Raw genomic sequence first — 288,358 nt, forward strand, 5'->3', positions numbered from 1 at the left:
AATGGCAAGAATCGTTGTGTAACAACACCTGGTGGTAAGTGCTAGACAAATCAGTTGTCGAGAAATGCTGTCCTTTTAGTTAGCCCAGACAACAACTCTCCCATGTTCGGCAAGGTATGTCGATCCACCCAAATGCTGCTGTTTAAAACCCATCAAGTCTACACACATCGTGATTTTACCATTTTGCTTACAGACTATAACAATAGGACTCAACCAATCCAAGGATTCAGTTGGTTCAATAATATTTTTACATAATCTTTCCAATTCTCACCTCAATGGAGCTCTCCAAGCCAAAGGTATGCTTTGAAATGGTACTGGGGTGTTTTGTGGAATCGGCAGGATGGAGAAAAGAGTGAGGCTTATACGTTTGGCTTGACTGCACAGTTGTCTTTCAGACATCGCGTGATTGCAAAGCATTTTAAAAAGCAATATACAGAGGACTTTGAATTCACCCAAATGTTACTCTTCTTTCTAAGAGCATATTGATTAGGGAGTAGATGTTAGACCACTTTGCTAGCTTCCCCATTGCTTCTAACCAATAAGAGGCATTCTTTGCATTCTTTTATAAGGTGTGTCCAATGCAGCAGGATGGGGATTTGCATGATGAAATCCTGTGGCAGATACAGCAAACATTTGTAATTATATGAAGGTCATATTTTCAATGCCATCCTTGTGAATTTTAATTTATTTTATTTAATCAAATTAATTATTGTACTTTACAGCCACAGCCAAATCTTATTTTGTGCCTCAATCCTCACTTGATCATGGCTGTTGAAACATTTCAATACAGGGATATTTTAAAGAATTGGTACAAAAAAAAGGGAAAAAACTTTGGAATTATTAAGCACTTTACAAACTAATTCTTTGTAGAATAGTCCTAAATATATAAATGATACATCCCAAATATTTAAGTTAAACCAATATACTCAATCATTTATAGTTCTCTGAATGATCAATAAAACTCATTATGCAGGCACTGGAACATTATATAAATTATATTTTTCAAAACTACTAGATTGTCAATACTACATGCCTCATTGCACATTGTGATATATTAGAGTTTATAATCTTCCTCTAGTAACACATCTGAGAAATTCAAAATGTTGTTGATAAAACCCTAAAGTAAACATCTGATTTTTCCTGGGTAAGAGGAGAGGGGGGGCCAACAATAGCCTTATTAATTTTCTAATGTTCTAAAATTGAAATAGATTTATATCATGGTCACTTACTTATAATGTGAAGTGGTTTTGTCTTTTGCACATGTTGTTCAAGGTCTGAAAATGTCCACGCCTTTCCCCAGAATTAGAATGCTGGCTCACTTGGCACTCTTATTGTTGACTCAAAGTTGAATTTTGCCTCTTTTATTAAAAACGACTGCAAGCTTGTGAGAAACATCAGAGCTCAATCAATAAGAACACTTTTTTTAGCTCAGTTAACGAATGCCAAATAAGTAATACATAAACCAGTCCTAAACAATTTCATCCTTCTCGACTATGAGGATGTAAATGAAATGAAGAAAGCTACAGGTTATATATTTAGAACTGCTGAATGGTGATTGCACCCTAGACTCTTACATCAGCTTAGTATTGGAAGTTTCAACATCCAACACATGATTCAGCTATTCCACAATGTTATGGAAAACTCTGCCATCTTTCTGTTCTATTTAGCAAAAGTTATATATGCGTGGATCTTATTGTTTATATAAAGTTCTATAATTCATTCCTCATCCCAATTCAAAGCCTTAAAAAAGAAGTGTGGTCTATTTATTATAGTAAATTACAAACCAAAGGGTCCAGTGATTAAATCCACAAATTCATATAGGTGTTCTATGAATGGGTTTGTAATTTACCGTCATACTTAAGAACTTAGGGCCAGATGTAGATGGCCCAATACCGGTCGGTAACGGCCGAAATTACCGATTTTCGGCCGTTACCGACCGGTATTGGGCATCTGGGATGTAGGTGGCCTAAATTGCAAAATCGGTAATTTACCGATTCGGTATTTTAAGAGATCAGTAAATTACCGATTCCTTAAAATGCCGAAGGAGCACTCAAATGAGTGCTTTTCCAATTTTAGGATTCGTTATTTACTACCAACTATAAGTTGGTGGTAAATAAGGAATACCTTTGAAAATGCAAATCAGTGCATTTTCAAAGGTGCCATGTGGGAGACATACATGTCCTTAGGGCATGTATGTGTGCCACATGTGCACCCATACCCAAGAGGGGTGCAACAGGGTGTCAAAGTGCCACCCTGCTACCTTTCAATGTTTTCCCCCTTTTACCGAATCGGTATATACCGATTTGGTAATTGCCATTCATTCCTATGGGCCTCCAGGCCCATAGGAATGAATGGCAATTACCGAATCTGTAATTAACGATTCGGTAATTACCGAATCTTACCGATTCGGTAATTTTTAACGAAAAATTACGTACATCTCATTTACCTATTGTTAAATACAGAATCTGTAAAATTCGGTATTTAAGAATAGGTAAATTGTGATTACTTACATCTGGCCCTTAGTGATTTGTTGAGGAAAATTGTTGGAATACTATGGTGTGATGAGTATATCTATGTTACTGTGGGTGTGTATAATTAATGTACTGTAGTAGATCACAAATATGAACTCCAGAGTGTGAGAAAATATTTGGAAACCTGATCAGTCACCTACTCACACTAATATGATTGGTTAAATGATTTATTTCACTCTACTTAATAGGTTTGTTTTATTTCTGGCAAGCTATATATAAGCGAAGTAGAGACACTGCAGTCAGTTAACAGTTTGCACTCACATACAGAAATCTTTTCACATTTTCCTTTGAAGAAAAAATAATATAGAATGACAATCTATAGCTGTATCAGAAGTGTCTGATACGTTTGTGCCATTTTATACACATCATGCTAATTTAGATAGGTACGCCTGAAACATTTTGTTACCGCTTTTGTTCACAATGATTGCAGTATCTAGAGTATCTGTTTAGGTTTCTTTGTAGTAAGGCCAATATTTTATATATGCATGAATGGAAACTACGTTGTAGATTATACAGACAACCTAACTCTACAAATTTTATGTTCATATTACTTCTAGTTATTCATCTAAACAAAAGGCAGCTTTAGATTTAGCGAAATGTTGAACGCCAGGGGTCTACGTAGCTCAGAATCTGATTTCAGATAAAATCGGATATTTTAAACAGTAGATTTGTCCAGTGAGCTTATAATTTTAAAGGTGCGGACATGACTATTTCCAGGGTGAAAACATATGAGATCATACCATATAAAACATCTAGAAGAATTCAGAAAAAACAAGATGACAAAATGATTCATTTACAAATTACAATGCTAAAAGTAATGTTATTTTGTATTTACAATAAACATTGTCAACTACCTAAAGTAGATCCAGATAGCTTTACCTTTAAACCAGTACCAATCATTTGATTACTTAAAAAAAAAATGGGTGAACAGACATCAGGAATGCCCAATAAACCTTTTCTATCAAATTTGAGGTAGGAGTACTGTATTCATGATCCAAATACTGTGAACCATTTTACATTTATTAACTATAAAATCCATTTTGTATATACATCACAAAGTGTATTTGCAATAAAATAAGGATAGTGGATATCCCCTTACACGAGAATCCTCTCCTACAGCTGATTAATCTGAGATTTCTGAGCATTAGTAACATCAATAACATATCACCTTGTGGAAGAGGAGGTAATAGAGAGATTGTGCTGTGCAAATGAGAGGCTGCTTGGCTAGATCGACGTCATAGAATTCTGATTTCAATTAACGTGCATACTCTAACTTTTACCAAATCTTAGTAATAGAATGGTGCTGGATTTTTCCATATTGGTTTGGAATTATAGTGGTTTGTGGGATGATTATTTAAAGTACTAAAGTTGTGTACTAGTTTGGGGTTCAATTCCCGCTTAGCAGTCCTAAATATATACTTTGTAGTTTTCGTTTTCTATTTAAATGCTGATAAGCAATTGACTTTTTGCTGTATAATAATAAGGACTGGTTTATGTATTGCTCATATGGTATCACTTAAATGATCCAAACAAAATTATTCTTATTAATTATTAGTGTTTGGGCATTTTTTTCAATCTAATTGTCATTGTAAATAGGAATGGTGAAATGCAACAAAGTACCTAGTTTAGGCCATGCTTAGCGTTCCAGCATACGAACATGTTTGGGAAATTACAACATCGGTTGTAAATGCACTAGTTCTAGGCACCAAAACCAGATTAGTGCTATAATGTGATTCCTGGTATACTGGCAAAAATTGCGGACTTTTTATGACATTGTACAACATGCTCCAAAGATACACTACTTCCCACTATAAGTAATTGACCATGATAAAAATAGATTTCTGAGAAGGAGCATCGGAGAATGAGTTAGGATATTGATAATCCTCTGACAGTCATTTATTTATTACAAGGTTCAATCAAGACATTTTTTGAATTTCTCAAAACTTAATAGAGGAAAATTATTGACTCTCTAATGTACACATTGCATTTTATACAATGTTTATTTCATTACCTGCTTAGGTGCTTTTTATTGCACAAAATTCAGCAGGATAAAAACCTATATTTCACAATTAACCATGACATCTGGGAAATATTTCATGATTGTGTGTGAAAAACAGATTTCATCATCACAATGACAGTCTCCAGAGCACTGTGCACAGGTTTGCCATTGTCCGGGCTCCTAGAATTATGCTGTATGGAGAAACAAATTAGGTGGCAAAGTTTTCTCAAAAAATGCAAGTTATGCAGCACAATCTGGCATCCATTTTAGCTAGGAATAACAATTTTAATGAGAATTCTACATTTAGTAAATTATATGGCAAATGCAATAAAGCTAGAAATAAAGACTGCAGCCCAAGAAATAACTAACACCTCTGGACCCTCACCATGGTTATTGTTTTTCACCAATTTATTTATGAAAGGCAAACCTAAATATTCTAATGGCAATCATTGCCCATTGTTAGCTGCAATTTGAAGAAAAGCTGCTGCAATACCAGTTACTACTGAAAAATCAGCAAGAGCACATCATGTCAAATGTACCAGCAGCATCATTGCCATTTGAACTACTAAGCACAATTCCTTTGCGGTAAGTTAAATGAGGAAGTTCGCCCATTTCTTTTTCCCACCAGCAAAGTTGAATTGGGTCTGATTTGCTGCTACTTGAGTAGGGGAAAAAAGTAAAGTCAAAAACACAAAAGCATTGTAATGGATTGGGTAATGTATTTATGTGAATGCTAGCTGCTTAAAGGTCATTGTATTGCCCAGATTCCCTGAGCATGTACTGTAGAACAACTTCACTAGCAGAGAAGTTTGTTTGCTGCGCCTGCCTGCCTGTTCCTCATGACTGTGCTAAGAAATTTGTTTTGAAGAGGATGGTCAGGGGCTGACCAGTGTAATTAAAGAACAGTATTACCATTATGCTAATCCTTTTTTCTGACCACTGACCGTGAGGAATGGCACATTAATTCTTCGTTCTTTGCAAGGTGAGGAATTCGTGTTCTGCAGAGCATTTCACCAGCATATGCATATGTCTGGAGAATCAAACGGCAGCCTAACCATCACTGGTCTGCACATCCAGGGTCCTTACAGTCGCCATCTCAGTGCACTGCGTCAGTTTCTTTCTAATGTCTGTCCATGCCATCCGATACGGAGCCTTTAAAAATCAAATTGTGCAGATCAATAGATTGGAATCCTCTTGGTAAGGATGAGATTACTACATTTCGCAGAACGGGGAGGTCAGTCCGCCAGTGTAGAATCTGCTGTTAGATTATCTTCCAGAAAGAGTGTTATCAAAGGTTAGTAACTTGTTCTTCTGATGGGTACTTCTAGCAGCAAATTACTTACCTTGTGAATAGATACTAGAGCAATACCCCCAGGTGGTGGGTCTTTGGAATGTCTCAGACCAGGCAATCCTGCTGTACTGAACGAGCAAATTGGCACCCCTGCTGGATCTGGTTACTCAGGCATCAGTGCTTTGTGAATGTGTGGAATAGTGAGCAGGTACCAGCCTGGCAGATGTCCAAGATTGGCCCATCTGAATGTTGGCAGCTTTTCTGTCATGTATCTACTAATCAGTAAGAACTGTGTGTTTGTGGACGTCCTAAACTTAGGATGGTGCCTGACTGATTCCATGCACCCACACAGGGTATGTCGTCCCTTGGACCAGCTAGTTCACAGTGCCACTGTTAGCCCTCCTAACCTGGACAGGGAAAGAACAGTTCTGGCAGGTACTGAACATGACAACCCTGGTCCCTCGAGAACGGTGGTGACCGATCTAGAACCTTTCGCTCAGCCACTCGTGCTCTTTCGCTCCGAGAAATATACAAAGAATACAGGAAGGGAGGGTTTTCAATATTTGTTGAAACAAAGTGATTCTTGTATAGAACATCTGTGCTGCAATGATCAATAGACAGAAGCAGACAAAAGTTTCTTGAGAAAACCTATTTATGCATATATACAGTATTATAACAGTCTAGAGTACTCCTACGATGCAAACCCTAACCTACGTGTCTACGGTATAAATGTCTGGTTTGCGAAGAAACCCCCTTCTGGATGATCTAACCCCTTTACCTGATGGTTAAGAGTGTGGGACCCTGTCTTGGTCACAAACTTGACACCCCTCACGGAGATATGCGTCCGCTGCTGGATGAAACCTTCAGCATACAGGGACCCCTCCAAGTCAGCAGAAATGTCTCCACTGATTATACTTGGGAAACAAAAGGTTACTTATACATAAAGGCATCCTTCCCTTGGGCCTAGATTGTGATCATGCTGCCATTATTTGTATTTCACAGACAGCTGTGTCGCCATATGGATAGAATAACAAACCCAATTGTATACTGCACGTGAGGGTCAGGGTCTTGTACAAAATGTCAATGCCGTGTGATAGTGTTCTCACGAAGTTCTCTGTGTTAGCAAGGTCGATATTTCAAGAAACTCATCCAAGTGTCACACATTCAAATGTGTGGCAAAAGTTGGTGTGGCAAAGTGAAGGCAACTTTAGGAAAGAACCGTGAACATGTAAAAATTTAACTTTTTCCTACCAGCCCGAATGCAGGCATGACATTTTCTCTGGTGAAATATGCACATAGGCCAGAGGGAGGCTTTTTCTTGGCAAGCCCATAACCGCTCTTGATAAACAAGACAATCCATCTGAAGATTTTTTTTTTCTGAACAGCTTTCCCCTTTTTCGTCACAGAGAAAACTTCAAAGATCTGGTCGTCTAGCCGCCAGTCTTTGGTGGGGTTGATGTAAAAGCTTAAAACTCTTTGGTCAAGCCGATGAAGGCTTCCTTTCACTTTAGCTGGAGGAGACAGGATGAAGAAGGCTGGATGGAAGATAAACTGCTGAATGTAGAAGGGCTTGACAACCTTTGGATGAAATGACGCCCTCGTCCTGAAGTTAAGCTGGTCTGTGAAAAATGGGCTATATGTCTGCTTGACAGAGCATGCCTGTACCTCAGTGAAGCGACAAGCTGAAGCAATCACCATGATCAATATTGTTTTTAGTGTAATGAGACTGAGTTTTTTCAAATGGGGCGCCCATGAGGGAGGTGATAACTAAATTAAGGTCCCACTGAATCAACACAAAGGTTGTTGGCAGGAACATCCCTTTTAAGAAACTCGTCTCAATCGGTGATTGTAAAAAGAGATGGCTGATCAGGTAGACTTAAAAAGGGTTAAAGGGCTGATACTTAACCTTCATCTGTTGCCACAGGGGTCTAAAGAAAGCGCAAATAACTGTATGTCAGCGAACTGTGCCTGTAGAGACTGAATGTTGCGTCCCGCATAAACCGTTTTGGTGGTAGGACACCGACTACTCCGGCAGGACAATCAAAAGCGGTCAACTGTTACTGCTCAAACTCAACACATGAATGTGCATGTTTCACAGGCTCTGGTGCAGGAACCTGCTCTCCTGCTGTGACACGAGGTCGTCCCGAAGAGGCAACCGATCGAAAGTCAGAGGCTCATGTTCAGAAGTTCTGGGTAACACACACTTCCTGCCCAGTCCAGAGCCAATAGGGTGACTTGGGCCCAGTCTTTACTGATTTTCTTCAGAAAGCTTGGCAGGAGAGGCAGGGGCGGGAAAACGTGCAGGAGCCCCATGATCCAGTCAAAGCAAACAGCACCTCAAAGTGATACCTGCCTTTGGGACTCCAGCATGCATGGAGTCCACACTGGAGTCCACATTGAATCTTACAGCAAGTATGCCAATTGTATGAGTCTAGAAATATTTGGTGTGTGACCAAGACTGCTACTAATTAAAGCATAAAGCTTTTAAGAGAGCTATATGTAGCATGCCTGTTTCCATTTCTTGTCTAACAAACAAGATAAACAGCTTTTAAATCTATATTTACATTTTGAATACTTTCGGTGGACAAATAAAAGTATGGGTACTTTGGGTTTCATCAAATGTATGTGATGAAAAGCTCCAGAGCTTCCAGTTGATGTCAAATGTCCTACTGTCCTGTATTCCCCACTTCTCTTGATTAGAACTCTAGCCTAGTTGTGTAAGAGGACCTATGCCCAGGACAGGAACGGACCCACACCATGACTTGGTGAAGTGATTGTAGTAGCAAAGGGCTCCTCAATTGATTACGGTTTTCGCCCATTCCTGTTTTGTATGATATGTTCAGCCACACGTGTATTGCTATTTTTTTTATCTGTTTGGGAATGATGGATAAACTTTGTCATTGACAGAAAGTTCTGGAGTATTATATCACAGGAAGGTGAAGACATTTTACTTTTAGTTCATAATTGTCCCTGAGATTTGCCACTGTATGACTCTGCATTGGCTACCCTGAATATGCTTCTGCAACATCCTTCAAGCGTCCCCCAGTTTTCCACAATCCTGTATTGTGGGGGAGTCCACCACTACATGCCCCCCACACTATGGGAGGATGTTAAGGTCATGTCCTCTAGCCTCAAGAGATTAAAACACTTTATTCATTTCACTGCTAAAAATATATGTAGAAAATGTATAAGCCTTTTAGTAAGAATCGATATGAAGGATATTGTGTACAAGTATACATAGGCCCTTACATTTTATCAGCATAAATTAGGGATAGTTATTAAGTAGAATGCGGATGTATGCCATTGATGAGTCGTAAGGAGGCCTGGAGTATTGTATTTGTGTATGCTGAGGAAATGTTTCTTAACCGAAGCATGAGAAGTACCAAAGGCTGAAGTATCAATGCTGAAGTGAAAAAACTGGTGTGCGTTTAGGAAAAACGGCATAGTATTCAATGCATTGGTGGCTCATCGGGTGTGAACTTACTGCAGGTCACAGGTTCTCGTTCTGGCAACAATAGACGCAAATTAGGTTGATATCAGTGACATTGATTTAGGCAATACACCAAAGAATTATCTATCTACATTTGCATATTCATAAAATCCATTTTAAATTTCAAGTTTCAAAATGTTAAATGTCAGTGCTATCCGAGCTTGGAGGACGACAAGACACGTTCATTTTAAACTTATTTATTGTCTGTTGAAGGAAAAGGGCATACTACATTGAAAAAAAAGTAGACACAACAATGTCAAATGTTTATTTTGCTCAGATCTTTCATTTTACTGCGATGTAGTAAAATATTAAATGTGCCCACTTTTAAAACGTCTCCTTGTTGCAACTCAATGCGTGCAAGACTTGTTTGAGCTAACTGTCTACAAACCGTGTGTTTCATTTTGAACAGAGGGAGAGTACATTAAGATGTTCATGCGAGGTCGACCAATCACAATGTTCATTCCTTCTGATGTGGAAAACTATGATGACATTAGGACAGAACTACCTCCTGAGAAGTTAAAACTGGAGTGGGTGTATCCTTTCTTCGTTTTGCGACCCTGAGAAGCTGCAGTTTTTGCCTCTCCTCATGCGTTCATCTTCCACAACTACATAATTGTCTCGATCCCACCCTTTGTACATTTCAGTTACATTTAAACAATTTGTTAACTTTCTAGAATGTAGAATGGCACTAAAGGATGAAGACAGAAAATGTACCTAATAGAGTAGAGAACAGAAATAATGGGCCAACATGTTTCCTAGAGCTCCTCATCCTCAGAAGGCCTGTAGACTTCAGATATGTTTTTCTCCATGTGGGGTCCCCACAACCTTAGACTAGAACTGTTGCTCAGCATCTGTGTTATTCATTAACTTCAAGTAGTAAACACTGGGGGGCAAGAGCGCAAACTTTATTTTTGTATGCGATGAAAAAGGAGGTGGGAAATGTGCATGCCTAAAGTGCTTTTTTCCTGGGAGTGTTTGTTGTTTTCTTCTCTGTCAAGTTTTTAGAACTCTTTTACTTTGTGTTTTATGTAAACACCTTCTGGTTTTGATTTTTGTCCATTTGCAATTCGTTTTGTGCTTTGTTCTCCTATGACTTCACCTCTTATTAAATCATGCAGGAAGCGGGATTGATTGGTATGCAAACATTCCATTTGAAGTCTAGTCCTCAGCAATGGAATTCTTGCAAGTTTGGAGTTTTGGAGGTGAAAAGCGTTTTCATTGTTTTCTTTTTCTTTTTTAAAGATTTTCTCTTTATAGGCTGTAGATCTGGACCGTAATCTGAATTTTCTGTCAAACCAGAATTCCACAGATTTACATTTGTTGATCCGTTCCAACTTCTCATGAAGATTTCTGGCCATTCCTGTTGCATCCTATTCCTGATCTCATGTGGCTTCACAGCCGTTTATAATCCTGGCCTCCAGTATTCGTCTATGCCCTAATGTAACACATCATGTTATAAGATTCATAGACATACTATCAGCAGTGTTAGAGAAATGGAAATTTCTAATGACTTACGTGAAGTTTTACCTTATTTACAAGCCAGCATCGCAGTACAGCATCTGGAGACAGGCAAGACTTGTACAAGTTGTGGCTACTACCCAAACCTTTCACCTTTACTACTACAAAATAAAATATAATTGTAAAGCAAATTACAGCCTGGGCCACTAAAATATGTGATGTGTGGCAGTGGAGTTTTTTAGGGATTTCCTGCACTGGCCGATCTATTGCCTGTGGCTTAATTTGCCAATTTTTAACCAATATAACGTTTCTCGCTCACACCGATCCAGAGTTGTCCAGCTAATGGATACATACCCATATGATAGACTATGAGGAAGTATTTTGTCTACAGCAGGAAACAAAACTCTTAAACAATTAAATGTATTTCAGACATGGTGATTAAACGATTCTTTTCTTGCCACTAATAAGGTTTGTTTCGCCATTAACACTAATTTGTGTTTCCTATACACGCACAGTTGTTAAAGCTGCGTTTATTTCATTATTTCAACAGGTCACTCATTGTGGAAGAATCAGTCACAGATGTACGGCGGTACCACGCAACTCATTGCCATGCATGGCTTTACAGCGTAGTCATAACGATGACCGCAACACTTCCACGCAAGTCTTTACCACGTGTATGCCTTTACAACAAAATGTAATTGTTATGGCATGTATGGTGAAGGCATATGCGTGGTAAAAACGTACCAGGTAAGTATACGCTCAAATAAAAGAAATATATATATATGTGATCAAGCGCTCTGTGAAGCGCGAAACGCGTCATGGCGATTTTTTGAACCCAGCACGAAATAAAGACTCAACTTTTGCACCAATCTTGGGCCCGTATCTGTTTCTGCTTATATATATATATATATATATATATATATATATATATATATATATATATATATATATATATATATATATATATATATATATATATTTGAACATTTGCATATATATGTATATATCATTATTTTGTGTATACTTATAAGTATTTATAAATATACATACAAACTTGGCATCCCAAAACTCATACCAGACTAAAAACCCCTTAGTACACAAACACCCATACCCCCACTAAACCCTAAAAATACCCTTGTCCCCCTAAACCCATACCCATCGTAAACCAGGCCCCCCTTACCACCCAAAAACCCATATCGACCCTAAACTCTAAAAATCCCACTGCCATACAAAAACCCATACCAACCCTAAACCCTACAAATTAGCTTGCCAACCCAAAAACTCGTACCTGCCCTAAAACCTAAAAATACCCTTGCCACCTAAAAAATCCATGCCCACCCTAAACCCTAAAAAGAACCTTGCCACTCAAAAACCCACACCCACCCCAAAAACCACTCAGCACCCAAAAGCCATACCCCCCTAATGCCTAAAAATGCCCTGCCATAAAAAAAAACATGCCCACCCTATTCCTTAGCACCCAAAAACCAATACCCGTCCTATACCCTAAAAATGCCCTTGCCACTCCAAAACCCATACCCACCCAAAACTCTAAAATTATGCTTGCCACCCAAAATCCCAAACCCACCCTAAACCATAAAAATTTCCTTACCACCCAAAAATCACCCATACCCTAAAAATACCCTTGCCACCCAAAAACTCATACACACCCTAAAAAGTCACTTACCATGCAAAACCCCAAATCCACCTGAAACATTCCTATAACCCAAAAATCTTCATACTCTTACCCACCTTAAAAAAATCTTTTTCTAATATATATATATTTATATACACACACATACATGTCCATATGTTTATATGTGTGTGTGTGTAAAGAGCACTTAAAACTTAAAAACATTCTTACTTACATATACTTACCTTTTAAAACATTTATAACTAATATGCTTTTAAAACAAAATTCTTTGAAATGGCATGCTTGGTAAAGGCATATTCGGTGTAAAATCCTGTGTGGTAAAGACTTGCGTGGTAGTGTCGCCTAAAGGCATGCTGGGTTCCAGCTTTGTGGTAAAGGCTGTTCCCCATTAAGTATGAAATGCACTGCATTGTACTGCGGAGCTGTTTTTGATGCAAAGCTAGTTATAGTTCAAAATCATTATAAAAAATTGTCACTGTTGCAAGAAAATTGTTGTTAAGTTTCGACTCTTAATTGTGTTCTACAATTCTTAACATTATTCTATGTTCATTAGAAAAAACACTGACATCACATTTCTTAAACTTTATAAAAAGACTTTAACACATTACGTGCATATTTGTCCTTACTGTTTAATCTCAGCTTGTATTTTCCAACCTGGTCCGTAGAGCTGTGCTAAACATAACAGTGAAACAATCTATGGATCTCATGAGTATGCAATGTATGTCAGCAGTCTGCTATGGCACTAAATCTTTTAATTGTTCTCTGCCCTTCAGTAATAAAATGTGAAAATTAGGCTTTATTTAGGTCTATCATGTCTTCTACAGTACTTGGGTACACTTTCTTTCTTGAAAGACTATAGAAACAAACCTGAATTTAATTGACCAATGCGTGCTCATAATGCATTCTAGAGCTAGGACCAGGCCTATGTTAAGAGGACACAGCATAATGGTTTTCCACTCGAGTAGTGTTTTAGAAAACTGAACAAGAAATAGTTCAATTAGTGAAACACTTCCTTAAATGGAAACATTTAAATATCAGGCTAGTAGATTTTAGTCATTGGCAAGTCCCACCTGCCTATCAAATGCCTAATTTATTTATTCGTTTAAAGGTTTTCTGAGTGTCACTTCCTGGTTTAGGTAGTAGTATTCTTAGCAACTAGCATGGAAGAGAATTGTCATAAAAGTTAATATGATTAAAAAAGTATCAGAAAATAAGTTCCAGCAGTTTGTTGCGGCATATGTGAATATGTGATTTAAGTGGTGGGGAGGTATTTAGTTTTGGTATTTTGAGATCTAGAGTGTTTTACTCAAGCATACTTGCTATCCATTCAAGGTAGTTTGTAGCTAGGTAAGATAGACTGGTTGGTTTAATTTAATTCCTTTATATGTGAGATAGCATAATATTAATTTTATTCTCTTCTCCTTAATGGGAAGCTTACATAGCTCCTTTAGTTGTGGGGCGATGTGATCAACTTCTTTAACGAGGGAACTGTATCTTGTGTGCAGTCTGGACAACTCCACATGCAGGCCTCAACAGAGAGGTGATCACTGACTGCCTTACTTGTGCTAGAGGTCTGGAAATATTTTGGTTGCAATATACTGAGAAAGAAGTGTCTAATCTGGGGAGACTAAAGCTTTTTTCTGACCCCTTTGTTATGTCCAAGACTGACTTAGCCTGAGTTAAGAATGCGTTTAAAATTAGGAAACCGGCTTGGAGAGGAAGGTGAAATCGTTAAGACCTCCTTAGGGGCGGCCATGTTTAGTGGCACCTTGGTGTCCCCTTGGGCTAATTTGACCCAAGTAATGTGTTAATCTTCCCATGTGATGAGTCTACGCCCCAGAGCCTGCTTCATTTTACCTTCTTATGCAAATATTATATGGTTTATTCTAAGAGGGTTTTAGTTCTTCCAATTAGAGGATGTGATATCAGATGATGTGCTCATGCCCTGTCTTATCTGCAACAACTAAATTCTCCCTCTCATTGTAGCAGCATTTACTCCTTTTTGAAGGGTGCAGTTGCCAAAAGAAAACAGATGGTATTTTAATCTTAGGCACTTCTAGTCACACTTGGTCACTTTATCAGATGCTAACTAAGGGGCATCTGTTTGATGTATTTGTTAAGGCTTTTGCATTCCAATTGTGTGGGAATTTAACTCTGATCATTTGACTCAGGAGTTTTTTTTACCGTCTATTTTCATCATGCATTCATTTACTGTTTATGAAATCTGTGAGTAGACAAGGACACGGTAATGTTCTAATGATATATTAATGTTTTGCATTGTGCTTTTATGTCTGCTTCTTGCTGACGAAATCAAGTATTCTCAATCCGTATCTCCTCCCAGCAGAATGGTACAGCTTTAAGAGTGGCATTGAAAGCTTACTTTCATGACACTGGCTGGGAAACTGTTGAGGAAATTGTTCTCGCTTGCTAGCTCTTTTTACAGATGTGTGATGTGTATCATGCAATATTCAATTACCTGCAATATATTATGGATGCTGTGATTTTTAGTGAATACACTGGACTAACTTATCACATCTCACCCTTTGATTAATCTGAGTCACTCAACATAAAGCTTGCATGTGGTAGCAAATAAAGGACTCCGCCTACAACAAATAGGCAGAGTCACATCCAGCTTTGCACATTATGAGCATTTTATGCTAAATGGCAGTGGTTGCTGCCAAAAGACATAGGTGGCTCCTGTGTACTGTTGGCCAAATAAGAGTTCCTCCGTGCTTGTTGGGGTGACTGATTACTTTGCTGCGGAAGTAGGAGTAAATAGGGTTAGGCGATGTAGTTTTGAAATAGGGGAGTCAATCTTTCTTCATTGGAATGAAAAAGAAATATGTTGGCGGTGTAATTGTTTTTAAAGTGATGAAATTAATTGGTTATTGTTGAATAGAACTGGAGGTGTTCTCGGGGATGGAGATTATCTAGCAGTTAGGACTGATGTGAGGCCTGTAATGGAACGATTTGATAATGGAGTCGGGCATGGATTCATGTGGCACTCTTGGATTCATGCTGACCTTGCTGCAGCAGAGTACGATGGTCGAATGTTGTCATTAGTCTTTAACCTGTAACTCAGTCTACATCTGTGTGTTATGTAGTAGAGATTTCGTGTGTGATTGAGAAAACTCTGACTTGAAAGGAGTATTTGGTGACGATGCACGCTTTGAAGCCAGAATATTACTAGGTAAACTGTCAAACAAAAGGACAGCTGGCATAAATATTTACAGGTAAAAAGCAGATGGTGCCAAGTTCTTAAAAAAACTAACGTTTCAACCGACGTGAAATCTCCTTATTTGCTGTTGCATGGTTTGCGGGTATTGTGGTGTGAAACCTATTTTCTTGGAATTGCTCTATATTTGTGTCCAAAGCACCTTTGATATTGCAAGGTAGTTATAGCATCTTATTGATTTATGCCAGATACAAATAACTGGTTTTAAGGCTTATGGGTTTTTAGAACTACCAGGTGCTGTTAAAGCTATCATAATATAAATTGTCTTCATTTGTTGGTAAAGCACCTCAACAGCCAGATCAACTTGAGAGCACTGGAAATAAAGGGCTTTGGGGGTGAGTGAGGAATCATCTAGAGTATCCCTACCCGGGCGTTGAATGCAAGAAAGATCATTGACGAAGCTGAAGTATTTCAGTAAACTCTTTCCTTGACTGTTTGTCAGTAAACTAACAGTAGTCTGGAAAGATATAAACTCTGAGGGTTCAAAAAGGGCTTAATCTACCAGCGGTGTAATTTAGAGTTTTGACCAGGAGGACTTTGCACATGCATTTAAATTGTCAGAGCTAGGACTATGGTGATTGGTTTTGGCAAGTGTAGTATAGGTAAGATTCTGCTTAGGATGCAAAGATGGATCAACACAGATTTTTTTGATTTAGTTAACTTAAGGAAGGAGAGGGGAGGGTAATCTGCATGTTACAAACTTTTTTGTGTCTGGGGAGAGGAGAAACCACACAGAGAACCTGCAAACCGGAAGTCAAGTAGTGTACCCTGGGCCTCCGCAGGGGTTGAGTCTTGAAAGGATCAAGGTGGAGGCAGTTTTGATTCACTCGTATTTGGCTTTGGAGAGGGCATGACTTTATGGTGATCCACCACATCTTTCAGCATTCTGATTTGGACTTGAGCATCTTCCTTGCACATCTGCCAACCAAGATTTTAACTGTGAAGTATGTTCACAAGTTATATTATGTACATATTCAGGAAGGATGTTGATGGTGTCAATTTATGAGTAACTGCGGAAGAATTCATGAAGCAGAGGTTTTCATATTTACTTAGTGAGTCCGTTGTATAAAACGGATGTGAGTCAATGGAGTGCTGATTGTGTGTCCAAACGTGGTGATTCAAATGACTAGAACTTTGCATTGATATATTTTTGAGAGTTGCAGAGATATTGTGGGAACTTTTTTCAGGAGAACGCAAATACCAACAGGTGATGGAAGGAACTCCTTGGGATAGTACTCCAACACACCGTTGTTTTACCTAAAATGCTACATCAGATTAGGCTCATCCATTACAAACCAGCCTTGCTCTTATCCAGTAGGAACAGTTCAGCCCACACCTTTTCAGGCAATTCAGGGGCAATCCGATTACCAGACTCAAACTGTACCAAAGAGAGCCTTTCACAACTAGTGTCTTGTGGTTCACCTTACTGTTGGACCCAAAACTAAGTACCAAGGTCAGCACTTCACCCTCAGGGCAGGGAAGTGTAGCAATCTCAGGCTTACTCGGTGAGGTGGTGTGGGATTGAGACTCAGATTTCAACTAGCAATGTGCAATAAATCACTGTCCAACCAATGCATTTGTTTAAGAAGAAAAGGTACTTGAATAATGACACCATAACTACATTTTATTCGTAAAATGTAGAGTACACAGTAATGCTCACTGGTATACCTTTGGCAAAATTGCAATATGGGGGACTTAGCCAGTGTTGACTTAGACTGGTGCCAGACTTGCTTAGGTATTAGGTATTGTACTGATAGTCAATTTAGAGCAAGACGAATTGTTGTATGGAAACATTTGTAAGTTGCGTTTCCTGACATTCTTCTGGAATGGTAGCGAAAACCCCAAGAATGGCATGGACTGTTTATCAAGTAGAACATATATTGTCCCAGTGCCTCTTGCAAGCCCTGCAATGTGTATTATTTCATGCTATGCTTTCAAGTAGTCTGATGTGGGCTGCACCCACTTCTGCCAGCGGAGACTGGTGTGGTGCTATTCAGCATGTGTGCATGTTTGTACAGACCATGAAGAGAGGCAGCATTGACACTGCCCTGGCTCTGCTGACTTATCTGGTTCTCATCTCCGGGCTGGGGAAGGAGAACTATGCGCTGCCTGTTCCATTCATGGATTGAAATAACTTTCTTGCATGATCCTCCGACACATAGAAGCTCACAATCCTGGAAGAACAAAGACCTAACTACTGGTTGTAGTGGTCATCCAGTCGGAGGTGTATTTGTAAACCACCCACTGAGTCACTTTCAGGTCTTGATGAAACTGCTGACCACAGTTGTGATTCTTCTTAGTGCCCAGATGTCCCGGGCACTTAGTGACTAGGTCTGACTTTTATTGTTCACTAGGGACCTCACCATCTACCTTTTGCAGGTCTTCAGGCACCGATCATCAGAGGTGCTCTAAATGATCATATGCCCACAGCTGCAGCGAGTGCGTGATCGTAGTCTGGGGCCTCCTTGCAGGTATCCAGGGTCGCATGGCTTAACCACAAGCCCTGGCAATGCAGATCCTTCCCTGGGCTACAGTGGGCTAACTTAATTTCTTACCGCACAATTCCTCAGGACCACACTCCCTGCCGACCTCCTCCCCGACACACTTTCCAAGGTCCAGTATCCCTTCACAGTGATTAGTGGACTCCTTCCTGTGTGGATATTTCGAGGTGTCTTCCTAGCAAGATGCAGAAATTCCAGGTTCCTGTTCTCTAATTTGCAGGGGGAATTTGGCAGTCAGTGAACCCAACTAGCTGGTGTAGAACCCGTGGCAGTGTTAGATGAGAGGTTCTGGCTCCATGACTGGGGGTTTCTGCCCTATATTTATATTATCTTTTCAGACTGAGATTGTGTATTCTACAGTTCCAGCTGTGCAATCAGATTTGGGTGGTTTGCTACTTTGCGTATTCTGCCCAAACTGGTCAAGCATCAGTCTTTGTTCTCTAGTATTAGTAGGAAGTAGGGTGGGGCTGGGAGCTCACTGTCAGGGGAGCCTAAAACCAAGGCCACTTCTCAACCTGTTGGGGTAATACCTTTGTGGAATAATGGAACAAGACGGGGTCAATGGTTGTTCTTACATTTCAGAAGGGCCCTTTATCTCCCGTCCCAGACACCCTAGATTCTGGTCCCATAAAAATGACCTCCGAAATGTTTTAAAGGGGCCATGCAATTCACATTGTTGTTTGGCGGTCTCCTTCTGGTCTCCCACCGATGTACCATTCACACACATGAGATCCAAAATGTATTCCTGTGCTGCCACTGCCAAGCACTCCATATATGCTCCACACTCACCTTACCTCGAACTCGTAGTATAAACATAAATGTGACATCCATCTCCCACATGACCGAAGCGAAGGACACAGTTGTGGGGGACTGGCAGACCATTTAAAATGGGATCGGCCACTAGGCTGTTCTCACTGTGCAGGCAATGGGAAATACGGCCTGTACTACCTCTATAATCAGTCCATGCCACAACCGTCAGTCCTCCACAGTTCAATGTGCTGATAGTCATGCGTAGCACACATGGGCACAGTGCCAAGCTGTGTGTGTTTTTTTCTGATATAGAGAATCCAACCAGGACCCGGTAAACACTGGATGGACATGCAATATTGCTACTAATGTTTACAGAAGCTAAAACAACATAGGCCTGTGGATCTATTAATACACAGTGGCAGAGATATCCAGAAGCCATAGTAGTACTAGGGGTTTTTTACGGTGTAATTTTTGTTCCATGTCTATTGTCTATGAACTGCTGAAATGTTTCTATTGGTCTTGTATTTTTTTAATTGTGTCTGAAAAGTTTTGGTTTCGAATGTTTATGATTTGTCAAGGAATATTTCTTTGATTTTAACTGTCTTGTATTTTAATTGTTCAGATTCATGGTTTTTAATAAAATAAGACTGTAAACGATTTTATTTCTTTGTGGAAATTATCATATATTCCCCATAACACAGTGGACTATAGGTTCTTTTCCGTGTCTTTGTATATGTGTGTTTACACGGGTCTGTGAGGTTCATGAGCGCACTCCAGGGATTTCCCTTTGACTTACCAAGCTGTGTTCCGCCTTCTGTGTCAGTGAGTCATTGACATGCATACAAAACTAAAAAAAATCCATAGACTTCCTACATGGGAATTTGTGGGCGGATTGCATCCTCACCCATGTTTCCCATCCCAACAGTGGTGTTGGAGGGTCTGGCCATGGGAATGAAACTGCTCCGATCCCCTGACTTCATGAGAGGGCTCAGTTCACATTAAGACTTTAATCCTGCCGGATTCATTATTTAATTTCTATTCTTTGGAGTTGTGTAGGTGGATTGAAAACTTTGCATTTACCACCATTTCAAGTACCATCTATGAGAAAGACAAATTGGTGACGATCACTATTTTGCTCGAGCACATTGGTGACGTCTCTGTGTTCAAGGGAGGTGTTGAGGAAGTTCATGATGTACTTACAGGTCAGCATGTACAGTTCAATAACTATGGTGTTGCAAAAGTAACTATGGGGTTTGAGGTCAATGGGATTCCGTAAATCTAATATCTTTGATAATTTGTGCCAGCCTTTGGAAGTATCCCGACTGCATTGTGGGGCCTATCCATGGTGTCAATTTGGAGGATGTAAAAGAATACTTCTATAGTAATCTTTTACATACTCTCACATACTTTTGGAATTAACCTCCAAAACCTGTTAAATAGGTATATTGAGGGACTGTACATATGAAATTGGTATAAATCCAAAGAATGTTGCCGCCTTTGCACTTTAATTTGGCATTTTGTGGCCGATTTAAAAAAGCATCTAAGAGTAGGCAAACCAGTGTTCCTACACATACACTTAAATGCCTTTGTGAATAGGCCCCTCTATGACACTTTAAAGGCGGCTGTAAGTCTACTTGTAGAACCAATCATTGTAATTGAGAGAAGGTTTGGATGCTTTCCTGTGGTGTCCTGCTTTTGTGGTACGTTTCTTGTGTCTGACGGATGTGATTCACAAACAGATTTTGTTTCCCTATATATTATTATAGTTGTATTTAAGGTAGGGTTTGAAAATTTGCATAGCCTTTTCTTTGTACCAGTTGCAAATGTCTGCAAACGTAACAAAAAATTGCAACGTTTTTTCTCTTTGATGCATTGTGCAATTTGTGACTTAAGACAAATTGGCTCACATATTCTTATTTAATACTTACAAAATGGTTGTGCATAAGAATTTCCCTGTGAATTGCAGTTATGCATAGAAAACCTAACTTAGAGGTAAATCTGGGAGCAAAATGCCTACAAACATTTCCCTTAGAACATTAAAAGGATTTGCAAAAGGTAATCTTGAAGAGACATATTCTGCTCATGTGTTGCACCTTGGGTGGGTTCGACTAGAATCAAAATTATTTTGTAGTTTGGTGAAAATTATCTTTTGTTGTGGACACACCTTTGCACAGGCAAATAAAAGTGACAGGCATGCTGTAAACCAGAAAAAAACCTTAGCCCACAAATAGCTTGAACAAACGGACCATGCTACCGTAATATATGCATGCCATGTTTCATACGCCAAGTATCATCATTGCTCTTTTGATTTGGAGGTTAGTAAAACTTCTCCGTGTGATAAGTCATTGTAGTGCATTGTATGGCCTTGATTACCAGTTGGGTAGATCAGAATTTCCATGTGGTGGTTTGCTTCATTCAAACATGACTGTCCAGCTATTCCCACAACCAGTTTTCGTGGATGCGGGATCACCAGACCCAATGTTACCAGTGATAAATTCTTGCAGGTAAAATTGATTTGGGGCTTCATCTACAGCAGGAGACAGGGCTCAGAACTTTGCCACGACCATGCTTCTTCTCTGGCATAGGTGCTCCCAAAGTCCAGAGCGATTCTATCCTATCTGAATAATTCTTCCCCTCCCTCCCAGAAAACTCTTCACACATTTACCATTTGAGCATGGAAATTCCTTGACTGTACAGTTAACCACCATTCCCAGAGGTTTGACTGGGCAGTAATATTGAATTGATTTCATGTGGTCATCTTCTGCTCTTGTGATATGCACATTTCCCCTTTTCTGCTCACAGTTACAAAAGATTCTTTTGAGAACAGTTTAATAACAAACACCGATTTTCCATAAATATACGGTTATAATCCTTGACTGATCTTAAGATATGGATATCGTGGGAGGGACTGTCGAGCCAATGTCTACCTCCTCCCCACCGGCGAAATAGTGTATTTCATCGCGTCAGTAGTGGTGTTATTCAACTATGATGAGCGAACGCAGAGGCACTACCTTGGCCACACAGACTGTGTTAAATGGTAAGTATGAAGTTTCAAGCCTTGTGTTGATCATGCATGTTATTCTGTGTGATGAATTATACATACAATTAAAGTAGCGCAGAGGGCTAAGTTGAGCACAAAGAGCATATTGGTAATTGAGCTATTGTTTAGTAAAATTAATATATAATTTTTGTTGCGGGTTTGCTGTATCCCAGACTGTGACTTAAAACCCAGATAAAGTATAGGCAACATCCCTTAAGAAAAGTTCAGGTTTTGATTACTGTTGGCTGAATGTGATGTAAACAGTAATTATAATAGGAACAAAATGTTTATTTTTAAACTTTCACCATCCGTTATCATTTCAGATGGCTGTTTGTAGGAGAGTAGGGTCTGCTATCCTATGGTCACCCCAATTTTTGCTTTTTGCTTCACTGGTTTTCGACTTACTGAGGCTGTGGGCCTGCTAATCAGACCCCCAGCCTGCTGTTCTCTCTCTAAATTTATAATACATGTGCTATAGGTACATACCACAATTGGAAATGGACTCCTTGTCAGCCCCTGTACCATGCACTATAGGTGCTCAGGGCATAGGTGCCACCAAGGCCTACCAGGGGCTGAAGCATAGCTTTTGCCACCCCTGGCTGGTTCTTAAATTGACACAACTGGCTGATCACTCAGCTGGGGCAAGTGGGTGTAATCACCCCTTGCTTAGATATAGTATACCTATATCTAAACCTATATCTGGACACATATATAACCTGTGAGCCACTCCTATGGAAGGCCTCATCAATCCTGGAGGCAGAGTGCGTGGTTTTATGTGAGATGGAGCTCTGGCATGAGCTGAGCCTGTCTGCAGCTGTCGGGAACAACTCCCTAAGCTGATCCGGGATAATGCCATACCATATACTCTTAAGCGCCTTATAATCCTCGCGGTTATATAGCAACTTTGGTTTGGCTTTATCAAAACATGTCGTGTAAGGTGTCATACGAATTGGAATACTACCCCCTCGCCAGTTCTGGCGACGGGGGTAGCATTCCACCCTTCTAGAGGGAGAAGACATGTTACTTTACTGAAACGCGGTTGATTTAAAATGAGCCTCAGATCCACAAAATGGATGCCCCTGCCACAGACACGGGTCTGGCCTCCTGCTGCTGACCGAAACCCGGCAGAGGAGGCCTGGACAAAGAGTTTCCTGTCACAGGGCGGTGTCAAACCACCCCAGACAGGAGATAGTGGATTGGAGTAGGGAGGTTTCAAAGAAACCAGACACTGCCTGGGGAGCACAAGGCTGCCCCTTGCAGGATCCGGCCAAACCGGTTCTGGGGCCTCCCAGCCCCTGTCCCAGCGCGGCCAGGATCAAAGGAGAGGGGTGTAACCACCCCCTTCCTGGGTCCCACCCATAGGAGGGGACCTAGCAGGATGTCCAACCCCCTAGATTCGAATAAGAGGGGGAGCAGTCCCAACGGACTTCAGATCATCCTGAAGAAACATAAGAAACGAAATCTGGACCCTTCGACTTTCTACACGACGTGAGAAGACTGAAGAATCTCCCTTGTGGTCAAGGAGTGACCACCCTGTGCAAACAGGCACCATCCAGCCCTCGACCCTTGCTTTGTTGCAGTTCCCGCCGGAACTCGAGCGACAGAGATCGACGAGATCAAGCTTGCCTGCCTTCTACCTGCCCGATCCACAGTCCCTGCAGAGCTGACACCCGTGGAGGCGACCGGAAGCGTGGGGCACGCCATCTTGAAAAGGCCACGAGACGCTGACCGTGCAGCCCACGAGTGACCCTCGAAGCTGTACACCGGGGTTTGAGAAACCCCAGCCCCGAGCTCCACTTGCACCAAAGCTCACCCCTCCACACTCGACGAGTGCTGCGTGGGGCCCTTCTGCTTGTGTGCGCTCGACGCGTTGGCCCGGTCACTTGCCAGTTGGCTTGTGGCCCCTGTGCCGACGAAACTTGAAATACGACTTGCTTTTCTGGTTTCTCCAGATCTGCACCAGCTCCTGTGAAAAGGAGCACCCACTCTGACCCTCCTGGTTCGAGTGATAAGCAATCTCCCGGTTCTGCGTGGATTGCTTTTGCCAAGTGCTGTTTGCTGCAATCTTGAAGCCGACGGTGCTGACGGCGAGAGCCTACGTGGGACAGATCGTGACCTGCTCCTGGACGTCGCAGATGCCCCAGAGCCCACGTGACAGCGGAGAGAAGCCTATCGACAACCGCCTGATTGCGCCCGACATTGCCTGGTTCCGTCCTGGTTCCACCCTGGTCACTGCTGAGTGACCCAGACTCTGTCCCCTCTGCTTTCAGGTACTTTTCTACTTCGATCCACCCTTGGATCGCACCGGACACTTCTGCTTCACAGCGCCTGCAGCTGCAACAGCTTCAAGCACCAAGAACCTGCGTGACAGAACCCGACGCCACTTCGACCCTGTGCACCCACGGCCTGTGGGTGAGGTAACTTTGCAACGCCGGTGTCCTTACACTGGTACACACCTCTAGGGTCTGTGTCTAAAGTTTTGTGTTCCTAGGTTCAGCGGAAGTATCATTTAATTCACTTTATCCAACTTTTACGCACCATTGACTTTACATTGGTGCGCGCCGCACTTTCCGTGCTGCACCCGTCTCCTGTGGGCTACTCCCGACTTCATCATTGCTAGTCCTGACTGCTCCCAGCGAATCTCTAGGCCCTAGGCCTAACCATTGTTCGATAAGTGTTACTTATACCACTTTTTTAGTATATGGTTTGAGTGGCCACCCGCCCTCATCCATAATTGTGCAACTTTATATGTTTAACAGTGCTTTTGATTTAACGCTTGTGCCCCTTTCCTCATAAAGAGTACTGGGGAGTAATTTAGAAATAAATACATATATTTTTACAATATATACTTGTGTGGTGTCCTTTCATTTGATTACAGGATTGTATGTGGTAAAACAGCTCGCTTAACACGACCTCTTAAGTTAAGCCTTTAAGGCTGCTTAGTCCATGCTACCACTAGGATAGCTTGTCTACAAGGTTGACTTACAACCTGACATCTTTGGGGTTTGTTTGGACTGATACCCAGTGGTTCCAGAATTGGAAACACTACATATCAGGCCAACTTCTCACATTGGTGTGCAGCGGTGCGGATTTGAGCTTGCTGTTTGTTTTACCATTGCAATCTTTATCAAATTGAAAGATCACATCAAGTACCTCTAGGTACATATAAATCAAAAGCTTAGCATATTAAGTTCTACTGAACTTAGTAGTTGTAGATTAAAGGGATTAGCACACCCTGACTACAACTCACTAGCAAGGTACAGTAGGAAACCACTTAGTGTAGGTAAGTGCACCACTTACACCTCACTAGCAGTCATGTCTGATACAGGTAGGCCCTCAGGCTCTGCTCCTGTAGAAGTTGATCCTATATGGACAACATCCAGATATGACAACCTTAGCCACAAAGACCTGAGTGCCTTGTGCACAGCCAGGGGGCTAAAAAAGGGCAGAGGCCCTACCATTCCTTCCCTAATAGCTCTCCTAGAAAAGGATGACCTAGATAAGGTGAGTCAGGCTCCCTTAGAATCAGGTGAAGGGATAAACTCCCCTGAGAATGAGGATCTTCCAGATGATGATGTAGTAGAGGAGGAAGAGGAAGAGGAAGGCTCTGATTTAGAAGAGCCTGAAGATCAGGATCAGAGGGGAAACCAGGTACAGGTTGCCAGCCTTAACCAGGCCAACTTGGACCTACATGGGAATGGGGGGGGCCAGCACCACCCCAGATCTCATAACCAAATTCTCCCAGGTAATAGGAGGGAGAGATCTCTATCAGGGGACTCTCACCTTTCTAGTGCCTCAAGAGAATCTCAAAGAGGAATGACTTCCTCCCAGAGAAAAGAGCATAGGGCCAGGATGAGGGCTGTCCAACTCCAAATAGAAAGGGAAGAGGTAGCCTTGGCTCAAGCTAAACTTGCTTTAGCAAGAGAGAGAAAATTGTGTGGCTTAGATGCCACTGGTGGCAGCAAAGTTCCTAAAGAAAAAGACAGGGCCTATGACAATAGAAACCTGACAAAAATGGTGCCCCCCTACAAGGAAGGGGATGATATCCACAAATGGATGACTGCTCTTGAGAGGGCCTGCATGGTACAGCAGGTCCCTGAGGATCAGTGGGCAGCAATTTTATGGTACTCCTTTTCTGAGAAAGGGAGGGACAGGCTCCTCACTGTTAGACCTGAGGATGCCAAAAACTACTCTGTTCTGAAGAGTGCTCTTATTGAAGGGTTTGGCCTAACCACTGAGCAATACAGGTTGTTGTTCAGAGACACCCAAAAAGCACAGACTCAGGACTGGACTGATTTTGTAGATTGTGCCACTAAGGCTCTGGAGGGTTGGCTGCAGGGAAGTAAAGTTTCAGACTATACAGGATTGTACAATCTTATGATGAGAGAACAGATCCTTAATAACTGTCAGAACCAGCTGTTGCATCAATACCTTGTTGACTCTGATTTGACCTCTCCCCAAGAATTGGGAAAGAAGGCAGACAAATGGGTCAGAACAAGGATTAAGCAGAAAAACCAGAACCAAGGTGACCAGAAGAAAACAGACCAGAAGGGTGGGAATCAGAAAGATAAAGAAAAGGACCAGAAGTCTTCAGGCCCCCAAACTAGCAATAAGGAGGGGGGTTCCCAAAATGGAAACAAGAAAAAGAAGAATGATGGCCCAAAGAAACCTTGGTGTAATACCTGCAAATCAGTTTCACACTGGGGCAGTGAATGCACTAAGAAAAATCCAGTCCCCACCACTGCAGCTCCTAAAGCACCTGCACCCCCTAGTACAGTTAACAGTGGTGGTACACAGCCAAAGGGTTTAGTAGGGTTGACCCTGGGTACTGAGGTGGAATCTGGCCTAGTCAGAATCCCCACACAGGCAGTTCTCCTATATGATGTGGACTTATCTTTGCCCACTGCAGTAAGCCCCAGTAACCTGGGCAAATATAGGCAGACTCCCTTAATTAATGAGAAACTGGCTCAGGCCTACAGGGACACTTGTGCCAGTGTCACAATGGTGACACCTGGCTTTGTGGATCCTGGACAGATTGTACTAGGTGAAAGTTACCTAGTGACCAATGCAAGCAACTCCACTACTTCCCATAGTGTGGCTGTTGTGAACTTCTCCTGGGGAGGGGTAGATGGCCTAAAGAAAGTTGTTGTGAGTGCAGACCTCCCAGTAGACTGTCTGTTAGGCAATGATCTTGAAAGCTCAGTTTGGTCAGAAGTGGAGTACAGGACTCATGCAGAAATGCTAGGGATTTCAGCTCATGTCCTTGCAGTGACAAGGTCTCAGGCTAAGAAGTGCCTTCCTGAACCAGTGGTGGATCTTGAAACAATAGACCAACCACAACCCAAGAGGAGGAGCAAGAGGGTTAAGGCTGTGCCTTCCCACTTGCCCCAGGTTGAGGATCAAGTTTCACAGGAAACTGATTCTGCAGTCCAAGAGGAGACTGTCTCAGATGAGCTTGAACCTGAACAGGTTGAGTTTCTGGGGACAGGGGGACCCTCAAGGCCAGACCTGGGGCAGGCTCAATTAGATTGCCCTTCACTTGAACCCCTCAGACAGCAAGCTGCTGCTGAGGCTGCAGGGAATGCTCAAGGTACCCATAAGGTGTATTGGGATGAAGGGCTCCTTTATTCAGAGGCTAGAGACCCCAAGCCTGGCACAACCAGGAGGTTGGTCATACCTTTGAAGTTTAGGGGCTTCCTTCTTACCTTGGCCCATGATATTCCCCTTGCAGGACACTTAGGCCAGAATAAGACTTGGGACAGGCTTGTTCCACACTTTCACTGGCCTCACATGTCAGAAAATGTCAAGGAGTTTTGTCGCTCCTGTGTCACTTGCCAAGCCAGTGGTAAGTCAGGTGGCACAACAAAGGCCCCCCTGATACCACTACCTGTGGTGGGGGTACCCTTTGAAAGAGTTGGAATAGACATTGTGGGTCCCATGGATCCTCAAACAGCATCTGGGCACAGATTTATACTGGTGGTAGTGGATCATGCCACCAGGTACCCAGAGGCAATTCCCCTGAGGACCACCACAGCTCCTGTGGTGGCAAAAGCCCTCATTGCAGTTTTCTCAAGAGTGGGCTTTCCAAAGGAGGTTCTTTCAGACAGAGGTACTAACTTTATGTCTGGATACTTAAAAGCAATGTGGAAAGAGTGTGGAGTAAACTATAAGTTTACCACACCCTACCATCCACAGTGCAATGGGCTTGTGGAAAGGTTCAACAAGACCCTAAAGGGAATGATAAAAGGTTTACCAGAGAAGCTTAGGCGGAAATGGGACACCCTTTTACCCTGCTTGCTCTTTGCTTACAGAGAGGTCCCACAGAAGGGGGTTGGCTACAGCCCTTTTGAACTTTTGTTTGGCCACCCTGTAAGAGGTCCATTGAGTTTGGTGAAGGAAGGATGGGAGTTACCTCTCAAAAAGCCTAAACTAGACATTGTGGACTATGTACTTGGTCTCCGCTCCAGGATGGCTGAATACATGGAGAGAGCATCCAAAAACCTTGAGGCAAGTCAGGAATTACAGAAAGCCTGGCATGACCAAAAGGCTGTTATGGTTGAGTTCCAGCCAGGACAGAAGGTGTGGGTGTTGGACCCAGTGGGGCCAGCAGCTCTCCAGGACAAGTGGACTGGACCCTACCCTATCATTGAAAAGAAGGGAGAAGTCACCTACTTGGTTGACTTTGGTACCCCTAGGAGCCCCCACAGGGTGCTCCATGTGAACAGATTGAAAGCATTTGTTGACAGGGAGGACATGAGTCTCCTCATGGCCACAGATGGGGAACAGGAGGAAGAGAGTGACCCTCTCCCCGACCTGCTTTCCCAGAACCCTGATGATGGTTCAGTTGAGGGAGTAGCCTTGGCAGGCAGCCTCACTGAGCAGCAACAGGTGGACTGCAGACAGGTGTTGCAGGCCCACAGACAATTGTTTTCACTCACACCCAGTCAGACTAACTGGTGCACCCATGAGGTGGACACTGGTGACAATCTGCCTGTGAAGAATAAGATCTACAGGCAACCTGACCATGTCAGGGATTGTATAAAGGCTGAGGTGCAAAAGATGTTGGAGCTTGGAGTGATTGAGCCATCAGAGAGCCCATGGGCTAGCCCAGTGGTCCTTGTGCCAAAACCTCATACCAAAGATGGGAAGAGAGAAATGAGGTTTTGTGTGGACTACAGAGGTCTCAATGCTGTCACTAGGACAGATGCTCATCCCATTCCAAGAGCAGATGAGCTCATTGATAAATTGGCTTCTGCCAAGTTTCTGAGCACATTTGATTTGACAGCTGGCTACTGGCAAATCAGACTAGCGGAGGAGTCAAAAGCCAAAACAGCATTTTCGACCCCTAGTGGACATTATCAGTTTGTGGTAATGCCCTTTGGCTTGAAGAATGCACCTGCCACTTTCCAAAGGTTGGTGAACCAAGTCCTTGCTGGGTTGGATGACTTTTGTGCAGCATATCTAGATGATATTGCTGTCTTTAGCTCCACCTGGGAGGATCACCTGATCCACCTGAAGAAGGTTCTGGAGGCCCTGCAAAAGGCAGGCCTGACTATCAAGGCTACTAAGTGCCAGATAGGGCAGAGCAAGGTTGTGTACTTGGGCCACCTAGTAGGTGGGGGTCAAGTTCAACCACTGGAGAGCAAGATCCAGACCATACAGGACTGGGCTCCTCCAACTACCCAGACACAAGTCAGAGCCTTCTTGGGCCTGACTGGGTATTACAGAAAATTTGTAAAGAACTATGGGTCCATTGTGACACCATTGAATGACTTGACATCCAAGAAGATGCCCAAAAAGGTTCAGTGGACAGTTAGCTGTCAAAAGGCATTTGATGACCTGAAGAAGGCCATGTGCTCTGCACCTATCCTGAAGAGTCCTGACTACTCCAAACAGTTCATTGTACAGACAGATGCTTCTGAGTTGGGGGTGGGAGCTGTGCTTTCACAACTTAATCAAGATGGTCAAGACCAGCCCATTGCTTTTATTAGCAGAAGGCTGACCCCCAGGGAGAAACGTTGGTCAGCTATTGAGAGGGAGGCCTTTGCTGTGGTTTGGGCCCTGAAGAAGTTGAGGCCATACTTGTTTGGTACTCACTTCCTAATTCAGACAGACCATAAGCCCCTCTTGTGGCTAAATCAGATGAAGGGTGAAAATCCCAAACTGCTCAGGTGGTCCATTTCCCTACAGGGGATGGACTTTACAGTGGAGCACCGCCCAGGGACTGACCATGGTAATGCAGATGGTCTCTCCAGGTACTTCCACTTAGAACATGAAGACTTATCTGGTCAAGGTTAAGTTTAATGTCCCTGCGTTTGGGGGGGGGTTATGTAGGAGAGTAGGGTCTGCTATCCTATGGTCACCCCAATTTTTGCTTTTTGCTTCACTGGTTTTCGACTTACTGAGGCTGTGGGCCTGCTAATCAGACCCCCAGCCTGCTGTTCTCTCTCTAAATTTATAATACATGTGCTATAGGTACATACCACAATTGGAAATGGACTCCTTGTCAGCCCCTGTACCATGCACTATAGGTGCTCAGGGCATAGGTGCCACCAAGGCCTACCAGGGGCTGAAGCATAGCTTTTGCCACCCCTGGCTGGTTCTTAAATTGACACAACTGGCTGATCACTCAGCTGGGGCAAGTGGGTGTAATCACCCCTTGCTTAGATATAGTATACCTATATCTAAACCTATATCTGGACACATATATAACCTGTGAGCCACTCCTATGGAAGGCCTCATCAATCCTGGAGGCAGAGTGCGTGGTTTTATGTGAGATGGAGCTCTGGCATGAGCTGAGCCTGTCTGCAGCTGTCGGGAACAACTCCCTAAGCTGATCCGGGATAATGCCATACCATATACTCTTAAGCGCCTTATAATCCTCGCGGTTATATAGCAACTTTGGTTTGGCTTTATCAAAACATGTCGTGTAAGGTGTCATACGAATTGGAATACTACCCCCTCGCCAGTTCTAGCGACGGGGGTAGCATTCCACCCTTCTAGAGGGAGAAGACATGTTACTTTACTGAAACGCGGTTGATTTAAAATGAGCCTCAGATCCACAAAATGGATGCCCCTGCCACAGACACGGGTCTGGCCTCCTGCTGCTGACCGAAACCCGGCAGAGGAGGCCTGGACAAAGAGTTTCCTGTCACAGGGCGGTGTCAAACCACCCCAGACAGGAGATAGTGGATTGGAGTAGGGAGGTTTCAAAGAAACCAGACACTGCCTGGGGAGCACAAGGCTGCCCCTTGCAGGATCCGGCCAAACCGGTTCTGGGGCCTCCCAGCCCCTGTCCCAGCGCGGCCAGGATCAAAGGAGAGGGGTGTAACCACCCCCTTCCTGGGTCCCACCCATAGGAGGGGACCTAGCAGGATGTCCAACCCCCTAGATTCGAATAAGAGGGGGAGCAGTCCCAACGGACTTCAGATCATCCTGAAGAAACATAAGAAACGAAATCTGGACCCTTCGACTTTCTACACGACGTGAGAAGACTGAAGAATCTCCCTTGTGGTCAAGGAGTGACCACCCTGTGCAAACAGGCACCATCCAGCCCTCGACCCTTGCTTTGTTGCAGTTCCCGCCGGAACTCGAGCGACAGAGATCGACGAGATCAAGCTTGCCTGCCTTCTACCTGCCCGATCCACAGTCCCTGCAGAGCTGAGACCCGTGGAGGCGACCGGAAGCGTGGGGCACGCCATCTTGAAAAGGCCACGAGACGCTGACCGTGCAGCCCACGAGTGACCCTCGAAGCTGTACACCGGGGTTTGAGAAACCCCAGCCCCGAGCTCCACTTGCACCAAAGCTCACCCCTCCACACTCGACGAGTGCTGCGTGGGGCCCTTCTGCTTGTGTGCGCTCGACGCGTTGGCCCGGTCACTTGCCAGTTGGCTTGTGGCCCCTGTGCCGACGAAACTTGAAATACGACTTGCTTTTCTGGTTTCTCCAGATCTGCACCAGCTCCTGTGAAAAGGAGCACCCACTCTGACCCTCCTGGTTCGAGTGATAAGCAATCTCCCGGTTCTGCGTGGATTGCTTTTGCCAAGTGCTGTTTGCTGCAATCTTGAAGCCGACGGTGCTGACGGCGAGAGCCTACGTGGGACAGATCGTGACCTGCTCCTGGACGTCGCAGATGCCCCAGAGCCCACGTGACAGCGGAGAGAAGCCTATCGACAACCGCCTGATTGCGCCCGACATTGCCTGGTTCCGTCCTGGTTCCACCCTGGTCACTGCTGAGTGACCCAGACTCTGTCCCCTCTGCTTTCAGGTACTTTTCTACTTCGATCCACCCTTGGATCGCACCGGACACTTCTGCTTCACAGCGCCTGCAGCTGCAACAGCTTCAAGCACCAAGAACCTGCGTGACAGAACCCGACGCCACTTCGACCCTGTGCACCCACGGCCTGTGGGTGAGGTAACTTTGCAACGCCGGTGTCCTTACACTGGTACACACCTCTAGGGTCTGTGTCTAAAGTTTTGTGTTCCTAGGTTCAGCGGAAGTATCATTTAATTCACTTTATCCAACTTTTACGCACCATTGACTTTACATTGGTGCGCGCCGCACTTTCCGTGCTGCACCCGTCTCCTGTGGGCTACTCCCGACTTCATCATTGCTAGTCCTGACTGCTCCCAGCGAATCTCTAGGCCCTAGGCCTAACCATTGTTCGATAAGTGTTACTTATACCACTTTTTTAGTATATGGTTTGAGTGGCCACCCGCCCTCATCCATAATTGTGCAACTTTATATGTTTAACAGTGCTTTTGATTTAACGCTTGTGCCCCTTTCCTCATAAAGAGTACTGGGGAGTAATTTAGAAATAAATACATATATTTTTACAATATATACTTGTGTGGTGTCCTTTCATTTGATTACAGGATTGTATGTGGTAAAACAGCTCGCTTAACACGACCTCTTAAGTTAAGCCTTTAAGGCTGCTTAGTCCATGCTACCACTAGGATAGCTTGTCTACAAGGTTGACTTACAACCTGACATCTTTGGGGTTTGTTTGGACTGATACCCAGTGGTTCCAGAATTGGAAACACTACATATCAGGCCAACTTCTCACACTGTTTGTAAGAACAATTGCTTAAGACTTTTAATAAACAAGTCTTACCTCTGTTTGCCCCCACCCACACACACACACAAACTTTAATTAAACACAGAATTAAGCAATCCGCTGTACAGTAAGATCTAGCAAACAGAGATGGTTCATTTCTGACACCTGGGCAAGATTTTAAACCTATCTTAAGTATTTTCTGTTAATGAGTTTTCCCTTTTTTTTTAATGTTTTTAATACCATGTGCAAAAATATCCTTAATGGTAACTTGTGATATTTAAACTGAAAAGGGGGATAAATAGACTTACAAACTTAATTGTGGAAAATTGAAGCAGTGTTAAAAATTTGCAAACCCTGCTTTTTGCCAACTTTGTGAAGGTTTTTTTTATTGTTGCAAAGTTGGTGAGATTTAAAAAACAATTAGTGGGAGAAAATCCTGCAAAATTTACTTTGAAAATAAATTGGAAAACGCACCTTCATTATATTCTTCCACTGGTCCTTTCATGTTGTAAATTAAGTCTGCATGTCATATTTTGAGACCGTGACAGACCTAGTGAAGTTGCCAAGTCTGTCACTTTTGCAAAACAAATACCCCAGTAAAGCCCGTTTATAGTGATTTTCTCTCGAACAATACAGAATAACCTGACATGTATTGGTACTAACGAGGGCAGCTGTCTATTTCTTAGGTCCCTTGTTCTTTTATTCTGTTTTGCTTAAGGAAAACAAAACAAGCACAGCATCATAAAAGTCCAGTAGTGGGCTCTAGAAAAGTTGTGCTTTTGTGCTAATTTCGAAGGATATCTGATCACCTGTAATGATTGTGTTAATATCCAGATTAAACAACCAGTAATGCCCGGCAGCGGGCTGCAATTCTACATTGCTTCACATGAACTGCTCAGCATTAGAGTCTTTAAAAAAAATGCAACTGAAAAGCAGTTTGTTGTCTCCTTGAAATGACCTTGGATGCTTTCTCCTAGTCTTGCGATCCACCCGGACAAAATCAGGATTGCCACCGGACAGATCGCTGGAGTGGACAAGGATGGACGGGTGAGTGAGGATGCAGCGACGACCGTGGGTGCCAGACACCAGCACGCTTGTGCATCCTTTTCCCACACACATGTGGTATTTGGAAGCCATTAGAAGAGGGGCCGCCTCCCCTCCGGGTAAACACGGTCATAAAGCGGAGGTCTCGCGGCCGACCCCCGAGCTGTGCACACTTAGCTGCTGCCTCGCAGTTTCCGCTTCTCTGCAGATAAACAGTGCCAGGCTGGCCGCTGGGAGTTCCGTTCCATCGCTACCTTCACTTTTTCGTCGCATCTCTAAATGCGCCTTTACTAAATGACGTTAACTTCATTTCTAAATTCTATGCACTTTGTTTTTTTCTTTCCAAGTTAAGTATTTCTTTGAGGTGCGTGGTTTTCGTGTCTTTTAATTCATTACCTCAAAATCTCGGTATGGATGAGGAGTGAAAAGTGTTCTTAATGAGGTAGGTCCCTCAGGTCAGAATGAGAGGCAAGGGTTGTGTTTTGACGTTTTGGGTCGCTCTGATCTTTTTATGGGCCTCGACGGTTCTTTTTGTAGGTCTTGACAGTCCATGTAGGTCGCAACAATTCTTCCTACACTTCCTGTAGCAAGCATAGTGCAACTGTTGGTTCAACTCTGACAAGTTTATCACGCGGGTTTCATGAAACAGCAGGTCTCTTACCTCTATGGTAAGGTCTGGTGCATTTTCACACCCTCGATGTTCTAGCCAGGGCAGCGCTTCATGTCTTTTTAAGGATTGAACCCAAAGAAAGCTCAGGGCTACCTGGCATCTTCCAGTCTGCTGTCTAGCAGGCAGCTGGAGTTTCACTTCTCAGCATGTTGTTCTGGTCTTTGCATTATTCTGCGCTGGTAGAATTTGCGTTCTGATCGATCAAGTTAAAGTCCGCTTCATCGACAGTTCAGATATAATCCCAGTATTATTAATTGATCCGATGAAGCACACAAGCTATGTAAGTGTAATGGTTGGCGTTGGATTCGGTCCCACCCGTTTTCCTGGAGTTAAATTGTGGCTGATTTCCAGGGCCTTCCCCTGTGCCTCCTCGCTGAGAGTGGGGCCTGCATGAGAGGTCACTGGAGCAGGTTTCATGAGTGAGCGTTGAGGGGTCGCCTGGTGCTGAAGGCAGATGCTGCTAAGAATGTGGCTGGTCCAGTTGGTGACGGACAGATTCTGATTCAGCCTGTGGTGGGCTCTTCAGGGCTATTGACCTTAAAAGCTTCATAGACAGAAATAGAATCCGGCATTTTCTCATCTGTTGTTAACTGGCAATTTTAGAGCAAAAGCATTGTGACTCAATTGTTTTATTAGTCTTTTGCAATTTAAATTCAGCTTTTAGATGTATGATGGACTGTGAGCAGTGGTCAAGACCACTGCTTCAGTCACAGGCATGCATACACGTGTGCCAACTTGAACCCCAGAAAAAAGGACAGGTTGACTTGCAGCTTGGGTGGGAAGGAGCCGCGGGCTAGCACTGGTGCTGTTGTGTCTCCTCATCTATAGAGTAACTGGGGGGGATTGACGCAAAGCTTCTCAGCCTTTCATGGGAACACACGTGCCCCCCCTCCAATTTCGAAACAATACTTTAAGTCCAGGCCATAGTGGCCCCACTCGTTTCATCTAATGGCATTCTGCTGTGATTTCAAAGAGCTTGGTGTGTTTGCATGGGACAAGCCTCTTTTTGATGGAAAGTAAATGATGCAGATGGTGGCAAGGTAGCTCAGCGAGTTGAGCGCACTCTTGAGTTCTGTGTGTGATTTGCAGCTCGCAGGATTGAACCATAGCAAAGCTGAACCAGCCTTCCAAGGTTGATTGTATAATAATACTGTACTTAATGACGTTATTTGTTAAGCGCTGTGGATAAAATCAGTGTGTAAATAACAGTTTAATAAGGACGAAAGGAAAAATTATCTAAACTAGTCTTTTAAAGGAGTGATAGGTTGTGGGCCTAACCCTAGTAGGTGCAGATGATTGCGCAGCAGTCACTTTTAGGAACATCTCACACATAAAGCACATTACACAGGAAATGAAGGTGCTTGTGTTCTGGTTCTGGCCGGTGAGGGCGAGACTATGATGTGGTGTGAATGAGGTAGAATGCCTGCTAACCGTATTCTAATTGTAATTGCATGTATGTAGCACTTACTACCCCTTGCGAGGTGTTGAAGCGCTTTACTGAGGGCAGCACGCTGCTGCGGTATCCAAGGCCAGTGGATAATCCAGTGGTGATTGGTTACCGACATTATTGCTGCACTGTAAGGAAAACCATGTCATGAATTTGCTCCAGTTTCTTTGTAGTGGGACAATTTTAGTAGCAGGGCTGTGACGTCATTAGTTTTGGGGTAATGGGCGTGCATGCAGATGTTTGGTGGAGTAGCAGGGCCCTGTTCTTAACACATCTCCGCTTTCCGCAGCCTCTCCAGCCCCACGTGCGGGTCTGGGACTCCGTCAGCCTGTCCACGCTGCAAGTCATCGGTCTGGGGACGTTCGAGCGTGGAGTTGGATGTTTGGACTTTTCCAAAGCAGTAAGTACTATTAATTATACTTTATTTCCAATTATTTTACAAAGCGCTCGCCTCACCACAAACTGTGAAACGCCGTCAATGCTTTTTTATTCTTAAACCTGTAATAAACGACATGAGTTGGATAAAGACGACAAGGCATATTTTACAATTAATATTGCAATAAAAGTGTCTTAAATCGTAGATGGCGAATCGGTAATGCATTTTATTATGGTTTATTCAACTTCGTGCTTTGAAAATAAATTGCGTACTGGTAAATGGCACGAGCTTTGTGATCTGTGGCATACAGAATGTCCATGCCTAGAAAGAGTTGGCAGCTTTGGAAGCCGTACCTTCCAGGTTGGTGGATGGGGTATGTTTGTGCCATCCACATGGGCTTCAATGATAAACAGTCATTGGCAATGCCAGAAGGTCTGGTTATAATGTAATGCGCCCTTCATTCTTACAGGCACACAGCTCACTATGCACTCACATGGGCAGGTTCTTTTACTTCAAGAAAGAGTGTCTGCCTTCTCTGGTTTGGTGGACACAACTTAGAGTGTTTGAGAAGGGGAAGGAGCATTTCAGAGGGCACCTAGGACTGAAGCCAAGAGCTGAAATGATCTGTGCAAGTGCCAGCAAAAGCCTTAAGCACCGTGCAAAGTGTCTTAAGATCTGTTTATTCACTCATAACCTGTGGAGGAAGTCCAACTGGAATTTAACAGAAGCACACAAGGCAGTGGCAGCTTTCGGCATTAGTAATCGTGGGGCGGGGGGAGGGAATACAAACAAAATGGAGCATAATTCAAATAAATAAAATTGCACTTACCTGCCGCTCTGACGGATGCCGCCTCACACCTCGCTGACAATAGTCCACTCCAGCTGTACACGGCACATGCTCCCAGATGCCAGTACTATTCCCAGCATGAGAGAAGCACTGGGATTGGTCTTAGCAGCCTGGTTTGCCGCTCAGACAGTAACTGGGAGTCTGGCGTTTCTCCAACCCAGCTGTGCAACCGAAGTGCGCATGACAATTTGGCCAAACCGTCATGTGCACTTAAAAAAGTCCACTCCCCCTGCCATGCCTGTCACAGGGGATTGCCTGGTCCTGCCCCGTTGAAGGCTCGAACAAGCAGCAAAAATAAATTGCTAATAGAATGCTTTTATTATAATTTTATTTTTCATTTTTAGCAGGGGGCAGCGCTCCTCCGCAATTACGCAGGAGCCGCCCCTGACACTAGGGTAAATTAAGTAAATGTGTGAGCCGCATTTTGCTAAGTCTGTAAGTGACAGATAACCTATTTAGGTAAGTTGAACATGACTGCATTCCTGAAAAAAACAAACCGGAAGATTGTCATAGGTAGGACCCTGAGAAGACCAGAATAGCAGTTCTTCTATTAGCCACCGCAAATTATAGTACACCCTACTTCGATTTAGGCTCAGTAGCAAGTGTAGCAAACAGTGTTGCACCGTGCATTCAATATGTGCAGCTGTCATCTCCTTGAGACTGCGTGTAACTATGCCCCAGAAAGCCCCCAGATCCAGACACCCTCATGCTAAATGCAGGAAGTTTGCCTCGGCTACCGCAGACCTGGGGCATACAACCAACCTTGTTGAATATAATCCATGCAGCCTCTTTGGTGAGAGATAAGCTCGGTGCAAGACCTAAAAGTGCCTCAATTTGAATCTTGCATTGCTGGAGATTCCTCACACTAGTGCGCAAGTATTTTATCCAGTATTGGTCAGTCAAGGGCTTTTCCAGGTCTCCGTCCCAACTTTGCCTAGCCACCATCCGGACTGCCGCCTATTCCGACACGTTATGATTTAACAAAAAGGGGTAACCCTGTGTCCCTCAGAACCTGGGTATGTGTGGTTAAACAAGAAATGGTTCTGTCGGGTGGTCGAACAAATTACTTTAAGTTAAGGCAATATTAGCTCATCAATTATGCAGAAGAATGATGGTTAATTACATTCAAATACACCTCTCTGAGAACAGATTTAGTTCAAGATTTTTATGTAAGAAAAGTCACCATTGTAATACACTGGAATTTCTTCATTCCTTATTAAACTCAATAACTGTTAAAAACATGTGAATAGTGACTGTTGGTGAACAAAGTGAATAGTGAAACCAATTCAGTGACAATTATTTACAAATTTATACAGTGTTGTACATAGGTAGTTGGGGGGGGGGGGGGCAAAGCTGTAGTTTAGGAGGTCAGAGTTCTGAGTAAATACTCCAAGGACACAGATGATTATTGCGCCTGTTCCCGGAGGTTTCTTGACCAATGAAAAGCGTCGACGTTTCGAGCTGCTGCATTCATTGACAGACGGCGCTCGTTGTATTCGGAGACAGCGCTCTCAATTCCGATCCAGGGGTAGACCTTCGGGCTTCCGTCCAGGCTGTGATAATTACCTCCTGTGATTACAGATCCCCTTGTCCGTTCCCCTTCCCTGTCTTGATAAAGACCCTCTGTGACCACCAACTGGGGCACTTTAGGGTCGAAACGTCGACGCGTACCACTATAGATAGACACTCAGGCTTTTGGTAGCTGAACTACACTATATTCTTTTACATAGTACACAAAATCATCATTATATGGAGTTGTTTTCAGTCACTGCCCTGTGAAAGAAAGATCCTCCGAGGGCAATTCTAAAACAAGACATTAGTAAGTGGTTGACGGTGGCGCCAGGAGTAAACTACAATCTCTAGAAGCTCCACGTGTGTCGGCAAACACCCTTGAATGGTCCTGTTCTCAACTGACTTCAATGAGTTATTGAATGGCACAAGTTCACACGCGTTTTCTACAGTTTGTTTGCTTTACAGCATTGAAGTTGGCCAACAATAGTAGTGGTCAGTACTTGTTATCCTAGCATGCGCTTCTGATTAAGTTATCCTAATAGTCGCAAAGGTCATGTAACAAGAAGCTGCAACACGATTTCTGTGGCTAAATGTTTTATTAAATCATACAGATTAGATGTGAATGTCCCTGGATAATCTTTTTCTGTTTTTGCAAGGATTCAGGTGTACATTTGGCTGTTATCGATGACTCCAACGAGCACATGCTGACCGTATGGGACTGGCAGAGGAAATCCAAGATAGCGGAGATAAAGGTAAGGGCGTAGAATCTATGAATGTGCATTGTATATTCACATGAGATAGTCTTATACTGCAAACTACACTCCAATTCGTTCCTTCCCTCACACATGCTAATTTATTTATAATGTGTGTGGGCCTAACCTGCAGCTGCCATGTTTGCAGGTTGCTGCGCTAATCTGTTTTTCATCTGTAAATAGAGCTTCTATTTTTTACCCACCTTTTGTTTTGGCGCACATTTGTGGTAAGAGACCTGAAGGCACTTTATTAACATACATACACACTGGCTTTTCTCAATATTCACTATCCTTGATGCATTTTATGCCTTTGAGGATTCCATTACTTGGTTGTACAACACTTCCACGTTAAGACTTTTTGTTGGGCCCGTCAATTGGAACATCTTTAATATGTTTACCCATTTTTTGCTAACCCAAGTCTGCATGATGATAAACAAAATTGAATTATTGGTTACACTTTCAACAATTGGGAGCGCACACAGAGTAAAGCTCAAGGTGCCTCGAGTCAGCCAGCAAAATATTAACAAAGCATACCTTGAAAAAGCAGTAATGAAGCCATTCATTCCCTTCTGTTCTTCGTTTTAGCTCACATTTTTTCTTTTGTCTTGCAACATGGGGTTTCATATCAAACCAGCCTATTCCTTCCATGGTAGGAAAGACACTGTGATAGTTTGGTAGCTATTCAATGGTCTACTGCATACCATTAAAGTATGACATATTGTATTGTAATTGTATTTATACAGCGCTTACTACCCCAGACAAGGCATCAAGGTGCTTTTTGGTGAGAAGCACGCTACTCTGGAACCCAAAAAGGAATAGTGGTGGATTAGTAAACTGACATTTTAGTTAATTTGAGTGGTGGACATGTAAGTCTAATAATGGATTATAAAGGGGGAATAGAAGAGGGAAGAGTCTAGAAAGTTTTTACTGGGAGACCATAGTAGTAGGAGGAGTTTTGGAGTGAGTGAAAGGAGGGAGAGATGAGGGAAGAATTTAGATGGGTTTTCTTGGGAGATCACAGTATTAAAATTAGGTTTGGGGTGAACCAAGGAGGGATAGAGAAGGGTTTAATTGATGGACTTTCACTATGAAAAATGAATACCCCTTCACAACTGCCATTCTTGCTGCAACATTGAACGGCGAAGCACTACTCTGAGGATTTTCAGTGTTCATTGCGTGGCATCTGACTATTGGTCCTTAATTTGCGTCACGTCTTATCCCTCATCGCCTCTTTTTAGATGTATACTTCTTTGGCTAAACAGTGATCTTCAGCTCTGCGGAGTAAAAGAAATCCGAGACGTGAGAATTAATGGGAGTGGCTTAGCATGAGAGATGGGGAGTAGTGAGAAGGGTGGTAGAAATAGAGTTGAGGTACAAAGATATGCGAAGTTGGGAGAGATATGAAGTGAGAGAAAGGTGAGTTCACGTGAAAGAAAGATTCAGAGGAAAAGGCGAGTAGAGGAAAAATGTAGGGAAATGAAGTGTCAGAGTGAGATATAGAGGGAGGAAGAAGGTAATGTAGAGAGAGGGAGGGGGTGGGCAACTGACCTTTGAGGTAGTGAGACAGATAAGGTAGACAGAGGTGAGTTAGAGCTAGAGAGGTAAAGATAGTCTTGTGAGAGGTGAGGTAGGAAGAGTATGGAGAGATGAACGGCAGAGACTGGTGAATTAGAAAGAGGGGGTTTGGGATGCAAATGTCCTCTGCATGGTTATGGATGTGTATCCCTGCCCTAAATGCCCAACTGTACTGTTGTCTGGCAAATACGGATAATGTGTGTGCCGCATGACATAGGCCTGTCTCACGTATTCTGGTGTTTTTGGATTGAGATGGGTGCCCAAATCCCTACTTTAATATCGGTGATAGGATACTGCCTTCACCTAGAGTTAAGAATCTTGTTTGCGCTGGTGGCAGCATACGATGTAGTGATGAGGAGTAGTGAACAGGTCCTTTTTAACCTGTGTCATTGGAGTGAGGCCTTCTGACTCGCTCACCCTTTTTCGGTCGAGGACCGGAAATGCTGGCTTGCCAGCTTCTGGGAGGAGATCGTATGCTTCTTAGTAGGGATTTGGAACCCTCCTCCCTCGCCCGTCTCACCTCCATTGGCTGGCTTCCTAAATGGAGGCCAGCCATTGGAGGAGAGAGCTGCCCCTCTGAATAGGCTCCGTCTTTTTCGGATTCGGGGGCGTGATTTTTTGCATTCTTTAGCCCTGTGACGTCGTCTGTCACTCAGGGTGCAAAACCACGCCCCCAAATCCGAAAAATTTCAGAGCTGCCAGACGCCATTTTGCTGCTCGAGCAGCGTCAACCGAGGACATCAGGTAAGCCTCTGCCCCCCTGTTTGTGCCGTTCTTAGTGCACCCGTCAACACATGGGGCCGCTTGGGGGAGAAAGAAGACTGCTCTTGAGCCTCTCGGGGCTCTGTCACGCACTTTGCCCCCTGAGCCCTCCTCGGCTCTAAAGAAATGCGGCCATCTCGGTGGAGTCCCCCATTGGGGACTCGGAACTTGCAATTGCCCCCGGGAGCCTCGGGGCTCCAAATCGCCAAATGCCGCCTTGAGATAGGGGAGCGGTCAGCTGTCTGCTGGGGCCGCTCTACCCTCACACTGCGAGGCCCCCACCCGGGTCGCTGCACTCACCGGTACTTGGCGCGGGGCTTCTCTTCCTCGGGGCCTTGCTGGACGTCTCCTCTGGTGCCGCAGGCGGGGCTCCCCTCCTCTGGGGCCTCGCCGACGGCCGCGCCTCTGCCACTGCTCTCCGGGGCTCTCCTCCTTTGTCACCCGCAGAAAGTTAAATGTACCCATTGCATTCCTAGATGTTTCTCGCTCCGCTGGTGCGGGCGCTCCCAGCACCGGCCAGACATCATCCCAGCGCTGCACACACCCCCATGACGAGGGATCTCGGCCCAGAGCAGCCGCCGGCACCGGTGTGATTACACTTCTGAGCCTCTGCTGGCGCCTACCCACTGCTACACAAGGCAGCGAGGCGCTTCAGAGGGGTGCGAGGGGGGCTGCGGTGTGTGGGGCCGGGGAGTACACCCTGGAGCATGTCCTCCCGCAGCGTCTCTACCCGGGAATGCTCTGTTCTGGGGCAGGGGTGAATGTGCGTCCGTGCATTGATTCGCCGCCCTGGTCCGGTGTCTGGTATGGGGCGGGGTGGCGTCCTCGTCCGTGACAGAAGAGACCTCATAATTTGCCCGTTGCCTCTACCCATGGTCCGCGCCTCACCATCAGCCCTCCCTCTGCCGTATACGATCTGGACAGAAACTCGTGCCCAGCGCCCCCCCCCCCCCCCCCCTCCCCCCCCATGGACGGACTTCTGCTTTTTGCCCCAAAACGGGTGGAACCGGCTTTTCTGGGCTCCGCTGGTGCGGGCGCTCCCAGCACCGGCCAGACACCATCCCGGCGCTGCACACACCCCCATGACGAGGGATCTCGGCCCAGAGCAGCCGCCGGCACCGGTGTGATTACACTTCTGAGCCTCTGCTGGCGCCTACCCACTGCTACACAAGGCAGCGAGGCGCTTCAGAGGGGTGCGAGGGGGGCTGCGGTGTGTGGGGCCGGGGAGTACACCCTGGAGCATGTCCTCCCGCAGCGTCTCTACCCGGGAATGCACTAGCAGGAACCTCCCGTTTTCGCCCAGCTCAAACCACTGCAGCCTGGGGCCCGCGGGGCGGCCCGGGTCTCTATGGAGAGGACTCTCTAAAGACCCCCTCCGGAGGCGACTGGCTGCTGCCGGAGGACATGGTGCAGGTATGTGGCATGCAGCTTTAGCGTGGAGGCTCGGGGCAGGGCTGAACAATTTCTTTAGCACTTAGAACTGGCTCTGTTCACTTCATAATAATAGGATTAGTACTCGGGGGACTCCGTCATTTTCTTGTATATTATTTTCAGACCTCATGAACGCAGGCTCATTCAGCTTCTGAATGTGTGAGGCTTTAACAAGAGTAGATCTGGTCTAGTTGTTCAGATGCCACTTTGGACCGGGAAACCTGGGTTGAACCCCAGCTTACTCCATGTGACAAAACCGTGTGATCTTTGGCTGATCACGCTCTCTCCTTCTACCTTAGCTCCCTTAGTAGATACAAATGCGGGCCCGGATACAGTGGGTTCGTTTCGAAGGAGGCAGGGTAAAATTATAAATTCACATGATTTTACTTAAATCCTTCTGGTTTTACAGCCACAGCCGTGTAAAGATGCGTTGTGTCCATAAAACGACCTTGCACTTTCTTGTGCATCCCCACCCACATTAATCGGTAACATTTTAGGAAAGCTCAGCCTGAAGGAGAGGCCACATCATGCTGTACACACACCTTGCCTCTTTTGAGGGTAGGGGGTTGAGAGTTTGTGTACAGGTGGACGTCTTGACAAATAGAAAATTGTCCTTTACTAAACATCTTGCAAACTTTTAACAATTGTTTACCTGCGAAAATCTTAATACATTTAAGCCACATCGCACTACACTTGAGAACCACACTGAACCCTAGTCTTGTGGGGCACACAACTAATCCAGTGCCCTTTATTTTTTTTGGGCGATGCGTTTTAAATGCTGCGCCATTTTAAATGGCACAAGTAACTACATATACCAGAATGCAGTGTGCGGTTGGTGGCACTGCCGCAGCTATCCCACGTGCTTCCACACTCTTTAGTCCTTACCCCAGCGAGAAGCCAGCGTGCCTGGTAGTTAGATATCCATAGAATTAAGAATTTCGCCTGACGTTATTCGCGAATTCTAATTTAATCATCAAGGGTGAAAGGTGAAGGGCTCCGGTGGCTAAATCTGGCATGGATCCGCCCACCCAGGCTGGCGTTGGACACCCCTGATTTAAGGCAAAGCATAGAAACGGAAATTAATACCGAGTCCCATCTACCGCTAGCCTCTGTCTAGACCACCGACCCTCCTGCACTTGACCCCCGCCCCCCCTTCCCCCCATCCCTCATAAACAGTCCCCTCACGCGTCATTATGCAGATGATCACGTTTCAGGCTACCCCAATGGTTCCAAGGGCCATATGGCACGAGAGACCCGCCCGCACCACCGGCCGCTCGAGGGGTAGGTGGTCAACTGCTGCTGACAGCCTTTGTCCCATAAAACTTCCCAGAGCCCTGGCTGCTACGGAATGCCCCCGCCTTGACCTGCCGCAGATGTCCAGCCGCCTGCGCTGTCACAGACTTACTAACACTTGTCGCCCCCCACCACCCCCACGTTCCCTCTACTCGTGACTTTTCTACAAAAGACCCTGCCCACACTTCTATTTCTGAACCAGGATTTGCATTTTGTTTGGAAGGGGTCTGTGGCAGCGCCCTGCTGAGCATTACAAACCAATAAAGGGTTATAATGGTCCTGAATGAATGATTTAGTATTGGCACGGTTCACTCCGACATCATGCATTCTTTTTTTACACATTCACAAGGCAATGTAGATATATATGTGTATATATAAGGTGCAACCGGCCTCCTCACATAGGCTCTGTTATAATACCTTCTGTTTCTATAGGGTGTCATGCTGATCTAAAGACGAGTTCATTTAGCTCTGTAAACAAGAGATCTCTTGTAATGGTATATTATTGGCCAATTTGAGAAACATGGAAGGCTGAGTCAGGCGTTGCCTCAATTCAAACACAAGGACCTCCTTATCTCGGTGGTCAATTTTTAACTCGCTGAGCAATCCTTCTGGCTGTACAGAGCATGGAAGGCTGAGTCGGGCGTTGCCTCAATTCAAACGCAAGGACCTCCTTATCTCGGTGGTGAATGTTTAACTCTCTGAGCAATCCTTCTGGCTGTACAGAGCATGGAAGGCTGAGTCAGGCGTTGCCTCAATTCAAACACAAGGACCTCCTTATCTCGGTGGTGAATGTTTAACTCGCTGAGCAATCCTTCTGGGCTGGCTGTACAGAGCATCGGTGTTCAATCTAGGTCCGGGAGGGCAGCTGTGAGGCTAAAAACAAAATGTGAAAAATTGTCATTTTTATTAATATACTAACTGCATGGCAGTTTCTCGTATGGATAGCCCCAAGATCTGGACATAAATTAGAGGCACCTGTAATAGTCGGCTTTGCTCCCCTGCACCCTGGCTGTGCTTGCTCCCCTGCACCCTGGCTGTGCTTGCTCCCCTGCACCCTGGCTGTGCTTGCTTCCCTGCACCCTGGCTGTGCTTGCTTCCCTGCACCCTGGCTGTGCTTGCTTCCCTGCACCCTGGCTGTGCTTGCTTCCCTGCACCCTGGCTGTGCTTGCTTCCCTGCACCCTGGCTGTGCTTGCTTCCCTGCACCCTGGCTGTGCTTGCTTCCCTGCACCCTGGCTGTGCTTGCTTCTCTGCACCCTGGCTGTGCTTGCTCCCCTGCACCCTGGCTGTGCTTGCTCCCCTGCACCCTGGCTGTGCTTGCTCCCTTGCCCCTGGCTGTGCTTGCTCCCCTGCACCCTGGCTGTGCTTGCTCCCCTGCACCCTGGCTGTCCTTGCTTCTCTGCACCCTGGCTGTGCTTGCTTCTCTGCACCCTGGCTGTGCTTGCTTCTCTGCACCCTGGCAGTGCTTGCTCCCCTGCACCCTGGCTGTGCTTGCTCCCCTGCCCCCTGGCTGTGCTTTCTTCCCTGCCCCCTGGCTGTGCTTGCTTCCCTGCCCCCTGGCTGTGCTTGCTTCCCTGCCCCCTGGCTGTGCTTGCTTCCCTGCCCCCTGGCTGTACTTGCTTCCCTGCACCCTGGCTGTACTTGCTTCCCTGCACCCTGGCTGGCTTGCTATTGGCATTGTAAATGACAATGCCATTTATTTATGATTGTAAAAAAAAAATGTCATAAGCAATGCCAATAGCTCTACCTTTAATAATGCCGAGACCATTGCATTGTAAATGCTTGTTAAAGTTCCGCTTCTGTGTACTTAACTCACCCAGGGGCCTACATCAATTGGATATAGAGTACTGTGCAATGCAGGTGTGGTGTCTCTGGGCTGGATGTATATGTACTTGCGAGAAGTACAATGCATGAAGGGGTGAAGTGTTGCGAAGTGCGCGCATAAGGAATGTGTGTACCGGCAATGTGTGTCTTCGCAAATAGCACACTAAGGCTCAGCACAAAAAAGCTACAGTACTGAGCAGTTGGTACAGAATGAATGTGTAGGCTTGAATGTATGTGCTTCTGTGATCGCACAGTGCATAGAGTTAACAGTACTGAATGGTGTATGTGCTATGTCCATCCACTGAGTGTCCTGTAATGGTGCATTACATCAAGGACACTGGGTTCCATTTTGGGAAGTCCAGGCCTGCCTGGTGAAGACATGAGGAGTAGAGAAATCCCTCAGACAGATTTGTGTAGTGCTGCATTGGGTGGAACACACTGGAGGAAGGGATGGAGAGACTCCTCCTGCACACTTCAAAAGGGTGTTCTTTGATTCAGTGATAGATTACAAGGAAAGGGTCTGTATTAGGCTTTAAGTGGACCGGGTCCTGCCTGTGCTCAGCACCGGCAGTTCTATAAAGCAGGTGCCGAGATGGGTCTCTATCGGGCTCTCCATTGTTGCCCTCACGATCACTGCCTGTGATGTAACTTCAGAGAGACTTGTTATAGTTTTTGCACAGTCTCATCATTTCAGAACTGAAGCGTTGTCAATATTTTATTCAACGAAGCCATAATTGCTGCTTATTTATCTTATGCAACTAACAACCATTGACAAAGCCAATAGTCCTGGCTTGTTGTAGCTGTAATGTTACATGTTGTATTCTATATCTGGATACAATGACAGCAGAGGCAAAATACTAGTCAGGTGGCACTCTATGCTAAGCACACATTTTTAGCTTACATTTTTTAAGCCACGCCCTTAATTAGATCGACCATGCCCCTTTGAGGTACTCCCCAGTTTTTTATCCCACTTAAACCCTGACCTTTACACAAATCAGGATGGAGATGTTGCTCATAAGGGAATCATTACGAGCCTGGGTTCAACATCTTGAAGCCCATATCACTGTGGCAGGCATCCAGGTGTAAACTCTAGTCACCCCCGGCCTGTATAGTGAGACTATCAGTTTCTGAGTCTCACCAGCTGTGAACCACAGCCTTTTTCGAGGAAGAAGATAGACAAAAATGAAAACTTCAAAAGAAGCAGAACCCTAGCATGAACGTTTTAAGACCCAGACCATAAATCACATTTGGTGTCTGGCAATGGACTATAATAAGGGGAGGTTGAGACCCCAAAACTTGTCATGTGTCAAGCAGCCAAACAGGCTGTGTGTAAGGAGGGGAAGCTCTGCAAGACTTCCGCTTGTGACCAGGACTGTGGGCCAAGGCCTGCTTGCCTCCCTGCCTGGTGGGGGAGAATAATCCAGGGAAACCAAGATCACCTGTTCTAGAGCACCAGCGCCTGCCTGCTTGCCAAGACCAGTGTGCCCTGTGAGGAGGAGAATGTTAGAGGGAGTGAGGTTGAGTGGGGAGCCCAACCGAGAGGACTCCGGGTGTGAGGAGGTGGCTGCTGCACCAAACGGGTTATATCCTGTGTACAGATTTCAGTCTGTGACCTACCACCCCCATGTTGAGGGCTCGTGCCTTGGCCAGAAGTGCTACTGGAACCCCATATACCAGGAGTGGCTGCTGAGGGATTACAAGGTTCAAGTCATGCCCGAGAAATGTGAGCTATGACCCATAGGTCACCACGAAGCAACGAGGATTGAGCTGGTGCTGCGACGTTCTGCTCCGCAACACCATGAGGAAACCTTGGACTGCTAGACCACAGCTACCACTGAGTCAAGTGCAGAAGGGACGCTTGGCCCAGTTGCTCAAGATCGATAGTAGGTCCGGCCTGGACATCTGAAGTATAAGGCCCCAACCCCCACTGTAGGGCCCAGTAACCCCTGTGTGCCCAGTGGCCCTCTGACAAGGGGTTCTGACAAAAGACAAAAAGACAATTGTGGTATAGAAAGGCTGATTGGGTAAAGAGTACTAAGGCACAGAAATGGATAGAAAGAAGGGTTGAAGGGAATGAAGGGATGGGCCACAAAGAGAAAAGGTTAAGTAGTGAGAAAGGTAAGGTAGATGGAGAGGTGAAGTTGATACAGAGGTACAGAGATGTGTCGAGAAGCGAGGTTAAGAGGGTAAGCTTAAATAATGGAGGTAATTATAGAAAAACCGGGTAACGTATGAGTTGATGAAAAAGTAGTGCGGTAGTGAAGAGGTGGAGTAGTGAATAAATGATGAGGTAAATTGGGAGCTTAAGTAGAAAAGGGAAGTGAAAGATGAGGTAGTAAGTAGGATAAATTACAGAAAGTAAGAGGGATGAGGAGTAGTAATATGGAGAGAAGTAAAGTAAAGAGAAAGAGAAATAATAAGGTGGGAGGTAAACAGATGAGGTTGAGAGAGGTGGGATAGATGGAAGGGATACAGGGACGAGGATGAGGGAGAGGGGGTAAACAATTGAGTGTGGATGTAAATATAACAATGAAGAGGTGAGGTCGTGATAGAGAAGTAGAAAGTCATAAGGTTGAGAAATTTAAGGTAGAAAGAAGGTAAGGTACATAGAAATGTAGTGATCGAGAGGGGATGAGAGGTGAGATAGAAGATGCAAGTTGAAGTAAAAGAGAGAAAAGTGAGAGCGAGTAGGAGATTTGAAAGAAAAATCAAGTTGGTACATAGAGGTGACAGAGAGGTAGTCAAGCGGAGAACTAGATAAATAACTGAGGGAGAGAAAAAGGTGGGGATATATAAATGGTAAGGTAGAGGGAGAGAATTGAGGTACAACAAAACAGGTAGAAATAGAGAAGGGAACTTGAGAAAGTTTAGATAAAAAGAGGGGGAAGGGGCAATAAGGTAGATAGGGAGGTGAGGTAAAGAGTATGCTAGAGGGCGGTGGAAAGAAAAGCAGAGTCCGATAAAGAGGGGCAAGGTCAGGTAGGGAGAGATGAAGGAGCAAGACTTAGAAGAGAAAAAAGGTAGAACAAAAGAGTGCAGGGATAGGGTTAGGTAGAGAGACTGGGACAAATTCAGAGCTAGAGATAGGCATATCTCTTCCATGGTCCAGGTGGATTCCACCCTGACACTCCTTCTTGGTTCAAGAATCTGTTGTACTCTTTTTTTTGGGTTCTGTCCAGATACAGTAATGGGAGCTTCATAACATATTATTCTTTTACAATAAGTTTTCTCGAATTTTTATGCCAATGCGAGTTAGGAGACCGATATTGAGAAGAATGTGTAGATGTATTTTGGTCGCGTTACATTTTCATCCACATAAATACTTGAGTGGAAAATGTTGCATAGTGCATGGAATGCGTTGTGGAAATGTAAGTTTTTTCTCTGTTTCAACAGACAACGAATGAGGTGGTTTTGGCTGTGGAGTTCCATCCCACGGAAGCAAATACAATAATAACTTGTGGCAAGTCGCACATTTTCTTCTGGACGTGGAGCGGCAATGCGCTTGCAAGAAAACAGGGCATATTTGGGGTAAGACTAATTGGTGAATTTGCTATATTTTTACTGCACCACAAAGAGAGGCTGTGGTATCAATGATACAAAATACTATGTTTTTGTAGCACATGGCTTGTGTGTTTGAGAGGATTTAACTTGCAGGTGTTCTTAATTACATCTGGCAGTCTTACCTGTGCTAGCTTTCAGAATGAGATAATTTGTTTTAAGAACTGGAAACCAGATTATCATAAATGAATCTGGGAGGGAGTTCAGAGGCACTTGGATATCGTAAATTTAATTATTCTCTGCCTCTATTTAATCTAGCTATAGTTATATATTGGGAGATCACCTTCCCATGACTAGGTTTGATAAACACTTGCCTGGATTGAAGATTTGGGGTTGCCAATTATTTCTCAAAAGTGGGAACAATATGTAGGCGGTTAACTAAATTCAAAATTTATTTGCGATTAAAATATTCAACAGAGTTCGCCGTAGGGTTCATTGCCTCCAGTTAGAGTGTTTACGTTATGTGGTCTGCTTTGGACAACTTCTGGGATTGTAGGCATAGGTTCTGGAAAATGCTTCTGTTTAGGAATGAGGATTTAGAAGTGTAGAGCTGGCTGTGTGTGTGAAACTGAATCCGTCACCTCTGTAGAATTTATTGCATTGCTTTATAAATACAAATAGTAAAATTTTATGAATTATTAGAGCTGTGGTAGTGACTAAAAGATATGTCGGGTTCTTGCATGCAGCCAGCATCTGTGATGAATTGTATATTTTCCGGCAACTAAAAATAAAACAAAAAACATGTTTGGTGATACCCTTTGTAATTTCTTCCCAGCAATATGAAAAGCCAAAATTCGTCCAGTGCTTAGCATTTTTGCCTAATGGAGACGTCCTTGCTGGAGACTCGGGAGGAATAATGCTAATATGGAGCAAAACTACTGTAGAACCTCCGCCGGGAAAAGGCCCTAAAGGTAGAGTGCCCATAGTACTTTGATTTTACATGCATGTAAAGTCAAGGCCAAATCTTACTTGAAAAAATTAAAAACATGTTTGTGGCGGAACAAGCACAGTAACACATTTTCAATGTTTTAGAATAAACACTGTCCATTCCTGTATTGATGACCAAGAAGAGATGAGGATCATTCATTCGTATCTCTTGCATTTAGCTACTTTGCGCTCTGTATATGCAAGGCAAGGGCTTTTCTTGCCTTTATGGGTTTTTGCCGAGTAGCGTATGCCACACATGGTCTCTTTGGTGCTAGGCTGTGTGAGCTGCACTGGTGCGCATGGAGTAAAAGCGGTCTTCTCAGTGTGTGGCAGGCTTGGCTAATAGTCACGGTTCCCTGGGTGCATAAGGCATAAGGTTCCAGAGTTTTGCTGTCTTTATCGAGAGGGCCTTGCCCCCACATCTGGCAGTCGATCATGTTGAGACTGGGAGAGCACCTTGACTTACTGCACTTAGCATATAGCTAGAAAAGCATTGTTTAATCATCTGAATACAGAATGATGGTCCTAAGTTTCTTCATACGCCCAATGCCCCAAGCAGAGAGACTTGCATGTACCGGTGTGGCATTGCCAAGACTAGGGAGACCATCTCTTGCCTGGTGCTACAGTCAGGAAAACCTTGTTTTGTTTACACTGTAATGGACACAGTAGAAAGGTTAGATTTAAAAGCCAACTAATGTTGTTACTGGTATAACCACCTATGTCCCGTGGCAGCAATAAAAAAAATACTGATTAACAAAACACACAGTCCAACGACTATACTCTGAAAATATTTATGAAAAGGCTCTTTCTTTCTCAGTCGTCATTCGCCCCTTCACTTGTTTCCCACACATTGTGTTTCTGTTGTCTTTTTGTTTTTGGCTGTATTGTTTCATATTTTCTTGAAATAAGTCCTCTCTTTTCAAATGCCTTCCTATAAAAATAAAATTATATTGTTTTAAGTACACTGGTTCCTGAAATTGAAAGACTGCCTGCAGTTATTTCAGGGTGGCAAAAGTTCTGAGAGCGCAAATGTATTCAGTATTTCCAGGCTCAAAGGCTTTTGAGAAAAAAGTATGCTCAACAGATTAACTTAACTTTATTTCACAGATTTGCCAACAATGTTGCTTTTAATGAACGTCTAACACTAAAAGAAATGGCGTTCGTCGATCCATGTTAAACTTAGGCGCAGAAGTGGCATGATTTAAAAGTTTAAAGGCACATTTGGAATTCGCAAATGAGACCTTAATTCAATTTCATCACACACACACACAATTACACAATATGGTTTTAAGTAGAAGTAACACACAAAAGGTAATGGAAGGCTGCTTGCAAGAACTCGCACGACTAGCAGTCACTTGGGGTAGCACTGTAGCCATTGTTCTTTTTCTCACCATGCCACCTCAGTTTGCACCTAGCGATATACAAATCAGTCTTCACCCCAGGGGGGGCTCCTCCATTAGGGCAGAGGAGCGCCGCCCTACTGCTTTCTCACAGTACGAGAAGCAGAAAATAAAATACCATTTGATTTTCTGCTTCTTGTGCTGCGAGAAAGCAGAAGGCAGAGTTCTGTCGCAGCAGCAGGGGACGGTTCTCCACCCGGACCTGTCCAGCCTCCACCGGAACACAAGCAATCCTCGACCGGTTGTGCCCTGGTTGTTGGCTCAATAGCTTGGTTCTAATGACACAGTGAGCAGGAGACCCACGTTTACGCATACCCATGCCTCTTGGGAAGGCACATGAAACATGCAAAAGGTGATGGGAGACTGCTCCGAGATTTACTCTAGAGCAGGAGTATATCAATTTCCAGGATAGGATCAAATGAAGAGGACCGCAACATTAGTGGAAATCTGTTTGGAAGGCATTTCTCTCAACTATCTACACATGTATAAATGTGCACAATATGCATATACCTGTGTAAACATATATAAATACTTCTGGAAAGTTGTGATTTTTGCCCTTTTCCCATCAGTTATTTTCAGTTATTTTCAGATTTTTTATAGGGACACATAGTAAATTCACTCTAAACCTAGGTGTAAATCTTTGGAAATAATTACGGTATTCTGTGACTCGTACCCTCCCTTTCTCGCTGTTGCGCCTGCAGCATGTGCATTTATCCTGATTACAAATAATTGTGTTCATCTGACAGAGGAGGTTAGGTTTGCCTGCTGATAGAGTACATGCATTTACTGTTGCTTGGGACATGTGGGTATACATGTTTTTGGGCCTGGTGCCTGGCAGTGCGATTATACTAATTACACTTCATGAATATTTAAAAAAAGACCTGTGGGTAGATAGAAGTGTGCAATGGCGGTGTGTTTTGTGAAACCTTGTGGGTTTTTCAAGCTCCATTACCAGATAATTGATTTCTGCCAGTTATGACAGTTATTTAATTCCCTTCTGGCACCTGGGAAAAGGTTATTTTTTTTGTTTTCTCAGCTCAGGTTTGTTCCAGTTGCTAGAACAGCATTTGCCATTGGACACATGCAAGCTTGGCAGCGTTGTGCCTCAAGGTGGATCTTAAGTGTAAAGACAATGGTTTTCTTGGCAGCCATTTTCAAACCCTCCTGTTTGTACACTCTGATGCCAGGGAGCACATTCAATTAAGCGGCCTATCTGTCAATCTTCACGGGTAAATGGTTTCATTGCATAAACATGTTCGTTTGCACAGGGACTAAGGATTTAGAAGAACTGTAGCTTTCCAGACTGACAGACTCAGAACTACACAGGCTGATTATTATTGTAGTACTATTTTATATATTTTAGTGGTGTAAATGAGTTTTTAAAACTTGAAATAAAACTAATTTGTAAATGAAAAGGAAAAATGGAACGCTGCTTTAGACCGCGTGGCTTTAATCTTCTCACTGTTCCCGTTCTCTTACCATAAGAAGGGATGACTTTGAAAATTGGATGTATTTGGGTGTAGTAACAACAAAAAAGGTTTTGTTTAGCTGAAGATGCCCTTTCTGTGCATTGTGCATATTTTAAAAATCTTCTGTTTAATGCTGCCTGGTCTGAGCCTGGCGGTCACTTTGAAGCATCCGTACAAAAAAACCCAGGTGCTTTACCAAATACTTTGTAAAAATATTTCTTTTACCTCATACATTGGGATGGTAAAAAACAAAAGGCGTTGGAGGATCTCATTTGCACACACACAAGAGTACTTCTTTGACACTTTCCCACAGCCATCTATCTACCCCTATATCTTCTACACGTTTCTAGTTTTTGCTTCACTTTTGATCCAGTTTTCAGTTGATAATGAAGGAATACATCCAGTAAATGGTCTCATTTTTGCTTACTAGATTGGTTGTTACTGCCTTCAGGCTAAATGAAAGCACACAGATTTTTGTAATTCAACATCTTTTTCTTGAAAGGCTGCCTCTGCGTCCTGAAAGTGAGTCCGCCTTCGGAGTAGCCCAGCCTTGAGAGATTGGATTTCTCCATTCGGAATGTGGTCCCCGGTGTAGAAGAGAGCTACTAGTTTTCTTTAGCTCTTTTCATAGTTGCTGAACACCGACAGATTTCTAGTAGGCCTGGGCGGTAAATTCCATTCCTTTTGAAGAATTTGGTTAATTTCGCATTCCGCAGAGAACGCAAAATTGCCAAAAATTCTGCGTTCCGCGACTTAGTGACATTTTTTGCTTGTTCGTGTTCTCAAATGCGTGTTCGCAAGATATTTCCCCCCCCCCCGAGCACGCAAACAGCGATTGCCAACAGTAAAAAGCATCGCGAACAAGCAATTCCTTGTGTTCGTGGAATTTCTGCATGTTCGCAGAGATTTTTTACCGTTTCGCTGAGATTTGCGAACATGATTACGCAAATTCCGCCCACCCCTAATTTCTAGTTCTGTTTAAGAAAAAGGCTCTGATCCTATATTTTAGCTGTGACTAAGTGGTACTGGTGGCGACGAGAGAAACCGAGAAGAGGTAAATTCTGTTTTCTTCTCGAGATTCGTCTCAAGAGTCCTAAATAAAAGAAGAGCAAAACTGCACTCATGGATTTTTCTTGTTTAGTCTTGAAGCTTTTGAACCTGATCTCTGACGCCTTTTAACTTAATCCTTATCTCCTTTCCCTTAAGAAACAAATCTTAAAACTGAACTGTTCAAACTCAGTTGTATGGACCAGGCTGCCTTCTCTCTCCATGTTCAGTTTCCTATTGACTCCCTTCCTCTCACTGCAGTTTTATTATACCTTTCTCTGTTTGTTTAAATTAGTTACCCTGTTCCTGCATTATGCTGTCATTGATTTGCTCCACTGCACCTGTGGCTAGGCCCACACTCTATAAATTTTATAAATAAACACATCAGTTATTCCTCATCACCAAGGTTGTTTTTCTAGGTAGAAAATACGAGAACTGCAAGTTCAGACTGCACTCCTTTCCCATGGTAACTTTTAGTGACTAACCACCTTATTATTTTCAATTACATGAAGCCAGTGAGGTGGAAAGACTTTGTGCTTCATTTGCCTGGGGTGCAGGCACTGTGTCAAGCAACTGTGTACTTGATGTAAAACCTCTTCCGTCTGCAAATGGAGACAGGCATTAACTGATGCATCTCACTTTCTCCCTGGGGAGCTCCTCTCTCTTGGTGTCAGGATAGCAGGTCCAGTGGGAAATCCTCACTTTGATATTTCACTTCTCTAGTTTTATTAGTAACTGAGTCCTAGTCGAAAAGAAAAAAAGGCCTGCAGACTTGTGGTCCACTAAAGTACACTAATGTTCACACTCAGAGGAGCTCATTTTTTCAGATTCAGTTCAAAGTCCATCTCCTCCTACCTGCGCCGGCCAAGAAGCGCAAAGAAGAAAATGTCTGAATATGGAGTACAAGGGGGCAGGCCACAGAAATTATCTTAGCCTCCTTTGCAGAGTTTTCACTCAGATGCCAAATCTACGGTGGCTGCCAGTAAGCATATGAAATCTCCACTCCTCATAAATGTTTGTCCTAATAGCTGAGGATGAAAAACATCTAGACCGTGGCCCTCATTATCTACCTATACTTAACTAGGTCCTACTTGAGCATAATGAGGATCACCAATAATCTGCAAGCCATTGTCCACGGACTCTTCGGCACCTGTGCTGTTGATTACGTAATCACCAGAGTGAATAATTTACTTTTCATCACTAGACATCCTTTGTTGAAATCACCCTCTGTGTTGCAAATTTCACCTCTAACTTCACTGTCTCAAGCCTTGTTGATAGTCTGTTTTGTTCTCTATTCATGTGATGAAACAAGTGCCTAGTAATAAAATTATCCACCGCAACTTCCAGCTGAAAACCTAGAAAGTCTGTTCAGAAGACGTGAAGTTAGGAAGAAGGGGACCAGCCGATTAATGACTCGGAGAACAAGAGGGTTTTGAATGTGAAGGGTCTCTAGTATCTGAACAGCCAGTCATTGAAGAGGGTGGCAATAGTAGGTGCTTTGGAGATGAATAGAAGTATTTGTACAAATCCCATGCTCCTTAACATCAACCTTTCTATTGATGGTACCCTGGGCCTCACCAAAGACATCATGCACTCCAAGTGCCTTCTGACTTTCTGGGCTCATTGAAAAACATCATGTTGAACTACCTTAGTTTTTCTGCACATGGTCACAGGAAAACTTACCTCAAACTCATTTTTTTTGTAGTGCAACAATTAACGGAAAAGCAAAATAGTAGAAACCCATTTCTCAGAAATCTAATAATAATATTTATTTGATTATGTTCCTTGGAAAAACAAGTCGACAGAAATAAATTTGTTGGAAAATATTATACAGAAAGTAAAAGGAAATGGGTAATATAGCCAAGCTTATCCAACAAGTAGCTTGTGAGCTCCTACTAGCTCTCCAGCTGTCAGTGAGTAGCTCACCTCTTGTGCCGTCCATCTTATTAAATTTGAAGCTTTTTCTTGTTTTTTTTTTAACGCACAGTTTATTGACACCATCAAGAACTTTGGAGAGATCGCAGGCAACAGAAAACTTCAGACAGTTCCACCCTGAACAGACTATTTGAGGAGGGGTATGCAGGGGGTGGAAGGGAGATTTGTATTGTATTGTATTGTATATGGATTTGTATAGCGTGATTGCTGCCCAAGGGCGTCCAAGCGCTGAGTAAGTAGACAGAGTTGGGCAGTGCAGAAGAGGTTAGAACTCGGTGGACCTTGCGAACAGTAGGGTTTTCAGTTGTTTGTGGAATGAGAGCAGGTTCGAGTTGGACCGAAGTTGTAGAGGAAGTGAGTTCCACAACTTCGAGGCATTCAGGGAGAACATCCTGCCTCCGGCCCTAGCTCTCCTGACTCTGGGTACCACAGCCAAGAAAGCCTCCGTGGAGCGAAGGTTTCTACTTGGGTGGTAACAAGTGACTAAATTGTCATTGATTGCTGGGCCTGTCTTCCAGAAGGCCCGATGGGCAATGCATAGTGCCTTAAATGCCACTCTCTGCCTCACTGGTAACCAATGCAGACTTTTTAATCCGGCTCTGCCTGACTGAGTTCGTGGGATCTGTAGCAGGGTGCGGGCTGCACAGTTCTGTACCACCTGCAACTTTCGCAAGGTCATCTCAGGGGCACCCACATATAGGGCATTGTTCGAATCTAGCCGGGACTGAATCAGGCCTTGTACTGCCACTTGTTTGGCTTTCATTGGCAAAAGGGGTAGAACTTTCCTCAGTGTTCTGAGTAGGCCAAAACAGGTGGCAGATAGCTTTGTGGCCTGAGTGGAGAAAGAGAGACTTTTGTCCAGCCATACTCCTAGGCTTTTTACACTTTCCTTAGGGGTAGGAGGGGTACCCAGACAGGGGGGCCATAGGGAGATGAATTGCACTGGTGAAACTGGGCCCAGGAGCATGAGCTCAGTTTTATCTCCATTAAGTTTTAGAGAGGAGATTGTCATCCACTCGACATCCTCTAAACATTTCAACAGGCCTTCCGGAGTTTGCCTGTTGCTCTCTTGTGCCAGGGAAACCACTAGCTGGGTATCGTCGCCATACGATATGATTTTAATACCGTGCGGTTCAACGACCCCAGCCAGTGCTTTCATGTACATATTGAACAACGCAGGGCTTAAGGAAGAGCCCTGCGGCACCCCACAGCTCAGTGACTTGCTGGCTGACACTGTTTCCCCGTTAAAGATCTGAAAGGATCTGTTGGTCAGGAAGGAGTCAAACCACCTCAGTGCATCGCCTGATACTCCGATATTGTGTAGACGGTTCAGCAAGGTGGCGTAGCTGACCGTATCGAAGGCTGCGCTTAAATCAAGGAGGATCACTGCCACTGATCCTCCTTGATCAAGTATCATGCGTGATTCTTCGGTAACCGCTAGCAAGGCGGTTTCAGTACCGTGCTTAGGTCTGAAGCCTGTCTGGGACGTATCCAGTAGTGAGTTGTTCTCAAGGAATTGAACTAACTGGGCGTTTATATACTTCTCCAGGACCTTGCTTGCCCAGGGGAGAAGTGAGATAGGGCGGTAACTGGAGTGGTCATCTGGATCAAGGTTAGGCTTTTTTAGCAGTGCCCGTACCATGGCTCTCTTCCATACAGTGGGCACTGTACAGGAGGAAATGGAGGAGTTTAGTAGATCCAGGATTACAGGCAGGGTGGCTTGGCTTGCTTGAAGCAAGATCTCTGGTGGAGCTGGATCACACGGGGAGCCAGATTTGACTTGGCGTGCCAATTTGTCAAGGGTGTCAAGGTCTAATGGGGGGAAATGTTCAAGATTTGGCTGGTCTGGGGGGGAGGGGTGTCTCGAAGAAGATTGGTCGGTTGCTCCTGGATTTGTAGCAGCTATCGGGAAGGAGGAGTGGATCTGGGAAACTTTGTTGTGGAAGAATTCCGCAAGCTCATTACATTGTTCTAGAGTTTTTGTCACTGGGCGAGCTGTGGATGGTTTGCGAGGTGGATGTTTACTTTGTTATGTGACTTAAAGGAAATACCTGAACAGTTGGGGCACTGCGTTGCTAGATATCTTGATGGTATCAAAGAGGGGGTTTACCCAAGAAAAGTCACTGGGACCTGGGTCATATTGTTACTGAGAGGGAAGGGGTCCCAGTGAGAATTGACTAATTACCACAAATTAAATAATAATAGTAATACACTTAATGAATCTACAATGTTTTATTCACAATGTAGACAAAACCAGGATATAGTATCCAACATTACTCATTTTGAAAAGGTTGAATAGTGCCCCTGGGAGTAAGGGAGAAGTGATAAGGTGAGGATAGTGCAGGTAGGGAATAGTGACAATAAAATCAGACAAAAATCTGACACATTTATAAATCAATTGAAATGTACAAACAATAATGAATCCAAATGTATCACTTAAACAAACACATGCCCCACGTAGTACATTATATGTAACAATTTCAAATGGGGGGCTGGAACATAGAGGACAGTTGTCGACGTTTCGACCCACAGACGGTGCAGGAATTAGTGGAGCCCTTGCGGCGGGGCCTTCATCAGGACAGGTAGGGGACTAGCAACCTAATTAATCGGTGCTCATCATCATTTATCATTGTAGAACACCTCCGTGTGAAGAACATGAATTCATCTTAATTGTAACCACTAGCGTTAAGGCGGGAATCGAAAACCGGCCCGGGGACGCAAGGCACTGGAAATCCGACGATTTATCAGGGAGTTCAGTATGAATTGCGGTCGTCCCCACGTAGTAAACAGGCGCTGTGGGTAAATCGGGAGTCACCCGCGAGTTATAAGTCCAACCGGCCGTGAAGGCCGCCTTAACGCTAGTGGTTACAATTAAGATGAATACATGTTCTTCACACGGAGGTTTTCTACAATGATAAATGATGATGAGCACCGATTAATTAGGTTGCTAGTCCCCTACCTGTCCTGATGAAGACCCCGTCGCAAGGGCTCCACTAGTTCCTGCACCGTCTGTGGGTCGAAACGTCGACAACTGTCCTCTATGTTCCAGCCCCCCATTTGAAATTGTTACATATAATGTACTACGTGGGGCATGTTTGTTTAAGTGATACATTTGCATTCATTATCGTTTGTACATTTCAATTGATTTATAAATGTGTCATATTTTTGTCTGATTTTATTGTCACTATTCCTACCTGCACTATCCTCACCTTATCTTTTCTCCCTTACTCCCAGGGGCACTATTCAACCTTTTCAAAATGAGTAATGTTGGATACTATATCCTGGTTTTGTCTACATTGTGAATAAAACATTGTAGATTCATTAAGTGTATTACTATTATTATTTAATTTGTGGTAATTAGTCAATTCTCACTCAGATATCTTGATGGTTAACTTATGATTTATTTTTAAATGAGTGTAGTCCATATTAACTCTACCTTCTATTACACCGACTGTTGTCAGAACATTTATCAGTCCTGATGAAGACCCACCGTAATGTTTTATAACCCCTTCGAAGCTAATGACGAGCTGGGCTCGTCATGGCGCTTACCTGCCGTGCGCGGATGACAAGGCCAGCTCGTCATGAAATAATGTCAAACAACAATTCCCAGCACAGGAGGGGAAAACGCCTAGCAGCCATGTGGTTAATAGGCACATACATCCTGGGTCGAAACGTCGATGCTTAGCAACATCACATCCTGAGTCACTACACCACAGCAATCCTTGTTACGGATAACACAGGGTGTAGACTGAACTACATATGTAATTATTGGATGGTTCTGTTCAAATAACTTTCTATTGTTGTCCCGATTCTTGTATTAGTTATTTGTTGTAAATATACATGTTACACTGCCCACACTTTATGTTGTATTATTCCTTTCTGATCTTTGTCCTGTGATTTAACTGTACAACGGCCCTATATTCCATGCAACATTTAATGGATATATACATTCTAAAACGTTAACTCTGTTCTCTTGTTTGCTGTGTTCCGGCTGATTTGGTGAGTTTATAAGCTCTGTATTTAATCGTGATTAATATCCTTTACACTAAGCAATTGTTTAACCCTACAGAACACATTGTAGCAATTATCATATGTACCCAGGTTCTGAGGGACACTGGGTTGCCCCATTATATTTAATGATTCTATGTGATCCAGCTGGACTTGAAGCCACAGTTGTTCCTGCAGTGTCTGGGTGATGTGGTTGTACTTTTGCAGACACTTGCTGAGATGTGCTGCAATGTTTGGGATGCCTTTCAAAGGTGGCAAGGTGGTATCTGGGATGATGTTGCGCACAAGTTGCTTTTTTCAATGTAGGAAATGCATTCTTTCATGATCTGAAATTGGCAACTGGGGAAAAGGTTTTACTTTCTTTAAAGAGGAGATTTTGCTACCATGATGTCTTGGTTTTCCTGGTTATGTATTTGTTGAATGTAAGATCTGTGTCACGAGCGAATTAAATTAATTTTGCATTATCTGTCATCTGGGCTGTGAAGTCATGTAGGAGAGCCAGACTTGAATTTGTGGTTCTTTTGAGCTATTGTTGAACAAGAGAAATGTAGTCTTCATTAGGTAGCACTTTTTAACATCTAATTCTGGATTTGTTGCTGCCTGCATCTTATGTAGGGACACTATCGGTTGGCGGTGGCGCAGTAGGTCATTACCCTTCAGCCATGGTTTAATTCTCCCCCCCCCCCCCCATCCCTCCCCTCCCTCAGAAGAACTGGGATGTGGTCACACTGGGCCTTGTTGGGAGCATCATATTTGGGGGTTGGAAGTTTGTTGAGTACGGTTGTGGCCTTGTTCCTATGGGGCCATTTACTTCTTTGACGGCCTCCGAGAAGAAACCCACTCTACTTCTCAACCTATTTCTATTGATGCAATACGGTCATTCGTACCACTCAAGATGTTGGCTGCCATTGGTATTGTCAAATGATGTTCTTTTTTGCATTGTAGGTATAGTTACATAGCGATACACAGAAGTCTTCCACTTAACAATGCCAAAGAGAGGAGGTGTAGGCAGAATACCTCAGGGACCATGGTTTAAAGACTGTGACACTGAGTCCCCCGGCTCTTATGTGCACTTGAACAGCTGGTTTTGGGAGTAGCCTGTAATGACTCAACCTTGGCGGCAGCTCCCTGCCTCTGCATCATATGAGATGTTATGATGTACCTTTGATCCTTGTTGAGCAGTCAGTGTAAGGGTTTCAACAGTGGCTGCCACCTTTGGATCACCCCCAGGTTAACTTATTAGCGGGGGGTTAATAGACCTATGATGTTATTTCCCTACAACGGTTTATGCTTCATCTTAGTTGCTTCATGGCACTGCGTGGTTACTATGGGAATATACTAATGCCTGTGACTAAGGTACATCGGTGCTAAGTTCAGAGCCGGTTTTGAGGTCTTAAATGGCTTTTCCGGAGATCTTGAAATAGTTGAATGTTGTCAACATATCTACATGTCTTGATGTATGGATCCAAGCTGTGCCAAGACGATTGTGGTAGAAGATTGAACTTTGGTATACTTGCCAGAAAACCGGGAATTTATGGGGTTTGTGATTCCTATATGTGACTATTGATGGCTCTTTGCAAGGCAGGTGGTGATCCTGAGCAGGGATGTGTATGTGAAGGCCTTGCATGTTTCAAGCCTGTGGATCAGTGCCTAATGAACTCTAGTTGTGCTTGATAATAAATGGGTTCTGGAAAAAAAGATCTTCTCATTTCTTGCACTTTCCACAAATTAGACTAACCCTTTGCCATCTTTGGGCACAGTAACCTAGAAAAGACTTTATCCAAGTTTGCTCTGCCAGCATAGCTCTTTGTGACAATAAAGCAGAGAAACCCCTCTACCAGAGTCTGTGCACACCCTACTGCCAAAACATTAATGGCTCCAGTAATCAAGTACACAGTACTTTCAATATGGTTGTTGCCATTTTTTCTCTTCAATTATGCTGCTCACTCTGCTGATAGGAGATACTCTAGATGCCCTACCTAGTATTATTGCGTAAGCATATGTACTTCAGAATAGAATAGGTCTCATACCCAATCTCATCTACACCCTTACTGGGAGTGGGGGGGTCAGGGGAATATATCTGCTTACAAAATATCACTTATCACCAGTACTTCACTACTGTGACATGTTTACAGGGCTTCTCTCTAAGATCTTTTCCTTGCTGAGGTCATTTATTTATTACAGTATCGGTCCACTAGACTCCAACACCCTTAGTTCTTCTGAAGTCTCATCTTAAAATGCTGTGTGTTCCGCAGGCCATCAGTCAGACACCCTCAGTTCCTCAGTATTCTACTTATTTCCTTAGAGATGGTAATTGCTTATGCTGCCTCTCCCCTCCCACATTTCTGTTTTCAGTGTTCCATGCAGAACGGGGCAGACATGTTGATTATTCTCCCTTTTTAGGTCTCGCCCAAGACAGCGCATGCTGTCTCTTCGAGACATTTAGTAAGTGGCTTTTAAAAGTGCCACCAGAGGCTTTTGCTGGCCTACAGCTTGCGTTCACGAGCTTGTGTATGTGCACAAGTGCTATCTGTGTTTTTGTTGCTCTAATCAGGCTCCTCTGCTCGCACTCCCCCCTCCTCCCCCTCCATCTTCGTCAGTTTCATGTGCATCTTCTATCACTGCGAATGTTCCTCTGTTTGCACTCCCCCCTCCTAATGGAGCCACTAAACACAGAGACAAATAGCACGTTTTTGTGCATGTGGATTATTAAAGGACTAGGAGCTGTCACCTCAGTAATAATTCGAGGAAAAACTCCGTACTCATTTTTCAGCACAAGTCGCCATTGCCTTCAACAATAATGATTTGTGCATAGAGTATTCAGTTCAAGAACATGTTTGTAGTGCTTCGGTTTGTATTCCTGTGTCGAGTTTTTAATTTAAACGAGTAAAACATTGGAGTTAGTGATTTCCCCTAATTTTTTTACTTGCATTGAAATAGGATTATTGGCATTGCATGGACAATAGTGGCTAGGTGGCAAGGCTACTTGAAACTGCTGCTGAACCTGTCTTTACGGGGCGCAATGAATTAATCTCCGGTGGAAATAATGTTATATTTTCTTCACTGACTCCCTGGAGAAGAAAGGCCAACCCTGTAGTACACATATTCATTACTGGCTGCAAACACTCACCTTCCACAGGCATGCTTAAGATAAAAGGACATTCCACGGCTGGACATTTGTTCAAGGCACTTGTGCAATGCACCAACAGGATCAGAATCATGTACTAACGCACAAGAAAATGCGTCATCTACACAGTTCTCAACATATAGCTCTGTCAATCCTGATTTGAGTAATGCATACGCCCAATTGTACTGAGGTAGGAGTGTGCTTAGTCAGAGGATGGTGATAATGCCACTGTGGCCAGCTTATCCCAACTGGGGGATGCTCAGTCTGAGTAGGGTGACCAGATTTTCAGAATGAACAAGCATTGGCATAGCCAATAGGTCTCGTCTTTGGGACATTATAAGTGTTTAAGCATGCAACAGTTAATGTTGTTGCACCAAGGATATTGTGCTGCATTACTAAATACTTATACAGTCCCAAAAGCGAGACCTATTGGCTATGCCCCTGCTTGTTAACCTTCTCCTTGCATTTTGGCATCTGGTGTTAGTTCCGTGTTCGTTGTCCATAGGCAGGAGTGCATTGGCATCCGTTAACCAGTGCAATGAACAACCTGTGCTCTTACTCAGTTACATTCTCACACCTCCATGATCATTCAAAGTCCTACAGGTTTTGCACTTGAAAGTGAACCTTTGCATGCTGCCTCCTTTTGTGTTTTTATTAGGGGGTGCACGTCACTTCCTTCACTCAATGAATGAAAACCTCTTGATACCACTCACGGCCATTGCTTTTCTGTTTGACATTAGTGCATATTTTAATAAAGCATCCTTCACTCATCTACTGCAGTTCACCAAGTAGATCCGGGCCAGATGTTCTCGTTTGAGTATCCAGGTACCGGCTCCAGTCTTGGTCATCCACTGTTGGTGTTACTGCATGTGTACTTTAAACAACTCCCAAGATTATATGAATAAAACATTCTGCGATTTGAATTTCAGTCGATCTGACCTTAAGGTTATCTTTGCACATCACAGGTTTAAGAGCTCATCCCCCATGCTGTCCCCTGGGACTGAACCTAAATGTGAACAATTTCTACATGTACATGACATGCATTTCATTTACTTAATTGAAACCATCATCACATTTTCACTTAAGTTTCCTCCAGCCAATAACTCTTGCGTTTTTCAATTTTTACATGTTCATTTTCAAACATATTGCAGTTATATGTATTTACACAAAGCCCGTCGATGCCACAAGCTTCCATCACATTCACAACTTTACGGCACAGTCTGATACCGTAAAGTACCAAAGCGCTGCGCAGATAATGCAAATAAATGATACAGGATGTGTTTGCAGGTCAACAAAATACACGTCACACTACAGTGTCCAGTCCTCAAAGCATTAGTACATATGAGGGATGAATTGATGGTGATAAGAATAACATTGAAAATCATTTTTTTGTATTTGGGACAGGTGTGTATCAAATAAAAAAGCAGATCAGAGCTCATGATGGCAGCGTGTTCACGCTTTGTCAGATGAGGAATGGCATGCTGCTGACCGGAGGCGGGAAGGACCGGAAGATCATTCTGTGGGATCACAATCTGATTCCTGAGAGAGAGATTGAGGTAAGCAGCGGGAAGCATTACCACGGGGAGGATGGGGGGGGGGGATGGGTGGAGTCGGGAGGCGGGGGTGGGGCACTTGGTTTTGTTCGCTGAAAGAGACGAGGAAGCCCCGGAAGGGAATAAAACCACATTTCCTGTGTTCACCAGGCTACCAGGAGTCAGCGTTTAGCCCGCCCGTTCTGCTCATCTTGTGAGGCTATTCTTACAGGCCATCTTGACGTGGCAGCGGGAGGTGGGTGCCAGCCGTGACAGACGCCAAGGCAGTTCTATCGCTATAGTGCCGGATGACATTTCCCCGTTTATGCTCGGTCTCATGAATCGGTGCATATTAACACAAGCAGTGCAGCACAGCTCTGCAGTGGCGTACTTACATGCTCTGCGACATTTTATAAAGCATTTGTATACGGATGCTGGTCACACTAAGCCAGCATCAGAGCCTCAACAATAGTTCTTAAATTACTGTTAGAGCTTTATTGTAGTTTGCAATTCTGCACTTTTCACAGCTGACTGCTCCTTGAAGGGCTAGAGTTCTCTTAACACACTGGAGCACAACACTCCTATAACTGGAGTATGTTACACATATTATTAAACAGTTTATTGGCTAGGCTGTGAGCCATCGCCACCACGCTTGTGTCCAGGAGGTGAGGAGTAGAGACCTGATGTCCCCCACCACCATCTTCCACACCCCTCCACACTCCACAGGAATCCCAGAAAAGAAGCAATGCTTCTTAATTTTATGTTCTTGAACAAAGTGCAGTGATCCCACAGTCAGAAGGTGAAAGTTACTCGGCACGCCTAAGTGTTCCTGAGTGTGTAGATTAATTGGCTATATAGCTTTCCATAACAAGAAGTGACGGGCGCATCCTCAGGTACGGATTTTAATCTATACCTGTTTTAGAGCCAGGCTGTTTGTGTGCAAGTCTGAATGGAAAACTTATTTGTCAAACCTATGTTTTTTTAACATTGGCACAAGTGCTTTGTTTTCAGGATGTTCCTTTGCGATACGCATGTGCAGATGCATGGCCAGTCCAACTAAAGGTCCTCCTTTCATATGCACAGATTTGTTAAAAGGGGTCAAAGTTACAGAGGGTCCGTTAGCAACTAGCACTTCCTATTTTAAACCTCATAAATATCTGATCTGAGTGGAGCCATATCTTAGTCCTTGCAAAGGACTGTGGTAAAGGGTGAGTAAGAGCCTGGGCCAGACAGCTGCACTTCCTCTACAGCCAATTGATGTGGTGGCCTGCAGTAGCTTGTATTAATATTTCCACACAGAAAAGCCCTCACAGAATGATGTTTGCCTTACAAGCAATGAAGAAGAGAGAACTTAGCTTTCAGGTTCTAACTTAATATTTCTGTAAAAGTCATGAAAACACGTCCTCTCTTTAGATTTGGTTCCAGGTTGGGATGAACTCTAAGATTAAGCAAGCTAGATTGCTTAGGCTCATGAAGTTAAGTGTTCTCATTCCGCCTGGTCTAGGAAAATGAGTTTTATATTCTTTAGTTCTAGTTCTCCGTCATCTGACTGTTCGCTCTCCAAGTCTGGCACAGTTTGCTTTAATACTTCAGGATAGTACTGTTTATCTTTCTGCATATATTTTTATAGCATGTGGATAGCTAAACAAAACCACCCAGGACATTGTGTGACAACTATGGTTTCAAGAGTTTGATCAGCATCCTCTCCCCTTGAACTCCTTTCTGGTGTCATGCTTGGTGTTGCTTTTTAACAAGGACACCTGCAGGTGTTAGTGCTCATTGGGTTAAGGCAAGCGCACCGTTGTGGTACACATTCTTATGATATAGGGAGGTCATGTGAGCTTTTTCCTGACTTGTATTTCCTCACAATGGTCAGCTCTATGATCTTGACAAAAATTCTGAGTCTACGCTCAGTAGAGCCGGCAGTGGCGTAGCAAGGTCAGATGGTACCCCGTGCGGAAAATTACTGGTCACCCCCCTCAGTAATGACACCCGGGACGGCTCGCACCCAACGCACCCCCCTTCCCATGTCACTGAGAGCCGGGTTCTGTCATAGCTGCTCTTTTCTCAGGAGTTGTACTGCTGAATCGCCCAGTTAAGTTCTGGGAGGAAACCGGTTACTACTTTGGTAGTAATGTTTTTTTGTGGGAATCCCCTTCATGCATCGACATGTCCACCTGGGCTCCAACTTGACACCTTGGAATGAGAAATCTGACTTTGAAAAAAAATATTCTTAAACGGGGTGTGGCTGTTAACTGTGTTATTAAATTAAACTGTGTTGAAAACTGCATGTCATTTAATTGTTAAACATTTGAAAGGATTTTTGGGCGACTCTTTGCAAATTGCTCAGTTCTGTACGTGCACATCCAAGAAAGGAAAGAGGGAGAATCATACAGTGTAACAATTTTGCTTTATGGTTATCTTTATTTATTTTATAATGGCATGAACACAAAAGTTGACAGTGTTGAGACTAATGCAGGAGTCTGTAAAATAAATATAAAGAGAAATTGCAGGTAAAAAGATATTTTGCTCATTGGTGGTAATCTAAACAAACTGCAAATTTCTTAGTGTGCTTGTTAATAAACATAGACTACACAACGTGTATGCTAGTTTCTATTTGTTTTTCTGTATATTTCAGGTTCCTGATCAGTACGGAACAATTCGAGCTGTTGCTGAAGGAAAAGCTGATCAATTCTTGGTTGGCACATCGCGGAATTTTATTTTGCGGGGAACGTTCAATGATGGGTTTCAAGTAGAAGTGCAGGCAAGTCTAATTAATTCATTTTGTCTTGACGTAGCGGATAGATATGATTGCAAGTGCCTTTTGATGTACTGTCTTATTGAGAATGTATCCAAGTTTGTAAAGTGTGATGTTTTTATTTGTAGGGTCATACAGATGAACTATGGGGTCTGGCAACGCATCCCTTTAAAGACTTGCTTTTGTCTTGCGCACAAGATAAACAAGTGTGTCTATGGAATTATGTGGACCATAGTCTAGAATGGACCAGGCTTTTAGATGTAAGTCTTAATTTTTCAAACTTACTTTTCTACAGAGTGAAATCTATGTTATTGAAACTTTTTTTCTTTTTCAGTAAAAGTTGTGACTTTTACACAAGGACTGTGATACTCGTGGGCATTATTTAGAGTTTGCAGCTGCGACCCTTGGTTTTCCCCTTGCAACCGTTGCTATGCCTTTGCAAATCTTGCCCTCAGAGGTGGCAAAGTCAGTGCCAAAAACACAGGGGTGGCACATTTTTATTATTTTCTGTCATCTTTTCATTATTCTAATAGTGAATAATATTTCATTCACTAGGGACCAGATGTAGGTAAATCCGATGAAGCCCATAGGAATCAATGTGAAATACAGATTCGGTATTTACAGAATCGGTAAATACCGAATCCTGCAAGGGTGCAGGGGGTGTCACTTTGACACCCTCTAGCACCCCAATTCTGGACTTGTGTGCAATGTGGCACACAGACATGCCCTTAGGGCATGTCTGTGTGTCACAGTGCACAGGTGTGCATGCACAGATGTGCATGCACACCTGAATTCGGTATTTTACCACCCAATAGGATTGGGTGGTAAAATACCGATTTTTAAGGGCCTGTGGCACTCTTAGGAGTGCCACCTACATATGGTTTTTCCGAATCGGTAAATGTACCGATTCGGTATTTTACAGATTCTGTAAATTTACTGATTCAGTAACTTTACAGAATCGGTAAAATATAGGCCCCCTACATCTGGAAACCCAAATACCGCTCGGTAACGGCCGAATTCGGCCGTTACCGACCGGTATTAGGGCTCCTACATCTGGCCCTAGAAGTCTACTAAATATGGAGCACACTTACGAACTTTATCGGCTACTATGGTAAGTAAAAATGGTTTTACATGTATGTTGTGTGCATACTTGAGAGTGAGTGTATGTACATGTAAGAGAATATATATGTGTGTGAGCAAGGATCAAGCGTGTCGGTATGTGTACACATATGTATGTATAAGTGAAAATGAGTGAGAGTCAGATTTCCTATTCTCTGACACAAGGCAACTCTGCACCAAAGTTTCTGCTCTTCCTTGTGTCAAAGCGAGAGAAAACAAATGTTCCCGGTCTAAAATATGGTGCATTCGTTCTCTCCCCATGCACTGGTAAAATTCTGGCATTCATGCACCAATGCACACACCTATGTGCCGTCGTGCAAGGGTGTGTGCACTCTCTGAATCATACGTTGTGTACTGGAAGTAGTCCCTTCAAGTATAAAAAGTATGCTTTATGGCTTTCTCACTTTGAATGTGTGCTGTACAATGCAGCACACATGCAAAGTTGCAAACACAAGCAGAAATGAAAACATTTCTTCTCCTTATACCTGCCTCGAGGAGCCGTACAATTTTTGTGCAAATTCCTGTCTACTAATGTTTGTAGATAGGGATGTTTGTGTCACTAAAATGGCACAACCCCAGGAGCTTTGCTACTCATCTCTGAGAAAGTTCCAATGAGGCCCTTGGACACATTCTAGGTCCGCGCCATGGGCTTTCCAAACGCCCCCTCCCATTCCCTTCAGCTTTCAAGCGAAATATTTCACTTTGTCGACATTAGTCAAGAAGTCCCACAGGATAATGACAGCCATGTCAAGGGGGATTCATTACCAACCACTACAGCCAAGGGATGGTGCAAATAATGGTGGGTCATAGCGAACACATTGCCACCTTATTTACTGGATGTTATGTTTGTGATTACATGGTTGGATATGGGATCATCTGTCGGATCCACTTTTTCAAGCACTCAAACATTGCTAAACATGAAATAATCCCAGCACATTTAAATGTCCTGTTCGTGGGTCCGAATCTATAGACATCAGGGGCCCGATGTAGGTATCAAATACCGGTTGGAAACGGCCGATTCCGACCGGTATTTGGCCTACTGAGATGTAGGGGACCTTTTTTTGTCTCGGTATTTTAACGATTCGGTAAAATTACCGAATCGCAAAAATACCGAATCGGTAATTTTACCGATTTTTAAATTTGGGATGTAGGTGGGACTACTTTCTGTCCCACAGGCCCTTCAGATTCGGTATTTTAACACCCAATCCAATTGGGTGTTAAAATACCGAATCCAGGTGTACATGCACATGTGTGCATGCACACCTATGCCATGTGACAGACAGACATGGCCTTAGGGCATGTCTGTGTGCCACATGGCTCACATGCCTGTTTTGGGGGTGCTAGAGGGTGTCAAAGTGACACCCCCTGCACCGTTGCACAAATCGGTAATTACCGAATCGGTAATTACCGATTCGGTAATGCCCATTGATTCCTATGGGCTTCAAGGCCCATAGGAAGCAATGGGGGATACCGAATCGGTATTTACAGAATCGGTAAATACCGAATCTTACAGATTCGGTATTTACTGAATCTGAAATACCTACATCTCCCCCCCTCTAATTTACCACTTCATAAATACCGATTCGGTATGATTCGGTATTTATGAAGTGGTAAATGTAGATTTACCTACATCGGGCCCCAGATGTTTGCTAAAGATGGGCCCAACAATCTCCGATGTACATTGTTTCTTTTTAAAACTAGGCATGTTTCTTCCATTTCTTTAGTGTTCTATAATATATTCAACACCAATAGAATGTGTAAGGAATGCAAAGAGGCAGACTGCTTATAATACCGACATTCAGTGCTGTGGTGTCCCTGCGTTCTACGTTCAGTGAGCATGTGCAGCAGAGACGGGTAGTCGGTGTGAGGGTCTGCACATTAGGGGCTAAAAGATGTAATGCCCACATGCAGTCTGACGTTAACAGCTTCTAGTTGCTTGCTCTCCCTATCACACCCTCAGCTCTGGGGCATTATTGTAGGGCGTTCCATTACAGGAGTTAAATTCTTGGCAAGTACCAGTAATGACATTCTAAATCCTATATTGCTTTAGTAATAATTTACTATCTTTTCAAGCATGCACTAATCCATTCAGGAAGGTGAATATGTAGAAGAACCGAATGCATGTACAACGACCCACAAAATGCACTTTGTGGCTTTTGACACTGCATTCTTTCCAAGTTTATTGTAGCTTGGTTCAGACATTGAGGCCAAGAAAAAGAAAAGATCTGTGGGAAAATGCCCTTGTGCAAACCACTGTAAATTTCGGACTGCTGAACAAATCTTCAGCTTGCCAACTTTAATGTTTGAGGTTTACTGAAATAAAATGTACTGAAAAAAGTGAAAGTAATGCTTTGGTTATAACCTTAACTCCATATTCACCACTGAGAGAGTGCCTAATGTTTGCATAAATGTGTGTTTGTGTGTGACTGAATGAATATATAGCATGACGTTACTACGCATACATTTACAACGCAGTATTTTACATTGTGTTTGTTACAATGCAAGTCGTTGCAACATCTTGCGCTGGACCGCGCTGGACTTGGGAATAGTATGATTTACTATTCCAACTCCAGTCTACGTACAGTAGGGAAGGTGTTGGAATAGTAAATCATACTATTCCTTAGGTTAGAGACCACAGGTAAAGTGCAGGTCTGGTAATGATACAAAACATGAAAGTCACTGAATTTCACCAGTTGTGGTTAGATAAACTAACCATAACTCGCACCCCGTCTTGCACTGCTTTTGACTTTGCACATGGCCTCTCTTGTCACATGTTAAATGGCTTTATTGATGACATCACTGAAGACATCTCAGATTACATTGTTGGCCTATCGACCCACCAATGCTTGTAGTATAAGGGAAATCATGTGCAGATGTTCTCATTCATTAAAAGACCTAAGGTGAGATGGCATTAATGCTTTTACCAACTACAACCTTGACCCGTGTGTGTAGCAGAACATGATGGAGCTGTATGCTGTCTTCCCAGTATTGGTTGATACTGGTTTGCAGCCACATGAAAGGCACTTTGGGATGGCCCTGTGTAACACATCTGCATGAACTTTCCCAAAAATATACGAAGCAACAGCTAAATAAAACCCCCTATAAGATTGTTGTATGTTGCCGTTCAACTGTACATGTGTTCCGCATATTCTACAATGAAATACAGAACTACCATTTTAAAAACCCAAACTGCTCTTTATTGTGATTTCTAACAAAATATGCTGGCTGCTCGCAATTGCTATTTTGTTCACTCTCTCCTCTCATGGTCTCCTCAAATGGGCCTGGAGATTGTGTAAATGAAAGATGGAAACTTGCACTTAGATTCATTCTGTTAGCATATTTATGATTGTTCGGTGTGTGAAGGTAGCTAGCATTGATTCCTAACATGGTGTGTACGTTCTGTGCCAAGAAAATCATATGCACCACTACATAAAAATAAACTGCAAACTAAAAATCAGTGTACCAGACATTACTTTTGCTGATGGGCGTCACAACACCGAAACTGCGGCTGATTCGTGTACACTATCCTGTGAGTGAACCATCCGCTGTTGTTACTAGCAGGGTTGAGGGTCTGGGCTTGGTGGAGTACATGTCCACAAGTGAAGTAGTGTGGCTCACTGGTTAGAGGCGGCAGACCCGAGAGCAGAGGACGGCCCGGGACCAGGGTTCGATTCCCGGCGCGGCAGGTTTCTGGACCAGGGTCAGCGGACTCGATAATTCTCTCGCCTCGGTGCCCACTCTGATCAGCGGTCACACTCGGCAACTCTGGGCATTAGCTTGCCTCATCTTCACTAACGGCCCCCCAGACCGCCGGGGATGCCTGGTCGCACCCTGGAGATACCCATTAAGGGACCATCTCTCAGGGAAGCCAGGAAGGGTTTCGCAGCGGTCGAAGCGCCAGGACGCCTACGGGTAGCAGTGCGCTATATAAATGCCAACACATTTACATTTACAAGCTTGTTCAAGCTGCCCACGTTGTAGTGGATTTGTGTGCGAGAGAAGAATACACTGCTTCTTGTTAAACTAGTAAGCTTTTAAGGCTTGTGGGGACCTTTTCACTGTACAAAGGCAACAACTATCAACCTTATTAACCATTTTTCTCTTTAACAATGATCTTTTTTCTCTCGGATTTAGTCTCTATCCCCTAGATTCATCAAAGTCCTGTTTTGCGAGTCTGTAATAGCGATTATGAAGGAATCACTATTACAGACTCGGAAAAAGGGATTCATGTACAAATTGCAATTATTTTTGCGATTCCTACAGCTTCTTAGCTTCTTAGCTAACTGCTAATCGCAAATAAGGAATAACTCACCAGTCATCCCTATGGGCCTAAAGGCCCATAGGAATGAATGGGATGACATATCAATGTGCGAATCGCTATTAGCGATTCGCATTTTGAGTTTGCGATTTCAAGGGTGCAGGGGTGTCCAAAGGACACCCGGTTGCACCCCTGACATGACATTGGACGCTGGTGTTACGCACACACATGTCCCAAGGACATGTGTGTGTGTAACATACAACTTAGAAAAATGCACTTAAGTGCATTTTTCTACGTTTCCGCTATTTACCACGAGGTTTGACTTCGCGGTAAATAGCGGCCCAAAATTGGGAATTTGCATTTTTTTAATGTATCATGAATTGCATTTAAGGAATCTCAAATAGAGATTCCTTTAATGCAATTGCTCGCAAATTTGCGAATTCTATAGTAGTGATTTTTGCATTTGGGATGATGAATCCCAAATGCAAAAATTGCGCTCGCAAAGGGCCAGATTCCCAGAATCTGGCCCTTTGCGAGCAGATTTTCGTTTCATGAATCTGGCCGTAAGTTAGCTGGATTCCTAAGCGTGCCGTTTTATCCGCAAAATGGACTAGTCATTTGTTTCTATTATTTTCTTCCTCGTTTTTTTTTTTATTGGACTGTTGACGAGCATCACACGTTTCTTTGACAAAAAAGTTTTGAGTTTTGCCATTTAATGTTCAGAATTTCTTAAACTCGAGCAATATAATTGGTAAGTCATATTAATGTGAACAGGCAGACAGCCAATTGAACATTTTGTAAATACAATTCGTCTTCTGCAAACAAAATCTAAATCTTTCAATATAGTCCTGAACTTGAACCACACGGGGCACCGGTTTTAAATTCTCTACTGGGTTTGAATGTATAATTGAAGCCATTCTCAATTAACAGCTGTTAATTCCAAAATGACAAAAATGCATTAGTCGTGCCCTGGGTTGATACTCTTTATTAGCACGTTAACTTTACATTTAAAACACATACATTTTTGCTTACCTCCTCTTGAATTGTAAGATCAAAAATAATACCTGGATGGTAAATCCTGAAGATAGTTATATAGAAAAAATACAGAAATGTAAATACCTAAGACCACAATCGGAATGGATACAACTCTAATTCTGTAAACCGATTTTTGAAATGCATGGAGGCATGCTAGAGCAGATAAAAATCTAATGCAGACGCTATACATTAGCATATACCTATATACATCCGCTTAAAGCTGCCTGTAGACGAAAGCCTCTTGTGGCAATCCCAAAAATGTACAATGGACTTGGAAACCGCCCTTTGCTTACAGTTGGTTGGCTTTGTCACCCTCACTTAATGCTTCTTATTCAATGGCTTACCTTCTTCATCTTGTGTTAGTCCCTCCACTGGAGCATTAACCTCTTAACCATCCATGCTTTTGATTGGACGACTTGTATTCTTCCACTGCTTACATTCAGTGTACAACATCTTTCAGCATTCCAAGCGAGAACTTTGTGTTGACGATATTTGTGTTTAAGATGATTATGTTTTATTTAATTGTCTTTATGTCCATTTCCGATGCTCTTGCACCACCTCCTGTCCACTTTAGAAGTTCTATCTCTTATGGTTGCATACTTTAAAACACATTAAACCCACACTAAAAATCTTACTTTAAGTGGACACTTGCTTGGATTCATTGTCTTAGTCCCTTTAACCCGTTCCATGCTGCGGATGACCCATGGCCGTCCGACGTCACAGTGGGCGTGTGTGGAGGATGGCCCGGGGCCGTCCGAACCCCGCCCACTGATTATTTGTCCAGCACCGCAGCAGAATTCGCGCTGCGGCCAAGGTGTTAAAATAACACTAGATTTCTTCTGAAATGCAAATACCTTCTTTACATGGTGGCACGTCTAGTTTTTATTTTCCAGCAATAGCCATGTTGGAAAGGTTTCCTCTTGCTTAGTAGATAGCTGTGGCTGTCTGTGCTCATAGTAGGTGATAGTGCGGATAACATTGGACAAGTAGAATGGAAGGGGGTAGAACAAGTAGCAGAGGATTAACTTGTTAAATCTGTAGAGCCAACAGTATTCAGCATTGGATTACCATTTGTCACATCCTGTTCGGGTGGGCCACAGGACCGCCTGGCTATGGGGGAACAGCAGCTGTGGTTGGAGTCATTGTCTTCTGGGGGGGTGGTCCTACTGTGGCTCTGTAAACTGTGCCAAGTACACTCTTTCCTCACTTGACTCGCATGGTATCAAGGGCGGAACATCCAACCAACAGATGCAATAATGTATTGTCTAGCCCAGTGGCTGTCCATAGCTAAAAAGGAAAGTGTTTTACACTCACAGCAAAATGAAATACCATACAGTTCAATAACTGTACAGTTACAGGTTTGTAATCTCGTATACGATCCTCAGTAAGGAGCTCGATTCCCTTCTGTGCCCCCTCTAATAGCTCTGCCTACAGTCTCCGCTCTGCCATCTGGGAATGTGCATTAAACAGACACAGTGGTATATTGCCCAAGTTTACCCCACTGGATAATTTGTAGGTCCGGTCAATCGCTTTTGCCCAGCGCTTTGTTTGGAAAAGAATAAGCGCCGGGCCAAAGTTTTGCTCAGAAGCCTCGGCCTGTGCTAAAGAGGGTTGGCGTTCAGGATCCCAAGGTTAGCTAGTCTTGGTTCCACCTCATGTCACTTTAATCCTCAACCAGACACACAAACACACCCTTTCTTTTTATTCCACTCTTGCAAGTTATTTTTCATCCCTACTGTCTCACTTTATAACTGGTTTTTCTTCTTTCTCTTAACTTCCCCATTTTTAATTTTTCTGTATCTTGTTTTGGAATAAAGTCTGTTAAGGAAAATAAGTGCTAGTCCCCAAAAATAAGTGTCAGTGGAGCGCACCTGCAACCTCTGGCTCAAATTAACCACTGCTTTTGGCACAAAGCGGTCACGTAAACAAAAATTCTATTGTTCACAAGGCAGATTTCTCTGCGGATGTCTTTGTGTACTGCTTTACCTTGCTCAGTGGAGCTGTGGGTATGGTGGTGCCTGTGGGACAATCTGTGAACCTGTTCCTTTAGCAGCAGCGGCACCCTCACGGAGGTCACAGACCGTTGACTTGTATCAGTGCAGCAGGCCTGTATTGCAACACTCATTTGCTAGTGCTCTGGTTACAACAGTTGCATTCTCCAGTCTTGTTCTTCAGCTGGTGATCATCTTTGGCAATTGCAGTCTCCAAGGGCCGATTGCAGGCAGGTACTTGCTGATCGCAGTTGCAGCCTTTGGGCCAGATTATTTGCAGGTGATCGTCTTTTGCTTTTGTGCCCGCCGGGCCAGATCCGGACTTCCACATCACCTGTGATGGTGGTTCTACTTGAGGCAGCTATGACGTCAGGCAGTGGCAGCGCCAGTCTTTCTGACGCACAGCTGGATACTGGATGACATGATGTTCCTACTGCCTTGAATGGCCTTGTACGGTTCACAACAGGAGTAGCTCAAAAGGATCAAGAGAACCCACTCAGCACTGGTCGTTCCAGGCTTTACTCCTACTGGCTGTCAGCGTCTTCTGGGTGTTCCTCAAGCTGGAAGCATACCGGACATCTCCTGGACAGTCTCTCCTCCTGCTGGACCAGTCACTTTCCTTCCTTCTCCCAGAAAACAGGCAGGCTTCAGGAGACTATGCACACCCACAGCTCCTCCATCAAGAAGTGCAGACTTCAGGTGATGACTCCTCAGATCAGGGAGATTGGCAATGATGCAGATGTATGCCCAGGTCACACAGTGGCCTTCCAGGTACTGTGCAGAGCTCCTCCTTACTTGATCAGGAAGAACATAAAACTGGAAAACAGTGAAGGCATTTGGATGCCTCTTTTATACTTCTTGTGCAGACGGGAGCCTATCTGTTTTCGCAGTGGGTTGGTTAGGTTCTCTTTCATAGACCATTTTCTCTCCCTCTCTCTCACTCACAGGCTTTGTGTAAGGTGATAGCTATTGCGTCAGCTAGCAATGATGCTGGCTCTTAGCAGTAGTGTCCAAAACAAGTGGACCATGAAGTGTAATATCCTTGCACCATCATCAGCCTTCCTGAAGCAGTAATCCGTAATCCGAGATGAACGAAAGAGCAGGACAGCCATTGCTTAGAAAGGTACTGACATTGAACAAAAATTGCGGCCCCACCTCACTCTCACCATCTACCAAATACCAGTGCTGAGGATTAAGCAATAAGCAGCCTTTGGATGACAATGTAATATTGAATTCCTAAGAGTAGCCCTGTCTCCACTCTTCCTCACCTTAGTATCTGGATCTTCGTCCTCCAATCACAGGGATGCAATTTGTGCACTCTAATGTCTGAGGAAGCTGTATCCACCCCCCATCTTTGTGCCATGCTAAACGAGGGGTATCTCAGACTCTCACTACACACTAGTCCTACTACCACCCATATACACAGTCAGAAAGCACATGGAATGTCAGCACAAGGGTCTGCAGGTCACACTAAAGTGGAACTTTGCACTCTGCGCACACGGGGAAGAAAGGTCTATTCGTAGCTAAGGAATCACAAAACTCTGTGCTGCCACCAGCACTCTGTGACTAACCCAAGGCTTGGACAGTAGTCCTATGTCAACTATGAAGGCAGGCTTGGTGCACTTCTCCAGGGCAGGGGTAAATTACAATTTACAATGCAAAGGACAGCTCAAAACTCCACCACCCTTTTTTAACATTAGAATAAAACATTCAGGTGCAGTAAGTAATGAGTAACATGGAGGTGAATCCACTTATATAGTTTATTTGTAGTTTCAAGAAAATAAAAATAAAAAACGCTAATGACACAAAAGAAGTTGTAGCAGGGCTCTGCAAGCCTGCGATATTCAATGACTGGTTTACGGTCTTCGTAAATCTATATTCAGTCCCCTTACAATTCTCCTCCGAGCATAACAATAGTCCAAAAAAAGGGCCTAGAATGTGTCATGGGCCACTCTAGTTGTGGTTGAGCTCAACAATAGATTTGTAGAAAGGTGTAGCAGTTCTTGATATCTCTTTAAACATTTACCAACATGGCTGAGCTTGAGTTCGATGAAAAGTACTACCACATTTTGTGGTTTAGCCAAACTATTCTTTGTGTTCCTTCGGACAAGGGGTACCCAGTGTAGGCACAGGAGAGCTGAGTCCTTCACAGACTGTTAGTAAAGCAGCTATCTAACCATGCTCCTTTTCGGTTAATAGTATTTCAATGTGTCTGTTGTGGATCATGAACACATGTCGCGGATTCAGACCCTCTGCTTTGTTTGATGGTAATTGCTGTGATAGCTTTTATTAAATGACAAACTTCTTGGCGGTAAGCATCACGATGACTAACAAGTTACTATTTGTAAAGCATCTTCTGACAATTTTCCCCCAACAGTTAATTCACCATCGACCCCTCTCTGTGGGTTCTTAGGGCGAGGGAGTTTATCTGTTTGTCTGGCCAGGATTCTCTGGTCGCTGCATCTCAAGAAAATGAGGCCAGGGTGAGTTAGGTGTGGAGGGCGTCACTGCTCTAAGTTTAGTTGCTGTGGTTGTGGGTAACTCCAGCAGCCCCTTCTTTGCTCTGTTAGTCTTAGACGCTTTATCTGTTTGTGGATTGTAATGCCTGGAAGATTCAATATGTTGTACAGTCAAATTACAAATTTGCAGGCAGAAAATGGTAGTGCCAATTTAATATAATTGTTTTTTACTCTACTTTAACCTGCATTTCCTTTTATATGAACAATGATGATAAAGAAGTAGAAAGAAACTTAAAACATTGTTACTGTGTTGAACGAAAGAAGAGAAGTGGATGCAGTAAAATCTGATTTGTTACGTCTTAAACTTATTTTTGATTACACATCATAACGTTTGTTTTATGCTGCCTAGCTGAATTTAGGTGTTCCAATGTGTTTGCTGCCATTGATTTACTTTTGGTACTGTCCATATATTTTCTAGGAACCTGGACATTGTGCGGATTTCCATCCCAGCGGAGTAGTGGTCGCAATAGGAACGCACTCCGGAAGGTAAATATGGTCAGTCAGTTGGACGCTCCTCCATCCTCAGCCGTGATACATTTGCATTCTATAATCCATTCGTCTAACTACAGTGTTGCAAGTAGTAAGGGAATTTGTGTCTTATGTGGAGGTTTAGGCCAGTGGTAAGATATTTGACGTTTTCCGTGTAGTTTGAAGATGGAAAAAAATGCACCTTCAATTTCACAGAGAGCGCTGATGTCTGAATTCGGATTAATTAATTAACTTCGGAAATAACTCCATTACCGGTTTTGCAGTCCTATAGTTTCTGCCAAGTGAATCTTTTCTTTCTGTATTTGAAATTCTTTCCTGCTTTTGTAAGAAAGCTTTGCGATGTACTGCAGTAACGCTAAGATACTTACATAGAATGTTGAGAAGAACGAGATATAGAAGAACCTTTGTCCGTGACTAGGTAAACCTGACTTTTTATTGAATATATTTTTTTGATTGAAATATGAGCAGAAGCGCTGGATCGACATGGAGTGTAGATGTATCGAGACGAGTATGGATAGATAATAACAAGCCTCACTCAGTGGTGGCTGGCATTCGCAGGTGGCGGGGTGGGTGTGGACGTGTGGGGGGCGGTGGCGAGGAATGGTGGGGGAACGTGAGGAAGGGTTGGGGGAACACAGTTAGAAAAAGAAAAGAAACGCTTGCTGCGCTGGTCCCACATCTCTGTTCCTGCTGTACTTACCAGACCGAGGCACAGAAAGCACAGAAAAGGCCCCCTGCCCAATCGCAATGCTGTCCTGGTTCGACGCTCAACCAGTGAATGGGGACCTGGGCTTGATCTCTGCACGGGCTGTAATGCAGCCTACATAGAGAACGGGGAAAGTGCGCATGACTGGTTGGGGCGGCCCAAGAGGGCTCACTAAACAATCATTGCGCACGTAATAAAGGGCCAACTACTCCTCCCCTGCACTGTTGAGAAAGCAGAGCAGCCCTGCCGACCCGCCCTCCCGCAACTCAGTTATCATTTCATATTTCCTTTAGTTCACTGCTTAAAAGCAGTGGGGCGACACTCGTCTGCCATAGGGGGAGCCAACCCTGGCCTCACCCTCTCCTGAGTTTTACCATTTAACTCCTAGACAAGGGCGTCTTATGAGGGAGGAGGTCATCAAACTCCAGTGCAAATGCACAAACAGAAGTTCCTAATGCTGTGCCCGATGTAGATGCCGTAGCTGTATCTGCTGCTGTGTGTTGGAATGTCTTATCAGGAGGGTCAACTATGGATACCAGTCGGTAAGAAAGAGCTTTGTGTATAGCTACAATGAAAAGAAAACTTTTAAAAAGAAAAGAACCTCCAGATGTGCACAAGAGTGGCATTGGACCGCTGTCAAACATGTTGCTTTAGGAGCACAATGACATGTACAACACCAAGCTCTCAGTACTAGTTGCAACGGAATCACTGGTGTGACAGTACAGAAGATAAGTGCTATCCCTTTGCTACATTTTTGCCAATGGTCTTAGGCGAGAAGCTCACATAACTGAATCATAGGACTGTTCTTCTGAGTAAAGTTGGGACTTAGGGGCCACGGTGGACAGAATCTTCTTAAATAGTAATGATAGGACTCTCGGGTAGTCTACACACTGTCCAGCAGTACCCAGCACAGGAGCAATGGATCACAATGTGTGTTGTATTTCTATTTTTCAATGGTTTTCCTTGCACTGTGAAGAGCTACCAAAATTAAATAGTAGGCTATAATATTGTCTACATCTGTTTCCTTAAAGGAGGTCAGGGATAGTAGTAGTTTATTAATTGAGAAAGCTCTGTCTCACCCCTTTGGGGACACTCCTGGATTCTGCAGGAATTTGAAATTAGTGAGTTGATGGGATGAAATTGGAATCCTTTTGGCACAATGATGGTGGTAGTGGCCCAATACTCTAAAAAATTCCTTACAACACGTTTGTGACAACTCTCAAGTAGATATGTTTTCAGATGGTATAGATCTACTCAAGTAGTCCGATTCCACATCTTGGGGTATGAAATCGCAGTGATCTCCTCTCATGTTTCATACCTGTGAATGATTGTTGGGTTTTGAGGTTTGCTTTTAATGAAAGCATGTTCCTATTTGGGCCGTAGTGATGCACAAATTATCGGTGCATCCTGGTGCTTTGACACCGTGAGTGCTATTGACTACTGTGGGCGAGAATAGTTTCTTTTTCTCTTAAATTCTACTGGCCATTCCATTAACACACGTAACATTATTTGTGGGTGTTTAGGGTGTACCTACCTAGCCACTTTACCAGCACTTTGTAGCCATTATCTTCTGTAAAATATGTACAGAAATTGTCCATTATACTGTTGAGGTACAGATGTCTTACTTGTGCTGGAATAGCCACTTCCCAAAGCGGGCCTGATCCTGCTGGTTTGGCAGCTGTGAGCTGATGCTTCCTAACTTAGCATTTCCAGAGAAGCATACGCCTCCTAAGCCTAGACACTGCCAGTGATGCCAGTGCCATCCTCAGACCTGATTCCAGAGCTGCTTACAAAACCTTCATAGAGGACTGAGATAGTCCCCTTGGCAAAGAAGACCTTTCAGCCCTTTATTTTTTTGGCGATGAACCACTAGCCGAGCCCAGAGATCTGCAATTGTGGAGAAACATTTTGATCAGCCTTTTGAGATACCAGAAAAGCATTATCAGGGCAAGGAAAAAGACACTTCAGAGTCTGACACTCTTCTTCCTCGTCGTTACAGTCGTTTGTCTCTATTCTTTTTTGTTTCTGTTGTACAACAGGCCACAGAAGCACTGGAATTGCCCAAATCCACTGCAGAACCAAAGTCTTACATGAGAGAAATCCTGCAGCTGTCAGTATCCTTTTCTGAACCCTTGCACCCTTTGAGTAAGCCAATTTTGGCTGCTTGCAAAGTCTTTTTTTTTTTTGGCATAGCAATCCTCAAATAGTTTTCATGACACCATAGACCAGTGCCATCTGATCCAAATTACTTGTACTCACACCATTCTCAGAAGAATCTAGTGATGCATGTGTGATCTGCCAAATGAAACCCAAATGGCTTTCGTGCAGTTTCTCCATACCAGGAGTTGAAAAGTTTTGACCCTATGGCCTTTGGCAGTCTAGCCCTTTGTACTGCTAACTCCAAATGCCTTCTTAGCCGGTATGTCCACGGCTTGTAAGAATTGGTGGCATAGCTATCAGCCTCCCAGAACATTTGAACAAACCTTCAAGTTTGAGGATGAGGCGGTCCAGATGCAAGTTAAAATGTTGACTTGTAGCCTGGATTCCACATTACCGTGGCTTGATCTATCGCATAAAAATCGTAATTAACGGATTGCCTACAGTATTGTTTTGTCTCTGTATTAGCATATGTGAAATCCAATATATGTTCACAAATGATGTCTTTTTTAACAGGTGGTTTGTTCTGGATGCAGAGACGAGAGATCTGGTTTCCATACATACAGATGGCAATGAACAGCTGTCAGTGATGCGCTTCTCGCTAGGTAGGTCATGATGCGTAGCTCTGAAGTGGATCTATATATACCTAAAGCTTTTATTGGAAAATGTGTCATTGGCTTCCCTCAGCGTATCTGGATTAAATCTTCATTCTATTCCAAAATTAAGACTCAAATAGCATGAAGGAGAGAGGTTGTATTTTTTAAAACGTAAAAGACCAGCTGGAATAAAAGGGAAATTCCCGTAGAATTATTAGTCTCTCCTTTTCTGAACAGAAGTGCAGGATCCTCAGAACTGGCTAGGCTTTGTAAGGAGAATCTCCCAGCTCAATGTCTGGTGGTGAGGTCAGGGTCCCTAAATTACAAAGAAGTATTGTATAAAGAACAAGGAAATGAAGTATCTGGCGAAGCAGGGTAAGAAGGTCCAATAGCCCAGACGTCTCTCCCAGTGTCCGGTTAATGCATTTGTGGCAAGCTACTCTCGTCCCCTCTGGTAGCATTGGTTCAAGTTCTTATACCCCTGATAATGTCGTCAACATTGTGTTTGGTGTGAAAAAGTTGTTCTGTTCTACAATGGACAAAGTCGTCCAATAATACAAGACACATACAGGCATGGTCAAATTGTAGACTATCCTACAAATGCTAGTTTCCAGACCTCTACCTCTTTTCCAGCTAGACTCGACCTGAAGCACTCCCCTCCTCTTTTTTGTGAAGCAGGAATGCCTTGATGGGATGCTTCGGGGGGAGAAGATGACCTAAGCCTCTACTTGAGCAAAGCCATGGTTCGTCAAAAGGGAATAGTGTGTATTCATTACAACTGCTTTGTCCTGCACTATCCAGGCAGCCTTTGCCGCAGTCTTCATCTCTAGACCAAGTGGATGAGGCAGAATTAGTGCTCCCTTTAAGAGCAATCAACCCATTGACACCCTGAGAAAGAAGACTGTTATTTGCTTGTAAGGAACAATGTAGGGGAATCTGCCTGCATTTTGTCCCTCTGATTTAAATCTGCTTTTCCCCTACTTTCTGACCCATTACTGTTAACCCTTTTTTGTCTCACACGTTAACTACCAATGTTACTAATTGGACCACACCGGTTCTTCCCATAAATGATTGGTAAGTCACCCAGTCAGAATGTAAATGTGCTAGGAATTTGGAATAAGGGCAAGACAGTGCTAAGATGACCTCTCTTGCGATTGATCCACAACTGATAGCAACAATTTACAGACATGCAATGCAATTTCATTTTCTTCATGTAGATGGCACGTTTCTGGCAGTGGGATCCCATGACAATTTTATTTACCTCTACACGGTTACAGAAAATGGAAGAAAATATAGCAGATATGGAAAATGCACTGTAAGTATTACATGTTCACATAATCAGAAGCAAAGTCATTTATCCTAATCAGAATATGTGAATTGAAATGCATGATTTCAGTTCTCTATCTTTGGGTTTACCTTATTGGTGTTATCTCCTTCCAAATTTAAAAATCCCAGTTGGACAGTCCTGGAATCCGTTTTACAAAAAAGGTGGTTCTGCATGTTTACCCAGACTAATGTAAAACTCCAGTATACAAAAATATTATGATAGTACCTGTTCCTCTCTGTTTATTTCCCATGATAGTCAAGGCTTTTTAGTACAGTTCAGTGTGAAACATGTTGAAAACCTGCTGTTCGCCTTTACTTTTATTACTAGATTTTTATTTTTTATCCATTCTATTTTAAAGTTATTGTCCTTTTTCCCTGACTATGCTGCGTAGGTTCTTGGAAAAAAAACCCTGCTAATCAACAATATGCTTGGGCCACCAAATTAGTTTCATGTTCCTTTCTCCATTCACAAAGATGTTTTGTTCCACAAATTAGGCAACCTGCTGCTTCTGCTATGTCATGCATTCAAATAAAAGAAGCAGGATGAATGTTCCTGTTTAATTTTAAAGTTCTCAGTGGCAGCCCAACTGAAAAATACTTCCTATTGTCAGGGCATTCCTTCAAATAGTGATCTCATTACCCTTCTTGAAGCAGTGTGCTTCTGTGCCCTAATTTACATATGTTGTTCATGATTTTGGCAAATTGCCATACAGATTTTTGGTCAGGCTGCTGTACAGTTATATACTGCTAGTTTTCCTGGGAATTGTTCTAAGCAGCGTTGGTGCCAAGGAGGATTAGGGTGATACACATAATATCTTAGTTAATTCTCCTGGTAAGCAAGTGGTTCACGTCAAGGCCCAGATTCCCTCAGTTTTATTTTGGAGTGCTCACCCATTGATAGCCCTGTAACTATTGTAGTGAGAAATTCAGAAGTTGGTACACCATGGTTACCTATCCACTTTACCTTCAGGGGTTATATGCATGCACCTCTGTATACGTTTGTTCCGCCTTGTTTTTGTTGTGGTAACTTCTCACAATGCGAATGTGCAAGTGGATGTCACCACCAACTTAATTCAAGTCATTTAAGTCAAAATCATTTGATTGAAATATGTGAATCGAGTCCCAGATTATATTATGAATATTTGCTGCTGCATGTACTTGGGAGATAAGATTTGGTGAAGGAAAGCTTTATTCGATTGCCATATTGTAGGAGAGTGGCTCAATATATACTGGACCAAAGTAAGGTACAGTGTGTATAGAGTCCCCAGAGGTTTAGCAGAGGCTAAAGTTAGATATAACCTTACTCTCTAAAGTGGTAGCTTGGTCGAGCAGTAAGGCAGTATTAGAGGACAGTGTAAAGCATTTGTTGTACACAGTTAGCAAATGGTCTCAAACACTCAAGAACTGAACTCTAGGCAAATTGTTTTGTATCAAAAGATATAGTTGCTTTATTTTAGAACCAACAAGGTAGCAAAATATACTTTCTCAGAATTAGTTACTTTAGTTAAATACTTTTCAAATAGGCAATAGATTTTTTGAAGGTAATTGTTACAGTTTGTTGCAATAGGCAACACAATTTCAAACACAATGCAACATTGAGCTCAATGGGAATTTCTAGTTGAATGCAATTAGTTACTTTGTAGATTACTTTTCTAACCACAGGACTGGATCCTAGATGCAGCCCCAGGACATGAGCTGTAAACAGTTAGGTATAAGCGCTTTGGTTACAGTAGTGATTTTTAAGGAATGTTATTGTATTTTAAAAGTTGGCACTTAAAAACATTTTCAGATGACATTACCAATGTTATCCTATGGAAGGAAATTCACTTTGCAGTTAAAGTAGGTTCTTGTTATTTTTGTAATCCAATACTGGGCTCCTAGGTTTAGCACTGGGACCTCCATCTAAAACAGGTATGTAATTACGTTTTGGTAGTTGGTACGATTTTTAAAGAATATTTGTAGTTTGCAAAAATCGACACTTGGAAGAAATTTCACAGAAAACCGGTCAATGGTTTCCTATGGAAGAAAATTCAGGTTACAGGCAAGTACGGTTAAAATTACTTTTCAGGATTGGTGCTGGGCTAAAAGGTGGAGCCCTGAGGTCTCTCCTGATAACAGGCGAGTACATCGGAATTCGTTGTTCGGCTGATTTTAGGTGAATATTTTAAAGTTCCAAAACTACCACACTTGGAAGAATTTCTGAGTGAAACCAGTCAATGTTAGCCTATGGAAGAAAAGTGAGTTATCAGCTTTTAGGTAAGTACTTGACTGGCAGAGTTAAGGTTCTGGGAATAGACTCGGGGGTTGCCCGGGGTCAGGTAGGCACAGTTGGTACACCCTCAGCTGCACAGGGGCAGCCGGGTGCAGCGGTATCTGGGCCCAATATTATCCAATGAGAGGCAGGGTGCCTTCGGTTGGTGGCTGCTGGCTAGCAGGCCACGCGGCTGTGGGAGCTGGGCTCCTGGTCGCTTGCTCAGGGCAAATGGGGAAGTAGGATAGGACACAGGTTGCACGGCCAGGGGCACTCGGGCGGCTGGGTGCAGGGTGCTTTTGAGCCGTCGGGCGCTTAATGTTATTCAATGGAGATTTTGAAAAGGGAACAAATGATGCATGCCCGGGGACGGTGGATTTTCTGGAGGGACCAACACTTCGAGGGATAAGTTGGGATCTTGAAGGGTAGGCAGGCACCCCGGAGTTGGGCACAAGAGGCCGGGGGGCGCTGGGTGCCGGAGTGTATTTGGACGTCGGGAAATCTTACCCTCTGCTTGTCGCGGTAGGAGGGGTCCATCGTTCTGAATCTGCAGGCGTCATCTGGGTCGTCGAGGAGAGTTCTTGGGCACTGGATTCCAGGTCAGAATTGCCGGGGGACGTTCTCAGGGTCTTTGTCCACTTGGGCACAGGCCGGGCTCGGCGGGTGCAGACTGGGCTGGATTCGCGGTTCCTGGCTGGCACCAGGGGTATTGCTGTTTGAGCAGAGCCACTGCTCGTGGGAGTCAGTCTCTAAGAGGGTCAAGGTAGGCAGGTCCTCCGGGGTTCTTGAGGTTGCTGTCAGCAGGAGACGCCGGGATTTAGCAAGAGCAGGTTAAAGGATAAACAAGCTTGTAGGGCTGGAGTCAAGTCAGTTGGTGTTGTCCTCAAGTTAGCAGCTGCACGGCAGGTCTTCTTCTTCTTGGTCTTCTTTTTTGTTTCGAAATCGGGTTCTGAGGAAGGAAGGTTCAGGGTGCCCCTAAATACTTCATTTAGGGGCGTTACAGGTAGGGGAAGGGCAGGGACCAATAGGTCCCTGTCCTGGGGTGAGTACACACCCTATCCTGCTCCTCTCCTGTGGGAAGGGGAAGGGGGGAGGAGCCTATCTCTAATTGGGCAGGGCTTTCCATCTTCAAGATGGCTGGAGCCCTGCGCTGGGCTTCACCTCGCCTCTCCCACCTGAAGGGTGGAGTTGGCACAGGCTGGCACGCCCCCTTTCCTAGCGTAGGTTTTCCCGCCAGTCTTCCCGCCAGAGTGGGGGTTAGAACCGGTGGAGGCCAGTTGCTGAGTACAGCAAGTGGTCTGGTGAAGCTCACAAAGGCGGTATTCCTTTGAAGCTTCCCCCTGCCCATCCTGGGGAGGAGGCCTAGCACCTTGCCCAGGATGTGCATTGTTGTAGGCCCAGGATAGCGGGGTCTCCCCGCCCAGGGGTCCAGCAACATGACTGCTGTGTAGCAGCCTCTCAGACCAGACGTGGATTGTACGTTAGGTTTCAGGGTGCATCTCTAAGATGCCCTCTGTAGTGCATTTTACATTAAATCCCACACTGGCCTCAATGTGTGTTTAATGTGCTGAGAAGTTTGATATCAAACTTGTCAGTCTTCAACTTAGCCATTATGATGCTGTGGAGTTTGTAATGAAACCTCCCAGCACCATATACTGTTAATGGCATCACTGTACTTACAGTGCCCAGGAATGGCCCTGGGTACTGTAGGGGCACAGGGCTCATGCATCTTTGCCCACACCACTGGTATAGGGCACCCAGCTAGAGGGGCGACTGATGTATGCCTGGGCAGTGGGTTTGTGGGCATGGCACACAGGGATGTGTGCCATGTCGAGACTTTGTTTAGTTCTGCTCCAGGCCACTCAGTCTGCAGAAGGCAGTGTGTGGGTGTTAGGGTGCAGGGCCCCTAAGGGTGGTACAACAAGTGCTGCAGCCCTTAGGGGTCTTCTCTGGCTGGTCACAATGCCCTCAGTACCTATGGTACCATTTTCCAGGGGCTGACATGTGGCCAGAGATGCCAATTGGGTTTCAGCTTCAATACAGTTTTAGGGAAGGAACATAGGCCCTGGGCACCTGATTTGCAGGAGTCCAGAGCACCCTCAGTCAAAGCACATCAGCAATTCAGCAAAAAGTGGTGGCATACCGATGCAAGAAAGATGGCACTTTCTCACACATATGAAACCATCATAAAAGCACATAAAAAAATCACAATTAAGATCATGGATAGAATAACACATTTAAGAATCTCAACCATAAATCATAGCAAATATTGTACATAGTGAGATCGATCATATTTCAAGTTACAGATAAAGAGATTAAATTGACATACATTTCCTTTGTCTCAAGACTCGTATAAAAAAAGTTAAAATCCCCAAAACATTATGCACGTTGTTTAGACGTTGTAATGCAAGAAAAGCCGGTCGGCATTGCCAAAGCCCCAATAATTTCAAAATTGGTAATAAACAGATTTTCCACACATCTTGATAAAAATTTCCAAAAAAGTACAACATGTGACGTGGATTGTGCTGACTGATTGTCACAGGTACAGAGATCAAGATCTTCTGCCCAATCGTTTATTTTGGGGATAGTGACAAGTCTATGAAAACCCCCCAGCCGAAGTCTGGTCAGTAGAAATCTATCTTAAATGCCTGGAACAAAAGTTAAGCAAGGTTGAATATTAAAATATTATATTAAAATTCAACATATACTCCTGCATTTGTTGAAGCTTAGCACATAAGAAATCTATGTTTTGGAATCTTTCTTTAAATGTGTTTAATCTGTGTTCACTATTTATGTGAAAGGTTTCTTGTTCTCTATTGGTGTGAAAAATTTGGTAAAATGGGATGCAACTACTTCGTTTGAATATGTGAGCAGTTGTGGAGGTTAACAATACATTATGAATACATTATTAATCCCTCTGCATTTTACCATTCAATCCCAGGCAGTAATCCTCAGCAAATGTGTTTAATCAGTTAACGGCTGATGCAATTCCGCCGCGGTGTGGGCATTCCATTGCACGGTCGTGGCCGCGTCGGCCAACGGACGTGCGCAGCACTACCGAGGTAGTGCTCGCGCGCACGCAAGGGGTTAAACAACTTTTTGGCCATATACAGTGACACTTGGGAAAGGATCTCAAAGGTTACTGGGAAAGTTAAAAAAATAAAACAAAAAGGAATATGATCAAATCCTAAATATGTGGTCTAGTTATTACAAATATTAAAGCTGAAGATTGGTGTGTATTAGGAGGATTATTGTCTTCTTTTCCACATACTTCTCCATAGTCTTCTAGTAAGGTTTATGCTGATCAAGATCAGTCCTTGATGAATGCCAGATCCCAGTATATCAAAAAAGAAAAGTGATTTATATTGAGATGCAGCCTTCCATTAGCGCTGAATTTTACGTGTGCACACAATGTCATGTACAATAAAAAACATTCATTGTGTGCAAATGGAGACTATCCCGGCAGTGCCTCTGATTTTTGTGCCTTAAATTGAAGCAGTGGTACGCAAGTGTGCTTCCCAAAATTGCCTTCCAAGGCTGACTAAAGGTTTTAGCCTCCTCAAGGTCGACAACATGATTACCACTTCCATTTTATTCCTCTTACTTTTTAAAGTGAAAATGCACGAGTACGGACAGAATAGAATAAAACATAACAGCGTAGTTTTCACTTTCGGACTATGGGATTGAGAACATTTTGGAGCAGCACTGGTGGGTAACTTTCCTGAGGTTGGAGTAATTTATGCTGGTAGTACATAACAGATTATTAGTTTGAGCATTATTCACGCTTACTGAATTGTTTCTCGTCTACCTTTAAATGCACTTATGTATATTCTGAAAATGGGCAAAGCATGAGGATTAGTTCCTCTGATATTAAAAATAAGCTGTGCAGGATCATAATTGGCAAATCGAAGCCTTTCATTAGAGATCTAGTCAGGCTGTGGTTGAGGGCTTACTGGGTCCCCCATCCTGCAAAGTAAGTGATGTGCAGGTTGATAGTGTTCAAATTAGACATTGTAGTCCAGGGTAACAGCAGTTGTTAAAGGCCGGAACCTAAGATATTGGTCCAAGCATTGTTCTGTTTTAGTCAGTGGCGTTTGTGGTGTTGAGGTAAATTTCATTTATAAATCTCCATGGTACTGAACCCCCATCACGGACATTAGAATTTAATGTAAATTACCATTACGTTAATAAATCAATTCAACAATTTATGATTACTTGACATTACTTACTTAACATGCTTGTCCTTGCATTTCCATGAATTAGATTACTCCATGGCACATATTTTATTAGAATTTATTTCCATCAATAGTCGTTCTCCCCTCTCATTCTTCAGTGCTACTGCCTGGTTCCCTTGATTTAACATCACAATGAAATTTAATTTACATAAAGAAACAAATTAAAAGTAATTAATTGCTTTTCATTATTCACCTTTCACTGACTCTAATCATAAATCAAAGATAGAGTGCAGGTTGAAACAAAGCTAAATTAATTAGAATGCACACGTTATCTGAATGATGGTTATTTGATGTTTTCTGTTAAAGCTTGGTTCTTCCTTAATATTAATTTCAGTTACTGTGCTGCAGTGTGCACAAGCTATTAACATGTTATAAATTATTGTATTTACCTGTGAGTTTGTTTGATAAATGTGCAATTTTGTACAGCTGCAAAACTTCATATAATGACGTGCTGAAAGAAAACATGGATTAGTAGTAGGTGATTGAAGTGCATCATGAAAACATTTTCAAATTACTGAAAAACCACAATTGAAAGTTATTGTTTTGTGAAGGCAAACCTGGAAGACCGCTGAAATTTAATTGAGGCCGCCTGCCATGTTGTCTCTCTTCGTAGTAATTTATGTTTTTGTGCCTCTGGGAAAGTGTTGGATTGAGGGTGGCTTGAGTTATCACGTGAGTTGCATACAGAACTCCTGCCCCCAACCTTAATCCCACCCCCCAACCTTTACCACACACCCACCCCACCAAATGCACTGCTTATGTCCTGACAAGACACGTGATGAAAGGGACTATCTCACTAATGTTTAGTTTCAAAATATTTTGCAGTTTGATCTATGTTCTAGCTAGTTCTTTTCGGGTAACTCAGAAGTAACATTTCCCATTTTTAATTCCAGTCTATAGGCCTATCTAAAGTAAAAGCTCCTGAATGGAATTGCACCAAACTTGTCAAGAAGATTGGATTTCACTCAAAATCTGTGTTATCTGTGGCAAGGTTGTCGCTTGGTGTAATTTCATTCAGATTGTTTGTGGATACAGGTGTCACGAAAAAAGTGTTTAGGCTGCCGCTCAAGGCTTTTTTTTAATATAGATTTCTTTTTCTGCTAACTGGCATTTTTATTGTTTGATACATTTGTATGGAATTCACTTAGTCTATTTAACTAAAGGTCATCCTCTTAGATTGGTCAAAGGGTGTAAAAGGCTTAATGCAAAGCAGCACTTAATAAAAAAAAGAAAAGTTATTATTCTGAAGCCTACAGCCGGTGGTATTGAAGATCAGGGTGTCCAAGGCTACATAGTCTTGAATCCACCTCATGCCTTTTCCATCCCTAATCAGACACTCCTTGCCACTTTAACTTACTCCGTCAGTTTCTTTTTCATCCTTACTTTCTCCCTGTGTCACTGTTTCTTTCTCTTCTTCTTTCTTTGGTGTTTTTCTCCTCTCTTGCTCTGGATCAAAGTTGTTGAGGAAAAATGAGTGCTGGTGAGCCCCACCTGCAACCCCAGCTCAAATTAGGCATGTCTGCAAAGTAAAACTGGGGTGTAATAAAATACCACTTCAATTTATGTCCCTTAAGAATTTTTGGTCCCGGTTACAGCAAATATTGCTGAGAAGAATAGCACTAAACTAGACCTGTGTTAATCATCCGATTCCTGTTTTGTTTTCCTTCTCTTTCTTCAAGAGAGAGATTCATCATTAAGAATCACCTCCGTCTGAAAAATTCAGAACTGCACACAGGAAATGTTTTGTTAACTTGGCCTTAATTTCCAGGAGAAATACATAGCGACTGGCTGAAAAGGTTTTCTGAATCTCCTGAGAATGTTTGCCATGTGGCTGATAAAACCATTAATACGCCATTTTCAAACACATTGACGATAATCACATAACGCAATTCTCTATATGTAATTATTTGGATCACCCGTAATTTTGTAAAGTTTCCAAGAAAATATATTTCTGACAGTAAAGTTATTAGTAGTTAAAGTTGACTTTTCTAGTAAACAAAATGTATTGATGCCTGTTGACAATCTGTGTTTTTAGGGACATTCCAGCTATATTACACACCTCGACTGGTCCCCAGATAACAAATTCATAATGTCAAACTCGGGAGACTATGAAATACTATACTGTAAGTATAAAATCTTTTTTTCTTTGTTATATCCTTTGTAAATCAGAAATATTGTTAGAACCGGTTTTTATGTGAAAGCAGTACCAAAAATAGCAATAAAAAATGTTATGATGATTATTTTTTTTCTGGGGAATGTGTTGTTTTTCGAGGCACTTCCATCAAACAGGTGCCTAGATTAGAGATTTTGAAACTGTGCAGAGCAAACCTGTCCAACGTAGACTCTGGAGCATCAATATTTACCTCATTTTAAGGATAACCACTGACTTTGTTAATCATTCCTGTTCATAAATATTGTGTGCAAATTTAGCGCTTGTGAATATCCTAAAAATCTGGAATGGATCTCGACCTACCTTCAACACCCCTTCCTCCACTACTACTAAGATTAACCAATCACCTTGTTAGCATACAGTAACTTAGAATATAGTGTGTTTGAGGACAACATAAACGTTTACTCTGTGTAAGACTGATTGTACTCACACCATAAGGATATGTTGCCTTAATCCTGCTAGCTCACAGTGCACCATCTGTACCCCTAACCTGGCAAGATAATGGGTGGAATGTGCAACCACAGAACATGACCATAATGACTCCCCTAGGAAATTGTGGAAACAGATAACTGTAACGCATGCATACCTAAAGAGATGCACAAGAAATAAACACATGGAGTTTCAATATTAATTGAAGCATTATGATTCTAATGTAAAATACGTGCACTAAGATATTCAATAGAAGGAAACAGAATAGTGTGATCATCATTACAAGAATCGTGAAATAGATAAACAATTCAACCATTGTGCTGTTACAGCGAATATATGATTACATATAAGCACTCTTATATTATGCTCCTACATAGCGCTACCTATCCTAGTGGGCCTAGAGTGAGTAAATCTGTCCGAATCCCTGTAGGGTGATCTAAAACCCCCATTTCCTGTGGTTAAGTGTTATCAGGGAACTCGTCCTGGCGGAGAGCTGGGCATCATCCTCCGAAGGAGGCAAACCGGAATAAGCTGTGCTGGAATTCCATATGGGGGCAACCTCTGCGAAATGCCCCTCTGCCCTAACAAAGCAGTGAGGTTGTTTATATAATAAACTTCACTCATACAATCATGCCGTAGCGCTAGTCAGGGTGCTACTGTTGATTCTTTCGTGATTGCTCACTCGCCGAGCAGACAATAAAAACTGCAGCATTTTGCGTAGTGAACTTAGCCTATGTACAAAATGTTCAAGGCACTTTAATATGCCTACGAAGAAGTGTAAATGTAAGCAAAGCCATTTCAGATAATATTATCCTGCATAGGCACGCAAGCAAATGTGTGTCAGATGTCCGCATTTAAGAAAAGATGGCAACTTTACAACGTGAGCATGTAAAATGGTGGTGTACCTACTGGGCCTAAATGTAACCACATGATACCCATTCCTTGGACGTAAGGTGCCTAGAAAGCTTGCTAAAATATATGCGTGAATAAAAAAAAGATAGTAATTAAAACTTAAAATCAAAAAAAGCATTGTTCTCTTTAATAATAAATGCATTCAGAAAGCCAAATTACAGTAAAATCTATAAAAAACAAATAAAAAAAGGTGCAATTTAGAATGGTAAAAACCAGGCCGAATTGCCAGATTGTTTAAATGTTCAGAGGAGTAGACGAAACATTGCTGTCCAGCATCCGCCGACTATGTTCCCAGTGGCAACCATTGTACCAGCTGCATAGAGCAAGCCGCCGAAGAGAGGAACGGCCAGCAATAAATCTGCAGAAGATGATCCAGGATTCGAATCACCAGGGGCTGAAGCATCCCAGGAAGGCTCCCAGTGTGCATTTTGAAGCCACAGCAACCACGAAGGGCAACAATGCAAGTGGGCCTTTAGGGGCCCCAACATCAGGTCTTCCATGATTGAGGATGTGGAAAAGGGAGCAAGTTGACCAAAACATCACCAATCTTGGACATTTTTGTTAAAAGTGACCACAAAGTATTTTGTGCATTACTGCCCACAATCTTTTTTTGTTTTGTTTGTTTGATAGTGCCAGAACTTTTCAGTTGACTTCTTTCCATATTCTTTTATCTACGATCACACACTGACTTTGCTTACCATTCCCATGCTTAGAGGTGTTTATCTTTCCAATTCACGAGAAATCCTTGCCATTAGCAAGAGTCTTAAATGTCATCTTTTCGGTAGGTGTTTGTTGCTCTTAAATGTCTTGTGGTTTTAGTGCTGTAAAAAGCAGGAGCATGTAAATCAGTGTCATTTCTTTCTAACATCTATGGGCTACTGAAGGCACTTCTGAACCCCCTCCTCTCACCATCTCGGAGCAGTGTTAGACCAGGTGCCCTCTTTGGGATTGAGCCATCTGCTGAAGTCTTCCAAGTCCAGCCACATCCATCCTTTGCAGAAAGTGCTTTTTCTTTGGTGACATTATTTGTTTGATGACATCCTCCTCTGTACCACCCAGGTTAGTTAAAGAGAAGGCAAGTACCTATCAAAGATGGATTACCTTGCCCCAAATGAGCTGAAGCCTGGCCACCTTTGTTTTAACAGACAACCTCACTTTTTTTTCTGGGTACTCTTACCATGTTCCCTTCCCTCGCAGAGTCACCCATTATAGAGTTCTCTGCATTCAAATCCCCCTTGTTGGGGACCTTAAATGCCTGGAACTTCTACTCTAGTCAACAAAACAATTTGCCAGTACTGTGCAACGGTTCGCAGAGCTTTTTGTTAAAGAGCTATTAATCGCTCTTTCCCAAATGACCACTCTTTCAGTCGAAGTAAGTAGTAGAACATTTTTTGTTAGTCTTTATTTGTTAATTTTGACTTCTTTTGTAAAAATATTTTTTGTTTTTCTTATATTTTTGTTTTCAGTTATATACAACAAGAAACATAATTTAACAATACGGAGGAGAAAAGCAGATTCATAGACAGGGGGAGTGATCATTGGAGTGAATTGTACAACATTTACACACAAACTCGACAGAAGACATAGACACTAGACAACAAGTGGACACTGATCAGTACCTAAGGGACAAGGGCAGTGAAAGTTGGTGGCGTGATTTTAACAGTTTAAGAAAATCAAATTTGTTATTATCCAATGTAAAGTTAAACCTATTTACAATCGTAGAAAAAGGTGAGGCACACTTAATGAGTACTAAACTTCGGATAAGTAACAAAGGCGAAAAAAATCGTTTTTAAATAAAGCTTTACGATTTCCAGATATAACAAACAATTGGCCAAACCACTGGCCAAATAGCCACAGAAGTGGCGCCAACTAACACCTTGGTCGACGCGTTTCGAATCCTAGTTTGTTCAAAGGATTCTCTTCAGGACATTACACATTAAATCTGTGAAAAACAATAAACGAAAACAGACTGTCAGTGAACTCAACAGAGACACTCTACACTTGCATTCGGCATCGGCACACACTCAGTAGATTACCTGTCAAGGATTTAACTGGGGCATGAAGGTGCGATGAACTGCAACAAAGTTCAAAAAAATATATTCAGATACATTTGACTGAAAGATCGTCTCGATATCAAAGGAGACGAGGGTCTGTGGTACTCACTGGTAGTAAATATGTCATGTCCTAATCCAAGTAGGGAAATCCAACGAATAAGAGTAATCAACTGGTTGTTTTGTGACGGGCCTCGTGATTCAATCTGAAAATTAAGAAACAGAGGCTATAAGTATGCCAAAGTGAACTCCTATACCGTAAAGGGAAAGAGCTAACATATGTCTACTTTAGAGGTGAGAATGGCGTAACCGGGTCAGTGACGGAACCCGCTAACCTATTCGAATAACGGCGGCTATTTTTCCGGGATCACTTAGGAGGGAAAGCGGCTGGGTTTGGCAGAGATTACCTGAGGCTGAGCGTCTTTCTCCTCCAGGCTGAGTCGCGGTCAGTTGTATACGCGATACAAGTCTAACCAGGTCATTTCATTTTAAGCGGAAGCTACTTCCGGGCTTTGTGTGTGTATCATGGGATTTGTAGTTTAAGATGATCCGCCGACGGCATGTTGGATTCTTCCGGGTTCCACTCTGTGCAATTCATGGGATTTGTAGTTCAACACACAATCGGATTGAAGCAATGAAGTTTGTGTCGGTTCAACAAGGATTTAGGAATCTTAAGGCAGGGAGATGAAAGTGGAGTATCACAGACTATACAGTTCGGACATTTCGTTCAAGCCTTGAATAGTCGTGTTGAATTTGAGAATCAGCATGGCTTCTCGTTGTCGTAGTTTAGCCTCTACGTCTCCACCTCTTGGGTCATGGTCTATTTTAGATATTATAGTCCATTTGAAATCTTGTTCACCATGTGACTCATCGATCCAGTGTTGCACCAATGGAGCTGTGAGGACTTTTTTCTTTATTCTGGACTTATGTTGGGACATCCTTTGTCGTGCTTCTTGAGATGTTTTGCCTATATACAATTTGTTGCAAGGACATAGAATGCCATATACCACATTTTTTGTTTTGCAGTTAGTGAATTGTTCATGTTTCCAAGATATCCCTGCATGTTGGAACAGGTTGCCTTCTACAGTGGAAGCGCAGCAGAGGCATGTGCCACATTTATGGTGGCCAGTTATAGGTGGAAGGTTCACATAGTCCCGTAATGTCAATATCTTTGGCTTGGGAATAGCTGCTCGTACAATGTGGTTGGCAATGCTCTTATCTTTTTTGTATGCAAACAGGGGGGATTCCGTAAATTGAGTATTCAAGTCTTTGAGTAGATGCCAGTTCTGGTGGATAAGCTTCATGAGAAGGTTGGATGAGGGGCAGTATGTAGACACGCACACAATGCGTTGTTGATGCTGTTTTTGTCTTCTAACAAGTAGTTCTTCTCGTGGCGTCCACCACGCTCGTTTTATAGCTTGTTTCAGTAGTTTGGCTGGGTAGCCACGAGCTAGGAGCTTTTCTTTTAGGACAGCGTGGTGGACGCCACGAGAAGAACTACTTGTTAGAAGACAAAAACAGCATCAACAACGCAAGAAGCTGATCCACCAGAACTGGCATCTACTCAAAGACTTGAATACTCAATTTACGGAATCCCCCCTGTTTGCATACAAAAAAGATAAGAGCATTGCCAACCACATTGTACGAGCGGCTATTCCCAAGCCAAAGATATTGACATTACGGGACTATGTGAACCTTCCACCTATAACTGGCCACCATAAATGTGGCACATGCCTCTGCTGCGCTTCCACTGTAGAAGGCAACCTGTTCCAACATGCAGGGATATCTTGGAAACATGAACAATTCACTAACTGCAAAACAAAAAATTTGGTATATGGCATTCTATGTCCTTGCAACAAATTGTATATAGGCAAAACATCTCAAGAAGCACGACAAAGGATGTCCCAACATAAGTCCAGAATAAAGAAAAAAGTCCTCCCAGCTCCATTGGTGCAACACTGGATCGATGAGTCACATGGTGAACAAGATTTCAAATGGACTATAATATCTAAAATAGACCATGACCCAAGAGTTGGAGACGTAGAGGCTAAACTACGACAACGAGAAGCCATGCTGATTCTCAAATTCAACACGACTATTCAAGGCTTGAACGAAATGTCCGAACTGTATAGTCTGTGATACTCCACTTTCATCTCCCTGCCTTAAGATTCCTAAATCCTTGTTGAACCGACACAAACTTCATTGCTTCAATCCGATTGTGTGTTGAACTACAAATCCCATGAATTGCACAGAGTGGAACCCGGAAGAATCCAACATGCCGTCGGCGGATCATCTTAAACTACAAATCCCATGATACACACACAAAACCCGGAAGTAGCTTCCGCTTAAAATGAAATGACCTGGTTAGACTTGTATCGCGTATACAACTGACCGCGACTCAGCCTGGAGGAGAAAGACGCTCAGCCTCAGGTAATCTCTGCCCAACCCAGCCGCTTTCCCACCTAAGTGATCCCGGAAAAATAGCCGCTGTTATTCGAATATGTTAGCGGGTTCCGTCACTGACCCGGTTACGCCATTCTCACCTCTAAAGTAGACCTATGTTAGCTCTTTCCCTTCACGGTATAGGAGTTCACTTTGGCATACTTATAGCCTCTGTTTCTTAATTTTCAGATTGAATCACGAGGCCCGTCACAAAACAACCAGTTGATTACTCTTATTCGTTGGATTTCCCTACTTGGATTAGGACATGACATATTTACTACCAGTGAGTACCACAGACCCTCGTCTCTTTTGATATCGAGACGATCTTTCAGTCAAATGTATCTGAATATATTTTTTTGAACTTTGTTGCAGTTCATCGCACCTTCAAGCCCCAGTTAAATCCTTGACAGGTAATCTACTGAGTGTGTGCCGATGCCGAATGCAAGTTGAGAGTCTCTCTGTTGAGTTCACTGACAGTCTGTTTTCATTTATTGTTTTTCACAGATTTAATGTGTTTGGTCCTGAAGAGAATCCTTTGAACAAACTAGGATTCGAAACGCGTCGACCAAGGTGTTAGTTGTTAGTTGGCGCCACTTCTGTGGCTATTTGGCCAGTGGTTTGGCCAATTGTTTGTTATATCTGGAAATCGTAAAGCTTTATTTAAAAACGATTTTTTCGCCTTTGTTACTTATCCGAAGTTTAGTACTCATTAAGTGTGCCTCACCTTTTTCTACGATTGTAAATAGGTTTAACTTTACATTGGATAATAACAAATTTGATTTTCTTAAACAAACTGTTAAAATCACGCCACCAACTTTCACCGCCCTTGTCCCTTAGGTACTGATCAGTGTCCACTTGTTGTCTAGTGTCTATGTCTTCTGTCGAGTTTGTGTGTAAATGTTGTACAATTCACTTCAATGATCACTCCCCCTGTCTATGAATCTGCTTTTCTCCTCCGTATTGTTAAATGATGTTTATAACTGAAAACAAATATATAAGAAAAACAAAAAATATTTTTACAAAAGAAGTCAAAATTAACAAATAAAGACTAACAAAAAATGTTCTACTACTTACTTCGACTGAAAGAGTGGTCATTTGGGAAAGAGCGATTAATAGCTCTTTAACATAAAGCTCTGCGAACCGTTGCACAGTACTGGCAAATTGTTTTGTTGACTTTTGAATGGGCGCAGCCTTACTGTGCCTTACGCCAGACCCGTTTTGTTACTTGTCTGGAACTTCTACTGAAGCTGATTAGTGGAGGCCTTGTCTGACAGCCAGCTCGCCCTTTAGACTCTCATACCTTGTTGCGCTCCTTAGACTCCCATACCTCTTCTGTGTGTACCCTCAGTTTCCATACTAGTCATGTTTGAGCGGTCTTACATCCACACTAACTGCGCCCATTCTCACAATTGAGCTACGTCTTCATATTTCAAACTAATAGCAAATTGATACCTTTTATTATAACGGTAAAAGGAGGGTCTTGACTCAAACCCTTCCCAAAAGGCATCCACATACTGATAGTAGGAGATGCACCTTTTTGTTGTAGCCCAAGGCAGCCTCTCCTTCAAGCAGCCAGATACTTTCTTAGGCTGGCTGTTTCTCTTTACCAAAAACCTTATCTAGCCTGACGCTTTATCCAGAGCACAGTCGCCATCTTGTCTGTAAGATCTCCTTATAGCCCTGGACGGCCTAGTGGATAGAGCTGCCCCTTAAACTCTGAATTACTACTGTACTGAAAGCAACTCCCGAGCGGCTCCATCCCACAGTAACAATCATCTACAATTTGCAGAAAGGAACACTAGCTCATCGGGTGTACTCCCAAGAACTCTGACTTATACTTGGCTTATTTAAATTGACGCTCAAAACCTTTTAAAATTATTCTGTTAAGAAAATATCGAAAATCTAATTTCAAAACTCAGTGTAACATAATATAAAATGTTAAAAGCAAAAATAAACCTGATCTTTAGTTATAAATATGAAGCAAGAGCTTTGGCGTCTCCCTCCTTAGCCTGGAATTTTGGATTCAAGTCTCTGTATTATCACTGACATTCTCAATCTCTTCATCAGCGCTGTTCAATTGTAGGACTTGTAACATGCAAGGTGTGCGAAAATATTTGTCATGCCCTGGTCTGTCTTCCAGGGTTTTTGGCCTCTGCGACTAGTTTTATTTGAATGGTGTCTAGTATAACTCGTTTTGCTGATGGTCCCTTTGGTGGGTGGGGGGTGGAGTGGGGGAGGTGTTAAGGGCAGTCGCGGCTGGTGACATTTGAAAGTGGAGGGGCGATTGTGTGAACTTGTGTACCTCGAAAGAGATCTTTACTGCATTCGTCAACATGTTGCCTCATACTTCACTCGCAGGCGCAGAAGGCAAGGGCCCACTCTTGTAATCTCCCCCTAAACGTGAGAGCAGGAAGCGAACCCTCGCTGTGAAGCGCGCACATTTACGAGGCCTTAATCCATTGTTTGTTTAGCTCACCACCCAATTCAAGTTTGGACCCCACCATATGCACTACCCTCCTGCTGCAGCATACGGAGAGAACAGGGAGAGTGAGTGGGTGGTGTTACTCAAGGGCAGGGGAGAGTGGCTTGGGCGAGTGACTTTCCCACTGTTGTTAATACTGTCTGTTTGAGCGGCCTTAGGCTGCCCAAACAGTTAGTATTAACAACAGTGGGCAAGCCACTCCCTCAAGCCACTCCCCCCTGCCCTCGAGTAACACCGCCCACTGTAAACCAAAACCAGGAAGTTCTGCTTTCTCGCTGTGCAAAAAGGCAGAAACAAATGGTAGTTATATTATTACGGCAATAATTAACTACCATTTGTTTCTGCCTTTTCGCAGGGCGAGAAAGCGGGGGAGGGGGGGCGGTGCCCAAACGCCCCCATGGAGGAACCGCCACTGGTTAAGGGCTGCCCCCCAACCTTCCTCTGTAGAATCACATTTCGGACCCTACCCACTTGGGCCCATGTTGTTGGTTCGGATTGCTTGCAGATCAGATAAACCATTTATGATCTTCGTTTAGTTTGTTCCGGCTCTTTTCCCTTCTTACCCAGTGTATGAATGCCAAGGTATTCCGTTTTTTTGTGGTGCCTTTGTTCATTCCGGTGTTTTTTTGTGGTTCTTTTGCGGAGCCTCAGTTTGCGTTCTGGAATTTGCAGGTACTATCTGCGTAAACGTAGAATAATACAAATACCAGCATGTTATTTGGTTGCATGGTGATGACTGAAGGAACAAAACTTGGCTTTGTGCCACTTTGTACCAGTGCACCTTGGTACTTGTAACTTGCCATTTTTTACATTGAACAGGACCCTCGGCGCAGGGCACTGGGGTGAGGAGGTCGAGGAACATGATCCACCTTACACCAAGAAGATCAAAAAAAAAGTGTGGGTTCACTACAGTATAATCTGTCAGCCCCTCCCCAGATGTATCACCAAAATGAACATATGTATCTACCTGTTACGGCATAATGTGTTCCAGTTCGAACACTTTTCGCGTTTCACAAATCGCTCAACAAATGTTCATTATGCCAACTCGAAGATGCACGTACTGGCAGCACATGAATGAAATGGATGGTGGCTTCTTGCCATGGTTGCCGATCCTGTACTTCCCAAGAAGGAAGCACATTGACATCTGCTGGAACACGCTTTGCACTGTATTGAACATCTGACATTGAACCAAAAGTACAACAAATTATTATGCAATAGATTAAATGTAACTTTATTATTAATGTGAAAAAGAATTGATGTGGTTTAATTTACTGGATATAAATTCATTAGCTAACTTTTTTCAGGTGGTTTGTTTCAGAGATCAGAAAACCTTCAGTGTTCACTTTTCCTCATTACTGTGCACTCGCTACACTGCTCAACTGCTTTTGTACATTATTGCCCGAAGTGATAATGCATTGGTCCAGACCATAATAGCCTTACTTGAGGAGAAAATAAATATAAAATAAACTTGTAAAGAAAAGCACTGTTTAAGTGAGTGCTGCATATGCACGTCTCCCTATTTCAAATGAGAAATATCTAAAACAATTTTAATCCCTTGTATCTTTTTCAGGGGATATTCCAGGTGGTTGTAAACTGATCCGGAATCGTTCAGACTGTAAAGACATCGATTGGACAACCTACACATGTGTGCTAGGCTTTCAAGTGTTTGGTAAGAACCATTGCTATTGTTGATAGACACTCTACACATAACACAGTGCAAACTGTACGTAAGCTGTTCAAGTCTTGGATGGAATTTACTCCTTGTTAGGTGGGCAATACTGATCCTAACTGCTCTCTTATTTCCAACCAATGTGGTACCCTACTGCCTAGTCACCAGATCTGAACCTGCTTGCAGAGGGACTCCTCAACGCTTTTCATCATCACTACAAGGCATAAGTACACCAGCAGGGGATGAAAAAAACCTCCATTCCCTGAAGAATGTGCCCGATCCTCAGTTCATTTGTTCTAAAAATAAAGGTGGACTGGCACCTGCTCATCCAGCTGGCATTCCATCCCACCTTTTATTTAATTGTACTGATTTGGTCTTACGCGTCCCACTGTGGACAGCCCATGTCACAACTTTTTAAGTTCAATCATTGTGCATCGTGCCACAATCTCTGCAGCTGTTTAGGTGCTCAAAGACTATGTAGCATGTTTGGGGGAAAAGCCTTCTGATGCATGCCTGAACCCTGTGTGACAAACTAACTATGTGGTTTCTTAAGAATTGTTTGGTGCGTTTGCAGAGAAAATACAGACGTATTTCACTAAAGACAATGAGTTTCATATTTTAGCAGGAAGAATAAAGGAGTAAGCGCTGGAGCGAAGGAACAAGTGTTTTTAACATGCTCCTTGAAACCCAGCGCAGTATTGAGCTGTCCTGTCCAGAGACCCTAGAACTTGGGGTTTACACTGGTTAACCAAAAATCAGCAGTTGCAGTTACACACAATAAAGGGGAATTTGCTTGGTCACACAGCACTATCACCCGGTACCTGGAGATTTGTTTCTGAATAGTCAAGGCAATGGGCAGTGCTTCATTTGGAATTAAAAGATTCTCACAAGCTGTACCTTCTTCTGTATTAGGAACTGCTTTGTATTCCCAGGCTTGGTGTGGTGGCTATGGCCAGTGGTTGCGGTTTGGAGCAAGGCGAGTCTCCAGACTAGACATTTGCACAACGCGGTACAGGAATCCTCAGTCTATCAAACATGTAAAAGATAAAATCATTAAAGGATTTTATGAATCAGTTTTTAAAAATCCGTATTAATTCAATACGCATTATTAAGAATCAACGTTAGAAATTAATAGAATCCAGTAATCAGTATTCGAAAAAATACAATATTTGTGAGAATGGCAGTTGACATTTTAATAATACAGCAAGCATGCTACATAAAGTCAATACCCTCATCTAAATTTAATTGGATTGAAATAGAATAGGGTGTCAATTCAGAAACCCTGTAAAGAGTTCTGACGAGAGAATGACTGCATAAGCATTAAGCCTTTGCACTTTAATTAAAAGTCTTAAACTGGAAAGTATTCTGAGCTATAAATCAGCAGACATCATAATAATGCAGAAAATACGTTTAAATAATCTCTCATAAAGAAATAGATGGTACCAAGGAACCCCGTGATGGGTCTCCAGGAATTACAAGTGAGAGACCCAATCTCTTCTCTAGGAACCCGCACTAATATAAACACATCAACCTATAAGTTGAAACAAGTTTTACTTTCTTCCTTCACAGCAACCAGTAAGATTTCAGCAAATTCCTGGGAATAGGTAAACTCCTCAATTTCTCATGTCTTCACAATGAGCCATAGACACAAGCCCGTCAAAAGATACTTGGTCCACATTTTGACTGTTCTTCCCATGAATCATCCTTCTTGTTGTCTCCTCTCCCTGAGAACCTCACTGTCAGTTGTCTAACACAAAGCAAATGCCTATTCCCTAGCTAACTGAAGGCTTCTGGAAAGTTACAGCATGTGCAGCAAAAAAGAAAAAACATCCCATTCAAAACAGCACATCAATGTTAAAATAGGCCTTTCAATGCTGAAGTGAAGCTTCCATTAACCTCTTCGACGCGGTGCAAATTCCGCCATGACATGGTGGAATTTGACGCGTGCGCAGGTCGGACGGCCCCTGGCTGTCGACGCACACAAGCACCATGACGTCGGACGGCCCAGGCCGTGCGACGCATCGAAGAAGTTAATATGGCATCAGCAGTCAGGTTGACTTAACTCAGAGCCTTGGCTCTGGCAGGGCCCTGTACCCAACTCTAAGCACACATCAAATCTCCATCGCACACGAACTTCAGCCATATACAGAACAATTTTGACCCATGGCTTAGACTGTAGCCAGGGTCCGCACCACACCTCCAGAAGCAGCAACCCTCCCTCTTTGCACAATTTTTGGACACACACAGAAGAGGTTTTCTGCAGGACCTGAGGACACACCAGACTGTGCATCCAACATACAATAGAGGTTGGGTTGTGGGCTTGCACTCTGGCCAGAATATGCCTCAACCCTCTGAATTTGGCCAACCCCTTCGACAAAGCAAGGGACTGGCCGCAGGTGCCCACCTACAGCCAGGCCCTACACCCACCCTTATATGACCACTTAACCCCCAACTTGCTCAGCCTACAACCCTTCACAGCAAAGATTGACCAAAAGGTCTCCTTTTTCAATGATGTTCAGCGGTCATCTCTCTGTACTATGAATTCTCAGAATGTCAGACTAAATTATTTTAGAGTTTTTCATGCAAGTGGCTAATACTAGCTTCTATATCAAGAATGTTCTTATTTTTTGACAACACCACATTTAGAAAGGTTGATTGTGGAAACACATTGGTACAATGGATGTATCCATCGTGTGGTTTTGTGCGAACTAAAGACTTATAGTAGAAGACAAGGCTTCTCATTGTTACCTCATTTCTGAGTATATTCTGTGAGAAATACTCTGCTGCTGAGAAATGGAGGTCTCCACAAATTAGCCCACTTAGCCAAGAATATATCATGGTAATTTATTTATTTTTAGTTTTTATCCGGTATGCATTCCATATTATATGTGCTGGAAAGCATTTGTAGAGGTGTGGGATACATAGGGTTAAGCTGAAGCGATTGTGTTAGTTGTAATTTATTCTTGTTCTTTTTGATACTTTTTATGTATTCTATGTGTTAAATATTGTTTTTTTTTGTTGCATCTTAGGAGTGTGGCCTGAAGGGTCAGACGGAACCGATATTAATGCCGTAATAAGATCCCACAACCGAAAGATGATAGCAGTAGCTGATGATTTCTGCAAGGTCCATCTATTTCAGTATCCATGCTCTAAACCAAAGGTAAATCTGATTTCTTTTAGTTAAACACTGGTCGTTAAATCTCCAAAGAACATACACCTATCTTTTACATCTTAACTTTATCTGTATTCCAAATGATGACTTAATATTGGACTTTTTGTGTTGTGCATGAACCAGTTTATTTAAGAACATATTATTTATGCTTTCTGTTCATATATGCAGCATTTCTGACAAGCATCGCTCTGGTTGCTTCTTTCTAAAGACCAGTAATATTTGACTTACTCAATGCTCTGTGCAATTTGTTTTCTTCTGTGCTACATCAAATTAATAAAGGTTCTCCCTTTCTTGTCCTCCACTTTTAAGAGGTAGTTGTACAAAATATTTTCTCCCCCACAGTATCCAATGAAATTTGTGCAAATAAAGATTCATTAAACGCACAGTACGAACAGTTTAACCCGTTTTTCCTCTGCAAATAGATTTGTCACATACCCAGGATTCTGGCCTTTACTAAACAAACAATGTACCTCCTTAGTTTTTTAAAATAAATGTGTTTACACAGACTCATCCAAAAATAGCAACCATTCTTGCTGGGGAAGGTACCTTTCCATTCTGAAACCCGAAAATCTTGATTGGTTACAAAGTAAAATCTTTAATCTTGAAACCTGTCTCTTGTGTTTTAGTCCTATTTCTACTTTGATTTAATCTATTGTACTTGTGACTACATTATTTGAATTCTTAATTTAACGTGACTGAACCTCTTTTCGGTGTGCCGTCACTCACCATAATGGGTTTTGTGTTTAACTTTATGTTTGTAGCATGTGTAGATGTAGATAAACATGCTCTGCCTTCTCCTGCTATCTAGTGTCGCCTTTCCTATTGCAACTTGATTTTGTTATAAGAAGTCAGTCACAAATAAGAACTATGAGTCACAAGAACTGTTGTGACTCCTCTGTTAGTCCACAATGCATGAGGACATAGACTCCACCGTGGGATTCTTTTCTTCCACCATTTGGTTTGAACCGTTCGAGCAAGAGCTCCAAGACAGACGCATTTGCGCCTACTTTTCACGCCAAACTCTTAGAAACTTTGTGACCTACAATTAAGAATACAACTGGCAAACCTTCTATACCTCCCAAGAGACTTGTAGTTAACAGGTTGCATTTTCAGAGGGTGGCCAAAGGAAATCTTGGAAAGTGCATCCTTCCAATTCTGCCTAAGTTGAAACTCTAAATATTGGTGGTTGGACCACTACAGTGTTTTCGACCTTTGTCTCTAACCCCTTTGAACATGACAACAACACCTGCAACGTCTGCGCTGCCTTGAGCTACAAGAAGACACTTGGTGGTTACTGCCTAGAGAGATGCTAAATGCATCATAAGATGCAATGACCATACTCGCTCGAGACCCCAACATCTTCAGGAAACGCGACCCTCCTAAGCCAGAAGAAGCTGGACGCTTGGGCATTCTGGTGGCAGAAGGCACAGCCAGCCCCGAGATAGTCTGCTCCAACTCCTCTAACAAGCGTGACAAAACTGACTCCAGCTCTGAAAACTTCCAACCCAAGGTAAGGTAACAAAGCTGTGATGCCAAAAGTACGCCAAGGCAGAGCCCCACTTCCACATGAGATGGGTTATGAGCCCTGAGCGTAGCCTTAAAAGGGAACAAATTTCAGGTCTGACTCCAGCACCCCATGCTGGTTGACTGTAAGACCGGGCATCGACGCCCACCTAGTCGCTGCTGCCCAAAAGCATTGATCCACACCAGTAGCTGCCAAACAGATGACAAAACCACCTTTCATGCCAAGGTCAGACTGCTGCTCCTATTCTGCTACCTCTACCTGAACTGAAGTCTGACACCAAGCATAGTACTCTTCTTACACCCAAACCTGCAAGCTCCTCACCAAGGTGTTACTAGGTGAGCCTGTATATACGCTCTTGTGCACACACAACAAGGGCAGGTTCACATTTTGAAGAGGAGCTGGCCTCAAAAAATGAAAGGACTAGCAGCAGAAGGTAGCAAACCCAGCTTCTTACTCCATGATACTCCTTCACCAATTGCTCTTCCCTCCTGCCTCCCACTCAGCCACCATATACTGACTCCTTGGACAGGACAGTCCACACTTGTTCAAATCCAGACACTAGGCCCCAGCTCCTATGGAGTGGGATGACCCCTGATAGTACTATACAGTTGACTCTATAGACAACCATAACATAGAGCCCTACCCCACAAATCATTTCCTACAATTACAAGAAGCCAGTAAAGGCCACGATTGTCCTGCCTATGGTGGACAAATAATACACGATTCTCGCCTTCTGACCCACTTTCCATTCGCTGTGTGGTTACCCAGACTCCCTTGATACAGTGTGGAAACCTGCTTCGGCACAGGCGACAGGTGAGGCTTGCCAGAAAAGGAGAACAAGTGTATTGATGCAGCTGGCAAGCCAAGTGGGTGATAGTGGGGACTGCCCCCCGTAGGTGCATCACCAATTCTGTGGGCCTCCTATTTCCATATGTTAGGTACCATTGTTAGGAATTGGTAAAGCAACTCCAAGAAACTCATAGGAGAAGGGACAAGAGCTTGTGACCAAGGAAAACGTTATATCTAATGCCAGCATTCACTACACCCTCAATTCAGCAATGCCAATACCCAATGCATCAATGAAATATCCTTATACAGTGCCTTGTTTGGCTACGTATCTCGGGGATAAGACCAGAGGTATAGCAGCATCTTTACAATCTTCTGTTCAATGGAGAGCATTTAATTGGCCCACAGATTGAAATTCAAGAGAAAATGAACACACTGAAATAGCCAAATCTATGGGTGTTCTACAGGACACTGCCCTGAAAACTGTGTTTCGGAGATAGCAGTTCTGAGGCAGAGCGGAGAACTTCACCCAGTCAGGAGCAAGTTTACCAGTGCCAACATCTGTCTTTTCAAGGTCCCAGAAACGCAAGAGGTAAACCAAGAACTGTTACAGGGCAACAACTGGAACAAAAGTACAGGCAGTTACTGCAGGCAACCTCCAAACCGTGACTTTGCATTGGTCCCCCCAGATTGCACACCTGTCGAGGGGAGATTACTGTATTTCCTTCCCTACAGTGAGGAGATCGCCTCGGATCAGTGGGTCCTCGTGGTTACTGTCTCGAACTGCTGGAAGGCACTGCTCGCGAACGGTGCCATTGAACTGGTGCACCCACACCAAAGAGGCCAAGGAGTGTAATTTGTAGCTCCCAAAAAGTGCAGTAATTTGGGCAGGTCCTGAGTATCGGGCTCTTCAATTACAACATCCTGTTGGAACACTCTCACATGACCACCCTCCAGTATTTCATAAATTAGCTGGGTCTAAAGGTTGTTTACTTCCATTTCCATATCCACTTGGGCCACCACCGGTTCCTTCACTTTGTGGTAAGTGGACAACACTGCCAGTTCAAAGCTCTGCCCTTCGAAGTGACTTCCGCACCAACGATGTTTATAATGTCTAGAGGTGGCAGACCAGCATCTGTGCAGAAGCGCTATCTGTGTTTTTCCATACTTAGCTGGCTGGCTGATAAAGAGCAGCAGCAGCCTACAATGCCTAGCACACACTTGAACACCAGGGTTCCTACTTCACAGTGTAGGGTTTACTATCAATGTCATAAAATCCCATTTATATGGTTGCCATACAAAACATGCCTTTCATGCACACTAGCAGCAGTTTCACTAAAGAAAAATCAGAAAAATACTCGATCTTTTGATGTTCTCTTTTCTCTTTGTTTGATACATTTATAATGTTCTCCTATTGATGAAGCAATCATTGTTGTAGGACCTTTAGTACTGGCCATTTAGCTAAATCTAATGACCAAATTGCAAATTGTTGAAGTAAAATGTTAGAGTGCCGAGGTACAACCAATTTCTAAGACGTTTAATAAAAGGTATTTCATACCTGTTGACTTGGCATCCTTGGTAGTGGGATGCCTCTGTTACCTTGAATGGCACCGTTATCTCTATATATTGATATACTAGAAACGGATAACGCTAAGTTACTTAGAGAATTTGATGTGCAACTGTTCAAACCATCACTACCGCCCTATGATATTGTAAAATCCTGGTTCATGTGACTAGGTGTAGCTGGTATTTGGTCTTTGTGTATTTCTCCCAAACAGGGAGACAGAGGGGGAATAGTTGTAGACAGGATGGGCAATCTCTGACTTGATGAGGGGAGGAGCTGTCACCTACCACACTTACACAGCACAAAGGCTCTGCCTCAGCACACTCACAAAGGGTTTCATACGGGTCTTTTGGGCCCCCAGATAAGCTAGGGTCAATGCAGGGAGGCAGCAAATTCCAAACACTTCTGGGGTGGAAAACTTCAGAACCCCCTTCTACTTTAAAACTGGCACCATAAATAAATATTGGACCCGCACACTCATCTCTGCAGTACTCCTCTGGACCTGTGGAAGACTCAGAAGGACTGCTCTGCTGCAAGAAGGACTGGTGCCTTGCCTTCTCTACTACCTTCGAAGGACTGGACCTGCATCTTGAACCCAGGACCACCTGAGTAACTCCAAGGGCTAGTTATCTGGTCTCCTGATCAGAGACTCAGCAGAAGAGGCTCCAACCAACTTGCACCCAGCACCAGGAGTCTGCCTGCTATGAGTCTTGCCCCCCAAGTGGTGACACCCCAGTCCTGGACCCAGGGAAGGGTAAACAACCTTTACAACGCAACTTTTACCACGCCGTGCCTTTACGACGCAACTTTTACAACGCAAACCATTACACGCATTGCGCTGGGGGGGCGCTCTAGGATAGGGAATAGGTTTAATTTACTATCCAACACCTTCCCTACTATCCACGGGGACTGGAGTTGGAATAGTAAATTAAACTATTCACTATCCAGCGCCACAAAGCAGTATGCATCGTAAAGGCATGCGTTGTAAAAACCGTGTTGTAAAGGCATGCGTGGTAAAAGCATGCATTGTAACGTCATACATCCCAGGGAAGTAGGCCTGAAGGTGCTCTGCCAGCCCAGCTGTGGTCTCTTGGGCACAACCAATGCAGCGTGAGGCATGTCCTTGTAGCTCCATAACAGAACCGCTGCTGCACATCCCCGATGCATGAGCTCACATCGCAGCTCCTTGACTGCATGACACATATTCAACGCAAGACTTTGCCTCACAAGCCCCCTTCATCAACATCATTCTCCACGCCTTCGCAGGACCTCGCATTGCAAGCACCATCGACTGCTTTATGTGAACTGCTGCTGAGCAACGCGTCTTCAATGCAGGATCTCTGATTGCAGCCCGCTGCTTCTTCAGAACTGCTAGTGGCGCAGGATCTTGCAATGCTCCGCAACCAGGATTTAAGGTACTTTGTTTCTCTGTCCTAACTTGTTCCCTGTACCCAGCCCATGCTTCATCACAGTCTGCCTGAACTTGGGACTTTGTCCTATTCTGGCAGACCAGATAACCACAGTTGGCTCTTGGTGCTTTTAAGCACTATTTTTACCTAAATATTTAAAATTGCTCATCTCTGGTTCTATTGATTGAATTTTTGTTGTTTCATTTGACTCTTTTTTTCTAAATTGGTGAACTGGTGTACCAGAGGGCTGAGCACAGGTTAATTTTGTTTTTTCTTGTGTTTCATCATGACAAGAATTGTGGTTGCTGCTTGAGTGGAAGACGACCTTTACAAAGCCGTTGTTACACAACTGTATGTTTACTCTGGTTTTACATCGCACGTTGTTTCAATGACTTGGCTGGAGGGCGCTGCAAGCTAAGGAATAGTACGATTTACTATCCAACACCTTCTCTACTGTACGTAGACTGGTGATGGAGTAGTAAATATTACTGTCCCAAAGTCTAGTGCCCTCAAGCGCAATTCGTTGAAATGACTTGCGTTGTAAAACCTGCGTTGTAAGATACCAGGATCAACATGATCGTGTTGTATCATCATACATTCGCTTGAGTAGGGTTTTACCCAACTCACCAGTAACCCAGTTTTCTACACATTGCAATAGTACCCATCATGGGATTACACATGCACATCCCTCTAAGAGTGCCTTGCACAGTAATGGTTACGATCGGAAGGCTAGTAAAAAGAGCTAGTGTTTATAAAAGGCCCACATTCAGTGATTTATGCAGTGATGAAATAGCAACAGACTGTTGCTCAGCGGGCCTTTCCTCAACACTCTCCCACAAGTGGCCATTATGACCAATGCCTCACTGTTGGGAGGAGAGTGCACCTTAATCACATCCCTGTTTAAGGCACCTGGACTAACCAGCACCAGGTCTGTTCCATCAATTACCTTAAACCCCTGGTGGTCCTTCTAGACCTGAAAGCCTTCCTCGGGCTCAACCAGGGAAGACAGTCCTCTTAAAGAACAACAACATGACTGACATGTAGCACATTCAAAAGGAAGGGGTGAATCTCACTCCCCACTGCTGCCTGCACATACTCTGAAGAAGTGCCATTGGGCAATCTACATCCAGAGCCCCCTTGCCTTGGGTGAACAGTGACTTTGTGGACCTGCTCCGAACATATCCGTAATAGAATTCCACCCACAAGTTATCCTTTCATTGATGTGGCACCCCTACATTGACCTCTTCACTACTGCAAAAGAAACAAAAGAAAAAACTTCACTTCCAGGTGCTCACACACACAGTCCATGGGCAATGCACTATGGATGAATGGGTGGGGATATTGCCTACGCTTTTCCTCCTCTTCCTCTCATCCTGTACTTGTTAAGAAAGATGAGCCAGGTGTCCATGACACTCATCATAGTGACCTCAACGTGGAAGATGCAACCATAGTACTCCATGCTATTAGAGATGCCCTTCAGCCCCCAACTAGATGATGTCACTGAGGCAGATCAGTGTCACTCAATATCAAAATTAACTCTTACACCAAACAGCTCAACCTAACTATTTGGCCCCTGTGGTCCTAGAGTTTAGTTACCTAAGCTTCCCAGAGAAATGTATGCTTATGCTGTGTGAGGCTCTTAAACCCACCACACATGCATGTTACGCGACCAGGTGGAAAAGATTTGTTGTTTACTGTCTATTACAACTAATAGACCTTTTGCAGCCTCTGTGCGAGATATCATCTGCTACCGCCTGTACTTTCAACAAGGAGGCCTGGCATTCACCTCCATATGCTTGCACCTAGCCACAGTTGCAGTATATATTCAAAAGAGGGAACAATCAATCCTTTTCAGAATCCAGGTGATGAAGGCCTTCATGGAGGGGCTGCCCTATGAACCACTCCACCCCTTTCACTTGCAGCTTCTGTCATGGAACCTAGTTTTCCTAGTATAGCCGCTCTCTGGCATATTAGTGATCTTTATGCCATGACAATTCGGGAAACCTCTATTCAGGTCCACTGGTAGAGTGAGGACCTCAAGACCAACCCAAATGTTTTGCCAAGGTAGTCCCACACCTTTCACCTAAGTTAGACAATTGAGCTGCCTATATTCTTTCCACAACCAGACTCAATAGCTGAAAGGGCCTTACACACCCTAGATGTTAAAAGGGGACTCGTACTATAAAGACAGGGTCTAGTGCTTTTGTGAAACAAATCCACTTTTGGTGGCCTTTGCCAGACCCTACTTGGGACACGCCATCTCTAAACTGGGCATTGAGAGAAGCACTGTTAAGTGCATTCAGACTTGCTATGCTAAGGCAAAACAGGTACGTGTGTGCCCCCCCCCCCCCCCCCCCCCCTCATAGCGCACACTTCAAATGCAGAAAGGGTGTCTCTCCTCTGGAATAGCCCGCTAGCCAACTTCTGCAAAGATGCAACATGGTCAACACCACACACATTCACTGAACACTAATGTGTGAATATTCTAGCCTGTCAACCGGCAGTGATTGGCCAACTTGTGCGAAGGACTCCATTCCAAACATCTGCATCATCTGCCCGCTAGCCTCCCATTGTTGGGTACATGTTTTTCAGTCTATGCAGAGCATGTATATTTAGAGCCACATGCTACAAACTTAAGATATTACTTACCCAGTAAGCATCTGTTTGTAGCCTGTAATGATGTAGATTCACAAGCGCCCAACCCTCTTTCTGGAAGCTGGTGAGGTTCACAGATGTTGCTTTCTTTTCCTTCAACTTACATATCATAATGCACAGCACACTTGTCTTGAAAACTACACTTAACTTACACTCATCAACTGCAGGTTAGAAAACAATCTGAGTCGGTGTCCTCGTGCATTGTGAACTGTGGAAAGTCGCAATGTTTGAGCTGAACACTAGATGGCAAGAGTATGCAGAGCAAGCACATCTATAACATTACAGTCTATAGACAGATGCTTACAGGGTAACGTTTTCCTTCTATTTCTTTTGCACAGAGACAGTATAACCTTTGTGTGCAGGGATATACATGGAAATAGTGCAATCCTTAGGGTTTCACATTACTGCAATACATCATGGCATTTTGTTAGGAAAAGATATGCCATTTCCTTCGTTCATGCAGTGATTTCTGTGCTTGGTCTGCTTACATCATCTCTGTTAAGGCCATCTCATCTTTGGGCACCATATAGTTGTATATATATATCAAAGAGGAAAGTTCCAAATTAATAATTGTTCCCTTATTACAAGCGGAGGAAACAACAACTTCACCTCGGTTTCATAGACCTAAAGGCAGCTTTTGACAGTGTAGACCGTCCCCTCCTATGGAAAAAACAGCAAGCTGGAAAATTCCGGAGAGGTTGCTACGAGAAATACTGCAATTCTGTTCTAAAATATGGATAAAAATCAAGATAGGAGACTGTGCTAGACTATCCAGGAAGCTGCCTACAACCAAAGGCCTAAAACAAGGTTGCGTACTGGCACCACACCTTTTTAATTTGTCTGATCTTGCACAAAGGCTTGATCGTATTATTTTCCATTCTCTGCAGATAGGTAAATTATTACTAACACATCTCTCATACGCCGACAATGTGGTGTTAATGAGTTTAACTAAGGTCGGTCTTCGAAGAGCTCCAAATGAGATGTCAGAATATATTTCATTTAACAAATTAGAAATAAATATATCAAAAACTAAAACAATGTTGATTGATAATCACCGGAGAAGCAAGCAGATCATCTGGCTAAATGGCAACCAGACAGATGAAGTAAAAAGTTACAAATATCTGGGTTTCTATATAGATAATAGACAAAACCATCTAGAGCAAAAAAATGTACATGTCACAGAGAACCAGTGCACTTATATTTACCTTCAGAAGACTGGCAAAAAAATTGAATGGACTGTCATACAAACCTCGGCTTGCAGTGATGGCGGCCAAAATGCTGCTAACGTATGCAGTACCGCTCTACATGGCAAAGATTCAGAAATTTTAAACTGACTAATAGTCTCAACTTATAAAAATGTTTTCCAGATACATCGGTCAGGCTTCACTGGCCCAGGTTTGACTTAAATTTGCTGAAAATATAGAGAGAGTGTATACCACAATAAAACTTTGGTATCGGTTGAAACAGAACGTGGTTACCTCACCAGTTAACAAAGCTCGTTGGACAGAAGTGGATGAGAATAAAAAAATCACCATACCGCCAATATCTATATAATCCTTCTCAACAACCTACACGACTGAGTTATGGAATAAAAACTTGCCTTATAAGTCCTTTTAAACAAGTAATAAACAAATCAGCAAAATTCCATTCACTACTGTTTGACAAAAATATCTTCAGCTCAAGGTGATTAATAACTATAAGACCCTTGCACCAGCACCTTACTTGAGCCTATCATTCTCAATCTACTTAAAGAAACAATGAATGTCTATACGTTTTGGGAAACTACAGTCGATAGCGGACCAGCCAACCTGGGTGCACATAGGGCCTAAATAATGTTGACGTTGCAGCTATAATAAAGAGGATTTTATCATTCTAATCTGTACATGCTCAACTTCACAATGCACAAGTTATTTTACTTAGAAAAACTTTTAATGCCAAAGGTATCAGGACCTGCAGAGCTACAATAATTTCAGGGCTAGACCCATTGGACCCACAATTGAATTGCAAATTGATTAAATTCTTTAATGTCTTCGAACAGGCCCTGAAAATTGACTCAAAAAAATCCAGCCAGAAGTTGGCAATTATTTTGACTCCTCTGAAGTAAAGCAAACGAATCAAACTTTTAAACAACAGATCAAGTCTGTTGAAATGGTTGGGACTTTGCCAGTACAAATAGACAGGAATCTGGACAAATAATTAGAGCATGTTTAAGTAACAGTGTTTAAAATGTTATCAGCAACATATTAATGTCAAGTTTTAAAAACGGGAACATTTTATTGATTGTTTTAAATTACTTTTTATATTGTTAAGGTTTTAATTGACCAAACAATAAAACTTACTTTGACTTTGTTCCCTTATTGATATAGCCTGGTTCCATGATGTTGCATGCTGTCCAACAACGTTTTTAACTATACACCTCTACCTGAAGCTATAAGTCATCATGTTTATATCGATTTGGTAATTTATTATTCACCTTCTAATTAAAAAACTAAAAAGTATATACCCCATTCTATCTCCGAAATGGTTTCTGGATTAGTGTCTAGTTCACAAATCTAAGACAGATGCACTCGGACTATGTAGAAAACAAGGGCCCAGTCCTGTTCTCCAGGTGAGGGCATTTGTGTCCCCCAGCTGTGTTCCAATAACTGCATCAGGGATATTTATTTTCCTCACAACGAGCAAGTGTTATAGACAAGTTGTGGTTATAGGCAATGAGTTTAAGATTAGAGGAGTCCCACATTACTTCACATTGCAAGCACACATACACATTGATATTGACGGGGCACTTTCCACCTTGCTTGAGTAATAGCTATATTTTAAGTTCTTCCCCTGCCAATTTTAGTGCTTTCTATATAGCACTTGTATGAAAGTGTTTTCCCCCAAATATTAAGGAAAGTTTGAACAGTAAAGCATCTTCTTTCTACTGTCTTCTAGTTAGCTGGAATCTCTTTCCTCATACGTAGGAATATTCACTGGTGCCAGTATGGACACTGACATTTATTTTCTGTTGTCTAGCACCTTTAGAGGTGAAGCCTCAGTTCCATAAAGAAATTGCCTGTGAATGGAGTTCCTTATTTTCCAAATAACTCACATGCAATATATTTTCGATTTTGGATAATTTGTTTTCTTATGCAATACCCATTTCTGTCTTCAGACGTTGCCAGGATAGTATCAGATGTTGATGGCAGAGTTTGAACGCTAAGGCTATTGGCCGGATTGTATTTGTGACCTTTTTGTCCCTGAAACATGGCTGATCTGAGTGCAGTCTCATCTGACACGAGAATTGGATTAGATACCAAAATTAGTGAGAACATTTTTGTTAGCGACAAGATTTGAACAGTTTTTCCTAAACCTCAGGTGGTACTAAGGTCACAACGTGCTTTTGTTCTTAAATGGTATCAGATTTAAATCAGTTAATTAATTTGACTGTTTTCTTTCAAATTCCTTCAACGCAATCGTAATAAACTTTACAGAATTTGGATGTGAATTGACTGCTAAAATACTACTAGAGTAAGTAATGTACTACTACAGTAAGTATATAGCACAGGCTTCTAATTTGCCTTACCCTATTGAATACAAAACATTGTTAACAGACACCAACACAACCCATCCTGGTACTTGTGGCAACCCATTAAATTTGAGACATGGTGATTGCAGTGTTTTTGTTTAGTATTTGTAGCGCAGGACCTGCCCGTCAGTTAATACTACATCTCCAGTCTTGCTTCAGCCTGAGGGTTGAAGTGCTGTATTGGATTGATTTAAAGTTTATGAATCTGAGAGGAATATGTTACAGAAAAACGTACCTGTAACATTTCTTCTGTGTTGAGGGCATATTTTCCGGGTTCATAAACAAGTCTTTGCTAATCTTGAACGCATAAAAAAGAACAGCTGTAAAAGAATTCTCCAGGAGCGGAGTTAATTGAGCTGAAGTAGGCCCAACTCTTCTTCAAAACAATTTGAGGGAAGGATGGTTTTTAGGATGTCAGAAAGCGGGCGCTCTGCCAGTATAGAAGCACTGTAGGACCAATGAAGTGTGGTGCAACTGGGTGAGTGGATAACCATATAACCACTCAAGGAGAAGCGAGCAAGCTCACCAATCCACAATAACATAAAACAGCAAACCCTATGCACACACTTGACGAGTAAAAAACGGATACAATGTCCTGATGTAAAAAACCAATAATGCAGAGAAACAACAGTAATGTGCAATCAAATATATATAAGTGATGATTGTCAATAAAGAAGTCTTGGTCTCCTTGCTTTATTCCAACACAGCATGTGAACAACCAGCCGACACGTGTTTCATCGCATCTTGCGAATCTTCAGGGCTCCATTGGTTGTGTATTGGACCATATGGCCGCTCTTCCGGTGATACTTCCGACCCGGAAGGGCCCAAGACCATCCAAACGTTTATTGAAAAAATGAGGTATAATCGCTTGTAAGCGTAGTGCGCTTATTATCGGTTGCCCGGGGGAAGGAGGAGACCCGGGAGAAGAGGAAAGCAGCAAGACGCCCTCAGACACAAAGTCCGGAACAGGCTGCGTAATCACTCACAGAAATCGAGAAACATCGAAAGTTCAGACACACAGTGATCAAGAAGTATACCTTCCCCCGGGCAACCGATAATAAGCGCACTACGCTTACAAGCGATTATACCTCATTTTTTCAATAAACGTTTGGATGGTCTTGGGCCCTTCCGGGTCGGAAGTATCACCGGAAGAGCGGCCATATGGTCCAATACACAACCAATGGAGCCCTGAAGATTCGCAAGATGCGATGAAACACGTGTCGGCTGGTTGTTCACATGCTGTGTTGGAATAAAGCAAGGAGACCAAGACTTCTTTATTGACAATCATCACTTATATATATTTGGTTGCACATTACTGTTGTTTCTCTGCATTATTGTTTTTTTACATCAGGACATTGTATCCGTTTTTTACTCGTCAAGTGTGTGCATAGGGTTTGCTGTTTTATCTTCTTCAAAACAAGACATAAATGGTCAGTCACCCTTATGCATTGGGGCGACTGTTTCAAAGTTTTTTTTTTTCTTTACCTGTATTTTTTTACAAGTGAAGGCGAAAACAATTACATATTTATCGGAAACGTTTGTAAATATGTTTATGAAGTTTTGAGGTCTATCCTCTTGCTCCGAATCATTTTAATTTTTAGGGATCTAGGGAGGATGCCCTCACTGGAGAAAAGTGTTGCAGATGAGAAACACTTTACAGTCGAGCATCCTTTAGGTTTAAGCAGATAAAAACAGTTCTTTTGGGCCAGAAATCCTTGCAGTCAATGAAAATAATGCCTTCCATCTTGATTATGATACTTCAGCCAGGGACTTCACTCCCATGAATTGTGTTCATCCAACAAATTTCCGAAAAATTACAAGTGTAATCGCTTAATTTTTTGAAGATCTCGAGGAGCAGTTGGGCCAATTCTCCCATCAGATGAACAGACATCAGGTGGCATTGTGTGTTTTGGAGTTACTGTTCTCGTTCCTGTTCCTGCCTGGTCTGAGAGAAAGGGTATTGGCTGCCTTTTGTCTTGAAAGTGCAGTTATCCCACATAAAGTTCTGATTAGATGACTCAAAATTGCCAGATATGTAGCTCCTTCCTTGATCATTCATAGATAAAACTGTTGTTGACATTTGTTCTTTGTCTACAACAGTATTAGTTCAGTCACATGTCCTATTTTCCCCCACAAATGAGTCGCAGAACAATGGTGCTTGAGCCACTGGTTCTATTTCTACGTGGCTGGTGCTTCCAGTTTAGGGCCAATATTCAGAAGAAGCCCTTTGAAGCATTCTTTACAGATAACGTCCTGCTGTCTTATGCAATTTCCATAATTTTATCCCATGGGTCAGAATGGTTCAGCAGCATATTTTGGCATGATAACCATTCCATGCCTGACTTTCTTGACATTCTAGGAATACAAAGGAGGGTAGTCATGTTAACGTCAATCTCCATAGTATGCGCCACTTTAACCTCAGTCTTTAGCCAGGTGCTTCTTAGCTCAGACTAATTTTCTGACCTGATTGACTAACAGTTTGCAAAGTTCGTGTTTCATGTCCTGTGTCAATCTGAGAACTGAAGGCCCCACATAGAGCTTGTGAGGGATGTCTTCCTAGTCCAAGATTTATGGTAGGTGCCTCATTTGATCCCTTTGCTGGTTTGGAACCGAGCGGTAAGGCTAAGGTCAAATCATGCATCAAGAGTAGACTCTTTAGGAGAGTCCCAAGTATACCACTGTGATTCATTCGCAATATCCTGGCACTGGCCATAGGAGAGGTTGTCTTCCCGGTACTTCATTTCAAGTGAATGCTATACTTCAGGTTAGGCTTCCTTCTTGTTGCTGTATTTCAAGTGTAGAAGCTCCTTGCTGTTTAGGAAAGCTTATTTTAGCTTGTCAAATTATTGAAAAAGGAGACTGAGCCTGCTTTACAGCCCTTACTTGCCATCCTGAATATCCCCAGTACGTTCCGTTCGTCAAGGAAATAATTAATAAACAGCTCATGGACCATCATTCACATATGCACCTCGTCTATGACCCCAAAACTCTTTTCCTTGCTTCTCAGCATCGAAGACGAAGAAGCGCAAAGGGCAGGAAGTAACAAAGAAAATAGTGGTAGAATGCTATTGGTTGTAGTCAGATGTTAAAACGTAAAGACGTCGTCTTTGCTGTGTTAATAAGACTTGTATTGTTTTGTTAAGTAAATATTGCTTCCGGGTAAAGTATAAAGCATAATTCAAGACTTTGTTCTAGACATAAAAACTGGCTTGTCTTTTATTTTTCAATACAAATGTTGATAGTACTGTGGATTAACATGGTAGATATGAACGTTTGATATTACATTGATTTTCAGAAGATATGTGATAACTTAATATTGGTTACGAAGGGTAACAATTTAAAATTCATTAATTCCTTTCGATGTGTTTTTTTGTTCCTTCTCCCTAGGCCCCAAGTCACAAATACAGCGCCCACAGCAGCCATGTTACCAATGTTAGCTTTTGTCACAATGACAGTCACTTGATTTCAACTGGAGGAAAAGACATGAGTATCATTCAGTGGAGAGTGGTGGAAAAAGTATCTCTTTCGCAGAATGACAATTCATCAGAAATCGGTACCACTAAAGCCCATGCCCTTCCCATTGACAATGCTTTACAGCCAGGAACCCCAGACTCACTTCCTCAGTCTTTCAACGAAATATCACATAACGAAAATGTGATTTCTAGTTCTCTTGTGTTACTGGAGAACAACGTGGAGGAGACTGTGGAAACACCTGAAGATCAGATGGAAGCGGAAACAGAAACTAGCAACCTAAACCAAGTTGAAACAAACAGTCAGGAAACATTTAATGAAATGAACGAGGAGCAGGATGAGTTGACTCCTCTTACTAAAGACCAGCAAGATACCGAAAACCAGCAGGATACCGAAGAGCAGCCGAATAGTTCACCAGTGTCTTAACCAATTGAACTCAGAGGATCATCCTTTTTCCCCCTCAGTGGTGTTTGCTTTCGTTTTGGGAAGAGGGTTTCTAGTTGGGAGGAGTAAGTAGCTGAGAATGGTGATTCCCCCCAGACTAATGGGGTTTTTGTGTGATTGTCGTCTGAAGATCTATTTGAAGGTGTGGAGCGACAAATGAACGGGCCGGTGTCGACCGTAGTGGGACAGAACTGTAGCTTTGTTATTATTCTGCAGCATGTGTCAGAGTTTGTATGTTGTATATGTTTGGAAAGGGTAAGGGTGGGGCAATTGTAGTATTGCACTTAAAAATATCAAAGAGAACTTCCAACACCAAACTAGAGCACTATCAGATGTTGTCACTTGATTAGGTGGCTTGTTTGTCAGTGCATAGCAGTGTGGCAGGTGAGGCGGGCCTTTATGAAGCCTATTACTTTCCTTCTAAGGAAAACTGATGTGATGCTCATGGCACTGCCTTCTTAATAAACACATATGCAATTTTCTTAAAGTAGTTGTAGCTTGTGGACATGTGCTGGCAGTCCTTTTGCCCTGCATGCCCTTCTTAGAGAATCAATCTTAAGAAACACTTTGTCTTGTAGAACTATTGACAATAAGCGTTTTAAAAAAATGACTGTAAGCATTTAAATAAAAAAATTAGTGTAGCAAAATTATGAACTGCATATGTGCTAAAAAGATTAATTTGTTAGTGTGGGTGCGGCTCCAGTTAAAAGATTTTTGTATTGTAATTTTAGTAATCGAAACCCAAATTTGTCCGTTTTCTCTGCACTCTAGACAGAATATCACAAAAAGGTCTGAATTTTAAGAAGATTCATTTTCTTCATATATGGTTAATTCCCTGGTGCAAAAGCAAACAGTAAATGGTGTTGTTTCAAATGATTCAAACTGGTGCTAGGGATTTATGCGATGTATTGATATTTTTTATATTTGCCAAAATTAAGAAATTACGATTTTTCTTTCTTTAGTAACCCTGATATAAGCTTTTTAGCTGCACATATTGTGCATTTGTTTTTCACGACTTTTCTAAGTCGCTGTTGTAAACCCTACTTTCATATGGCTGTATTTAGCCAAATATGGGACATCATGGCATTTTTGTTATTAACAAAAACCTGTTTTATGTATATTTTATTCAACAACTTCACTTTTCATACGATTCAGTTTTGCGAATTAAGGAAAGCCGTTGACAAAAGTGTTTTCCTTTAGATTTCTCTTTACATTTTGATTGCATAAAACATTTTTGGAAACTTGCTGCATTTTGCTAATATTTTAGGTGAAAATGTTTAGAAAGGTTGGATGAGTTTGAGTCTTAAGTGTGCAAGCGTTTACGTGATTGCACCATTCCAAAGTGCATCAGAACTGTCATTCCCTTTTAGTATTTTCTCAGGAGTAATGGTGCAGCAGATCAGGTATTTAGCCATCAGTTCATAGAAAAACTAGTTGAGTGGACTTCCCTAAGGACTTTAAGGAGTCTATTTACTAAAACCTGTTGTCTTTGGAGCAGAATAGAATCTTCCTTTTAGTAAATAGAGTCCTTATATATTTATACATATATATCTATATCTTGTTTACATCAGTTCTTGAAAACCTCAAAATACTGTAGTTCTCTTCACAAGAAGAGCAAAATGAATTCCATACAAAAGCCATCTGTTTTAAGTGTGCTCTGTATATAGCATATTATGAGAAGAGGTGTAGTGTCTGACTCCTCGATTTGCTAAACAGTAGCAATAGAACACAACATTATTGAGTCTTGGTTAGGTTACACATAATAAAATATCAGGCTGTATAGTAAATAGGGTTAGTGCAACAAACAGTGCGGAAATTGGTATTTCAGTGTATCTTATGTTCTTGTGTTAAATACCATTTCATTTTTAAAAATCTACATGTGTCTAACTGGGGTTTTCATGTGAGTGAGATTTATGGTTGTGACAGTTTCCTTGTGTTGTAGTTCATGTTTTTTACTAATATGCAAAAAGCCTTACAGCTTTCAGTTGCTGGTAACTACTGTTTATTGGATACAAAAATCTGTGATAATGGATGGAAATGAGTGGAATCATTTAATTGTAGATGTTTTAGGGAAAGACAATTGTGAATGAAATATGAATAAGAGTGTTTCATGTGAAAATGTTTGAGCCATTTCTACCTATCATGCATTCCTGTCTCATGGCAGAACATTTTGAAGATTACAAAAACAGAATAAAATAATGAAAATGCAAGTGTTTGTATTTTTGAGCTGCAAAGTTAAATCGTTAATGTAAGGATATTATGTTTGGGGTATAACCTAAGAATACATGATTGGGCTTTAATTAAATAAAGAAGCTTTCCAAAGATGATAAGGCTAAAATAGGTAAGTTAGTTCCTGAAATGTTTTAAATAAAGTTACAGGAATGTGACAATTGCTGGAGGCAGGCAGATCTATATATATATAGATTGGTACAAAATCTCTTGGTTTACCTGACCGTCTCCCAAGGCAGACATTTCCCCAAATTAACACTGTATACTTGTCCTCTTCATTTTCTTCAATTCTCCTTATAACTAATTTCCATACAGTTCACCCCCTCCCTTGAAGCTTAAAGCATTTGGACTCTTTTAACTCTTCATCAGTGTTACAATGTGAATAGGTAGTCACATTAATGGACCACTTGCAGCCGCTAGGTACATATGGTAAAGTGTTTGTCAAGTAAAGGCGTTCAGAAGTTAGTTATCAAGTAAATGAGGCAGTACACTACTAGGAGCTTGTTATCAGTTTACTCCCAGCACAGCTTTTGGATTCAAATGGTACATACATGATACTGAAGAACCACTTGACATCACACATGGAACTATAAGAAAACATTAGAACACAGAAATTGTAATATGATGGACACATGTAACAACACATCTTCCTTGTTTAAAAACAAAAAAGAACAATGCATCCCACTTTCCAAAGGAAAGTACCCTACAACTTAACTAACAACTCAGATTATTGCAGTCAAACAGTCAAGTGCAAAACACCACAACCAACACCTTCTTGAGCAACAACACTTGACTATTATACTGATAGCTGCTTTCCGTAGTACCGTTATGTGTGAAAAACACATCTTTGCTAAGCAGCATAGATCATCCATTACATCTGCAAAAGCCACACCTTCCATAACCAGCCTGTAACAACTTTCACAGCTGAGTACACAACCCCAACATAAGTCCTCATGCACCCACTCTTCTTCTCAAATAGAGTAGCTGAAGACTGGTACACTCAGCAACAACCACCTGACCTACCAAGCTGATGGAAATGGCCTACTAAAGCCCAATTAGTCAACCTTCTCTACTAAAATACATTATTTGTAATTGTTCACCTACCATACCAATCCCTTCATCGACCTTGCATGCACATTCCAACACAAAGCCTTCAAATCAAAATCCCTAAAAGATATTAGGGAATAGCCAAAACACCATCCGTCATCCACAACTTTGGTACAGGTTGTCATAAAACGCAAGTATCCACAACCTGAAATTATAACATATCTCAACATTCTGCCATAGCAAACATGGCTGACAGCCACTGAATGCCTAGAAAACAGAACTTACTGGAACAAAACATTTTGAGACTTGAATGTCCACTGCATGGTATTAGAGCATGTAATCTTGAACTGAGTGCTAGACTCATGTGACACTGCAATTCTCACTTTTTTTTGGGGTCCTGCTTTCTTATCTAATGTGAGCACAGAAGCCTAGGTCTGTCCCAGACTGTGTGAGGTTTGGAACATGTACTGGAATTTGCAGGGAGCACCAAGTGTGCCTTCAAAGTAGACAGTGGACTTCTGTCCCTGTTCTGGGTGTATCATGTGAAGCTGTGGTGGCAGCGTATTATTTGTTGTGTGATGATACCTTTTATCCTGTCTTAGTGAAAGCATGGTTTATGACCTATCTTGGGTAAAGTTCTGCTGTTATAGGAAACCAGGGACCTAGCACTGACAACCCATGTGCATATTTCTGATCAATGCATCCTAACCTTTCGAATATTCCTCAGACGTCAGACTTGATATGGAAAATATTTAGCAGTACCTTACGAACCAATGTAAAAAAACTGTGTACTAGGGAAAATCCCCCTACCTTTCAAAACTACAAGGTTCAAACCTTTTATGGTCTGTCTCAAGCAAATATCTGACAGATCCCCATCAGGTTTACCTCTGGTGCCTGGGGTCAGAACACAACTTCAAGGCCGGCAGTGACTGTTCCTTGATGAATCCCAAGTCCATCGGGGAACGCAAAGCCAAACTCTTGAAAAAGCACGCCTTGACTAGTCAAAGGGAAGTTACCGTACACGTTCCCAAAATAATTCCAGTAGCTAATCGTCTTCACACTCTAAAGTATGTGAGAGAGTTAAAAAAAAGTCCAAGTGTGAATCGGTTTCTTTCTGCGTCTCTCGAACGCCAGGGAAGGTGCAAGGGCGACAATGTTCTCGGTCTCACTCCAGAGGTCTGTCCCTTTGGAGCGGATTCCCACCCTTGTTCTTAGCAAACCTGAATTCCTGGGCCTATCAGCCACTACAGCAAATAAAGCCATGCTATACCTATTTTACTCCTTACCAGCTCCCTCTGGCATACCTCTGGTTCCCAAAGACCCTTCGAGGGCCTCCATCTGGGACTTCATCCCTTGGTCCGCCCTCTGCTCGAGTCTGATCCTCTGGACCTCCTGTGGGCTCCATTACAGCTACAATGCAGACTCCAGACCAGGTTCCTGATCAACGGCATCCTGTCCGCTCCATCTTCGGTCACAGTAGGAGTCCCTCAAGGCTAAACGCTGTCCCCCACCCTCTTCACCTTTATCTAGAACCACTTGCCGAAGTCCTCCGCACCGCAAATATCTCCTACCATATGTACGCTGATGACACTCAGATCTACATCAAAATCTCATCTCTCGAAGAGGTTCTCTCCCTGAATGAGGGCCTGAAGCAGACCGTTCAATGGCTTGCCTCCAATCAACGCAAAGAAAACGAAATTTCTTCTCATTTCCCCTCCTAAAACCGACCCTGAAACTGAGACTTGGATTAAGGCCATCACAGTCTTAAACTGTCCCCCGACCATTGTGAACTCGGCCAAATCGCTGGGAATAACCTTGGACTGCAACTTGAACATGCGAGACCCCATCAGCTTGATGGCCAAATCTGCCAGATTCCACCTGAGCTATCTATGGAAACTGAAACCCTTCCTGGACGCTCCCGACTAGTCATTTCTAGACTGGAATATGGCTGCTCCACCCTCTCTGGCTTACCCATGATCTCTATAGCACCATTAAAAGCCTGCCTCAATGCTGCTGCCAGACTACTTACCGGCACAAGGAAATTTGATCACATTTCTCCACACCTGAAAATGCTGAACTGGCTTCCTCTCGAGGCCAGAATACAGCTTAAGCTGGCATGCATCACACACAAGGCCTTATACTCTAACTCCCCTGCATATCTGCCACAGAAACTTGTGTTATCTGGAGGAATCAGAAACTCACGGTCTGCCAGAGACCTCCTACTCCAGCCTGCACGCTTTCGAGAAAAAAAAACGTATAATTCGCCATTCACTGGGGCTGCGCCAAGAATATGGAACTCCCTCCCACCCGCCATCAGAAGAATCCCCTCTGTTGCACGTTTCAAAAAGGAGGCCAAATCCTTCCACATGAATAAATTCCTCATCTAAACCCTGTCCCATAACCCCAACAGAGACTATTGCCTCCTTCCGTTGACCTTTCGCCCCATCATGAAACCCGGGGCCTATCTTTAGCAACTATAATATTAACCATACTTTGTATCTTTCCTCCCTCCCGTTGTCCTCTGCTATTGTAATGCTAACTGTACCTTGTGTTCATTGCATCCCCTTGTACTCCTGTGATTCCCTGCCCATAGTACAACTCGTTGACTATGTAAAGCGCTCTGATACCCTAACTGGTCAAGTTCGCGCTCTATAAAACACAAAAATAAAATAAAGCGCAACCAGGTGTGCACTCTGACTTTGTGTTGGTGCCTATTCAATCTCACAAGAGACCATGCCCTGATTCAACTGAGCCACAACCTTTGGGTTTCCCATCGGATTTTGATACAGTGCTCTGCCTCATGAAAGGGCCCACACACAACTTCCCTTATTTGGAATAGATTCTGTTAAAGGCCTTTATGATCCTGGGGACGAAATTGGTCAACCACATATCAACAATAACTGGTATGACGATCTCCAGGCTGCAAGTGGCCTTGACACCTCACGGGTCACAGAATTACTTTCTCTGTCGGGCCCTGCTCCAGAAGATGGCACTATTTTGCAATAGTTATGCATAGGATGGCCACCGTCATTGATCATCAGTTGCCCACAATGTAAATGAATACCAGCTTGCTCATTGAGATGCTCCTGCCTCACATAAACCAATACAGAATGTTACTTTCATTTATTAGACTCCTACGGATACGAATCTTGGGCCTGGGTAAAACCCAGTTTAGGACCGCCTGTGAAAAGACAAATTGCACTACGCCATCACCCGTTCACGAGATCCACATTTTTGACTCCACACTCCACACCAGAGAGCCTGGTCTTACAGGCCTCAGTGACTAATGTTAATCAAATGCATTTCCTACCACTCCACCACATCGAGAATTTAAGTACTTGGTAATATGTGGGAACCACATATTTTTCTCTACTGTTTGACCCTTTGCTCAGAGAATGCAGCATCCTGCGGAGGTATTATATTCACGACATTTGAAATCTATTGCCCAAATCTTGTCTGCTGTCCCAGAAGAGTTGCGTCCTTCCCTCACACAAGCCATTCAATATTGCCTTATGTGGCTAAATTCAATGTTGCTTAAATACCAGGGATTGCCTCAGTGGGATTTTGGCACCAATGTATCTATGGTCAGTGATCAAGATGTCTATGCTCATGGGCATTTTCATCACAGCCAGTCCACCCATATGCACATGCATTTTGACAGGTCTCGTCTCTGTAAGGAAAAACGCCACAGACAATGTAGACAACCGGGGCAGCTTGTAGGTCAGTTTTCTGCCCCTCCGGCTGCTGCAGGCTCAAAACTTCTTTACTGTGTTCTACATAGCACCTTCCTATGAGAGGGAGGATACAGCACTTTATACCGGGTTGCCTTGCAGTGACTTGGGACAAGTGGGTCCTAGAGATTGTTCAGCAGCGTTTTGCCCTCCCTTTCACTGCTGCCCTACTGCATCTACCACCATCCCAGAACAGCTTATGGAGCACCATCTGCTGGAAGTGCAGGCCCTTCTGGTCCGAGGTACTGTAGAGCGGATGCTAGCATCAGGGGTAGGCTGTAGTTATCCATGCTACTCTCTGGTGCTGAAGAAGAACAGAGGCCTTCGTCCTATTTTAGACTTTCACCCTGTGTGGAAAGACCGATTCAAGATGCTCACCCTGGCCCAGGTCTTCTCTATCCTTGACCCTGGAGATTGGATTGTAGGGTTTAACCTGTAGGTTACTTATTTTCACATCCCTGCCCTGCAGGCCCCCAGGCAGTATCTGCAGTGCATGGTTGGCAGGAGCATTTCTAATTGCTGCGCTCTCCTTTGGCCTCACCAGTGCCCTGTGTGTTCATGAAAGTGATGGTGGTGGTTACAGTGTCAGAAGTCCCAGTTTTCACCTACCTCGATAACTGGCTGTTGAAAGTGGGCTCAGCCCAGTCACTTGTCACCCACCTCCAGACTATGGCAAACCTCCTGATATTGTTGGGTTCACTATTGAGGGAGAGGGGGTTTCTATACATTAATTGTAAAGTGTAATCTTTAAATAAGCTCAGTTACTGGTTGTATGGACCTTTGTTCATCAACAAGGAGAAATAGGGCATGATCAACTACATAAATGCATAGCAACAATTACTATAGGCCTTTAATAAATAAAGAGATTGTGTAAGTCAAAAGGGTTTCAGCTTTTATTAATTGAATATTATTCTTAGATCTGTCAGAGACGTCTAGCCGCAGATTCCTTAACTTAGAATATCCCCAGGCGTCAGACTGGGTTCTGAAAACTTTCCGCAGCAGCACCTCTGCGCTCAGGGGGGCGGCGCCGCAGACTCCGCCCTGACTTCGTCCACGGACATGACGTCAGCGCAACCATATATGCCCCTCCCGGCGCCCTGAAGTCCGTTTTTTCCTTTTCTGCGCTCCAACGCGGATCCTGGAAAACCAGCAGTTCCTTGGCCTGGTTTTTAGACCTTTCCGTCACCTTCGGTGTCGCCAGAGAAGTGTGCAATGCCTTCGGTTTTTAAGGTTTGTGAAGCCTGTGCACGTCAGATGTCTGGCACTGACCTGCACCTCTTCTATATGTGGTGCCTCGACGTTTCACCCCGACTCCAAAGAGTGCGACGCCTGTCAGAGGATGAAGCCCAAGTCCCTGAGAGAGTGCTGTATGAAACTACTGTCCGCACGGCTGGCTGGTCCAGCACCTTCACGTCGCCGCTCTCCCCCTCCGGATCGGGCTTATTCCAGAGGTGGTTCCTTTGAATGTCGTTCGAAGGCAGGTAAGCGCAAGCACAGAGGTCTTCCTCCCCTTTGCCTACTGCTGGCGCCCGCTCCTCTCGCTCAATGCCAGGTAAGGGCACCCAGAAGTCGCTGCCTCCGTACCCTCCCTTCCCGATGGTTGGAGCGACGCGTGCCCAAATGGAGGCCTATTCTATTGCACACCATTTGGACTTTGGGTCCCCACTTCTCCCTGGAGCGCCTTCGGGTCCCAAACAGGGGAAGGCTACTCATGTCGGGTCCTCGCTGCTGGATTCTTCCTCCGCGCCGGTTGTGTGCATCAACTCCGCTTCCGGAGACGATACGACACCAACGGGACATGGCCCAGTGGGTCCTCCTAGTTGCCCGTCCAGCCCACCCAGTCAGTCTTCGTATAGCTCTGAGCGGCTTCCTGCGCTGACATCGGAGGCGGCGCCGGCCTGGATGCCCGGCCATGACGCCCTGCTCGACATCGCGACTTGCCCAAACGTGCACATTTTGCAGTGGGGCCGAAGGCGTCCTGGTCGAGTCCCCTCTGGAGGTCGTGGACATTACGACGACTCAAACCCGGCATCCATCGACGCCGGTACCGATGTCCAAGCTTCCCCAAGAGGTTGCTGCTCCCCCCGACTCCTCGGACGTCGCTGTGACCTCCACACGGTGTCGATCGACACCGCAACAACGCCTTACTCCTTGTCAAGAGGTTGATGCTTCTCTGTATTCCATGGGTCGGGGGCCCATGGTGCAAGTGCCTTGTGTTGCCTGGCCTTCGGGTCAGTCTCCGGCTCCTCCACTTTTGTTGTCGAGTGGGCGGCTTAGTCTTCAACCGTCTTTTACCGATGGTTTATTATCGCCTAACCGGATTGCAACTGAAGCTGGTGCTGCTTACGCACGTGCCATTCACAAGTCGACTGCTGTTCTTGGTTTTCAGCCTCCTGTGGTCCCCCTGCTTTCTGATCCATTAGTGGATCTGCTTCATATGGAGGTGAAGCCTTTGCTGCCATGTGGCAGCTCTTTATTTGACATTTTTTGTGGCACATGGGCAAGGCCCTCTTCTGGTGACCCTGTTGATCGGGCTATTGCTCGTAGGCACCGTTCTGTTCCGGGTGATCCACGCTGCCTGTCCACTCACCCTATGGCTCAGGGACTTGTTGTTCAAGCCGCCTTTAACTTACAGACTTCGTCCGCCTTACCCTTATTACCTCCCACTAGGCAGTCTAGGTGGCTGGAAGTGTGTGCTCGCCAGCTCTTTGCCTCTAACAGTGCTGGTATCCGCGCATTGAATACTGCCTGTGTGTGTTCGTGTGTGCATCCTCAACCCTTTGGGACTTGGTCAAGAATCTTCTCCCTTCTGATCCAGAGGAGCAGAGGTCAGTGTTTTTTTTTTGACTAGTAAAACTTTATTGTTGGTAAATTAGCTATCTTACAATATAAAAGCATGCTTCGTGTTCATGAAATGATACTTTTTTTAAATTGTTGGAATAACATTTTGGTTAAAAATCTACTTAGCTTCTTAACTGGTGTTATAAGTATCGCGGACCAGGTACGAATCAACAAGTTGTTAATAGCCAACCAGGCGTTGGTGTGTCCAATAATGAAGTTTCCCTTGGCTCTAAAGGGACAGGGGTGGCAACCCTGATAACTTCCAACTGGCTTAGTGCTTTAATTACAAATTTTGTTTACCCGATATTCAGCTTTATGTTATCCGGGTTGAAGGCTGCTATTATGGCTTGGTGGCAAGATCGTATTCCAAGTCTTATCCATTCGTCTCGCAATAATAAGCATTTAGAGGTAAGAATTGTTGGACATAAGCAGACTATGTGCTCCAACCCCTCGGTGTGGTAACCACACAGCCTGCATTGGGTGTGGCTGTCTTCCCGGCGCCATTCCGGAAGATTTTTCAAAAAAGGCCATTCACCCAACCTCAGTGCCAGATAAAGTGCCATGGTGCTTGATAGATGAAGGGATTCCGCTCCTGGGTTAAAGTTAGTGATTACTGCCCAGGCGTGCTTCCTTTTTGACAACGTTGCCCTGTCTGAATGAAAGGACCACCACCTGGCACTCTTCTTGATAGCTAGCTTTAATGCAGACGGAGGGGGGTTTGTTCCCCAAAAATCCTTAATGCCAAGTAATTGTAAGCTGGCTGGCGTGACTTTTCTAGATTTCTTGCCAGAGTCTGGCCTCTAGTGAGTCTTCCCGGGCTTGACGCAGTCTATTACAAAACTTTATGAACGCCCCAGCCTCTACGCCATGGTGGTCAAGTGAGCCAAATTCCAGGCGGACTTGTGCCGGTGATGCTGAATTCGGAAGATGGAATGCACGTTTAAAGATTTTAGTTGTCCGTTTATTTAGAAGAATGTTTGTAGTTCTCTTCATGATCTCTTGGCCATACATCAAGGAATTAGATGTCTTTGCCTTTATCAGTGGGATAAAGCTGGGACCTAATAGTTTTTTTGACAGTTTTGTTGCTGCAGCCTCTAAAGCCAGAGCTTTGGTTCTCAGTGCTTCTTTTTGCCTAGCAAATGAGTTTCTGGATTCTAAAAATATTCCCAGATACTTGTAGTAAGGTGTTGAATCAATTTTTACGTTGTTGAAGTGCCCCCCTCCGCACAGCTTCTTAGGTTTCCCAAAGGCGATTGTTTTTGTTTTTGATAGGTTTATCTCTAAAAAGTTGTTTTCGGTGTAGGGGAAAAGTTCATCAAGTAGCCTCTGTAAGCCCACCTTCGTGTGACTGAGCAGCACCAAGTCGTCGGCGTATAGGAGGTTACTGATTCGTACTCCATCTAATTGAGGGGGGATGACAATTGATGGCGTCAAGGATTGGTGAAAAGTCCGATATGAACAGGTTAAAAAGGAGAGGGGCCAGCATGCAACCTTGTTTTACTCCACTGCTGGTCTTAATCTTCCTGGAAACGTGGGAGCCTTCACCCAGCTTGATTTTTATCCACGTTTTGGACTGGAGTTGAACTATAGCTAGTAACAAGGACTGAGGAACTCCCCAGCCTTTTAGTATTTGCCACAATATGTCCCGGGGCACGTGGTCGAGGGCTGCTTTGAAGTCCACAAAGCAACAGTGTAGTTGAGTTTGTTGGACAGTAGCTTTCTCTATTAGGACAGATAATGTCAGTAGGTTGGTTGTTCCGGATTTAGCTACGAAATCGGTTTGATTGAAGGGGAGGCATTTTGTTTCATTGGCCCAGGTCAAGAGATCTTCCAATAGAATACTGGCATAGTATTTGGACTCCACGTCAATGAGGGCTATCATTTGGTAGTTGCTGGGGTAATTTATCTTCCCACTCTTGTAAATGGGATGAATGATTTCACCTCTCCAGGAGTCGGGAACTTCGTAGTTTGATCGGCATTCCAAAAACATGGGGGTCAAATGCTCTGACCAGAATTCGGCTTCTGTTTTGAACAGTGCTTGGGGGAGACCGTTTGGACCTGGCACGCCGTCAGCCCTGGCTTTCTTTATAGAGCACAGGATCCTGTGCTTTATTCCTTCGGGTGTCACTGTTAGCTTTTCAATGAGAGAATTGGGGTTGTTCCTACTTATATGGACGGGCTCTTCAAGTGTGCTTCTCTGCGGCCGTGTTTGATTGGCGGACTCTGGTGAAAATATTAGTGCATTATTTATGCTTGGCGAAGTAGGGCAGTTGTCTTTGTAATGGATGATCTTGAAGTGAGAAGATAAGAAGTAAATCCATTCATCTGCACTGATGTTTGTGTTGCCATACCCATGTCCGCCTCGCTGTCTCCTGTTCACCAGGGACCAAAATTGCTTTGAGTTTGATTTCCTGCTTTCATGGAAGAGCTTCAACTAAAATCGATCGGAGGCTTGTCGTTTTTCCCTACGTATGGCGAACTTAAAGGCTGCTTGAGCTTGCTTATAATTTAGAAATTTTGTTTTGTTGTCTGGGCTCTTCCTTGATTGCCAAAGGGCTTGATTTCTGTGAAGCTTTAGTTTTTTGTTGCTGGTGAAATATGTGATTGAAGTATCTGCTGCCCTGTTTTCCTCTTTGCGGGCACTGCATGAAACAATTGGTTGGTAAAATTTGACCAGCTACTAATAGCTGTGGAATCAATGTCTAGTTGTTGATTTAACAGCGCTCTATACTTTTTTTCATCAGAGATGGGGCCATGCTGGCTGACCATTTCAATCGTTTTAAATTCTCTGTGTAGGTGCCTCCATGGGTGTAGGCTAACTCCTGGTGGCGCGGGGCTTTCGGGAGTATTTTTATTATTTGAGGCCGATGGTCACTATCGCCTTTTGGTGCAATGTGGTCATTCTCAATCAGTGGGAGAATTTCTATGCTCCCTAGCGAAAAATTCAAGAAAGAAAAGGTTCGACCATCAGATCGTGTCCAAGCTGGGGGTTTATCCATGGGGAAACGTCCATTCAGGACAGTATAACCAATGTTGCTAAGCTGGGTAACTGCGTATTCCCCCAATTTAGATGGTTTATTGTCAATGAGAATTGACTGTGAGGACAGGTGAGATGGAACCATTTGCAGAGTAGAACCATTTGCAGAGTGGGCTCAGGATCCTCAATAGGATTACTATAAAGGTTTGTGTTGAAATCGCCTGTGATTATGCTTGGTACGCTGCCGTGCTCGCTAAGCAAATTGCATACGTTATTGATCAGGCTATCCAGTTTGGACTTTTTCTCTGTGGTACGTGGGGATATGTAAACGTTAAAAAGGAGTAGCTGGATTTCAGTCTGTCTGCTTCCCATTAATATTCCACTGAGCCAACCTTCCTTAAATTTCAGCTGCTTAATATGCTGAGATAGTTTGGTTGCAAAAAACACAGTTGATGGACAGAATGCAGAACAATGTCTTACATTCACCCCAGTACAAAGATCTGGGCCTAAATCCATCGTTTTTTTTCACTCCACACCAGTTTGGTTGACACGTAAATCACTAGACCGCCGCTTGGCCTACCGAACTTGGACTGTCGTGTTGCAAACTATGCGAATTCGAGGTAGCCTTCTATAGGTGTATTGTCAACTGCCCAGGTTTCCTGAAGTAGAATAATGTTGTGCTCCTTTAGGAAGGCATTAGTACCTGCCTATTTAATCTTTTGTCCTAGGCCGTTGATGTTCCACGAGCATATTGATATGCCTAGACTGGAAATGTTTCTATCATTCTGGCTTCTATCTAGGACCAATCTCCTGTTGCCGAGTTTTGCTGACATGGTTTGTACTTCTGTATTGCTTTCGGACAACGACTTCTTGCTGTTTTTAATACTGAAAATGGGGCCGAGCTTGCACTGGGTACCTGGTCCGGATTAGTCTCCAAAATTGATGGATAACAAGAGGCACTAAACGATGATATTATTATGCCCCAGTTTTTAAATTGGTCTGCTTTTGACTGAACCAATTCTCGGATTGCTGGAGGGGCCAATATTAATTGGGTTGTTTCGCCTGCTCGGGTTCCTGGTGATGGAATAAATTGGATGGCAATTATGTCATTAGACTGCACGGTGCGGAAGTCTGGGATGGATTTAAAGAGTCTTAATATGTTTCCGCGATTTAGGATATCGTGAGGGCCTCTTGAGACATACTCCGGAGTTAACAGTAGTGTGGAGCCTGCGTTGGTGTTTGGCTCCTTAAGTGCTTTGTCATTCATTGGAGACTTTATTTCCGTTGAATTTTCAATGGAAACCTGTGTGATTTTGCCTGTGGCAGTGCTTAATGAAGACGGCATGTGTTGGCTGTTCGTTGGTGACTGGGCAAGAAATCCTCTGCTCGAAGATGCTTGTGGGTGGCTACTAGAATTTTTTAAAAGGTTTTGATGGACAGGCTGGGTGACTATGCGTTGCAGGGCATGAGGGTTATTCTCCTCTAGTGATGAGCTATTGGGAATGGTGTCTGAGAACTGCGTCAAGGGATTTTCAATTCCCAATCGTGATATAACTGGTGCAGGGGGAAGTGTTGGTGATGTCCCAGGTTCGGATTCTGCTTACACTGGATGCTCTAAAAACGACACGCGTCCTTGAGGTCCTCCCTCTTTGTAGGTATTTTGTTGCCAAGGATCTTTTGGGGGGTTCAGGGCTTGTGGTGCAGAATTCAGGTACAAGTTTGCGCCTGAAGTAAGCTGCTGCTCTCATGCTTGGTCTAGAGTAATATCATCCGGGCCTCTGTAGTTTTGTGTTTTAATTTCTATTGTATGTTTATTCCGGCTCTTCCGTAATCTTATTTTTTTCCCTTTTAGACAACCTGTGTTTATTGAGTTCTTCAACTGGAGTAATGGGAGTTGCTTTGCTGTCTTCTAACTCCGTAAGATTCGGGGGGGATAGAGGGGAAAGGTAGGGACTGGTCTTCCGTGGCAGTTGGGCCCTCGACTGTGTTGCATGATGGAGTCAGTGAGACTGATAACCTTGCCAATGGTAGATTCTTGATTTCTGTAATCACGGAGGAAAGGAATTGTGGAAGGGTTGATAATGAATCGATAATGAACCGATGATGGGGGAGCAGCAGCATACCGATTGAACCAGTTTGGCTTGGGATTGAGCTTTTGTAATGAGCAGATTTAGTGCCTCTAGTTTCTGATCTATACCGGCGGTATACAGCTCTAGCGTGTTCAAGAGGTGCACCTGCATGTCCATTTTATCAGAGTGGTAAGTTAAAGCGACTGCCGAGATTTGAAGTGTCTGTAGTAACTGAATCCAGGGATCGTTTTGATCAACAGCTGGTGAGGTTTCATGGGCATCTGATTTTGGTTGAACATTAGAAAAAAACGACAGGTCTAGGGGAGTAATGATAAAATGATCTCCTGGCCCCTCTCGATTGCCCATGTTAACAGCTGGATTGGCCATATCTGATTGGCTTTTTGGTTCTGGATTTTTAAGTTGGGGATGGTGATTGGACACAACTTGAGGAGTCATTACACTGGTATTTATTTTTTGCTTGTCAGATACCATGGAGAGTTTAGATGGTGATGGAGAAGACTGACTTGGAAACTGTGCAGGCTGGGCTGTTGAGAAGCTAGTATCTTTGAGGGTAAGATTTTGGGTTGAAGCATGCTCAGTTTGAACTAACTGTTGATCCGGACAAGACTGTCCTGGTACTTGAGGTGATCGACAGCCTTCTGGAATTGCTGAAGTATTCAAATTACTTAGTTCCATAGTTGATGTGGAGAATGGCTGCGGGCAGGTTTCGCCTTCATTGACTGCCGCGTGGATCGAAGCCTGGATTAAGATTTTGTTCGGGGTTGCCACTGCTTTTGTTGAAGGAAAAGCCTGGGTCAGTGCCCTTGGACTAGAGTTTTTCTTTAGGGCAAACAGTGGCACTAGGTTCCTAAAGTAGTCCCTTATTGAGGGTTGATTTATCGGTATGTTTATGGGAGCTATTACTGCTTCCGAACTATTGGAGATGACATTTACCTTTGCAGTTTTTTTTGTGGACTTTGATGGTGTTTTCCTCTCCCGCCCCAATCTCATGTTTGAAAAGCTTGGAAAACTCTTACTGTGGGGGAGGGGAGGTAGAGCGGTCGACAAACAATTTCTTAAAGAGTTTTTTTTATTTAATTAGTTAGGTGACACTCCGCACTAGATGTTCCAGGAGGTCTCACTGGTTCTCACTGATGTGCCCAAGGGGCCTGCTAGATACAGAACAACAACAAAAACTAGTGGCTTCTGTAGTGTAATACAGTAAATGTTGTCTGAGGCCTTGTTTGGTGCAAGTTGGTTGATGCTGCTCAGATACTGAAGTGACTGAGATTGTTGTAGGTTGAGTGCGCTCAGAATTCTCGAATATCCCTAGTTAGCCCCTTGTCGTCTGATAAGGTTGATGCTCCTGAACTAGACTGGAGTTCAAGGGTGCGTTGGCGGGCGGCAAATCTGGGTATAACAGTGAGCTGAAGTGACTCAAGTTCTTGATTCTTAGTTCTTGTCAGTTTTTAGACACCATTGCGAAAAACTGTAAGGCTGTGGGCTGAAGGCTGGGGACTTCCAAATAGCATAGACTTTTGGGTAGCTTAGATAGTTGAGAGTTATTAAGAGTTATTAAGTCAGCTTCAAGTGCAGGTGCTCGTATAGAGTTTTGAGAGGGAAGGGGTCCCAGCGAAGAAACATACATTTTGACAAAATTAAATGAAGGTGATAAAACACTTAATGAGTCTACACTGTTCACAGTGGGAACGACCGTCATTCAACCACCTTGTTCCGGGTAAGCCCCCATGGGTATATCTTTGATATCAGAGACTTTTCTCGGTCGCAATGGTGATGACTGACTCTGTCCTTTATATTTCCAGACAACTCGTCTGATCACCTAATGCCCAGCGTTCCCGGGCCAGTTTACTAATTCAGCCCTAACGCACCCAGATGTAAGTTCTTTATTTCATTTTATGATACCGGCCATTTATGAGCTCTTGCTGTTTAGACATGCTAGACCCCAGTATATAGGCAACTATAATTTGGTCCGCTTCCAATTTCCTTAGGATTCCAATCCCTTGACAGCGAGTTTCCCTCGAACACTGATCTACAAATGAGCACCGATTAATTGAGGTATGCTCTCCACCTTTTGTGTGCTCACACAAATTATCCAAATTTTGGTTTATAATAGACGGGTTATTAATGTGTACCTAATTATTAATACTAATAGGTTGCTAGCCCCCCACCAGTCCTGATGAAGACCCCGCCGCAAGGTGTCTACTAATTCCTGCTATCCAGTGGGTTGAAACGTCGACAACCGTCCACCAAACCCCAGCCCCACATTTGAGACTATTACAATAATGTATTACATGGGGCATGTGTTTGTTTAAGCAAATTTGGATTTATTATTGTCCTTATACTACAATTGATTCACAATTATTCAAGACTTCTACCTGTTTTTATTGTCCCTATCCCCTACCTGCACTATCCTCACTTCATCACTCCTCCCGTACTCCCAGGGGCACTGTTCAACCTTTCAGAAATGAGTAATGTTGGATACTATATCCTTGTTTCATCTACATTGTGATTAAAACAGTGTAGACTCATTAAGTGTTTTATCACCTTCATTTAATTTTGTCAAAATATATGTTTCTTCGCTGGGACCCCTTCCCTCTCAATAACATTGTGACCCAAGTCCCAGTGACTTGTCTTGGGTATAACCCCCCTTTGCTTTACGTATAGAGTTTTGGCCAGCAGTTTTTTGCCAAGCAGGGCTCGCGAGGGTACTGCAGACTCTGGTCAGACCTGATCTAACAGGCTGACTCTGCATGTAGCCAGGGGCTCTCGGTGCGACCGCCTGCTAAATGGCAGCCGCGCTGGCCCTCCGGGAAGATCGCAGATGACCAGAAAATGCGCCCAGAGCCCGTGTTCCCTGTGACCTGTGGTAGGTTGGGTGATTGCTGGGAACCAGGAGAGGGGGTGAGGGGGGAGGTGAAGAGGAGGAGGAGGAGGCAGAAGAGGCTGGGAGGGCTGGGAGGTTGCAGGCTCCCCGAGGTGCTGGGACCGTAAAGATTGAAAACTGGCCCACCAAAGCTCAGGCTCAAGAACTAGCCTGCAACTAGCCTGCTACCACTGCCGATAACCTCACTGATATCCTCACCGTTGTTCCTTTTCCTTTTCCTGCTCCTCTCCTGCTCCGTCCCTGTTGCCTGCCTACTACCCTACCCTGCTGCTGATCTGGCTGTTCGGCCAGTTGGGCAGCTGATGGATCACACAGCACTCCGCTTTATTTCAGGCTTCAAGGCCCAGAGGCCCAATGGCCTCCGCTGGTCCATCTGTCTGGGAAGTGATGTGGCTCCTGCTGGAAAGATGCTGGAAGGACGCTGGTTGTGTAAAAGGAGCAAAGTATACCCACGGAGTGACTCGCAGATAGAGGGATGATGTGCTTGTGGGTTCTTGTGGCGCTCACGACGGCGGGGGTTAGCTGAGATAGACCAGGTACTAGGGAAGCAAAAACGAGGGCCAGTAAGTTCAGAGGTGGGGGAGAAGGAGGGTGGCACCTTTGTGGTTAGCTGAATGCAGGCAGCAGACGGCGGCTGCGGTTTGCAGTAGACTTTCGCCTTCCCCCCCACGGGCTTCACCGCGCTCACCTGCGGGCACTTGCACTGAGCTACAGCCTAGCAGCACGCGCCAACACTCTTCTCCGACTAGCGGGGCACGGTGCCACTTCTTCCCAGCGCCACCGCCGCTCCGCTATTCCACTGTTCCTGCTGCTTGCCTGTTTACCTGATCTCGTAGCCGTGGCTCCTGTAGCTCCTGTGGCCTCTGCGGTACGACCCCGCGTCCTCTGCTCTCTGCTCTGCATGACTGCAGGAAGGAGTGATACAGTAGCGCACTCTAGTGTCCGTTGAAAGCTCGCACCGACATCCCACTGACCGAGGTCACAGTTGCTTTGGCTTCTGCTTGATGGCAGGGGAATGGCGCAATTTTCGCTCCGTTCTTCCCTTGATGCCACTGACTCTGTGGGACGAGCTCTTGCTCGATCTGTGGCTTTGCACCGCCTTGCTGTGCGACAGTCGTTTCCTGGATAATGTTCGGGATGCCCTCACAGATCTACCGTTTAATGGTGTGGACCTTTTTGATCCCCACGTGGATTCGACAGTCTCCCTGCTCTTGTCTGGGTTGCCATAACTTTTGCTCGATTCTCTGCCTTATTTTACTACACCTCTATCACACGCGTATATAGTAAGTTCCCCAGTTGCTGTCCACGGCTGTTTAGCCTTCTCCGATTTGTTAAATTTCAGCTGTATGGCTGGTTTAATCTACTCTTCAGTCCTCTAACTGTGTGTTTTGGCCAAGAGGATCCCTTATCAGGGGTTAATACTCACTCTATGTGTGGTAAATGACTGTGCTAGTACTCTCCTATGTAGTATTCCTGTCTTTTCTCCTACAATCCTATTGTTAGCATCACTCTATCGCACTTTGGGTGCCTTTGGTTCCGCTTGTCTGTAGTGCTTCTATCCTTGCTTTTAAGGCTCACACCTTCTCTGCTGCTGGGCGGCAATGCTTAGTACTATTAGTACAGACTTGGGCATGCTACCCTTCTTGGGCTCATCCTCCAAGGTACTAGAATAGCATTTATTTTTCTGCTTTGTGGCCTCTTTTTTTCACCACTTCTCCTACAGCGTTTTTTTCCACATTCCCTGTTGCCCCGCACAGGTGTTTCCACACTTATGCTTGGATCATACTGTGATCTTTCATGGCGTATTTCTTCGGAATACTTGCGTCTTGTGATCCGGGGCACTTAAATTGAGCCTGACTGTTTCCACTGTCGTGCCTGGTTCACTCCCACCGAGCTTCCAGGAGACAGTGGTTCCTCCCAAGCAAGGGCCGGATGTTGCTTATTACCTTGTTTGTTCCACCGCCTCTATGTGGTGCCCGGCTGCCCTGGTGCCCCTTTTGGGCCGTTGTCCTCTTGATGTTGTGCATATCTGAGCTGCTCACGCTGCCCTGCAGAAGGCCTTTCCTTTCTTCGTGTAGTTCCAACGTCCACGCGATGTGCTTAGGTGCCTTCCGGTATGCTTGGATATCTTACATCAAGACAGCCACCTTTCAGGAGAGCTGGAAACACGCCAAGATCAACGCCCTTCTCAAGAAACCTAAGGCTAACCCAAAGGACCTCAAGAACTTTTGACCTATCGCCCTGATCCCGTTCCTGGCGGAAGTAATTGAGAAGACCATCAACACACAACTAACCCACTTCCTGCAGGAGAGCAACATCCTGGACTCCTCTCAGTCCAGCTTCCTCATCGCCGCCACCGATGACATCAGGACCTTGCTGGACAATGGCGAAACCGCTGCCCTCATCCTCCTGGACCTCTCGGTCGCCTTCGACACAGTCTGCCACCACACCCTAAGCACCTGCCTCCACGACGCAGGGATCACCTCCTTCCTCACTGGCGGAACCCAGAGAGTCTGACTCCCCCCTTTCAGATCCGAAGCCACCATGAACACCTGCGGCGTACCCCAAGGATCATCCCTCAGCCTGACCCTTTTCAACATCTACATGGCACCACTCGCCAACATTGTCCGAGCGCACCCCCTCAACATCATCTCTTATTGCCAATGACACCCAGCTGATCCTCTCCCTCACAAAGGACCCGGCCATCGCCAAATCCAACCTCATCGAGGTAATCAAGGCCGTCGCAGAGTGGATGAAGATCAGCCGTCTGAAACTGAACTCTGACAAGACGCAGGTCATCATTCTCGGCTCCACCCCCTCCACGTGGGACGATTCCTGGTGGCCAGCCACATTGTGATCTGCCCCAGCACCCTTCAACCACACACGCAACCTGGGTTTCATCCTGGACTCAACATTCTCCATGATCCAGCAAGTCAACGCTGTCTCCTCCTCCTGCTGCAATACCCTCTGCATGCTCTGCAAGATCTACAGATGGATCCCCACCAAAACCAGAAGGACGGTCACCCAAGCCCTCGTCAGTAGTAGGCTGGACTACGGCAACGCTCTCTATGCGGGAACCATGGGCAAACTCCAGAAAAGTCTCTAACGCATACAAAACGCCTCTACACGTCTCATCCTCGGAATCCCTCGCCACAGCCATATCACAGCCCACCTGAGAGACCTGCACTGGCTCCCAGTCAACAAGAGGATCACCTTCAAGCTCCTCACCCACGCCCACAACACAGGACCAGCATACCTCAACGAACGACTCACCTTCTACACCCCGAACTGCTCCGCTGACCTCGCCACCATCCCACGCATCCGCCGAACGACCACCGGTGGCAGATCATTCTCCCACCTCAAAGCCAAGACATGGAACACCCTCCCCATTCACCTGCAACAGACCCAGGACCTGCTGACCTTCAGAAGACTTCTTAAGACCTGGCTGTTCGATTAGTAGCTGCTCCCCCCTTCCCACCCCCCAGCGCCTTGAGACCCTTGAGTAGCGCGCTCTATAAATGTTCTGATTGATTACAGTATTGCTCCTACTTTAACACTAGGCTGTGTGCCATTGGTCATTTCGCCGATCGTAACAGACCGTCTATGTCTCGGCGTGTTTTCTATTTGACTACCGGCCTTCTTCCGCTATTCTACATACTGGGCCGGTCTGCACTGTCATCCCGGTTACCATCTCTCTTGGTTTGCTTACAAGTGACTCATTGCATTTGGTGGATCTCTCGAACCCTAGGTCCAGTTCCACTTCTGGCGGTGTCATGAGATGCCTTTTAACTCCAGTATATCTAGTATGCGTTTTCTTATTCCATACCAGCACTTGCTGGGCAGGAGTCAGCCTTTGCCTCCGTTGCCCCATGTATGTTTACAGGTGCAGGTTCACCAGTGTTTTTTCCACTGTTTTGCCTGGTCGACCAGTAATCGCTTTTTGCTTTCGGTGGATGCCTTGGATCCTGCGGATCCCTCGGGCCCTAGGCTTGGTTCCTCTTCGAAGTTGTGAACTCCTGCTCCAACATGGGCATTCTGGCTCTGGGCTTTCCCTCTCTCAACCCGATATACACAAAAGGGGTTTTCGTGCTGTTCTTGTCGGCTTGTTGTACCTTTGCCTTCTATTGTTCTCCGCTCTCTTCAGAGCTTCATGGTCTAGGAATTAGTTGCGCTGACATTACTGTCCCCACTGTGCTTCGTCACATGATTGACAGCACTGTTTTAGTCCATTATTCACAGCTAAGTTCTCCTCTGGGACTTGGTGGGGTTCAGTCGCAGACCCTCCTCCTCTACGAGTATGGCTTTGGTATCTATTCTAAGTTAAGGAATCTGCGGCTAGAAGTCTCTTTCAGATGAACGAATTACTTACCTTTGGTAACGATGTATTTGCTAGAGACTAGTCTAGCTGCAGAATCCTTAATGCCAGCCCTTCGTTCCCGTTCTGCGAGGACCTTTTCAGGTTGGGCTTTCTATACCCGCCTCCCTTTGGGTGGCTTGCCCTTCGGCAGGGTGACATTTTTTTTCATTCCGACACAGAATGCTGTATCTATTTTCATTGCTACTCCGCCCTTTCTCGGGATTGGGTGGTATGCTCATATGTCATGTTTTCTTTCCAGCCCTCGGCCTGGATTGTGTGGTGTGAAATCTTTCATGTTTTTTCCCCCACCCGCTCTCCCCTTCCCCTTTGCCTTGGGGTCTTTTACTACCCTAGTGACCCGTTGGTTACAGTCTATTGGCTCTGCCACATTCTTTGGGCCTCTTATTGGGGTTACTACGTCTCTTTCTGGTGACGTCTTGTGGTGAGTTATCCTTAACCCTGTGTTCCGGACTTGTTGTCTTTCACGGTTATACATTATGGATGGGGACTTTCTGTTGTCTGCCAGACTGTTTTTTCACATCCTCATCTCTCTCCAAAGGTGATTTGGCCTTCACTTTGTGGGGTTGTTTTTCAGAGCGGTGCTCTGCTCTTCCTTTTTCTACTTTTCAACATCCAGTGCCTGGCACTGTTCTTTGTGGTGCTGTTTTTCATCTTTCAATTTCTTTTTCATCATTTTTGCACACTGTTCCCATATTCTCTCAGTTTTTGGTAGTGTCTGACATGAAAAAAGTTTCTCCGAAGAAAATTGACGTCAGCACGCCGTGAGGGGCCATATATGGCTCCGCTGACATCATGTCCGTGGATGACATCAGGGCTGAGTCGTGCGGCACCGCCCCCCAGTGCGCAGAGGTACGGCTGCGGAAAATTTTCCGGATACAGTCTGACGCCTGGGGATATTGTAAGTTAAGGAATCTGCGGCTGGACTATTTCTCTACCAGATACATCGTGACCAAAGATAGGTAACTCGTTCATCTCATCATTAAAAGTAAATGTAATCCATCAATCGATAGTTGATAATAAAATAGGATACAATGTGTTTTAAAAGAACAGCTAAAATTGTATGACTACAACAAGCTTGTTCCATAAAGGAAAATTCCCTATTTTAAATTAAATTGTTAAAAACTTGAGAAAAAGGTCACCAGACAATAAACTAAGTAAGGCAGCCTCTCGTAAAGGAAGTCATCAGAAACTCAAAAGCGAGTCTCCAGTCAGAGAATCGGGGAAGGAATCCTACTCTACGAACTTTATTATTAAATAAACGCACAATATTCTATGTTGCAACATTCTTTTCTTAAGTCTTGTGAGGCCGTCAATAGAAATTACGCAAACTGCTGGGAATAGGCAAACTCACCATTTTCATACACTGGCACAAAAGACCTTCAGACATTAGAACTTGAAAAGTTACATTGTTGGTTTTATGTGGTCCAGAGTGTTTTTCTCATGACTCATTCCTCCTGTTGATTCTTCTCTTCCTGGTGAGAACTCTCCATCAGTTGTCTAATACTAAACAAATGCCTATTCCCTAGCTAGCAAAAGTCTTCTGGAAAAATAAAACATTTGCAACAGAGAGAAGAACGAGCATTGTGTGCATGTTAATGCATTATTTTTCAGTTAACAGGGTATTGCCAGTTTTGCTAACTTAAATCAGCACTTTTATTTCACTTCTAGGCCTATAATATTTAAGTATGATTAGCTACTACAAATGTTGTATTTAGCATATATTTTACTTTAAAATAAACGTTTACAATATTAATGTAAGCATTTTGTTAGCGAATAAAATTTGCTCCGACGCCATCAACGTGCTGAAGTAACACCTGACTCCTTCACAGATGCTTCCATTCATCAGACCAGCTTTGGACATGGTGCGATTTCATGCCTTGCCCATTGAATGGAGAGTTCACAACATTTGGGCTATAATCCTGAAGATTCAGCCTTTCTCCTGAAGGATAACTGAGGCAGCTGGGATCAATGGCTTCCAGCATCAAGCATGTCAGTTGTCATATGCAGGCATCTGCAGTGGGTTCTGAAGTCTGAGTGGATACAGCATCATGGGGACCTCTCCGATTACATCCAGATTTCGAAGGAGACTGCAAATAATCTACATTGGTGTAGCTAGACCAAGATAAGTCCATCATCTGGCCCCTCTCCCTACCCCATCCAGAGATAACAGTGGTGATCAATGCATTGGGGAGAGAATCAGAGAGGTAGAGATCAGACACACCTGGTCTCTATGGATGCTTTGCTCACATCAGCCTTCTGGAGCTGTGGGCCATCTATTTTTCACTGAAGTTATACCTTACATCCCTCAAAGGGAGGCTGGTACTTGCAAAAAAATAAGGGGTAGTCGGGTCGTAGACTCTGCTTGGAGGTATTACGCTCCTAGAAGTCGCTGGAGCACCAGGAGATAATTCTGGTGGTACTCCACCTGTAAGGCCCTCGGAACACCAGGGAGAACAAACTCAGCCGCTGGCACCTATCTGATCACTAATGTGAATTATACGCTGAGGTGATGCAGGGTCACTTCAACTAATGTGAAGAATCTTGACTTGATTGTTTCACAATCACTGACAACGTGCAATGTCAGCACTTTTGTGCCATGTCGTTTCCAAGGAATCTCTCAGAGAAGCGTTCCGCCTACACAGTGGAACTTGGGACGCCTGTGCATCTGTCCACCGATATTTCTCATGCTACAAGTTCGGAAAACCGGGAATGGCCGGGCCAAAGTCATCCTAGAGGCACAGGGTTGGGAAAGGAGTGTGGTATTTGGAACCTCTCGGCCTTAGCATCTGTCCGCAGATCAGTCTGCTGTTTTGGGAGGATCTTCTGACACTGCAACAGTGCAGGGTCCTGCACCAGGCCTGCGTAGTCGCCATCTCCAAGCTAGGAGTGTCACTCTGGCAGTTGACTGCTTGTGATATCCATCTCGAGATTGCCGATGAAATCTTGGCTTTCAAGCTTTCTTCAACATAATCAGTATATGTCTGCCTTTGACATGAATGTGTTAATTGTTGCGGTTAATGACAGATTGACGCTCTTCACGCTACGCTGTCCGAAGTGATGGTGTTTGTGAATCCTTAGGCTAGAAAGCCCCTGCTTTTGGCACAATTAAAGGGTACTTGTCAGCTCTTACAGTTTTTTTGCAGTTGCTGAATCAGCCTTCTTTGTTTGTCACCTGTTGTGATACGTTTCTTGAAAGGGTTATACCATGTTTCCAACTTTTCTGTTCATTATGCCACAGTGGGAGATGGATTAAGTTCTTAATCTCCTCATGCGTACTTCTTTTGACCTCTTGCACTAACGCTCCTAACCCTCAAGATAGTTTTTCTCATCACCATCATGTCCGCAAACTAAAAGCCTGCTCCATCCAGGAGAGAATAATGGTTGGATCATAAAAAACTCTTCGTTTTTACTTCGATCTTACCAGGGATCATTGTGTGGGTTCCGCTGGAGTAGATGCAAGGAAGGTAGTGCAGTACAGGGTCATTTCATGGTGGATTGTGCTCTGCTACACATTGTTCAAGAAGCATCCCCTGGCATGGTTACAGGCTCGTTTCACCCGAGCCAAAGCTGCTACGACTGCATTGGCATGCAAAGGGCCTGCTATGGATATTTTACAGGCTGCTACTTGTGCATCTTTTCATATGTTCACAGAGCTTTACTGTCCGGATAGCCAGGTCCATCAAGATGGCATTTGGCCAGACAGTCCTGCAGACTTTTAGGTCTGAGTCAGTTAACAGACCCAATCGCCTGGGAGAAGTGCATTGGTATCTATTCAAATGGTGAAGAATCAGAAGTACCTATCAGAAAAACAAGTGACTTGCATTCAGTAACACTCTTTCTGGCAGATATATATGTGTACGTTCCTCACCAACAGCCCAGTCCTCCTTGTTCTCTGAATTGCGTGCTGTTCCACATAAAAAGGACCCAAGTCTAGCGATGAGCACACTGATCCAAACCAATCTGTTACTGGGCTGTGCATCTGAGGGTGTGAACAGCCTAGAAAGCAATTATCTGCGTGCTCTCGTTGTGCGTATATGTAACTCTGATCATCGCTTCTGGAGTGGAACAACATTGGTGTGGAGCTGCAAAACTCCACGTGCTGGTTTGCAGAGGTACTGCTGAAGATTTTCCGGATCTGGTTGGAATATGGGAAAAATTCAAAAGGTAAGGAATCTGCAGTTAGAGTATCTACCAGAAAGAGCGTTACTGAAGGAAAGTGACCTGTTCATTAAGTTTGTGTTCATGGTATAAATCTTTTTATTTTTTTAAAAAGGTCAAGCAGTACAATAGCTGCCACCTACACCCACCTGCTGGTGGGGATCGTTCATTTAACTGAAGAGAAGAGAAGAGTATAGAAAGAAGAAAGGGGGAAAGAAGGGGGTGGGGGGTTACGAAGATCTATTCCCAGTATGTGTGTGAGGTGGGCCAGGTGTGCGTCCTATATGGACATTGGTCGGTGGGTTGGGTGATGTCTTATTCATGTGGGTGAGAGGGACTAGTGAGGCGGAGCACTTTGAGATACTTTGGGCAGGTGAGTTTGTTTAATTAGTTTGACAAAAAATCTATGGTGGGCCCCAAGGTTTTGTCAAACTTGGGGAGGGAGTGTGTAAGGCCTGCTGTAATCTGTTCCATACCCAGTAGTTCCCTTAGCTTGTATAGTCAGTCCAAGTGGGATGGTATCTCCTCCGTGCCCCATCTAGCCAGTAAGACCTGCTTGGCCACACCTAGCTATTGCTCTGCCTCGCCCGGACCTGAGGGGGTACATCAAAGCATTAGGACCCCTAGAATTATGAATGTGGGGAGTTTTGGTAGATCCGTGTGGTAGATTGCATCTATGTCTCGAACTCGACGGATTCTATGCCCAAATTCCTGATTTTTTGGACATGACCAGAGACTTAAGCCACCATTGTCCAGTCCCACCCTGTTTCCATTTAAGTAGCCGTGCAGGCGTATAGTACCAATAATGTGCAATCTTCAAAAACATCTCCTTGCCCGCTGTACTTCAAGCTGATGCTCTAGCCCTGTGAACAATATCACTCCTATTCCGATTCCCACCGAAGCTGCGCTGGGAATTTACCAGACTGTCAGGGAGTGTTTAAAAGGTGTGGATGTTCAACAACAGCCGTTTGTCATTCTAGTGATGTACCATTCCCCACATTTTGTTAGTGGGTGGCTAGCATGGGGGCACACATATGGCTGGGTAACCGAATGACGAAGAGCCAGATACTGCTAGTATTCCTTCCGAGGCACTCCATAGCCCTCGGTGAGGCTAGTGAATTCCATAACCCCATGCTCAGCAAGCAGATACCCAATGCGTTTACAGTTGGCCTCTTGCCAAAGGAGAAAGCTATTGCCCTCGTGAGCCGGTGGAAAATCAGGATTGCCTAAACGTGGTCAGGGGAGACATTGGGGTCAACCACACACTAGGAGCTACAGGGGGATAAAAATGGTCAGGCCGCCCCCCACTCAATGCATTACAAACCAACAATAGGCCTGATCATCAATAGTTACACCAGAATCTGTGTATTCAACACTAGAGGGGTCACCTAATACTTTTATATGATGAAGCTCCGAGCTTCATCAAGTTGGTGACAGGACATGTCCGGTAGCGGTGATAGGGCCTGTGGGCGGTCACTGCGGGGAAACGCGATCTATTGACGTGTGGCTCACCCCTTTTGATGGTTGCAGGTATGCAGTATGGACGCAACCAGATGGTTTGATGTGAAACTCCCATGAACTATTGATTTGGAACCCCAGTAGCCCTGACTAAGTTGCCCGAATTGTCTCTTGGCAACGAAACATGTTGGCTCTTTATAATCGATCATGGTTTGAAGAGAACCATTTTTAATTTTGGAAGCTAGTAGCACTGAATAAAGTTATCCCAAGCTAGTTAACTTTACCAATTTTTAGAGGTGAGTATTATCTGTCCATATCCTCACGGTGTCCAAAGGGCATGCATCACATTTAGGTTTCTATATTGATTTTGATTTCATGGGTTTGAGATTTTGTTAACACACCCACATATTTATTTTCTCTCAGAGAGAAAGTAACCGATGATGATAAGTGGACCTGCTAACGAGTACCAGCCAGCGGTCCCCTTGGTGTTGTTACAGTGAGGTGCTTTCTCTCTGTTCCACACTTTTTCATTTATACTTGGGTGGATCTATGATGGTATAGTGTTTTAATTAAGATACACCACAACACAGCGACTTAGATAAGTCTGGAAGGGAGTTATAAAAGTTTTAGGTGAGCCCTCTAGTGTTGGATACACAGGTTCTGGTGTAACTATTGATGATCAGGCCTATTGTTGGTTTGTGAGACATTGGGCTCGACAGGCTGTATGGCACCTGCACTCTGTCCCACACCGCCAACGTAGCCCTCAAATCCGGCAACACATATACTCCGCAGGGACGGTGCTGCCGAGGGAGGCACGGGACCTTCCAGATGTGCGTGCCTGTGATTGAGCGGTCTATGAAGCACCAATGCTTCTCTGAAACCAGTTTAAACCAATTGAGCATGTATCTAAGTTGTGCCACCTGGAAGTACTGTTCTAAACATGAGACCTCCAAACCCCCGTCCTCCTGTTTGAGGAACTTCAGGTGCTGGGCCATTCTCGGCTTCTTACCCCCCCCCCCCCCCCCCCCAGACAAAGGTACAGATAAGATGTTGCATTTCTGCTAGCATATTGAGAGGGGGACTAAGTGGTAGAGTCTGCATCACGTACAGTATCCGTGGGAGTTTAGTCATTTTGACGGCAGCTAATCTACCTAGCCAGGACGGGATTAGGCTTATGATCTTGCGCCTAATCCAGGCCATTAGGCTGCAGTAATTCACTTGTGTTGTTTATAGTGGGGAACATTTGTAGGCCCAAGAACTGGACACCTTCCGTGGCCCATCTAAATAAGAACTCTGATGATAAAGCCTGTTCCGCTTGAAAAAGGGTCAGGCTCAGGGCCTGCATTTTATGGAGATTAACTTTAAAGCTAGATGCTGGGCTGAATAACTCCATTTCCTCCAACAGGGAGGCCAGCAAGCTCTCTGGCTGTGTTAAAAAACGGACCACATCGTCTGCATATAAGGAGATCTTATACACTCCATCTCCCATTTTAATCCTCGATATCCCCGAATACTGGCGGACCCTCTCCACAAAGGGCTCCATATATAACGTGAAGAGCAGGGGCGATAACGAGCATCCCTGTTGCGTGCCCCTCCGAATCTGAAATGGCTGTGATGTGACCCCATTCACCCTAATCCGCGCCTGTGGATCCGCATAGATGTAGGCCACCCACTTCCAAAAGCTTTCTACCGCCCCAAATTTGCGTACTGTCTGTTGCAAGTATGGCCAGTGCATCCAATCGAAAGCCTTTTCGGCATCGACCGAGAGAAAGACCGTGGGCATCTGAGTACGTTGGGTCATACGACGGGTCCTATCACTGTAGTCGTTCTCCAGGATAGATCCCGATTAATCGGGGTCAATCAGCCCCTGCATGTGGGGCGCCCGTCTGGCAGCCAGTATGCTCGTAAAAATCTTACGGTCCACATTTAGCAACGAAATGGGTAAATGGGAGGATACGAAGCACAGTCCGTGGGGTCTTTGCCCGGTTTCAGTATCACAACAACTTCGGCCCTGGTCATATTCTGAATTACTCTGCCTGTGTCGCTAAAGGAGTTAAATAACCGGGCCACTACCGGGGCTAGTTCCTGGACTAAGGATTTATTGAAATCAGACAGGAAACCGTCTTCTCCTGGTGCCTTCCCTGAAGGGAGGCCTGTTATAGCTGTCAGAGCGTCATCTACTCGAATGTCTGCAACCAGATTTGTCGCCTCCAAACATGGTAGGGGCGCGACTGGGACGTGCGCCACATATTTTCATGCTGCCTCGGTGTTGAAGGCGTCTGCACTGCAGAGTTCGGTGTAAAAGGACTCATCTCTTCCTACTATCTCCTCATCAGAGTCTAGGACCTCCCCCTGGGTGCCTCAAATTTGCCCAATCCTATGTGTGGCCAACTGTGCCCGCAGCAGGGTCACCCGGAGTTTCCCAGCTTTATTACCACCCAGGTAGTACCGCTGTTTGGTCCATATGAGCGAATACTCTGCCTGATCGTAGTCAAGAGCTTTCAGCTGCTTTTTAGCGGCATTAAGCTGCCTCCTGACCTGAACAGCCTAGGTCCTACGATGCTTCCCTTCCAATTCCTTGACTTGCGACTCCAGGAGTTCCCCTTTCTCTTTTCTGTCTCTGTTGACTACTGCTGCAATCTCAATGCATCGCCCTCAGGCGCCGGCTTTTAGCACATCCCAGAGAGTGGCAAGTGAGGATACCCCTTCCTTGCTTTGCTCAATATACTTCCTGATCGTATCTCGTAAGTACTTGATGTTTGCCTCGTAACTGAGAAATTTATGATGAAGTCTCCACCGTTTACTACCCCCATGTTCCCCCCCGGATGCACAATGCCAACCTGATGGGGGAATGGTTCGACAGGGCTGCAGTCCCTATTGAAGCATCAGTGGTGGCCCTTGTTACCCTAGGGGATGTCAAAAACCAGTTGATTCGGGCATATGTTTGATGTGCAGCTGAAAAGCAAGTGTATTCCCTTGCTGTCGGGTTTAGCTTCCTCTACACATCCGTCAAACCTATGTCCTTCAGTCTCTGCCGCATGGAATCATTGAACACCCTAATGTAGCCCTGTTGTAGTACGGATCAATCCCCTTGCACGTTGTGTTATATTAAAATCTCCCCCTAAGACTAGGTCTTGATCAGGAGAGTCCAGGATAACATTCAATGTGTCACAGAAGAACCGCTCCTGTCTCTCATTAGGGCTATATATGGATGCAATGGTGTCTGTGTGGGGGCCTATGGTTACTCTACCTGCTACTGCTGTGCCTGACACCTCTACCAGTGTGCCCATTACCTTGCCCCTAAAATGTGTAGCCAGTAAGTTCGCTACCCCTGCCTTTTTCCCCCCAGAGAAGTATTGCCTGTCGAACCACCTGGAGCGGAGACGCTTCCAATCTGCCCACAATAGGTGGGTCTCCTGAAGTGGGCAGATATCAATACCCGTTTCCCTCAGAAGTGTCAGCAGTGCTGGTCTCTTCACCAGGAAGTTGAGGCCTCTGATGTTGAGGCTCAAGATGCTCACCTTAACTGTTGACATTAGGTCGGTAGGAGAGGCTCAAACTGTTGCCGGTGTAAAGAGGCACCTGTGAATGCTCCCACGGTCTACCCTCCGTCCACCCCAGCTGCCCCATGGGACCCGCCGCCATCCAGACCCACCGTCCCCCACACACCCTGCTCTGATGTCGAGCTCGCACCCCTTGCCCGGTGAGATAGTAAAGGATAGATAGAAAAGAGGGAAAGGCAGAAAGTCAACAGGAACCAAAAGAACACCGAATAGTCGGACATGTTCACACACTCGTGCTTGGGTCTGTTGCAGGGATTCTGCTCATACACAGAACTGTGCACAGAGACCCAGGACCTCAGTGAATTGTGGTGTACCAAAAAACTCAACTTAGTGCCTAGAAACCCTAACCAGCAAGCATCAGTGTCACATTAGCTCTTCGTCCTATAGCAAAGGAACCAATGATTAGACAACCCAGAACATGCGACTTAGGTTCTACTCAGGAATGGTGGGAAGCAACAACACTCTTTCGTTATACTCTCATACCATTCCACAACCGGAGTAATGAGAGACACGGGCAAAGTTAAAATATTTATTTTAACGACGTGCTCTAAGATGCAGCATTTTTGCTAACATAAGCAGACATACAATCAGAAATGATATGGTCAGCAATGTTACAATTCCATAAAACACAAAATGAGAAATCATATTACAATTATGGTGAAAATAGGTCTCATAGCGCCTAATATTACACCCTCCCAAGATAGGAACTATGTTTTATAAAATATAGAAGGTCTCTTAGGCTTGTTTGGGGGACCCCATACCTCTAAGATCCGCAGTAGTGTATCACATCAGGATCTGCAAAAGCTCTCTGTCTCTCTGGAAAAATGGGCTTCTTCCAAGGGTCTGTAATCATGCTTACAGTGCATTATTAAAGGCCCCAGAATCACGTTGGCTGCAGCTGCATATATGTTATGGCTAAAACGTGAGCCGATCAGCCCGAACTACAGCTACCTTGTTATGATAACATTGGAGGCTTTAGCACTCCGTGTGCAAACTAGATGCAAGGCTAGGGATGCTGAAAACAAGCCGTTCTCATGTGAAGCATTTCACACAGCCTAACTTACAACAACAGTTATATGCAGTGTCGTGTGCAAAAGCAGCAATAAGGTAACATGGCGTTTAAACTTCTAATAAGCCAATGCTAACATATCAGTGTGAGTAACAAGGCACAGCCCTCACTACACCCTCCCTTGATCGAAGAACGCACAATAGTGGGGCAAATTTTTAGAATGCAGAGTTCAAGTTCGAATGAGACCAAACTAGGTTAAAAATTTCGCCAAACTGGATAATTGGGAGTAAAATCCGAATCAGGAACCATAAAATTGTAAAACCCAACAGGGGTGTAAAGTGTTAAAACACATGTAACTTGTGATGTGAGAGAAAAAAATGAAGGGAAAAATTAATCAGTCCATTACGTGTCTAGAAGCAGAAAAAATCGTAACTTCAATCAAACAGGGTATAGGCACAGTACGTTGCAACCGCCTCCAACAGAAAGTCATTTTTGTCAGTGAACATTTCAGCCATCCAACTCAGTAATGGAAAAGAACACACATGTTCTTCAACAGCTGGAGCCTCTAGCACCATCAGAGGACAACTCGGATGTTCTAGGAGATAACTACGTGCCAGAAAGTCATAGGCTGCAGTCCATATATTCCAATTGCCTAGGACTCCATGAGCCGCTGCACAGGCCATAATTCCGATACCAGAACAGTCTAGTTCATGAGCAACTAAGGGTCTCATTAGTAGATCATAATCTGGGTTAGGAGACACTGTGTTGCAGAGACACAAATCCAGAGCTCATTCAAAATTGCAATCAAGGCAGTGGAAAACTGGCTGCACGCACGTAAAGTATGAAAATATGAAGGACAAACCATATGCCACACTTAGCCAGTGGTAGCGATCCACAGTATTCAAGCATCCGGTTACAAAGCTGGAGCAGCCAGGGCAGATTGTCGAGGGGCACAGGATGTGCAACCATTTTTCAGCAAGAAAATCAACAGCAGTATACCGGCAGCCAAAGCGAGAATTAACGGGAAGCCCCCAAAGAGGCTGGAAAAAATAGAATGAAAAAATGCTGATATTACACCGAATATAGTTTGGAATGAGGTCATAAGACCAGAACTTACTACTTTAAAAAAGTGTGCCAAGCCTGTGGTCGAGGAGGCAATAAAGATAGTGTGAATCAACACCCCACAATGCAGGGGGAGATCTGTATTTAGTAAGGCATGTACCTTAGTATGAGCATTTGCTACGTGAAGGACGAATGTTTCACGCGCAGATGTAAGGGCGACTCCTTTTTGAGACAAAAGAGCCCTTGTTGAACTCTGCTTTCAAGGTCGGAATGAAAGGCCAGATGGATACATCGAGCGTACCATGCGGAGGAGGAAACAGGACATTCTTACAACAGACAACACGTTGGGAAACAGTCACTATGTACGGAATCCCTGCCAGCATACCACAGCAATCTTCATTACTTAAAAGTATATAACTACCGTTTGCTAATAACGTGAAAGTAGGTGTAATAGCCAGGGCAGGTGTACCTTTTAAAATACAGGCCAAATTCAGTGCGTCTGTATTACAGGAACCGTGCAATTGTAAATTTTTACAGACCAATGAGTGATCAGGAGTGGAAATGCAATCCTCACCTTTCAAGTAAACTTCTTTTTCGTCCCTCAGACACCTACAGGTGAACAGAAGAAACCAAACTTCATGGAGATATGTGCTATCTAGTGGTTCATATCTGCCTATGACATAGTGCTTCATACATCCTTCAGATTTAAACAGCAGGAAAGGTAGTGTTATTAACCCATGAATAAGCCAAACTGCAGTATTTGTCTCTGCTACAGAAGGCAAAGGTTCTAACTTTTCAATATGCAAAAGTGAAAATGTAGCATTTTCATTGACATAAATTGTTGTTTAACAGTCAGATTAAATGGTAAAAACAGTGAAGAAGTGTTCATATTGTGCCACGGCACCTTCCCAGCCTTCAACGTTTGTAAAGTCCATGCAAACTGCATAATAGAACACAATTGATTTTGACCATGGTACAGGACTGAGACTTCATCTTGCACAATATCAACAACAGAAGAAACAATATTATCTAATGTGTGAATTTGGGAAGAGAGTGTATCAATGCTATTATCTACAACTGCAAGCCCTTTTTCTAAATTAGCTTGCTCAATAGCTCGCAACCTAGAAGCAGCTTCAATTTGGGACAGTTTCCAATCTTCATTGTAAACCGCATAAGTCCATGTTTTGGACCCTCCTTTCGCAGGACCTTTTACGATGTCACGGCGTCAGTTAATTGAGACAAATGGAGTTTAACTGACGCTAAGGTGGAGTGCCTGACCCAGGACTGACACAGCTTGCCTACAAAATAGGGAGTGACAGAATGGTTGCTCTCAAAACGGGGATCCACCCTAAACTGTGTATAACCAGGTATTAAACCCAGAAAACAAAGTTGGCACAAATCTGCACTTTTTTGCCATAATAACCAGCCTTGGGGATTCAAAATGGAAATGTTAAAGGATGAATTTTGTAACAGAGCCTGTAAGTCACTGAGGGACCTACCGGTGTGATTATTCCAATTGGAATATTCTCCTAAATTAGGAACAGAAGGAGCATTTATTTTTTAGACGTTTCCAATCCAAAGTAGGTGGTTTGTGAAATAGTAGAATTCAGAAACAAGATATGGTTCGGGATGAGACATGCATGATGCAAAGCCTCCGTGCCTTGCACTTGCCAACTTTTAGAACCCCAAACAAATTTAAGATCAATGGTATCCTTCCACAGTTCATAGCCCCCAACAGCCAATTGGTCAATAAAGGACTTTGAATACAGTAATATTGTGTGGGTAAGTCTAACTTTGGAAGAGGACTTCTCAGTCATCTTAAAATAAAATGCATCAGGGTTGAATTGATTAAAATCAGTAAAGTAAGAAAACTTTTTCAAAAGAGTTTTAGAGCTGCCTTCAACGGGAGCTGGACAATGTTCCCATTGTGTGTAATTAACCACATTCCTAAATGTGTTTTTTTGTGCAGAAAATGATTGCCATAGTGTTAGTAACAGAACAAATCGGCAGAATCTAAGTACAAATCTTCTGCATCAAAGGCAGCATAATATTTTGAATCATAAAATAGAGCTTCTACGGCTTGGACGTCCCAATCATCAGAGTGAATATTTTGTTTAACCACATCCCCCATTGGAACACAAAGTACATTATGGACCTTAATAACCTCAGTGCGTCCATGTATCTGAAATTTGACAGCATCCCATACTATCCCATCTAAGACAGGCCAAGCAGTGATATTCGCAAAAGTTAGATCCCATTTCATTCTGTCTGATGAGGAGTGTGGTGTCAAAGTTCCATCAATTAGTCTAATTGTAGTCATATCCTTAACATAGTGGCCATTCACAAGACGGAAAAAAGACACCATAAATCCAATGGGCATGAACACAAAAATTGAAAAAAGCACCAGCCAAATGTAAGTCCAAGGAGGAATCAAACTTCTTATTTTTAAACCAAACAGCAAAAATTGAAACTTTTGAGGGAGACTTTGATGTGGTAGAGTTAGTGTCAAATTAAAAACGTGATTGATTAGCCACACAGGTCTCTAAATCAGACACGGATAAATCTGTGGGATAAGTATACTCAGCATCAAGAGGATCAGCAGCCGGTCGATTTACTAAAGGTATTTGTAACTGTAGTCATCTCGATTCCAACATCAGGTCCGACAGCAGGTGTCGGAGCCAAAACAGAGTTTCGCAGCATGGCTGGACAAGAGACCACAGGTGTCATACTAAGAAGAATCATCCACTCTTTGTAGTCTGACATTGTCATTGGAAATGTACCTGTTTTCCTTACGGCCAGAAAGCGGAGGTAAAATGATTGTTCTTGTACCCTGCACGCCAAGCACAGGAACTGAAACACGATATGAAGGACCAAACTCCTCCTTGTTTGCAACCTTTTCTCAGACCAGTTCACCAACTTGGGGTAGTCAGCCAACTACCGGGATCTGCAACGCAGCATCAGATGTGGAGGACATGTGTTCCCTTGCAAGATTGTCCCAGGTCTTTTGTAGATTCTGGAAAACAGTACAATGTTCATCTACGGCAAAGGGAGCGGCAGACGCCGCTTGGTCTAGACCTTCAAGGCCTGGAACAAACATTTTGATACCAAAGAGCATTTCATATGGGGGCCCACCCAGAGACCTTGTAGGGAGATTATTAAGTGCACGCTGAATGCTATTGAGGTGGGCTAGCCAGTTTCGGCCTGTACCTAATACCCTAGCTGTCAAGGATTGCTTTAAGTCAAGGTTCATTTGCTCCACAACACTATTGCCCTCAGGCCGATATGGAGAAGAAAATTTGACTTGGACCCCCAATGAACGCATGGCATCCTTGTATGCCTTAGAGGCAAACGCTGGACCCTGGTCTGAGTGGAAGGTACCACACAGAAAAATACCCACGAAGACAATTTTGGAATCAGCACTCCTTTGGGGCCACACCCGCACAAAGCACGTGCAAGAATCAACTGCAACTAAGATGTACTTATACGCAGTATCAGTGGAGAAAGGACCGCAGTGATCTAAATAAACACACGCAAGTGGTTTATTAGATATGTACAACTGTGTCTGGGGCGGGCGTGCAGCAGTAGAAGGTTTAATCTGCTGGCAAATGTCACAATGAAGTACATAATTACGCGTCTGTTTGTACAATCCACACAAACCAGTAACGCTGTTGTAGGAGAAATACAGTAGCTGACACGCCGGCATGCGCTGTGGCCATGCCCTCGTGAGCCGCTGTAATCAAAGTCTGCCTGCAGTCCGCGTTGGGAATCAACCTGTCACCGTTGTTAATTCTCACATAGGAAACTTTATCAGGACTTAAATGATAAGAGTATTTAGAAGGGAAACCTTTCAGGTAATTACCTCCCTTCTCTGTTGTGGCAATCGCTGCCAAAATGTCATCATCAATCTTACTTTTGAAACGTGTAACTGCTGCTACTGAGTATGTTGCCAACAGCGTGAACTGTGACCGAGAGTATGAATTACAAACACGAGTAGGAGCCGGTCTTTTAATTCAGCTACTCGAACCCAGATCATTTTATGTTTTATTGTGCGACCTTTGGAATCACGAAAGTCATTTTAAGTCCAAAAGTATAAATTGTCATTGTATGGTGGAGAAGTGTGGCTCACTGGTTAGAGCAGGCAGACCATGAAGCAGAGGTCAGACCCGGGACCAGGGTTCGATTCCCGACGCAGCAGGGTGTTTAGCTCAAATGTCCACGGACTCGCTAATTCTCGCTTCGGTGCCTGACCTAATCATGGGTTCACACTATGCAACTCTGGGCATTAAGCTTGCTTAATCTCCACAACGGCCCCCCCCGCGGTGGGATGCCTGGCTTTCACCTTGGGCATGCCCTGTAGGGGCTATCTCACAGTGAAAAACCAGGACGGGTTCCCAAGGCAAGCGCGGAGATACCCCTTCGGGGGTCGATTCTGGCGCTATATAAGAAATGCAATAACAATAATAATGGTTGGACACAGTAGTAAGAGTCACTTACGACAAGAGTAGTTACACTAGGATCTGCGTACCCCAATGTAAGCATCCGAGCACGAAGCTCTGCTAATTGGGCGGTACAGTTCCCTAATGTCAGTGTATGTACGACATCGGACTTGAATTCACCATCCACCATAGTACCAACCAATATTGCGCAGGCTGAAGAATAGGCGTGTCCAGAATCCGTAGCCGGTTGCGCGGAACCATCAGTGTTTTTGATACAATGGAAATCCTCTAAGGGCCGCATGGTCAGAGGAGCAGGGTGAACAAATTCATACTGTAAAAACTCCTGAGTCTGCAGAGAGGAATCCAAAATGAACGTGCCATCCGGAGATGTCAACGACGTGGCCCATTGTATAAACCGTTGGTGCAAAGCCTTTGAATTTGGTACACTGGCTTTCGTCACTGCCTCCAAGGCAGGATATGGAGTAACAACCAAAATGCGCTTTCCCTGAGACAGTGCACGTTCCTTAAGAATCACCATTTGCACTGCTGTCAAAACTTTTTCCACAGTGGAAAACCGCAACTCAGCCGAAGTGTACAAGTGTGACTTGTAAGCGATAGGGACAGTGTCACCCTCATTAAAGGTCAGGTATATGAAACCCACCGCCCCAGATATGATTTTTATCACCAGGTTGGTGTGTTTATCACGAGTCAACAAGAACTTAGATTCTAGAAGATCAGCCTGCAAAGATTGCAAGATGGCTAAATGAGCAGGAAATTCATCAAAAGGGGGAACACAGGGCTTTTACTATATAGGTCCAACATACATGCCCAAGAGTTAATGTAACTAGAAAGGGTATGAAGCTCCTAAAGAAATAAGCAGGCAGGGGTTAGAGGACCCTAGTGTGTGGGTAGATGCGAAATCAGGAGAGGGAATCTGTCCTCTATTAGTAGTCAATGGACAGCTTTTACTAGTGGTGGCAAACAGCGACAATTCCGTCGTTTGGCTATGGGCTATAAAAACAGTCCAGGGGTCTTTGTCGCCTGAATAGTCTCTCTTTTAGAGGGCTTTGACGCAGATGCATATTCGTATGTGGGTGAAATTTTTTCTCACAGACGATGAATTATGGCTGCATCTGTGTCGGACAGATTGTGGGCAAAAAAGCCATTGGATATGTCAAGTGTGGTTTTAAACCTTTTGCTCACAAGACTATCCACAAGAGCAGAACTGTGAGTATTCTGTACAGCACACGTACGACAATGAGAGTTCAGGTGGTGGTAATCCAATACCAAAAGGTACGAGCCATCAGGCTTATTCACAGTCAAAAGAGTATTATTCATAGGAGACACACATTTCAATCTTGCCTTGATATTCCAATTGCTCAAGGATTTCTGCTAATGGAGCTTTCGCCTCACGTCACATGGGGTATTTGGGCTGAGGCTTTGGCATAGACTGCAAGGGAATCTCATGTCTGGGGAATAATTTGTCCAACCCACACTGAGTATGGTACAAAGCTCAATCTTCTGCAAAATGCATGGCCTGATCTTTCGGCACTGTGCGCGCGAAACTAGGGAGGATTACCTCCTCCCTTTGCAGAGCTGCTAAAATAAAAGGTGGGGGCTAGTTGTCTTTGCAAACAAAATGTCATATGTAGTAGTTAGTTTGTCCCAAAATACCCCTTTATGGTACGCTGTATGTCACTTTCAATGAAAAGGACAAATTCAAAAAGTCTTTCAGGGGGAGCCACTCTAGTGTCAGCTGACTCAACTACAACGAATGTGTCAGTCGTTGTCACCTTCAGTAGTGGAGGCAGCGCCTCTGGCACTATGGTAATCTCCGCTGCGCTGTCCAACAGCGTCCGTGCCCATGTCAGATTCCGAAGCTGCGTTCTCACTATCCATGGCATATCTCGCTGTTAAAGCAGCAACTTTCTTTTTCTGAAACTGGGGCCTCTGTCGTGGAGAGATCATCCTGCTTGCCTTTACCGTCTGTCTTGTGGGGTTGCTCTTGCTTTGCACCCCTTCCTCTGCCGTCATCTCCTCCACCAGTGGGTGAGACCGATAAATCCTGCAAAGAGCGAGGAGAACGTTGATCAGGAACCTGAAAACGATCAGGTGACTTAATCATAGCGCGGTCGCACAATTCATAAGTGCGCTCAGTAGACACCGGTATTTGCGGGGCAGGGCCCCTGTTTCTGTTGCTGTTTCCCCTGTTTTTTATTTTTATTCCAAGTCTGTTTTGGAACAGAGGGGTGATCATCTTTGTCAGACTACGCCACCTGAGTTTGCTTTTGCTTTTGTGCGGCAAAAGGCTTAACCCCCAAACTATTACGGCCAATGGTTTTATATGCCGCAGTAATAATTATTGGTAACTGACAGGGCTTCTCTGCATCGGGGACTTTGCGCACAGCATTAGACACCTGGAAGCTGACTGCATCTCCCTTAACATTAGCAAGGACGAGATCGGAGACTATGTCAAAAACTTAACAAGTCTCATTCCCCATTCAACAGCTGCCTCCGGCCCGTGTTCATCCTGAACACGCTTAATGACGGAGGGTAGGACAGCCATTGACTGTGTGCCGAAGCATCTTGTATAGACTGCCGCAAAAATCATACCCCAAGTGGTACAGTCAATTACTTCCGGCACTAAGTCTTTCTTCAAACTAATGGTAAGAATCCTGTGTTTCTCCACAGGGGTTGTATTAGGAAATACTGCCTCCAGTTGGTCAAATTTCTCGGCAAGCCAAAAAGGCATTTCATCCTTATCTTGGGGATGCTTGCCCATAACTGCATTAACCATAATGGGACTAAGCTTTAACCCGTTCGACCCAACTGGATGCGCCGCAACACCACACCAGGGCCCCACCCTGCATGTTGCGTGATATGTAAAGAACCAAGGCCCTTATACCACCGCGGAGGTATAAAGGAGCTGCAATTCACCTATGGGACATTGCCCCGCATGTGGGTGCAGGGTAAATCCGGGTAAATCCAGCCAAATCAGGCCAAGAAGCACCTGGAATGGAGAAAGGACCTAATCTAACTGTCGTTCGAGAGTGGGGGAGGGCGCCATTAAACCAAACACGGTGCTGCCAAGCAGAAATCGGAACCTTCTGTGTCCTATAAGGAGTATACTTCAGAGGCACAACAGTGTGTGTGTAAGTATGAAACAAATTGGTATCTGCATTGACTGCAGGAAACGTAACCCATGAGTAGAAAAGCTCAAATGGGAATGCTGCGTCTGCACTTACAACAAAAACAATAGCCATGCCTTCCAAGGAGACGTTATAAGCCTGCAAATGATTGCGAAACACCATCCTACTATGCTGCGGGATGTCAACGTCAACCATTATGACACAGAAGAAAAAAGCACAATACAAAGTAATGTAGCACAACTGGTTAGTAATCCAATAGAAACCGTTTTAACTATCAAGCTTGAAAAGACCTATTTAACTATAGGTAGGTTAATCCGTCACCACTGCCAACCGGAAACAATAGTGATGGGTTTGTGGACTGATGTAAGCACTACTCGAGAGTCTCAAATTAAGACCACAGCGTTAGGTGCGCCATGTTGCAGGAATTCTGCGCCTACACAGAACTGTGCACAGACACCCAGGACCTCAGTGAATTGTGGTGTACCAAAAAACTCACCTTAGTGCCTAGAAACCCTAACCAGCTAGCATCAGTGTCACATTAGCTCTTCGTCCTCTAGCAAAGGAACCAATGATTATACAACCCAGAACATGAGACTTAAGTTATACTCAGGAATGGTGGGAAGCAAGAACACTATTTCGTTATACTCTCATATCAGTCCACAACAGGAGTAATAAGAGACACGGGCAAAGTTAAAATATTTATTTTAATGACGTGCTCTAAGATGCAGTATTTTTGCTACCATAAGCAGACATACAATCAGAAATAATATGGTCACCATTGTTACAAATCCATAAAACACAAAAGGAGAAATCATATTACAATGATGGTGAAAATAGGTCTTATAGCGCCTAATATTACACCCTTTCTAGATAGGAACTATGTTTAATAAAATATAGAAGGTCTCTTAGGCTTGTTTGGGGGACCCCATACTTCTAAGATCAGCAGTAGTGTATCACATCAGGATCTGCAAAAGCTCTCTGTCTCTCTGGAAAAATGGGCTTCTTCCAAGTGACTGTAATCATGCTTACAGTGCATTATTAAAGGCGCCAGAATCACGTTGGCTGCAGCTGCATATATGTTATGGCTAAAACGTGAGCCGATCAGCCCGAACAACAGCTACCTTGTTATGATAATCTTGGAGGCTTTAGCACTCAGTGTGCAGACAAGAGTTATGATGTAAGTCTAGGGGTGCTGAAAACAAGCTTTTCTCATGTGAAGCATTTCACGCAGCCTAACTTACAACTACAGTTATCTGCTGTCATTTGCAAAAGCAGCAAAAAGGTAAAATGGAGTTTAAACTTCTAATAAGCCTATGCTAACATAGCAGTGTGAGTAACAAGGCCCAGCCCTCACTACAGGTCCATGTGTCCGATGGTCTAACATCTCACCATCTGGGTCGCGCCCTGTTCGCCGGGTCCGGTCATCATCGTTGTTGGGTCAGTCTCATGGGTTCTATGATAGGAGAAAAGTGTGGCTGCATTATCTACTCTTTGGCAACTTGGCATCCCCTGACCCTTTTCTGCTCCAGAGCTGCTGCATCAACGCCTCACGTTCTTTATGGCTTTCATTGGCAGTGGGCTTAGAAGGTTTTCCCCATCGGTTTCTTTTCTGCCCTACTCATTTCAGTGAGCCATGCATAACGGAGTCCCGCTTCTTAGCTCCCGAGTTGCCTTCTTTCGCCATCTCCAGGCCCAACACCTCCTGAGCCTCTTTGAGGGAGCGCACGGAGCGTGTCTATTTGTCCCAAATGAAGGATAATCGGAAGGGATGTCCCCACCGATATCGAATTCCTTTGTCACAAAGGAAGGTTGTGGCTGGTTTCAGAGCTTTCTGTCGCTGAAGAATGAGTGGAGACAGGTCTTGATACATTCAGATCTGGATTTCGTCATAGGATATGGTCGCTTTATCCTTGTTGGCTGCCATAATGATTTCTTTCTGTTCGAATGAGTGGTGGCAGGTGAGGATATCCTGTTGTCCCGGATCTCTGGCCGGGTGCCCAATACGGTGCTTACGATTCAACACAATTTCTTTATCCCTCAGTTGTGGCGCCACGTGTTTAAAGAACCAGGTTACCCAGTCCTCAAGTTTACCACCATCTGCATTGAGAGGAACTCCCTTAATACGAATATTGAAACTCCGAGAGTGGTTTTCCATGTCTGCAAGCTGAAGAAACAGCTCTTCGTTACGATCTTTAAGCTCCAACAGCTCCAAGGTTTGCTCAGTGATCTCTTCCTCCCGCTGGTCTCCATTTCATTCCAGTGTGTCCACTTGGTCACCAATTTCCTGCATCTCAGCTCTAACTTGCTTGATGTCTATGGCGAGCTCCTGACTCAAGCCCGCGAAGTCTTCTCTGAGGGTCCCGAATATCTGCTCAAGGAAACCTCGGGTGATTGGCTCATCTGCTTGAGTCCCCATGGGATCCATGTCCTTCTCCTGTCCTTGGTGCCCCTACTGCTCCCCTTTCTTGGTGCCTTGCTTCTATAGGAGGTCCTTGATTGTTTGGTCTTTTTTCCCTCAGTGTGCCGTCCTCTTCGGGAGACCTGCCTCTCCACAAAGTGTAATTGCTGCCTCTGATGCACCTCCCTGGACTCTCCTGCACTCTGGAGGGTCTGCCGGTCGGGCCCAGCCGATGTGGTCTTATCACTGTGACGGGGAGTCACCTCCTCCCATTGCCTCCTGCTGGGTGGCGCCGGGTAACCTGGAGCCACTGGGGGTACAAACTCCAACAATTGAGATAATACCAGTTCGCCGGGGACCTATCCTGGAGAGGCCAGCACCAGGGGAGGCCTGTTGTACAAAGTAGTAGGGTGTCCCTGAACTCCGCTGGTTCGGGACCAGGTTTCTTTTCGATACCTTAAAGTACCCTATTTCATGAGGGCCCAGATCAGCCACTACGGGCCCAGTTGTCGGGCTCAGGGCCGGTGACAATGCGTGATGGGTTCTCAGTGGTCTTAAGGCCTGGGATGCCTAAAGCCTCCTCAATACAAACCCGGCCTTCTCTTTCCTCCTCCGCAACAGATTTGCTCCTCGCCTCAGCTTCGGCAATATTCCAGCTAAGTACACGGCCTGGCCCACACCATGGCTATGCTCGTACGCTCCCCCGCTGAGTCACGGGTGCTGCGGCACTAGTGTTCAGCATGTGTCTATGCTATGGTCGCTGGTCTAGCTCCGGCCCCTCAGTCTCTGTCTCTGGGGCCACCTGCACAGTGCTTATCTACTCAAGGCAGGTCTCGGCCTCGTTACCCCCAGTGCAGCTCTGCTTCGCTCCGTGCTCCTTCCCCCGCCGGATAACCCCTGGGGTCCGCAGTTACCACGCTTCTCACCTCCGCTTGCGTGGGATATAGGCTATCCCCAAGTAGTACTCGACGGCTCCAGTTCCGCTTGGGGGATCGTCCCAGGGCCAGGCCCCGCTTTCCAACTGGTGCCTGCGGCTCGATGTATCTGTGGCCCCGGGGTGCCTCCGTCTGGGCACGAGGGAGACGACAAGCCCCCAAGACCTGAGGCTCTGCATCCCCCCGTCGGTCCTGCTTCGCTGCTGCGCACCAGACACTGTTCACCCTCTCCTCTTGCTCGCTCGAGGGAGTCTAGAGCGCGACTCCGGCTGGCGTAACCCACTCTGCCTGCCTCACCTCGGCTCTTGTGATGTGCAGGGTCTCCGGTGGTCGCCCGCTCTGGTCCGAGCCTACCCCACTGCTTCTAGGTGCTCCGGTCTGCTCCCAAGGGGGCCTCCTCTGCGGTCTCAAATCGGGCGGCCCATAGCCTCCGCTTGGCTCCCGACCAGGCCTTGCCACGCACTCTGCTTGCAGCCCAGAGGTCCGGGCCTCTCTAGAACACTTCTGCCGGCTCACAAGGGGTGGGAGAGCACAACGATATACAGGTACTATTCTGCCTGAGCTGAGGTGTTTGAGGTGGTAATTGCAGACCAGGATTGCAAATGGATGCTGTTTTGTCGGTCACGGTGAGCGGAGCTCCGAAGGAATGCTGCTACTCTGCCGCCATCTTGGCCACCGCCCCAGCCCCCCACCCCCCACCAAGTGTATGTTTAGTGAGCGGTGGACAAATATGTTATAGGACTGTCGGAGTTTGAGTTCTGAGACCACAAAGAACTAGTTTTGATGCCCCTAGGTGAAGCATAAAAGCACACAAATGATGAAATGAAGAACAAATCAAACATTCATCCCCAGCCACAGATCTGGGTAAATCATTAGTTTGTTTGGTCACCACACCACCCCAGTTTGGATCCAGCCATATGCAAATCTGTCCCTCTGTCTCCCCATAATAACAGTCCAGAGAGAACTGCCAGGCCAGGTCCTCCCTGCATCGGAAAACAAGCATCCTGGGACCAGTTTAGGGGTATCACAATTCATCAGCCAGGCTACCTTGAATCCAGTGGTATGATGAGCACAGGACCCATGTTTGAGCATACCCTTCCCACGTTAAAGCAAAAAAACACAAATCATGGACAGACTCCATAACAAATCAAACATTCACACCCAGTCACAGCTGCATGGTGCAAGATGATGGTTAAGGATGGCTTCTCCTGTTAGTCAAAGTGTATTGCCTGCATTCCTATAGCTGGATGGTCGAGACCCAGGCAATGAAATGAGGAGGATAGAGCGAGGGCTCTCTGTAGAATTCTATGAAGACTTTGTTAGCAAGGGCATGTTGATTAGTTCTTCAAGAGCACTGTAGTTTGGTAGATGGTGGATAGTAGAGGTAGAACTGCAGTTTCTGTTGTTCAAGCTGAGGAACTTTGTAGGCAGGCCCAGCCCTTTTTCTTGTCTCGGACTACATCAGGAAAGCTAATGATTGCCATGTGCAGGGATCTTAAACTTAATAACGCCCATGTTGTGGGTACTCCTGCTTCGATACAGCCTCATTTATTCCTGCTGTGTGAGCCATCACTTTGCACAAGACTGTCGGGATACAGTCTGGAAGTGATATTTGAAAGGGGAATAACTCAAACCGATACTGAAACTTGAGACAGAGAATCCACATCTCATGCCTGGAAAATTTGTATGTACATTGGGATCGAAACCATTCCACTAGGTACTAGTTCCTCTTGACCAAGGGGAGGGAGTGCTATGCAGAGTACTTCAAGAAGTCTAACCAAGGTTGACTGCCAAACTCTCTGAGGTAATGGGACTAGACCTGAAGTCAACACATTCTGCTGGTAGAGCTGAGGATGTGCTTGAAAAGCCTAGATGCCTGCGTGCCTCCTGGGAGACGTCAGGAGGGGTCCTGACCCTGCAGGAGGAGAGACTGCCCAGGAGGAAAATCTCTGCATGAGGAATATCCAAAGGAGGTTGAGGATTGGTGCACGGCTGCAAACAGGAGTGAGAGTGATTTGTCACTGAAGTGGGCACCCCCTCAAACCAGCCCCGCGTCTCAACTTCCCCAACACACTTCCAACTCTACCATGAAGAAGGCTCAACCTGGACTCCGCAACTTTCACTAGCCGGTCTGAAGTCAACCCTGGAGGGCCGCTGCTGGAGACTAACACCAGTCCTGTGAAGATTATCCTCCATTCGGCAGCCATTATGGTGATTTACAAAAGAGTAGTGCACCCTGTGAGGGCGGGATATCATCTGTGGGACAGCCCAGATGGCTACCAATTGGCAACTGATAATCGTGGGCATGGCTGCACCTGAGAACGAAAGATAGACAGGATGTTACTGTGTCTGGTGGTTGATAGGTGAGGTCAGAGTCTTCCCGCAAACTACCTCACCGAGAAACCTGTGACTGCTCATCCTCTCTACTTTGAGAATTCAGTGCAGAAAGGGTTGTTTTTAGCCTAGTTATCAGAACCGTAGTAGGATGGGCCCCAACACACTAGTGGCAAACAACCTCAACCACCATGGTTGGGACAATGTCGCCTCAGTCGGCGATGTGTGCACACCGCCTTTCCTCCCCCACTCCCACCAAATGGGGTCTGGCAAAAATGATGTACCACTCCTACAAGGTATTCATAAGGGAAGAAATAAGCACTAATGTGACGGATGTGCAGATGCAAAAGACACCTTTAGACAATCACTCCAACATGCAGTGGTACAGTTAGAAAAGAGGATGTCAATACATTTCCATTATATCTTCATATAATTCCTTTGCATACAGTTTTCAGTTTGAGACATTATTTGTAACCACTCATTCTATCTAAGACTTCTCCAGTGAATTGATACCCGCCCCCCCCCCCCCTTCAATAGTCTTGCTTGGCATTTAAATATGAAAACCGTAAGACCAATAAAATAACGACCCCGCAGGACTTTTCCTAAGAATTAACATCAGATGAAATATATTAAATCGCCGTGAAAGGATCGGCATTGTCACAAATTACACGTCTTATAGTTTCCATTCCTACGCGTGTTAAACCCTTCTCTACACTGCAATAACACCAACAGACTTCTCTGCCTGTAAGCACAACAATAAAACCTGCTTGCTTTGATCTGCCACTGCGCTCGTAAAAACCTCCCAAAGGCAGAACTCGAAATCTTTTCCGCTTGTCAGAACAGTGATAAACAACTCATTTTACCTGGGAAAAATACATTATTACTATATCTTCGAGCACACAGTAATTTTACTATTCCGTTTTTTAGGTCTCGGCGTCAACGCGCGGAAGCGCGTCTCCGCCGAGATCTTTTGTCAGCGACTATCATTCCCAGGAGACAGTCCCGGCCACGCGCATCCTTCCAGGCGATTTGTAACTGGAACGCGCGCTGTGGCCAGGCGCTGTCTCCTGGGAAGCGCAAGCACCCCACACGCATGCGCATACACACACACACAAGCGCCCATGCACGCACGCACATACATACATACAGAGACACCACCCCTGACTCATACACACACGCGCGCACACACACAAGTGCACCAAGGCCCCCCCTCCCCCTCCGTCACCGTCGCACACATACATACACACACGCACACACGAGCATACACACACACAAGTGCACCAATCGCGCTCCAGCCTTTTGGAACTTACCTTACCTCAGCACGCGGCGCCGAACCTCCTGCTGGCGCAGCCCCGGGGCTTTACACCGCTCACAGGAGCCCCGGGCCGCGAGACGCTACGACTCCGCCTGCCTTCTCTTCCGGTGTGAACGTGGCCCCGCCCCCGTCACAGGCGACCGTGCCTGACTTCCGGGGCGGCCGCGAAATGAGTAGGCTTGTTTTTCGAAGCCGCCTTCCCGTTCCTCTTTTCAGCCGTCGTCTTCCCATTGCATTCTTCATTCCCTCTTTACTCAGTTCTTTCCCTCGTCTCCTCACCTGTGCCTCCCACCGCTACAGTGTGCCCCGGCCTGTAAAGCACAAGACTACAGACAGTGCAACGATAGAGCTGGAGCCCAGGTAAGGTCGGCAGTGCCAATGGGCCAACTTGTTTAACTTTCCAGCAGATCGGCAACAGGAAAAATATTCCATCGTTCAGTAACCACCATATAAAAAGCACACCATTCGCCATAACATATAAAGTGCTCTCAGACGCCCAAAACATTACAAGATCCCTTTTTTTTACCTTTGAAACAAGGTAGGACACAAACAGCAAATGCTACACTCTGTAGAAAAGAGGGCTGGGACGATCTAGAAAATTCCAGATAAACGTCTATATTTCTACAGTATCTATCCTCTTTATGCTATCTCTATCCTGTAACAAAAACCCCACCTCCTTCTGTACGCTGCCAGCCGCCCCTCTCCCCCATTCCCTGATCTCTATTCACTTTTGCATACCTATATACCCCACCCCCCTGTGAACTACTTACACCCATCCCCTTTCTGCCTACTTTTAAAAATACAACTGTCGAGAGCTAATTACATTACAATGCAAACTCCATACCATTCTAAGTTGAAATCTTTGAACAACTGCCCTTAATTAACTTATTAGAAAATTGGCAACAAATACGAAAAACAATGTCCGTTAACGCACAAGTACAACGCACCCGTTCCCACCAGACCATCTGAAGCTCTTTCGCACCACAAATCGTTTACAAGATGCTTTTATTACCTGGCAAACAGGATAGGAAACACACAGCAAACGCTACAGTCCTTCAGGGAAGCACGGCATCAACCATCTGGTAATTTCCTAATTAACCGCCAACAGTTGCTACGCAACGTAATACAACGCAGCACTCTCATTTGCTGCTGTACATGTCATTCAGAATATGAACATAAAAGGGGTAAAAACGTAAACTTCAACATTAAATAAATTCTCTATCCTTACAGGGCATTATAATTTTAAATTAGCAGTCGCATAATATGTTTCACATTCTGTTCACATACTTTTTACAGAAAATGTTAACGACATTGCTATTTAACTAATGCATGTTACATTGCCAGTATTTACAAGGCAGCTTGCCTAATTTATTTTTTAATACAGCTGTCTATTAATTGTAATGCACCAAATTGTAATAGTAATTGTTTTTTCTACCTTATTTTATTTTGTGACACACCTATTGACATTGTACAATGTACATTAAAGCCTTTTGATTGTGTTTTACTGAAATGCAAGTTTAATAACTGAAACACTTTGCTCTGATCCGTGGGTGTTAGCTGTGTGGGAATGCTTGCTTCGACCACAATGCTGCCTGTTTCAAGCACATAGGTGAGGTGGCTGCTTCTTTACCTCTTCAAAGGCTCCCCTTTATTACCAGTATTTATGAACCGCTACACGCACGCCGGAGTCGATGCAGCAGCACTCCTGCTCTCCTGGCCACATACGCTCGCTAAAGCCCTGCAAGGAAGGGACTGAGGGCTTCATGGCTGCTAGCAGCACCCACTGCTATCTACCAGCAAATGTCGTGTGTGGAGTCACAAGTGACAACTTTCACATCCTATCTTCAAGACTTTTGGCCCTTAAAGACTCGCTCAAGCCCTTCTATAGATAAAATCGAACCGCCTTTAGCCTCACGGCTACATGTTGTAATAGCGAACACTATAAAATAAATTAAATTTTTTTAGGAGCATAGTCAAGGACAATTGTGGCACTATTTGTCGGCTGTTTGACATTACCTCGTGTATGGAACCAGGCACGCTCTTACTTTTGTGAAAGAAAGTGTCAGTGAGCAGACAGAGGGCCATAAACAAAAGGAAACAAAGAAATAAACAAGCATTGACAAAACGGGAACAGTTTTTCGTGCAAGCGAAAACTTTTGCTATTATTGGGGTCTTACAGTGTTGCACAGAAGCGCAGAGTAGTGAGTGGAGAGTAGTGAGTAGTGAGTGGAGAGTAGTGAGTAGTGAGTGCAGAGTAGTGAGTGCAGAGTAGTGAGTGCAGAGTAGTGAGTGCAGAGTAGTGAGTGCAGAGTAGTGAGTGCAGAGCAGTGAGTAGTGAGTGCAGAGCAGTGAGTAGTGAGTGCAGAGTAGTGAGTAGTGAGTGCAGAGTAGTGAGTGCAGAGTAGTGAGTGCAGAGTAGTGAGTGCAGAGTAGTGAGTGCAGAGTAGTGAATAGTGAGTGCAGAGTAGTGAGTGCAGAGTAGTGAGTGCAGAGTAGTGAGTGCAGAGTAGTGAGTGCAGAGTAGTGAGTGCAGAGTAGTGAGCGCAGAGTAGTGAGTAGTGAGTGCAGAGTAGTGAGTGCAGAGTAGTGAGTGCAGAGTAGTGAGTGCAGAGTAGTGAGTAGTGAGTGCAGAGTAGTGAGTGCAGAGTAGTGAGTGCAGAGTAGTGAGTGCAGAGTAGTGAGTGCAGAGTAGTGAGTAGTGAGTGCAGAGTAGTGAGTGCAGAGTAGTGAGTGCAGAGTAGTGAGTGCAGAGTAGTGAGTGCAGAGTGGTGAGTGCAGAGTGGTGAGTGCAGAGTGGTGAGTGCAGAGTGGTGAGTGCAGAGTGGTGAGTGCAGAGTAGTGAGTGCAGAGTAGTGAGTGCAGAGTAGTGAGTGCAGAGTAGTGAGTGCAGAGTGAGTGTGCAGAGTGAGTGTGCAGAGCATTGTGTGCAGAGCATTGTGTGCTGTTGAGTGCAGAGTGCTGTGTATTGGCAATGTTAATGACAATGCCGATTATTTGTGATTTAAAGAAAAAAAAATGTCATGAGCAATGCCAATAGCTCTACCTTTAATGATGCCGAGACCATTGCATTGCAAATGCTTGTTTCTGTTTAACATCGGTCTTATCCAAGGGAGACATTGTGCATATGAGAGGAGCCCCCCTCACGCCTCTCCAAAAGGTTTTCCATCGCAGCACATCTGTATAGAACCTATCCTGGCCTCAGGCAAAGCCCAAATGAAGAGCCAGAAGCGAATGCGAGGTGATGGACGCGGCTGGAAATTTAAGAATAGACTTGCACGAGGGAGAGCGGGAAACAGTCTTTACACCAAGGTCTTTACACGCTTCCATATACATGCAGGTAAGTAACACGCAGGTAAGTTTCCATCCATGTCATTACCACAAAAGTAAGTATATATATTTTCAAATAACAAAATTGTAATTTTTTATAAAAAGGGTACAGGTAGTGTTAAAGGGAGGGACGGTTAGTTGTAGGGTTTATGGATGGCTAGTGGTAAAGGAAGGTAAGGGCAGTGGTCGAAGTGGGGGAAAAAAGTAGGGGAACTGTGGGCGGAGAATCAGAAGGCGGGACTAACCTGTGTGTTGGGTCAGTGGGCGGAGTCAGAGGTGTGGAAGAAGGAGCAAAATATCCCAATTTTTAGTATTTGTTTCCCATTTCACTAACCGGTTACAGCTTATTACGTTATTTAATTTAACCAATTGTTACACATGTTTATTTAAGGTGTAATATGAGTTATTGATATTAAATACATTCACAAAATGGGATTAGTTTCCAATCACAGAATGTCCCACATTTTAACTACATTTGTCTTTCGTTAGGTTGGCTTAGCACCCAGGATAATGTGTTGCATGGCTAAAAACGTTTAAGGTCCCACAAGCGAGACCTATTGGATATGCCAATGCTTGTTTGGGGTCTGTCCTGACACAGTCCCTGGCCTTGAGCCTATCGCTGGTCCTTTCTCTGGCCCCGTTATTGGTTCTGTCTGAGATTCTGTCTCTTCTCGTGTCACTGGTGCTATGTTTCAGTCCTTGACAGAATCTAAGATTGCGCCTCGAGCCCTCGGCCCGTCCATGGTTCCCTCAATGGCTCTAAACAACACGAGAGATACCAAAAGTCTGCATACAGGAACCTAAATAGTGTTCACTCTGTAAAACAAAACCAAGAGGTTAATGTTAAGGTCATGACAATCCTAATTGATATGTGACCGCAGGAGAAGAGGAAAGATTAGAAGGGTAGCCTCAAAGGTGCTAGAAAAATCCCCATCAGCCCGCTCAATAGCGGAGCATCGTCATCTGGGTAGTATGGTTGACAATTGTGGTATCCAGTGTGCCCTTCCTTAGGAACAACCTAAGGCTAGCAAAACTTGGACCATCATGTTGACCCTCAACCAACAGAGACTACTGCAACATCAACTTACTGTGTCAAGGAAACTAATAAGTGATTTAAAATCACTTATTAGTTTCCTTGACACAGTAAGTTGATGTTGCAGTAGTGCATCATAGGTCCTGAAGAAAGCCTATCTAGGCTGAAACATGTCGACCAAATAAGATTCATGGTGAATAGCAATTCCTTGCATGCTATTTTTTCACTCTGCTTTTAATCATACCACCTTGATGGTCAGACCCAATAAAGTTTTTCCCATGACATCAAGGTAGGTATTTTTAGAACACTTGGATTTAGAGTTTTGTTTCCTTTCCTTTTTCACAATTTTCCGAGCACTGCAACTTAACCCTTTCAGTCTGCATCTCTGTTGGTTGAGGGTCAACATGATGGTCCAAGTTTTGCTAGCCTTAGGTTGTTCCTAAGGAAGGGCACACTGGATACCACAATTGTCAACCATACTACCCAGATGGCGATGCTCCGCTATTGAGCGGGCTGATGGGGATTTTTCTAGCACCTTTGAGGCTACCCTTCTAATCTTTCCTCTTCTCCTGCGGTCACATATCAATTAGGATTGTCATGACCTTAACATTAACCTCTTGGTTTTGTTTTACAGAGTGAACACTATTTAGGTTCCTGTATGCAGACTTTTGGTATCTCTCGTGTTGTTTATTGCTAAGTTGGGGGACAAGGTACCAAGATAGTCTATAAACACGATTCCCCTCAGGCCCTCCCCTACCTTGTGTGTTTTGTTCCCTCAATGGCTCACCAATTGCTTATGTTCCAGTTAGGCTCTGTGACTGGCCCTATTTCTAGCTTGTCCAGACTTCCATTTGGGGGTACTCTGAGAAATTGTGAGGGGAGATAGGGGTGAGGGAGGTAGGCATAAGCAGGCTAGGGATGGACGAGAGTAGTATGGGTGGGTTGGGAGGGGGGATAGAGAGAACAGCACGGGATGAACAGAAAAAGATGAGACGGGTAGGGGAAGGAGCAATGAAGGAAAGAGTGAGAGATTGTTGCACTAATAGAGAGAGTGGTTAGAGGAAGATATCAAAAGCAAGAAAGAGTTGACGGGTGGAAATGAAAAGGGTAATATGGTGAGGAAATGAGGTAGAGTGACAAGGTGACAGAGGGATGGAGAAAGGAGGAAAGTAAAGGGAGTGGAGAGATTGATTTGAAGACAGGGGCAGGGATAGGTATGCATGGGTAGTGGAGTGGGTGAAGGAACCGGGTTGGGGGTTGCATAATCCATCAAAATAACTGAGATGGTTAAAAATAGGGACAGAGAGGGTAGGCTTCACAGTTCAGCAGATAGTGACGGCTGGGGTACAGGAACTTCCTGAAAGATGGATAAGAGAGTGTTGAAGCCGGAGAGGATGTGGTGTCTTGGGGGCGTGGCATGGTTCCTCACCGAGCTAATGATTCGGGTCACAGTCTATGGCTGCCGATGAGACCTCGCAGTCCTTCACTCCAACTTGTACACAGCAACACACATCAGTTGCCACCAATGTGGATATGAGCATCCAACGCACAGATGTGCAATGCTCTTCACATACAAGGACATCTATCGATATAAAGATTGGTGATGCCATAGTGGCCGTATGCGAAAATACACACGGACAGCATCATTGCAATAACTGACACTGAGGAGTCATTTTCACTCATTAGCTACAGTCAGATTTCAAGCCCCCCACATTCAAACTGAATGTAGGACATAAGGGATAAAACCACAAACGTTTCAAAAAGCAAGACAAGCACCCAGGGTGTCTACTGAAATCACAACTAATGTTAGGAAACACACTCTTGTGCCCAAATGATAACTTGAAAGGCGCAGTATGTCTGGGTGGGATATTGTTAACTTCCAGCCAATTATAACCTTCACCCGGGTTTTCCAGGTGTGAGAACAACGGAACTGATTTTACTTGCGGGTAAAATCTCACCAGGGTTAGGCTGCAAGCACAATCTGGCCTTGGCTCCTGGCTCCCGCCCGCCTGACCCTCCCCACCCTCTTTTCATGTCACAGGGCACCAAGGAATGCTCACCACTGCCAGCATACAGGCCCTGTTGTGTCCTTACACCATCCCCACCTCAGCTTCTCGGAGCAGTTGGTTAAAGTAAGCCCATTTGTCCCCTGCCCCTCCCCCCCCATCCTGTGTGTCAGCCCGGGCTGAGACAGCTTCAGGGCTGGCTGGCGACGTCTAATTGCAGCCGCACCCAAGTACTTCAAAGGTCTTTAAAAGACTGTGTACCTGTAAAAGAGGCTTTTGTTGTATTTTCAATCACTTTTTTAACGTGGCTTTGTTGTGTGGGGGAACAAAGAGAGGGGGTGGGGGCAACTACCAGCCGCAGGAGAACTTGACACTGTCCTGGTCTTCTACGGGCACCGAGGAAAAGACAGAGCCATTTCCTTCTCTGCCTGTTCTGCCCAAAAGCTGAGCGTTAACTATCGGCCTTGGCATTTCTGCAGTCCGGGACGCATGTTTAAAAGAAGAAAGTATGGGAACGGAATCTATCAAATTCAAGAAGTAGGGGCACGCCGTGCCCTCCCGATCCCGTCCACTTCCACCACTGGGTAAGGGTCATTTTAGGGTTTAGGGGTGGGTAGTGGTTAAGGGAGGCTAGGAGTAAATTAACAACTTGGGGGGAGGGGCGTCTGGAGGAGTTCCACTCTAAAAACGATATATTGAATGAATAAATCACGTGATCAAGGTCCAAGTAGGTGGACCGAAAAGTATTGGGCATGGCAGAGTTTTGTATGCTTGAATAAACCGCCATAAAACCTGGAACCGAGTGTGTGCGACCATCATTACCAAAAGGGAAAAGCTGTTTATATTCATAATTTTTTGTTAGAGTACTCTCTAGTAACCATAACTCGTGCCCTAAGGTACCTATAACTCATGCCCCTGCCATACGCAGATTTCTCATCAATAATTTTACAGCAAATGTTGCACTGATATTATTACTAATGTCATAGAAGATGTCATGAGTGATGTAACATTATGGGGTAAATAGCAGTGCATGGCAAGGGCATGAGTTATAGGTACCTTAGGGCACAAAATCAGCCCAGAGACGGTGCTCCCTCCCATTGTTCTATTGAGTTTTTTCTTGGACCAGAGTAGAGTCCCAAGACAGCTGCAAACCAATGTTCCCTCTAAGTGAGGCAATTAAGGTGTTCCGTGCACTATAGCTACGGCTGCGTGTGCCGAAGACCAGCAATAACTTAATATGCAAGCATGTGCAGTGTGCAAGCTACCAAAATAAGTGGTAAGGGTGCCATGGGCCCAAATGCAAATAACACAAGATTGCCAAGCCTCCCTTCTTTGGTTGGTGTTAAAATACGCATGTTTGCATTAGCTTGCAGTAAGAACACACATCGTCCTAATAAAATTGGCTAGTGCCTTTTTAGAAATTCTGATCCAGATTTGCTAACACTTTGCACTGAGTTTGCATCACAAAAGTGACACAAACCCAGCACACAGTGTTGTGGTAGTATTCACTGTCCAAAACAAATCATGATTTGTGTGAGACAGTTGCACTCCCTCATAACAGTAATTTTGCCAAGTGTCAAGCAGTCCATCATCTGCTGTATAATCTGCAGATTTTAACCTCCAAAAATAGTTTCTACTGCAAATGGATCAAAAGTTACTAAAACTATGACTACCCATATTGCTGCAAAGTGGTAGACCCGTAACAAAGGTTGATTGATCACCTTTCCATTGCTAATTGGTGCTTACCACAGACACGGCCGCTCCTCCACGCTGCTCCCGACCTGCCTCCCCTATCAGCCTGGTATCGTTGCTCTCCCCAGCTGCTTGCACTCATCGCTACGATTAATTCATCTCGCTTTGCAGGACCGCTTATTAGCTTACATCGCTGCTATTCATTTACTTAATCATCTCACATTGTAGGAGCGCTTTATTTGTTTACACCGCTGCTAGCAATTTAATTATCCCGCATTGCAGGACTGCTTGTACTGCATACATCGCTGCTATTTATTTAATCATCTCTCACTGCACGACCGCTTTAATTGCAAACATCGATATTATTCATCTAGGCTACTCACATTGCAATATCGTTATCTTTGTTATTAATGTGCCTTACAGCGCTGAACCACCTCGCCTGCTAAGTAGCTGCTGAGATTATTGTGCCATTGCTGTGTTGCCTGGCATTTTATTTCGTGTCTTTTGCACACTTTGCATTACTTTGCCTGCTTGCTCCGTCCCGCCGGCCATTTTGTTGTTGATATTATTGTTGTCGCCCTGCCCGAGTCTCCGCCCCGCTCCCGCCTTCCCAGCTGACCCTCCCTCCCACTGAGACTATCAGGCCCGCGCTGTGTAGATCGCGCTGTGACCGTCCTGCTTACCACAGACACGGCCGCTCCTCCACGCTGATACCGACCTGCCTCCCCTATCAGCCTGGTATCGTTGCTCTCTCCAGCTGCTTGCACTCATCGCTACAATTAATTCATCTCGCTTTGCAGGACCGCTTATTAGCTTACATCGCTGCTATTCATTTACTTAATCATCTCGCATTGTAGGAGCGCTTTATTTGTTTACACCGCTGCTAGCAATTTAATTATCCCGCATTGCAGGACCGCTTGTACTGCATACAAAGCTGCTATTTATTTAATCATCTCTCACTGCACGACCGCTTTAATTGCAAACATCGATATTATTCATCTAGGCTACTCACATTGCAATATCGTTATCTTTGTTATTAATGTGCCTTACAGCGCTGAACCACCTCGCCTGCTAAGTAGCTGCTGAGATTATTGTGCCATCGCTGTGTTGCCTGACATTTTATTTCGTGTCTTTTGCACACTTTGCATTACTTTGCCTGCTTGCTCCGTCCCGCCGGCCATTTTGTTGTTATTATTGTTGTCGCCCTGCCCGAGTCTCCGCCCCGCTTCCGCCTTCCCAGCTGACCCTCCCTCGCCCCTCCACTCCCACTATCCACATATGACAGATGCATTTGCGCGCAGCGGTTATGCGCAGCGGTCGCGCCGAAGGTGCGCCAAAGGTAAGCCCGTCTACGCCCGTCCGCGCCTGGACTGCGCCCAGTGCCAGACCCCCTGGTCCCCGCATCACCCAACCCTCCCGCATTACATACGACGCCTCCACCCTCTTAGCCCTAAATCCCGGCCGCCTCCCCAACTGCACCCAAGCCGCTCCCGGACACACCCATGGACCCTTCACATGCAACTCCTGCAAGTATGACAGCACCAAGAGCAACTCCACATCCACGAACACCAAACCGAGATCAGACACCAACCACCTTAAATGCATCCTGCTCAACACCCGCTCGGTCCACAGACACGCCATCGACCTTTGGAATCTACTAGACACCATCTCTCCGGACGTCGCCTTCCTAACAGAAACATGGATGAACGCTACCTCAGCCCCAGACATCACCAGTGCCATCCCGGAAGGATACAAGATCATCCGTAAGGACCGCACCAAGCAAACAGGAGGAGGCATCGCCATCGTCCATAAGAATTCCATCCGCATCTCAACCAGCTCAGACGTCAACCTCGCTAGCGCCGAACACCTTCACTTCCAGATTCACACCGACCCCAAGACCACACTCAGAGGCACCCTCCTATACAGGCCGCCTGGACCCCGTGCACAATTCAGTGATGACATCACTGACTTTATCACCCCACACGCCCTCCCCTCCGAGGACTACATTCTACTGGGAGACCTCAATTTTCATCTGGAAAAGAGCAACGACAGCAACGCCACCACCCTACTGGACAATCTCGCCAACCTTGGACTCAAACAACTTGTTAACACCCCCACTCACTACGCAAGTCACACACTCGACCCTATCTTCACCTCCAGCAAACATATATCCTTCAGCCACACCACGGTTCTCCATTGGACGGACAACAGCTGCGTTCACTTTCTCTACAAAAAGACCACAACCCACAACCACCCTCAACCTACTCTGCGAAGAAACTGGAACAAAATTACCATCGACCAGATCTCCTCATCGCTTCTCCAAAACCCCCCTGCCCACTCTTCGAACCCCAACCAAGCAACCATTAACTTTACTCAATGGCTAACCAACAGCGCCGACAACCTAGCACCTTTGAAAAAACGTCAAAACAAACTAGGCAGCAAAAACGCTCCCTGGTTCAACGATGATCTTAAGAAATCCAAGAAACTCTGTCGCTCCCTCGAGAAGGCTTGGAAAAAAGACCCAAACACCAGCACCAAGGACGCCTTCAAAAACGCCACCCGCACACACCACCAACTGATCCGGTCTGCCAAGAAAGCTGCATTTAAAGACCGACTAGACAACAACGCCCACAACAGCAAGGAATTATTCAACATCATCAAAGAATTTACCAACCCCTCAGCCAACTCAAACGACATCACTCCCTCTCAAACCCTTTGCGACTCCCTAGCCTTGTTCTTCCACGACAAAATCGCAGACATCCACAACAGCTTCGACAACCTACCCGGAGACCAACCCTCCCAACCTTCTGCCGTACCCTCACCCCCCTCGAACATCCTCAACGACTGGAACCCTATCTCCACCGAGGACACCATCCGCCTGATGAACTCCATTCACTCTGGATCCCCTACAGACCCATGCCCTCACCATATCTTCAACAAAGCAGACTCCATCATAGCACCACACCTCCGGGACATCATCAACTGCTCCCTCAACTCCGCCACCTTCCCGGAAAGCTGGTAACACGCCGAACTCAGCGCCCTTCTGAAAAAACCCACAGCTGACCCCACCGATCTCAAAAACTACCGCCCCATCTCTCTCCTACCATTCCCGGCCAAAGTCATCGAGAAAGCTGTCAACAACCAGCTCGCCGCCTTCCTCGAAACCAACAAGTCCCTCGACTCCTCACAGTCCAGCTTCCGAGCCAAACACAGCACTGAGACCGCCCTCATCGCAGCAACAGACGACATTCGAACTTTACTGGACAATGGAGACACAGTCGCCCTCATCCTCCTTGACCTCTCCGCAGCCTTCGACACAGTCTGTCATAGCACCCTCCTACAACGCCTCAGAAACATCGGAATCCAAGGAAAAGCACTGGAATGGATCACCTCGTTCCTTACCGGAAGAACTCAGAGAGTCCGCCTCCCACCATTCAAGTCAGAGGCCACTGAAGTCACCTGCGGCGTACCACAAGGATCTTCACTCAGCCCCACCCTCTTCAACGTATACATGAGCCCCCTCGCGACCATCGCACGCCAACACAACCTCAACATCATCTCCTACGCTGATGACACACAGCTGATCCTCTCCCTCACCAAAGACCCAAACACCGCCAAAACCAACCTACATGAAGGAATGAAAGAAGTTGCCGAGTGGATGAAGCACAGCCGTCTGAAACTGAACTCAGACAAAACAGAAGTCCTTATCTTAGGTACCTCCCCCTCCGCCTGGGATAACTCTTGGTGGCCTGAGGCCCTTGGAAAAGCACCCATCCCGACGGACCACGCACGGAACCTGGGCGTCATCCTGGACCCCTCACTCTCGATGAACAGACAAGTCAACGCCGTTTCATCGTCCTGCTTCAACATTCTTCGCATGCTCAAAAAAACATTTCGCTGGATCCCCACCGAAACTAGAAAAACGGTCACCCACGCACTGGTCACGAGTCGCCTGGACTACGGTAACACCCTATACGCCGGTTCCACCGCAAAACTTCAGAAAAAACTCCAACGCATCCAGAACGCATCAGCCAGACTCATACTAGACATCCCGCGTAAAGACCACATTTCTAGCCACCTGAAAGACCTCCACTGGCTCCCCGTCAATAAGAGGATAACATTCCGCCTCCTGACCCACGCACACAAAGCACTTTACGAACTTGGTCCCGAATGCCTCAACACTCGACTTTCCTTCTACACCCCCTCCCGCCAACTACGCTCCTCCAACCAAGCCCTTGCCACTGTACCTCGCATCAACAAAACAACCATGGGAGGAAGATCCTTCTCCTACCTGGCAGCTAAAACCTGGAACTCACTTCCCACTCACCTTCGTCTCACTCAGAACCACCTAGCATTCAGAAAGCAACTTAAAACTTGGATTTTCGACAAATAATTCCCCACCCCTCTTCAAGCGCCTTGAGACCCTCTGGGTATGTAGCGCGCTATATAAATTATTTGACTTGACTATTTGGATGTTAAATTGGTACTAATGAGGTTAGGCATTTGTACAGACTGTGTGAGCATGTGTGAAAATGTCAAAGTAAAAAAATAATACTATAAAAAAAGGGCACCTATTCTTGCTGCATAATGCAACCCTGACGTGTAATTTGGTCCTCTCCTGCCTCACAATTCCTGTGGCCCTGACTATGGTGCAAGGTAGAGGTGGGCAAGCCAACAATTTAAAAGGGCCAGTTGAGGTTGGCTCTGGCTCTTAAGAACCCATGCAAAAGCCAAGACTTGAAAGTATGCGGCATGCCAAGCATGCAGCACAGATCATGCTAGGACATAGTAAGGTGTTTGATTGATTGATTGCCTTCAAAATAAAAAAAATGTAAACGTGGAAGTGTTTCACCTTCGTCTCGGCCACTGAAATTATGTAATTCTGTGGCAGCAGATTTTTTACATAATTGTGAATTTGCCACATAATCCATCATTTGCTGGTTAATCTGCAGATTAGAACCCCAAAAATATTTTTAGCTCAAACTGATCAAAAGTTACTAAAATGTGTCAACTTGTTCGCAGTCAATGGAAGGCCCTTCGCAAAGGTTATGTGGTAATCTTTCAGTTCCTTCTTTCTGCATCTGGTTGTTACATTGGTAGTCATGAAGTGAGATTTTTGAACAGACTGTATTACAATGTGTAAATATTATAAAACAATTAAGTAATACTTTAAAAGATGTGCCACATCATGCCACATAATTTCTTATCTTGCAGCATAATTTTGTCTACTCTGCAGCATAATTTGGTACTGACCTCAATACATAAGATTATGTGCAAAGTATTTATTACACATGAGAGTTTTTAAACATGAGCTAGGAAATGTTCCTGTCCTCTGTCCCCACACTTCCTTATAAAGACAAAGCACCCCCCCCCCCCACACTTCCTTAAAAAGACAATGCTATTAGTCTACGAAAAGGGAAGTCGGGGATCATGTTTACTATATATGTGACCTGGATTCTAATTATCAATAGAGGAAATTTGTAGGCTATTAAATCAAAGACAAAATATCATTTGCATATTACAAAGCCTGTTCTCTCATATTTAAAGATGGCCCAAAGATGAACAAAAAGGAGGATCAGTTAAAAAGTATTTGCACCATTCCTTAGGCTGAAAGTTGTATTTTTTGCAGTTATGTATACCAAACTTGACTGTAAAGTATTAGAGAGCTTTACCTGAGCATCAAGACTGGAACCTGTTTCCCCAGTTCCAGAGTGAGAAGTCCTGGCAGTAATGCCATATACTCTCCCTCTCAATGTGAGTGAAACACAATCATACGCGTGTCCGAACCCAAATCAAAGAAGCAGCCTCTTTCTGTTTGATGGATTTGCTGGACCTCCTGGTGCACAGCCTGCGACAAACGGAGAAAAGTGACATTGTCAAGCCTCCCTTTAATTTCTTTTAGTTTTTGGAACGGTGAGCTCGCTCACAGATCGAGTCTGGGTGCTGGCAGAAGAAAGGCTGTGCGCAAGCAGGCAGCCTTAGGGGAACATAGCTGCCAACACTTTCTGGTTGAAGTGCTGGCAGTCAATCACATCTCATTTTGAGATCTGTCGGATCCGCAGAGGATTCACGTCCCTAGATATAGATAAATCTTTTTTTTAATAACTCCAAAACTACTGAATGGATTTACGTCCTATTTCAAAAAGAGCTCGCTCTGGACCAAGATTTAGTTTTTGCCAAATTTGATTTAATTCCATTCTGTAGTTCGTGCTGTAGTTTCTAAAATCTCTATGGGAAATTGCATGAGGAAAATGCATTTTGGGACCTCCCTTTTTCTTGCCTCCCACTTGACGAACCACCTCAAAATTTTCCAAACAGCAGCTTATGTGATTGGTGTACTAGTTTTGAAATTTTGTGAAGATTCATCAAACGTCGCCAACATTATTAGCAAAACAAAAACGCTTTGTCTATGAAAGCAGGTCCTAACTATACCTACTGGCAACCCGCAACATATATATATATATATATATATATATATATATATATATATATATATATATACATACATATATATATTCACTGAAAAAACAGGTGTGTTATAGTTAGCTGGACATTTCACACGTACAAAACCATTGAAATTCCTCCTTTATAGTTAGTTGTACTAACTATAACTCACGCGCCCTCAATCCACTGCTGATGATGTCACTTATTACATCATTCATGACATGGTCAGTGACATCACTGATGACATCTCAAATGACATCGCTGATGACATCACTGATGACATCATCCAGTGAATGTGGTTTGGTTCGATATTTAAATAAGTATTATATATATAGCAATCTGCATTGAAGACTGAGTGGATGTGTAAGTGTCTGGATGGAAGATTTGGTAGCACTGTGATTGACTGTCTAAGTGACTAATTTAGAGTCTCACTAAATATATCGGATAGTGATTAAACTGTGAATATCTGTATCACTCTATCTCTTGTTGTGTAACCTACTGCATGCATTGGTTACTAGCTATGTGAAAGTCTAGATTAGTTATTAATTAGTTAAGTGAGTATTTGTATGGGATAGTGAATGTGTGTGTGGTTGGGTGGGTGGTGTGTGACTGTCCAAAGATGGGTAAATGGTTGATTTAGTAGGTATATGAGGTTAAGACTGTATGTGGAAACAGTTGTTTGGGTGAGTGAATCTCTTTATGGGTGTGGTGATGAGTAAATATATATCTCAATGATGCAAGTTCAACAAAGTAGAAATATAAAAGGCAGTGTATGTGACAGTTGTATGTAAATAAGTATACATAAGACTCAGTGATTGTATGAGTGACTGTATCGAAATCTGTATACTTGTAATAGTGATTTTATAACACAGTATGAGATACTATCTATATCTATCTATATCTATACTAATATAATAAAGAGAGAGCCCAAACCTTTGAGGCGGGTAATCTCAGGAACCACAGCACCAATCACAACACCCAATACAGTGTTGGAAAGGAACGTTGCAGCAGAAGGACATAGGCTATGCAGACGCCCACCACATGCATTTAAAAGGTAAAAGAACCGTGCCAGCAAAGTAGTCCCTTGTGGGCGTGTCTGCGTTGTGCTGTGGGCGTGTGCTTGGGGCGTGTGGTACGTTCCGCCCTTCATGCCATGTCTCTTATTGTGTGCTAATCCCACCCTGCTCCCTTTAAATACCCCTGCACCCCATAATCATAACCCACCCTTACTCCTTAAAATACCCCAACACCCTTAAACACTAACCCATCTTAACCCTATAAATATATCCTCTACCACAAAACCCAAACCTATCCCTGAACCCTATAAATACCCCTGTACCTCAAAACCCAAACCTACCCCTGAACCCTAAAAATATCCCTGTACCCCAAAACCCAAACCTAGCCCTGAACCCTATAACAACCCAAACCTACCCCTGAACCCTAAAAGTAGACCTGTACCTCAAAACCCAAACCTAGCCCTGAACCCTAAAAATACCACTGTACCCCAAAACCCAAACCTACCCCTGAACCCTAAAATACCCCTGTACCCCAAAACCCAAACCTAGCCCTGAACCCTTAAAAAATCCCCTGTACCCCAAAACCCAAACCTACCCCTGAACCCTAAAAATACCCCTTTACCCCAAAACCCAAACCTAGCCCTGAACCCTAAAAATAATCCTGTACCCCAAAACCTACCCCTGAACCCTAAAATACCCCTGTACCCCAAAACCCAAACTTAGCCTGGAACCCTAAAAATACCCCTGTACCCCAAAACCTTGCCCTGAACTCTTAAAATACCCCTGTACCCCAAAACTCAAACCTACCCCTGAACCCTAAAAATACCCCTATACCCCAAAACCCAAACCTAGCCCTGAACCCTAAAAATAACCCTGTACCCCAAAACCCATACCTATCCCTAAACCCTAAAACTACCCCTGTACCCCATAACCCAAAACTATATCTGAACCCTTAAAATACCCAAACACCCCAAAACACATACCTCAGTACCCCAAAACATATACCCCTATACCCATACTTACCTTACCCAAACATTTAAAAAAAACATGCTTTTACCATTCATGCATTTACAACGAATTTTCGTTGTAAATGTATGTGTGATAAAAGCATATAAAATGTAATGCCATGCGTTATAATGGCATTGTGGAGTCATGGTACTTTCGTAATGAAAGTATGCGGAGTGATGGTATGCGGAAAGAAAGTTACGGAATAATGGGTGTTTACCCTCCCCCGGTAAGTACATTGGTGGCACGGCGGCCCACATCTCCAGCAGCAGACTCGTATTTTTTCACCACCCATTTGAAAAATGCACAGGTTCTCTCTCATTGATGGCCAGCACCGACATACACTTTTAGACACACCTCCCGCCACAAGTTCTAGAATTGCGAACTTTAGAGCTGGGGAGCTACGTTCGAATGTCTGCATCAGCTCAACATCCTGTGATTCCAGGCAAATCGCTTTGTCTCCCCGTGCCTTCCACAAATGAATGTGTTCTTCTGTAATGTAAATTGTGCTCATGCCATGTTGTTGAGTTCGCGCTATATAATATTGCAAGGAAAAATAAAGTAGGGAAACTCGAGTTCACACACTACTGAACGCACACTCTTAAGTGCATCAGCAGTGCACTGTGAATCGGAGCGTTTCACAGGCCTGTCACAGATAAGAAATGCTATCAAAACGAAATCCTACAAAACAATATACTACTGGCCGGCAGCAATTCATACCCGGACAACGTTGGGACGGGCTGTCAGTGAATTTATAAAGTGGTCTTTGTATAAGTGTGTAGCTTAGTAAATGTAAGTATGATCAATTGTTTGCATAAGTGAATAGGATGACTGCATAAGTGAATAGGATGTGTGCTGGTGTGTAATGTTGATGTAGGTGTATAAGTATATTTAATAGTGTTCTATTTATCTTTGTTAGCATGTATGAGTGATTCTATAGTTTAGTGTTTAGATGTGTGTGTAGATGTAGGAATCACTGAGTGGGTTTTTAGAAACTTGTATTGGTGTGTCAATGGTTTCAAATATGGTACTCCATATTTTATAATTAGTGTTGAAAGGTTATACTAGTGTATGATGAGATGTATGAGATTGTCACGAGGATGATGTCATCAGTGATGTCATTTGAGATGTCATCAGTGATGTCACTGACCAGGTCATGAATGATGTAATATGTGACATCATCAGCAGTGAAATGTCCAGCTACCTATAACATCCCTAAAACCTATGTTTTTTTCAGTGAATTTCAAAGGTTTTTTAAATGCCAATTCCTAGCTATAACATGTCTTAAACCTATGTTTTTTTCAGTGAATTTCAAAGGTTTTGTATATTTATGTTTTTGATACTGATTTACACATTTTTTTAAACTCTTTATTTTTAGATATTTTATTTTATAAATTACATTACATATTTTTAATATAAATTGGAAAAAAATGTTTTACAAACTATTGAAATTCTAATATTATTTTATTAAATATATTTATATATATTTTATATAGCAGGCAATTATATCCTATGGAAGGAAATTCAAGTTGCTGGTAAGTACAGTTAGAATTACTTTTCAGGATCAGTACTGGGCTCAAAGGTGCAGCACTTAGGTTTCTCCTGATAACAGGTGAGTAAATCGGAATTCGTAATTCAGCTGATTTTAGAGGAATATTTGTAAATTCCAGAACTCCACACTTAGAAGAATTTCCAAGTGAAACCAGTCAATGTTAGCCCATGGAAGGAAATTCAAGTTACTGGTAAGTATGGTTAGTATTACTTTTCAGGATCAGTACTGGGCTCAAGGATCCAGCACTGAGGTCTCTCCTGATAACATGTGAGTAAATCGGAATTTGTAGTTCAGCTGATTTTACTTCGGTCAGTATATATAGAGCCACTTTCCTACACCATCCCCTCCTTTAACAACTGTACAAACGCCCTGTGGCGCGTTTTAAGTTGTGGAAATAATTCCCCTTCAATCCTGAGGGTCCCTAGGGTCCAACTAGCCCACTAGGTACATCCAGTAAGCGCCACAGAGCTGCGTAGTAGAGAGATGTAAAAAGGGGCACGACCTAGACCACCTCACTACAACGCAGCACAGTGGTGCTTACTGGAAGCACCTGGTGTGCTAGTTGGCCCCCAGGGTCCCCCAGGATTGAATGGGAATTATTTCCCCAACTTAAAATGCACCATAGGGCGTTTGCACACGTCACCTCAGGCCCCATCCCTTCCCTTCCCCACTATGTAAACATGCCCTGTAGATGTTTTAAGTTGAGGGATTAAGTCCCCTTGAATCCTGAAGGTCCATAGGGGCAAATTAGCCCACTAAGTATCTCCAGTAAGCGCCATTGAGGAGAAGTGTAAAAAGGGGCACGACCTGCACCACCTCTCTGCAACGCAGCGCAGTGGTGCTTACTCGAAGCCCCTGGTGGGCTAGTTGGCCCCCAGGGACTCTCAGGATTGACAAGGAATTAATTTCCCAACTTAAACTTTGCCACAGGGCGTGTTTGCACACGTCCCCTCAGGCCCGGGTCCTCCCTTCACCACTGTGCAAACGCGCACTGTGGCCGTTCTAAGTTTGTAGATTAAGTCCCCTTGAATACTGAGGGTCCCTGGGGTGCAACTAGCCCACCAGCTACCTGCAGTAAGCGCCACAGAGCTGCGTTGCAGATAAGTGTAAAAAGGAGCTTGACCTCTGAACACCTCTCTGCAACTCAGCCCCCTGGCGCATACTGGAGGTTCCTGGTGGGCTATTTGACCCTCCGGGACCCTCAGTATTCGAGGGGAATTCGTTCCCCATCTGCAAACGCGCCAGGGGGAGCGTTTGCAGGGTGCTGAAAGAATGGGGTGTGGCCTCCGGCACGATGCCGGTCCTTTCTTCTTTTTCTCATTTTTTGGCCCTGGGGACCCCATCCCCCAGGGCCTGCCCCCTAATTAATTTTTTTAAATGTCAAATTCGGGAAGGAGGCCGCGTGGCCCTCCTCCCACGGCCATAATCGCCCCGGGGACCGCACCCCCGGGCATGGCCACTTTAAAAAAAAAAAATGTTGGGGGGCTGCGTGGCCCCCCTCCTCAAGTCTAATATGGCCCCGGGGACCCCATCCCCCAGGGCTGGCCCTCTTCATTCGGGACCGTGGGGACCCCAGGGGCGTGGGGTCCGTCATGGACCCCCACATTTTATTATTTAGAGCCCCAGGTAGGTGGCGGTCCCCGGAGCATGTGGGGGGATTCAAGCACCCACCACACAGGTTTTATTTATAATGAAAAAGAATCCCCGGGGTGGCGGTTCTTGGGGCTTGGTTGGGCAGTGTGCCCCCGCAATCTCACTTAAGTCAAACCCCGGGGGTGGCGGTCCCCGGGGCTTGGTTGGGCAGTGTGCCCCCGCAATCTCATTTACGTTGAGCCCCCGGGGTGGCGGTCCCCAGGGCTTGGTGGGCCTTAGAGGCCCCCACAATTAATGCTTTTGCCATGGGTGTGGCGGTCCCCGGGGCAGTGTGGGGGGGATTGGCCCCCCTAACTTTATTTTTAACATGCCACCGGGATTTGGCCCCCTCAGGGGCTAATAAGCATCGGAAGCCTGCACTTCATTTTTTTTTTAATTAGCAAGATCTGCGCACCCTGCGTGGATTTTGCTGATTGTAAAAATCCTTGTGGGACCTCCTGAGCAGGCCTAGGGGTTCAGGGTGTTTCTACCCTGCCCCCTTTTTGCATTTTTCGTGATTTTTTCTTAGGTTTCTTGTGTCTCGGCTGCTAACACTTCCTGATTCGGAGTGTTGACAGCCTATTAGAATACAGCTTGTGCTCAGCGTGGTGCGCTTTGTGCACGCGGATCCCCCGCGGCCATATATATGTGATTTTACTTTTGATTTTCTCAGGAACTACTGAACGGATTTACACTGTTTAAGCAAAAAGCACGACTCTGAACCAAGGGCTACCTCTTTCACAAATTTGGTGTAAATCCATTCAGCAGTTCGGGCTGTAGCTGCGATTAAAGGTTCCTATAGGAAATTGCATGGGGAAAACACGTTTTGGGACCCCCTTTTTCTCGGCCCCTGCTTGACGAATCACCCCGAGACTTTCAGGATAGGAGCGGACCGGCACGGGCCATAAGTTTTGAAAATTTTGCGACAATTTGTCCAATGTCGCCAAAGTTATTCCAAATAGAATGTTGCGGATTTCCTGTGGAAAATAGGTCCTAACTATAAGTACCTACTGGCGACTGCCAGTGGGTAATATATATATATATATATATATATATCCTACTGGTGGTTGGTAGTAGATATAGTTTGGAAACTAGGCCCTAATGTCATGATTGGCTCTCTGCAACCTGAAAGGAAAGCTGTGACCACCATTTTGTGTATCAGGACTCGGTCCCGGTGGGGGGAGGGGCGAATACAGTTGAAATTGATCAGTCTAGAGGTACCATGAACCTAGGGGACTAGTAGCGGGGTCTGCGAAGGACCCTCATGGACAAGAAATTGCAGAAAAATTGGTTTTTGGGTGTGTGAGGATCCATAGATTCACTGCGAGGCTCAGCATGAAACTGCAGATCCAGACCCCAATAAAAAAAAAACACCCACTCACAAACTTTCCCACTTAAGCAACAACCACTAACAAACCTACTCACACATCCATACACTTACACACCACACAGACACTCATACACCCACTCACAGACCCACACAGCCACTTACACACCTATTCACGCACTCATGCAGCAAGACCACTGATACAGTTACTCATACACCCATACAGCCACTCACACACTGCTCAGTGACCCCCACAGCCACATACACACCCACTCACCACATGCCAATTTACATACCCACACAACTACTCACACACCCATACAGTCACTGATACATCCACTCAGAGAACCACTCACACACCCACCACAGACCCACACACGAACTCACTCACTGGCTTATATACCCACTTACCAACCACTCACACATCCAGTCCCACACCCATACAGCCACTGACACAGCAACTCACAAACCCACTGTCTTAAATGTGTTGTTTTGTATGGAATGTGTGTTTTTGCTTGGGGATGGATTCACGGATCTGTTCGCAGCATAGTCAGCAGACCCCTTATATGATTGAAGATCCATGATGAATATGCGGACCTGAGTGTGCAATTACAAAAAAGGATTTGAGAGCAAAAAAAACTGTTTGGGGGAAAAGGGTTGGCTGTTAAAAGAGCCTTTGTGTTTATGGTGTGAAGTTGATAACTACACATAGAACAGGATGCAGTCTTTTAAGTTGTTGAGGAACACCCTGGTTCCTGTGTCTGTGAAATGGACTCTGTCTTTTTTATATATTTTATCCATGTCGAAGTCTAAGTTGTTATGCTAGAAAGTTACCATATTGTGGTCTCGGAGAAATGCAGAAACCGCTTTATTGACATGTTTCCTGGATCTCTTTAACTGTGGACAAAATTGGGTTGACCACTGCTGTTTGGCACATGTTGGAGAACACCAAGGCAGTATGTGAAAAAAGTGACCGTTTACCAAAAGTATCCTTTTTTAGGATTTCCAGTGCTACCACAGTAATTGTGCCTAGGTTATTGCCACTACAGTGCACAAGTATTAGGGTAAGATATTGGCAATCCACAATGCTTTCAACTAAATGCAGCAATAGCTGCCACTTTAACCCTCTCTAGCCAACCAAAGTAATGTCTACATTAGGTAAACATAGGTCCCTGCCAATGCCACTCTTTCTAACACGCTCTCTGGCCCAAAACACAAAACGTAGGCCCACAATCCCAACTCTGACTATTTCGGAGACCAGCAGGAAGAGTACACAGGAAAAGGCTGTAGCAGAATGAGGCAGCTAAAATGGAGGACAACAAGTACACTATCAAAGGACATACTTGATTGGATAGTAGAGATGTGCAGGGCACTAAAATAAAGTAGTGACTTTAAGAAAAAAGAAACTACCTCTGTGATTGGCTTTGGACAAATAAAAACGTTATGTTGTTTGTGATATGCTTGCAATTGCTAACCACAACTGCTACAGTCAATGTGAAGTTAGTATGCTGTTTAGAGAAAGTCTTGTGAACTTTTCAGTCTTGTGAACTTGCCCTGGTAGGCAGAGACTGCTGGAAACATGGTTACTATGGAAATGGAGATATACGTGTAGGGGAAGGAAACAAAAGAGGCAGCTATGTGAAACTGAAAAGCAGACTGGTGTACATAAATTGCTCAGTAGGGAGTGTGTCTTGTAATTGACAATATTTTACATAACGAAACCTAAATGAAAAGCATTAACAGCAGATTTTTAAATGTTCTTAAGGGCTTCTGTGTGGACCCATCGCACATTTACAAGGGGGCACTCTGAGCGCCGAGGTATAGCCGTGAAAAACCTAAGGATTGGGCTTCTTTACAGGAAACATGGAAAGAGTTAAAAAATAGTTACCGAACAAGCAAGCTTCCTTAGCATGAGCAATAGCAATGGATGTGAGGCTACTGCCAATCGTACCTTGAATGCGTCCCAGAGTACAGGGAGTGGAGTCCCTGGAAGATCATTGGTCTCGAAGTAGGACGTAATGGCGATTCGAAGTGCGGCAGCATCCACAGGGTCTCTGAGGATATCAGGGGGGAAATGCCACTGGGAGGGGCGCTTAGTACGAGAGAAACGGTCATAGATCAGGAGTTCCACATGAGCATATTGAGAGACTGAGAGATCAGATATAGATGCTGAGAGAAATTTGGTCCTCCCAGACCAATCGGGTTTCATACCCTCCCGCAACACAACGCACAACATCAGAACACTGTTTGCGGTCTCACACTACCTAGACCCAACAACGAAGGCAGTGGCTGTGATGCTAGATGCCGCCAAGGCATTTGACTCTATTGAATGGTCTTATTTAATTACCATACTGCATAGGATGGGGTTTCCACTGATATACATTCAATGGATCCAACTATTATACACGAAACCCACTGCTAGAGTCAGAATTATTGGTTATGTCTCTGAAGCTTTTAACATAGGGAGAGGGACCAGACAGGGCTGCCCATTGTTCCCCCTATTATTTGCTCTGACCCTAGAACCCCTGGCCTGCATAGTTAGGCAGAAGAGCCATCATCTCGCCCTGCAGTTTACGAGTAGGCCCCTACATATCTCGCTATATGCGGATGATATGTTGCTATATGTCCGTGATTCACCACGAAACCTAGATCCCCTCTTGCGTACATATATCAAATTTGGGGGTTTCTCGGGAATGCAGATAAATTGGGAAAAATCCTCGATTATCCCACTCACAGACACCACCACACCGCACGCTGTGGAATACCCATTAGAATGGCAAACAGGCCCCATAAGATATCTAGGCGTATGGTTCCACAGGGATCCGGAAATAGTCATTAGGACCAACTACGGAAGAACGATTGATGCCCTGGAGGACAAAACTAAAAGATGGATTCAACTCCCATTATCCCTAGCCGATCGAATTGCGATAGCAAAGATGGTGGTGCTCCCCAAACTCCTTTACCTTTTCAACAATGTCCCCATCCAGCCGCCAAGGGAAGTATTTAAGCGCATAACCACGATGGTCTTGAGGCTGATCTGGGCTGGTAGACAAGCGTGTATCGATCTAGCTACCTTGACACTGCGAACATCCAAGGGGGATGGGGTGTCCCGGACTTCTTCCTATATTATCTCTGCGCTCAGGCACAGTATGCAGCTTTCTGGTATCATAGAACCCCGTAGATGACACATGTGGCTGTTGAGGAGGGAGATACTGATCCCATTCCACTCAATGCAATCATCACACACGACAGACCACCACTTCACAACAGAGACATTAATACCATAGACGTTACTAACGCAGCATGGAAGAATTAGGCCAGCTAGCCCACAAATTACCACTTTACGCCCCGGCTCTTCCCCTTCACAATCATCCGGCGCTGTCGGTAACAGCTGAACCAATGGGAATGGGCCTATTAACACAAGTAGGACTGATTTCCATGGGAGATTTATATAAAGATGGTACCTTCCTTACAGAACTTGATCTAGCCTACATACAAAACCCATCTTTGTTATTTCGATTTACGTTTCATAGACTGAAAATGGCAATCCGGCAGCTCTATCACACCTTTCCTGAGGAACCACCCACCCTGGACCCATTGCAATTAATTCTAACGACCCCTAACACATCTCACTTATTATCCAGACTTTATGCATCGGCTCAGGCAGAGAATCGACACACCACAGCTAAGGCGCGGGACAGATGGAACCCGCTATTGGAGGACCCCCTCACTGACAAAGACTGGGATATTAGAGGCACTCTGACCACACTCCTAACGCCGAATGGAAACTTACGCATTATTCATTTCAAATACTTACACCAGGCATACTACACCCCAGTCTCTCTGCATAAATACTGTCTGAGAGAAGATGCACGATGCAAACGCTGTTACTTTCAGCATGGTGACTTCATACATTTGGCGTGGCACTGTGTGAAGATCCAGGCCTACTGGCTGGAAGTTAAAAATAAATTGTCTGAAATGGTGGGGATACCTCTGGAATGCACCATTCGCTGTTGTCTCCTAGGTCTGGTTGTGAAAATGAACCCAATGCCACGTAGATTTTGTGCTGTGGCCCTGTTGCTAGCTAAGCGCAGAGTCTCAATGTGCTGGGGGAGTAAAAAGGTGCCGACAATCAAGCAATGGCTCAGAGATATGACTTACTGCCAGGATACATTACGCACATATGAAGAAATGTTACCAGTTAGATCTAGGCCAAATGACTATTGGGTATATCTGACTGCATACCTAAATGCTCAAGGGGAGGAGTGGAAAATGTTTAGCCTCAAAATGATACAACTTCTGTAAATGTTATGATACTATTGTTGTAAAGGCACTGTTTGACCACAATTTGAAATAATGTTAGAGGGGGACGGAGTGCCGTAGTGGGCTGATCTAAGTTGATTTTTGGTTTATGTTTCACAGTAAAATAAACCCCAAGACTCACAGTTACTTTTGACGCGGCCGGCCCATGGTGGTTGTAGGCGACTTGCTGTGTAAACTGTGCTACAGCCACCTACCTCTTCAGTACTATGCAAGTACTTGCGTATAACGCTTCCGGCCTTCTTTAAGGTTGTAGGCACTGAGCTGTGTTATCAATCAAATGCATTTTCAATAAAGGTCTTGGAAATTAAAAAAAAAAAAAAGATATAGATGCTGAGAGAGTGTCCTTGACGAGGGAGTGTGAGATGAAGAGGTAGTCCATGCGCGAGTAGGAGCGGTCTACATGGGAGTAATAAGAGTAATTGCGAATATCCAGGGAATGATAGCACCAGATAGCTACAAGACCTAGTGCAGTGAGTTTTTATTTAAGGCAGCTGACATGGCTCCCGTCCCGTGAAATGAGCCCTCGCTGCGGGCGAGTCCCACCTCCCATACCAGATTGAATTCTCCCCCCAGGATTAGGTTGGTATTATCGTGTTTTATGTGTTCCCGCAGCAACCCCCGCAAGAATGTGTCCTGGGCCTGGTTCGGTGCATAAGTGTTGTATATAGTGAGTGCGGTGCCCAATCTTGACCACCACCTTGAGAAATCTGCCATCTTTGCTATGAACTACTCTGGAGTCCTTCTTGTGGATACCTACCCGACAGAGGACTCCCGCTGTCCTGGTAGTTGCTGAGGCCCAAAATTCAAGTATGCGCCATTCAGGAGACGTTTACGTTGTCTCTTAGAGGTGAGTTTCTTGCAGATAGACGATATCCGGATTTTGCAATAGGAGAGATCGCCATATTTGGCACTGCTTATAGGGGGAGTTGAGAACTTTCACATTAAGGGAGAGGAGTTTCAGGCAGGGTACAGAGGTCATGATCTCGGTGTGTCAGGGGCAAGCGCTAACCCAGGCAGAAGGGTTAGAGTGATGTGCAGAACAGGTGTTCCCCAACCCAGTGGAGGGCTGCGGAGCCCTAAGCCTGTGGTGTTCGCTGTAGAGTGCTGGATGGGGGAAGGGCAACCTATCCAATGAGAGTCCCCCCTATTCTCTGAGGCGCCCCCCCGCCGGGTACGGGAGTAGGTGATGAGAAGAGAAAAGCAAGAGAAAACATAACATGTCATGGGTAACAACGGCCAACATGGCCAACAAAGTCTATTCCAGTCCAGGGAGAGGCCAGGCGCAGGGGCACAAGCAATCCTGGAGATTTCAGTCTCCAAGGAATAGGAGTGGGTCAATATCTCCCTCCAAGAGCGTAGTCCGGAGCCGCGGTCAGAACATGGGTCAGGCACAGAATAGCAAAGTCTTCAGAGTGTCCAGGAGGGGGTGGAGCGTTAGTTCCGTTTCCGCAAAGGACATGCTCAGGGGATAGAAAAAAGCAAGTCAAGCAGTCAGCGGGTGCATTGTCCCTCTATTTGTCAGGTGGTTGGGAGCCTTTGGACGATTTACCACCCTCTAAGGAGCGGATATGCTGTATAATGTCCTGTTTCTCTTGGGATGAACTATAGACTGCTCGAGAGGATGGATGTCTGGCGCGATGTACCGTGGTACATTGGGGCTTTGCCGGAACACAGGCCCCGGGAGGTATGCACAAGGGGCTCTTGGGTGGCGTGTCGGGGATCTGGAGTAGTTGGCTGCTTCTCGGAAGGACCGTAGCATGTGTTTGTGTGCCTGAAATAACTCATATCGCAATAGAAGTTATCTTGGTAAACAGACTCAATAAACATGAGATTCACACTCAGACGTCCAATGGGGAGTAATCTTTTTCCTGTCAAGCTGATACCTATAAAACATTATGAGGTAACACGCCAATATTACACCGGATGATCCGGAAATCAATTTATAAGTGTAAAACTGCCATCAAGTGTCGAATCAGAAACTACTAAAAAGTCCAGAAAAACCGAACGTTGTAGTGCAAATGTTGCTTAAATTGAGTGTTTGTATCAGTTCTCCAAGGTTTTTTTTCACATCCACAGGTGACACGAGTGATCTTAGTTCAATGCACCAGTGCTGAATGTGAAAAACTGGTTACTGTAGCCCCCCACAGAACCCCACCCAATACATAAATGAGTTGGTGTCAATGCTTTTGGGTTACTAACAAGGAGTAGTGGTAATCCAAATGATAATCCATTAATGATTTATACACTCAAGATCTCGAGAAATGGAATGGAATATGTAATTCACCATATTTATTTAAAAATAGTTCTTTTAAAATGCCGATATCTAGTGCACACAATACTGGTAACGTCGCAGAAGATAATGAAAAGCTACTAAGCATTTTAATAACAGTGAAAACAGGAAAAAATCGCAATATCACAATTTAAGCCCTTACACTCTTATTGTGCTATCTCTAAGCGCTATGCTAGTTCTAGCAGACGAATAAATAATAACCCTGAATTTTTTTAATTGTTCGCATACCACGCCAACAGGGTTTGTTGTCTGTTTGGAAAAGCTCCCCAGCTATTTCGATCACAAGGCTTGATCTAGGAAATTGCGTCTGTGCGAGAACATAATTTTGGCACCAGTTTGTGAAGGCTGAAATAAATGATTCACAGAGCCTCATGGAGTCTTGCCGGAGGCTTCTTCTGTCGAAATGGAATCTGGTGCTCTGCTCATCTGGATCTGCATCTCTGACCTTGGTGAAGTTTCTTTCCACTTAAGGGGATGTATGTATGTATGTATTGCGACTTATATAGCGCACCTATCACCCGAAGGCATCAAGGCACTTGCCTTGGGAACCCGTCCTGGCTTTTCCCTGTGAGATAACCCCTACTGGGCATCCCCAAGGTGAAAGCCAGGCATCCCGCAGCGGGTGGGCGGCCATAGTGGAGATTAAGCAAGCTATTGCCCAGAGTTGCAGAATGGGACCCCATGATTAGAATAGGCACCGAGGCGAGAATTATCGAGTCCGTGGACATTATGGGCTCAGGACCCTGCCGCATCGGGAATTGAACCCTGGTCCCGGGCCAGACCTCTGCATCAGGGTCTGCCGCTCTAATCAGTCAGCCACACTCCTCCAGGATGACTGGTGGTCCTTAAATACCAAATTTCTATCAAGAATGAAAACCTCTGATGTAGTTTTAGGACTGTTGAATAGAAGTTACAGGCACCCTAAGAAGTGTCTTAGACACATGTTTAGGAAAATGGGGGCAGAAGGGATGTGAATTCGTACTACACCCCTTCGATGACTTATCTATGGATGTTCTTTTGATGGCATTGAAATTATGATAAGTGAACACTTGTCCTGGACTGGGTGTCGCATCAGATGTTATATTTGGGTCGTTATGTGAATGACCACAGTTCTAGGAATGATAAGGCCAAATAACAATAGTTATATTAGTGTGACAGTGATTCGGCAGAAAAAGGGAGAAGTATTGTTATGATTGAATTGGGGGCCTACCCAGAATAGAGTCGGATCTTATGGACTTTACGTCAGGGCAGCTCACTCTGCCAACACCTTGTCTCCCTTTGCCCCACTGTTTGAAAGGAATACACAAAGCCCAACAGCTAAGATATTCAAAGTCATATGACCCAGAACACAGGCAGCAGGCCCCAAATGGTTAGGGCAAGAAAATGCTAACTTTCTAAAAGTGACGTTTTCTGAATTGTGACAAAATCCTTCTTTACATTAAAGAGGATTTAAAATTATAATTCATATGAGTCCTAACGTGATATTTCTACCTATTACCAATAAACATTAGCACTTAATGACTGCAATAAGGTAACCAAGTGTTATCCCATTGGAGAGATAGGCCTTACAGTAGTAAAAACTAATTTAAGAGGGCGTTTAAAATTTAAAAACGCATGTCCTACTTCTTAATTAAGAAGTAGGATATTGCATACTGCCTGTAGGCTTTTGGGGCCTTCTCTAGCAGTGACTGATATGTGTTAAAAGGCCAGGCAAACAGTTTTTTTTGCTAGGTCTAAATCGCAGCTTTAAAACTGCACTAGGAGCTGCAATGGTAGGCTAAGTGGGTCTTAATGGATGGCACAATGAGTGCTGCACGCCCACAAGAGTGTTACAGCTAATAAATGATGGACAGAATGCTGACAATGTCAAAAGATCAAAAGATCTGGGTTAAATCCAAGCCTACAATGGCACCCCAGTTTGGACCCAGCCATATACAAATCAGTCTTTTTTTTTTTTAACTTTATTTTTGTGCAGGCATGAAAAGAATACAGGTGTGTCAAGCCCACACCAGCGCATCAAACGTACATAGTGTTATTATTCCACAGCCGCTGTGCCCACAACCCTGGGGCCGGGCGGCAACACATTTCTCTTCCAGTAGCGTGCAATTATTTACAATTTTACGAGCTCCACATGGAACCCCACAATCCTGCTTTTGTCGTTTTCTCCCACAACTCCCCCCCACCCTCCCCCCACAACTCCCTACAAAACTAGTAGCACGTCCCCCTCAAGGGGTGACAGTCAGCACCCATGTCCATCAATCTATGTGACACTAGTCCATCTGTTTCATTCGTGCGTAATATACTGATGTTTGTCCCCCCCCCATGCCACAATATAGCACCTCACATGTACGGAGTCTCTGAATGATTCACTGTCTCCGCCTTGTACGGGCACTTGTCGTTATCAGGTGGTCTCCTTCTCCTACCTCCTCCGTCTACCCCTCTATGTGTCGCCTCCTATTTGCCCCACCTCTAGGCCATGGTATTGTCTCCATTTACTCCATATCCTTCGGAATTTTTTGGGACAGCCTCGAGCTTTGTATGTCACTCGTTCTGCTGCCATATAGAGGTCCAGACCTCTCCTCCATTCCTCTATCTCTGGCCGCTCCGCCACCCCCCAATATTTCGCAATGTCCCTTTTCGCTACCACCAGTGCCAACACCAGGAAAATGATATGGGGGCGTGGCAGGTCTACTTCGGTCACCATTCCTAGTAGCGCCAGTTTCGGGTCTAGTGTTAGCTCTATTCCCAGCACCTCCCCCAATTCCGTGAAGATGTGAGACCAATACGTTTGAATCTTTTCACAGGACCATATAGTGTGGTAAAAATCTCCCTGCTCAGAATTGCACCGAAGACACGTGGCGTCTGCTATCCTACCCATCTTGTGGAGACGCCTCCGATCGAAGTATGTCCTGTGTAACACATTTAATTGGATCAGCCTCAGCCGTGACTTAATGGCAACTTCTCGGGGGTGCATCAGTATCAGCTCCCAGTCTAAGTCCTCTAGTTGCCCTACTTCCGCCTCCCATATACCTCTGAGTTTCGCCAAATTGCCCAAGATATTGTTTGTGAGGGTTTTATACGTGAGAGACACTGCCTGGTGTACCATCTGCTCCTGGAGGAGTCTCCCTTCTAGAGGTGAATATTCCGGTATGTCCTGTAGTGATATCTGCTGCGCATTCCAGGCATGTACTAGCTGTAGGTGTTTGTATCGTTGTGTGTAGTGTAATCCAAACTCTGCCTGCAGCATCGCGAATGTCTTCAGCTCACCTTTACTAATCACATCCCCAATAGTAGAGATCCCTATGTCATCCCATCTTTGGAAGCCTTTCAGTTTTTGGAGTTCCGTGAACCATTTGCAGTGCCATAGTGGTGTCTGACGTGTTGGCCTCCCTTCCCACCCCGTGGATCTCGTGGCTCGGGTCCATGCTCGAATCATGATCATAGTAGCGGGCAAGAGCGTTCTCCCTGCCTTTCCCCCATACAGATAGTGAAGTACATTATGAGCGGACAATTTATGCCTTTCTAATGCATATGTCGGGTGGTCCGCAGGTATATACAAATCAGTCTTGACCCTGTGCCCCATGGAAACAGTCCAGACCAAACTGCCAGGCCAGGTCCTCCCTGGACCGGAAACAAGCATCCTGGGACCGGTTTCAGGGCATATCACCCTTCTTCAGCAAGACTAGCTTGAATCCAGTGGCACAGTGAACTAGGCACACACATCTGGACATACCCATCCAGGGCGAAAAGTGTTACAGCAAATAAATGATGGACGGAATGCTGACAATGCAAACATTCTCCCCCAGTCAAAAGATCTGGTGAGGCAGAGTTAGAAGCTGAAGGGAAGTGGCGGCTATATTAACCTGCAGCAAACGCAAGCACGCAGAATATCAGTAAGAACTTGCTGTGTTGCGAGCGTGTGATCCTTACACTTTGCACTTTGGGGAATTGACTCTGGCGGGCATTTTATTGTGTTTTAAAAGCGTTCTATTTTTTAAAACCGGAGATTGCATTGAATTGTTCTGTCGCACTGTACCCTTAAGGCTTCGCTTTCTCTTCCCTGTTCCTCCTCGGAAAGCCGATGTGTTGAGGGAGGCGGCTAGAGGAGGCGGGCAGAGTTAGAAGCTAAAGGGAAGTGGAGGCTATATTAACCTGCAGCAAATGCGAGCTCGCAGAATATCAGTAAGAACTAGCTGTGTTGCAAGCGTGTGATCCTTATACTTTGCACTTTGGGGAATTGACTCTGGGGGGAATTTTATTGTGTTTTAAAAGCGTTCTATTTTTAAAAACTGCAGATTGCAGTGAATTGTTCTGGCACACTGTACCCTTGAGGCTTCGCTTTCACTTCCCTGTTCCTCCCTGGAAAGCCGGTGTGTTGAGGAAGGCGGCTAGAGGAGGCAGGGCAGAGTTCGAAGCTGAAGGGAAGTGGCGGCTATATTAACCTGATGCACGCCTATCTGTGCCCATCCGCAGCTGTTACCGGACCAGCGCTAGCCACGCTGCCGGCGACAGTACAGGAGCACAAATTTACTGGTCTAGATCCGAACATATGAATCTAAGGGATGCAGGCTGTAAGGTTCCGTCACTCTGTAAACTCAATGGGTCTCACTCAGCCCATTTTTATTGTGCTGGGTGCTCATTTTCACTTAACCCTGGACCCATCAGGGTGTCCAGTTCCTGCCCCTCTTCTGCCTCTCCTGCAGCGGATCGCACCTCCCCTCACCCCAGCATCAAGGTGTGCCTGTTTAACTGCAGATCACTACCTGCCATGTAAATGTAAATTGTAAATGTAAATTGATACTTGTATAGCGCACTACTCACCCGCAAGGGTCTCAAGGCGCTTGTACGAATACCGCTATGGAACCCATCCTGGCTTTCCCTGTGAGGCGTCCACTCCTGGGCACCCCCAAGGTGGAGCCAGGCATCCTTAGCGTTGTGGAGGCCGTTGTGGAGATTAAGCAAGCTATTGCCCAGAGTTGCAGAGTGGGACCCCATGATTGGAATAGGCACCGAGGCGAGAATTATCAGGTCCGTGGAATTTTGAGCCCAAGACCAGCCGAGGTGGGGAATTGAACCCTGGTCCCGGGCTAGACCTCTGCATCAGGGTCTGCCACTCTAACCATTGAGCCACACTTCTCCATGCGGCTGATGTCTGGCTCTGTCTCACTTCTCAGGCATGGGACGTAATGTTCCTGACAGAAACATGGGTAAAAGACTCCTCCAACCCAGACCTCAATTTGGTTATCCTCCCTGAATATCGGTTTGTTGGGATCAAGCGGACTAGGTCCAGGGTGGGGGGTGGAATTCCGGTGATTCTACGCTCAGGCTGGAAATGTGCTCTAGGAAGCTTTTTAATTTTGACCCTTTGGAAGCCATGTATTTGAGCATTTCTGAAGACTCCCATTCAATTCTAGCAGGTATTCTCTTATATCGACTTCCTGGTACCCCCCCTTAACCCCTTGGAGATTTCTTTACTTTGGCTGGTGACATATCGCTCAAACACCCCCATTTCACTATTTTAGGGGATTTTAACCTTCACGTGGACAACACCTCCTGTTTTAAAGCTAGTCTGGTCCTGGATACCATGAATGGCCTTAACCTGACCCAGCCGGTTAGTGGCCCCACTCATATGGCTGGCCATATGCTGGATTTATTGTTCACCAACTATCCTAAATTGGAAACCTACTCCCCTTACTTGGTCAGATCATTTTCTTATTCCTTTCAGTCTGGCCACTCCCGCGCACTTCTTTTCCAGTTAAGGCCAGGGCCTCTGGTAGAGGTGGTGTAAAATTACCTGTACTTCAATGGCCCCTGCTCTTTACCATGGTCCGGGGCAGTCAGTAGGGGATTTAGACTCTGACATCTCAAAGTTGAATGGCCCCTCTACGACCGATAAATTCTTTTAGATCCAAACCCTCTGCTCCTCGGTTCTCCTCTGCCCTGCGCTCTGAGAAGAGCCTCTGCAAAAAACTTGAGAGGTCCTGGAGGCTCTCCTATGATCCTGCGGCAAAAGCTATCTATAGAGCTGCCATCAAGAATTTTCATGAATTAAAACGGTCCGTAATGAAAGAATTGTATATTGGGAAAATCCGCTCCGCTAATAATTCCTCTAAAACACTCTTTAACATAGTGAAATAATTTTCTAACCGAGCCATACTCTCCAGTTTGATCACCCCCAGCCAAGTACTCTGTGATGGTTCATCCAATTTTTTTCAAGACTAAATACTGGATATTTCCTCGCAGTTTAATCGGTCCGGGGAATCCCCTGCTTTAGTCTTAAGGGCAACCAAGAAGGAGGCTTTTAGCTCCTTTGAGGCTCTCTCTGCGGAGACTTTTGCTCAACTATTGTTGACATGTAAATCGGACCACTGTCCGGCTGAAGTGCTCAACACTCTTGCCCCTCTCGTCTTGTCCCCACTGAACCTTATCTGGAACAAACGGGCTACTACCCCGTATCCTGGAAATCCTGGAAACAGGCCTTGCTTATCCCCATCATCAAAAAACCTGAAGCCGATCCATCGGTATTCAGTAATTACAGGCCCATTTCCCTCCTGCCTAAACCAGCCAAAATCTTGGAGAAAGTTGTGTACTCTCCAACTATATTGAGCCCGGCCAACTTTTCCACGACTCGCAATCTGGTTCCAGAGCTGGTTACAGCACTAAATCTGCACTTCTGGAAGTCTCGGAGACCATTTGCGAATCCGTGGACGCAGGCAAGGCAGTAATGTTAGTGCTGCTCGACCTGTCCACGGTATTTGATACAGTCTCTCACGACATATTGATAGAGAGACTGTATGACATCGGAATTCGGGGCACCCCTCTGGTCTGGATCAGATCTTTCTTAAGTGATCGTATCCAACAGGTTTTCCTCCAACCTTTTGTCTCGGAGAGGAAACCACTTAGTTCTGGGTACCTCAGGGCTCTGCCCTGAGCCCCTTGTTTTTCAATGTCTATGTCTCACCATTGGTGGCAGTGGCGGAATCTTGTGGGGTCAGAGTGATCTCTTACGCTGATGACACACAACTTGTGTTCTCATTTCAAGATCACTCTCACGCCACTTTCCTGAACTTCCGCCGCTGTCTCTGTGACATCACAGCCTGGGTGTCATGCAACACCCTCAGGCTTAACTCAGATAAAACTGAGCTGTTGTTTTTTAACCAAAATATCACCCTTCTCCCTACTTTGGTGGCCCCCCGTATTGAAGCCCCCTCCTGTTCTGGTGGCTTCGGCCAGGAATCTGGGATTCGTATTCGACAATGAGCTATCTTGTAAGGCTCAAATAAATAAGGTCACTTAGGCTTGTTTTAATTCTCCCATTTCTTCCCGTGGATACCCGACGTACCATCATCCACACCCTCATTACTTCTCATCTGGATTACGCAAATAGCCTGTATGCCAGAGCCCCAGCCTATCAGATTTAACAGCTACAGATAGTGCAGAATGCGGCAGCAAGACTGATCTGTAACATCCCATATCCCCATTCAATCTCACGAACCTAAAATAATTACACTGGTTGCCCGTGACTAACCGCATTCGGTTTAAATCCCTGGTACTGGCATACAGAGCATTGTGCGGTCAGGGGTTGGCCTACCTTGAAGCCAGACTCAAGCATGCTCAGGCCCCCGGCTCCCTCAGATCCAACCGCCACCTTCTCTTATGCACTCCCCATGTTTGCCGTTCAAGAATGGGGGGAAGAGCTTTCGCGGTCATCACAGCCCAAGCTTGGAACAACCTGCCACTGTCGCTCCGGTTGTCGGAATCGGAATGCATTTTTTTACTCAACTTAAAAACTTGGCTGTTTAACTTCCTTTAGTTGCTGAGTATCTTGTATGAATCTATGCTTCTTGCAGCGCCGGCACACCCCCGTTGGGGGTAGCTGTGCGCTATATAAACTCTAAAAGATATAGGAAATCCAACGTTCTTTTGCCCACTAGCAGAGCAAAAAAAAGATCTGATTGTCTGCCTCGCATCAATAAAGATATCTGTCAGCTTTTTTTTTGATTTTAGGGGCCAGATGTACTACAGTTTTTTAGGGTCGCAAAAGGGAAATGAGCCCGTTTGCGACTGCAAAAAGGGTTTTGCCATATACAAATGCAATTTTGTGAGTCTGTGACTTGCAAAATAGCGTTTGCGACTCTTGCTCTTAGAAAGGGGCGTCCCTTCCTAATAGCGAGTCACAATTGAATGTACCGTTGTTTTGCGTCTGTATTTGCAGCCGCAAAACACTAGCAATTAAGCCACTCGCAAACGGGAAGGTGTGCCGAGGGATCACTGCCTGCTCTTAAAAAAATGAAACATAAATGTTTAATTTTTCTTTTTTAAATGCATCCCGTTTTCCTTTAAGGAAAAAAGGCTGCATTGAAAAGAAAATGCTTTATTAAAAAAGCAGTCACAGACATGGTGGTCTGCTGACCCTAGCAGACCACCATCCCTGCGAGTGCTGGACATTCCTAATGGGGTCACAAATAGCACCTGCCTCATGAATATTAATGAAGCAGGCAATTTGTGAACTCATTAGGAATCACTAGCAGTATCTGAGACGTTGTAAATTGCATTTTGCGAGTCACAAAATGTCGGGGGCGTATATCTGGCGATAGGATCCTGTGACTGAGTCCCCTTCTGCTGATTTAAAAAACTAAAAATTAACATATAGCTAAACAAGAAAGGGTACCATGGCCCCCAAAGGCCTTGTGGAGGGAGCACCTGGGGCCAAAACCCATTTTTTTGGATAGTAATGCAGTAAAATAATAATAAAAAAGATGCTCTTTTCAATTTAAATTTCCCAGAGGTGGCCACTGCATCATTACTTGAAGGCAAAGGTAGTGTACGGCCCCTGCCCCAATCCATATAATGGCCTCGGGGACCCCTTCTGCTGCAGCCTGAATCCAGGCGTTGTCCCAGAACCCCTCCTCAGGGCACTGTGTCATTCCCTGACCGAGCGTGGGCAGGGAACAGAAATAGAACTTACTGCCTGCACTTCCCTGGGCAGACAATATAGAATTCTCAAAAAAATTCTAAAAGTCATCAGTTATAGTTAATTGAAGTTACTATAACACATGCCTCGCCAGGCACGGCTTATTATATTGCATAATACTCACTGATGACCTGTTCTATGACATCTCTGATGGTTCACTGATAGAATATCAATGTAACAAACAGTGATGTTCTAAATATCGAAGAAAATATATAGAATGCAAAAATATCGAATTAAAAATATATATAAAATAAAATATATATTAAATAATATTATTTTTAACAAACTAAATTAAATGTATAAACATTTTAACTAAATATTACGAATAAACTTTAATTAAAACAATATAAACACAGAAACATAATATTGTATACATATATATATATATATATGTATTTAAATATTGTCTTTATTTAATTTGTTAACTTTAAAATTATATAAAAATAAAATACATATTTATATCAATATTTAAAAATTAAAAAAGTATATAATAATTTAAAACATTAAATTATTTTAAAAAATTAAAACATACAATAAATGCAACAGTAGGGATAATGTTGGATAGCGAAGGGGTGAAAATTGCTATTCCCACTCGAGTGAGTACAACAGTAGGGAGAGTGCTGGATAGCGGAGGGGTAAAAATTACTATACCCACTCCAGTAAAAGAAACAGAAGGGAAAGTGTTTGGTAGCGGAGAGGAAAAAATTACTAATCTCACGGCAATGAGTGCAATAGTAGGGAAAGTGCTGAATAGTGGAGGGGTAAAAATTACTATTCCCACTCCAGTGAGTGCAACAGTAGGGAAAGTGCTGAACAAAGGAGGGATAAAAATTACTATTCGCAGTCCAATGAGTGCAAAAGTAGGGAAAGTGCTGGATAGCAGAGAGGTAAAAATTACTATTCCCACTTGAGTAAAAGAAAAAGTAGGGAAAGTGATAGCGGAGAGGAAAATATTACTATTCCCACTCCAATGAGTGCAACATTAGGGAAAGTGCTAGATAGCGGAGGGGGTAAAAATTACTATTCCCACTCCAATAAGTACAACCGTAGGGTAAGTGATGGATAGTGGAGGGTTAAAATTACTATTCCCACCCACTCCAGTGAGTGCAACAGTAGGGAAAGTGCTGGATAGCAGAGAGGTAAAACTTTCTATTCCCACTCCAGTAAAAGAAACAGTTGGGAAACTGTTTGATAGCGGAGAGGAAAAAATTACTAATCCCACTCCAGTGAGTGCAACAGTAGGGAAAGTGCTGGATAGCGGAGGGATAAAAATTACTATTCCCTCTTCAGTGAGTGCAAAAGTAGGGAAAGTGCTGGATTGCAGAGAAACACAAATTATTAATCACATTTAAACAATAGATTTTTTTTAAATCCTAAAAAAAACAATATTCAACAAATATAAATGTAAATATATTACACAAAGAACAAAACCACATTATAATATAAATTACATATTAACAGAATTATGTAAAACATAAATATATTTATTTTGTTTCCTACCCTACAACACCACTCCAATAAAAAAACACCTACAATGTTTTATTTAAGTTTATTTCCACGCTATTATAATTAATAATCAATCAAAAAATATGATTAATACAAAAATAAAAAAAATCACTGAATACACATGCTTTAATACTATAATATCCACAACACACACCTAAAACTAATTACACAGTTACCATATTTAATTTCTAAATAAGTAATTTGAAATAATTAACTAATTATTCATGTATCAATTAAAAATACATTACTTCCTACCCTTCTCACCATATACACCTATAAACACCACAACACACACCTAAACCTATTTTCACAATGAACATAATTAATTACTTATGAATTATTTAAAATTAAAAACTAATTATGAAATCATCAATTACAAATAACTTACTTCCCGCCCTTCCCACCATTTACAACTATACATACCACAAAACACAACTAAAACTAATTGCAAAATTACAATCATTATTTACTAATTAATTATTTAAAATTAATTAACTCATTATTAAATCATTAATTAAAAATACATTACTTCCCACCTATACATACCACAACACACACCCAAAACTAATTACACAAATACCATAATTAATTGCCAATTAATTAATAAAAATATATTAACAATACATTATTAATGAATTCAGAAAAAATTACTTAAACAAATATTAATAAATAAAAAAATATTCAATACATTTAATATAATTAAATTACTTCCCACCCTATTCCCCTATAAGCCCACAACCCGCTGCGGTACTTAAAACGCAAAATTCACATGAAAAACTTAATAACTACTAAAAATAATCAATAAATATAATATAATTAAATTACTTCACACCCGATTCCCCTATAAACCCACAACCCGCTGCGGTACTAAAAATGCAAAATTCACATAAAAAACATAATAACTACTAAAAATAATCAATAAATCTAATATAATTAAATTACTTTCCACCCTATTCACCTATAAACCCACAACCTGCTACAGTACTAAAAATGCAAAATTCAAATACAAAAAAATGAATACAAAAAATGTTATACAAAACAACACATCATACATATAAAATATATACTAAAATACATAACATTAATATAAAATCGATAATTTTAACAACTATATTTTTGCAAACTGTATTAAAGACTTAGGGGTCTATTACAATGTCGGGTGGATCATCACCGCCCGCATGGCGGTGGCGATCCGTCCAACATTATCTCCTGCCCGTCTCCCATTTCCCCCGTCATGTTATGATGGCAGGGGGTACCGTGGCAGACGGGAAGACTGTCCTCCGCTTTTCCGCCTGGTCGATGAGTCAACCAGGCGAAAAATGGTTGAATAGGGTGCCGGTGTCTGCTAGACACCGCCATCCATATTACTATGCATGCGGGAATAAGCCTTTCCGTGGCGGCGTTTCCGCTACGGAAAGGCATGTGGATTTCACCATTGGGGGCCCGTTGCTGGCTCCCTGGATGTTGGGAGGCTCCTATGGTACCCCCCTGCATTTGCATGCACAAAATGGCAGGCACCACGCGGTGCCTGCCATGTTGTACATGGAAATGCACAGTGTGCTGCCACAGCATTGTGGCGGACGGTGCTGTGTGCACCACCCACCACAATGATATGGATGGGGATGCCACCGTGGCGATGGCATCCTCATTGCCGGTGCGGGACCGCCGCACCACTGGCAGCCGGTCCCAGCTATGGTGGCGGGCAGACATAAGTCCGCCCGCCATCTGCATAGGCCCCTTAGATAGTTTAAACATCAATATTACTTACCTAACAATTGATATTCTTGACCACAACTTTTTTTGTGGTGATATTTCTCACCCACAATATTTTTACATCGATATTGGTGCAAGTCAATATTTATACATCGATATTAAGTCTCTGCACCATCTCTGATCACATTAATGCAGCATCTGAAATGACCTCATTGATGACAAAACTGCGTGGCGGGGGCACAAGTTACAGTTACAGTCTATAACTGATCAATTTCAGTGTTTGTTTTAGTTTAAATGTAATGTTTTACTGACATCTTTACCTAAGCATAACTTCACTTTAACCTTTGTTTTTTTCAGTGATGTCTAATCTTTTTAAATTTAAAGTAACATATTATTGCCATAACCTAACTATAACATCACTTTAACCTTTTATTTTCAGTAAATATATAGTTATAGGAATACTTCTGATTTATGCACACTAATAACTTTGCCACCGTTAGAGTCTTCAAAATATTTATCAGACCCATTATTGCTTTTTCTACATTGGCGAACGATGCACAGTTCTGAGGTGATTTGTCAAGGGGGCGGAATGAAAAAAGGCGGGTCCCAAAATGCGGTTTTCCCCTAATGCATTTTCCATACGCTTTTTCTACAGATATAGTGCCAAATTGCTATGGCTTGCCGTGCCCTGCATTGAGGGCATGGCACCGAACCCGTTCTTCACAGGAGGGAGCCTGATAGGTACAGTGGCCTTTAACTGAGCGTAAGGACCGGCTCCAGGGGCTAAAGAGCCAGACATTCGCTGAGCCACTGGAAGGCAAAATCACTGAGGCTCATATATGTATCCATTACAGTAAATATACCTTTGGACCAGCATACCCAAGAAATGCATATTTGCTGTAACTAAGTGCCCTACAAATGCAATTTCAATTTCAAATGTATTGCCACCACAAGAAAATGAACTTTTGTGTCTTATCACCTCTACTTCCACACTAGAAAATGTGCATTCATATCAATACATGACCATCTGGGGAGCTCCTACAGATGCAGGAGTCCAGTAGACATGTAAGGAGAAAACAATCATCATATGGAAAATATGGATACGCTGGTGCTTGCAGAGGGACTTGGATCCTGTGGACCCGATTAATTTTCTTTTCTCCTTATATTTTTAATATAATCCTCCATAGTTTCTCTTACTTGTTTCTTCGTTTCAAACTCTATTAAATTTTTTACTATCTCCTCATTCACCCTACTACCTGATATTTAAATATCACTGCTCAGCACTCTCTCCATCTCTTTGAACACAAAAATATCCTTCCTAACTACTCCTCTGAAATCTCTTTAAGCCAGCTCCCATTCACAAAGAACATACAGACAAAAACTCTGATACTAAACACTCACACATGAAATAAAAAGTATTGACTCGTCTTTTTCAGTAGCAGCAATTAAAAAGGAAGAATGTTGGAAGGAAGAAATATTTATGGACTAGTGTGTTTCAGTTCTAGTGTTTATAACTACTGTGAAGTCTTTAAAGATGCTGCCGGAGTGACAATAAAAAATAGTATGCATAATGGTAGCCTCCGGTCTTGTAATGAAATTCATATTCCTTCATGGAAAATACAATATGACATGTAACCACCATATGCCTAAACAAATGTAGACACAATGTCCATTCAAACAAAAACATTTGATTCGGCTTGGTAGTTTATAGCTCATGATATTTCAGATATAGGTGCTGAAATAATTGCAATATATTTCAGGTAGGAATTGCCTATTCTGCAACATAGAAGGTATTTGTTCATTTAATAAGATTACGTTCAGCATTCCTGCTTCCCAGGTGGCTTTTTTAAATGGGAGACCTTTCATGTCGAAATTTCGGCCCTATAAATAGCACCTTCTGAAATAACGGCACTTGACAAAATGAATATAACACATCACAAAGAGTATATTGAGTATTAAAACAAATTTGATACATAGCAGAATTAATATAACATGTACCAAAATAAATATGATGTATGGCTAAATGAGTATTCACCTCAGTGAATAATCTGAATAATGCATATGCTGAATCAAGTAGGACATACTCTGAAAAATAGATCAACCAAACTAAATTCAATACAACCCACGCAGAGAAGGCTATGGTGAAACCTGAAATTAATATGATACACATTAAAAAGAATATGAAGTGTGATTAAATGGCATGAGTGGAGAGCAATTAATTACAAGTGTTCCAATGTATGACTTGGTGAAATGTATATAAGCTCCACTGAAACTAATATGACACTTTAAAAATTAATATATTGATTTAAATATAAACCTCGTTGAAAATAATGATTTGCCATGAAATGAATATTGTATGCCTTCTGGTGAATATGACTTGTGTTTCAATGAGTGATGAATATTTAAGGCAGTATCACATGTATATAAAATAAAAATGACACAGGTGGAAAGATTATGACATTGTAATGAATGCAAGAAACGCTGAAATGAATATAAAATGCGTTCGGCTGACCTATGGTAGAAATAATGTGGCACGTGTTGCGATAATACGGCATGCATTTTGCTATGAAAATGAATGAAACTGTGAAATAAATAACAAGGTTGAAATTGTTTACACGTTGAAATGAAGGACTCCCTTTGAAATCATTAACGCATACTGTGATATGCCTAACATGAATTTGACATGCGTTGAAATCAGTGTAATATACATTGAGAAAATTATGAGAGACCTTTAAATGTACCTCACACATATTGGAATTAATATGACTCCCACTGATTTGACAGGGTGTAAAAATAAAAAGGCCCTCCTATAATTAATGTGATGTTAATTGAAAATGAATATGGATTGGCAGCAATATAACACATCCTAGAGTGATATGTAATGAAATAAATATGGCACATTGATTTACATACGTGGAACTATGACATGTTAAAATATGCTAGGCCTGATGGCTCAGTGTACTAATGCATACAGTGCAGATATCCGTGTTTGACCTCATGATCAAACATTTGAATCCTAGTGGACTTACTCAGCCTTTAGCGCTTCTGAGGTAAAAAAACTACCATGGGGTTGGGTAAAAATAGTCATCTCATATTCATCATCAAGGTGCTCATCGGGTGAATGTGCACTTTACAAATAAACTTGTTATGGTAAAAGGAATGACATCCATTGAAATGATTCTAAAGTGCTTTGAAAGGAATCTGACATACTTTGAAATTAATGACACCTGTTGAAATTAATCTTACCGACTTTAACATTAATGTCATGCATTGAAATGAATAGGACACCTTATGAGATAAAAATAGCATGTGTGGAAATGAGTAAAATGCATTGAAATATGTATAATGGGTTTGTTAAACCTGACAGCCTTAGGGTGGTCTCCATAGAGGAGTTGGCCTAACGGCTACTGCGGTCGACTTCACATCTGGGGAACCGGGTTCTTGTCTCGGCAAGGACGCCAGCATCCTGTGATTCGGGGCAAATCACTTTATCTCCCAGTGCTGAACAAAAATGAATGTGTCCTTATGTAAACACAACTGGTGCTGGTGTAAAGCGCTCTGATACCAAATATCTTCGGTTCAAGTTCGCGCTATATAAAACTCTGTGTAAAACTCTGTGTAACATGTTCCCTACCGCCTCCCCTTTTTCTGACCTTGTTTTTGCTGGTACTCGAACCCTGCTCACTTTACCACTGCTAACCAGTACTAAAGTGATTGTGCTCTCTCCCCCAAACATGGTAATATTGGTTCATGCCCAATTGGCCCATTCAAATTACTTATAAGTCCCTAGTAAAATGTACTGTACCCAGGGCCTGGAAATTAAAGGCTGCTAGTGGGTCTGCGGCACTGATTATGCCACCCACTTAAGTAGCCCTTTAAGCATGTTGCAGGCCTGCTATTGCAGAGCCCGTGTGTGCAGTTTACACTGTCATGTTGACCTGGAAAAGGAAACCTTTTGCCAGAAACAAACATTCCGTTTTTATACATATATGCCACCCCTAAGGTAGGCCTTGGAAAACCCAGAGGGCAGGGTGCACTGTATTCAAAAGGCAGGGTATGTACTTTTAAATATTCCAGGTCCTGGTATTGAAAGCACTTACATTTGTTTTTCACTACATCAAGGCTACTAGCTCCGATAGGATAACATTTGAATTACCTTATTACATTTTATAAGTGTAATTCCCAAATGGGACGATATCACTCGTTCAAGTTTGGTGTCTCTGGGATCTTAGTTTAAAATCTTAACTTCTGGTGTAGACAGGTTTTAAATTACAATTCTGAAAATGCCACATTTGGAAAGTTGGAATTTTCTTGCTTTAGCCATTTGGTCCCTTAAGTTGGTCTTTGATCTAATGCCTGGGTGTTGTTGGCAGTTGGGCTTTGTGTATTCCTATGTATTTGGATATGAAGCATGAGGAGTTTGAGACCTATAGATACAGGCAAAATGTGATGAATGTGCGAAAATAACTGGAGATATACAGGCGTAGAGACATTCAGTTTGGAAGGTTTCTGCCATGTACATGTAGAGTAAGGAGCTTTGGCATTTGAACTGTGTGGAAGCTTAGCACAGAGACATTCAGCTGGAGTAAAGGGAGATGCATGGATAAGCAATATTGAGGTGGTTTGGAACCAAATTCTCATACTGAGAGAAATATTTGGCACATGGACACTCAAACACAGGAGCCAGGTACATGGACATACAATGTAAAATGAATGGCTTGGAGCTCACCAACAAAGACAGTAAAATGCCAGAGCTCATTTACACAAGGTGTGAGGAACATGAGCAGGATTGGCCCGTGCAGGTAAGAGCGGTGGGGTGGAGGGAGGGGTAACTTGACAGATGACAACGAGGGATAAGTAATTAATTATTTATTTAATTTTCTCTCGTCCTCTGTTGAGTTCTCGCCCTACCGCTCTTACCTGCATGGGCCGCTCCTGAACTTGAGGTCCATGACACGATGAACTTGGTGCACTTGTACATGTATATTGAGCACCTTGGGGCTTACATATGTTCAAAGTGAGGAGTGTTAGGCTTGTAAATACACCGATGCAGAGCCTGAGTTTATGATGTACACTGCAAGGGTCTTCAGAGCTCGGGCCACAAGGACAGTGACACAGTGCAATACTTATACAGACAGTGAGGACCTTGGGCACATGAACAAACACCAAGGGTTTATGTTCTGCCTACCATCTTTCTGTGCGCCAAGATACACCTCCTGTGGTGATTTGTACGCTATATAAGCTAAATTAACATAACATGGGGCTTGGGGCGGGTGCACACTGGAAAAAAGTAGCATGTATACCTGGGTGGTCTGAGATTTTGCGTAGTGTACATGAATGCACAGCATGAAAGTCTTGAGGTATATCAATGTTTGTTGTGAGGAGGCTTGCAAAGTTAGGAATGGGGGGTTTATAGACCGACTGCGAAGACCAGGCACATGAGAATGCACCCTGAGAGCTTGACACTTGTAACACGAGAGGGTATGGGGCATTTACAGACAGTGCAAAGTTCAAGGCTGGCGGATTTGCGCAAGGGAGGAGTTTGAGGCGTATTGTGAAGCTGAGTGAGGAGCCGGAGGACATGGGCATGCAGTAGGAGCTTGGGATCTATAGACACATAGACATGCATATAATTATATTAATAACAGGGAAAGGGATGTTAAGGTTATGATACAATAATCTATCCTAATATATAAATGAGTACATAATTTCCACTCGAAATAGTGATATTATTCTGAACTAAGAAACCATAACAACCTCCTCCGCAGGCTATAACCTTTGGTGGTAGCCCCAGAACCCACAGAACACTCGATGTCCTTCTCCCAAGGGAGCAAAATGGTGTTTGATGAGCCCCGAATCCACAAGCCCATCCATGTGAATGAAGATTGCTCATTCTGTCTCCACAATGCTCTTGGAAGTTGTTGTACAAGTTTGTGAAACTTGTGCGCCATCATGTGTGACCTTTTTTTGCCAATTACATTCGTTCTGGCACAGCCAGATAGCCAACCATGGAGTCCCTGGAGGAAGAACAAGGTTTTCCAATCCATATGATTTACGAATCCCTTGATAAAGATTTCATAAATCGTTTCTTTTGCTAAAATTGCAGAACGTGTTTACATAAAGTATATTCTGTAAAAGATGTTGGGTCTAACCCTACCTACTGGACAGGTGTTGGCTTTGTTAAAGCTCCCTTTAAAGAAAAAGAGAGATGCAAAGACACCTCCCCTAAAGCACAGTATGGGGTTGGGATCTCACCTCGAAGGCTGGAGAATCTGGTCCTCAACAACAAATACTTTCGTCTTTCCACAGGAGCTGTAGTGTGCACGCGCTACATGCTCAATTTAATAGAAACAGATAAGGGATCGTGAGAATATTTAAGCATAGAGCGAGTATCCTTTTATTCTGCTTGCAGACCTGTCTACCTACTAAACAAGAAGTCCAAAATTACAAAAACATAACTTTCAAAAATAAATATGGGACAGGTTGGCGCGGGAATAGAAGAGCCACGGCATGTGGAAAATGAATTATGGGTGCAGTCTCATGAATTAAAATAGCACCTGCTCCATACTTTGCCTCTTCCAGCTACTTTAGAAGGGGCTTTTCCCATCTGAAATGTGCGATTATACTTACAACATGTCTGTGAAAATGTGTGATCTATAAAAAGATTTGGGTCTCCTCGGACTTGTAGCATCTGGCAGACTGTACTGACAGAGTGCAGAAGAATGCACTTCTTGAAGGCCTCTGGGACAAGTTCAAAAAGCATTATTGTGTCAGGGCGGCCTGAATACACTTCATTTCAGGGCTGGGTGTGTCACCACGATTCAGCTCAGATACAGTGTTCGATCACTGGGGCCTGTCGGGTGCTGAAGCAGTGCCTCTCGTCGTTGTTTTTTACACTAAGCAGCTGGGCGCTATCCCATTGAGTGTTCTATGTGTGTGGCAGTGACGTGTAATTCTAATGCCGCATGTGTGCGAAATCGAGAGATGCGTCGTGCCCCTGTGGATGGATGGCAGCAGGAAGCTGCCACCTCTGTGGCACTGGGGGCAGTGGCGCTGGGACTAGGAGTGCGACAGGTGCTGCGGCACCCCAGATATCCTTGCAAGAGTTCAGAAATACAATGGGCCACAATGAGGCCTGTTGCAGTGCGTTTCATTGTCTCAGTCTGTCAAGGGAAAAGGTTAATAATTACTTTTTTTAATTGATGACTCAGTTCCATATTTACATTTGTTTGTCTCAACTGACCTTTGTAATTTGCTGGGAACAGCAGCAGCAAATAGAGGATGTAGCCTTGTCAAAGGTTTAGTCAGAGTCTTAAAAATATTTACCAGCTGTTTTTGAAAAGTATACAAATTTTAAAATATACATCTACCATTGTAAACAGAAATGACGTACATTGCCTTTCAATTGCTAAAAGGTGATGTGAAGAAACATTTCTAGTTGGGTGAAAATAAGCTAAAATAAATGTATTTCCTTTGTGTGAAGCCCACAAGGCTAAACGGATGTGGATTTATTCTTTAGTTAGTCTTGTTTTCTGGTCTGTATAGTTTTCTCCATTTATAACCGACACAATTTCCGAACCACTAATGAATCCAATTCATAACATTATAGGCAGCTATGCTGTATTATTGCCAAACAAGGTTGATTTTACTGCGCTCCTGCAAATGGTGTTTCTTAGTTTTTCGACCTTTGAACAAGGTTAATTCACAAAGCCATTTATGAGTATTGGAATTAGTGCTCCAGTAGTACTAGGTCACATATTCACAAAGGCTTTTGTGAATAGGAGTACTACTCCACGCAATAATAGATGCTTTGTGAATTGGCCCCAAATGTCAAACTCCCAAATTGTAAACGTTCAAAGAGGGCATAATATTCCCATCTGTACTAACTGTATATGGATATTCCCTGAATATTTCCATTTTGGATGATTTGAGTGCAAGCACCACCATCTCTATAGAGTGCACCAATCCAAAAAGGTGTTTTAATGTAGTGAATAGAACTGCAAAAGTGCTGTATAAAAAGTGTTGTTAAAATAGAAAAGCAAGTTATTATTACATGACCAGAGTTGGCATAGGTAGTATAATTGTTTTTTCCCCCCTTTATAAGTATATGTGTTTTTATAATTGTTTACACGTTTTTTAAGTAGGCTCCCGGGCCCGAGGTTTTACATTCCAGGGGCCTCATTTATGAAAAGTGACGCATCGCTGCGTGAAAACAGTGATGCGTCACTTTTCACTGCGCTCTCTCTGCGACACTAACAATGCGTCATATTTGCAGTATGACGCATCATGTCACAAGGAGTTACAGATACGTCAGTATTTCTGACGTATCTGTAGGCGTAAAAGTAACACATTGCTGGAGTGTGTCACAAAAGTGACGCAACTCCAGCAGTGTGTACTTTCACATGGGCATGTCCCATGTTGTTAGTGCCTGCGTCAGTCTTACGCCTGCCATGAGGCAGGCGTAAGATTTTGACGCATTAGCATCCAAGAAATGGCACAGTGAAATCTTATTGATTTCACTGCGTCACTTCTATGACTCTTTATTGCGTCAAAACGCCCCCTTGCATACATTATACCTGGCGCCGGTATAATGTGTCGCAGGGGTTTACAAAGTGACGCATCTACCTAGATGCGTCACTTTGTAAATATGGTGCAACAAGGCACATTTTTTACGCTGCTGGTGCGTCACAAAAAGTGACGCACCAGCGGCGTAAAAGTGACGCAGGGGCTCATAAATAAGCCCCCAGAGTCCTTGCAGGACTGTCACGCGTGAAACATGATAAATAGATGCAAATACAGTTTATTGTGTTTGAAATCTAGATATTTGTTAGAAAGTATATGTAAGCATCTTTGCCACACAATGAAAGGTCGATGCGAAAAAAATTATGCCATGCAGTGGCGTAACGAAGCTTGAGGGTCCCCCCTGCAAAGTATATGGAGGGGCCCGCCTCCGGACTACTTTGGGAGCTCTCAGGCCAGGACATTGTGCTGAGGAGGCCATCTAGAGCTCGCCACCCCACCCCACACTGTGGGGTTGTGGAAGCCCTTGTTACGCCAATGATTGTATGCATTATTTGATAAATGCTGTATTCATGCATAATGAAGAAACACTGTGAGTTTGGATAACACATTGTTTTAAAAATGGGCATTGTATAATTACAAAGCATGCATTAATGATTTTAAATGGTTACCATACACATGCTTCAGTAGGAAATGGTTCAGAGAGTATCTTCTGTCAGCAGAATAACAAGTGCTTTCAGATAGTTGTGTCGTTATAGCGCTATTGCTGCTACAAGTTTATTGTTTACAGAATGAAGGGCGCCACCCCACCTAGGGGGCGTGGGCCGTTAGTGGCAACAAAGGGCCAGACAGTGTAGGGATCCCTTCTGGGTCGTGTGACACGGAAGGGGATACCAACCCTTAGACCGGAAGTGCGTCAGGAAAAGGCAGGCTGACCCCGAAGGTAATTAACACTGGCGCGAGGTTTGAAAAGGCAATGAGGCAGCAGCCGCGCCCTCTTTTGTCCACTCTCCTGCTCGAGGTCGGAGGTCGCATCGGAAGTTCCAGCTCGGACCGCGTGCGGCATCGGCGGACGTGGAGAACGTTCAGGCGACTCTAGGGCAGGTGAGCGGGCCTCACAGTCTGCATTTTGGGGGGAGGAAGATATTTTCGTGCGATTGTGGGCATATGGTTTCCACAGGAAGGATCGTCCAAGGGGGCGCCGCGTGCGAGTGCTGGTGTGCGTGGCAAGCATAAGGGTGGTCGCAGCGATCAGGGGGTTGGTCTCGAGCGGTGCGAGTCGCGCGATGGTGCTGTGTATCATGGGCATGTATTAGCAACGCATGGTGCGGTGCAAGGCAGTTACGGTTTGCCTGCAGTAGTTACCTGGCCGAGAATGTTTATCACATGGAAGTAGGGCACTCTCGGGCCGTAAGTATGATTCTTACTGGATCGCTGGTAGTATGGAGCAACGTTTTTTATGCCTGAGCCCGTAATTTGAGTCGAAGGATAGTTGCAACGTACTCGCCGTTAAGGACGAAGTCTGGGGGCTGAGCATGCGCACAGGAATGATCCCGGTTGATTGTGAGCGTTTTTTAGAGCTCGAGCACATGTATAAATATCAGCGATTGTTATACAGTAAGGAACGAGGGGGCTAGATTGGCCCTTAAACATGTTTACGGTAAAACAAGAATAGAACCAGCGCAAAAGTGCTAGAGAAATGTGGGGCAGTCACGGGGTTAGCTTGCGAGCACTATCAGTCATTTATTTAAACAAATGAGAATCGGACAAAGTTTGATTAGTGAAGGAGGTGCAAGCGCGCAGGTCTGGGACCAAAGGGTACAAGGGGGGCTAATGATTTAAAAGCGCATGGTACAATGGGCAAAGAGGTTGCATGTTCCATATTACAATTGGGCATTTAAAGTGGGAAGGACTAACTTTTTTTCTGTTTTATTAGGTGCAGAATGCCACCAAGACGGGCAAAGAAGGGCAAGGGGGCACAGGCTAAAAGAGATGATTATCTGGCCTTGACAGAGCTGCTGGAGTTCACGAAGGAGAAAGGAGTCGATTGGGCACTAAAGACATTAAAGGAAGAGGCAGGAACGGATGCTCAGGAGGAAACAGTGCGGGGCAAGCGAGCTCGGCGTACACCGGAAAGATTTAAAGAGGCATCAAGGGAAAAGCGTCCCAGAGCGGGGGATTTTCAGGCAGCATCCTCAGGTGAGAAAGGGGTGCTTGAGACAACAGACTTAGTTTTGAACACAGTTCAAGAAAGAAATGTCTCACCGACTGGTGCAAGTGGGGGAACAAACGCACAAAATAATGTTTCGCCGGTGGGGGTGCCACCCATCTCAAATGCGGAAATGCCTGGGATGCAGATAGCCGCGCCTCTAGTGGTCGCACATCCAGGCAGCGGCATAGCTCAGGTGTGGGTTCAGTTTGGGGGGTTAGCACAACCCCCAGGTGTAGTGGCAGCAACATCACACGGACAGGCACTTAATAATGGCCCAGCTAGTGCAATGGTGCCCGCAGCGGCTTACCCTGGGTTTTTAGGGCCAGTAGTTATGGGGCAATCCCCAAGCGTAGTAACGGCGACGACACAAGGGAAAACGCTCAGCAATAGCGCAACAGTTGCAGGGGCATCAGGTAATTCTGTTCACGGGTCAGCGGGGCCTGGGGCAGCCTACATTAGCATACAGCCCACTGATTTACGGGTCCACGTCCATGGCGCTATCGCCCTCAGCGGGGATCACATGGCATGTGCCCTTGGAAACCAAGAAGAAGATCTTGAAAGGAGAGTATATAGATGTATTTGATCTCATAAATGCCGGGGTGGTCCCGGGTAAAGCCAGGGTAGGTAAGGAGGGGGAGTACAAACAGAAGAAGGTATGGGTGGACTGGTCAATCAAAAACTGGATAACGGGATTCGCTATCTATGCGGCTATCATGGCAGAGAGGTACTCCGTGGTGGCCCCCCAATTAATTAGTTATATATCCATGATTCATGGGGCGGCGTCTGAGTTCCCAGGGTCAGGATGGCTGCAATATGACACCAAGTTTAGACAAATGAAGGCAGTACACCCCGAGATAGCATGGGTCCAACGCGAAATTAATGTATGACATGCTGTATTTTGGGCTCTGCAGGACTAGTGATCCTTTCCATTTTTGATTGTTAGTATAAACCTAGGAGACTGAAAGGATCAACACTCTACCTCCCCCCGCTTTCTTGATTTTTTGTGAATCAGCAGCATGCAGCTGTGGTTGATTTTTCAATTAATTATTGTGTTGAATAACTTAACCATCAACACTAAGAGACTCGCGATATATCCATTATGGCGGGAATCTTCGGATTAAGCTACACTTCCGATGACATCGATGAGATACTTTCCAGACCCCCACTGCTTGCAGAAGGCGACCTCAATCAAAATCTATACTCCACTACGGAATGGGACGAACTCAGTGACGCCAAGAAAGAACAAGTCAAGACAGCTGTACATGGAATAATCATGACAGAATATCTTAGTCAACGCAGCACCTAGAGGACTATGGGTAACCAATGCCCCCAGGATCTTTCTCAAAGACCTGGCCTTCAGAAAAGATTGGTCAGCGATTTCCTGGAAATGCACACGGGATTACTTAGTGCTGATAATAAAAACGGCAACCAGATTAACTGACGAACTCACAGTAAAGATTGAGATACTAGAGACAAAATTAAACAATACAGTCAACATCACCATTTACAAAACAAGATTGGATGAAATTAATAAAGAAATGAAGGATAACCAAGAATATTTAACACAAACCAAACTACTAAAATTAGCCAAAGAATTGAAAAGATTCTCTTTGGAGAAAATACACCCTTACAGCAGCAAGGATTTCAAAACTAATGACAATGCCTCTAACTATGATTCGAGCAGCGTCTCGTCAAACGACAGTTCGGGTCAAAGTGGTGACGACCAGGGTAGAAACAACTATCAGAACAGAAGAGGAAACAGAAGAGGACGGAGAAACTGGCGCCCACCCTTCTTCCAGCATAACCAACAAGGGATGCCCTACCTTCCTTTTAATCCACATTTCCAAGGATGGCCCAATCCATTCTTCCAGATGCCGAATCAACAGCTACAACAACAATCAGCTCAACAATACCAACACGTACTTCCTTTTTTAGGGAATGGCCAAGCCAACCAACGACAGAGAAAAGGAGGGGTGACCTGGTCAGACCAGACAAGGCAACATCAGACAAGGAGCGTGACCAAAGCAAAACCAGGACCGGGGTCGACAACCTAATAGTGAACCTAACTGATACGATCCTAACACCAGAACAAGTACAAGTCCTTAATAAAGGACTAGGTTACGTCCATACCCCTAGAGTAGACATTTTCAAAACCAAATGTGAACTCGCCAATTTTTGTCGAACCCTGAAACTTAAAGCTTTTTTCAAAGATCAACTAATACCAACTCCTGAGGGAGATACCACTCTAAGGAACAAGTCTACCTTCTGCCCCCTCAATTCACAAATACCAATTGAAATCTGTGCTTTTGAACAAGCTATCATGAAAGAAGTGAATGAGATCAATTCAAAAAAACCCTTCCAAAACATTACCAAAAAAGAACAACAAGCTTTGACAGAACTCAAAAACAATGGTGAAATTGTAATTAAACAGGCCGACAAAGGCGGAGGCATTGTCCTACTCACAAAATCAGGTTATGACAAGCAATGCTTAGATCTCCTCAGCGATGATAAATTCTACGCAGTCATAACCCTGGATCCAACTCCAAGGCTACAAAGGACAATATCAATGATGGTTGAAGAGGCAGAAGCCAACAATTGGCTATCAAAAAAAGAGGCCGAATACCTTGAGACAAAATCGCCGAGAATTCCATACTTTTACTCTTTGCCGAAAACTCACAAGGTGAGGATACCCCCACCAGGAAGACCAATAGTATCGGGCATCAACTCTGTCCTAGAACCACTGTCGCAATTTTCAGACCAATATTTGCGACCATTGGTCCAACAAACACCGACCTACCCAAAGGACATACAAGACCTACTAGTGAGACTGAAGGGCTTCACGTACTCAGAAAACACCATGCTCCTAGTGGGTCTTGATGTCGAAAGCCTGTATACCAGCCTGCCCCAACAGAAAACAATGGAAACTTTGGAAACCATCCTATTCAGTACGACTTGGCCCCATAAAACTCCAAGACACTTCGTCCTTGAGTGTTGCAGACTAGCACTGATGGCAAACTTTTTCCAGTACAAGGATAAACTGTACCTCCAACGCCACGGGACCTCGATGGGCAGTACCTTCGCCCCTAGCGTAGCGGGTCTTTATGTGAGCACTTTTGAGAGCACCTTTGTACAGACCCTGGACAACCCTTTCCATCGATATATACTCTTTTGGAAGAGATACATCGATGACATTCTGATGATATGGAATGGAGACGAAAACACTCTCAAAGAATTCCACTGCTGGCTCAATTCCCGTGACGACTGTCTAAAGTTCACCTACACAGCAAACAACCGATCTTTAGACTTTTTAGATATCACAATTTTTGCAGAAGAGAATACCTTACACACAAGAACTTATTTCAAACCCACTGCCAAAAACAGTTTGTTATCCTACAACAGCTTTCATCCGCGTCCCCTGAGAGATAATCTTCTGTATAGTCAGTTCCTCCGGTTGAGACGGAACTGCAGTGAGGTAACTGATTATAAATCACAAGCGGACGATCTATGCCAAAAATTAACAGCACGTGACTCCCCGACAAAAGTAATAAACCAATGCAAAAAGAGAGCACGAAAGCAGGCACGAGAATCATTGTTGGAGACACATCAGAAACCACTGGAGGACAGATTGACGTGTGTCACCACCTACAGCCCCGTGTCCAATCAAGTCAAAAAGATAATAAATAAAAATTGGAGAATATTGACATCCAATACCTTACAATGGACTAAACCAAGATTCGCCAATAAAAGGAGTAGAAACTTGAAAGATCTACTTGTGCACACACGACCACCACCGAAAAAAAGGAAAGAGAATCCAGGACTATGGGACAATCGACCAGTAACAGGACACTATCCCTGTGGTACGTGCGTTGCCTGTGAAACAACAAAACCTACAAAAGAACTCCAATTGCTGCCTAACTTTAAGTGGAGATTGAAATGCCACACCAACTGTAACACCAGTCACATCATGTATATGATAACTTGCCCCTGTGCACTGAAATACATTGGAATGACGTGTCGCAAAGCAAAAATAAGAAAGGGTGGACACCGCAGCAACATAAACTGCAAAAAGATGACGACTAAAATGTCAATCCACTATATTGAATCCGGACACACAGCATCTGACCTCAACTGGGTTATCCTCGAAACTTTAGAGACAGTGGACACCAATGCTGCCACTATCCTCTTTGAAAAAGAACAGAGTTGGGTACATAGATTAAAAACAGATACCCAAGGTCTGAACGATAACGTCCCTTGGCTGAGTTTCAGCAAATAAATGGGCATTCTACTATATTCTCTACCTCCTCTACTGTGCCTAGTACATAAGTGGCTTAAAAACATACCAGCATGAGTAATACTTAATGCAGACATTTGAAGATGACTGTCGATTTATTGATAATACCGACATCTCTACAGACTAGCTGTCACTTAGCCTACCTCACAATACAGTCTGTATTCCACCCACGAAGTCGCCATGTAGGATTACTGTGCTCATAATGCTAATATCCCTTTAATTCATTTTTACGGGACAATTCACAATTGACAAGTCACTCGGTGTATTTTTTAACCATAATTAATTACACTCCGAGAAACCACGTCAAGTCTGTTTTCATACACCGAAAAAAACTACAATACCATAGTCTGTCTTCGACTTTATCGAATACACGGCACAAGATCCTCTTAAAAAAGCCCCCGGAAGCCAACCAGAATGACTTCCGGTTGGCTGAAGGCAGCGACAGCACTGGCTGTTAGCTACGGTAGCGAGGCAAATTGGTATGGAATCACGCCGAATTCGAAACCGGAAAACAGCAAGTATAGTATTTTCTGACTTGGTATTTAAACCTGCCTATTTTCCAACAGCCATCCGCACCCCAGCGCCTCCCAACTGATGCCGCAATGCGCTATTTAGCATGAGGTGTGTTCCTTTACGAAGCGAGCTTCTTTCGCTCGAATCACCAAAGCTAAAGCCCTAAGCATGTAAACACCACGAGCGCCAGTTAATCCGCCTCCCCAACCCCCCCCATCGCCCCCCCATGTTAGAGCTCCAATTGCAATATGAGTGGCCATCATTATTCCACATATGACAACCGGACCATAGCTTAATCAATATAGGCTATAAGAGAGGTGGCTTCACGCATGCTCACATTGCATGTCTATGTTAAAACACTTATAGTCATTTTGTGAGAATATAGAACCACAAACATTATCAATGATTTAAATATGAGAGATGACACCATGCTTGCTCACCCTGCATGTCTATGTTTTAACACCATCATATAGATAAACAATCTCATATCCACTTATAAAGTGCGAGAAACGCCTGGCACGTTGAGAGAGAGATACCACACGGTAGTGAATTAAGTACACAGTTTGACTAGTCCATTTTGACACACCCGAGAATGTAGAGGCATGAGGATGAAAGGTGCGTAGCCTTAGCAACAGTGTATATAAGAAAGTATTGCCATTTTTTAGTTGTTTTACCAGAAAAAGTATTTCTGGCTTAGTACAATTGTACATATTTGTTTCCCATTCGTGTTCCCCCTCCCCCCTTGTCTATATGTCAGTTTTGTGCGTATTTTTATCTTTACAGGTACCAAGTGACCTCGCACCAAGGAACAGGTTAATAATATTCCTTTCCTTACACACTTCCACTCACCGGTCCTGATGAATGCCCACAGACCGCCTCACGGCTACTAGGGCAGAAACATGTCGACCTCTCCCCCCATTTTTTTGCACTGAATAATTGCGTTTGAACTTCCTAACATCAATCCAATAAACACACTTACCTTTTATATTAGAGCTCATTGAAGCTACTCGAATCCAGACCAATTAAAATAAACAATCTGGCTGTACGGGTATTTTAACTATATACCTCACCTTTCTCACTCACCAACCACTTCCACGATCACTACTGTCACAACCCAAGAAAGAACCTCCTGGTGGAGGGTGCATTTTACAAAAAATAACCCAATGATTATGCACTTACGTGTACTTTAAAAAGCGGGTACCCAGTATATACCGCCACAAGATCAGAACAATAGAACAGCGAAAAGACACGTGCATGAGGGTTAACATTTGGGAGACACCCTGTACATCCTGGACACTTGGGTTCTGCAGGACTAGTGATCCTTTCCATTTTTGATTGTTAGTATAAACCTAGGAGACTGAAAGGATCAACACTCTACCTCCCCCCCTTTCTTGATTTTTTATGCTATATTTTATTCAACGGGGCCCGTGAATAAGACTAGTTACCCCACTCCCAATCAGTCCTTTCGGGGTGACAGGGGGGCAGGAGATAAGAAACTGGCCTGCTGGCAGTATAATAAGAATGAGTGCACCAGGGGTGCAGCATGCAGATACAAGCACTGTTGCTCTTTTTGTGGGGGACCATCCCACCCAGAAATCAGATGTTTCAAAAAGTCGGGGAGGCCAAAAGAGCTGCCGGCCCATACTGCGGCCAAAGGACGGCCTCCTCAAGCACCCTAGAGACTTGCCAACACCCATTAAGATACACGTGCTGACATACCTCCTTAGCAAGTATGACAAATTGCAAGATGCCCAGTTTTTACACAATGGCTTTATGTTCGGTTTCCGCATCCCATCCTCAGCTACCCCATCCAATGCTCCCCCGCGCAACCAAAGCTCAGTGCTTCAGAACATGGAGGTGGCAGAGCAAAAAATCATGAGAGAAGTCGCCTTGGGGAGCGTGGCGGGTCCCTTCAAACAGTTGCCAAAGCCTGCCTGGTATGCTCACCACTAGGGTTAGTACCGAAAAAAGAGAAAGGGAATTTCCGTCTGATTCACAATTTGTCAAGCCCTCCAGGTTTATCTGTCAATGACAAGCTTATCCCAGATTTATGCACAGTGCGGTATCCAACATTTGACACCGCAATCCAGAAGTTACAGGCGAGGGAGCCTTAATGGCTGAGTCAGAATTTGAAGCAGCCTTTCAACTCTTGCCAGTACACCCCGAGGATACCAAGTTCTTGGGTTTTACCTTCAAAGGAGAGTATTTCATTGACCTTTGCATGCCCATGGGCTGTTCAATCGCGTGCGCAGTATTTGAGACTTTCGCCAGGTTCCTGGACTGGGAAGTGCAACAATTCTTAACAACAGCTGCATCACATGAGGTGGTACACTACCTAGATGATGTTCTGTTCTTGGGGCCCCAGGGATCGCAGTCATGCAAGAAGGCCCTGCTGGGCTTCCAGCACCTGGCAAAAGCACTGGGCGTGCCATTGTCCGCAGAGAAGACGGAGGGGCCAACTACTTGCTTAACATTTCTAGGCATCGAAATAGACACTAGAGAAGGGGTATGTAGGCTCCCTCAGTCGAAGGTGACTGCGTTCAAGGCAGCCATCAACGCCTATTTGGGGACCCGGAAGGTGACGCTGCACCAATTACAGGTTCTGGTGGGACAGTTGAACTTCGCCTTGAGAGTCATACCAATGGGCAGGACCTTCTCTAGGAGTATTGCAAGGGCAATGTCAGGGCTTTGCGCCAAAAACCATTGCACTAGATTGTCAGCAGAGGTAAGGAATGACTTGGCTATTTGGAGAGACTTCTTGGAAAACTTTAATGGGTCTGTAATATGGCAAATGCCGAGTAGCTTCAATGCTGAGTTGGAATTGTACATGGATGCTGCAGGCAGCGTAGGTTTCGGGGCAGTGTTAGGACACAAGTGGTTCATGCAGCACTAGCCGGAGGAATGGGCGCGGCACAGACTCACACAGAATATCACCTTTTCAGAACTGTTTCCAATCATTGTGGCTCTGCATTTGAAGGGGGACACTCTGGCAAATAGACATATTGTATTCTGGTCTGACAGCATGTCTGTAGTTATGGCAATCAATAATCAGAGAGCGAAATGCACCTGGTACCGCACCTGTTGAAGGAGCTCGTGTTGCAATGTTTACGGCGCAATGTATTTTTTACTGCTAGGCATGTACCCGGGGTGGACAACTTAGCTGCTGACGCTTTGTCCCGTTTTAAGTTGGCAGAGTTCCGCACCCACTGGCCGCAAGCAGACAGAGAGATGACGAACTTCCCGGCGGGGCTATGGAAGCTTGGTGCCCCACAGCCCCTGAATTGATAACAGCGTCACTGGCCCCCAAGACTAAGTGTATGTATGAGAGGTCGTGGCAGATATATCAGGATTGCTTAAAAAGGGCTGAGATAGTTGAGGTGTTCTCACCGGGGAGTGTCTTGGAGTTTATAGTACATCAGAAATCTAGCGGGAAGTCAGTAGCAATGATGAAAAGACAACTGTCGGCAATAGCACTCTATGCCGGGTTAGGGGGTGTGGTAGACTTAACAAAGGACCCAAGGGTGAGGAGAGCTATGAAGGGTTGGGAGCAATTAACGCCAGGGGTAAAGGACAGTAGAAGACCCATAGATGTAAGCAGGTTAGTGAATATCCTGGAGATACTGCCCAAGATCTGTTTTTCACCATACGAGACTCAATTATTCAGAGTAGCATATGCATTAGCCTTCTTTGGGGCATTCAGGATTTCAGAATTGCTTCCGACCTCTAAGGCAGACAGGGAAGGGGGCATACAGTGCGAGGATTTAATTCTGTCAGAGGAAGTCCTGCAGGTCAGGGTCCAGAGATCAAAGACAGACCCATTGGGTAAAGGGGTATGGTCCCAGTTAGGTGCAGTCGCGGGGGTGACATATTGCTCGGTAAGCCTGGCAAGGGAGTTTCTACAAATCAGGCCGCAGGGAGGTGACAACAGAGTACTACTGCATAGCGATGGTAAGCCCCTCACTAGATTTCAGTTTACCAGGGTCTGCAAGCTTGCTCTGATAAAGCTGAGAGTAGACTCAACTGATTTCACATCCCATTCATCCCGCATCCGGGCAGCCACAACAGCGGCGGGCTTAGGCCTCTCGCAGGAAACAATTAAGAGGTTAGGTCGTTGGAAGTCAAAATGTTATGAACGTTATGTTCGACCGCAGTTAATTTGAATCTGTCAGTGTGCTGCCCCTGTCTTCCACCGTCCCGCATTGATTGTTTTTTCATCTTCAATTGCTCTAGGTACCACGTCTCAGAGGCCCCAAATATGCTGGTGTGGCCACTCTTTTATTCGCAGGGCGGAGCTTGCCTTCAGGAACTCACGCGAGGAGAGAATGCAGGAGGCAAAGGGATTTCACCGCCATTGGGTGGGAATAGGCGCACAACATTTAGCTGAAGTACCTAGCGATTTGAGGGGGGCCATGTCCAGAGTCATGCCTACACCTGATCTAATAGTGATACATTCAGGAGGCAACAATATGATCCCGGCTGGGAGGAGGGGCGTAAAAGAGGCCTTGTTCTCAGTTCTGGCAGCGGTCAGGAATATGTTACCCAACATGATATTGCTATGGTCTGAAGTTATACCACGGCAAATATGGGTGCGGGGAGCGCCTCCGAAGGCAGTGAATAAGTCAGTGAGGAGATTGAATCAGTCAGTGGCAGAGATACTAAAGAAATCAAGCATCCGGACCATAAGGCACAAGTTGATACAAACATCAAGGCTAGAACTGTATGCTGCGGATGGAGTACATCTGTCCAAGGCGGGTAGTGAATTGTTCTTACAGACAGTGTTAGGAGGCATCACGGAAGTGTTCGATTGCGGGGCGGGAGGTCGAGTCCGCCAGTGAGCACCTCGCCCTGTGGCGGGGTCCTGGGCAAGAGGAATGACAGGGACTCCTTTGGTCGGCGCCATTTTTGGACCCAGAACAGGTCTTGAAATCTATCAGGGGCTCCGGGCTGGCGAGAGATGGGGCTGACCTGCTGGTGGCTCTGGATTCTCTAGCTCTACCCAGGGAGCCGTTGTTTGTCACAAGTGGTGGCAGATTATTTACCTGCGGCTCTGTTGACCGGAGGGCAGTCAGCCTAAGGAGAGCAGGCTATCTTGGTTGTGGCCTGCTGGCACAGCCCGAATGTCAAGCAAAAAGGACCCTTGGAGAACCGGTTGTAAATACAATGATAATGTATAATTTTGAGATTTATTTGGAGTGCTGTGGTGTTTCTAAGCAAAGTATTTTGAAAGATGTTCACAATAAATAAGAGAGGCCGATGGAGTAATTGGCCAGAAATGTAATTTAATAAATGCTTACACTGTGAAGACCAAAGCTGACTCAGGTGTCTCTATGAGAGGGTGGAGAATGGCGGTGGGGGACAAGTGCACTTTGTATGCCATCTATGAAGGGCGCCACCCCACCAGGGGGCGTGGCGCCGTTAGTGGCAACAAAGGGCCAGACAGTGTAGGGATCCCTTCCGGGTCGTGTGACCCGGAAGGGGATACCAGCCTTAGACCGGAAGTGCGTCAGGAAAAGGCAGCCTGACCCTGGAGGTAATTAACACTGGCGCGAGGTTTGAAAAGGCAGTGAGGCAGCAGCCACACCCTCTTTTGTCCACTCTCCTGCTCGAGGTCGGAGGTCGCATCGGAAGTTACCCACCCACCCATCCCTGAAGATAAGGTTTTAGCGTTAGGCGGGGTCCTGGACAAGAGGAATGACAGGGACTCCTTTGGTCGGTGTCATTTTTGGCCCCAGAACAGGTCTTGAATTCTATCGGGGGCTCCGGGCTGGTGAGAGATGGGGCCGACTTGCTGGTGGCTCTGGATTCTCTAGGTCTACCCAGGAAGCCGTCGGTTGTCACAAGTGGTGGCAGAATATTTACCTGCGGCTCTGTTGACCGGAGGCCGGTCAGCCTAAGGAGAGCAGACTATCTTGGTTGTGGCCTGCTGGCACAGCCCGAAGGTCAAGCAAAATGGACCCTTAGAGAACCGGTTGTAAATACAATGATAATGTATAATTTTGAGATTTATTTGGAGTGCTGTGGTGTTTCTAAGCAAAATATTTTAAAAGAGGTTCACAATAAATAAGAGAGGCCGATGGAGTAATTGGCCAGAAATGTAATTTAATAAATGCTTACACTGTGAAGCCCAAAGCTGACTCAGGTGTCCCTATGAGAGGGTGGAGAATGGCGGTGGGGGACAAGTGCACTTTGTATGCCATCTATTAAATAACTCACTGAGCCATACAAGGTTTACTAAGCAGGTTTAAAGCATCCTAAGAGGGGTGGGATTGCTGGAAAGGGGCTTCTTGAGCACAAAGGTCAGTGCTGCAGTCGGTAGTAGAATTGTGTACTGTTTCCATTGTTAAGCAGTGGACTGCACAGGCATTTCGAGTTGTAGGGTAATGCTGGCAGACAGCAAGCAGATGATTGCGAAAGGTGGATTCCATTAGACCTAAGACTCTTCACTCCTGTTTTAATTCCTAGTAGACCAGCTGGCACTGCAGGTTTACTTCCAAACCACTAAAAAATAACTCTCCTTGGAGCCTAGCTCTGGCTCCTAACAAGTGGTAGTGGACTTTCACTATACACATTCGTACACATTTTGAGCCACATCAGAATCTGGCCAACCACTGTCCACACTGCAGCCTATGATCACCTCGCCGACCTCCACCCACAGTGACAAATGTCTAAACAGCCTGAAACGTAACCAAATACCAATATCAGCAAATCATTTTGGCTCGGTGAGCCGATAGGGGCCCCCTGAGTCTGAGAGCACCACAGAACCTTACAAACTGTAGTAACCACCAGCAGCAGCTCATCCACAATCGCGGAGGAGCATTGCCGCACTGCCTGGATCAGAGCCAGCAAATGAAAAATAAAACCATGTTCTAGCATCATTTTATTTTTCATTTGCCGGCTCTGAACCAGCGTTGTAGAGAGAGGCAATTTTATCGCAAGAAACAGTGGTTCTCGTGGAGACAATAGTATGTAATACAACTAACGGACAAGGTGCACAATGACAATGTACATGGGTAGCGTGGATATCAGACAAGAAGTAGCCAAGTACACTGTAGTAGCTTATTTTTTGTTTATAGTAAATATGTAGACAAATTACAAATATGAACAACAAATGTTGCTTAGTGTCCCCAGTGCAAAAATTGAGTCATATACAAAGGAAGTCGAGTGACATGTAGTGAACAGCTGGGCTGGAGAAACCCCACAGACTCCCTGGTCGGAGCGCAGCATTTTTATAGCCTGCTCAGGCCAATCCTGAGCTGCTCTGCATCAAGGTGACTGGATGGCAGTCTGTCCCAGGGACTGCCGGGACCAGGAAGAGAAGAGGAAGTGCACCACGATGCAGGAGGTGGTTGGCGGTTTCAGGGAAGTTATTTAAAAAAAAAATATATATATATTATTGCTTACACCCTCCTGCGCTCACCTTCCGCCATGAATCTCCTCCTCTGCGCTCCCCCTCCCTCTGTGCTCCCTCTCCCTCTGTGCTCTCCTTCCCTCCATGCACACCTTCCCTCATTCTCCCCAGCTGCCCCACCATCCTTTGTTTGTGGCGGCCACCACTGGCAACCGCTATTCACATAATAAAGGTTGCGGGGGGGGGGTTGAGTGGGCAGAAAGGGTATAGCCAGACAGGAGGTGAAAGGTAGAATTGGTTTGTGGGGTTTATTTTACTTCATGCTTGGCTGTACATGGTGACAAAATGCTGCTTCAGTGGCCACTTAATGTACGTGTGGGATCTTGTGTTTGAATCCCAGAAACCTCTGGCAGACAGCTTCAACATGTGATCCTTGTTGTTTATTTGTTTAAGTCTAAATTTAGCTCCGGGTGACTAAAGGGCAGATGCAGCTTTGAGGCCACCTCCAGAGATGCCGGCCCTGCTGACCACTAGAGACCCGGAAAGTGGTAGTAGGAGAGGCCTGTGGGGGAGGGAGGGTAGACTGAAATAAGCAGCCACAAGTGGTGAATCACTCTCGCTGCATACTGCAAAGCAGGGGTCACAAGGGTGTCTGCTTTTCATGCTGATTCATAAAAACAAAACTTTGTGGTGCTAGCATGCAAGTGGGCTCACCTATGTTACTTTTCTGTGTTGAAATCTGAAATACAGCCTGCTAGCCAGATTGTCTTTGGCATGCGTTTTTTGGATCTTTCAGCCAGATTCATCATTGAAAATTGCGCTCGCAAAGGGCCAGATTCTGAGAATCTGGCCCTTTGCGAGCGCAATTTTTGCATTTGGGATTCATCATCCCAAATGCAATAATTGCTAATAGCAAAATCGCTAAATTGCGAGGAATTGCATTTAAGGAATCTCTATTTGAGATTCCTTAAATGCAATTCATTAACCATTTTTATTTGCGAATTCGCAATTTTTGGCTGCGAAGTCTGACTTCGTGGTAAATAGCGAAAACTTAGAAAAATGCAATTTAGTGCATTTTTCTAAGTTGTATGTTACACACACACATGTCCTTGGGACATGTGTGTGTGCAACATCAGTCTACATTTTCATTTCAGGGGTGCTACAGGGTGTCCTTTGGACACCCCTGGCACCCTTGAAATCGCATCCTTATTTGCGATTAGCAAATTGCTAATCGCAAATAAGGAATAACTTCCCATTCATTCCTATGGGCCTATGGGGAGTTATTCCTTATTTGCGATTAACAATTTGCTAATTGCAAATAAGGAAGCTGTAGGAATCACAATTTATTTTGCGATTCCTACATGAATCCCGTTTTGCAAGTCCTTAATAGCGATTCCTTAATAATTGCTATTAAGGACTTGCAAGACGGGACAATGATGAATCTGGCTGTTTATCCTTTAAGTAGCGACGTAACAAAAATAAGAACCAAACATATCCAGTATTCGAAACAGGAAACCTACCTTGGCCAGAACATATCCTAGTACGATATTGGCAGCTGAGGTGGCCACTGTAGCCAGTGATCTGCCTTTGACACAAGACAAACCAGTAAAAGCCATGAACGAGGGCACGCAGGTGAGGAAAGATGACTACCTAAATGACAGTGTCCCTGAAGCGGGCGCCGTCCTGATAAAATAAAAGCTGCGGATCCTCCAAATTATGCGAAGGAACTTTTTTTGTGTAATTCAAACATTGCATATGTATAACATGCATATGTACGAGGTATGCGTGTCTATAGAGGCCTATGTTGTGGAGCTTTACCTGGGGCCGCCCCGTACTTTGATGCTGTAGTGAGACGCCCCTACTGCCACTGAATGCATTGGGCCAACTGCTGGGCTAGCCTGCTCGTATGTTGCAGCGGCTGGCTGAGTGGTGGCGAATCCAAGATTTGGGTGTAGGCGGCCAGCAATAGCGTTGTGGGAGGGCCACACTCCTGGCTCCCCATGGCCATGCCTTTCCATATCTCGCTGCGCCCCCGGCTGCCCTCCGTCACTCTGTAACCCTTTTTTATAGCAAAGGGAGCACTCCCAATTAGAAATGGGACCAGCTATGAGAAGCTGTGATCCATGGGAAAATGATGAGGCTGCTTCCCAATGGGTTTTGGAGTTGGTGACAGGCGGATGGCATCAGATTGTGGGAGAGGGCGGTGGTCTCTGCTCTGTGCATGCATGTAATTTAAAGAAGTTTGTATGTCCCTGCTCATTGGGCAAAATATATCTGAGGGGGCCGTGCCTGTGAAACGGAAGGCGTGTGTGCTGATCCAACAAAAGCCTGGTGGGAAATAAGCAATTTTTAACAAGCAGAATACATGAACCAAAGGAAACCGAAAAAGAAGTGCAAATAAACATATTGAAATAGACATAAGAGAAATAATACACATCAACAGTAAAGTGGAGTAGTGCTTGATAGAGTAGAGTGTTGTAAAGTGGCATAGAGTGAAGTAGAGTGTTGTAAAGTGGCATAGAGTGAAGTAGAGGGTTGCACACTGGAGTGGCATAGGTTAGATGGGCATAGAGTGGAGTTGGATGTTGTAGAGTGGAATAACTTGCTGTGCAGTGTCATAGAGTGGTGTGTTATAGAGTGGCTTGTCTTAGAGTGGAGTGGCATGGAGTGGAGTGCCCTAGAGTTAAGTGGCATGTCGTAGAGTGAGATGGCATGTTGTAGAGTTTAGTGACATATTGTACAGTAGAGTGTCATGGAGTGTCTTTTGTCAGATGTATTTTTTATTTCAATAGTTATCGTCATACTTTCTAGATAATTTCGAGGTTATACAGCGGTACTCTGTAAACTTTTTTAAGATTACAGAAAACAATACCTATATAGACATTAGTAAAGTGCCTCATTTTTTCCTATGGATTACAAAAACAGTAATAAGCTATATTTCACGTTCAAACCCAGAGCAAACACAAAGTGTGGTCTCAACAATATGGCTGCCTTTTGATTGTTTGAGGGTGTTCATTAACCAATAATATTGTGTTTTGTAATCAGTATGTGTCACTTTATACCACGGCCTCGTATTACAATCTGAAATGGCTACCACTTTTTAAACTGCAAGGAGAAATAAATACACTGTCCTTCTTTCTTCATGAAATTATTTGACCTTCTCATGTTTCGTTGGTTTTACCCGTATCTTCTGAAAGTCTTCAGTTTGTAGGTAGATGAATTCAAGTTAAGTATGTTTTCTGTTTTTATTCAAACTCTGAAATTCAACAGGTTCTGCACATACACGTCATAACTGACGTGCCATTGGTTTGTGAGTGGATAGTTAGCCATTACAAGACTAATGCAAACCATCGGCCCTTGGACAGAAAGTTAGAGCCGTCAAACAGCATGATTCTTGCTAGGATATGGGCATGAAAACCATCCATTACTTTCAATCTTGTATTATTAAATCACAATTTAAGTTTATGACTTATTCATACAGTAAGTGTAATCAGGACTGGTTTATTTTTAAACTACAATTTTTTACATGTTGGCTTCACCCTACTGGCTCTGGACAAGAACCTAAACCAACTGTCTGAACCTACGTTTTTGTTTGTGTACAGAGCAAGAAAACCATTGCAGGTGCCTGTTAACGAGGGTTCTAAGTTAGTAACAATAGAACATAAGAAAGACACCCGAGTCATGTGAGAAAGACACCTGAGTCAGAGGAACAGGAGCACAACGGCAGTGTGTGTAAAGTGCCTACTGCCAGCCCTGCACAGCGTACATAGGGGTCGATTAGGATCGCGGACGGACTTGAGTCCGTCCGCGACCCATGAGGAAGAGGGAACGTCCGCATGGGCTGCGGCGTTCCCTCCATGCAGATTAGGATGTGACCGCCAGGGTGGCGGTCACATCCTCTATCTTTAACATTGCGGCGGGTGCAGCTTCAAGCAGCACCCGCCGCAATGTTAAAAATGCATGTATCACATTTGTATGTACAAAGCGGCAGGCACCGCGCGGTGCCTGCTGCTTTGTGCACGCAAATGCAGGAGGGTACCATAGGTACCCCCCATGTGCACCCCTCAACCCCCCTTCAACCAGGAGGCCCGCAACAGGCCCCCGAAGTGAAACTCCGTATGCTTTTCCACGGCAGATAAAACGCAGCGGAAAAGCATGACATTTACACCATCCTAATATGGCTGGCGGTGTCTGATAGACACCGCCAGCCATGGTATAGCTTTTCCGCTGTGGTCGGAAGGATAGCTTGATTACAGTGGCATGTAGAGCACAGGACTCACATCTGAGCATACCTGCCCACTCGGGGTGACAAATGCAAAAAGAACAATTGATGGACAGAATGCAGAAAAATGTCATACCTTCACCCCAGTTCAGAGATCTGGGCTGAATGTCATACATTCACCCCAGTTCAGAGATCTGGGCTTAAATCCATTGTTTTTTGCCCACCATGCCATTCCAGTTTGGACCCAGCCATATGCAAATCAGTCTTGATCCTACACCTAATGTGAACAGTCCAGCCCGAACTGCCAGGCCATATGTATTCAAGTGTCCTTTCATTCGGGAAGTGAACACAAAGCAGTACCCACTGAACTATGCACATAAAATATTGCTCTTTGATATGCATGGTACATGTTCTTTGCAGCAGACATATTACCCCTCTGCGCTACCTTAGATGAGTAAAACAGCCACTAGACAAAACATGCTCCCATCTCTCTCCAGCAGGTACATTGATCACCAAAGTTATCTTGGCACTTGGTTTGTTGACCGAAACCTGCTGAATATACGAAGACCATTGCAGTGTTTTTAAAACTCCTGCACTTGTACAAAACCGGTCCCCCCCAAACTAAACTAGCCCCCTACCCTTCCAGTCGCCCTGGGAAATGCCTGCTCCTGCCCTTTCACTGCTCCTGTCCAGTCAGTTCTCCTGCTCATGCTCGATCAACACTCCTGCTTCGTCAATTCCCCGGCCCCCTCCCTTCTCCTGCCCCGTCACTTCTCCTGGCGCTTCACTGCTCCTGCCCCGTTCACTGCTCCTGTCCGTTCACCGCTCCAGCCCGGTTACCGCTCTTGCTCATGCCTAATGACCGCCCCTGCCCCATCACCTATCTGCTTCGCCACTTCTCCTGCCCCGTCACCTCTCCTGCCACATCACCTCTCCTGTCCCATCACCTCTCCTGCCCCGTCACGTCACCTGCCCGTCACTTCTCCTGCCCGGTCACTTCTCTGGCCCGGTCACTTCTCCTGCCCAGTCACTTCTCCTGCCCGGTCACTTCTCCTGCCTGGTCACCTCTCCTGCCCAGTCATGTCACCTGCCCGTCATGTCACCTGCCCGTCATGTCACGTGTCCATCATGTCACGTGTCCATCATGTCACCTGCCGGTCACTTCTCCTGCCCGGTCATTTCACCTGCCCATCACTTCTCCTGCCCGTCACTTCTCCTGTCCCTTCACTTCTCCTGCCCGTCACTTCTTCTGTCCCTTCACTTCTCCGGTCCCGTCACTTATCCTGTCCCGTCACTTTTCCTGCACCGTCACTCCTGCCCCATTCACTGCTCCTGCCCTGTTCACTGCTCCTGCCCCGTTCACTGCTCCTGCCCCATTCACTGCTCCTGTCCGTTCACTGCTCCTGCCCCGTTCACTGCTCCTGCCCCGTTCACTGCTCCTGCCCCGTTCACTGCTCCTGCCCCGTTCACTGCTCCTGCCCTGTTCACTGCTGCTGCCCTGTTCACTGCTACTGTCCCGTTCACTGCTCCTGCCCCGTTTACTGCTCCTGCCCCGTTCACTGCTCCTGCACCGTTCACTGCTCCTGCCCCGTTCACTGCTCCTGCCCCATTCACTGCTCTTGTCCGTTCACTGCTCCTGTCCGTTCACTGCTCCTGCCCGTTTACCGCTCCTGCCCATGCCTAATCACCGATCCTGCACCTTCACTTCTCCTGCCCCATCACTTCTCCTTTCCCGTCACCTCTCCTTTCCCATCACCACTCCTTTCCCATCACCACTCCTTTCCCGTCACCTCTCCTGCCCGTTACTTCTCCTGCCCGTCACTTCTCCTGCTCCGGTCACCTCTCCTGCCCTATTACTTCTCCTTTCCTGTTGCCTCTTCTGTCCCGTCACTGCTCTGCACAGTATCTACTGAATGGTACATCAGGGATGCTTCCCCTTTGCTTTTCTATCATCCCGCCACTCCAGGCTGTTTCTGCAATCATTCTATGTTTTTGTGTAGTACAAGTAGGCTTTCTTCTTATCAAAGTGCCCCAGAACCTCATGCTTTTGTGATTGTGTAACAGGTGCCATAAGAGGCCAACCATTGGCAAGAGGTCTCTGCCCGGAGTCAAAGAGTGAACAGAAATTACAACCTGCTGTCACTCATTCCTGCTGTTGCAAAAATGATGCCTTCCTGGACAGCCACGGAGCGCAAAAGGGGGTCCTGTAGCTCTACCACCACAGTTTTCAGGTTCACAAGTCTTGTAGTGACTAACAGAAGCAGATGCTCGCTTCGCTACTCGATCTTCTTGGGGGAGTTTGAAAGGGGACTTTAAACTCACAAAGGTGCCAAGTAATTGTGGGAAAAACATACCTTGCTAAACAAGAGTGGAAGTAGTCACGCATTCTTCCATTGAAGATGGCTGGAATGCCAGAAACTGGTCAGAGGAAACTTGTTTCCGGTCCAGGGAAGGCATGGCTTGGCAGTTCGGGCTGGGCTGTTCTCATGAGGCACAGGGTCAGACTGATTTGCATATGGCCATGTCTGAACTGGGGTGACAGAGTGGGCTAAAGAACGGCGATGGATTAAACCCAGATCTGTTGACTGGGTGTTTGTTTGATTGGTTCAGATGCTCCGTCCATCACCCCCCCTTTTGTACCACTTGAATTAGTGGACATCATACACCAGGCCAACTTCTCACACCACTGCTGCATTGCTAGCACATATGAAGACATAGCGCACAAAAACATAATGGTGGCCTATGGTAAACATACACACTGGCTAAACAAAAATAGCTATCACTGCATGGATAGCAATGAAGGAGGTATACAAAACAAAGAACACAGTTGCCGCGCCCTGCCTCCCCACCTCTGAAAAGCCTCATGTAGCATTGCAGGAAAAGGATGGCAAGGATATTATTTATTTACCCCATGTGACCGGGCCCACATACATGCACCTGCCCTTTACCCACCACCATTAAATCAGCAAAGCCAAAAACTGAAACTAAATTAGGTTTAAGAATACCTCAAACACAGTATCAACAATGTCACACATAAACAAAATCACAAAAAAATGGTACACAAGCAAATGGTGAAGAAGAAGTTAACTGTAAAGAGAAGAAGATACCTGGCTACATGGGCCAGAACTCTGAGAGCAAGCCCAAACGTAGCCACCAACAGGTACATTTAGAGAAAAAAGAACATACATTTTGAATTTAATCTTTCCACAACCCACTAAATGATTAGTGATAATATGAAACTATATAAAAAAAATACACTCATGGCCTAGTGCAGTGCAGACCAGGCCCCAAAGGTTAAAACAACATGACAATGAAAAAATACATAAATCATTACAAAAATTCACAAAAAACACACAAGAAAATGGACAAAAGGTATATTTAACTCCAGCCCTCCACCATAAAATATTGCCAATGTTTTCCATTAAAAACAGTTAATTTGCAAACTTCAGGCCAACCACCAATAAAGATACAAGATGAAATGTATAGAGTGCACTTTCACCCAAAGGTATGATGGCGCTAATACTCCGGGGAGAGCAGACATTATGTGTCAGAGCCAAACACTTTACTGAATAGCCAAGTTTTAAGTGAGCACGGCTGGCGCATTGTCATTTGAAAGGGGCTAATCGGCCTCAATCGGAATGACAATAGGCCTGCCTGCAGTCTCTGCGTGGTCAGGGAGGGCTGCTGCAGCCTCTGGAGTTCACAGAGAAGTGCGAGCAGCCCCAGGAATCTAATGGAGAAAAAAAAGTGAACGTTTTTAAGGAGGACTATTCTTGCCGTCCCGGGATGCTTTTTTTTAAGAGTAAGAAGTAGGGGAACGGACTGGACTTCTACCACTGCATAACACCCTACATTGGTATGAATAGTGCTATAAAAAAATTAAATAAATGTGAGAGAGGGGCTATGGAGAGATGAGGGGCACCATTGGAGGGGGTAGTGGGGAATCCGTGGAGAAGAATGTCACTGGGGCCTGGCGACAACGACTGTTGCACTGGGCGCCACCAACGCTAATGCTTGCCCCAGTCACAGGCACTAGATCGAATGTGTTCTGCATTGCTTTGCATTGAAGTGGGGTTGGGGGAAACCCTGAAGGTAAAGGGGGGGGGCTTGATTTTCCAACAGTATTTCTGAATGGCAGAATCCGTGGCCCAGTTAAATGACTGACTTCCATTCTACTAGAAAGAGAATGTATTACGTCTTGTCTTGAAATGTGTTTTTCCTGTCCGTTTTACAGAGTTTGATTCCTAAACTTATCCTTATTCCTACCTCGCAGCAAAGACAAGCCTCAAATCAGGAAGGACCTCAAAATCTGGCTCTTCGATTGAACCCTAGCGCTTTCAACAGACATGCAGCTTCCCCCCTCCCCCAGCGCCTTGAGACCCTTACAGGTGAGTAGTCACGGTTTACAAGCCATCTTATTGATTGGGGATCATTCTTTTCTTCCTCCTCTTAGATAAACCACGCAAAAATAACCACCCTTACCCCACAAAGAGTTCAGGAAAAATTCTCTTGTGCAAATATGAATGTTGTATTATTTGATAACTAATCTAAATTCCCTTAAGTACTAGTAGAAATACTTCCCTTGTTTATCCGTCATTGTATACGACCTATTCGGCACTTTCGTAACAACGCCATCAATTGAGAGAAGCATTTTATTCTGAAAATCTAAATTAAAGTTCCGAGGTTCATAATAGTTAGAGTTTTGCTTATCTACCACTAGATGGTGATGTAGCACCACTGATAAAATATGCTCTTTTTTTTTACGTGCACGGTTCAGCTATACTTAAACGATTACCAAACTTCTCCGTAAAAATACAGTGGATGTCGATTTCGTAATCACGTTTTCGCTGTACGTGGTCTTCAAGAAAATGTCTTTGTTTTGAAATGTAGTTCTTAACTTCGTCTACTTTTCTTAAACTTCCTTACCTTAAACTGCATAAAAAGGAATCTAAAGGATACCTTTGTAAGCGCTAGGAACTATTCACCCACTGTCCCTCCAAAATGAATGCTGCAAAAACAGCAGTTGCCTTGACAACTAACCATTCAATTACAAGGCCTAAGTGCTTGGCCAGCAAGGAACAAGAGTGGTCGTCGTTTTAAATACCGCAGCTCATTCAATAGAAGTAAAGTTTAATACACACAATTTCCAAGGTACAAAGACTTCTGAACCAGGAGACCATATTGTGATTTAAACTTTGTGAGCAAAACCACAAAAAACATGCCTGTTGTGTTTGTTCTTGAATACATTAGCGGTTTAGTAGAATGTTAGTAGGTAGTACAGAATTATATTAACATATTGAATACGGTGAGCACACATTCTACGGTTGTCAGTTGCTTGCTGGCTGTCGTGAACGTCGGATGTGTTGTTCCTTCCTATTTGATAATACTTGGATAAAGAAATACTTACCTGCGGACGACCATGGTCTGGATTCTTAACAATGCCTGTCCATAGGTTATTTCATTTGTTCCCACCTTTAAATATCCACCCATCGGATCTTACAAAAAGTTGAAGAGGATGAAGCCCTGGAGGCAGGTCAAAGGGTCTGTAATGACCTATACCCTGGAACAATCTCTGAGATCTATAGACAACTAAACTATTCAGATTTACCATTAACTGGATTTATCTGATAGAGACTTCTATCTGCAGATTCCTTACCTTTGAATTTCCCAGGCATCAGGATGGATCCGGAAACATTGCTCAAGCAAAACCCTTGCATGCACCATTGGGTGGCTCCATTCAGTTCCACATGACGTTTTTGGCGTCGGACTCTCACAGGTGAGTAGTGCGCTCTACAAATCCCTGATTGATTGATTGATAACGTCAGTTATGATGTTGCGGTCACCTAAATAGGTGCTAACCAGGCTTGCGGACATCAATTGTTTTCTTTCCGCGAAAGTTAAGCGCCGATCCGGGAAGAGCTACCCCTCGGTCACTTTTTGACTGCCCTTTTTTGACTTTTTGGTGACTTTGAAATTTTTTCCAGCTTTGTGTGTGAGGATGTCTTTGAGGAAAACAGGGTTTAGCTGTGAGGTGCCTGTCAATGCATGATTTCGATCACAGACCCGCACCTCATCTGTCTCTGGTGTATTGAGCATGACCACTATTTGAAGTTGTGCTCAGACTGTCGGGCTATGGCTCCGAAGGTCTTGCGGGAGCGGACTATGAAACCATCCAGCGAGACTCAGTGGAGATCCTGGTCCTGGTCCTGATTGAAGAAGAGGAGGTTGAGGGACCGCTCCCGGACTTCAGCTTCGCCTTGACTCTCGTCCGTCGACGAATGAGGTAAGGAACACCGATGCTCTAGGCACGGTTTTGCGGAGCAGGGTCAACTTCGCGCTTCCCTTCATTTATCGGGAGCTTTAGCAACCACTGCTCAAATAAAAGAATTTTATGAGGCCATGCGCCTTGCTTTTGAGTGGGCTGACCCCTCTGGTGAGCCTTCGGGTCCTGCGGGGTCATAAGGGGCCCCATTGGATGCAATGCCATTGGCTCCGGCCACGACACCGGTGGGGCATCAGGGATCCGATCCCGGATCCTGGTCGAAGCTGGTTGTGCCATCACGACCTCCCCCGATGTCGGACCTGAAGTCTGTGCCTTCGGTGCTAGCCCCATCCTTATACCCGACGACACAAAGTCAGAACAGCATTGCTCAATGCCGATTTTCACCCGAGCAGCGAGTCCAGGATATTCAGGTTATGATTCCGATGTTTCAGCCTCTATCCTGGATTTCAGGGAGAATTACTCTGAGGCTGTTGGGCCTCATAGCCTCCTGCATTCTGTTGATAAAGCATGCCAGGTGGTGTATGTGAGTTCTTCAGTGGGACCTGAAGTTCCAGTGGGCGCAGCATCGTGGAAATCTCACCGACATAGTTCAGATCTTGGAAGGAACTGCAAGAGACCTGCAGTGGTGGTTGATGAACCGCAATTGGGTCAATGGCAGACCTCTCTACCTTCCCCAACCAGATCTCAGAGTTGTGACATATGTGTCACTTCTGGGATTGGGCAGCCATCTGGGAGAGATCAGGTGACATTGGACTCCAGCAGAATCAGGGCTCCACCTCAATTTGTTGGAGCTTCAATCGATTTGGTTGACATTGAAGGCATTTCTTCCCTCTATCAAGGGGAAATTAGTGCAGGTTTTCATGGACAACACCACCGCCATGTGGTACTGTAACAAGCAGGGCAGAAGAGAACACACAGGGTCAGCAATACTGCACGCTGGAGTTTCCAAGTCGGATACCGCTTGGCCACACCTTTTGTAACGAGTGGAGCTCAGGTCTGCTGTACGCCTTTCCACCAAAACCACTCCTGCCCAGGGTTCTGAAGAAGATCAGGAGTGACTGGGCCCAAGTCATTCTTGTTGCTCCGTACTGGGCAAGGAGAGTCTGGTATCCAGAGCTTCTGAAAATGAACATCAATCCTCCAATCAGGATGCCCCTTTGAAAGGATCTTCTGTTGCAGCAGCAAGTGAGGGTCCTCCACCCAAACTTGTCAACTCTACGCCTCCATCGATGGAGATTGAGCGGTGACAGCTGAACTTTCTCCCAAAGTATGCAACATTATTTTGGCTCCTATGAGTCCCTCCACTAAGACGGTTTACACCTGCCGTATTAAACTTTACAGAAGGTCCCAGCAGGGCTCTGCATTGTGTACTCTCAAGGGTTATCTTTCTGCTCTATCTTCTTTTTTGCGGCTGTCAGACCAACCCTCTCTCTTTAGGTTGCCAATTGTAAATAGGATTATGAAAGGGCTGGCTCACTTGTTTCTGCCTACGCCCTTCGTTATGCCACAGTGGGACCTTAATTTGGTCTTTTCTTATGTGTGCTCCTTTCGAGCCTCTGCACAGTTGTCCCCTCCGGCTGCTTACAGTCAAGACAGCCTTTCTTTTGATGCTAACATCTGCCCAGAGGGTGGGTGAGTTGAGGGTGATATCTTGCAAGCCTGCCTACATCATGTATTTCCCAGACAAAGTGGTGCTTCACACCCATGCATCAGTTTTGCCAAAGGTAGTGACCCCATTCCATCTGTATGAGTCTATCACGCTGCCCACCTTCTTTTCTCCCCCTCATCCCTCTAAGGAAGAGGAGCGTCTCCACCATCTGGATCCAAAAAGAGTAGTGTTAGTCTACCTTGACAGCACTAAAATGTTCCAGATGGATGACCAACTCTTTGTGGGGTACTTGGGAGCTAACAAGGAGTGGGATCTGTAGAAAAGGACTGTCTCTCGCTGGACCATTCTCTGCATTAAAATCTGCTATGCCCTGGCTAAGAAGCAGCCCCTTGAGGGATTAAGGGCCCATTCCACCAGGAGAAAGGCTGCGACTATGGCCTTGGTTCGGGGTGTCCCAGTCCTGGACATCTGTCATGCAGCAACGTGGGCATCTTTGCACATGTTTGCCAAGCACTACTGCCTGGACAGTAAGGTTCGCAGGGACCGGCATTTTGCCCTTTCGGTCCTGCAGGACTTCCTAGTGTAAGGTTTTGGTCTGCAACCCACCGCTGGCATTGTATGGCTTGGGTATCTAATTCAAAGGTAAGGAATCTTGAAGCTAGAAGTTTTATATCAGATGAACAAATTACTTACCTTCGGTAACACATTATCCTGTAGAGACTCTATCTAGCTTCAGATTCCTTACAGCCCCACCTATGCCTCCCCGCTTTGAGGACTGATTTTGTTAGGGCAGGGTTACTCCCCTTTTCAGAGCCCTAGTTTTGCACACAACTACATCAGTTACTTCCTGGCTCTGGGCTTCTGGCGTGGAAAAAACGAAAAGTACAGACGTCTGCACCCGATGGGTGGCTCCTACGTAGGTGACCTCAATGTCATAACCGATGCTACTGACGCTGATGACATCTCGCGGAGCCCGAATGGAGCCACCCGACGACACCTGCAAGGGTATTGCACGAGCAAAGTTTCGGGATCAAGCCTGATGCCTGGGAAATTCAAAGGTAAGGAATCTGCAGGTAGATAGAGTCACTCCCAGATAATTCGCTACCGAAGTAATTAACTTGTTCAAGATAGAACATAGGAGGCACCAGTTATTTACTCTCTTTACTGGTCTCTGTAATATGAGATATGTAGCCTCCCTCTACCGTGAGGCCTATTAGTGTTGGTCTATTGAGGACAACCCTATATTGCTCAATGTGATTTACTTTTAAGTTGTGCTCCATTCTCAGGAGATGGAACAGTGTCAGTGTGTTTCTCTGCATCACTAGTCAGTTGAAGGGGAGATTTGTGGACATTGGGACGCTCTCAGTTATGGGTGGGAAAGAGCCACAATATCTCTTCATAAAAGCCTACCTCCTGCGTGCGCTTCAACTCATTACAGTCTCTAACCTCACATTCCTATTATTTTGCTGTAATTCATCTGCTCTCTGTCACGTGGTCCTAGGTAACCAAAAGGAGATCGCATTTTATCAAATATAATTATAAAAGTAATAATAATCGCAGTAATATTAACAGTAAACATGTACAGATGGGGCTTTCACCTCCAGTGGGAGAATAGGTCTACCTAAATGAGTGTTATATCTGCTGCTTAGCCATTATGAGTGTGCAGTGTGGAATGTTGGTGCATGGTGTTGCATTGGAATGTTAGGTGCCTGTGAGTGCCAGTTGGAGTAAGGGCTGAGCAGCAGGGAGGATGCTCCTGGTGGGGCTCGTTACTATAGCTTACAATAGAGCTTACTATTGGAACGTATTACTTACCTGCAACCAAGACAATAAACCACCTTGCAGAACTTACATCTCGGGTTCCAGACCATACTTTGTGTAACAACTTTTTGGCGAACTTACGTTTGTAAGCTGAATGAAAGGAGATATCTTACAGCGAGAGACTGAGAAACCAAGAACAGAAGAATTTGAAGATTCAAGAGAAACTGCTGTGAAATGAACTGCTGAGGCTATTGGCAACTATAGAGCAAGAAACTAAAAGTACAGAGAGAGACAGAATCTCCTGCAGCCCGGTAGACCCTCCAGTGACCTCTACATCGGTTGGCCCAGCAGAGCCAACCTCTGTCAATTAGATTCATGAATTTCCTTATATGTGAGGTTAACCTGCAGTACATTGAGCTTTTCCAGGGACTTGAATCTGGTAAGACTGACAAGAAACCTATTGTTTGCAGCTTCAACTCTTTAGTATTGTCCTGTAATATTGGACAGTCTAAAAGTGTGCCAACTATGTATGTGGAAGACACAGGCAACCACTGGTAAATTGAGGGAGTAACCAACAGTGGTAACTTTAACACAAATGTTTGGTGAGGTACGCTATGCTAGTAGAGAATGCTGTCTCGTGTGTATGTACCCATTTTTGACGATTCCAAGGGCAGCATTTGAATGGGCCACGAGGCGTAGTGCGCATGTTCTTACCTTGGTCTTGGGTTGTGCAGTGGTGCTGCGGGACAACATGCAGCGGTTCTCTGATGCCGTCCAGGGACGTGGGCTGCTCTTGGACGTTTGGCACACACATGTGCCTAGAACCACCCGGCATAGATCTTCTGTGTGTGCCGCCATTTTAATTTCTTTTCTTTTCTTGCCGGTACTTTGTCCTTTGTTTCTCGTTCTCTCTCGGTGGTGCACAGTGGATCAACGTTTTGTGGTGCAAACTTTTCGTTCCAAGACAGTCATCTGGATGATGCCATTGTTTCATAATTTGGCATCTACTACTGGTGTTAGAGGGAGTGACGGTTGGCATGACATGTTGCCTGCAGCCAAGTCAGAGGTGAACTGATTCATTTGCCAGTGTGGTGCAGTATGGCAGTATACTCGGTTGAGAGGTCGCTCACCAGGAACTTTGTGCAGAGAGGGAAAACAGCATTTACAACGCTGTCGATACCACACGGGTAGGTTACAACACGGACGTTACATCGTCCACATTGTTACCACGCAAGTCATTACATCGCAAGTCATTTCTAAGACTTGCGCTAGATGGCGCGCAACACCATGGAATGTGTTGGATTTTAAATCCAACACATTCCCTACTGTTGCGCTAACTGGAGTAGGAATAGTAATTTATACTATTCCTAAGTCCAGCGCGCCATCTAGTGCAAGTCGTAAATGTAAAGCCATGCGTGGTAACAACGCAGACAATGTAACGTCTGCGTTGTAACCCGCTGCATGGTAATGTATGGCGTAGTTATGTCATACATTCGTAGAGAGTTGTGCTGTACTACCATTGTGCTAATTAGTAATATGCCGTTTTGCTTACTATGCTCAATGATTATTATCTGCCTAATGGTTAATTGTTGTTCAAGTATGGTAAGGTCACCTGTGCGTTAGCTTAAGTTTTTTTATTTTGTGTTTTAATTTTCAGTTGGTGTGGTATGGTTGTTACTGGATGCTAATGTGGATAAAATAAGTAGTTGGAGAACTTGCACTCTAATGGTTTGGGGGTGTTTGAATGCTTATAGGTGGAGTTTTATGGTGTGTTAGGTTTTTCCTGCATTTATGCTGTGATAGATTACTTACTCTGTACATGTCATGTTTTGCAGTGCGCAGAAGTGGGGGGAGTCGTCAAGTGTCTATTGTACTCTACTGAAATGTTTGTGATGACTCTTCTTGGGGGATGACTGTTGGGGAATTAGACACCCACAGTTTTCCTTATAATGGATGCATTTTTATTGAAGGATGATTGCGAGGGGTTAGGTGACCTATTTATTTTTGCTTCAGATTTTATGTTGGTGGGATGACAGTGAGTGAGTAAGTCACCCATTTATTGTTGTTGTGTGGGTTGGCTGTGAGTATATCACCCATTTCTTTATGTTCACTAGTTGGTTTGTTGGTAGGGATGCCTGTGAAGGTGTAAGTCACCCGTTGCTTGTCATACACGTGATGTTTTATGAGTCGGATGACTGTGAAAGCATAAGTCACCTATTGTGTGGTGTGGGATGAATGTGCAAGGCTAAGTCACTCGATATTTCCCTTAAACATGAGGTTTTGTGTTGATGCTTGGTGTGGGATGGCTGTGAGAGAGTAAGCCACCTGTTATATGGCATACACGTGAGATTTAATCGTTGGGATGACTGTGAAGGTGTAAGTCACCCAGGGTTTTATTTATGTGTGTGAGAGTTATTTGGTGATTGTGTGGTAAATATTTGATTTACCGTCCTAATTTCTATGCAGGTAAGTACTTAATTAATAATAACTCAATCGGAAAGAAAAAGGCAGAGTCCGTGGTGTTAGAGTTCTTAGGGGTTTTATTCCTTAAAAAGGAATGGTCATGACCGGATATCTTGTTCCTGCCACCACTGGGGTGCAGGAAGGGATAGAGCAATATTTTATTGACAATACATAGCTTATATACTTGAGTTACATTATAGAAACCAATATAGTAGGCGTAACAGCTGAGAGAAACAAGATAAAACACACACGTGGTAATAATACGTAATTAGAAGGCGTGAACTAGGCGTGAACATAGAGGTGTGTGCTAGAAACATCATAAGTAGGTGTCAACAAAAAGCAGAATCTTGCAATGTCAGCAGAAATCTGAGGCCTGGATGCGCGCGCAGCTGCATGACGTGTGATTGACGTGAAACTGGAGGGTGCAGGGGACTTGACATTTACAGTGGCGGAAAGAGACAGAAGTCTGGCATGTCAGATCAACTCGTACCTCTATCATATCTGATATCTGATGTTTGGGAACCATACTATCTGGGCGGAAAGGTCTCTGGGGCAGAAGCTATTCTATACTGACTGTGAGTGCGTGTATAAGCGTCTAAGTGTCTGCATGTGGAGCGTGGGGGCATGGGCCTGCCATGGTAACAGAGGCTATGAATTACTTGCACGGAGACAGTAAGGCCAGGCCCTTCGCTCTGCAGCTGGGGGGATGTTTACTTAAACTAGTAGGCAGGAATGCATTTTCGGAGAACGGAACAGATAACTCGAAGGTTGAATTCAGTCTTGGCAGGCAGCAGGCTGAGCTAAACGCGGTGAGCCGCGCAGTGAGTAAGGCAGAGGTCACGGGTACAGAGACAGCCTAGGCTGAGGCTCTCAGAGTCAGAAAGCAGAAAAAGGCTCGATGGCAGATTTCAGGGCCTGCTTCGCCAGAGCTGAAAAACGTGTAAAGTACACCACAAAAAGACGTTGGCATGGCATACTTAGGAACGGACTATTCAACCCATTCTGGGTGGGTCTGAAAGAGGACATGTTAACGTTGGACACAAATGTATTTGCGTCTTCATAGCTGGCACAGGAGGGAAGTTACATGCACTTTAAGCTCGTACATGGAGACGGTGGGGTACACGATAGGGAACATAACTTGACCAAAAATTTATATTTCCTCATTCCCTCCTTGTTCCCTACGGACCCTTCATAATATCTCGATCCTCATGAATCGATCAGTCTGTTCTTGTAACATCATTTGCTCGTCTCTCTTCCTTTGTCGGTTTGAGAGAAAACTGGAATGTTCAATGCACGATGTGGCGCACAGTCCACAAATCGCTGGCCCACACTGTAGGCACAGGCAACAACTGAATACTATGACAAGGGCAATGCCTAGGAAGGATAGGATCTTCCATCCCCAAGCGGTTAACGTTGTCCAGAACCAACCGGACCAAGTCCAGGTGCCTGGATTCTGATGTATCGAACTTGCAATCTTATGAAGACGTGTAATAGCTTTGTAGACAGTTGGCGCGTTTTCTGGAATGAAAACACAGCAACTTGACCCGATGACCTTACAGGCTCCACCTCTATCTGCCAAGATGACGTCAATAACAAGACGATTCTGAAGAACAACAATCCGCATAGCAGACTGTTCCTCTGTTAAGTTACCTAGAGCGGAGGCAGTTTCATTTACTACTGCTTCGAGTGTTCTGGTTAATCTACGTATTAATTTACTGTTTTGGACGGGGCCTGTGAAGAAAAAGAATCCCTTTTTGAAATCTGTGTATTGCTCCCATGCCGTTTCGGTATAGTCGACAATCGGGAGATCTCTTCTGAGTCTACTCTTTACTAGATTTATATTTCTGTGATAATCAGGAGGGGCTAGGAAAACAGGTGGCAGAAGGAAGGCGATGTAACAGGTACCATCCCAATCTGGAGGTAAGCGTATGTATGCCGTATAGCCACAAACAAAGTAGGAATGACGAGTAGCTTTAAAGGAGGACTTGCCATGATCACTGAATTCGACCACGGTAGTACATTTACTATTACCTAAGTGTACTGAACCCTTCTTTCTGACACATAAGTCACCTGTGACTGGTAGTACTGACATAGCAGGGAGAACTGGTGCGGCTTCGGATTCAACAGTGAGAATCATAAGGTTAATTGTATAATTACCTAATCCATATACTTCATTTTCTAGATCAGTTCCTACTCTAGTGGGGAGTCCCTTCTTGTCAGGGTAACAGGCATTAAGCAGAACTAAGTTCAAGTTTCCCCAAACCCAGCTCCCTTTAAAAACAGCAATATCAGGATCTAAGGAATTGATTATTCTAAACCATGCACCACAGGAGCCATTATGAGTGAACGGGTACGGAAAGAGGGGCAGAACTCCCTTGTATTTCTGGTAGGGAGGGAGTCGGCCACATATCCAACAGTTTGTAGCATTGTTAGTCTGATGGGAATGGTGTAACATACTAATGAATGTGTTGTTGCGCAGCGCGAGTCTGTAAGAAAGTTCATGGGGAGGTAATTCACTAAAAGAATGTTCAGCAGAAACATTGAAAGCAGATTGTTCACGTTTGAAGATAGGGTAGTATATGGGAAGCAATACGCTAGCAACGATAATCAGGAGACTTAAAAAGAACATAATCAATAAAGTCACTATACAGTGACTACGGAGTGATTTACAATATGCACGTTTCTTGAATTGTCTCTCTCTCTCTCTATCTCGATCTAGGGGATACATGTCAGAGACTATTTAACCGATTCACCTAGGGGAGGACTTAAACAATTAAACTGTCTGACTTGCTAGATCGAAGTTTCAGTCTGTACTCCTCTTGGGGAGTTTTCTCTCGTTCGGGAACCTTAAAGTCACTAGGTTCGATACAGTCTTTGGAGGGGGTGGACGAGTCTGGGTCTGGTTTCAGTTCGTTGCACTTTTTAATATGACTCGTATGGATCCACCCCTTTCTGCCTTCCACCTTGATCGCGGTCTTCGTAGTAAGAAGGACGGTCTTCGGCTCTTTCCAGCGGGGCTCCAGCGGACTTTTCCTGTCGAAGTTCCTAATCAGTACAATGTCTCCTGGTCGGACATCGTGTGGCTTTACATCAGTGTTGTCAGGGAAGGCTGCAGCAACCTGTGAACGACATGATTGGAGTGCAGACATCAAGGAGGCAAGGTAATCTGTCAGCATATTACAATCGACATCAGTAATTTTCTTAGGCATGGGCGTCCCCCACATATTCGGTGGTCTACCAAAGACCACTTCGTACGGGGATAGTCCTGATCTCGAATGGGCAACCATTCTCATGTAGAATAATGCAACTGGCAGGGCGACTATCCAGTCGACCCCTTTCTCTTTACAAACTTTGGCAAGGCGGGTCTTTAGTGTCTGATTATGCCTTTCTACAAGGCCTGCGGCTTCGGGATGTCGGACACAATGGAATCTCCACTGATACCCTAACAGAAGGGAAACATGCCTCATAAGTTCGGATGAGAACGGCTGTCCGTTATCTGAGTACACGACACGAGGCAAGCCGTATCGTGGGAAGAATTCTCGAACCAGCTGCTTGGCAGTGGTCGGGGCAGTGTAATCTGGGACTGGATATGCTTCGGTCCAACGGGAAAGTGCACAAACAACTACGAGGACATATTTGAATCCTCGACAACGGTCCATCTGGATATAATCCATCTGGAGGACTTCAAAAGGGTGATCGGGAGGATGGAATCCACCTTGCTCTACAGGAACGCTTTTACCGGGATTGAACTGACAACAGATCATGCAAGTACGCACTTTCTGTTTTGCTGCTGCTCGTAAGTGTTTGTTGTACCAGAGATTCTGTAAACTGTCTAACATAGCTTTCTCTCCTAGATGTGCCGGACTATGTGCTGTATTTATCATGATTTGAACCATTGAGTCGGGGAGAAACCATGTAGATTTTCCCTTCGTGACCCATCCTTGATCTGTCTGGATCCCTCCTAGTTCAGTCCATTTCTTTATCTCATCTGAAGTAGCATGTGTTTGGATATCGATTACATCTAGGGTGGGATCCCTAACTGACATACACTGTGTTGGTACTATTGTCTTTGTCACATCGGTAGTCTGGGTGTGAGTCAATGCTGTATGTTTTGCCGTCTGGTCTGCCAGGTCATTACCCTGGGAAACGGAATCCGTAACTTTAGTATGTGCTTTACACTTCATGATGGATATGCCTGAGGGCAGATGTATTGCTTCTAACAGTGCTTGAATGAGGGGACCGTGTTGTATCTTGGCACCATGAGAGGTCAAGAAACCTCGTTCTTGCCATAACATTCCGAAGTCGTGTACGACTCCGAACGCATAACGGGAATCAGTGTATATGTTAACATTTCTGTTTTTGGCTAGTATACAAGCTCGGGTCAGAGCGATGAGCTCCGCCGCTTGAGCAGACAGTGTGTCAATACGATGTGTTTCTTTAACTTCAGTTTCAGTGGTCACTGCATACGCGGCCACTAATTCTCCTGTACTTGTTCTCATGCATGAACCGTCCACGTAAAGTGTCAGGTCTGAATTTGTCAGTGGAACATCTGTTAAGTCTCGTCGAGGCTTTGTTACTGCATTAATGATCTCTATACAATCATGCGGGGCTGGATCTGTCATAATTGTAGGTAACAATGTTGCGGGATTCAGAATGCTGCAGCGTCTGATTTCTATGTGTGGCTGGAATAGTGTCAATTCATAACCTGTCAGTCGTGCTATAGTCAAGTGCTGAGTCTGAGTTCTGTTTAAAAGAACCTCTACAGAATGTGGAACTTGTACCGTTAATTGATGTCCTAAAACAATTGAGTCGCTCTGTCTGATTGCTAGTGCTGTTGCTGCTACTGACTTCAAGCACGCAGGGAGTGCCTGGGCTACTGAATCCAATGTACTTGAAAAATAAGCGCAAGGCTTATGTGAACCTGCTTGGTCTTGAGTGAGGACAGACAATGCTGTACCATCACGTTCTGTAACAAAAAGTGTAAAAGGTTTGCTGTAACAAGGTGTCGCTAGAACTGGTGCTTGGCATAAAGCTTTCTTTAATTCCTCAAAAGCCTGTGTATGTTCCTGAGTCCAAGGGAGGGCAGTCGAAGTCGCTGCCTCCTGTGTTGTTAACTGAATCAGTGGTTTTGCTAGAAATGCATACTGGGGAATCCATTGTCTGCAGTACGAGGTGAGGCCTATAAAGGCCCGCACTTCCTTTTGTGTCTGGGGTTGTGGCATATTTACAATTAGCTGAATGCGATCGGGAGTGAGCTGTCTCCCCACTTTGGACAGAAAGTGACCCAAGTACACAACTTGCTGAACACAGAATTGTAGCTTTGAAGGAGACACCTTGTGTCCCTTGTCGGCCAGAAAATGTAAAACTGTCAGTGATGCTTGTTCACATTCAGGCTCACTTCGTGCGGTGATCAGCAGATCATCGACGTATTGCAGTAAGGCAGTGTTAACTGGCATTATGATACAATCAAGTTGTCTTTTCAGTGCTTGGCTATAGATGCTGGGGCTTTCTGTGAATCCTTGAGGTGCGCGTGAAAATTTGAAACTTCGTCCATTTAAACTGAATCTGAAGAGATATTGGCTCTCCGGGTCAATAGGTACACTGAAGAAGGCGTTCTTGAGGTCAATTACAGTAAAGAACGTTGCTTCTGAATCAATAGCAGTCAATAGGGAAGAGATGTCGGGAACCACAGGGTACTGTGGAACAATACATTTATTCAGTTCTCTTAAATCAATCACCAGCCGATATACTGGCGGTGCATTAGGATCAGTACGTTTAAGAATCGGAATGATAGGGGAATTACAGATATTGGAGTCGGTCTCTACGACCACTCCTTGGGCAATGAGCTCTTCAATGATTTCCAGTAAAGCCACTACAGCATCGGGTGGTAACTTGTATTGTCTGATTCTGGGTAGAACAACACCTGGTTTGAGTGTAACACGGTATGGTGTAATGTGCATACAACCTACGTCAGTTGGGCCTTTTGCCCATAAGTGATCCGGTACATTTTTCAATCTGACATCAAACTCTCGTAGTACATAATGACCCTTAAAGTCTCTCAAGAAGAGTCTAACTCCTTCCGGAGAACAGCAGATCACTGCTCCTAGAGCCTTCAATGTTTTTATTCCTAACAGATTTTCTGGACAAGATTTCGTGAGTAACAAGTCTGTAACACGTGATAATGGACCCACAGCCAGGGGGACTGGTTTCGATACTTCATTTACAATAGGCTGTCCTGAAAAACCAAGGGAAACATTCTGTGAGCCTGAGAGGGGTGCCCCTGGGACTTCATCATGGCTGATTGTGGTGCGACTTGCCCCTGTGTCAATTAAAAACTTTCTGTCTTTTCCCAATACTTGACTGTGTACATAAGGACCCTCTTGATCTACAGGAATTTCAATAAGAGGCAAGCCACCCTCCCTCTCTAGGCTGTTTCATGTGTAACGTGGATAATCGGGGTAATGGGCTGGGGCTGTGACTGTCTCTGTGGTACCGCTACTGTCTGTGCTGCCTGTGGTGAAACATGCATAGGCTGTGTATTCTGCATGGGCTGTATATTCTGTGAAGTCTGTTGCTGACCCTGATTTTGTCTAGGTGGATGCGGTCTTTCTTTAGTTTTACCTGTGGATATATTATGTTTCAGAACTGGGCATTCATGTACGTAGTGACCTGGCTGCTTGCAATAATTGCATGTCCCTTTTACGGGAGCTGCGGCGTGACCTGTCTGGGTCGTACCCTTTCTCTGACCGTCGGCTGGAACCGACTGGGCCACTAACATTTTCATTTTCGTGTCTTTCATGCGTTTCTGTTCCTGATCCTGTTCTTCTCTAATTCTGTTCTGATGGTATTGTAACATCTGTAACATCTGGGATGGCGTATTTGCTTGCCAAGTACTTTCAACTTTGTACACGCGGTTCTTGACTAAGGGCAGGGAATTCTCGACTAATTTTGATACAAAAAGATGCGGGTACGACTCGCTACTCGGCTTAAGGCCACTATTGATAATAAAACATTTCTCAAATCTTGAATAGAAGTCACTAGTATCTTCATCGTGTTTCTGTTTACAGGCCGAAATTGCGTCCCAGTCTTCCTTTCTAGTTGTCAGTAATCTGGGCAGAACCTGTACTATTAAACCTGGTAATGCTTTAGTTTTCTCCCCAAGGCCTAGCCCAGGGGTACGAAGTTTCTCCTCGTCCTCTATTTCTGTCCACACAATCTTTTTATCTCCCACCTCCCATTCTCTTTCCTTCAGTTTCTCGTAGATGCCCGTGGGCAGCAGTACCTTTAACATTTTCATAATATCTTCATATGTGTAATCTCCCATCAGTAACATGTCTTTAAGTTCTCTGTGAAAACCTGCAGGGTCTTTATCGTGACACGGTACTAGTTTCTTCATTTCCAATAGTTCTAACTTGGTCAGAGGTGTGTGTACATACACACGTTTCAGGGCGTTATCAGGACCCATGACTGGGTGTACTTCTCGTAAGGGGTTCTGACTTTCGATGCCATGCAGACGCTCCATGTGATACATTTTTCTTTCTGGGGGCGGAGCGGGAACGTATTCGGAGCTTAAGAACGTGTTATATCTGTGCCGTTGTTCTAGAATTATTTGAATTAACTTGGTACTTAGGCCTCTCCATCTATCCATGAGTAGTGCTTCTAATGTATCGTGTAAGGGACCTGGGTCAGAATGTTGATATCTGAATAACGTGAGAAGGTGCTGAATCATGTATACACCTGCTAATTTCTGCTCGTCTGGGGAAAGGTTCAGAAATGTCTGCGCTACTGTGTCATCATTGTATATGTTCGGATTGTCAGCCCATAATACGGCTGACCGGGCTAGTTCTTGTTCATCCATAGAATTTAGTACATGGTACCCCATTCGTTCTCGAAGCATTTTATCAGTCTCTTGAAACTGATGTTCAGGAGAGTTCGGTTTTGTTATGCCAGAGAGGAAGACTCTCTTGCTTTCTGGACGAATGCCTTTCCTAAGATAAGTTCCTTTACCTACATACGCTATTGTGTCTGTAGTCTTTTCTGGTTCTTCGGATCCTTCCTCCTCTTCAGAGGAAGCTTCTTCTTTCTCATTCTCGTGTACTTTTATTACTGCACTTCTTATTTTCCTGTACATACTGGCTATGCAATTCTGTTTATCATGCTTTCCTTCGGCTATATTTTGACCCCACTTTGTTAGGGCATCCATTTCATCCTGTTCTGTCTCAGGCCTGTCTCGTTCTCTTATTAAGCAGTTTATGAAAAAACGTAGTATATATGCTTGAGTGTCGACTTTCTGATGTGCCATGGCTTCCTTAATACTTTCAGGATTTTCCCCAGTTCGGACAAAATAATATATCCTATCTAGGTGCTCTTTCATTCCTGAGAATAACACTAGGTAATCTGTAGCTTGTCGTAAACGTAGCGATGCCATCAACATCCTATCGTCTTTACCGGGTACTGGATCGTATCTGCAAACTTGAAGCGGTTCTTTGAGTATGTCGAGACGGGGTGATTGGAATGAAAAGGGCCTCTGCATGTCCCTAAGGTTTAATCTGTGTGTTGCTGGCGGGGTCTGGTAACCCCTGGTCGCACCTCCTGAGGCGGAGGCTTGAGCATTATCTCTCTGTGGAGTCTGTATCTGTACTTGAACTTGTCTTTTAGGATGATCTTGCGCAAGCGGATTCGGTATTTTAACCTTAGGTGAGGGAAGTGGTGGAGGTGGAGGAACGACAGGCTGTCGGTCAGGGGGAACTTGTTGCGGTAATGGCGGGGTGCGGTCTGGAGGCGTGTTGCCATCTCCGTCACCGTCAGTAGGCGGGACGAGGGCACGTGTATTGGTGTAAGCGGGTGCTACATCATTTAGATAGGAATTCAGAAAGATGTCTTTAGTAGTCCTGTTGTTTACTTTAATTGGAACTAATGGTGGTGGCAGATTTTTCGGTATTTCTGAAGTGGCCTCAGGCGTACCTTCGGCTACTAAGTACATACCATTTACAAGATTGTTTCGTGCGCGGTCTACTTGTTCTGATTTTACTCGAATCCCTTCAGTAACTAATTCGTTTTCTCGGGCTTTATCTGATTCTTCTCTATGTCTGTCTTCTCTACGGAGTGCTTTTTCAGCACGTTTATGTGATTCTTTACGCCAAAATTCTATGGCGTCTTTCTGAGATTGTCTGGCTTTCTTTTTCCATAATGCTTCTTCTACCTTCATGATGCACTCGGCATCCCATGTTCCGGTAACAGGCCATCTGTGTCTTTCGTCTAGATGCTTAGTATAATCGGCCCATAAATCTAGATACAATATGGCGTCTATGCCATGTTTCTGATACATGAAGTTTCCAGGAGTGTCCCTAGGGGGGATAGGAATTTCTTCCTCTAGTATCCCTTTTCTAGTTCCTATCTGTTTTAACTTATTGAAAAACGGCATCTTGTTTACTTAGTACTGAATGCTCAATCCTTGCTACTTAATTCTAGACACAACTAGTTACACAAGAACACAATAATGCACATTAGAAACAGTCACTCATACCACGACATTAAACACATCAAAAAGACATTTGAAACATATATGACTACCCCCTATACTGGATGTACTGCTAAACAGCACAGATACACTGCTGAGAACAGTGCAAAAACTAGTATAACTGATATACTGCTAAACAGTACAGATACACTGTCTAAAACAGTGCAGACCGAATTTGTGTACCCAAACCCGTCTAGATACGTCCCAGCAATGGTACTCACCGGGAAGCACGGAAAACAGAAGGCCTCGGAAAACTCGACTGGGCTGGACCGGACTCGACTCGATTCGACACGTTGATACTTCGGAAAACTGGTGGGCCTCTTGACACCTCGGACCTTGCTTCTTTCGACTAGGCTCTGGTCGGGATCCTCCGCGCTCCTCACCGCCTCGTCTGGGTGCTGATTGCAGTCTTCGTCGCCTCCGTGGGCCAGAGGGAGATACAGGAAATCCTGCCAGTACGCGTAGTTTCCGTCTAACTGATGGCAGGGGACAGAGCTTGCAACGCACCAACCGGCGCGTGAGGTGGGGGAGGGGTCCCTATTCGGGTGCCAAAATAATGTGGTAAATATTTGATTTACCGTCCTAATTTCTATGCAGGTAAGTACTTAATTAATAATAACTCAATCGGAAAGAAAAAGGCAGAGTCCGTGGTGTTAGAGTTCTTAGGGGTTTTATTCCTTAAAAAGGAATGGTCATGACCGGATATCTTGTTCCTGCCACCACTGGGGTGCAGGAAGGGATAGAGCAATATTTTATTGACAATACATAGCTTATATACTTGAGTTACATTATAGAAACCAATATAGTAGGCGTAACAGCTGAGAGAAACAAGATAAAACACACACGTGGTAATAATACGTAATTAGAAGGCGTGAACTAGGCGTGAACATAGAGGTGTGTGCTAGAAACGTCATAAGTAGGTGTCAACAAAAAGCAGAATCTTGCAATGTCAGCAGAAATCTGAGGCCTGGATGCACGCGCAGCTGCATGACGTGTGATTGACGTGAAACTGGAGGGTGCAGGGGACTTGACATTTACAGTGGCGGAAAGAGACAGAAGTCTGGCATGTCAGATCAACTCGTACCTCTATCATATCTGATATCTGATGTTTGGGAACCATACTATCTGGGCGGAAAGGTCTCTGGGGCAGAAGCTATTCTATACTGACTGTGAGTGCGTGTATAAGCGTCTAAGTGTCTGCATGTGGAGCGTGGGGGCATGGGCCTGCCATGGTAACAGAGGCTATGAATTACTTGCACGGAGACAGTAAGGCCAGGCCCTTCGCTCTGCAGCTGGGGGGATGTTTACTTAAACTAGTAGGCAGGAATGCATTTTCGGAGAACGGAACAGATAACTCGAAGGTTGAATTCAGTCTTGGCAGGCAGCAGGCTGAGCTAAACGCGGTGAGCCGCGCAGTGAGTAAGGCAGAGGTCACGGGTACAGAGACAGCCTAGGCTGAGGCTCTCAGAGTCAGAAAGCAGAAAAAGGCTCGATGGCAGATTTCAGGGCCTGCTTCGCCAGAGCTGAAAAACGTGTAAAGTACACCACAAAAAGACGTTGGCATGGCATACTTAGGAACGGACTATTCAACCCATTCTGGGTGGGTCTGAAAGAGGACATGTTAACGTTGGACGCAAATGTATTTGCGTCTTCATAGCTGGCACAGGAGGGAAGTTACATGCACTTTAAGCTCGTACATGGAGACGGTGGGGTACACGATAGGGAACATAACTTGACCAAAAATTGATATTTCCTCAATTGATTGAGATCAGTACTTCTTGTTCATGTTTATGTTATGCTCTGTGTTATGTCTGCTGTGCCACTTTTGTGTTGGTTTCCCCTGTGTGCTGCTTATTATTGTAGACTGGCCAGCTGGTGTGTAGGGTTCGGTATGATATGTGGGTTGTGGTAAAGTGCAGGGTTTTCTTCTTTTGTTTGGAAAAGGGGGAGATGTGGGTTGTACCTTATTTTTAGTCATGGCGACATCTAATATGTTTTCCATGCATGTCTTCTTGTTTCTTGCGATATTTCCATCTGTTATTCACATTATTGTCGCTCTTTTATTTATTGTTTTTACATGCATGGTCTCCTATGTATGTGTGATACCTTATCTTTACATTCTATTTGTTTTCATGCATGTGCTTTTCTCTCTTTACGTAAATTCGAGACATTCATCTAGTAGTCCCAATGTTGTTCTTGTGTTCTGTAAAAAGGGGAGATTTGTTATACCTGCTGCTCAGCCAGTATATGTGTGCTATGTGGAATGTTGGTGCATGGTAATGCATTACAATATTGGATGCCTGTGAGCTTCAACTGGAGTATGGGCTGAGCAGCAGGGAGGCTGCTCCTACTAATGGAACTTATCACTTACCTCCCACCAAAACAATAAACCATCTTGCAGAACTTACACCTCGGCTTTCAGACCATTCTTTGTTATTACAACAATGAGGGACTATTTTGACTTCCCTCCTCCCCTTCCCACTCCCCCTGCCAAGTCTCGTACTCCTTTGTGCCTTGTTTTGTTTTCCATATACTCCCTCCTGCAAGAGCCCCTTAACTATTCATTGCTGGGAGATTTCTTATGCCACTGGCTGAAGACTAGGCAGTATTAAGACCAGCCTCAAAACTGATGGGCAGTCTGTGCTATACAAATGCTCTCTGAAGTTTGATTATGACTTTGTAGCCAATAACAATATTGATTACTATTCGTTAATCAGTGACTGATGTCAGGTTTGGCATTTATCATATGCACACTGTTGGAAATTTGGTTACGGGTTGAGGGGGGTGAAGCCTACTACAGCAGCAACTGCAATTTGTGTCAGGGTGAAAACACAAGTAAACCCCAGAATAACCTGTGCGCAACCCTTTGGTACCTAGGCACCAAGGCAGTCAGGCTTAATTTAGAGGCAATGTGTAAAGTATGTATGCAGTACTGAAACAGTAATAAAGTAAAAACAAAACACAACATAAGAAAATCCCACACCAATTTAGAAAAATAGAGTAAATATTAATACATTATTTGAGACGAAAACTACAAAAATCTAATCAATAGAAACGGAAATATGCAATTTTAAAGATTTAAGAGATAATAGTGCCTAGAAGCACAAAACATCAACGCTAGTTATTTGGTTGTGCCAGACCAGGACAAAGTCACAAGTTCAGGCTGACCACGATGGAGTGTGGGCCGGATACAGGCACCCAGTTAGGCTCCCCGAACAACGTATCTTAAATCGTGGTTTGTGGAGTGGTGCGAGATCATGCATCAAGGATGCATTGTGCAGCAAAGGTTCTGGTGGGCTGCAAGGTGAGGTACTGCATTGAGGATGCATTATGCAGCAGTGGCACTGAGGAGTTGAGGGCCTGCGATGCATGGCCCTGTGTCAAGTAGGGAAATAGTAGTAAAACAATCAACACACTGTAAATTAATCACAATGAGTAAACCAATACAATTGATACATAACAGTGCCCCAAAGGAAAGGGAATGAAATAGCGTGATGCTGTGAAAGGAAAGAAATAGTGAGAAGGTAGTAGTCGTGACAAATGAATATATCCAATTTCATTAGAAATTCAAACACTATTAAACGGCTTCAGATCCCTGAGCCCAAGTGAGGGATCATAACATATCCCATTTTTGTAAAATTTTCTATATTGACACTGGTATAGGAATATCCAAAATAGTGCGGGCGGTGTCAACTGAGGAAGGAAGGAGGTAGCCGTCGACGTTTCGACCCCACGCTACAATTGAAGGCGTACTTGTGGCCTTACATCGGGGGTCTTCATCAGGACAAGGTGTATACAGGGTGCACTCCTTCCTTCCTCAGTTGTCACCGCCCGCACTATTTTGGATATTCCTATACCAGTGTCAATATAGACAATTTTACAAAAATGGGATATGTTATGATCCCTCACTTGGGCTCAGGGATCTGAAGCCGTTTAATAGTGTTTGAATTTCTAATGAAATTGGATATATTCATTTGTCACGACTACTACCTTCTCACTATTTCTTTCCTTTCACAGCATCACGCTATTTCACTCCCTTTCTTTTGGGACACTGTTATTTATCAATTGTATTCTTTTACTCATTGTGATTAATTTACAGTGTGTTGATTGTTTTACTACTATTTCCCTACTTGAAACAGGGCCATGCATCGCAGGCCCTCAACTCCTCAGTGCCACTGCTGCATAATATTCCCCAAATCCACTGCAAGTGAAAAGGGACTTAGAAATTGAAATAGGACCCTCCACCTCACAACCTCTATCCTTCTCATCAGGATAGAAACAGGACTTCTCTCCTCATTCAACGAAAATTAATGAAATAGAGATAGGACAACTCCACCTCTCTCCTGTCATAGAAACAGACAAAGGTCTACACTACCACTCTCTTTCCTCCCTAAGGTGTCGGCCATCTTTGACTTGTCTTAAACCTGTCCTAGACTAGTCCCACTGCAGGCTTCCGAATCACACCCTCCTCGGCTGTTACTGCCCTATATACAATCCCTTCAGCTATTACTTTCCTTCATAGCCACTCTCTTTCTTCCCCAAGGTGTCGGCCATCTTAGTCTAGTCCTGACTAGCCCTAGGCTAGTCCCTCCTCAGGCATCCTACTCATTCTCTGCAGTCACTACCTACCCAAGACAATACCACACATTCACCCTACATAGACCTCTTTTCTCACAATGGAACTCACAGGCACCCACACATACAAAATCATTTACCCCCCCAAGCTCACAAAATAATCAGCGAACACCTTCAAACACAGCTTCCTGAAATCCCACCCAGAAACCCCCTTTGCAGATCCTTATTTCTCACCTCGATTTGGACCCACGACTACCAATATCATCTTCTACACCAAACGTAGAGCACAATGGAGGAAAGCCTTCCTATCCCTACTCATGACTTCCTCCATGAAGAAGTCCGCACATGGTCTTTGGATGTCTATTACATCATCACAACTCTTCCATGCCACAGCAACCATCACTATCTACAATAACGGCACTATCCTCATTCAATCCACGTAACATAGCCTTAACCTATTTGATAACATATTTCATATTATTAAAGAGATCCAAGCCTCTCCTTTCTCCCAGCCCCTCTTCCTCTTGCACCACCCTTCCCCCTCCTACATCTAGCCCCCTCCCCTACCACCTCCCTGCCAACCTTCAAATGTATCCCCTCCTCCTCTATCACCTCCCCCTCTTACATTTAGTCCACCCTACTCCTGCTACATCTCCAGCCCGTCACCTCCCACAACTAGCCCTCCCCCCTCCTTTCACATCACCACCCCGCCTCCTCTCCTATCTAGCCCCCCCTCCTCCGTTGCCGCCCCTCCTCCTCCCATAACTATTACCCCCACCACCCTCACCCCTTCCCCTCCGTTCACACCTAGTCCCCCCTCCTCCTCCCCTCACAACATCACCACCCCTCCACCACTCACACCGAGTCCCCACTCCCCCATCACCACCCCCTCTTCTCAAATCCAGTCTCCCCTCCTCCTCTCACATCTTCTCCTCCCCCCATCTCACACCTAGTCCCCCCTCACTCCTAACCCTCACTACCACCCCCACTTTCCCCACCTCCTCACCCCATATCACCAATATGCCCCCCTCCTATACCACCCCCATTTCCCCTCCTCCCACACCACCCCCCACCTTGTTACCCCTCCCACACACTGGCAGTATAACCACACAAGTACCCACCATGGAAACTCCTACACCATCTCCTCTCCCTCCTTCACATGCCCCTACGTCCACTATACCCACGCCTAACACATACCAAACTCTACCCACCTCCGCCCCATACTCTTTCCCGGCCCCTTTCAGGTCTCACACCAAACAGAGTCCAATCTCCTCAACTTTTGCTACGCTCTACCATCCCCACCACCACCGTCACTAACTCCACTCTGGACAAGATTATGACCACCCTCTTCCAAATTAAAGACGAGCTACAAACATTCAAAGAGCTATTTACAAATCATATTAGACACCCTTCTCTACCCGGTACCCACCTACCCCACCAGCCCCCCACCCCATCTACATGTTCATACACACACAACCCTCCTCTCTGGACCTCCATCCCTGCCCATAGCTCTTCCACCTGACCTTCCCGATGCATCAATACATTGACATGTTATGACATACGTGCCCTCCTACACTCCTATGATTCCACCTCCATGGCCCGCAAAGCCACCACACACCTCCCCATCCCTACTATCCATTCTAACCCTCACAGGCCCCCTACTCAAAATAATAGAGTCACCATCTCTAATAATCTCACAAAAGTCACCCTCACTCTGGACTCCTCCGCCTCCATCATCACCCCACTACTTAACTGTAGATCTGCCCCCAGACACGCATCGGACATAGCCGACCTCATAATCGCACGTGATCTAGACCTTATCATACTCACCGAAACCTGGTTAACAGAATCCTCCTCCCCGCTCATTGACATTTTAGTTCCCCCTAACTATCACATCATCAGATTAGACAGGGTCTGCAGGACAGGAGGTGGTATAGCATGTGTTCACAGGAGTAACCTCCCAGTAACTAGAGCCATCTCCCCTACTTTTTCCTCTTGTGAACACATATGTCTCAACGTCAACAGTGTGGGCAATCCAGTTTGCTCTCTCCATATCATTTACCACCCACCAGAAGACAACCTCACCTTCACTGAACACCTCATGGACATGATCACAACGAACTTGGGTCGACAAATTACACAAATATTCCTTGGTGATTTCAATCTTCACTGGAATGATCACAATGACTCGGTGGTCAACAGTCTCAAAAACTTCCTCAACACCCTAGACCTCACCCAAATCTGCAACAGCCCCACTCAGGACAAAGGCTTTATCCTGGACCTCATCATCTCCAAAGGTGATGCCACCCAACTAGACTTAATCCAACCCTGTGACTGGTCTGACCACCACATTATCACATTCTTAATCAATAAATATGTGAAACTTTGTCCAGCCCAATCCTCCAAACCCAAGACCTGGAAAAGAGACCGGAAGAAACTCAATCCCAACTCCTTACCATCACCCAGCTACAACCTTCTCCTTCCCCCCACCGGTAACAACGATGTTCAGGCGCTCACCGATCATTACCTCAAATCAATGACCACGATAGTCAACGAAGTTGCACCCCTTCAGTCAAAAAGAGTCTCCTCCAAAATCTCTAAACCATGGTACGACGGTCTGCTCAACGATGACAGATGAGCTATGAGATTAGCTTAATGTAATTGGAGATCTACCCCCTCAGTTTTTCACCTCAATGCAGTAAAGAAAAAGAGAAATGCTTACTTCAGGAAAATCAAACGATCAAAGGCCGACTTCTTTAGCCTTCAACTTGACCAACCAATAAACCGCCCCAAAAAACTCTTTGAACTAATCAAATCGCAATCCAAGGACGAACCACAACGATTACTGAACACATCCAACACCCTACCTTCCTGTGAAGAATTCTCTACCTTCTTCAATCTAAAAACAACCAACATCAAGAATGATCTTATTCATCTAAACCTATACTCTAGCCCCCTCAGCAAAACCCCCATCAAACTAAAAAACAATGCGTCCTGGTCATCCTTTGACACCTGCACAGAAGATTCCATAGGCAAGATCCTGGGCACCCAGAAGCCCTCCAATCACCCCTCGGACCCTCTACCTGCTAATGCTGTAAAGGATCTTATCCCATGGCTTCTACCTCTCTGGACCAAAATCATTAACAGCTCTTTCCAAATAGGATGCATTCCAGACTCCCTCAAAGTGGGACAAGTATCGCCCATACTCAAGAAACCCACAGCTGACCCTACTGACCTTAATAATTATCGCCCTATCTCCAACATTCCTACCTTAGCCAAACTGTTAGAAAAATGTGTTCACCTCCAACGGACAAAACACATCGATCACTTTGACCTCCTCAACCGACACCAATCTGGCTTCCGCGCAGGCCACAGCACAGAAACAGCCATGACTCACATTATTGATGATGCACTTCAAATTCTTGACCAAAATGGTACCTGCCTCCTCATCCTTCTCGACCTGTCTTCAGCATTCGACACGGTCAAACACGAGAACTTACTCGATCTGCTGAACACCAGAATGGGTCTTTCTGGAACAGTACTCAAATGGTTCACCTTCTTCCTCCACAATCGGCTCAGAAATTCAAAATCAACAACACTTTTTCCAGCCCTTACTGCCTCGCAAGGATCAGCCTTATCCCCTACACTTTTCAATCTAGTCATGGAGCCACTCACTGTACTGCTTCATGCCTCTAATGTGCAATTCCACATGTATGCTGACGACACCCAACTCTACCTCAAACTACAATCCCTGGATGACATCAAACTTCTCAACTCAACTCTTAAGGAAACACAGACATGGTTGGCAGAGAATCACCTCAAACTTAATGCTCTAAAAACTGAGTTCTCACTAATAGCTCCCCCGCCAAAATCCACATCGCTCAGGATTGGCTTAAACACCTCAATGCATTCAACTTCCAACCCATCATTGTAGACTCAGCAAAATCTTTAGGTATAACCCTGGACTCCAATCTGAATATGCAACGACATATCAGCAATGCAACAAAGGGAGCTAATTTCCAAATCAACACCTTGAGGAAGCTGAAACCCTTCCTCCCAGCCAACGACTTCCGAACTGCGGTCCAAGCGCTAGTTATCCCTCGGATCAATTATGGAAGCACCACACTCTGCGGCCTCCCCCTATCTACAACCGCACCACTAAGAGCTTCTATCAATGCTGCAGCAAGACTCATCACTGGATCAAAAAAACGCTCAAACATCTCCCCCGACTTAATATCTCTGAACTGGTTACCCTATGAAGCCAGAATACACCTGAAAATAGCGTGCATTACTCATAAGGCCATACACCACAATTCGCCTAGTTTCATCGCACAGAAATTGACAATCTCAGGAGGCTCAAGAACAACAAGAAGCGCACAAACTCTCCTCCTGAAACCACAAAAATTCCACAAGACAAAAAAATACAAATGATCCTTCTTAGGGATGGCCCCCAGCTTTTGGAATGCCCTCCCTCCTGGAAAGGGGCGACCACTCGGTCCCCCCGAACGTATGGTGGAGTACCCCGATCTCCCCGGGAAACCATTTTGGGCGGGAGGCGTGTCCCGGCTGGTATGCCCGAAGCGGCGTAGCTGGGGCGCGCCTTTTCCCGCCCAAGAAGGGGTTGTCCTAGGCACCAACACCGCCAGCCACGCCCGGGGGGCGGATTGAAGGAGGGTCTACGCCCGCCCGAAGAAGGATAAAAGGAGCGACAAGCCAAGGAAGCATCCTCTTGTTCCTGTGCTCTGAAGCTGCACCCCCGCGTTGCACGTGAGCTCGAGACGGAACGAAGCAGCAGCTGATGCGCTTTCTCGTTCCCGTATGCAGGCCTTCTGGGGTTTCCTACCCTGAGCGGACCCGGTGGCGGCACCTTTTCCCGAAGCTCTCTGGTCTCTCGGTGCCCCGGACTACAAGACCTCGTGGGAGAGAGTCTAGCTCCCAGAACAAGGAAGGCATACGAAGGGGCGTTCCGTTCCTATTGGTCCTTTTTGGGTTCTGCTGGGGGGGAGCTATGGGGCCAAGAGGAGTATGTCCTGAAGTTTCTGTTATCCTTACGTCAGGCAGGAAAATCAGTAGCCACGGCACAGAGGCACCGGGCCGCTATTTCTTTCATGGCACAAGCTCATGGTCTCCAGGACCCCACAGCGTCTTTTGTGGTTCAGAAGGTGCTGCGAGGGTGGCAACGCCTTGAGGGTCGCAGAGTGGATGACAGGCACCTGATAGGTCTGGAAAGGTTGGCCCTGTTGACGTCAGTACTCCCTGCAACATGTTCATCTCAATCTGAGACAGTACTGTTTAGAGCCGCTTTTTGATTAGCATTCCATGGGGCTATGAGGGTAAGCGAGCTGGTAGCGAGGAATAAGCAGGATACGGGGGGGCTGTGCCGAGAGCACATCTGCATTAAAGGGGAAACAATAGTAGTCTCGTTTGCCAGGTCCAAGACCGATCAAGGAGCAAACGGCGATTGTGTAGTGGTCTGCCGGATTCCCGGATCGCCCATGTGCCCGGTAGCCTGCGTTGAGGAATATTTGGCGCAGAGGGCGGCAGCATGGGGGGGAAGCTTACTGAGGCACGCCGATGCCACCCCGCTGACGAGGTTTCAGTTCCAACGGGTGCTTGCAATGGCGATTACAGCCGCAGGGTTAAACCCGTGCGAGTTTGGGACCCATTCCTTCAGGATAGGGGCTGCAACTGAGGCCACAGCCAGGGGTCTGAGTGTTGATAAAGTGAAACAGTTGGGCCGTTGGTCCTCGAATTGTTATAAACGGTACGTGCGGTTGCACATGTTGTGAAGCTAATATCATGAACTCACGCTTTTTGTTTTTGTTTGGTTTTACAGTTTCGCATGCTTACGAGGCAGGGCAGACTGTGCAGTCGACCCGACACCTGGGAACCAGCGGTCAAAGGACACCGGCTGTGGACAGAGTGGTGTGGGTCGTGGGCCACTCATACGTGAGGCGTGCCGCAGACGTATTCAAAGCAGGTGACATGATTCACATGGCTGGGGAATACGGGTACAGGGTGACCTTCTACGGAAGGGGCGGGCTCTGTATTGACCAGTTTCAGGTTTTTATGGAGGGTTTGTTAGGGCGGACGAGGTCACCGCCATCTATACTCATAGTGCATCTTGGGGGCAATGATTTGGTGACCATTGGTCGGCGAGTGCTTCTCGAGGTAATATTATCCACTGTAAGTTGGTTGGCAAAGAGGGTCCCTGGGTGCACAATTGCATGGTCCCACATGGTCCCACGGAAGGTGTGGCGGGGGGCTAATTCTGTGTCTGCTTTAAATCATTCTGTGAAGAAAGTAAATAACAAACTTGGTAGATTGTTTCGTACGAATACATTGCATTCTATTCCGCATGGGTGTATCAGGGGGGATCAGATGTATTTGGAGGACGGGGTTCATTTGTCCCGGGTGGGGAATGATTTACTCATAGGAGACTTCATAGCTTGGTTGAAGAATTTGTAGCCATGACCTTTAAGTAGGAGTTTTGTGGGGGGTCCGGATAGCCGGTCAACTATCCGGGCCTGTGGCGGTAAGGTCATGATCGGTGAGCAGTAATTGGAAGATCCCTAGAGGTTTGGGCGTCACCCATTACGGATGGGAGCGCCCGGGGGGAGGCGGCCATTGGCCCCTCAAACGGGAGGCGGTCCCATCTAAGGATGGGACGCCGAAAGGGAAGGCGGCCATAGGACCCTTCACTGGGGAGGAGGGGATACGGACCCCTCCTCGGAATTTCCCGGGGCCCGGACATCTGCGACGGCAGGTGTGGTAAGTTGTGTGGGGTGGGAGGGGGGTCTACGCTACCTTCTAGACACCTCACACGAGTCCTCGGACGACCACTAAGATGGCGTCGAGTTAACAGGGGGCCCCCGCTAAGGCAAGGGAAATTGGAAGTTGGCACAGAGGTACAGTCCTCTGTGCGCCCGCCCCTCACAAGTGAGGGGGGAATTGGTATTGGGGATCTGACACCGGTTACGACCTTGCCTTTGGCCCGTAACGTTAGGATGTACAATTTCAATGTTCAGAAATGCATTTGCAGGATGTTTAGTATCGGCTAGGAGAACCTTTGTATTAGAGATGTGTTAAGGTCAGCCAAGAACATCGTACTGTATAAATGAAATTGTACATGATATGAAACTGTTATTTTAATGTTTTAATTTTGTTTCATATTTTAATAAATACGGCCGGGAAGGGTAACTCCCTCCCGCCTTCCAAAAGTTCAGAACCGTTTCCGTCTTCCCATCCTTGGGGATTTTGTGTTGAGAGGGGGTGGCGGGTATCTCAGCCATATGGAAAGGGGCGACCACTCGGTCCCCCCGAACGTATGGTGGAGTACCCCGATCTCCCCGGGAAACCATTTTGGGCGGGAGGCGTGTCCCGGCTGGTATGCCCGAAGCGGCGTAGCTGGGGCGCGCCTTTTCCCGCCCAAGAAGGGGTTGTCCTAGACACCAACACCGCCAGCCTCGCCCGGGGGGCGGATTGAAGGAGGGTCTACGCCCGCCCGAAGAAGGATAAAAGTAGCGACAAGCCAAGGAAGCATCCTCTTGTTCCTGTGCTCTGAAGCTGCACCCCCGCATTGCACGTGAGCTCGAGACGGAACGAAGAGCCAATTTTGACCCACCCACCAGCCCCTGTTGACAGCGATTTGTTGGAATAAAATTGATTGACGTGAATTGGTTTCCCTTACAGGTTGTCTTGGAATAAAGTTGATAATGTGTGTATAATAAAGGATGATTTTCGTTTTTAACATGTTTTCTTAGCAGAAAGGTTTGCGAATAAGTTTAATAATGATGCTCAGTAGAGTTGGTTTCTCTTACAGGTTGTCTTGGAAAAAGTTGATAATGTGTGTATAATAAAGGATGAGTTTAGTTTTAACATGTTTCTTAGCAGAAATGTTTGCGAATAAGTTTAATGGTGATGCTCAGTAGAGTTCTACGTAAAATCGTTGAATGTGATAATTTCCTTTTCGTTAGCTTAGTTTAAAATGTCGTATTTATTTCTGGTCGGGCGGTAAGGTCATGATCGGTGAGCAGTAATTGGAAGATCCCTAGAGGTTTGGGCGTCACCCATTACGGATGGGAGCGCCCGGGGGGAGGCGGCCATTGGCCCCTCAAACGGGAGGCGGTCCCATCTAAGGATGGGACGCCGAAAGGGAAGGCGGCCATAGGCCCCTTCACTGGGGAGGAGGGGATACGGACCCCTCCTCGGAATTTCCCGGGGCCCGGACATCTGCGACGGCAGGTGTGGTAAGTTGTGTGGGGTGGGAGGGGGGTCTATGCTACCTTCTAGACACCTCACACGAGTCCTCGGACAACCACTAAGATGGCGTCGAGTTAACAGGGGGCCCCCGCTAAGGCAAGGGAAATTGGAAGTTGGCACAGAGGTACAGTCCTCTGTGCGCCCGCCCCTCACAAGTGAGGGGGGAATTGGTATTGGGGATCTGACACCGGTTACGACCTTGCCGTTGGCCCGTAACGTTAGGATGTACAATTTCAATGTTCAGAAATGCATTTGCAGGATGTTTAGTATCGGCTAGGAGAACCTTTGTATTAGAGATGTGTTAAGGTCAGCCAAGAACATCGTACTGTATAAATGAAATTGTACATGATATGAAACTGTTATTTTAATGTTTTAATTTTGTTTCATATTTTAATAAATACGGCCGGGAAGGGTAACTCCCTCCCGCCTTCCAAAAGTTCAGAACCGTTTCCGTCTTCCCATCCTTGGGGATTTTGTTTTGAGAGGGGGTGGCGGGTATCTCAGCCATATGAAATAAGACTTATCTCATCCACTGCATCCTTCAAAAAGGAAGTCAAATCGATCCTCCTGGCTAAACTCACTTGAACTTAAAACTGTGTAAATACTATTTAACTGTTTCTCTTTCCCCTGTATTACATTGTTTTTGTCTTCTTATTCTATGTAAAGCACTCTGATATCTGTAAGGATCTTGTTCGCACTATATAAAACCTTGAAATAAATAAATAAATAAATTGTTATATTCTTACCCCGCGCCGGTAAATAATCGTTTCTCATTTTTTTTTCTTTATCTAGAGGTACAAGTCAAGGTTGTCCTCTTTCTCCCTTGTTATTTGTTTTATGTCTTGAACCCTTCCCTGAGCGTATCCGTGTTAACACACATATTTCTGGCATCACATATAACTCTTTAGAAACCAAAATGTCAGCATATGCTGAAGATATATCAATAAATATGTCTAACCCTCATACTTCCCTTCCTCCTTTCTTGGACGAGGTTCAGTTATATTCCAGTATTTTTGGATATAAATTGAACTTCTCAAAAACAGAGGTTTTACAGCTGAATTCTTTGTGTTATATATATATGTTTAATGATACTAATTTTACACGGTGTCCTACAAAAATCAAATACCTTGGTATCTGGTTTTCTGCTACTTTGTCTACCACAATTAAACACACGTTTAATGCACTAATTACCAAAATTCAGTCTCTCCTACTTTTTTTGTCCCCTCTCCATTTGTCCTGGTGGGGTAGGTTAGACACCATTAAAATGATGATTGTTCCCCATATCCTCTATACATTATCTATGCTACCTTTTTGGATCCCTGTTTCATTTTTTTCACAAATTAATTCCATCTGTACAAAGTTTTTATGGAACAAAAAACATCCACACATTTCTCTTACAAAACTTAAACGCCCCAAATCTGAAGGAGGTGTGCGTTTTCCTGATTTTAAAGCCTACCATTCTGGATTTTTTATTAGACAGTTTTTTGCCCTATCCTATGAATTTGCTGATATCCCTATACACAAATGAATTGTTTCTGAACTCTCCTTATTAAAAGATTTTTCTTTTCAGAATGTAATTTACATATCTAATTGTACTTTCATATCAAATAATCCTAATTCAAAATATCCCCAAAACCTACTATATAACATACTCGTTGAAGGTCTAGACCCGTTTCAATGTTTTTCATCCTCTACTATCTAGTATAATAAATACATCAAATACAAAAGTAAATCGTTTTACTACAAACATTGGAAGGAGAAGGGAATTATTTTCGTCCATCAATTAATTCACCAAAATTTAGTTATTTCCTTCCCTGAATTACAATTACGAAATCATTTCCCGACACATTTTTCCATGAATATAATTTAATTTCAACAGCTTTGCAGTCCTACTTAGTTTCTTTTGATTTCTCCAGTGTCTCCACCTCACTTATTCTACCTACACCGCTATATAATATTTCTCAAGAACACAAACCTAAAGTCGCTCAAAGTTATTGTCATTACATGTTACTGAAAGACCTAAATCCCCTACAGAATTATCTTGGGAAACAAGACTTATCCTTTTCAATATCTGTCTCTGTTTGGGATAAATTATGGTTTAAGTTATTCAAAATTTCTGCTGCTGCTCGTATAACTCAATCTCTCTACTTTATTTTCAATAGAGCAGTTATTACTCCTGTCTGTATATCCAAGTTTTCCCCTTCCTCCTCACCCTTGTACTGGTCTTTTTCTGAATTTACCGGCACTTTAAGACATCAGATTTATGAATGTTCTAATGTATTGACCTTTTGGCATTCTATTTGGTCTACATGCATGAAAATCTTTAAGAGTGATATTACATTATCATCGCAAAATGTTTTTCTAGGTTCATCTTCACCTGACTTAGATGATTGTACTCCTATATCTTTTTTGTTCGACCAATTTATTGCATTAGCATTCAAAGTTATTTTGTCATGATGGAAAGATAATTCCAAGTTATCCTCATTGACCTGGTGGAATTTCATTTGTGATGAACACAGAATTGCTACTGTTTCCTCTTCTATTTTATCTCCGAAAATTAAATCGGATCTTCTCAGGTTACCTTTTATATCTTATCTTGCTACACATGCACCTGTATCTGAAGCTACTTCCTCTTCTTAATTTCATATTTTATTCTATACATTTACATCTTGCTCTTATTTTTCTTTTAAGTTTACTTTTCCACCCTTTCTATGTGTATTGCTCTGATAATGTTATCTTTTCTTTTTCTTGTTTTTGTCTATCCTTAAAAATTCTATAAAATTCATAGTTAAAAAAAAAGACTTTCGGTATTTACAGAAGGCATTTAGCAGTCTTAAAGTTAGGACTCCTAACTTTACTACTTTTAAACTGAGCAAAATCCTAACTTTAAGACTTTCGGTATTCACAGAAGGCATTCCTAAAGTTAGGATTCCTTACTTTAGGACTCCTAAATGCCTTCTGTGACTACCGAAAGTCTTAAGGTTAGGATTTTTCTCAGTTTAGGAGTAGTACAGTAAGGAGTCCAAACTTTAGGACTCCCAAATGCCTTCTGTGAATACCGAAAGTCTTAAAATTATGATTTTGTCAATTTAGGAGTAGTAAAGTTAGGACTCCTAACTTTAGGACTCCTAAATTACCGAAATTAGTAAGTGCCTTCTGTGACTACCAAAATGAGTGAGTGCCTTCTGTGAATACCAAATGGTAGTAAGTTTAGGATTTTGTCTTAAGTTAGTTCTGTGAATCGGACCCACACTGTTCAGTGTGCTGATTATACACTGTGAATGCACAATGCAAATTACGTGTAAATGATAAAATATAGGTGTGTGTGTTTGCATAGATGAGGCAGTTTAACCAATTGTCAGATAGTATTTTAATCCCAGGGGGTATGCAGAGCAGGTTCAAATGTTTACACCACTGCTTCTCAAATAAATGGCACTAATAATTTGCACTAACATTTGGGTTGACCGACTCAAGCAAATTCTAATGGAAAGTCAATGAAAATGTTAAGTTTGCACTTGAAAGTCAGAGCAAATGTACTTGAAAAATTGCACAATCCAATCTATGTAATCTAAAAATGGTTGCCCCGTGCATTCTGTATAATCTAGTGTTTGACCTTGAGGATGGCAACAGATTGCTCACTACTGTTCCTACAGATACATCATTTTAGAGGGTGCACCAATATTTCTGAGTTTACAATTAATTGAAAAACACTTTTAGTCCGTGTGGTGTGGTCAACTGTGTCACAACATTTTTCATAACATGAACCTGAAAAAAAGTTACACGAAGTTTGATTTGTGCACATGCTTTAAATAATCAGGTACTCTCTCAACAAAGACATTTTCTGCTAATATGGAGTACACATTTATATGTTGTTGCCTGTAAATTGGTCCTTTTTAGGTAGAGTGACCTGCTATGACTAGGGGTTTTGTTCTGATTAATTGTTAGCAATAATGCTGTAGGAGCTATATGAGCACATTGTACAAGAGAGCAGTAATACACTACTGTCTGTGAGTGACTGATGACTGCAGTCATTACTTGCATAGTGCTCCGCTCTGCAGTCTGGTGTAATTTACTTGTAAATTAGCGCCCTGTCAGCGAATATTATTCAAATAACTGTACGAGAAGGCCAGCTTTCATTTTACAATTTAATATTCTGCACGCCTTCATACCCTAGCCAGAGATATTATTACAAATAATAAAACATTAAATTTCTTCCTTTCACTCTCAGTATCCTGATTGTTTTTGCATGATCAACATTAACCCACAGACCCTATAACAGAATTGAACTTTGCCTTGGCCCTTCCTTGAGAGCTCTTAGCCCCCGATGTGTATGATCGTCAGAATCTGGGGTGGATGGGGGACGTTGGAACAAGAATTGCTCCGTTCCCAAGTCTCAGATGAACGCCTTCATGTCGCATGGCTTGTTAAAGATATTTAGCACATTTCATCAGGGCAAATAAACTTGTGGGTCAAATTCTGCACCACTAGGTGCCAAAAAATAACTGTTCCTGTGGATGCTTTTATGGGGCTCAAATAATTTAATAACAGCCCAGTCTGTGGTTAGCCACTGATGAATCATGTTGATTATCACAAAGTTTAGACAGAAAAAAAGTTCAGAAACTTGTCTTTATGGACTTTCTGAGCAGATGCATCCATTGCACTGACCTGTATTTGACCTCATGGTCGAAGGTCAAATCCCAGTTGGCCCACCTGACCTTTCATCTTCCAGAGGATGATTAAATGGGTACCAGATGTTATGTTTTGAGCGGTCTAGTAGCTGGGCGTGGGCGGAGTCATGGGGTGGAGGAAGAGGCGGGGCACAAACAGGAAAGGGGCAGTTAGAGTAGGGACAGGGACGAGGAAGGAATGTGTTAATAAAGCTCCTTGAATATCAAGTAGTGTCTGTCATTATTGCATGCACGACACTACAGCTGGCGACGAGGGTGGGATGAAGTAACCTGCCATCCCCACAGTGAGGAAACGAGCGCCCTGTCCCTGGGCAGCACCGAGAAGTAGTCGCTGTCGCGACACGTGTGCCCCCAGAGAAGATCGCCGCCTGAGGACCCAGGCTAGCAACAGCTGTGACGCCTCCACGATCCGTTGATCGTGTGGAGCGCTGCCGAGAGAGTGCTGAAATAAGTTTGCTGCCGAGAAGTCACTTCGCGCCAAAACGGGAGCTCACCCCGGATGCGTGCAACTTGGCAAGACGTCGGAGGGGCAGAGAATGATGCGACAGAATCGCGAGCCTACCGTGACCCCTTCGTGAAGAAGCTCCAGGGAAAGCGAGTGGAGCGCGGCTGCTACAGTGCTGCTGACAAGCTCGGCGATCCGGTGAGTCTCAGTAACTGGATCGGAGCGAGGAGAATAAATGAAGTTGAAATCTCGCGGGAGCCGAGATTTCACTAGCGGGGGCCATCTTGAAGTGAGGCAGCCCACAGGACAATCCCTATGTGTAAATGAGAAGCGGCCATTTTGAAGTCAGGCGGCTCATGGTTTCAGCAAACAAGCATTGGTGAATGTGAAACAAGCACTGGTAAATGCAAAAACAAGCACTGGCAGATGCAAATAAGCATGGGTGAATGCGAAACAAGCACTGGTAAATGCAAAGATAAGCACTGGCGAATGCAAATAAGCCTTGGTAACTGCGAAACAAGCACTGGTAAATGTAAAGACAAGCACTGGCGAATGCAAAATAAGCCTTGGTAACTGCAAAACAAGCACTGGTAAATGCAAATGCAAGCATTGGCAAACAAAATAAAATAAGCACTGGTGAAAGAAAACAAGCACTGGTAAACGCAAAAACAAGCACTGGCAAACACAAACAAACATTGGTAAATGCGAAACAAGCAGTGGTACCTTACAATGAGTCTTGACAAAATGACTGGCACCAGTAAAATAAAAGGTGATGTAGCCAATCACGCTCAAGGATGTCGAATCCACCGCCAGAGAATGGCAATGCTGCAGTGGCTACCTCGACTGAACCTCGAATATCGCATTTGCGTCCCCCTGAACCACTAATGTTGGTGGCTGGCAGAAGCATGGGCCCTCGATGGCAGTAGTGGCTAGAAGATTTTGAGGACTATCTTGAAGGTTCAAAGGTCCCTGTGGATAGAGAGAAACTCATTGCACTGCGTAATTTAGTTGGCAAAGAAGTCAGCAAAGTGATTAAAGAGCTGCCAGAAGATGACAAAGGGACTTATGCCAAAGCAAAAGAAGCGATGAACAACAAATTCATACATAAAAGGAATGTGGACTATGAAAGATATGTCTTTCATCAAGCTCGTCAAGAAGGAGAAGTGTGGCTCACTGGTTAGAGCAGGCAGACCCTGAAGCAGAGGTCAGACCCGGGATCAGGGTTCAATTCCCGACGCGGCAGGGTGTTGAGCTCAAATGTCCATGGACTCAATAATTCTCGCTTCAGTGCCTGACCTAATCATGGGTTCACACTCTGCAACTCTGGGCATTAAGCTTGCTTAATCTCCACAACAGCCCCCCCGCGGCGGGATGCCTGGCTTTCACCTTGGGGATGCCCTGTAGGGGCTATCTCACAGGGAAAAACCAGGACGGGTTCCCAAGGCAAGCGCGGAGATACCCCTTCGGGGGTCGATTCTGGCGCTATATAAGAAATATAATAATAATAATAAAGAAGAAATGATGAGCACCTTCATCTCCAGGTTACGACGATGCGTTCTCAACGGAAGACACTATTCGACTGCGAGTGATTGAAGGCTGTCACTCCGAAACACTCCGAAGGAGGTTGCTCAGAAAAAGCCACAACCTTGACGATATAGAAGAAATGACAAGGGTCCATGATCAGGCAGAGGAACACGCCAAGTGCATGGAGACAGGAAGAAGTGAGAGAAAGGAACAGGCCTTCTGGACGCACAGCACCAAGACTCGCATGCGGTCAGGTGAACAGCAAAGAAGGTCCAGACCAGCCTCTCGTCATCAACACAATGGACGCAGATGCTATGAGTCTAGCCGGAGAGCCAAGAAGGCCGAACCTCCTAAGAAATCGGACAGGTCTAGAAAGTGCTATCGATGTGGATACGATTATCCGCATTCAGACGTCTGTCCAGCGATGGGTCAAAAGTGTCACAAGTGTGGGCGCAAGAACCACTTTGAAGCAATGTGTGGAACATATAACAAAGAAAGGAGAGGTGAAACGAACAAGCGACAGTCTGACCCCAGAAGACACCACGCCAAAGCGGTGCAAGATCAGGCGATATCATCCTCTGGATCGTCCCGCTCCAGCCGAGACTCTCGTGAATTTCAGTGGACCAGAAGGTCACCGAAACGATCACCGTTGCGAGAGTCCAGATCGATGTCTGCAGAGTCTAATTATACTGATGAATATGTTTGCATGGTATCAGACCCTGATCAACTAAAAAGGTATCCTTCTCTGGACATAAAAGTGGGGACTCATGCGACACAGTTCATGCATGACAGTGGGGCATCCCTGAATTACATGCCCGTGACAGAATATACCAAGATGAAATCACCACCTCACCTGAGCCCAGCACACATAAGAGTGTTCACCTGGATGGCGAAGAAACCACTTCCATGCTTGGGCAAATTCGAAACAACTCTCACACACGAAGATAAATCGTTGACAGCACATATCCATGTCATTGAAGGTCCCGAGGCGGAGTGCCTCCTCAGCCTGCCGACGGTGGAACATCTCTGCCTTGTGGAGATCCTTTATAGAGTCAGTGATGACCCGGACATAATCCGCAAGTTCCCTAAATTATTTACTGGGCTAGGCAAAATGAACAAATGCAAGATCCGCCTCCACATCAATGATCAAGTGCGCCCTGTAGCTCAACACCCTCAACGAGTGCCTTTTCATCTTCAGCAAGCGGTGGAGGACGAAATTCAGGAGCTGCTACAAACTGACATTATTGAAAAGACAGATGATCCTACGCCATGGGTGTCTCCTGTTGTCATAGTCCCAAAGAAAGGCACTCCAGACAAAGTGTGCCTATGCGTAGACATGAGACTTCCCAATACTGCCATAGGAGAGAGCGTCACCCAGGACCCCACCTGAGTGACATGATAACCGCCTTGAATGGAGCCAGGGTATTTTCCAAACTTGATCTGAACAAGGGCTATCACCAGCTGGAACTCCATGAAAAATCAAGATATATAAAGACTTTTGCTACACATTTAGGTCTGTTTAGATACAAGAGACTATGTTTCGGCATTTCATCAGCAGCTGAAATCTTTCAAGAAATGATTCGACAGACCATCAGACACATACCCAACTTGCTGAATTACAGTGATGACATCCTGGTATATGGGTCAAACACGCAGGAGCATGATAAGAGGCTGGATTGAGTATGCCATGCTCTCCTGGAGGCCAACTTGACTCTAAATAAAGCTATGTGTGAGTTCCACCAATCCACTCTCAAGTTCTTTGGCCATGTGTTTTCGGGAGCAGGCATGAGGCCTGACCCGGAGAAAGTGAATGCACTCAACGCCACCAAGAGTCCCCAAGATGTCAGCGACATTCGTTCCTTTCTGGGCATGGCGAGCTATTGTGCCAGATATATCAAAGACTATGCCTCCATTGTCAGGATTGCACTCCGCAGGATCCCCACGCAGAAATAATGCTCCACCTCCGGACCTCCCGAACACCCCAAATGTATATCACAGGGTGTTCAGGTGATACGGTGAGGGAAAAACCCCAAGAGAGGAAAAAACCCGAAAGAAAAGATAGAAGGAAGGGACAGCGGGGGAAATGAAGCTGTAATAAAAACACACAATGGTTAATAAATAATCTTAACCCTACACTCATTACATTCTCGCTAAAACAAGGACTTTATGAATCATTTGTAAGGTCTGGTGCCTGAAAACTTCATTCAGCTGTATCTTCTGTTTTCCCTTGTGTCCTAAACAACACAATGATCGCTATTAACATAGAGAATGAAACGCTACACTTCCTAAAGCAAATGCTCTCTCCAAATACATACCCTGAAAGTATAAAGAAAAAACCCCTAAAAAATCACTTGAGAAGGCACTTTAAGCTCCAGAGTTTAAATCCAAGAATGAAATGTGCAAAGTGTATAATTATCGTGTATGCAGATTCACTCTCTGCAAATGAGGTGCTGAAGAGCCCTAACAGCACACACCACGTATCAAAAGGAAACCAAACACGGTATGATGTAGTTCCAGCACTACTATCATCCGCTTTAGTATTTGTAATCCAACAAGTTATGAGGCAATGTACCACGTCATGTGTTCATAACGGCAATGCGGAGGCCGCCCCCCCCTGCATTCCGCCACTGAAATAATATGAAATCAGCAACCAAATGGACAAGTAACAAATCACTCTAAACGAATGCTCAGAAAACATTCTTTTCCCAAGACCCTCACAGCCGCAAAGTGGGTAAGGCTCGAGCAGCCTATCTCATAGTCGTTATGAAACAAAACAAAACAGCGCGCATGGAAGTGCAATATCCATAACCAAAAACAATACTTCCCAGGTAAAAACGAACTCCTTATTGTCAGCCAGGATACCAGGACAATCGGGAGCGGAGCTCCCGCCAGCACAGCAAAATCGCAAGCCCCGCTCTCCCGGTTCTGCCCCTCAATATCCTGCGGTACCGCTAAGGTTCATGGGACATGTAGTATGGGCTCCATGAATCATGGGGATTGTAGTTCAGGTAGGCGCAACCAGCCTAAACCCTGACAACCATCAGTCATCCCCTGAGAGCTCTCACCAAGCAAGGACAACCTTTTGTGTGGAGCTCCCAATGTGAGAGGGCCTTCCGGGAAATCAAACAGGCTGTTGAGGCTGCAGACAATCTGGCATACTTTAGCCCAAAAAGAAAGACTGAAATAACAGTGGGTGCCAGTACAGTAGGTCTGGGTGCCATCTTGGCCCAGTATGACAAAGACAATGATGAACGGCACATCGTGGCCTACGCCAGTCGCAGTTTGACTGAAACAGAAAAGGCCTATTCTCAACCAGAGAAGGAGAGTCTTGCAGTTGTCTGGGCTTGTGAGCACTTTCACGTCTTCATCTATGGTAAGCATTTCACCATGATAACAGATCATCAGGCGTTGGTCACCATATTTGGCAACCCCAATGCCAAAATGCCACCTAGGATAGAACGTTGGGGTCTGCGCCTAGAGGAATACACATACACAATCATCCACAAACCGGGGAAAGGGGAGAATTCTGCGGACTACATGTCCCGACACCCTCAGGAATCCCAGGCCTCACCTCCGTCAATTGCTGAAGAATACATCCATTTTGTAGTAGGATCAGCCCGACCTCTGGCCATTCCCTTAGAGACAATCCAGGAAGCCACTGCCCAAGATGGCATCCTTCAGAAAGTCATGCGTCGACTGCGCACCCATCGATGGAGACACGACAGTGAGGAAGAGAAGACCGATCCTCAGGTCCGCCAAGAAATGCAGGCATTCAGACACATCTGCAAAGAGCTATCTGCCACCTCGGAGGGGCTCCTGCTGAGAGAAAATCGGATTGTCATCCCGAGGCAGTTACGACAAGGAGTCCTCAACCTGGCTCATGAAGGTCACCGGGGAGTGGTTGCAACCAAAAGAAATCTCTGTGAACGAGTCTGGTTCCCGCTGCTTGATTCCATGGTGGAGGCCACCCTCAAAGACTGCCCCCAGTGTCAACTAGTCAGCCATGGAACACCCCCGGCCCGCTTCAAATGACTAAACTACTAAATGGAATATGGCAAGAACTAGCCATAGACTTTTACAGACCCCTTTAATCGGGCAAGTATGTGGTGGCTATCATGGATGAGTACTCAAGGTTTCCGATAGCCCAATTCATGCCCTCCACTAATGCCTCCTGCACCATCGCAGTACTTGATGAGGTGTTTGCTGCCTGGGGTGTCCCAAATGAACTCAAAACAGACAATGGTCCTCCGTTCAATGGCCAGGAGTTTAGTGAGTTTGCACGACACCTTAATTTTAGACATCGAAAGGTCACGCCTCTGTGGCCAGAGGCTAATGGCACTATTGAGAGGTTCATGGCAACTCTGAAGAAAACATTCAAACAAGCCACGCTTGAAAAGAAGGACATGCAAGTTGCCCTCAACGAAGTCTTGCGAGCCTTTCGGACTAAACCACATGCCACCACAGGAAAGTGCCCGGCCACTCTCATGCTGGGGCGACCCATCAGAACCAGAATCCCAACGTGGGAAGGTGCTCTGCGACCAGTGTCTCCGACACATGTCCACCAAGAGGTGGCTCTTGCTGATCGCACCAATAAGAACAAGATGAAATCATATACGGACGATCGACGGCGAGCCAAGTCTCCTTCCTTACAGATGGGGGACTGTGTGGTGGTCAAATAAGAGCAATCCAGAAAGACAGACTGCACCGGTATTTGTTCACCTATATACAATATATCTGCTCTGAAAGGTGATTTTTGCTCCTACAAGTATTTTTACACTCTTCGTGATGTGGCATCATGGGTGCTTTACAATTAAATGGACTAAAATGGCAAATACAATGTGCACAGACTACGTGCGCCCGGTCTCTGTACAAAAGGTCTCTTTCTCTGCCTACTACATTTTTGCCATGTATTTTTAATTGCCAGACCTTGATGTGCTTCTGTCTTTTTGTTACTCTGTTTGCTGATTTTGCTAGTGCATGCTTGATTTAGCCTAATGCAATCCAATACTGCCCTTAAATTATACCAACTGAATTTGCAACACTTTTTAAAGCTTTTGCTTCGTGAAACTAATAGAAAATTCACTGATGGCAAAAGTAATATTGACATGGCATCCGTGGTCACCGATTAAAAACCACTTGCTTATATCTGAGTACAATATTCAGATTCATATTAAATGACAACTAAGGAACTCAGGTGACAAATGTAGCATTAGATTATACATAAATAAATCTAAGGCCCCATATGTACGAAATTCTGAAATTGAGATTCCCAGCAAGCTATTCTGTAGAAATCACTATTTGTGAATCGCAAAACAGAATGTACATAACTTGCGATTGCCTAAAAGCAATTCGAACGTATTCGCATTCGATTTATTAGAAATTCTCTAAGTTGGAAACTGATCAAAGCAGTCCTGAGGAATATGTTTAGACTTTATTAAATCAGTCAAATGGGATTTTGCAATTGGAATGTGGTCAGACTTCTTTGGGTAAGCTTTGTGATGAATAGGCTCTTATCCACTACTTTAATTTTGATAAAGCTGGGGAGAGTACAGAAGAGAGGGTTTGGTCTTTTTTGTGGGAGGAGATCGCATCAAATACTGGTTGAATATTTGCTTTGTGTTTATCGACCGTGGTTTACAACTACAATTTTAAGGGATTAACTGGCACATGCATCAAGCATAAATATTTTTGCAAAAATTGCGAATCGGTAAAATAGACAATTAGTGATCGCAAAACAACACTTTGAAATACAGCAACCAAAATACCGAAAATGCAAGAAAATCGAAAAAATACCTCCCGCAAAATTAGCGAGAAGCAACATTGCGAATCCTTAACAGCGACACATACAACAGCAACAGCAAATAGCAATTCGCAAATAAAGAATCGCAATTAGCGAATACCATGAAATTCGCTATTTAGCAAGTGCAAAATAAGGGGAATCACAATCAGGTGGTAAAGTAAAAATAAAAATCGTACAGGTGCCACTAATCAGAAACCCTTTAAACAGACTCAGGAGACCCCTGAAGCCTTTCACAGTGGCAGCCCTCTACGTAATGGCAAGGAGAATGAGGATCCATGCAGCAGTCGAGTGCCGAAGGAGAATACAGGAGAGGATTTTCCGAGTGCGCACAACATTGCTGGGCGAAACAGAGGATGACATCTATGATAAGTACGGGCTGAACTGTGTAAAGATAATGCACCTAATTGCAGAATTGGAACTCCTATTGCAGCACCAGACCCGTAGGACCCATGCTATCCTCGCACATGTAGAGGTCCTATGTTGCCTGTACCTACTAGCGTGAGGCAGTTTCCAGGGGTAGTAGCCGTAGCCGGAGGGGTATCAAAAAGCTCTCTCTCACGCTTCTTCAAAAACTTCATTGACGCCATGATGACAAGGATCCACACCCACATCACCTTTCCCACAACCCCACAGGAGTTGAATAAGACAAAGCTGCCTTCTACCAGGTAGCTCAATTCCCTCATATGATCGGCTGCATAGACTGTACTCATGTCCCTATCTGTCCCCCAGCAGCTAATAAATACATCTTCAGGAACAGGAAATCATATCACTCAATTAATGTGCAAGTATTGTGCAATGCAAAGCATATTATAACGGACATTGTGGCACAATTTCCAGGAAGCACCCATGACTCCTATGCATTCCGGCACAGTGGCATCCACAAGCGTCTGCTCAGGGGTGAATTTGGCAAAGGACATCTACTTGGTACACACATATACCTATTCGTTACATCAATAAAACAAATGTAATTGCATAACTGTGGCTAGCCCTTTGCTTTCCACCCTTTGGTGACAGTGCATATGCCGTGCGGGACTACATCTTGATACTATACCTCAACCCAGCCACACCACTTGAGCAAAGGTACAATGCTGCACACGTCAGCACACGGAATGTGATCGAACGCTCCTTTGGAATACTGAAAAGTCGTTTTCACATTCTTCACAAAACTGGTGGAGCATTGCATTACTGTTTTGTAGTTCCTATATTCCCAGTAGGCTCTGCACATTGGAATAATATATCCTGTAGATGTGACATAGGACTTATGTCTACTAGGTCTCTATCGAATATATTAGACTTAATTGTGAGTGCCAGCTAGCTCAGAGGTCACTAGAAACTTTCTCGAATGAACAAGAAGGGATTAGTTTCTGACAACCGCATAAACATGACAACTTTGTTTACCCAAGATAAAACGTATCTTCAGAGTGGTGGAAACAATAGATAGATGTTTTACTCAGTCATTTGTGCATGCTTCGTTTCATCAGAGGTGCAGAGAAATAGAGGGACAGGCGTTTTCAATAAAAGAGTATTTTTTAAACAGTCTTCTTTCTCATGCAGAAGAAATTAACTGCTACAATCGTAATACTGGCTGTAAAGTATAATCCGTACAGCAAGAAAAGTATTATAAAACTATACTGTAAAAGCATGGTATGGTTTCCAAGCCATAAAATACATACATTAATAAATGAAGACTAAAAGTACTCAACTGGTGCTCCTAAAATACACCATCATGGCCAAAAAAGGAGGACATGCCTGGCTAGCACCTCCTGCCATGCACCCCTAGCCTCCTTTCGCCTGCCTCTGCTACATCACCCTGCGCCTCCTGGCAGTGGTCACTGGCATCGACAGGCTACTAAGGCTTGATGCCTCCTCACTCCCCTCCTCCCATGTCAAGTTGATGCCACTCGCAGTCCCGGCCTGGATATTTCCACAGCAGTGGTCACTTGTCCTAGGGCCCAGGCAACATCCCCACAGAAATGTCCAAGATCTATTAGCATTGCCACGGAGAGTTGTGCCAGCAGCGCAGTGGTTTTGCAGAGCTTGTTGGTGGCCCTTGTATTGGCTGACTTCTCTGCTTAGTGCTTTGTCCCGCAAGCAGCGCCCCCGTATGAGCTCCTGTAGGCTCGAGTTTGTCTGCCTATTTCCCTCAGCAACCTCTGTGGTCAGCTCACACACACTGCCTGTCATTGTGCTGATGTTATTTGCAAGTTTCGATACCTGGAGATTAATTGAGCCCATGTGTCTTCCCTGCAGGCGCTGCACGCGTAACATCTGGGACTCTACGCCTCCATACACATTCGGAGCCTGCTCTTCACGTGCAGCAATACGGGCCCTGGTCTTGCGCCGTCGTCCCATTTGGACCTGTGCTTGTGGTGTAGGTGGTGAGCAACACGAGGCTGGCCGGTCCCTGTAGTGGGTGCAGGAGTCAGCTCGGCTTCCATTGGCTGCAGTACTGGAACATGTGCCCTGCGTTTTGGTGGTGGGGTGGTGTGCATGCTGGGGCAACTGGAGTCTCAACATCAGTCTCAGCAGGTGTCTCTGAGATGTGGAGGTGGTCACTGCCTTGGGAGTCTGCCTCAGTTGCATCTTGTTGGAAGATCTTTTAGACACCTCGCAGCATCCAGATGGAACAAGTTACCTATGGCGCTGCGATTAGAACCTTCAGAAACAATCTTTAGAGCCAAGCTGAAGACTGCTTTATTCACACAGTAGTTTTTCTGTATTTGTAAGTTCTGGCAGGTATTAGCTCCTTAGCGCGGGGACACGCCGCTGTGCGTCACCAAGCGCTCTATAAAACCCCCTAAATAGAAAATAGAAATCTGTGATGTGAAACAGTGAAATGTTATTTTTAGTTAATCCTAAAATTGTTTTACATTTGGAATGCTTTGCTCATATTAAATCACTAACTGAAAACACTGGCTGCCAAGCAGTGTTGGTGTGTTTTGCTTGCCATTGTTGCTTTGGAATGCCCACTTGGCTGACATGCCTACAGCTCTCATGATGCATTGGGTGTATGAGGGAAAACGTGGACTGGAGTTTGATCTGTACACTGTGATTTGCCTGGGTGTATGTGCACGATTATACATTACGCAAAGGATTATGCTTGCATGCATCTTACGTTGTGGGGTACTTGCTGCATTGTATGTGTCAAGCTGTGTGACTCCAACAACTGCCTCAGGCTGGAATGTCGCCTCCACAAGGTCCTCCAGGGCTGTGTTGTTGGGTGCAGTTGATGGTCCCCCTCTTGTGGCACCTGCCTCCTTCAGCCTTTCAGCAATGCGTTCTTTGGCACGTATCCTCAGGTCGTGCCTCCTTTTTTTAATTTATTGATGCTGCGGTGTGTGACACCCACAGCATTCACTTTGGTCTTGATGCGCAGCAATATCTTTCTTTTTTCTGCTTCTGGCACTTTCAGAGACATTTTACCAAAGAGCGTTTCATGGCTTCTGCTGACCTCCTCAATGAGATATTCTAGCTCTCTCTCATTGAACTTCATCTTCCTCTTTCTGGGTGTGGCACTCTCCCCTGATGCTGTTTTGTCCATCCTGTGTCACACAAAGTTGCTGGACACAGATTTGGAAGTGTTTCTGCTCAGCTCCAGTACTCTGCCTCCTCCTCTAAATTCTTCTGGGCACAGAATGAAGCATGGACTGGATGACTTCCTGGTTGTGATGTCATCAGCCTGCTTTCAATGCAACACGCTTTTTGTGATTTTCGCTAATAGCGATTTGGCAAATAGCGATCTTGCTAACAGCAACATCGCTATTTGGGGTTTTTACATTTTTGCGACTCGCATTTGTGTCCTTGCTATTCGTTTTTGCGATTATTTGCGAATTGGTACGAATTCGCGATTGGCTTCATGCATTCGGGATAGCGATTTTTTTAATTGCGATTCCTTACTTTTCGCAAGTAAAAAATCGCTACTTTGGCTTTTGATGCATGTGCCTGTATGGGTGTTAGAGAATTTGCATTTATATGAATTGAAAACTACAGTAAAACATGTAGTCAAATTGTGTAGCTTTAATTCTGACTATGACTCTTTTCTGAGAAACAACAAGGACTTCGTCTTGGTTCAACATATGTTAGTTTACGTTTCTGATAAATATAATAACCCAAAATCACATAATCAATATTTAAGTTATCACATTCATTATTCAAGAAAGTTATGAGAATTTTGAGTTTGGTAGCTCTAAAGTTCACCAGTTATATTTGAGGGTTGGTCAAAGAGTCCCAAAAGCAATTTCCTTGTGTCTGTTCAGGTCTGATCTCAAAGAGAAAATGGATTCCAAGGGCACTGTTTACCATTTCCTAGTCAGGACCACAGCATTGTAACATTTATTGACTCATTGTTTCAAATCTATCTACACCTAAAATGTGGTGGTTTTTAATCGAGAATTTTTAGTGTGTGTAAAAAAAGGGCGCACCACTATTTTTAGAAAATATTGCGATGTTTAGAATGGTATGTAGTGTTTTGTATATTTTAATTTTGTTTTGTGAAATGCATAAAAAACTTTTATTGAACATTAAAATTAATTTAATTCATACAGAGCTGTCTAATTTTGAAATGGTTTTGAAATCCTTTACTTACTCCAACCTCATATTCTATATTTACATTGCATTACTTTAATATGGGCCATATGTATCAAAAAAGGGGTTTGCGATTCTCAAATTGCGATTTTTAGCTAATCGCAAAATGCAATGTATGTAGGATTTGCTAACATTTTTGCAAATACTACATTTTCCTTATTTGCAAATCGCAAATTTA

At 44.5% G+C, this 288,358-nt stretch overlaps 1 protein-coding gene across 1 annotated transcript; it reads left to right on the forward strand.

Annotated features, from left to right (window-relative positions):
• The first annotated feature begins 9,723 nt into the window (after positions 1-9,723).
• On the forward strand, positions 9,724-123,936 carry LOC147665935 (echinoderm microtubule-associated protein-like 4). Its single transcript, XM_086949399.1, has 17 exons — positions 9,724-9,844; positions 21,794-21,943; positions 33,981-34,050; positions 36,454-36,564; positions 39,556-39,651; positions 49,928-50,062; positions 50,868-51,003; positions 65,410-65,561; positions 68,176-68,301; positions 68,424-68,555; positions 79,636-79,703; positions 83,086-83,174; positions 84,383-84,480; positions 93,013-93,100; positions 103,034-103,132; positions 106,162-106,292; positions 121,199-123,936. Exons 1-17 carry the CDS (start codon positions 9,738-9,740, stop codon positions 121,706-121,708), a joined length of 2,298 nt encoding a protein of 765 aa, XP_086805525.1. The 5' UTR covers positions 9,724-9,737; the 3' UTR covers positions 121,709-123,936.
• Positions 123,937-288,358: the final 164,422 nt, after the last annotated feature.

Source organism: Lissotriton vulgaris, unplaced genomic scaffold (genome assembly GCF_964263255.1).
Source record: "Lissotriton vulgaris unplaced genomic scaffold, aLisVul1.2 SCAFFOLD_288, whole genome shotgun sequence".
NCBI lineage: Eukaryota > Metazoa > Chordata > Amphibia > Caudata > Salamandridae > Lissotriton > Lissotriton vulgaris.

Coding starts and splice junctions, on each gene's coding strand:
- LOC147665935 (XM_086949399.1), top strand. CDS start 9,738: ATGTTCATGCGAGGTCGACCAATCACAATGTTCATTCCTTCTGATGTG. Junction 51,004..65,409: donor GCCGGGAAAAGGCCCTAAAG/GTAGAGTGCCCA, acceptor TATTTGGGACAG/GTGTGTATCAAATAAAAAAG. Junction 79,704..83,085: donor ATAGGAACGCACTCCGGAAG/GTAAATATGGTC, acceptor CTTTTTTAACAG/GTGGTTTGTTCTGGATGCAG.